We start from the raw sequence: 288,358 nt of genomic DNA on the forward strand, positions 1-288,358 counted from the left end.
CGCGATATATAGTTAGTGCAACTAACTATATATGGAATTTCAATGGTTTTGTGTGAGTAAAATAAGGTTTTAAAAATGCTAATTCCTAACTATATATGGTGTATAACCTATGGTTTTTTCAGTGAATTTTCAAAGTTTTGTAAATGCTAATTCCTAACTATATATGGTTTATAACCTATGGTTTTTTCAGTGAATATATATATATATATATATATATATATATATATATATATATATATATATTACCTACTGGCGGTTGCCAGTAGGTAGTTATAGTTAGGATCGTTTTCCATAGGAAATCCGCAACATTGTATTGGGAATAACTTTGGCGCCGAATGAGGGATCTGCCTGTAATTTTCCTTAACTTTGCCTCGCTGCGCTCTGCTCCTTCCCTGAAAGTTTCGGGGGGATATGTCAAGCGGGGGCGGAGATAAAAGGGGGGTCCCAAAACGTGTTTTCCCCATGTTAATTTCCATAGGGCGGTTGGACTCACTTTTAGCCCGAACGGCTGAATGGATTTCCACAAAACTTGGCAACATTGTAGGGACTGGTACCCCGATGTGCCTTTGCTATGTCTCAAGATATATGCTCCAGTGGTTTTTACGAAAATTAACTTTGAAAAAATATATATTGGGCTACATTGGGCTATATATATATGTTAGAGCCCAAATGTAGCCCAATGTAGCCCAATGTAGCCCAATGTAGCCCAAAGATGGCCACCAGAGACAAAAAAACAAATGTAGCCCAAATATCAGCCAGATGTAGCCCAACTATAGCCCAATGACAGAATGTCCCAGAGTGTTCTAAAGAACAACTAGAGCTCTAACAGTCTTACTTATGACAAAAGTATGGCACACCTGAAGTCATCTTGATTGGAATAAAGTGTTAACACTTAAAACATTTAATTTGCAAAGGAACAAAATGAGGGGGTTCATTTTGCCATAGAAATTATGATTAGTGCTGAAGAAAGAAAAATTAGGGCACATTTTGAGTGACTTCTCAAATCGTCTTATATTTCATTAAAAAAATTCTGATATGCAGTCTCCCAAGATGGCCACCAGAGACAAAAGAGCCCAAATGTAGCCCAAATATCAGCCAGATGTAGCCCAACTATAGCCCAATGACAGAATGTCCCAGAGTGTTCTAAAGAACAACTAGAACGCTAACAGTCTTACTTATGACAAAAGTATGGCACACCTGAAGTCATCTTGATTGGAATAAAGTGGTAACACTTAATACATTTAATTTGAAAAGGAACAAAATGAGGGGTTTCATTTTGCCATAGAAATTTTATATATATATATATATATATATATATATATATATATATATATATATATATATATATATATATATATAGGAATTAGCATTTAAAAACCTATTAAATTCACTGAAAAAACCATAGGTTTCACACCAGTTATAGTTAGGTGGAAATTTTACTCGCATAAAACCATTGAAATTCCCACGTTATAGTTAGTTGGACTCACTATAACTTGCGCGTGCAATGCACTGCTGATGACGTCACATATTACATCACTCATTACATGGTCAGTGACATCACTCATGACTCATGACATCCCAGGGCCGGCTCCTGCAGTGTCCCGGGGTGCCCACCCCCGGGATACTGCTGTTTGCAATGACAGGGTGGGAGCCACGCGGCTCCCGCCCTGTCATTGCAAACTGCTTTGCTTCATTGGAGCGAGAGCAGGGAAACCTGCTCTCGCTTCAATAAAGCAAAGCACAATTGCTTTTCTACAAGGGGAGCTGCATGTCAGCAGCTCCCCATGTGGAAAAGCAATGCCGGCTCCCGCAGGACGCGGGGAGCCGGCGGGACCGTGGGGGCATTGGGGCTCCCCCCAAGGTCCCCAACGGAGAGGGCCAGCCCCGGGCGATGCGGTCCCCGGAGTAGAAGTGGCCTGGGAGGGGGGCCACGGGCCCCCCTCCCCAAAAATAAATAAAATAATAAAAAAGGTCGGCCCCAGGGGATGGTGTCCCCGGGGCCAATAGAGGCCTCTGGAGGGGGGGCCACGCAGCCCCCTCTATAAAAAAATATATATTTACGTGGCCTTGCCCCAGGGGATGGGGTCCCCGGAGCTGGAATTGGCCGCGGGACGGGGGCCCACGCGCCCCCCCCTTCCTGTTCAAATTATTCTTTTTTTTAAATGGGAGTAAGGCCCTGGGGGACGGGGTCTCCAGGGCCCAAAACAAGTAAAAGGACGGGGGACCACACAGCCCCACTTCTAAAAAAAAAAAAAGAATACAAAACACTGCGACAGTACCAGAGACCCCGCCCCCTCCCAGCAACACTCTGCACACGTGCCCTGTGGCGCGTTTTACAATGGGGAATGAATTCCCCTTCAATCCTAAGGGCCCCTGGGGGCCAACTAGCCCACCAGGTACCTCCAGTAAGCGCCAGAGGCCTGCGTCACAGAGGTGGTCCAGGCCACGCCCCTTTTTACACTTCTCTGCAACGCAGCTCTATGGCGCTTACTGGAAGTACCTGGTGGGATAGTTGGACCCCAGGGACCCTGAGGATTCAAGGGGACTTAATCCCCCAACTTAAAATGCACCACGGGGCGTGTTTGCACAGTGGTGAAGGGAGGGGGCGGGGCCTGAGGTAACATGTGTGCAAACACGCCCTGTAGCACATTGTAAGTTGGGGAATTAATTCCCCTTCAATCCAGAGGGCTCCTGAGGGTCAACTAGCCCACCAGGTACCTCCAGTAAGCACCACAGGCCTGTGTTGCAGAGGTGGTCCAGGCCATGCCCCTTTTTACACCTCTCTGCAACGCAGCTCTGTGGCGCTTACTGGAGGTACCTGGTGGGCTAGTTGGAGCCCAAGGACCCTCAGGATTCAAGGGGACTTAATCTCCCAACTTACAACGCGCCAGGGGGCATGTTTGCAGAGTGCTAGAGAAAGGGGGCATGGCCTTTGTCTACCTCTCACCAATCCCACTGCGTGGGGCTTACTGGAGGTAAAATGTAGGCTAGTTGGCCCCTAAAGTACCCCCAGCAGGGAAGGGGACTTCACTTCCCCTCCAAGAGCCAGTCAGGGAGTGCTTTTGTGGAGTGATGGACAAAGTGGTCATGGCCTATGAGTACTTACCAATGCTGCTGTGTGGGACTGACTGGAGGTAATAGCTTGGGAAGTTGGCCCCAAAGGATGTCCACGGGGGCAACTACCCCTCTTGTTACCTCCAGTAAGTCCCACACAGTGGGATTGCTAAGACGTCTTCGGCGACCATGGCCCCCTTTCTCTACCACTCTGCCAACGTGCCTCGTGGCAGACTATGGGATGGGGGATGAAGTCCAATTTAGTCCTGAGGGAGTTTGGGGGCTAGGAATCCCTCCTGGTACCACCTGTAAATCCCACGCAGCGAAATTCCTGAGCGTTGGTAGGATGCCCAGCACCCTTTCTCCACCAATCAGCAAACGCAACTACTAATTAACTACTAATTAAAGTAGCATATTTCTGCACCTCTGACTTAGAGGTAGTTTCAATCCCCCTGCCCTGTTATGTACTAGAGCCTTACAGAGGAGGTCATGCTAATCACAGGGGTACCCCAACGAATAGTACTCCCTAGTGTATGTATGTGTTTTCACTGTATTCTAAGTGTCTTTTAGCATAGCACTGGCTCTAGGCCTGGTTAGTTAGAATCAGTTACCACCAGTACCTGTGTGAAAAAGTTGTGGGCACAGGATGATTTTGCAACAAGGCCTCTTTCTGCTCCTCTGTTGGTTCTTTCTGCCCATGTCTTGCTTCTTCCTGTACTTTTCATCGTCTTTGTGGATTTCTATGCTTCTTTCTGCATTTCCTTTGCTTCTTTCTGTGCTTTTATTCTTCTTTCTTCACATGTTCTACCTCTGTAGGCATAGTTAGAAACTAGCATTTAAAAAACCTTAGACATTCACTTAAAAAACCATAGGTTTCAGGCACGTTATATTACAAAATTAGCATTTAAAAAACCTTTGAAATTCACTGAAAAAACCATAGGTTTCAGGCACGTTATAGTTAGAAATTAGCATTTAAAAAACCTTAGAAAGTCACTGAAAAAACCATAGGTTTCAGGGGCGCTATAGTTAGTTGGACATTTCACTTGAACAACACCAATGAAATTCCCCCGTTATAGTTAGTTCAGCTAACTATAACTCGCGTGCCCGCAATGCACTGCTGATTACGTCACATATTACATCACTAATGAGATGGTCAGTGACATCACTCATGACATCACTGATGACATCTCAAATGACATCTGTGATGACATCACTGATGACATCATCCTTGTGATAGAGTGGCAGACCTCCTCTCAACCTAACATAACCTTTGATACACACACTCAAAAATACAAACTAACATTTTCAAAATAATGGACATACCAATACCAGTTACAACATACCCGTTCAGTAATTCCAAGATCTACACACACATCCACTCATTCACCAACAGTCATATACAGTCACTCATACATGTACTCACTCATCATATGTACTCATACACCTACACATACTGTTACACACCGCCACTCATCCATAGAGTTATTCACACACATAGTCACACATGCAAACAAAGTATCAAACATCCATTTACCTGCATATACAGTTATACACACACCACCACACTTACTTCTACAGAAACTTACACATACTTACTCTCTTAAACAATCACTTATAGAAACACATACTTATTTATACAGCAAAAAGTAGACAAGTTGTCCAGAAATCCCTTTGATGCAACTCCTACAACCTCGTTACAGTACCACCCCCCATCCCATTAGCAAGTCCTGAAAGGTATGCTGGGGATCCATTAAAAATCCAGGTTTTTCTAACACAAATCATGTTGCACTTTTCTTGTAAACCTGCCTCCTTCCCCAATAATCATTCAAGGGTAGCTTTTGCCATATCGTACTTAGTGGGGGACGCTGCTAATTGGGCGGTTCCTTTAGTTAGGAATAACGACGCAGTGCTGTCTGACTGGGCAGCTTTCATAGCCGAATTCGAGAGGGTATTCGATAGAAGGACTACTACATTCAGTGCTGATAAAGGGTCATTGGAACTCAAGCAGGGAAGATCTGACCTGGTGACATACCTGACTACTTTCAATCGGTTGGTGGCAGGAACCGCGTGGCCAGAAGAAAAAAGGATGTCATTATTTTATCAAGGGTTGAGGGAAGAATTGAAAGATGTGGTGGCCCAGATAGACCCACAACCCACCACATGCACTGAAATGATTAACCCGACATTGAGGTTAGACGGCAGAATGGCGGAGAGAGGTGGAGAGAAGAAGAAATGGGGTGGTTACTTCTGGACTGACAGAACACCTCGAAAAATATGGGGTACCTCTGAGACGGGAGCGGAACCCATGAAAATAGGGGCTATTTGCGCCCCATTAACACGAGAGGAGAGAGAGACCCGTAGAGTGCAAAGCTTATGTATGTACTGCGGGAAAAAAGGACAATACGTCAGAGACTGTCCCGCCAAACCTAAGGCCTTGGATAACTGGTTAAGGAATAAGAAGGTGGCGGTGTCTGCCTCGATTCCGGTAGTGAGTGGAGGAGGGGATGTTGAGGAAGAGAAGGTTTGGCGGCTCCCTTCGCTGGCTACTACAGCCTTACAGGACACTGAATCCCATATCGTGCTACCTATGAGTCTTGAATGTGATTCTCACTTTTATCAGGTCTTAGTTATGATTGACTCGGGAGCTAAAGGAAACTTTATAGATAGTCGGTTGATTACCAGACTGGCTTTGAGGAGAGTACCTAGGAAAACACCGGAAGAGGTGTTGGCTGTAGATGGCAAACCACTTAAATCTGGTCTTAACATTGAGCACATGGAGATTGTTGGGTTGACAGTGTTGGTGGCACAAGGCAGACATAAGGAGGAAATGAAGTTAAACATCATTGATGCTCTTCAGTACGAAGTGATTTTGGGGATGCCGTGGCTTAGTCACCATAACCCGACTATAAGTTGGAGAACAAAGTCAATACAGTTCCTTTTGGGGAAATGTAAGAGGCATTTCATTCAGAACGATCCTACCCAGGCTGCCGCACTGTTATATCCTTTTGTTATAGCTACAGCAGCAGAGAAAGAAGTCGAGTTGCCCATGGTGTACGATGCATATAGAGTTGTTTTTTGTGAAGCCAAGGCCGAGCAGTTGCCCCCTCACAGAGAGTATGATTGCCATTTAGATTTAGTAGAGGGGGCTACTATCCCTGCATGTCGGGTATATGCATGGTCTGTGCCTGAAACACAACATTTAAGAGCATACATAGAACACTACCTTACCATAGGTTTCATCAGACATTCACGTTCTCCTGCAGCCTCTCCACTTTTTTTCCATAGCCAAAGCTAATGGAGATTTGAGAGCCTGTGTGGATTACCGAATGCTGAACAGAAACACTGTCTGGAATATATACCCACTACCCCTCATCTCTGTGTTGCTTGATCAAGTGCGGGATGTTAAGATCTACACCAGATTGGACCTGAGAGGGGCTTACCATCTGGTGCGAATTTGTTCAGGGGATGAGTGGAAAACTGCCTTCAAGACTCGTTACGGATTATATGAATATACAGTAATTCCGTTCGGCCTGTGCAAAGCCCCGGCGGAATTTCAGTATATCCTTAACGATGTCTTGAAGGAGTTTGTGGATCTGTACGTAGTAGTGTATAGAGATGATATTCTCATCTATTTCAGCGATGTTGAGAGCCATGTGACACAGGTCATCAGTGTGTTGAGAAAACTGCCTGACCATAGCCTGTTCTGTAAACTGAGCAAGTGCAAGAATGGCCGGTCCCGAAAACCATGAGGCATGTTCAATCCTTCCTGGGATTTGTGAATTACTATCGTAGATTCATTCTTCGTTTTTCCCAGGTATCAGTCCCACTCTCCAGGTTGCTCAGAAAAGGGGTGCCCTTTGAATGGTTTAGTGAGGCTGATGGCGCTTTCACATACTTAAAGAGGGCTTTCACCACTGCTCCTGTACTCGCACATCCAAAATCTGAGCATCCTTTTGTGGTTGAAGCAGATGCCTCAGACAATGCTATTGGAGTCATTTTATTTCAAAGGAATCAGACTACCGGACAGCTCCATCTGGTAGCTTGTCTGTCCAATAAATTGAACCCCGCGAAATGGAATTACACTATTGCAGAGAAGCAACATCTGGCGATAAAATTTGTTCCAGGAATGGAGTTATTACCTGAGGGGGGCATGCTATCCAGTCACTGTTTATTTAGACCACAGGAATCTTCAGTATATGAAGTTGGCAAGGCATCTCTCATAATGCCAAATGAGATGGATGCTCTTTTTTGCCGAATATGACTTTGTAATAACCTTTTGTCCTGGGGCCGACAATCGCAAGGCGGACTCGTTGTCCAGGCAGGAAACGCTAGACTCATCAGATGATAACAAGGCCATGGAAGCCATCATTGAACCATCCAAGGTGATATGTGCCATCAGAGTGGAAGATTTCCTGGAAGAAGTAGGATTCCACAAGACAGGTCCTGTGTGGGAAGACTGGGCAAAGCAAGAAGCAATGTGTGCTGTGAAGCAGGGATTGCCTTTCTGTAATAACAAACTCTACCTGCCTACCAAAGAATTGCAGAAAAAGGTTTTCACTTGGTGTCATGTATTTCCTCTGGCAGGTCATCCTGGAATAAGTAAGAGCCTCCATTTGGTGCAAAGACATTTCTGGTGGCGTACCTTGAGTAATGATGTTCGGTCATGGGTGATCAGTGGTGAGGAATGTGCCAGAGCCAAACATGTTACCTCCCGAAAGAAAGTAAAGCTCATACCCATGCCCAGACCACAAAGGCCTTGGCAAAACATCAGCTTGAATTTTCTCACAGGGCTACCCCTTGATCAAGAATGTTCGGCTATTTTGGGAGTCATTGAAGGTCTCACTAAAATGGGTCACTTCGTTCCTTGCTCTAATCTTCCTACTGCTGGGCAAACTGCTCAGTTGTTGTTGAGTAACATCATCCGTCTGCATGGAGTGCCGGAAGTGATAGTGTCACACAGAGGGCATCAATTCATAGCTACATTCTGGAAGATATGGTGCTGTGCCCTGCACATCGATGCTACACTGTCTACTAGCTTCCATCCACAGACTGATGGGAAGACCGAAAGGTTAAATCAGTCCCTGAAAAAATATTTCCGCTGCTATGCGAAAGAGGCTCAGGACTCATGGGTAACATTGTTATGGATGGCTGAACTAGCTTACAACAATGCCTGGCATAGCTCCGAGGGTGTACCGCCGTTCCGGGCAAACTATGGGTACGATGCCAGAATTCTCCCCATCAGTATTCCAGAGGAAGTCGCTTCTCAGCCTGCAGTGCTGGAACAAGTAAAGAACTTACGCAGGTTACACAGAAAGGTGCGGGGACATCTGATAAAAGCCAAGCAAAGCTACAAGAAGTGGGAGGATCTTCACAGATTGTATAGACCTACATATCAAGTGGGCAACAGAGTGTGGCTGTCCACCAAGAACATTCGCTTTAAGTTCCGCAGTGTGTTTCATCCTAGGAACATTGGCCCTTACACTGTGTTGAAGCAAATTAATCTTCTGGCGTACAAACTGAAATTGCCTGGCACTCTTCGGATATACCCCGTTTTCCATTGCAATCTTTTGAAGCCTGCCCTTTCGGCGAGACGTTGTGCTCCTCCTCCAGTGATGTGCGATGGGAATCTGGAATATGAGGTGAAGAGCATTAAGGACTCCAGGGTGAGGAGGGGAGTTCTGTGGTACCTGGTCTCCTGGTAGGAGTATACAGCAGAGGACGACTCCTGGGAACCGTGGTGTAACATTCATGCACCTGTGGCTGTTCACACCTTCCATAGCAGATATCCCGCAACACCTGGACCTAGGAGGCGCTAGTAGGGAGGGCCTACTGTCAGGATTCATCGTAACAGCCCCTGCATTGCAAAAAACTACAATTCCCATGAGGCAGTTGGTGGGAGGAAGTACTTTAGACGCCATAGCGCCGACGTTGTTGTGCGTCATTCTATTTGGAAAGTTCCGTTCTCGCTCAGCTGAGTGAGAGCGTTCTCGCGGCTGAATCCGGAGCCATTCTGTACCTGTTCCAGAATCATGGTTCCTGCCGTTCTGTGAGTAATTGGGGTTTCTACAAGACCTGGCGGAAAAGGTTAAAGGTATTTTAGGTCGTTGAGCAGGATGTAGCGGTGGGCATATTTGCGCCGTGCATTACCATTTTAAGGCTTGTGTAGCTAACAAGCCTGCTCGTGGAGTTAACGAGCCTTGGTGACTGAACTGTACCATAGCGGAGCGCAGTGGTGAATCCTTTGCCACGCTTTACTGTGTATGGTGTGATTTAATGAAGTCCCATAGCGGAGCGCAGTGGTGACTCCATACCACGCGTTACCGTGTATGTTTCACTTATTGAATTATCAGAGCTGAATGCAGTGGTGACTTCAAGTACCACACATTACAGTGTCTGGAAAGACTGGCTATTCAATTACCTATTGTAGGGGCCTATTTCTGACTGATCATACCATGTGTGTGGAGTCAAACAGCACGCTATGATTTTGCTAAAGAACTTTGTTTAAGTTTCACTTTTCTGGATTCTATTCCTTTACATTTTTGGGGATAAGGGAGGAGCCTTCAGGTGGTTCTCTGAAGCCCAACCAAATTTGAATGCTTTTTTAGAATTGCTATTTCAGGAATCTTGGTATGTATGAGGGGTTACAGGATAAGGAAGGTATGGTTGTTTTGCAGGGTAGACTGAGCACTAACCCGTGTGAGTTCTGTATTATAGATGCCGATTATGGACTAGGCAGAGCCTGGGATAGCTTGATCATAAAGGGAGATAAAGTATGCCTGGAAGTGGTAGATATTAACCTAGTGAGATTTATTGAGAGTAGGCAATTGTATGCACTGTTTATATCGTTGTCTTTGTTGTTTCAGGTCCTATATATTCCCACTCTGCCCCTTCCCTTTCCCTACCCTCGCCTGATCCCTCGAACAGCCTGTATATATACCTTGGGTGTTGGTGATATCAGGAGGTGGACCATTACTCGCAGCTTCTGGATTCCACGAAGCAAAACCTGACAAAATGTCCAACTAACTATAATGTCCCTGAAACCTATGTTTTTTCAGTGAATTTATAAGGTTTTTTAAAGGCTAATTTCTAACTAGAACATGCCTGAAAACCATGTTTTTTATATATTACCTACTGGCGGTCGCCAGTAGGTAGTTATAGTTGGAACCTAGTTTCCATAGGAAAAACATTTTGTGATTTGGTAATAACTTTGGCGTCATTTGACGAATTTGTCTGAAATTCTCCCCAAAAAAAGTCTATCCAGGTCATCTCTATCCTGAAAGTTTGGGGGTGATTCGTCAAGCGGGGGCTGAGATAAAGGGGATCCCAAAAGTCATTTTCTCCATGTTAGTTTCCATTGGAAATTTTGCGACAAGCTACAGCTCGAACTGCTGAATGCAATTACCCCAAATTTGGCAGAAAGGTAGAACTTGGTTAAGAAAGTGACCTTGTATTAAATTATGTAAATTCGTTCAGTAGTTTTTGAGAAATTCAAAAAATAAGAGTGAAAAAATATTTTTCCCATAGCAAATTTTGTGCAAGGCTACAGCAGAAACTACTGAACGGAATTACCCCAAATTTGGCAGAAAGATAGTGCTTCGGTCAGAAAGCGACCTTATTAGAAATAGTGTAAATCTGTCCAGAAGTTGCTGAGAAATTAGAAAAATAAAACTTTTGATCCCTCGGTCGCGTGCTTGAGCTTCACTGTGATTGGCTGCTAGCACTCCAAACCAGGAAGTGTTGTCCCCCATCTTGTGGCTCGGTAGAAGCGAAGCGAGTCTTCCTAAAACAGAGAAACAAAGGTACAAAGGTATAAAGCAAGAGAAGGGGGCAGGGTAGAAAAACCCTGACCCACTAGGTCTGCTCAGGGGGTCCCAGAAGGACCCGCAGGGCCCAAAAAATATTTTTTTTTAAATTAAAAATCAGCAAGAATTCGGACTGGGGTTGTGGGTTCTTACGTTTTTTTTAATGAGTCCCTTAGGTGTGCTAGGTTCCGGGGGTATTTCTTAAAAAATAATAGCATGGGCTTGCAGGGGTTTTGGGGGTCCGCTGGGATCCACACAGATCCGGGCCTTCACTTATGTTGGAAGGGGGTTGCATGCCCCCCCTCTTGGAGTCTTCTATTTGCTTGAATCTTTGGCATTATTTGACAAAACTTTATGAAATTATCCAAAAAGTTTCTCTTTTCTTGATTAGCTCCTATATTTAAAGTTTTTGGGTGAATGGTGTGGGAGGGACTGTCCCTTTGCGAGTTAGAGCCGAGCTCTCCCTCTGCGAGCCAGCATGCTGGTGTGCGTTTGCGAGGCAATGACCCGTAGCTCACACTGTGCGAGCCAAGTCTACGGACCTTAGCTCTCCCTGTGCGAGCTGTGCTCATGGGCCGCAGGTGTCCCTCTGCGAGGCTGCTCGATATCCAGCAGGTCTCCCTGTGCTAGCCGGATCTCAGTTGTCACTCTGCAAACTGATTTTGGAAATATAAGACAGCTCTAAAAAGAGCCCTTGTGTTTATTAGTTGAAGCTACATATAAGTGCGGATGCACAGCTTCAAATTATTCAGAAAAACTCGATTTCCCTGATCTGTGAAGTGTACTTCATCACTTCTGTAGATATCAGCCATATCAAAACATATGTTGTTGTTGTAGATCGATCCCGTTCTATGGTCTCTGAGGTATGCAGACACAGCTTTGTTGACATTCTTCCTAGATTTTTCAATCTGAGGACAAAATTGGTTTGACCATTTCCACTTCTGTCTTTGGCATATATTGGAATATACAAAGACAGTTTGAGGCAAAAGCAACATCAATTGTTGAAAGGTGTCCTTCATTAGCATTTGCAAACCTACCCCAGTCAATGTGCCTAGGTCGTTTCCACCACAGTGCACAATCATGAGGTCAGGGTGTTGGAGATGCAAACAGGTTTTAACCAAAGGCAACAATTGGTGCCACTTCAGTCCTCTGTGTCCAAACCATTTTAAGGCCAACTTTTGGAAACCTAGGTCTAAGTCAATACGTCTCTGTTCTGCATACCTCTTGCACCAGAAAACATAGATATGTCCTACGATCCACACTAGCATTTTGAATGTATGGCTGGGAGGAATGGATAGACGTCTATAGCTCATTCAGTCGGTTCGTAGAATAAGAGATATGTTTAAAGATGGGGAACTACTTTTTGTGCCATACAAAACGATACCTGATTGGGTGATGAAAAGCAATGTTTTTTAAAAGAATGGTGCACATTCGTTTTGTGGAAAAGCATCTTTGTGATTGGTTAAGAAAAAGCAGATTAAACGTGGAGTAGATATTATAGGATAAAATTTGCTCAACTCAATCACACCTGGTACTTGCAGTTGGAAGGCACTGTTTGAACTTAAAAAAATGGTGAACTTTTAACCTGCACGTGCCGTTAAATGTTGGAGAAAATGTTGCAAAAAAATATTGTTAGGTATTAAAAAAATGATGAACGTTTAACCTGCACATGTTGTAGAATGTTCTAGAAAGTGTGTTGATAGAATACGTTGCACTTCTGAGTTCTGTGTGTCGTTGAATATTTAAAAAACTGTTTATATGGAAAATTAAAAAAAAAACAATAGAGAGAAGTTTTGAAACCTAAAATAATCAAGGTACTATCCTGATTTGTTCATTACGTGTATTTATGTGTGGAGTAACAAAATTACAAACACAACAGCCCCAGGAAGAGGAAGAAGCAGGGAGTGGGGGGACAGGGGAGATGGGCACAATGGCACACATGCACAATTAAGTACAGCACTATTATAGACAAACCATGGTCAAAATGAAACACACCAACAAGGAGCACAAGTCACACAACTGGCCAACATCACACCACTGAACGAGCATAGAAGTGAAAACCACACTGCCTGAAAGGGAGAAGGGTGAAGAAAAGCTCACATGAAGGGGCATCTCACACACAATGCAGCACACACACATAGGAAGCAGAGTACACCAACATCCAACACAATGTTGTCCAAACACAAACATTCGCACAATCGAACACAGGACACAAATGCACTAACCTGTGGCGGATAAGCGTCCAAAAGCATCCGTACGAAAGAGGCACATGAGAACGCATAGGTACAAACCCACAGTTCGGATGGGGTAGCAATTCACGTATGGCAGGCAGCCAGAGTGTGTGACACACACATTGGCATACAAATCCAGACACAATACATTTGGAGACAAGTGAAAATGTGGAAACTTTATAAAAAAAAGTGTGTGTCAATACGGCCAATAGTAGCGCCACGATATGCAGACAAATGCAGCAGCATGCTTGTATAAGGAACGTAGGAAAACATCCATGTTCACCTCGGGGTAGTCCATCACCAATACACGTCAGTGTCAAGCAGCGTTGGTTGTCCGCGCCTCGGACATAATTCGATGCCAATGCAGCCATGTCCACTGTTGTTTTGGGACATGTGACCAGATGTACAACGTGCAATGATGCAGCGGGACACGTGCAACGTGGCACATTGAGTCGTGGTTGCAGGTACCTTGTCACTCGTCCATGAATGAGAGTGCAGCTGCTTAAGCCACTATCTCTAATGAGTGATGGTTGGCCACAATATTTGACATGTCGTCGACGTAATCCATCAGGTGACCGGGACAGATGTGCTGACTCCAACCACTGTACCCAATGTGCACCAAAGCAGAATCGGGAAGTGGGTCAATTTGCTCACTACATACTATGACAAGCGCAATCTCCCAGACCCAGTTCCCAACATGCATACCAAACATCCATGCATGACATGAACGGGCATCACCATGACACTTCTGGTCGTGGGCCAACACGGGGCGCCGTCAGAATCCATGTCAGCTACTCACTCGTTGGACAGGCACACGTCCATGCACAACTCGGATAGCACGTGCGACATTGGAATACAGGTTGAACGCAGGTGATGTCCGCAATGCGGAAGCTCAGCCGGTAAGTGATCCGCAGCACTGCCAAAGGCAGTGCACCCGGGACATGCAGCAGACATGTAACACTGTGGCACTGCCCTTTGGTGGTGGTATGCCTCTTTACAACATCGACTGCTGCAGGCCACACCAGAACACAGAGGCACACTTACCGTACTTCCTGCACACGGACATGTCCGAGACACCCCGTTCCCTTTGCCGGATAGACACACCCCTGCGCTGACCTGTGTACGCCGGACCAGCACACGCTGCTTGTGCATGCAGGAGGATGCGTGCGTAGCTACATGTCCAGGGTCACTGCCAACGCTGAGGTGACATGGTAACGTCCGCTGAACACAGCACACTGTGATGTTGCAGGGTCCGTGCCTATCATGCTAACACAATGACCACACAGACACACTTGGTCAGATGCGGGTTCGGGGGCGTTAGAGGTCCCGGGGTTGTTGCGATGAGTGTTGTGGCCCTCATGGGTATCCCTATATCATGCTCATTGACTCTATGGCACCTGTGGGTGTTCCGGTGTGTCTCTTGGCTGTGTTCCCTTTCATGCTGCAGGTAGTCGTCCTGCTCAACACCAGCAGAAAGCAGCTGTAAAATCCCTGGTGCTAACGCGGCTTATCGCCGGACTTTGTTTCGCATCGCAGTTGTTGTGAAAGTTGTGATGTGATTGTTTTGTGTACAGAACAATAAATGAACTGAGCAGTGTATACCATCAAGATCCAGCACCTGACCCACTATTCCCAATCAATATAAATACAATGCCATTTCTTCCTTGATTTTGTGTGTACACTGTAAGTGCACCCACTACCACAGTGCAATTAAATACAGGATTTTAGTATTTAGAATAAATCGCAAAGGTGCACCTTGTGTCTTTTTGCATGGGAATGGCTACTCTGCATTTCATTATCAGCACTTTAATGCAACTAAAGTTGGGATAAATCTAACACACTATTCAGAAGTTGGTGCAAACGGCAAACAACAACAGTATTCCCGCAATAACTGCCCCAAAATTAACACCATGGTTGACACCATCAAATAACTGTAATAAGAATGAGAAAGAGTCACTCAGCACTTATGAAAACAACCAAAAACGTTATTAAATTTTTTTTTCAAACTTTCTTTTTTCATAAACATACATATATATATATATATATTTTTTATAAACGATAAACTAATAAATTAAATGTAACAAAAAGAATACAAAACAACAAGGTGGAACACTCCTGTGTGATCCATGGATGTCGACGACAGAGCCTGGAAAATAAAGCACAAAATAAGGACGTGTGTAATGCGCATATCAAAGGAGTGAGACACAGAGAAACAAAGAAGGAAAAACAATCCAGAGAAATAGAGGGGGAAGGAAAGAAAGGGAGTGAGAAAGAGATAAGGGAGAGAGAGAAAGAAGGAAATGAAAGAAGAGAGTGAGAGAGTGAAGAGAGGGATGTGAGAGAGAGAGAGAGAGACAGTGCATCCATGACCAAATAATTACCTGCTGTCACCGGAGTGTCTACCAGTGGGCACTCCTTGTGCCCGTTAAAACTCTGTGGTTCTCACAGATGTCGCTGAGTCCTGAGTCATGAATGGCGGAGACCACATCAGCTTCTCCGCGGCCCGGCAGATCTCGCACATGTCGCTGAGTCCCGAGTCATGAATGGCGGAGACCACATCAGCTTTTGGTGCTGCTAACCCTGTGCAACTCAAGTCTGTGCCACGTGGTGGTTGGCCCCTGACGGGCACATCAGCTTCGGGTGGCACTAACCTTGTGCAACACAAGTGTGCGCCATTTGGTGGTAGGCCCCTGAAGGCCATAGAACTTATGGTGCGACTAACCCTGTGCAACTCAAGTCTGTGCCAGGTGGTGGTAGGCCCCTGATGGGCACATCAGCTATGGGTGACACTAACCATGGGCAACTCAAGTGTGTGCCACGTGGTGGTAGGCCCCTGACGGCCACATGAGCTTTGGGTGGCACTAACCCTATGCATCTCAAGTCCGCACCACGTGGTGGTAGGCCCCTGACGGCCACATCAGCTTCAGGTGGCACTAACCCTGTGCAACTCAAGTCCATGCCACGTGGTAGTAGACACCTGACGTCCATACAGCTTAATGTACGACTAACCCTCTCCGCAACTCTTCATGAACTCTTTATGATTCAGACCCATGGAGCATCCGCCATCTAGTCAGCAACGGCAATAAAAGGATGTGGCGTTGCCGATCTATTATATTTGCGTGGTCACATGGCTTTTGACGTATGTGCTGGATGGGTGTGGTGTGTCTGCCCTCAGGGAGTGGCCATAACATGCTGACAACTAGACCACTGACCTGCACCCTAATAGCGAGTACGCCTGCGACAGGTAGCTATGTGGGGGGGGTGAAAACGTGGTTTCTCAATGGAGTTTCCATAGGAAACTTTAAACAAGGCTACAGGTCAAACTGCTGAACGCAATTACGCCAAATTTGGCAGGGAGAAAGTTCTTAGTTTAATATAGCGGAGCTCTGTCTGTGTGAGATACTCTTTCACACTTCCTCTGCCCAACATCACCACTTCACAGCTATGCCGTTAGAAGCCAGTCCATCGGCTCGCAGCTCTCTACCTTTGCGAGCTAGTACGCTAGTGTGCCTTTATCTCTGTGAGCTACTACGCTGCTGTTCCTTTGGGAGCAGACGGCTCGTAGTTCTCCCTCTGCGAGTCGAGCCCAGGGGCCACAGCTGTCCCTCTGCGAGCCCGGGTACAAACTGTTCATAACTCACACTACATAAGTATTGAAAAATCATTTTGTGATTCGGTCCGTCAGCTGGCATCTGTCCGAGGCATTTCTGAAAAGATACCAGAGCTCTTTCTGTGCGAGATATCCCTTTCACTCTGCCTCTCCCCACATCAGCAGGTAACGCACCCTCTTCCCACATTAACAACATACCCCCATCAGCCTTCTTAGGCCTGGAAGTGTCCCTGTGCGGTTGGACAAAGAAGAATCTTAGTCATGTATAGATTTACATATAAAACATTTTATTTAAAGACAACAACAACAAATAAAACTGAAGGGAGTCTGGTGCTGTGGTCGTTGCCACGAAGTTGGGGTCACTGCCATTCAGGACTCAGGACACAGTTACACATGTGGGATCGGCTTGTGTTAAAGAGGGTAAGTGGGACTACATGTCGCCGGCCATGCATATGGAAATATGCCTCACTGATCGGGAGTCTGGTGCTGTGGTCGCTGCCACTAGCTTGGGGGCACTGCCATTCAGGACTCAGGACACAGTTAGGTTAGTGGCACCAGAAGCATTAAGACTGTATGAGCCTGTGATGATGCTTGGTGAGGACGGGCCGCACTGGGAGCAATGTGTCTTGCCTACTGGACTGTGTCATGTGCAATCGGGACTCTATCTGAATTGTGAGGCCTGCTGACCATGGTGTAGGTCAGAGGTAGCGGTGAGCAAGGACCCACAGCCACGTGCATACGTTGGTGGCTCCACCGGCCTGCGTAGTGCAGTTTCAGTGGTACCATGTGTCCCCGGCCTTCCATATTATGGTGCTGTGGTCTCTGCCACGAAGTTGGGGTCACTGTCATTCAGGACTCAGGACACAGTTACACATGTGGGATCGCCTTGTGTTAAAGAGAGTTAGTGGGACTACGTGTCGCAGGCCTTGCATATAGAAATATGCTTCACTGATAGAAGGGAGTCTGGTGCTGTAGTCGCTGCAACAAAGTTGGGGTCACTGCCATTCAGTACTCAGGACACAGTTACACAAGTGGGATCGGCTTATATTAAAGAGGGTTAGTGGACTACGTGTTGCCAGCTTTGCATATGGAAATATGCCTCACTGATCAAAGGGAGTCTGGTGCTGTGGTCGCTGCCACGAAGTTGGGTTCACTGCCATTCAGGACTCAGGGCACAGGTACACATGTGGGATCGGCTTGTGTAGTTTCAGGTTCAGTGGCACCACGTGATATAAAACAAGTTCTTGAAGTAAGGATACTAAAAGGATATTGGGTAGATTTGAGGGACGTTATACTTAGTTGAGGTTTTCACCAGAAACTACTTTAAATTTTTTTAATTCGTTTTGAAACTTTACATCACTATTATCTTCCAACTCTTCTTAAAAACCTACACTTATCAAACTGTTATTTTCTGTACACTTCTCTTGATCACCAAAGAAACGTAACTCTATATTATCACAAAGTTGTTTATATTTATATTAAAACTCCATTTCGTGCTGCAGCAAGACCTAGACTAATCCAGATGATTCCTCTTGACTTTGAATATAAACTTGCAGATGTCTATCGACGCGAACATTCGTAGGATCTAATTTCTCGATGTGAAAGCATCTTTAAGCTGAAGCTGTACAATTTTTTGGGATCACTGAAATAATATCGACTACCAAAATATCGACTACCCAAAATATCGAGGAAAAAATATCTACAACCAAAATATCGAGTTTGTATGTACAAACAGGTAAGTACAAAAATATCGAGTACAAAATATCGTTTACAAAAATATAGTTGTAAAAAATATCGACTTCAATAAAAACAATGTTTAATTACATTAATATAAAAAATTAATTACTAAAATATAATTAACAATACTTAAATTAACTTTTAATAATTAAATAATTAATGAAAGTAAAAAAATAATATTTTTTAATCATATTTCTTAAAACATATATATATATATAGTAACAAAATTTAATTAAATAATAGCCAATATTACAGTACAAATACAAAAGAGTAAAAATTACTATTCCCGCTGCAAAGAGTGCAACAGTGGATATATGACGTTACAACGCAACTTTTACAACGCACTACCATTACAACGTAAGTATTGGTAAGTATATAATAATTTTTTTTAATTTAAATTATTTAAAATTATTTAAATATAATTTAATTTAATTTCATTTCATTAAATTAAATTAATGTAAATTTAATTTTACTTTATTTTTACACTGTACCCCTGTACCCCTGTACCCCAAAACTGACCCTGAACCCTAAAAAAACCCTTTACCCAAAAACCCAAAACTGACCCTGAACTCTAAAAATACCCCTTTACCCAAAAACTAAAAACTGACCCTGAACCCTAAAAATACCCCTTTACCCAAAAATTAAAAACTGACCCTGAACCCTAAAAATACCCCTTTACCCAAAAACCCAAAACTGACCCTGAACCCTAAAAATACCCCTTTACCCAAAAACTAAAAACTGACCCTGAACCCTAAAAATACCCCTTTACCCAAGAAACTAAAAACTGAACCTGAACCCTAAAAATACCCCTTTACCCAAAAACTAAAAACTGACCCTGAACCCTAAAAATACCCCTTTACCCAAAAACTAAAAACTGACCCTGAACCCTAAAAATACCCCTTTACCCAAAAACTAAAAACTGACCCTGAACCCTAAAAAGACCCCTTTACCCAAAAACTAAAAACTGACCCTGAACCCTAAAAATACCCTTTACCCAAAAACTAAAAACTGACCCTGAACCCTAAAAATACCCCTTTACCCAAAAACTAAAAACTGACCCTGAACCCTAAAAATACCCCTTTAATTTAACATAATTAGCAATTAATCAATTAAATTAAAATAATTACCAATTACATTTTAATTAATTAACAAATATTATTTAATTACCAATTAATTAAATATTACTACCAATTAATACATTTACATATTTAATAAATAATAATTAAATTACTTCCCACCCTATTCCCCTATAAACCCACAACCCGCTACAGGAAATACATTATTTTAATTTACATAATTAGCAATTAATAAATTAAATTAAATTAATTACCAATTAAATTTTAAATAATTAACATATATTATTTAATTACCAATTAATTAATTATTACTACCAATTAATAAATTTACATATTTAATTAATTATAATTAAATTACTTCCCACCCTATTCCCCTATAAACCCACAACCCGCTACAGAATAAAATTACACAATAATTTAAAAAAAATCATTAATTAAAAATAATTATAACATAAAATGACACTTTTCACACATATTATAACATAAAAACACTATAAATAATTACATATTATATAAAAAACGATAATTTTTACTTTCGATATTATTTACAGTCGATATTACTTCACTTACCTTAAAAACGATATTTTGGCTGTCGATATTCTGTCCTGTCGATATTTTCTCCAAACGATATTTAAAACTCGATATTCTGTCCAAACGATATTTTGGAGTCGATATTATGTCTGTGTACCAATTTTTTGATAAGTGTGCTCTCCTGTTAAATTTTTTCCCACATTTCTTTCATTTCTGTTTTTTCAGACTTGATAATATATGACGTGACATAGCGAGAAACAGCAATTCAGTTATCTGCAACATATTGTATGTCCATATTTGCATTCCACATCTTTTAAATCACCGCATTGTAATCATGAAACTGTTCACTCTTCCTTGCGATGACATATGGTGCACTGAGTTAGTAGTACCTTTGGCGCTCCGCGTATACGTACCCTGCGAAGATGCGTGGTCACGGGGGGCGCACTCGGAGCAATTTCTTTTGGCTATGGAATTCTGCTTCAATACAGCCACGTGGCGATGACTTATGGTGCAGTGAGTTAGTAGTACCTTTGGCACTGAGCGTGCATGTATCCTGTGATGATGCGTGGTCCGGAAGGGCCGCACACGGAGCTATGTTTTTTCTATTGAATTGTGCTTCAATACGGCCATGTGGCGATGACTTATGGTGCAGTGAGTTAGAAGTACCTTTGGCGGTCAGCGTGTACGTTCCCTGCGATGATGCGTGGTCCGGGTCGGGCGCACTCGGAGCAATGTCTTTTGTCTATTGAATTCTGCTTCTATTCTATTTTCGAGTGATAATATGCCTCACTGATCGAAGGGAGTCTGGTGCTGTGGTCGGTGCCAGTGACTTGGGGTCACTGCCATTCAGGACTCAGGACACAGTTGCAAGTGTGGGATCTACTGTGCCAATGATGCATCGTCCAGGTAGGCCGTAGTGGTAACAATGTCTGTTGCCTACTTAACTGCGTCATCTGCAATTGCGACTCGATCTGTATTGTGAGCCCTACTCACCGCAGTGGAGGCAGGAGGCAGCAGTGAGGAAGGGCCCACAGGCATGTGGCGTTGAATTGAGCAATGTCTGTTGCTTACTGGACTGTGTCATCTGCAACCGTGACTCGATCTGTATTGTGAGCCCTATTCACCGCAGTGTAGGCTGGAGGCAGCGATCAGGAAAAGCACACAGGAACATCGTGTTGACTTAAGCAATGTCAGTTGCCTACTGGACTGCGTCATCTGCAATTGCGAATCGATCTGTAGTGTGAGCCCTAGTCACCGCAGTGTAGGCAGGAAGCAGCTGTGAGGAAGGGCACACAGCCACGTGTTGTTGACTTGAGCAATTTCAGTTGCCTACTGGACTGCGTCATCTGCAATTGCGACTCGATGTGAATTGTGAGCCCTAATCACCGCAGTGTAGGCCGGAGGCAGCGGTGAGGAAGGGCACACAGCCACGTGTTGGTGACTTGAGCAATGCCTGTTGCCTGCTGGACTGCGTCATCTGCAATCTCGAATCGATGTGAATTGTGAGCCTTGCTATCCGCAGTGTATGTAAAAGGCAGTGGTTTGTACAGACATAAGTCCGCGGTGCTGTGCCGCTGGGGGCCTGTGTAGCGGAAGCCAGGGATTAGCTGAGGAGGCTGGCGTTTATGACAGGGGCCTCCTGGCAGGTTGAGGGGCGCCACCCTGGCAGACGCTTTGGCTTTCACACAAGTCAACCACGCCCAGAGATTCTGCCTATTTATTCACCTTCTTCCGCTGAAGTGGCGTACGTTGGACCAGCCCTCTCCGGTTATGCTTATGCTTATAGGGGAGACAACACAGCTACATGACTGAGATCTTCCCTAATGTTTGACGTAACATGGTTGGGTCCACTGTCCACAATACTACAAGCACCAGTAGTATCTGTGCACATGGAGAGGTGTGTGTTGTGCATACTGAGATGTGTCCAGCACATCACCACTACACTGTGCATTGTGTGCTATGTTATTCATGGGTGAATTGCTTCCTACACATATAGTTTGTTCACACCTGTCCCAATATTCAGCTATTGTTTGGCTGAGGGGCCATGTTGTTTTTGCAAGTTTTGTTCTCTTGTTCTGCACTGCCTCTGTGGTAGAGGGGGGGTCCTGGGGGTGGTTGTGGGTATTGTGGCCTTCTTGGGTATCGGAGCTGCTTGATCAGTAGGTCTATGACATGTGCTGGTCTTCAGATGTGGCTCTGGGTTGGGCTCACTTTCATACTATATGTAGTTGTTTAATATTAAAAAAAACAAGAAGACATTATATAGTTTACATAACAAATAAAAAAACATACAAAAACTAATTTTAGGATATTAAGTTACAAAATATAATATTTTTTTTCAAAATTACTGAGACAAACATAGTTTTTTTTACACTTTATAATTAGAAATTAAATAACCTTTGAAATTCACAAAAAAAAGGTCTCAGGAACATCAAAGTGAGAAATTAGTATTTAAAAAAAAATCTAATTTACTGAAAAAACAATTGGCACATTTCCCAACATTGAGCTATTATATGGCTGAGGGACCATGCCGTTTTTGGAGGGTTCGCTGTCCTGTTCTGCACTGCCTTGGTGGTAGTAGGGAGAGGAGTGGTATGGGGGAGAGGTCTTGAGGGTTGTGGCAGTGGGTGTTGTGTCCTTCTTAGGTGTAAGAAAAAACTAATGAATATTATAATTAGAAGTTAGCATTAAAAAAACATTGGAATTCACTGAAAAAAACAGGTTTCAGGCACGTTATAGATAGAAATTAGCATTGAAAAAACCTTTGAAATTCACTGAAAAAACCATAGGTTTCAGGCATGTAATAGTTAGAAATTAGCATTTAAAAAACCTTAGAAATTCACTGAAAAAACCATAGGTTTCAGGGACGTTATAGTTAGTTGGACATTTCACTCATACAAAACCATAGAAATTCCACCGTTCTAGTTAGTTGAGCTAACTATAACTCGCGCCCCCGCAATGCACTGCTGATGATGTCACATATTACATCATTCATGACATGGTCAGTGACATCACTGATGACATCTCAAATGACATCACTGATGGCATCATCCACATGAAAATGTGATGCACCTCATCACACCCTAATATAACACTTGATACACCCACTCTAAAGTACAGCCTATAATTTTCGAAACCATGAACACTCCAATACCAGTTAGTACTTATCCACTCACTAATTCCTAGCTCTACACACACATCCACTCATTCACCCATACAGTCACCCATACATATAGTCAGCGATCAATACAGCATTATCATATGCACTCACATATCTATACAGACACTCACACACCGCATCTCATTCATAGAGTTATTCACATACCTAGTCAGTCATGGAAATAATCAATCACACTTTCATTTACTCACCTGTACAGTTATACACATACCACCTCACTTATTTAAACATATACTAACACATACTTACACTCAAAAACAATAAATAATACAAGCAGACACTGATCCATACAGGCACTCTCACATATAGTCATTTATACACTCCAACACTCACATATACTGCCTTTCACATATGCAGTTACTCACACATGTACTACTGAGGCATCCATTCATTCACCAACACACCCATACACACACTCACCCAGCCATACAACCCTTCACAGATACAGTCTTGAACACATACACCCAGGGAATCATCCGCTCACACATATATGCACAGAGTCACACACCCCCACCCACCCACACAGACACTCAGGCACCCATACATATACTCAGAAAACCAATCAATAGCCCATATAGATCCTCATTTATCTACTCACCAACCCATGCAACCACTTACAAAGCAACTGACAACCTAAACGGTGTGAATCTCTGTATCAGTCGCTAACACATGCATTAAGTAAGACACAATTAATCACTCACTTATACAGTCAGTCACACACCTTTTAAATCATCCATCCTGACACTTATACACCCATTCATTCTTCAATACACCTTGGCATATATATAACTCCTGGACACTGCCATCTCTTCCACACAAATGGTCCGAGGGGACCGCAATGCTCACCTTTGGATCCCCGATGCTCCCGCTGTATTACTGCCACCGGTGCAGGTCTAAGGACTTCAAGTCCCGGCATCCCTCCTGTGGCGCCTACCAACCATGTCATCAGGAAGTGCCAGGAGGCGCTTGATAAGCGGAGAAGGGCTCCCACTCCACGGGTCCCGCTAACTCCTGAACACTGCCATCTCTTCGACACAAACGGTCCGAGGAGACCGCAACGCTCACCTTTGGATCCCTGCTGCTCCCACTGTATTACTGCCACCGGCATGGGTCTAAGGACTCCAAGTCCCGGCAACCCTCCTGTGGCGCCTACCAACCACGTCATCAGGAAGCGCCAGGAGGCGCTTGATAAGCGGAGAAGGGCTCCCGCATCGCAGGATGCCCGTGGGCCAAGGTGCGGGCCCTTCTGAGCCTGTCCGAGACTGACTGAGGCTGGGCTGGACCAACCCCGTAAAGACTTGTGTTACGTGAGTTATTAAGTTGAATGTTTGGTTACTTGGCAACATTTGTTGAATGTGGGAGAGCATTTGGGGGGGTGTAATAAGTAAAGATCTAGGATTTATACTCTCTGTAGTATTTCAATGACTGTCACCTCCACCTAATTGAACCAGTCACTCTATTTACCATGGGGGAAAGTATACCTCCATTTACAAGGCCAAATACTAGACAGAAAGCCTCTATGTGTTCCCCCATTGCGAAACCTACAGCCATTGATAAAATGTTACGCCAGGTAATTGGGGCTGTTTCTGGTGAGATTGAATGCACTGAGAGACGTCTCTCACTAACACCAACTATCCAAAGAATTACCCCAACCTTGGAAATAGGGGTCACTGATTCTTCTCAAACAGTAAATCTTTCACTTACCCCTGACCTAATGCCTGCCCTAGACAATGTAACTCGGGAAACCTTATGTAAAAATGATACGGGGGCAAATAGGAAAGGTGGCCAGAGGAAACAAAAAGAGCACAAGGTGGGAAGCAAGTAAACCACACACTGAGGGCAGCTCCAAAACAACAGCCAGAGGGTCATGTATCTGGTACTAATAGTATAGAGCCAATGGAGGCTCCCCTATGGGCCTCTAATCTGGCTATGGAGCTCAAATCTCACTTTGAAAGGCTTATAAAATCTGAGCTAGGAGTCGCAACCAGTCACTTAGAGAAGTTGACTTTATTAGTGGACACATGGGGGAACAAATTAGACACTGCCCTGATTACCTTCGGAACCAACAAATTGTTGGTCCAAGCCCCTCATCACCAACGCATACAAGTGGCCCCTCCTGCCATTACCGTATCATCTGTACTAAACCCGCCAACTGGGCCTATCTTGACTATTCATCACGTTGTAGACAAAGTAGTCTTTCAGCAGGGGGCAACACAAGCTGGGGACATCAATCATGGCTCGAGCAATAGGCTAATAACTATAGGCCCTTTAGTGGATCAAAATACACTTAGAAACCGTTAAGGAGATAATGGGAACATTTGCCAACTTAACCCAAGGGTATTAAACCCTTCCCTGCCTTGTATTGAACTACCTCCAGCTTCTATGCCTTATGTTGTTATTTTAGCTGGAATACCAGAGTTGGAATCAGGTAGTGGGGAGCTATATCCTGAGCTAAAAAATAAAATCATTTTTTGGCTAAATAAACATAGACCCCTTCCCCCCTTAATCCAAAGTGAAATACTATTTGCACGGAGGGTCAGTTGGCTGGGACAGAGGCGAAAAGACATTCCGGGGGACTCTGTTTTGATTAATTTTAGGGACACCAGGACGGTCCAGCACATTCTTAAATGGGGACCAATCAGGGAGAATAGTGGAATCCAGACGCCCCCCTTAGGCTGTTTCTACCCACCCAATTCCCTGTTAGAAAAGATGGGAAGTGTATACAAAAAGTGAGAGTCGAGAGGACAGACTGGAAATATGCCAAACATGGGTTGGGGTCGGAATATCTCTCGTCTTTTAACATTACAGCAAGCAATAGATACAGATCCCTAGACCTAGTTGATTGACTGGATCCCACAGTCAAACAAACAGAAGGTATACCCACTCAGCCATTAGAGCAACAAAACTGTGGAAGATTTGAGCCTGTGAGTTACCAACCTAGGAAAATATGCGATGCTATAGTGGTTCCTGGTAGTCCTGGTGTCTCTATTAGTACACCATGGGAGTCCCTTGATACTACACAGGGTGGGGGGGGGGGGGTACTGGCCAAGATCTACACCAGGAGAAGCGACCCTTGCATTCACCGATCGATACTGCAATACATCCGAAGAACATTAAGATGGCATTCTTTCTTTAACATTAAGATGGTATCCTGGAATATATCAGGTCTCCTTTCTAAAATGGATCTCCCTGATTGGGGAGAATATATTGATACACATGACCTATGCCTCTTCCAGGAATCATGGTCTATCATACCACTGCATAGAGTAGGTTATGTTGCATACTCAATCCCAGCTATCCAGGGGCCTAGGGGCAGATCCTCAGGGGGCCTTTGTATCTGGGTTGCTGTACACTTGGGCTGTACCATCAAGTTGATGGACACTGATTCCCTGGACATCTTGTGCATCCTCCTCTCTTTTTATGACACATTTAACATGACTATTATTAATATTTATTCACGTCCAGTGAGGGCGGGGAAAACCTCTCAGACCTTAGATTGTTTGGCCTCCTTTCTATCTACCTTACCTGAGTCTGTACACACAATAATTGGAGGGGATTTTAAATGTCATTTTGAACCACTTAATGGCACAAGTAGTACCATTGCCAATGAGGAGGACTCTGGGCCATTCTGGAATCTATATTTACCCAACTCGGGGGTGGACCCCCTTATCCTACAGATGAACTTTCTCACTCTTACACATTCGCTTAGGGCATGTAATGGTCGATTCCCTGCTGACAGCCCGGGAAATGTTACTTTTAATAAATTGGGACAGGCCTCTACCATTGATTACATCCTGGTAGATGTTGAGATTTGGTCTAGAATCAATGATTTTATGGTCCAGTCTCGATGTGAAAGTGACCATAATCCCTTGGTCTTAGAGCTAGCTGATCCCCACCGAGTACTGGACGGGTCTTGTCAACTCAATCTGCCCCAAATTAAACTGCAATAGAAGGAGGCAGAAGAGTACGCTGGGGAACCCTTGTTGCGTCTACTGAAAAATTAGCTTCCCTCTACACACAAACCATTCCCTTTTTAGAGACCGCCTTTGGAATGCTGGATATTAATCAGGGTGATAAATCCTTGTTGTTATTAAGTAAAAACCATCAGGACATGGTTGAAAAGTTAGCGGAATTTTTCTACAATAGTGAAAATAGCAATCACTCCGATCCCAAACCTAAACATCTCTGGTACAGTAAAGCATGTAGAGAAGCCAAACAGGCTTTGATACTTGGGATTAAGAAGAAGGATACCACATGTATTAAAGCAAGCAGGTAACACTATAAAAATACTCTAGCTGAAGCTAAAACTGCTTGGGAAATTGAAAAATTGGAAGCAATAAAGAAAGCTCTAGATACCAGAGACATGAGAGGCTTTTGGAGCCTAGTCAAGACTGGTAATTCTGAAGGCAGCTATGCTATTAAACCAAATCTGGGGGAAGAAGCTAGAAGATCCCATTTTAAAGTTTTATATTGAAGGCCTCTAGTAGACGTTGTAGTATATCGGGCAATTGATATAGATTTAGCACCCCCAAACGAGGGTCCACTACCCTGCACACTGGCAGAAGTCACTCTGGCGCTGGGCAAACTTCTACCTAATAAGGCACCAGGATTGGATAGAATACCTGATGAACTTTTTAGGAATGAACACGTAGTGTGGGCACCCTATTTGCAGATCTTATTTAATGCCATCGTTCAAGGCATGGATCTTCCTCCGACTTGGGCTGGTGCAGAAATAATTCCTATTTTTAAAAAGGGCTCACCCCATAATCTGGCAAATTATCGGCCAATAAGCCTTATCGACGTTACTCAGGAGATATTTGAACGTGTTCTTCTGGGTCGATTGCAATCATGGATGGACGAAATGAATGTTTTAACTCCTCTACAAGCAGGATTTAGGTCCAAAATCTCACCCATCGATCAGATTCTTAAATTGCAACTGATCCATTGGAAAACTGTAACTCTGGAGGGTGGAAGCCTATACCTAACCTTTGTGGATCTAAAATCCGCATTCGACATGGTGCAGCGCGATCAGCTTTGGGGTTTACTCTAAGATATGGGAGCCCCTGTTTATTTATGCCAGCTGCTGAAGCGCCTACATGAAGGCACCTATGCGAGGGTAAGATTTGGTAAGAAAGGTGAATTGACAGCTCCCTTCCCTGTGGAGAAAGGGGTGAGGCAGGGATCTATTTTAGCACCAACCCTCTTTTCCCTTTTCCTAAATGGTTTAATCGAAATGCTCCTGACAATAAAGGACTTGGATTCTCCCAGGTTAGCGAACCACAGAATACCAGCATTAATGTTTGCGGATGACACGCTGCTCCTATCTAAAACATCAATGGGTATGCAGCGTCTACTGGAAGAGTTCAGTGTTTTCTGCAAGAAGAGGAATTTGGAGATTAATATCCAGAAAACCAAATATATGGTCTTTCATGCCAACACTACTAACTGCCCGCACCCACAAATGGACGGAAGGCCCCTAGAGAGAGTGTCCACATTTGATTACTTGGGTATTACACTTAATGATAAGATGGACTTGGGGACACAAATAAAGAAAGCCAACCTAAAATTAACACAGTCAATAGGAGGCATCTTGAAAGTCCACAAAAGTTGTACCCAAAAAGTGGTCGCAGAAATTTATATAATACAAGCAAGAGGGGCTTCGTTATGCAGAGCTGAACTGTGGGGACAATGTCCATCTAACATTTTATCTCTTACAGAGAATACTTTTATTAGGCAGCTGATGGGTCTTCCAAAAAGCACTCCTCTAATTCCACTTAGGATGGATTTGGGTATTGGACCCATTGCTGATCTAATTGCTCCTCGTCCTCTTTTATTTTGGTGTCGCCTCTGGAGCCCGTCTGAGCTAGCTGTTTTCAGGTGGGAATTGAGGGATGTTATGTCCATATTGGGAGCAGGAAATCTACTGTGGTTGTCATACATTAGACGCACATGTTATTCACTAGGGAGGGAAAACATGTGGTTAACGCCAGAAGCGACCTGCCCCTCTATCCCCAAAAGTCCCTATCGCTGGCTTTTAAAGTACACAAACTCGCTCTATTGTCACGGAGTATGAATTCATGTAGCCTGACATCCAGGTTTCTGGATGCCAAGCAACAATACAAATTGGAATTGGCCCTGGACAGTATTCAACCATTCATGGCAAAGAAGTTGTTTTTACAATTTAGGCATGGGACGCTCACGCTCCACGCATTCACAAATAAATGGAAGAGAGCAACTTCCTTAGATTATCCTGGGTGTTCTTCTTTTGAAGAAACAGAACCCCATGTCATGTTATTCTGTCCTGCTTACAAAGGGTCTAGATCCAAGTGGGTCCTCCAACTTTGTAGAAATCTGGGCCTTAGGAACTTTAGAGAGGTTTTCAGGCTACTAAAATACGAGACTCAGCCACTATTTGTAGTCGCTAGCTCGAAATTCTTATTTGCGATGTGGTGTATATGCAGAGGTATTTTAAAGGACAAAGAGATGGGCAGAAACCTGACTGTGCTTTCCAATTAGTAATGTTATGGTATTATATCTGAACTTACCTACATCTAGAGAAATGCCTTGAAATATTTTTATGGTTGTCCCAATTTTAATGTTTTATCCTTTAATTATTTTTTTAAAAATATATTTGTATTGTTCTAATTTTTTTAATTGTATAATTGCAAGTATTTTTCTATTCAAGTGGTTCCTAGTTTTAGGGGGTCAAGCTATGGGGTGAAAACTTGTGACATTAACACTTTGGGGTCGATTCCGATACAGGGAAAACCACTCCGAATAGCCGTATGGAGCATTTTCCCGTACGAATCGTACCCTGCAACGTCCCCCGTGTGCACGATGAAGTACGATTCGTACCAGGAGCAGGACTCCGTACGAATCGTACAGAGTTCGTACGAATCAAATCCCTGTAAGAATCTCCCTCGGAACCCGCTGTACGCCACATCCGTACGGTTCGCGGCTGGTTTTTCCGACCCAGCAAGTACGAATCGTGTCGGGTACGCACCGTACAACACTTTTTTTACGAGAGCCGAAAACGTCCGGAGAAGCAGAGTTCGCCTCGAAACAGGTACGGTATGCCCCCCCCCCCCGATATGGTGCGTACACCCCATGATCGCAGGGGTACGGTGAGTACCCCTGTGATAATGGGGTATATGTACCATACCCCACAATTGCAGGGTGTTCGCACTGTACCCCATGTTCGCTGGGTGTGCGGTGCGTACACCCTGCGATCGCGGGGTACGGTGGGTACACCCCATTATCGCAGGGGTACGCACCGTACCCCTGCGATCATGGGGTGTACGCACCGTACGGTGTGTATGTGAATGTGTGCTTTTCCGTACGAACTGCCCTTACCTGACGTGGACCGTACGAATCGCGTCCTCCTCCCCCGGTCAGGATTGTACTCGTCGGTTCGTACGGCATGTTCGCGATTCGTACGGAGAGGGCTCCGGATACGAATCGTACGGATGATTTTTTTCCCGAATCAGAATCGACCCCTTGTTGTTTTTTTGTACAATTACCTCTTGTACTTTTTTGTTGTTCCAAGAATTAATTGCATTTATGCTATGATGTATTTTAACTGTGATTTTATGACTGTATAGCCGAAATAAAGTTCTTTTGACTGACTGACTGACATTTTATAGAAACACATAGTCACTGGATGATGTCATCAGTGATGTCATCAGTGATGTCATTTGAGATGTCATCAGTGATGTCATCAGTGATGTCACTGACCATGTCATGAGTATATATATATATATATATGTGTAAATATGACGCATCATTGGTGTCGCAAGGAGGGCGCAATGAAAAGTGACGCATTGCTGTTTTCACGCAGCGATGCGTCACTTTTCATAAATGAGGCCCTAGGTTTTTACTATAACTACCTACTGGCGACCGCCAGTAGGTAATATATATATATATATTACCTACTGGCGGTCGCCATAGTTAAAAACTAGGGCCTCATTTATGAAAAGTGACGCATCGCTGCGTGAAAACAGCGATGCGTCACTTTTCATTGCGCCCTCCTTGCGACACCAATGATGCGTCATATTTACAATATAACGCATCATGTCGCAAGGAGTTACAGATACGTCAGTATTTCTGACGTATCTGTAGGCGCAAAAGTGATGCATTGCTGGAGTGTGTCACAAAAGTGACGCAACTCCAGTAATGTGTCCTTTCACGTGGAAAGGGCCTGCGTAAATCTTACGCCTGCTGTAAGGCAGGCGTAAGATTTTGACGCATTTGAGTCCTAGAAGTGGCGCAGTGAAATCTTATAGATTTGACTGCGTCACTTCCATGACCCTTTCTTACATCAAAACGCCCTTCTTGCATACATTATACATGGCGCAGGTATAATGTGGCGCAGGGGTTTACAAAGTGACGCATCTACCTAGATGCGTCACTTTGTAAACATGGCGCAACAAGGTGCATTTTTTACGCCACTGGTGCGTCACAAAAAGTGACGCACCGGCGGCGTAAAAGTGACGCACGGCCTCATAAATGAGGCTCCTAGTTGCCATAGGAAATCCGCAACATTGTATTTGGAATAACTTTGGCGCCGATGGACGAATCTTCGCGAATTTCTCCAAGAAGAAGGCCTGCTCCGCTCCGCTTCTTCCCTGAAAGTTTGGGGGTGATTCGTGAAGCAGGGGCCGAGAAAAATTTCCCCATGCAATTTCCCATAGGACCTTTAGCCGGGGCTACAGCCCGAACGGCTGAACGGAATTACACCAAACTTGGCAAAAAGGTCGAGTTCTGTTCGCAGATGGGCCTTTTTGTTAAATGGTGTAAATCTGTTCAGTAGTATCTGAGAAAATCAAAAGTAAAATCATAGATATATTTTGAAGGTGTTACGGTAAGCTTACTGTTAGCTTACTGTACTCTGTACCTTCCCGAGCATGAGCTGAATGCTAATTGGCTGTCAACTGTCTGTCAACACTCTAAACCAGAAAGTGTTGGCAGCCATCTTGTGCCTCGGTAGACTGAGGCACAAGAAAGCAGAAAAACAAATGCCCTCCACAGGGCTTGGTCGCCCCACTCACTGCTGCCGCTCCTGCCTGCCTTTGCCGCCTCCTGCCTGCAGATTCCTTCGCTCGCTGCCCACTGCTCCTGGGAATTTCCTGCTGCTCCTGGGAATTTCCGGCTGCTCCTGGGAATTTCCCGCTGCCCGCTGCTTCTTGGAATTTCCCGCCGCTGCCTCCCTGCGGCCCGCCCCCCTGTGATTCCATTCGCCGCCCCGCTCCCGCCACCCAGCTGCTCCTCCCTCCCGGCTCCTTACTTATGACGCCCCCAGAGCGACCGCGCAGCGGACGCGCGCAGCGGGAGCGCCGATTGAGCACCGAAGGTGCGCCAAAGGTAAGCCCGTCTGCGCCTGTCCGCGCCTGGCCCGCGCCCAGCGCCAGGACCCCTGGCCCTCCCCGCCGAGGCAAGACGACCCGACTGACCTACGATGCCGAAACTCTCAACGCACTCAATGCCGGCCGGACCCACGCCTGCTGCCGAGCCACCCCGAGACGCACCCACGGACCCTTCACCTGCTGCACCTGCAAGTTCACCTGCCTCCGAACCTGCCCCGCACCCGCCAAGACAAACACCAGCAGCAACCACCTCAAGTGCATCCTGATCAACACCCGCTCCGTCCACAGACGCGCCGTGGAACTCTGGAACCTCCTCGACGCTACATCACCGGACGTCGCCTTCCTCACGGAAACCTGGATGAACGCCTCCTCTGCACCCGACATCGCCATCGCCATCCCGGACGGGTACAAGATCATCAGGAGGGACCGCATCAACCAGACCGGAGGTGGCATCGCCATCGTCCACAGGAACACCATCCGCATCACGACCGACGCCAACGACTCCTTCGCCGCAGCCGAACATCTCCACTTCCAGATTCACACCGACCCTAAGACGACCCTCAGAGGCACCCTCGTCTACAGACCCCCGGGACCACGCACACAATTCAGCGAAGACATCACAGACTTCATCAGCCCGCACGCCCTCCCCTCCACCGACTACATCCTCCTCGGGGACCTCAACTTCCACCTGGAGAACAACAAGGACCGCAACACCACCGCCCTGCTGGAAAACCTCGCCAACCTCGGACTCAAGCAACTGGTCAACACCCCCACCCACTACGCCGGCCACACGCTTGATCCCGTCTTCTCTTCCAGCAAGTACATCACCTTCAGCCACGCCACCGGACTCCACTGGACCGACCACAGCTGCGTCCACTTCAGCTTCAAACGATCAACGACCCACCACCACCCGCAACAGGTACCTCACAGGAATTGGAGCAAGATCACCGCAGACCAGCTCACCACCTCCCTCAGCAAGAGCCCACCCGCCAACACAACGGACCCCAACGAAGCAGCCCGCAACTTCACACAGTGGCTGACCGCCTGCGCCGACGACCTCGCGCCACTAAAGAACCCTCCCAGCAGACCCAGAAGCAAGAAGGCATCCTGGTTCACCGACGACCTCAAGGACTCGAAGAAGACCTGCCGCACCCTCGAGAAAGCCTGGCTCCTCGACCGGACCACCGACAACATGACCGCCCTCAAACACGCTACCCGCAAGCACCACCAGCTCATCCGCACCACCAAGAAGAAATCCCTGAAGGAACGACTGGACAACAACGCCCACGACAGCAAAGAGCTCTTCACTATCGTCAAGGAGTTCTCCAACCCCAGCACCGGCACCAACGACATCACTCCGTCACAAGACCTCTGCGACTCCCTCGCCTCGTTCTTCCACAGCAAGATTGCCGACATCCACAACAGCTTCGGCGCCCCACCCTCGCACCCAACCGTCGAACCAACGCCCCCCACCGCCACTCTTCGCACCTGGACCACGGTGACCACCGAAGACACAGCCCGCACGATGAACACCATCCACTCCGGATCACCGACTGACCCCTGCCCACACCACGTCTTCAACAAGGCCGACTCCACCATCGCACCCCAACTCCGGAACATCATCAACGCCTCCTTCAACACCGCCACCTTCCCGGAGAGCTGGAAGCACGCCGAGATCAGCGCCCTCCTGAAGAAACCTACAGCGGACCCCCCCGATCTCAAAAACTTCCGCCCCATCTCGCTCCTCCCTTTTCCTGCTAAAGTCATCGAGAAGATCGTCAACAGTCAGCTGACCGCCTTCCTCGAGACGAACGGATCCCTCGACCCCTCGCAGTCCGACTTCAGAGCCAACCACAGCACCGAGACCGCCCTCATCGCAGCCACCGACGACATCCGGACCCTGCTCGACAAGGGGGAAACAGTGGCCCTCATCCTCCTGGACCTCTCCGCTGCGTTCGACACGGTCTGCCACCACACCCTAGTCCAGCACCTCAGCAACATCGGTATCCAAGAGAAGGCACTGGAGTGGATCATCTCGTTCCTCGCCGGAAGAACACAAAGAGTCCGCCTCCCCCCGTTTCGCTCCGAGGCCACCGAAGTCATCTGCGGCGTCCCGCAAGGATCTTCACTCAGCCCCACCCTCTTCACATCTACATGAAACCTCTCGCAGCCATCGCACGCCAGCACAACCTCAACATCATCTCTTACGCCGACGACACCCAGCTGATCCTCTCCCTCACCAGAGACCCCGACACCCCGACACCGCCAGAACCTGCCTACACGAAGGGATGAAAGACGTCGCCGAGTGGATGAAGGACAGCCGCCTGAAACTGAACTCGGACAAGACGGAAGTCCTCATCCTGGGATCTTCGCCCTCCGCCTGGGACGACTCCTGGTGGCCCCCAGCCCTGGGCACCGCACCCAAGCCAACCGACCACGCACGCAACCTGGGCTTCATCCTGGACCCCTCCCTCTCGATGACCAGACAAGTCAACGCCGTCTCCTCATCGTGCTTCAACACCCTCCGTATGCTTCGCAAGATCTTCCGCTGGATCCCGACCGAGACCAGGAAGACTGTCACCCAGGCACTCGTCACCAGCCGACTGGACTACGGAAACGCCCTCTACGTCGGAACCACAGCCAAGCTACAGAAAAGACTCCAGCGCATCCAGAACGCCTCCGCCCGACTCATCCTGGATGTCCCCCGACGCAGCCACATCTCCAGCCACCTGAGGAACCTGCACTGGCTCCCCGTCGACAAGAGGATCACGTTCCGGCTCCTCACCCACGCACACAAGTCTCTCCACAACCTGGGCCCCAAGTACCTCAACGACCGCCTGACCTTCTACACGCCCACCCGCCAGCTACGGTCCACCAGCCTCGCCCTCGCAGCCGTACCACGCATCCGAAGAGCCACCGCCGGAGGAAGATCGTTCTCTTACCTGGCTGCCAAGAAGACTTGGAACTCCCTCCCCATCCACCTTCGGCTGACCCAGGACCATCTCGCCTTCAGGAAACAACTCAAGACCTGGCTGTTCGAGCAGTAGCATACCCCTCCCCCCAAGCGCCTTGAGACCCTCCCGGGTGAGTAGTGCGCTATACAAATGGCATGATTGATTGATTGATTGATTAGAACGCAAAAAGGTGGCAGGGTAGAAACACCCTGACCCCTTAGGCCTGCTCAGGGGGTCCCACAAGGAACCCCAAGGCCCCCCAATTATTATTTTTTTTAACCACTTGGATGCTAATGACAAGGGTAACTCGTCATGGAGTTTCCATTGATTTCAATGGAAATTACATTGAAGAGCCAGAGGTGGCCTTAGCAGCCAAGTGGTTAAATCGCGGGGTACGCGTACGGTACGCGTACCCCGTTGAAAAAAACAACCCGGATGTGCTTTTTTTAATATTAGCCCCCGGGGGCATGTTTTATAAAAAGTGTGGGGGGCCCCAATCCCCCCACACTGCCCGGGGACCACCACCCCCGGGGCAAATGTATTATGCTGGTGGGGGGCATAGAGCCCCCCATAAGCCCCGGGGACCGCCACCCCTGGGGCAAAGTTGTTAGTGATGGGGGCCCCGAGCCCCGGGGACTGCCACCTCTCGGGGCTTTTTTTCTAAGTAACCCCCCCGCAGCCCCGGGGACCACCAACCCCCGGGGCTTTAATATTTGTGATGGGGGGCCTCCAAGGCCCCCTGAACCCCGGGGACTGCCACCCCCGGGGCTTTGTCTGTAAGTATGCGGGTGGCTCATGGCCCCCCCGCAGCCCCGAGGACCGCCACCTCCTGGGGCTTTGTTTTAAATAAAAAAACCTGTGTGGGGGCTCAAGCCCACCCACACATCCCAGGGACCGCCACCTCCCCGGGGCACTAATATGCAAATAGGGGGGTCTGTGACGGACCCCCCAGCCCCGGGGACCACCACCCCCGGGGTGTTTCGTACATGTTGGGAGGGGGGCCGCGCGGCCCCCCTCCTGGAGCCCTTGATGGCCCTGGGGACCGCCACCCCCCAGGGCCGGCTCCTGCAGTGTCCCGGGGTGCCCACCCCCGGGACACTGCTGTTTACTGTGGTAGGGCGGGAGCTTCGCGGCTCCCACCCTATCACAGCAAACTGCTTTGATTTTTGAAAGAGAGAGCAGGAAATCAAAGCCGATTGTTTTTCTGTATGGGGAGCAGCATGTTAGCTGCTCCCCATACAGAAAAGCAATGCTGGCTCCCGCAGGATGCGGGGAGCCGTCAGGGACTGTGGGGGGCTTGGGGAGGGGTCCCCGGGGCCTTGGCGTGGGGGGCTTGGGGAGGGGGCCACGCTGCCCCCCCTCCCCCCAAAAATAATAATAAAAAAAAGGCCGGTCCCGGGGGAAGGAGGGCACAGCTATGCAGCCCCCCTCCACAAAAAATGAAAAAAAATTACGTTGGCCATGCCCCGGGGGATGGGGTCCCCGGGCCGTAATTTGCCATGGGAGGGGGGCCACGGCGCTCCCTTCCCGATTTAAAAAAAAATAAAAATTGGGGGCAGTCCCTGGGGATGGGGTACCCAGGGCCCCAAAAAAAAGAAAAAAGAAGGGGGGCTACACAGCCCCCCTTCTTAAAAGTTTTGTTTTAAAAAAAACGGGATTGGGAGGAGGCAACGCCCCCTCCCTGCACCTCTCTGCAAATGCGCCCCCTGGCGCGTTTGCAGAGGGGGAAGTAATTCCCCTCGCATACTGGGGGTCCCTGAGGGCCAACTAACCCACCAGGAGCCTCCAGCATGGGCCAGGGGGCTCCCTTGCAGAGACATGTAAAGAGGCCACGCCCCTTTTTACACCTCTCTGCAATGAAGCCCCCTGGCGCATACTGGAGGTTGCTGGTGGGCTAGTTGGCCCCCAAGGACCCCCAGTATGCGAGGGGAATTATTTCCCCCTCTGCAAATATGCCAGGGGGTGCGTTTGCAGAGTGGTGCCTTAATGTTTTTTGGGGGGATTCCTGGGATTTAAAAAAAATAATAATAATTGGGGGGACCTTGGTGGTCCTTGTGGGACCCCCTGAGCAGGCCTAGGGGGTCAGGAACCTCCAGTATGCACCAGGGGGCTGCCTTGCAAAGAGGTGTAAAAAGGGGGCGTGGCCTCTTTACACCTCTCTGCAACGCAAAAAAATGACTGACGGAGCTGCCTGGCAAACAATAAAAACTTTCACACCAAACGTGGGTCTCCAATTGTGGGTGCTTTTCATTTGGAGTATATAGCGGCCTTCCCAGGTCACGGAGACCCCTCCTGCAGAAGCGCAGGTCCGGCGAAGCTACTTATGCAACGCTAATGGAACAATGTGCTGATTTGCGAGGACAAGAACAGCTTTGCAGCAGCCTCCCGAGGACACAGCAATCCACTATGGGATTTTAAACAATTATTTAGGAAAGCAGGCAGAGGCACCTACGAGAGGTTTTGTTAGGCTAGAACTGCAAATACCAAGATGCAATAGCGGACACGTCCAGGGGGCGGGACTGTTCTTACCGTATATCAAGTCAAGCCGTATGCCGCCTTTCCATGAAGCCGTTCCTGTGAGCAAGGGCCAATGAGGACGCCCGAAACGCATAGGTGAAAGTGACGTCAGATCACAGCTGTGTCCATGAAGATTGACTGACGGAGCTGCCTGGCAAACAATAAAAACTTTCACACCGAACGTGGGTCTCCAATTGTTGGTTCTTTTCCTTTGGAATATATATATATATATATATATATATATATATATATATATATATATATATATATATATATATATATATATATATATATATTCACTGAAAAAACCATAGGTTATAGACCATATATAGTTAGGAATTAGCATTTAAAAAACCTTATTTTACTCACACAAAACCATTGAAATTCCATATATAGTTAGTTGCACTAACTATATATCGCGCACCCGCAATCCACTGCTGATGATGTCACATATTACATCATTCATGACATGGTCAGTGACATCACTGATGACATCACTGATGACATCTCAAATGACATCACTGATGACATCACTGATGACATCTCATTTGACATCAATGACCACATCACTGATGATATCATTCATGTGACAATACAATGCATCTCCTCATATTTTAATATAACCTCTGTTTCACCCAGTGTTAAATACAGAGTATAATTTTTGAAACCATTGACAGACCAATACTAGTTACTACATATGTACTCACTGATTCCTACGTCTACACACACATTCACTCATTCACGCATACAATCATTCATACATACAATCACTCATCTTTACAACACTATCATATGCACTCATACACCTATACAGACACTCACACTCTGCCACTCATCCATGGAGTTACTCACACACCTAGTCAGTCCTGTAAAGAATCAATCACACTTCCATTTTCTTGTCTATACAGTTAAACATAGAGCACCTTATATTTTCAAACATATACTAACACATACTTACCTTGTTATACAATCATTGATATAAGTACACATTGATCTGCACAGAGTCACACACCTCCCAGCCAGCCACACACACACTCAGTCTCCCATACAAATACTTGGACAATCAATCAATAACCCATATAGTTACTCATATAGCTACTGATCAACACATGCAGCAGTTTACAGAACAACAGACATAATGATGCACAAATTAAGACAGTTTAGTCACTAACCCATGCACTCAGTGAGACACATTTAATCACTCACTCATACAGTCAGTCATGCACCTACTAAATCCTTCGTCCAGACACTTATACATCCACTCATTCTTCAATATGTAAGACATATTTAAACTTTACAGAAACATAAAATCACTGGATGTTGTTATCAGTGATGTCATTTGAGATGTCATCAGTGATGTCATCAGTGATGTCACTGACCATGTCATGAATGATGTAATATGTGACATCATCAGCAGTGGATTGCGGGTGCGCGATATATAGTTAGTGCAACTAACTATATATGGAATTTCAATGGTTTTGTGTGAGTAAAATAAGGTTTTTTAAATGCTAATTCCTAACTATATATGGTCTATAACCTATGGTTTTTTCAGTGAATTTTCAAGGTTTTGTAAATGCTAATTCCTAACTATATATGATCTATAACCTATGGTTTTTTCAGTGAATTTCAATGGTTTTTTAATAGCAAATATCATAAGCTGTCGAATGTCAAGTACGTGGTAAGTGAAAACATTTTCGTGTTTATGCACACTGATCTGCTTTGAATGGTGCCCCCCCCCTCATTTCTATTAGGAGTACTCTCTCTTTGCACATAGTGAAGGGTAGTTAACGCAGGCCTTTGCCCCCATTGTAATACGTCGTGCCTGCTTCTCTCTCCATTTGATTGATTGTTATCCAAGTATTTACTGTTTTAGAATTGGTTCTCTTTGGTTCATTCTCTATTTACAAACAAACACAGAGTCGCAATACTCTGTTTAGTCTTTGCAGATAACGAAAAATCGTGTAAAAAAAAAAAGAAAAGGAATCGAGCAAAATCAGTAGGCCACTAACGGGATCTCTTTTTGACCTCGCTAAAATAGAAACATTAGGAACAACCCCTCATGACAAATACAAAACTAGTGAAATGAACTGAACTCCACACAATGATGGCTGCAAAACAGCTCGGCTCCGCCACCCACCCCGCCCAAAATAACGATAAAGAGCGGCTGCCATGATTGGTTGCGGAATGGCCACGACGGAGCTACGAAATGGTACTGCTCTCATGCTAACCCCAGCTTCAGTCTGAAACATCCAGAAACACTGTAGACTACCAATTCGATCAGTTCCGGTAGCGCCCCAATGTAACCCGGTAGAGAAGAACTAGCCCTCCCCTCTTTGACTGATGGTTCTTGTTGTCTGTCCCTTCTGTTGTCATTTAACAGAACTATTTAGCCTGCTGAAAGGGGTTGTGTTCCGACCGTTGGTTGCACCTAACGGCGGTCTTGTGGCCGGCTTGCCTGCACTGCACCCGGGTGCGGAACTACGTGAGGCCCCGGCTCCGCGGGGCCCACTGGACCACTCACTGCGGCCCATCGGGGACAGCCCACCTGCTGCTGGGAGCTGACTGAGGCGGATGCGGCGATTACCGCAGAGACGCGGCTGACGACCCCCACTCGGCGGGCCCTGGCGGTAGTGGACGGAGACGACGGCGAGCTGAGGGCGGAGTGAATCAGACACGGACTGAGGCGGCCCTGCGGTGGCGCAGACGAGTGAGGGCGACCTCCTAACAATTGTGGGAACATCACAAGAGGCACGGACGGAGAGACCCGGCTGGCCAGCTCTTGCACGGATGCTGTGAGTACTCTCCCCCCCCCCCCCGCACTGAGGGGACTGCTGGCGGAGAGCTGTGGAGACACTGTGGTGCCCCGGAACCCCCCCCCCCCCGCACCTGCAACCACACTGCCCCCGGGGGGGCGCTGCTGCAGCACTATTTGCCCTGACGCGGCCCGACTGGTGCTTGGTGCTACCCGCCGGGTGGGTCACTCTCCCATCGACACCGCCAACGCAGCACTCCGCCCTGCCTTGGCGCCACAAGCTGGACGCCCCCGGACCTTGCGGACCCACGAACCGACCAGAGGCGGCCAGGACCGGTGTGTCTCGGAGGATAGGACTATCCACGCCGGCTGCCCTGGCTCACGCACGCCTGCAATGACACTGTCACGGGGAGCACCCTAGCAACGCGGCCATCTGCCCTGGCGAGTCCCGCAAGGCACTACGTGACCCCAAGCGCTTGACTGGGGAACGCGCTGCGGTGCCACACTGAGGGAGCTGCGCGAGTGGGTGCGCCCGCATAGCTTTCGCGCCACACCGGCGACAGGGGGCATCAGGGACCTGGTGTAATTGAGCTGCTGGCCTGCCAGGCCTGACACACCTTGAACGCAGCCTGCGAACTTGTCCCCCCCCGCGGCCCTCACGCTTGACGGAGAAAGGTGCCCTTGCCACTGCCCACGCATGTGACCTGCCCCATGTCTGGCGGGGTGAAGACGCGCACCGGTACAGGGGGCATGTCGGTGAAGGGGAGAACGGGGAAAACGCCTTCCAAAATGGACGCCGACCACGTGGCGACGAAGCTGGACTCTGTACTGGCTGCCATGGAACGGATGGAGGAATCACTTCAGCAGACTCGCACCTCCTTGGAGACCAGGATAGACGGCGTGGCAATTGATCTAACCCATCTCAGAGCTGATCACAAGAAATTGCAAGATCGCACCACTGCACTGGAAGGTGCGGTGACGACCATGGAACCGAAGGTGTCGCAATCGGACAAACACATAAAGGACCTCCTTAACAGGGTGGAATTCCTGGAGGATCGCGCGGAGGATGCGGAAGGGAGGGCGAGGAGGAACAACATCCGCTTGGTGGGCATCCCGGAGAAATGGGAAGGGGTGGACCCCACACGGCGGGTGGAAGACTGGCTCCGTGACCTGCTGCCGGAGGGAGTACTGTCGCCCCATTTTGTGGTGGAGCGTGCCCACCGAGTGCCCACGAGACCCCTAACCACAGGCTCGAACCCCAGGCCAATAATCCTCCGAGTCCTTAACTACAGGGACCGAGACGCTATTTTGCGGGAAGCCAGGAAGCTAGGCGAGATCAGGATCGACAACACCACAGTGATGTTCTTCCCGGACTACACAGTACAAGTCCAGAGACAAAGACACTCCTTCCTGGAAGTGAAGAGGCGATTGCGACAGGCTGGACTTAAATACTCGCTACTCTTCCCCGCCAAGCTACGGGTAGTGGCGAAAGACAAGACACACTTCTTTATGGATTCTGATGAGGTCGAAGCCTGGCTGGATGAGAACATGCCGGATGCCCCTAGACGGGCGCAGGGGCATGCGACCACTGACCGCACGTGTGGGGCGCGGAGGCGTCGCCGACGAAGAGCGCCCACGCCTCCAGGAGCAAGAGAATCGCTGACACACTCTCCAACTGCGGATGAGATGATGCAGGAGCAAAGGGACGCCCTTCGTAAGGTAGTTGAAATCAGCAGCTCCCCGGCCCCATCCCCTGCTCCGGACACAACTCCTACGCCTCTCCCGAGTGATGATGAGGCGATTTATGGACTTCAAGACTCCCAACACACCGAAGGCCTTCCAGACGTCACACCGCAAACTGCGGACTTGTTTGGCTAAGGGGCCCTTGCAGGATCCAGCTCCCTCGCGCTGAGACTGCTGTGCTTACACGGAGGCTGGGCTGGCCTCCGCTGCGGAAAGAGACCTTAACAGCCCTACATTGCTGGATCCAGTTCGCCCTAGACCATTGAACCATACTCAAGTACTGTGCCCCTCGTGTATACATGTCCTGGCTGATTCCTGTTGAGTGCTGAATGCCGGATGGGCTACTACGCATGTGCTGATTGGGGACACTCGAACTGTTTGGGGAGGGGGCTGCCCCCCCCCCCCCACTGGAAATCCTGCTTTTCCTACCCGGTGCGAGGCGAGCCGCTGCAGCTAAGCGGATCTGGGCGACCGCCAGACGGCACTGGCCTCTTGACTCTGCCCGGGAGGGATGCAGCATCCACTATGGACGATTCTATCGATTGTATTGTTACAAGTTGAGCCACAGACCACCCCTTAGAACTGTATAGTTTACGAGCTCATACGAGCGTTTGGACGGCAACATGTTCTGTAGCCGACCTTTTGGCATTTTAGGTTATGCGGCCATGTTGCGGCCATGTGTTTCCATCCCTTTCCCTACCCAACCCCTACCTTGGAGATCACAACACACGACATGGACACCTTGGGGCGCTCTAGTATTGGGGACAGGACTCTGGGACAAGCCGGGGGCAGTTCTTGGGGGCTATGGGGTGGGGGGGACACGCGGCCAGTGGACCAATGGCTGACACACGATTCTGCACTTGGAACATCAGGGGGATGCACACGCCGGCCCGGCGCTACCAGATATACTCATACTTAAAGAGACACAAGATAGGCATAGCGCTGCTGCAGGAAACACACTTGAATGAGGCAGAAGTTCGGGCACTACACCGCAAATGGCGTGGGCAGCTCTACGCCACGTCCTATTCCTCATATGCCCGCGGTGCACTGATATGGATCCGCCCTGGGGTCCCCTGGACGACCACTGACACTACGATGGATCGGGAGGGTAGGTTCGTTGCACTACAGGGCAGGCTCGATGGGCACCAGATGGTGCTGGTATCACTGTACGCTCCAAACACTGACCAAGGTGACTTCTTGACACGACTCTCTGCGGTACTGTCACCCTGGCATGCGACCCCATGGCTACTGGGTGGGGACTACAATTGCACGCTAGATACTGCACTGGATCGATCCTCCCCGCCCCCCGTGGGCGCTCCGACACGCGGTGCCACGAAAGCGCTGCTGGAGTGGGCCGAGCAGTGGGACCTCCATGATGTTTGGAGGTCACACAATCCTGGGACGCGAATCTACTCCTACTATTCAGGCGCCCACGGCTTACATGTCCGCCTAGACCGATTTATGTCCACTGCTGACCTCCTACCCCTCGTGACTGATGCACTATACATGGGCCGCACACACTCGGACCACAATCCACACTTTCTAACCATGGCGTGGGACCAACCACACCCTCCTGTCCCCACCTGGAGAATGCAACCAGCGATGCTGCTAGATGCGGACTTTCGCGAATCCCTTCTCACGCGCACTGCGCAGTATTTTGAAGACAACGCGGGCACGGCGTCCTCTCCACAGGTGGAGTGGGATGCATTCAAGGTGGTGATTCGGGGCCACTGCTTGAGAACGCAGGGCTGCATGAGACAACAACTAGAGAACGAGCTCACCGAGTTGGAGGCTACTCTGCTCGTAAGGGAGGGGGAGGCTGCTGAGGGTGGTGCTGACTCACTGCAGGGGGCACGTGCAGATCATGCGAATCTCATGGAGCGACTCCGTGTCATTAACTACGCGGCGCACTCGGCGAGGACACACCACAAGAGCGATAGACCTGGCAGATTACTGGCCTGGCTGATATCCCAAGAGGCGCGTTCCACCCCGGTGGCAGCGATTCAGGTGGAGGGGAGAGGCCTCCTATACTCGCAGCGTCAGATCCACGATGCATTCACCACACACTACACCGCGCTGTATCGCTCGAAGCTGCCTCACCCGCGTCCCGACATAGCTGGCTACCTTGCCCCCCTGCCGCTGCCGCAACTGACTGCTGCACAGCAGGATGAACTGGGTGCCCAGCTCGACCCTGAGGAGGTCCGTGACGCGATCTTTAACTTGTCTAATGGCAAATCCCCGGGCCCAGACGGGCTCCCGGCCGAATTTTATAAAGCAGGCTCGGCTATACTCATCCCTGAGCTCTTGAGAATGTATGCTGCGGCCATGGAAGACGCAGCCTTACCCCTGACGTTACACGAAGCAACCCTGATCTCCATCCCCAAACCTGACAAGGACTGCACTCAAGTGGGCTCTTATCGCCCGCTGGCACTGCTCAATACGGACTACAAGATACTGGCCTCCACTCTAGCTCGGAGATTGGCCCCCTATGTGCCCCGACTGGTACACCAGGATCAGAATGGCTTTGTCCCAACGCGTCACACCTCGCACAACATCCGGCGCCTCTTCCGGGTGCAGGAGTACGCTTCCTTACGGTGGCCTAGAGCAGGGTGCTTGATATTGGACCTAGAAAAAGCTTTTGATTCGGTGGAATGGCTATACCTGGGAGCGGTGCTAGACAAGTTTCAATTGGGAGGCGGATACGAGGCTATGGTGGACCTGCTCTATGACAAGCCGACAGTTAGGGTGCGCACGGGCGCGCTGCTCTCAGACGCTGTCCGAGTCTACAGGGGCACCAGGCAGGGCTGCCCCCTATCGCCTCTGCTGTTCTCTCTAGCCATGGAGCCCCTGGCCGCGATACTTAGGGCTCAGGGAGCCGACTGGGGCATCCCGCTGGAAGACGGTCTTCATGCGGTGTCGCTGTACGCAGATGATTTACTGCTGTACGTCAGAGATATGACCAATATCCCGACCTCGCTGGCCGATGCCTTCCGGATTTTTGAGGAGATGTCGGGACTGCGAGTCAACTGGTCCAAATCGGGGGCTTACTCCTTCCACCCGGATATGCCTGAGTGTGATGTGCGGCTAGGTGGCGGCAGGTTACAGTGGTATCCCACCACGTTCCGCTATCTAGGGATAAGAATCTACCGGACTCCGCTGGATGTCCTGGAAGGGAATCTCCTAAGAGCAATTGCCTCGATCCGGGCGCAGATTGCGTTCTGGAACACCCTGCCCCTCAACGTCCCGAGTCGGATAGCACTTATCAAAATGATAGTGCTGCCTAGGCTGCTATACTATTTTGCTAATATTCCGACCTATGTTCCGAACAGGATTTTCCGAGACCTGGAAACCCTGCTGCGAAGCCTCATCTGGAACAAGGGTCGACCCAGGGTGGCGCTGGCTAAACTCTACATGCCAACGGAGATGGGAGGACTGGCGGTCCCCAACATGGAACTGTACTACCTTGCGGCACAGATGCAGTGGGTGTCGGGGTGGCTTAGCGGCAATCACCTTGAGGATACTACCTCGGATACTGCTGCCTGGACGCAGGTGCAGATCAATACCCTGTTCCACCCGGTATCCCGAACCCCCTGCCCCCCCCAGATATATTTGGCGGTGGCGCGCAAATGTTTTCTGCGCTGCTTGAAACTCACCAGGACCACAACACCATACGCCCCGGCCATACCCATCCTGGGCACTCCGAGCCCAACGGGAGCGCTGACTGCGACCCGCCTGGCTCACTGGACACGAGCTGGGGTGGACACCCTGGGGGACCTATATGCTGATGGAGCGCTACTTCCCTTTGAGGACCTGGTAGCTGCCACGGAGCTCCCAGCAGGGCAGTTCCTGACGCATGCGTCCTTAATGCGCACGCTCGCTACCTTCTGGGGAGATGTGGTGGAGGAACCATCGATGCACAGCTTTATGCAGTACCTCCATGTTATGGGAGCTGGCTCGCACGTCATCCATTGGTTGGCGCAGGCCCTGCAGGCGCACTCGCTGACATCGGTGCTACGGTTGCGCGATGGGTGGGCTGCTGATAGGGGGCGGGCCTGGACCGACAAGGAATGGGCAATGATACTCGCCGGGCCGACGTATATTCCGCGCAGCCCCCGCTTTAAGATCATACAGTTCTATATTCTTCACCGCGCCTACCTAACGCCTGACAAGATCAATAGATACTTTGCCACCACAGATGCTGCCTGCCCGCGCTGCTCTCAGACGGGTGCTGACCTCATACATATGCTGTGGAGTTGTCCAGAGGTGCACACGTATTGGAACGAGATAGTGACACTCCTTACGCGCAGCGCTAGCGAGCAATTGCCACACACGTGGGAGACATGCATTTTGGGTCTGTACAAACGCACGAAGCTTAACAGGGTACAGACCCGCTTCTGGGACATGGGGCTAATAACGGCCAAACGCTTGCTCACCAAACACTGGAAGGCAGCGGCCCCCCCCCATGCTCGACATTGGCGCGCTTCCTTCACTAACTGGGCCCGGGCGGAGGGTACGGTTCTTCTTCGAGAGGAAACAGCGGGGCTCCGCAAATTCCCCATCGCCCGGCTCTGGAACGACCTCCTGAAGGCCTTCCACCACACCTGCCAGGAGCGGGGAATACCATGAGACACACAACACCATTGCCATTGTGAGGCTAACTAATACTGGAGGTAGATGCGGCCCTGACCCCCCCCTCTTCTTCCGCCCCCCCCTCCCTGACTGCCCCTGAACACTACATGAAGCCTCGCTAGACCCCACCTTACAATAGCTGCCCCGCACCTGAAGCTTACGACGATCTCCCCCAATTCCCCCCCCCCCTGCCCCTCACATTCTCCCGACCCCCAGTTTACCCCGCCAGTATATAGCGTAGGGGACAGTTTGCTTGTTGGTCACGTTCCCTGACCGGACCCTTATCCCTTGGTTTACAAGAAGACGCAGAAGGTGGCACGTTACTGAACAGAAGCTATCCCCCTCGGGACCTTGTGACGTCTGCGAATTGCGGAGACACGTCACCGCTCACACACCACAAGGGGTACACGTAGACAATTGGCCACAAACGTGTTACACATGGATAAGACAATCTGCCCGCTAGACGCTGACATGTCCCTAGCGCCCTCTCAGTGATGCAACTGGGAGGTCACACAGGCACTCTGTTGCTCAGCGAATTGAAACCCACCCGGCATGACTGCGAACTAACCTTGCCGACTACACCTGCTCACTCCTATGCCTCAGTGAGCTATACTAATGCACGCGCCGTCACTACCAGTGCAGCGGAGCTGACCCAGCACTAGAAACGCATGCACGACCGACTCCCCACCCCACTTCTACACTACCCACGAAGACCCACACACGGCCTATGGGGATTGGGGAAGTTGCACACACGAGGCAAATACTGGGCGACCATTGCGACACAGTACCTGAGGATAAAATGTAAAACTGTGAGATCTACCAATAACGTTAATGGCTGCCAAATGACTACACAAATTGACATGTGGGACTCGCCGCCGAACCCCCGGGTTGTCGGCTGAATGGCTGTGTAACCCTGTTCAGAATCTATCTGTTGACTACCTGCTTCCACAGTCTATGCGAAGATACCAACTGTGAACTGTAAGATAACCACATGCTGCATAATAAAGATCTTCTTAAAAACCAAAAAAAAAAAAAAAAAAAAAAAATAAGACAGAGAGCGGGGGTGACCACTGCCTGGGGGAGATGCTTGCGAGGGTGGGGAGCCATGCTAAGGATCGACAGCGTGCACAGAGTGGGTCTGGTCAAGGCATCTAAAATGGCTGCCGTGCACGACAAAAGTGTGGCATTTGAAAAAAGACAAGAAGGCGCAGACAATGTTTTTCAACACTTCCTGATTTCCTTCGAATCGAACGTTAACAGACGTTGGGGCATATTACCAAAGTTAAGCGATATTTATCCCTAACGATGCTTAGCAACGATTTTTTTACCGCTAAGCATCGTCAGAAATTATCGCAGATAAACCTTGCTATTATCAAGGTTTATCGCAAATACGATAAAAAACGACCGCAATGCATTAATATCGCTGAAAACTCAGCGATATTCATGCATTACCGAGCTAATGCTCTTAGCCATGTTATCCACCTCCCATTGGATAACATGGCTAAGAACTGCTCAGGGCAGGTGCTAGCTTTTGGAGATATTCGCGCTTATCTCGAATATTTCCAAAAGTTGATAATAGGAGATAGCGATGTTAGCGACTGTTTCCAGTCGCTAACATCTTGGCATGCCCACTTTGCATGTCATTAGTGATAAATATCACTCACATGCAAAGTGGGGCCCAAGATGGTCGCTATCTCCTACTAGCCGTCGCTAACTGGTGTTAGCAACAGCTAGGTAATACAGATATAATTTTATCTCCGCGAAGCGGAGCGCTGTTACAGATATATATCTTTTTTTGAACGTTAATTTCTCAAAATCCACTGGAGCACATATATTGAGACCTAGCAAAGGCACATCGGGCTACCAGTCCCTAATATTTTACCAAGTTTCGTGCAAATCCATTCAGCCGTTCGATTATTATTATTATTTTTTTTGTTTTGCCCCGCGGGGCCCTTTTAAAACCTCCACATCAAACCTAGGGGGTCAGCGAGGATCTACTATGCCCCCTTATGGTCATTTGCCCCTTCGCTTTGGCCTCCTCTTGTCTCTCGATCCTACCGAGAGACAAGATGGCGGCCGCTACGGACTGTTTGGAATGTTCACAGACGCGGAGAACCAATCAGCTTCGCTTCACAAAGCTCCGTACCGCGAAAAGTCCGCGAACCGAAGCGCTGCCCGGTCCGCTGTTACAGATATATATCTTTTTTTAAACGTTAATTTCTCAAAATCCACTGGAGCACATATATTGAGACCTACAAAAGGCACATCGGGCTACCAGTCCCTACAATTTTGCCAAGTTTCGTGCAAATCCATTCAGCCGTTCGGGCTAAAAGTGAGGCCAACCGCCCTATGGAAAACTCAATGTTAAAAACACGTTTTGGGACCCCCCTTTTTTCTCGGCCCCCCCTTGACGAACCCCCCCCAAATTTTCAAGGGCTGCTCAGAAACAAAATGTGCCATTTTCCTGAAAATTCCAGCCAATTCCGTCCACAAACGCCAAAGTTATTAGACATAGAATTTTCAAAAATCCCATAGAGAAAAAATCCTAACTATATATACCTACTGGCGACCGCCAGTAGGTAATATATATATATATATATATTTATATATATATATATATATTTATATATATATATATATATATATATATATATATATATATATATATATATGTATATATATATATATCCAGCAAAGAAGTTGTCGCTAGTATCCACAAGACAACAAGCTGAGGCCCAGTTGCATTCAAGGTGAAGTTTTAATGGCAAAAAACACCCAACGCGTTTCGCAGCCGCAGCCGCTTGATCACGAGTGACTAACGAGAATTGCATTTCAAATCAATAAGTGTTTGCTTCTCTGTACATGTAGAAACGAGCTGGGTCATTGAAAGTATAATTTAATGAATGTCAGGCATTGACACTGATGACCAAATGTTGAGATCCATTATTTGGTACACATTAATTTGCATTTTGAACTACCATTCCCATCATGCATCATAACAGGCATAATGGGTAATTGGTATAAAAAGGGGAAAGTGTAGATGGACTGATGCTATACACCGTGACCAAGACCTGCTGGTTGAAACGCATAGGTGAAGGAGGCAATGGCTTGTGAATAACGCAATTGGAAAACAACCCCCTGTAGAGTGATGCGTTACATTTTGGCCGACTGAAAATAAAACAACTTTATGCACAGAAACGTGGTCCGTGCCTGCTTTTCATCACCAGAATTGGTAAAAAGGCTTTGAAGCAGTTTTTGAGGATATATATATGGTAAACAGTCAAAATATCGAGTCCAAAATATCGATTGGACATAATATCCAGTTTTAAATATAGATTGGACAAAATATGAAATGGACAGAATATAGACAGCAAAAATATTGTTTTTAAGGTAAGTAATGTAATATCGAATGTTAAAAATATAGAGTTAAAATATCGAAGTATATCATATAGGTTATTAAAATTATCGAATTTTTAATAATATCGAATTTTTTATAGTGTTTTTTATGTTATTATATGTGTGAAAAGTGTGTATTTATGTTATAATTAATTGTAAAATAATGAATTTTGTGTTTTTTAATTTTTGCGTAATTTAATTCTGTAGCGGGTTGTGGGTTTATAGGGGAATAGGGTGGGAAGTAATTTATTCATAATTAATTAAATATGTAAATGTATTTATTGGTATTAATTTTTAATTAATTCTTATTTAATTTATATTTGGTAATTAATTAAATTTTAATTGGCAATTAATTTTAATTAATTTGCTAATTATGTTAATTTTACTAATTTATTTTCTGTAGCGGGTTGTGGGTTTATAGGGGAATTGGGTGGGAAGTAATTTAATTATAAATAATTAAATATGTAAAATTAATTATTGGTATTTATTTAGAATTAATTGTTAGTTAAGTTTTAATGTGTAATTAATGAAATTTTAATTGACAATTAATTTAATTTAATTGAATAATTGCTAATTATGTTAATTTTACTAATTTATTTTCTGTAGCGGGTTGTGGGTTTATAGGGTAATAGGGTGGGAAATAATTTATTTATAATTAATTAAATAATTACATTTTTTTAATTGTATTTAATTAGAATTAATTTTTATTTTTATTTTTTTTAAAGAACCTTTATTGTAGCAGCATCGATAGACAGTCACGGGCCTACAACCAATCCGGCCGGCCGCAACGCACATCAGGATAAAGGAACAACATAATATACAAGTCTCAGCGGTCCGGGGGTCGAAGGCAGGTCAACAGTCAGGACATGTCATACATATAAAGTAACACATAAGCAAAAGGATCAATGACGGTTCATTTTACAATAACAAAAAAGTTAAGTGGTATCAATGTCGCACTATCATATACACCCCCATTACAGCTAGTCTAGAAGCAAGAAATTACGCCAACGATAAACATAAATTGCAAATGAGGGGAAGGGGGCATCACGGAAGGAGAGACGCGACAATCACTAAATAATCATGGCGAACAAGTCCCATCCTACATGGCGAAACACACTAAGGGTGACACGAAAGAAAGCGACATCAAAAAGGGAAAAGGGCAAAGGGCCATAGAAACAAAAGTAAAACAACACAACAGACCCATCCCCCAACCCCCCACCCTGCACCCCTGCGGATGGCTACGGCCTACCCCCCCCAGCAGCGTGCCTGTCGCCCTAAATAAGAGACCCGAAATACAGAGAAGAAAAGAGAAAGGAAAAGGAAAATATACAGGAGGAGGGCCCTCGATCTAACGTTCCGGCTCCTCCCACCTTCGCATGCTAAAAATACGAACAGCAGCGAACGAAAAGTACAAGTGGCAGCAATCATGTAAAAACGCAATCAATTATAGCTCTGCAAGCGCCCCTTAAATCACCATAAACCATCCATGAGTCCCTCCACGTCTCAATCAAAGTCACCCTTGGCCTCTTCTGTCGATAGCACAAACGTCGAACCAGTCGTCAGATAGGATATCAAATAGCACCAGAGGTTCGATCACACCGGGAGGATTTGGCAACGCCGTCGTGCCATAGGTCACAAGCCACCGGAGTCTCGTCAATGATGCACGGCGGGAGACGGAACGGGACGATATCAACAGTGCCAGCAGTTTTAAATCAGAATACAGTCCCGCCATCCCTGAACAAAAAGTCACATGAAGCAGAAAGCGCCGATACCACGCCAAAGCCGCCCACTCAATGGACCGGTGCATGCAGTTGAAAGATATGCCCCAAGGAAACAACCACAGGCATAACCGATGCAACCACAGCCAACTCATGATCCACAACTGTCTTCGACTCCACGAGAGCAGATTCACTCGGGGTCAATGTATCAAAGGTAGACACAGCGGCGCCACCAGGAGAACAGTTCGTGCCATCACAAAATGGCGGAACAAAGACGGCATCCACTTTTTCCCCCAAGTCTCGGGCCTCACAGATCAGGGTAGCGTGCAAAGTTGTTAATGCAGCCAGGACATCTGTGGGGGTGGGTGGTCTCTCACAGTGCCAAACCCCGGGAGTCTCTCGTGCACTGGGTTCCCCGCCCGGGTGAAGGGCACACAGGGGGGCATCATCCGCCATCTTAGCCGTTTCGGTTTCCCGTTCCTCCATATCGCCGTGTGTTCGGGTCCTGCACCCGGACACTGCAGGGTTCTCAGCAGGATCTCAGGTCGGGGCAGGCGGCAGAAAGGAGAGGCACCAAAAGGCTAGACCAGCCTCCGTGTCTTCTCGGGAGCCACCCAGAGGCTCCCGGGGCGGGCTATGAATATGACCGGGGATCTCACCGAGGGGGAGCTGGGCCTCACAAATTTCTTTCCGGCACAGCCATATCACGCCTTCCGCCGGGTGGCCCACTATGGGAAGTGGGTGGATCTCTTCTCGTTCGGTTCACGGATCTCGGAATCTCTACGACCGGCGTCTCAGCGGAACCCGAGGCCAGTGACGAATCACTTCCGGTCGGACACTCTCCTCACTTGGGATCCCGGTCTCGACACCCCGGAGGCCACCAAACCACAAGGGACATTTCTCCATTTCCACTGCAGGGAGGGGTTGCAGAAGCAGACGGTAAGTGAGTGTATCCCTTCACTTATTCAAAATCACAGACGCTGCTCAGGATATGCATCAGGATATGCGTGCAAGGCGGGAGGGCGCACGGAGCGAAGCGTTTACACAACCATCCCGATCGCCATCTTGGCTCCTCCCCTAGAATTAATTGTTAATTAATTTGTAATTGTTAAATAATTATTTGTTAATTTGTAATTAATTTTTATTAATAGGTAACTTATTGTGATAATTAATGTTAATTAGTAATTTTAATAGGTTAATTATTATATTATATTAAATTGGTGATAACGTTTAAATAATTTTTTATAGATATTAATTTATATTTTTTTAAATAATATATGAAGTATTTACTTTCCCTACTGTTGCACTCTCGGGAGTGGGAATAGTAATTTTAACCCCTACCCTATCCAATGCTTTCCTTACTGTTGCACTCTTTGGAGTGGGAATAGTAATTTTTACCCCTACGCTATCCAACACTTTCCCTACTGTTGCACTCTTTGGAGTGGGAATAGTAATTTTTATCCCTACGCTATCCAACGCTTTCCCTACTGTTGCACTCACTGGAGTGGGAATAGTAATTTTTACCCCTACGCTATCCAACGCTTTCCCTACAGTTGCACTCACTGGAGTGGGAATAGTAATTTTTACCCCTACGCTAGCCAACGCTTTCCCTACTGTTGCACCCACTGGAGTGGGAATAGTAATTTTTTACCTCTACGCTATCCAACGCTTTCCCTACTATTGCACTCATTGGAGTTGGAATAGTAATTTTTGCACCTACGCTATCCAACGCTTTCCCTACTGTTGCTCCCACTGGAGTGGGAATAGTAAATTTTACACCTACGCTATCCAACGCTTTCCCTACTGTTGTACTCTTGGGAGTGGGAATAGTAATTTTTATCCCTACGCTATCCAACGCTTTCCCTACTGTTGCACTCTCTGGAGTGGGGGAATAGTAATTTTTACACTTATGCTATTGTACGGTAATAATATTGGATATTATTTAATTATATTATGTTACTATATATATATGTTTTAACAAATATGATGTAAACATTTGTTTTAATAACTTTTATTAATTATTTAATTATTATAAGTTAATTTAAGTATTTGTAAGTATATTTTAGTAATTAATTTTTAATATTAATTTAATTTAACATTGTTTTTAATAAATTCGATATTTTTATAAACTATATTTTAGTAAACAATATTTTTAACTCGATATTTTCGTACTTACCTGTTTGTTGATACAAACTCGATATTCTGTCTGTAGATATTTTGGCAACGATATTCTTGATAGTCGATATTATGTCCCTCGATATTATGTCAGTGATCCATATATATATATATATATATATATATATCTCACAGGATTCGCCTCAGCTACATCTACTCAGCTGCTCCAATTCCTCTGTGGAAAGACGAAGAGCGGCCCCAAGGTTCTTGGTGCAATTCAGTAAGTGTTTATTAAATGCCCAGCATATCCGCCATAACGCGTTTTGACCCCCACTCGGACCTTGATCACATGACGTGTTGCTTTGAAACTGATCAACATTTAAAGTGACAGTGCAGGAAGTAACGTGATCAGCTAAGGTGAACAATGCATGGAAACTGAAGAGTTACTCTGTTCCACTTAGCAAGAGGTTCCCAACAGGCAAATATGCATTACAATAAATATCACGATAAATACATAAATGTATTAATATAATTATAAAAAATGCAATACATACTAAAAATCATGATATTAAAATTCATAGCATTAAAACAGAAATGGCATTTTAAAATCTATTAATACATACCAAAATTGGATTTGTAAAAGCTAAAAAATGCCAAAATTATTTTACCAAATTGCATCAGAAAATCAAATGCCATCAAAATGATTGCACTGTTATATTAAAAACATTGTACAAGTTCAACTTTGTGAACAGAAATATTAGTACATTCTCAGCGTGTCATGATGTTTCACTCCTTGCTGCTGTACTTAATTGAAATCGGGCCCAGACCCGCCTGTGGCGATTCCTCAGCTACTCGGAGGAGGGTGTCCAATGCGCCTTCATCATCTCCTTGAAGGTGTCTCTGTCTGCTTGGGCAGACGACATTTGCCGCTCCACGGCCCATTCAAGCTTCCGCCGATTCTCTACCATATGCTGTATGAGAGCCTCCATTTCCGCTATGCAATGGAGTTCATCTTGCCCGCATTCTCCACCATATGTCGCGGGGTAAGAAGGAGGACGTATCGGTATGCTGTCTGAAAGTGGTTTATTAAGGTAAGTCTCGGTCCAATAACACCACAAACAAAAATTAGGGGAATTAAACAAAAGAAAGTTTCTTTCTTGAGGGCGGGCGTAGGGACCTTTCTCCTCTTGACCTCCACTTCCTGGGAGAGTTCCAATGGCGCCAAGGGATGCAACCGCCTGAGTACTCCTCGGCGTGTCCATTGTCCGGTGGTTTCAGGAGGGAAGAAAAAACAAAAGAATAGGGGCCTTTAGAGGTCAGGCTCAGGTTGTGTAATTTGGGAAGGGTAGTGATGGATCACCCAGCGATCCTAGGGGGTGTGCGGAGGATGGGGAAACCGACACCGGGAGTAAGAAAGGGCGAGCTACTCCGAGGAATCCCAGCCTTCTCCACCCACATACTGCCGGTCCGCCCTCTTCCCGGAGCCCAGGAGTCTTGAACGCACCTGTTGAAGCCACGTTCCTCCGTGAACATGGTGGGGCGGCAAACGAGGTTGGCATCCTGGCTCTGGATCTGGCGGCCTCCTCCTGGCGTCTCCGGTCTCCAGCATCCCACAGCACGGCTCAGGTCCTGCAGCTTCGGTTCCGGGTTCCACAGCAGCTGACGCTTCCTGCTTCTCAACGACCTCGTACTCATTGGCTGACAGCTCTTTGAGTCTTGTCGGCACTTGAGGCCCCGCCTCCAGGGTTAGACTGAAGTCTGGTTCCTCCTCCTAGTTTAAGGGCCAGTAACATGGAGGCCACTCGAGCTCAGTCCCAGGGATATCAGCATCAGAGGACTCGGGGGACAAGAAAGGGGGGTTCAAGGGGGAAGACATTTGGCTTGGAAGAAGTCCGTCATGGCCCTTCGACTTCTAACACCCTTATATAGGCATAGAAATCCAGTCCTTATTTAGGCATAGTCCATGCTACCTAATTACAGGCATGGCTACTTACATCCGTTCATCTACGTCACAACGATATCTTGGAAAACCAGACTCTTAAGCTTTAGGGACTTCCCCTTGACTGGATATTGATCGCTCCAAGAACTCATTTATTATGCATGAACATCTATTCCTTAGGGGTTCATTCATGACGTTCATATGCCCGACTTGTACGTCAATACTGGCATTCCTAAACACCATCAAGGTATGAATATACCTTCACTTGCTATGGCAAAGCACGGTGTGGTTCAGTGCAATTCGTCTACCTACTTGCACGACGCAGCTCACCACAGCAAGAACCGAAGAAAGCCAACTCCCCAGCTGATGCACTGACTAGACGCTGTCAGCCTCCTGCTGAGAATCCAGCTCCAGTGTTTCTGACTCCCCTTGCAGGGTGTTGGGAAATCGAGTCCCGGGAAAGAGATACGAACCTCTCTCATTCTAAGGTATGGAGCTGATTAGAACCTAGAGAAACTTTTGGCAATTCTTGTCAAAACTAAACCTATGCTAAACCAGCACCAACTTCTTCCCTCATACTAGACCTAGGTTAGGTACATTGGGGTAGGTGTATTTTAGAAACACCAGTTGAGTATTTTAGCCTGTGTTATTTATGTATGTATTTTTATATATGTCATAGCAACAGACAATGCTATAACAGTATTATTTTATATCACTGTTTACGCTGTAGGCATTATACTTGGCACTTTGTCTAACGATTGTAGCAGTTCATATCTCTTGCATGAGAAATAAGACTGTTCAATAAAACCCTTTTTATTGAAACACCTGTCTCTCTATTTTTATGCAACTCTGTAGAAACGAAGAATGCACGATTGACTGAGTGAAATAGTTATCTATTGTCTCCACGACTCTGAAGATATTGTTCTGACTCTAAGGGAAGCAAAGTTGTTATGTTTATGCGGTTGTCAGAGACAAATCCCTTCTTGTTCATTCGAGAAAGTTTCTAGTGACCTCTGAGTTAGCTGGCACACACAATTAAGTTTAATGTACTCGATACAGACATACAGACCTCAGTCCTATGTCAAATCAATAGTGTATATTATTCTAATGCGCAGAGCCTATTAGGGATATAGGAACTACACTACATGTTGACCACCAATTAGTGCAAAAATAGTGCAAAATATGAATTTAAATAATTAACATTATGTTAATATGCAAGGGGAGGTTCTGTTTCTAAAATACAAATATTATTATATTGAAAGTTAAATAAGATGGAACTGATTTTAACTAATAAGTGTATACCTACTATCTCTGGAAATACTTCATAGACATTTATAGAAATCTTCAGTGGCATTCAACCCTGATGGTGTCTTGCTGTCGAGCTCTAATGTATATCTTGTTTCCAAGAGGCGTAATTTGGCTTCTCGGTTTACTCCTCTTTTAAGGGGCAGGACCTCACTATAACTTACGCCCCAGCAATGCACTTCTTATGACCTCACATATTACATCACTCATGACATGATCAGAGACATCACTGATAACATTTCATTTGACATTACTTATGACTGCACTGAAGCCATCATCCAGTGAGTGTAAATCTTTGGTAAACGTCTCTGAGACTTAAGGATATATACTATGCTACTGCATAAGTTAAATTACTATTATTTTTTACTTCTTATGAATGATACTGTTTTTAACATATGTCTTCTAAGTGGGTGTGTGACCGTCTGTATTAGTATGGGGGTGGGGGTGGGGGTACGGGTGTGAGTGACTGTATGGCTATGTGAGTGAGTAAGTGTCCATATGGGTGAATAAGTGGGTGTGTGTGAGTAGCTGCATGTGTGATTGAGTGACTGTGTTATTGGCTGTATTGGTGAGTGAATGGGTATATGTGTGGATGTATGGGTGGGTGAGTGGCTCTGTAAGTGGCTGTATGAGTGAGTTAGTGTACATGTAAGTGGGTGTATGTGTGACTGAGTGGCTGTGTCATTGGCTGTTTGGGTGGATGAGTGTGTTTGCGAGTGGGTGACTGAGAGGCAATGTGAATGGCTCTATGGATGAGTGACTGGATATATAAGTGGGTGTATGGGTAAGTATGTGGCTGATTGGGTAAGTAAATGGGTATGCATTTACAAAATATTATGTCCTTCTAATGTTTACTTTTTTACTTAATTTGTACGATTCATTTTTTAGTACTAAGTGTTTTACAAATTATTGTCTAGTTTGTTTGGTAAAGGTTTCATAGACTTAAGGATATATACTAAGCTACTGCATCAGTTACATTTCTATTCTTTTGTCCTACTAATTAATGATAGTGTTTCTAACATATGTGTTCTGAGTGGCTGTGTGATCGTCTGTATCAGTATGAGGGTGGTGGTGGGGGATGAGTGACTGTATGGGTATGTGAGTGGGTGTGTAAGCGGCTGTATGGGTGGATAAGTGGGTGTGTGAGTAGGTATATGGATGATTGAGTGACTGTGTGTGTGGCTGTATTGGTGAGTGAATGGAATGGACTATTGCTTCTGCAGTGAAGTCTTTAGGAGAAGGACTGAGAAGCAGCAGTGCTGTGCTCTGGGACAATGGCTGAAGCTACATCGTCCGTCGTCCAGTATGAGGAACCACAACTTCTTGATGAAGAAGATACACCACCTCACAGATAAGAAAGGGTGAACAACGTTTACAACGAAATTTTTACAACGCACTACCATTACAACGCAGGCATTACCACGCATACCATTACAACGCATTGCGCTGGGGGGCTCTCTAGGATAGGGAATAAGTTTAATTTTCTATCCAACACCTTCCCTAGTGTCCACGGGGACTGGAGTTGGAATAGAAAATTATACTTACCACTATCCAGCACCTCTAAGCGCTATGCGTTGTAAAGGTTTGCGATGTAAAAACCGCGTTGTAAAGGTATGCGGGGTAAAAGTATGCGTTATAACGTCATACATCCATCAGAAAGTGATGTGTGGAAGCACTTTACTATATCTTATGGGGAAAAGAAGGTATGAGCAACATATGTCAAGTGCACAATTTGTGGCAAGCAGTTATCTAGAGGCACTGCAAAGAAATATTAGCATGTGACAAGTTATATGTTGAAGCACCTAAAAACAATGCATTAGAAGGTGTACAACCAGATGATGCGAGAGAAAGCAGGTGAGTGGGAAGACCTGCCGGCTCAGGAGCTGGGGATCCGGGTTAGCGTCATTGCACCAGCTCAACATCCTGTGATTCTGGCCAAATCGCGTAATCTCCCCTTGCCCATCGACAGTGCCTGGATACCCTCACGGGTGATAAGCCCTGCTATATAAATCTACAAATTACAATTACAACAGGACACGACGAACTCTACAGCAGCCTTAGGAGAATCCTCTTCAGCCGCCCTCCTTAAAATACCGGCTGCCTGTTAGGAATTAACTGACATGGTTACTCACTGTGTGAAAGGTCACATGCTTGTCGCTGTGAAAAATGTCTTCTGTGGGTGCATTCTTGGATACAGTGAAGAAGCATTGCTATTAGTTGGGTTTTTTTGCATTCAAAGACTCCAAAATGTTTGTTGAAGAGTGAAACCAGTTGCTTCTTTGCATTTCCCCATGTTTATGTTTTACTGCGTTGTTTCCTTTTGTTAAAAAAAATGAAGATTTTTTTTTAGACTGTTAAAACCCTTCTAGGAAAAACTGTTCTTGTTAAAACCACCATCTACTCCAACAAAGAGCTATCGCAGTGCTTTTAATGTGTCACTGGCTGTAACGCTGTGAGAGTGGGTGTATCAGTATGTGCATGAGTGTAAGTCTAGGTGTGTTAGTGTATGCATTAGTGAGTGCCTGGGTGTGTTAGTTTATGCATCAGTATGTGCCTCGTGTGTTAGCATATGCATCAGTGTGTGCCAGAGTGTGTTATTTGATGCATTACTATTTGCTGGGTGTGGCAGTGTCTGCATTGCAGTATGCCTGGGTGTTGCAATGTCTGTATTGCTATGTAATTAGGTGTGTCAGTGAATGCATCAGTATATGCATGGGTGTGTTATTGGAGGCATTCATGTTTGGCTGGCTGTGTCAGTGTCTGCATTGCAGTATAGCTGAGTGATTCAGTGTATTGCTATGTCCCTGCACGTTTTAGTTTATACATCAGTGTTAACCCTAGGTGTAGTTCGTGAAGTAGCGCTACACGTAGCTACGCGAAGTGCACTTCACACTACGTGTAACTACGTGAACTGCGCAGTGCACTGTGCAAAATGCTGTTCGCACTGATTCCACAGTGCCGGATGCTTGTCCGCCCTGTGCAATCAGTGCAAACCGCATCTTGTACAGTGCAAGCGGTTGTTTTCTGCGCCTCGAGTAGATTTCCACTAGAGATGTAGCTTTCTCAACGCGGACTGGTAGTTGCTCATCGCAAGCGGTCGCGAGCATACGCGACCACTCGCAATGAGAAACCTGCCCTACCCCGTTGAGAATCTCGTCTGGAGGTTTATTTTCCACGCTCGCGATTGGCAACTTGATGTTGCTGATCGCGAACAAGGAAAAAGTCTCGCCGGGATATCATTTTGCTAGCTCGCGGTCACCGACTTGGCGTTGAGGACCACGAGCAAGCAAAAAATTACTGCTACGCTACGCGTGTTTGCACTGTGCTACGTGCAATTCGCGTAGTGCGAAGTAGCGCAAACTTCGCAAACTACGCGAGCGTAGTGTAGTTCTTCGCCCAGGGTTAATCAGTGTATGCCTGTGTGTGTTATTAAATGCGTTAGTATTTGGATGGGTGTGTTGGTGTCTGCTTTGCTGTATGCATCAGTGTGTCAGTGTCTTTATACTGCTGTGTGGAAGGCATGCTCAGTGAAAGAGTTAGTTTACGTTGGAGACTAATCTGGTTCCAGGCTGTCAGGGCTTTTTTATAGGTAGGGGCCATTGAGGGTACTGCGGTACATGTCGAAGTCAAGGTATTTGGCATTGACAGAGTTTAAGCGAGTAAGGTCCTCTGACTGAATTTTTTCTGATCAACTCACAATCCCCATGTGCAGTTTGCCACCAACGATCCAATAAGGTGTATGAAATCTGTTTTTGTTGGATTTAGTTAATATAAAAGCATCACTTTGGGTTCCATGCGGAGATGGAAAATTATGCAGAGGTCTTCAAACTGTGGGGCGTGCCACCTGGGGCCCCGTGGCTGTGTCTTTGTAACTGTTTGTAAATGAAGATGGCCTGGAAACCGACTTTGTTTATGTAGCGTTTCTAGGCTGTAAACATCAAAATCAAGCAGTTGAAATGCATAAAAATGTATGGCAACTGTGATACTTAACACCCTGCCAAAGACATGGCTAATTGGCCAAAAGGGATAAAATGTTCTGTAAATATTTGTATTCACCTTTTGCCATCTGCATATAAAATAATGCACATACCATAAATGAAGATTACATGCAAATTAAACTAATCATTGGGAGCACTTTCTTTTATTGTGGTTAATGAAATCCCTGTAGATGCCTAATTGGATGACCAGAAAGTCACACAATTAAATCTTGGTTAGCGCAGTGCGTAATAGTGGCTTGTGTATTCATAATGCAATGATGTCCTCCCCTGTAACACAAAGAAGTGTAAATATACAAGTCATTTTTTACAAATGGTACTACACACAGTATCAGCATGGCTACTGGAATTATGCGGCACAGTAGCACTAAATTATGCGGCATGCCTGACTAAGTTATTCATCAAAAAAAGGCAAAATATAATGCTTAACTAGGCTCTTTTTGGAATGGTATTACTTCTTTATGTTGTCCGTTTTACACATGCTAACACTGTCTTCGCAAAGGGTTCTCCTCATTAGTACCAGTTTAGCACCCAAATACAGAAATTAGCAACACAAAGGTGGCCAGTTAAACTTTGCGATGGACCTTCCACTGCACAGCAACATGCATTGTTGCTTTTTAGTAACTTATTATCCATTTGAGCTACAAACACATTTTTTGTCAAAACTGCAGGCTATACAGCAGATGGTGGATTATGCAGAAAATTCATAATTATGTGGAACATTCTGCAGTCGCAAAATTGCACATTTCCAGTGGTCCTGCGTATAAAGTATGCTGCTCAAAATTATTTTGTTTTTAAGATAAAACAGGTGCTCTCAAAGAATATATGTTAGTAATAGATAATACACTGGACCTTGTGCAAATATTTTTATAAGCCCATTAAGGGGACGCTACCCAAAACTTAATACTGCTAGCTCACCTCTCAGAAGAAAACATCTTTGTCATCATGAAGCTTCTAGTGACTCCATAAATGAAAGTCTGTACTCGGTTCCAAGCAGCCCTTATGTTTGGTGTCGGAAAGTTCCCCTTTTTGCATGGTTACCCCTCACTTTTTGCCTGACATCTGATGCAACCTGACTTTAGATGCCCTCGATCCCTGCCAATCAGGTTCCCAAGACCTGCGTTCTTTCCCAAAACTGTACATTTGTACCCACAATTGGCACATACCTGGCCAACCCACTTCCTAAGGCCTAGGTTAGTCACCCCTCTAGCAGGGTGCACTTTCCCCCAGGTGAGTGTATAGTGGAATGAGGCCTGTGCCCCAACAGTGTCTAAGTCCCTTCTTAGACACTGTAAGTGTAGTAAAGCCATGAAGAGTATATGGTCTGGGAGTTGGTCATTACGAACTCCACAGCTCCATAATAGCTTTACTAAAAAATTGGAAGTTTGGTAGTAAACGTCTCAGCAGATTAAACTCCCACTGCTGCCAGGGTAGGATTTAATGTAAACGGCATTCAGCGGGCATCTAGAGATGCCCCCTGAAATTTGACCAGCCCTGGTGTGGTTCCTAAATAGCTACCCACCATTTGCCACCCCAGACAGGTTTCTGGACCTGTGGGTAGAGAGCTTCAGCTCTCTGGGTCCAGAACCAAAGCCACTTCTGTACAGAGGTGTCATGCCTCCTCCCACAGGATGGGCTGGGTCCACAAAGGGGAAGCTTCAAAAGCCTGCCAACTTTGGAAGCTGTCCCTGCCTTTTGCTGCCCCCACCAACTGGCTCCCACCAGTTCTGACTCCCACTTTTGGTGGGAGAATCAGCTGGAAAACCAAGCTAGGAAGAGAGGTGTGCCCACCTCGGTTAACCCCACCCCTCAGGTGTGAGAGGCAAGGTGAAGCACACATCTTAATTCCCTCCATCTTGAAGATGGGAGACTCAGCCAATTAGGGAGAGGCTCATGCCCCATCCCGCTGGACAGTGGCATAATAAAGGGTGGACCCACCCCAAGGAAGGAACCCATTGAGTCTGACCTACACACCCCTTTAACGTCCCTAAATTTAGTATTTAGGGGCAAACCTAAAAACTGCCTCCTCAGATTCGCGGAAGAAAGAAAAAGGACCGAAAAGATGTGCTGACCCAGGAAGAAGAGGATTCTTTCTCCTTTAGTTCCAGCCCTACGAGCCTGTCCCAACTCTGCCTATCAAAGCCCAAAAGCCCTGCTCTGTACGCATGTTATAGACTGTCTCCCATGAGCATCGGATTTGCTCAACAAAGACTTCAGGACCAGTATTCGGATTCAGTTGACTCCGTGATTCTTCACCACTCTGCACCTGACGCCCAGAGCCTGAGTTTGAGTGGCCCAACACCAAGAGGAGGTCTCCCCAGCAATCCTGACCTGGCATCTGATGATCCCCGACCTCCTTCAAACTTCAAGGCTGCAGCCTCAACCTGAAGGGTACCCTCAACTGGAGCTGGTAAGAAAACCGGATACTAGAAGCTACTCCTGTACCTGATGCCCCACTGCCTTGGGTGGCCCAAACGATAGTGCCCAGGCATACCACAAGATCCCAAATTACCCCTCCAGCCGGTGGTAGCCTGCTCGAGCCTGCAGCAACTTCACTGAACCGAAGGTCTCCATTGAAAAGCACAGGGTCCCCGCAGTCTTTTGGCACCCTGCATCCGGCTGCCACAGTGCCTCAGGTGGTGCAGCTCCTGTGCTGGTCGTAGGCCCCTGCAGTGCTGACCTTAACGCCAGGATCTTTGCTCCCACACCCGAGTGGCCTGCTTGTCAGCAGTCCCTAACCGAACACCCCGTTAGCCCCATTGGCTAACATTGGACCCCTGCACTCTGCACCCAAGCACCCCAGTGCCGCTGGTGGTGCAACTAGAGTGCCCATCTAAACATTTAGGGGACCTTGCTCCTGACCCCCAAAACTCCCACTCGTAAATTGTGAACTCACGTTTGTATGGGGAAAAGATAACTAAACTGCAAAGCATAAAAAGTCTTACTATGTATTGTGAGGTCCTTAGGTGAGGTATCTAGGCATATCACCCCCGTAATCAAAGTAATCCAAAAGTAACTTGAAAGTATTTTGAAAGTAATTACTGTGTAATTCAAACTGTATTTTAAAGTGATACCAACCTGTAACAACTACAAATCCATCAGCAATTGCATTTCTGTATAAAGGTTTACAATTGAAAGTATATTTTACCTACCTGTAACATTACAAATAGACAGACACAGCTTCCTCAGGGAGATAACCTGAGGAAGGTGGTTTTTTTTTTTTGAATGGCCATCACTGGCATCACTGCGACAGGTGCAGTGACACTGGCGCAATGCTATGAGCCTCCACTGCACCTAAATTATGTCTATGTTACTAGCAAAAAGATGGGTGGGAACTGAATTTCGCTGTTAGCATTATGGCCCAAGTGACCCTTGCTGTGCAGGGAACAGGTCCAAGGCAACAGGGGGCGAGATGTCATTTTCCCTCCCCTTTTTTTACTCAAAGAGACAGACAACCTGCTTTGGGACTCAAGCCTAGGATTGATGACCAGTGGAATGGGTAGAGGAGTAGGTATTATTTGTGCAGAAGATGCAGTTCCACAGGGGTCCAGGGGTGTGTGGTGCCTTCTAGAAACCAATTAGTATGGTTTTATATCCTTCCTTGCTTACATTTGGACACAGTGCACCACTGCTGTGCCAGTTTTGCTTTGGGCCTTGGACCATCGACCCAAGAGTGGAAAATTGAAGCAGGGGAGACATCTTAGCTTAGGCCTCAGAGAGATGGCAGAGCAGAGAATGGTGTAACATGGAGGCCAACATCTTCAACAAGTTGCAAAGGAAACGGCTTTCTTCGTCAGGCAATGCCTCTCATTACTGAAGCAGGTGCAATGGCACCAGGGCCAAGAGTTTGTACGGCCCACAATGTAAAATTATGACTGCCTTCATTTATACAAGAGGATTGAAGGCTCATTTTCATTGTTAGCATTAGGGCTGAGGGAACCCTTGCTGCAAAGTGGTGGGCAACACATGGAAGATCATTTCATTCTGAAAGACAGAGAATCTCTTTCAAGATTGGAGTGATGGCCAGGCATGGTGGGAAGGGGAGAAAGAGGCAGAGGACTCAGTCTGCTACTCTGTGCCGTGGCTATCATTAGTGCAACAGGTGCAGTTGCATAGGATACCAGGAGTGTGAGTGGCTCACTACACCCAAATTCCAGTTAGTAGTGTTTCTGCTTGATATATTTGCTCTTTTATAAGTCGCACATTTACTGTAAACTGTGAGCTACAGAAAAAAAGTATCCCTGAAATGATAAGCCTACTCTCTACATTCAGCCCTCACCCTTTTACTCTGCCAAGTACTGCCATAAAGTTTTGGAGGGGGGCCCTACTTAAAAAGATTTTGCTTAGGGGCGGCTCACAGCAAAAATATTTGAAGACCTCTATAGGGCCAGGATAGACTCTGAGGGACTTTGTGTCGGACTAGTGGAGGAATGTTGAGGGGCCCATTTGCATATATTGTCTGTGAGGGAGGTTAGCTGGTGATGCACTCACTCGTCCACTCACTCAATGATACAAAAACTCTATGAATGCTCATGCAGTCATTCGCTGTCTATCTTAGGGTTGTTCACTCGCTCACTCATTCACTTATTTCTAGTAATGTGTGTGCTCACTCATTCACCTCTTCTCTCAGCTGCTAGTTTCACATATTCACTCATTCACTTGCTTATATCGCTCACTCACTGACGTATACTAAGAACACTGATAGGACTGAAGGGCTGCACGTGCTCACAAGGGGGCTCTATCCTGCCAGGGTTTCCTTCTTGTGAAGGTCTCTCACGTCCACAAGGTGTCCGTGCCGGGTGGTCCTTAATGTTGTAGACTGTCATGGTGTCTGCGGCGATGGCAGGGGGTGTGTGTACTGGAGCAGATAAGTAGAGACGGCTTGTTCGTTTCACCCTGGTTGATCGCAAAGTAGTGTCGGGACACTGATGGGCTTACATGGGGATTCCTCACACTGCACACAGCACAAACCGTGTGAGGAGGAGCAGATTACACACTCGGAGCCGGGAAGTAATTGAAAATGTGAATGCTGAGGTGCGCACGTGCCTGGTGTGTGGGGGGCTTCTTAACACCAATGATTTACTTACCTCTATTGAAATTATTCTGGGCTCGCTAAATAAACATTTGATTCCAGTAGCCGAGTTGAATTAACTCAAGTGAAATACTGAGATGTTTCGGGTGCGAGTTCCGTAGTTCTTTTCCCGTGTTTTGCTCGCTGCTTTGAGTCACAGCTTGCGAAATTTCGCACTACAGATAGGAAATATTACATTAGCAGATAACCGTTTTATTTCAATCTGTAATATATGCAACGGCCTCGACTAATTTGGTCTGGAATTTCAGATATGTTAAGTTAAAGTATTTAGTTTCGGATATGTTAAGTTAAAGTGTTTAGTCGAACCCGAATACCTACATTTTGGCCCAAATCTACCGAATACCGTCGGAAGGCGATTTTCTTAGAATACACTGTGGAACAGGTTTTGAATTCCAAGCGGCCCCTACGCATATCTTACAGAGGCTGCGTGTTTTCCTAACACGCCCCTTGCAAGACGGCGTTGTTCTGAAGCAAACACAGAGATAACGAGTTTCCATTGTTTTCCAGCACCTGATTGATTGTGGATCGGTCTCATCATCACACTGATGGGTTTATGGGATGTCACGTGACTAGCACGCAGGGTGCACGTGCTCTGTCCTCTTTACATCGCATTGTATCCGAGGAGCACGTACACGCGGGCGAAATTGCGAAATCCCTTGAAATGTGGATAACCTGCTGAGAGCAAAGCTGGCAAGAGATGGTCACTCAACAAAAATATTTTAATAGCAGCCTTATCAGGTGGAGTCTCTTGACTGACACTGCTTTTTTGCTTGCCCTGATGTAGTGCGGAAGTGTGCACCTGATACTCTCTGGGCCATTGGCTGATATTATGTGAACATTGATTGGACCTCTTCCATGGGCCATCTGGTGCCATGAGCTCCTTGGTGGTGTAGTCCATCTAGCTTTGTGTCATGCCCTGGGGTCACCTAGGTGTTCTCCTCTCCTGCCTCTGAGCCCATGCCATGGGGCCTCCTGGTTCTGTGTCCCCTTCCCTGATTCATCCCATGGGTTCTACTGCTGCTTGCCTCACCCTCGAACTGAGCCCATGCCCGTGGGTCCACTGTTGGTGTTCATTGGTAATTTGGTGCTGGAAGGCATTGCCATGCAAGCTGGCCTCTGTTGAAGGGAGCAGAGAGCAGGCTGCTTGCATTTTATTTATTTATTTATTTTAAGGTTTTTAGAGCGCGAACCAGACCCATGAGGGTATCAGAGCGCTTTACATGTTTGAGGGTGGCATACAAAGCGTTAGGAAGGGAGGGGAACAGCTGGGTAAGATGGGGGATACATTATACATTATGCAAGAAAAGCACGCAGTTTAAGGTAAGATGGGGGATACATTATACATTGTGCAAAAAAGCATGTAGTTTAAAGTCCAGGCTACAAGCAGGATAAAAAGATAGTAATAGGAAGAAACTTATGACAGAAGGCCTGCAGTCTCAACTCTTGGGTGGGATATCCAGGCGTGCAGTATTAGGTGTCCTTTGCAGAGCAGTGGATGATGTCAAGGTGGAGGGTGGAAACAACTTGCTCTAGTGATTGTGGTGTAGTCATCAGACTAGGTATTTGCCCATTAAGAAGGTTTTGGTTTCCTTTTTAAAGTGTGCCAAGGACGGAAGTCTTCTAATGGCGAGTGGGAGGGAGTTCCAGATTCTTGGTGCGACCCCAGAGAAGGCCCGATTGTAGGTTTTTTTCTTGCAGAAGCGGACTGGTTGCAGCAATAGGTCTTTGGTAGATCGGAGTTTCTGACTCCTCCTGATATCACAAGTTTATGGGCGAGAAAAGCAGGGCAATTGGAGTACAGAGCTTTGTGAGTAATGGAGGCCAGTTTGAATTGGATTCTGGCCTCTAGGGGAAGCCAGCTCAGAGTTTTGAGGTGGGGAGAAGTGTGGTCAAATTTCTTTGAACCAGTTAGGAGTCTGGCGGCAGTGTTGAGGCAGGCTTTCAGTGGGGCCAGGGAGTTCTTGGGTAGCCCTGCGAGAGTGGAGCATCCATATTCTAGTCTGGAAATGACTAGAGCCTGGATTACCGTTTTGAGTTCGGAAACCTCAAGGAAGGGTTTTAGGTTTCTTAGGTAGCTCAGGTGGAACCTGGCCATCTTGGCCATTGAGTTTATATGGCCACGCATGTTCAGGCTGCTGTCAAGGGTTATTCCAAGGGATTCCATAGAGTCCACAATGGTGGGAGGGCAATTCAGCGCGGTGATGCTCTTCATCCATTCCTGGATGTCCGGGTTGGTTTTGCGTGGGGAGATTAGGAGAAATTCCATTTTATTTGCGTTGAGTTTAAGCTGGTTGGCGGTGAGCTAATGGACTGTCAGCTTTAGTGCCTCATTCAGGGAGCGAATGTCCTCAGGGGAGGAGATTTTGATATAGATCTGTGTATCGTCTGCATACATAAGGTAGGAGATATTGGCGGAACGTAACACCTCAGTGAATGGTTCAAGGTAAAGATTGAAGAGGGTAGGGGTGAGGGTTTAATCCTTGGGAAACTCCAACCGTGACCGGAAAGGGGGCGGAAAGATTGCCGTTGATGAGGACTCTCTGAGAGCGGTTTTTGAGGAAGGATCTAAACCATTCAAGAACGGTGCCATCTAACCCCATCCTGAGTTTGAGTCGTTCTAGGAGGATTTCATGGTTAACCATTTCAAAGGCAGAAGATAGGTCTAGGAGGACTAGGAGACAGGTTTTGCCTTGGTCGAGGGCTTGGAGGGCGTCATCCACGATGTGGAGGAGGGTGATTGCCGTGCTGTGTCCAGGTCTGAAACCAGATTGGAAGTCATCTAGCAGGTGGAAGTTATTAAGGTGTAGGCTCAACTTCGCATTATAGTGGGTGCAGTACACGTATACAGCCACTCTATTGTACTCACAAGTTGCAGAGTGTTCTTCTCGTGTTTGCCCAGCCAATGCTTGAGTCTCTCGGCAGGTTTCTGGTAATCAGCAGAGAGTAACAAGTTTGCTGGAGCGGGTTGTGACGCTGCTCATTGTCTCTTAGGTAAAGTACCACTCAAGGGCGCAGGTGCATCCTTGTATGCTCATCAGCCGATAAACCCAAGAAGGAGCTCACAGTCAAGGTGGAGGGGAGCACACTGCTTGACAGAGCAACACCACTTCTCCCAGGTGCGTTATGGTTGATGCAGTACATGGATACAGTCACTTAAATTTACTGCCATGTGGTAGGATGTTTGCCACTGTTGGCTCAGCCAGTGCTTCCATTTCTGGACAGCAGCTCTGGATTCTGATCCTGGTTTTCTGTTGGTTGCTGGGTCCTGGGCCTTTGGCAGTAAGTGTTCTGGTGCTGAGGGAAGCCTTGGCTTTTTGCCTATGCCATTGAATTGTCTGGTGCTGTGGGCTAATTTTGCTCCTTACTATGCCATCTTTTTTCCTGGGCAAGCCATTCCCCTTGTTCCTTACCATGGCATAGGATCCCAGAGTTCTTTGGGTTCCTTGGCTTCCTGGTGTTGTGTGCTAACCTCACTCCAAGTTACTACTGTGGGTTACCGTGGTGTAATGGGTCTACTTTCATCTCTTTATGTCGTATTGTCTTTAGCTGGGAGTACCCCCACTCAATGCCATGCTTTTGATTGTCACATTGCAGTAGTTGCCTGTGTGTTGTGGCCCGCTGACCCATTTTCATGTATAGGGTGTCCGCATAGCATTGTACGTGTCAATCAATCATCAATCAATCATGCCATTTGTATAGTGCACTACTCACCCGGGAGGGTCTCAAGGCGCTTGGGGGGAGGGGTATGCTACTGCTCGAACAGCCAGGTCTTGAGTTGTTTCCTGAAGGCGAGATGGTCCTGGGTCAGCCGAAGGTGGATGGGGAGGGAGTTCCAAGTCTTGGCAGCCAGGTAAGAGAAGGATCTTCCTCCGGCGGTGGCTCTTCGGATGCGTGGTACGGCTGCGAGGGCGAGGCTGGTGGACCGTAGCTGGCGGGTGGGCGTGTAGAAGGTCAGGCGGTCGTTGAGGTACTTGGGGCCCAGGTCGTGGAGAGACTTGTGTGCGTGGGTGAGGAGCCGGAACGTGATCCTCTTGTCAACGGGGAGCCAGTGCAGGTTCTTCAGGTGGCTGGAGATGTGGCTGCGTCGGGGGACATCCAGGATGAGTCGGGCAAAGGCGTTCTGGATGCGCTGGAGTCTTTTCTGTAGCTTGGCTGTGGTTCCGGCGTAGAGGGCGTTTCCGTAGTCCAGTCGGCTGGTGACCAGTGCCTGGGTGACAGTCTTCCTGGTCTCGGTCGGGATCCAGCGGAAGATCGTGCGGTGCCCAGGGCTGGGGGCCACCAGGAGTCGTCCCAGGCGGAGGGCGAAGATCCCAGGATGAGGACTTCCGTCTTGTCCGAGTTCAGTTTCAGGCGGCTGTCCTTCATCCACTCGGCAACGTCTTTCATCCCTTCGTGTAGGCAGGTTCTGGCGGTGTCGGGGTCTCTGGTGAGGGAGAGGATCAGCTGGGTGTCGTCGGCGTAAGAGATGATGTTGAGGTTGTGCTGGCGTGCGATGGCTGCGAGAGGTTTCATGTAGATGTTGAAGAGGGTGGGGCTGAGTGAAGATCCTTGCGGGACGCCGCAGATGACTTCGGTGGCCTCGGAGCGAAACGGGGGGAGGCGGACTCTTTGTGTTCTTCCGGCGAGGAACGAGATGATCCACTCCAGTGCCTTCTCTTGGATACCGATGTTGCTGAGGCGCTGGACTAGGGTGCGGTGGCAGACCGTGTCGAACGCAGCGGAGAGGTCCAGGAGGATGAGGGCCACTGTTTCCCCCTTGTCGAGCAGGGTCCGGATGTCGTCGGTGGCTGCGATGAGGGCGGTCTCGGTGCTGTGGTTGGCTCTGAAGCCGGACTGCGAGGGGTCGAGGGATCCGTTCGTCTCGAGGAAGGCGGTCAGCTGTCTGTTGACGATCTTCTCGATGACTTTAGCAGGAAAAGGGAGGAGCGAGATGGGGCGGAAGTTTTTGAGATCGGTGGGGTCCGCTGTAGGTTTCTTCAGGAGGGCGCTGATCTCGGTGTGCTTCCAGCTCTCCGGGAAGGTGGCGGTGTTGAAGGAGGCGTTGATGATGTTCCGGAGTTGGGGTGCGATGGTGGAGTCGGCCTTGTTGAAGACGTGGTGTGGGCAGGGGTCGGTCGGTGATCCGGAGTGGATGGTGTTCATCATGCGGGCTGTGCCTTCGGTGGTCACCGTGGTCCAGGTGCGAAGGGTGGCGGTGGGGGGTGTTGGTTCGACGGTTGGGTGCGTGGGTGGGGCACCGAAGCTGTTGTGGATGTCGGCAATCTTGCGGTGGAAGAACGAGGCGAGGGAGTCGCAGAGGTCTTGTGACGGAGTGATGTCGTTGGTGCCGGTGCTAGGGTTGGAGAACTCCTTGACGATAGTGAAGAGCTCTTTGCTGTCGTGGGCGTTGTTGTCCAGTCGTTCCTTCAGGGATTTCTTCTTGGTGGTGCGGATGAGCTGGTGGTGCTTGCGGGTAGCGTGTTTGAGGGCGGTCATGTTGTCGGTGGTCCGGTCGAGGAGCCAGGCTTTCTCGAGGGTGCGGCAGGTCTTCTTGGAGTCATGTCATGTCACTGAGCAGGGTCCAGGGATATCCTGGTGTTATTGCCTCTTTGGTGTTGTGATTCACCCTACCCATTGCTTATCCCATAGAGGGGCCTGGTGTTGTGTGTCCTGTTGTTCTGTTGTATGTTTTCTTACTCCCCTGGTGCTATGACTCCTCTGGACCAATGACATTACCTGGGGTGCTCTGTTCTTGTAGTCCCCACGCTCTCTTCCATGCCTGTTGTTCCTCGTTGGCCTGAGCTCTGTTTCCGATTACTGATACCCATTGTTCTGTCGTGGCTTTATGGAGTCATGATGCCATGCTACTGTGGGCTCTTGAGGGTGGGAATGACATAAAAATGTAGTGTCCCATGTCTAGGTTTACCCTCTTGGTGGCATCGCACAGGGCCTTGATGCTGATAGTGATGTTGTCCATTGGTGGAAGCTGATGAAAGTTCTGCTGTGCACTGTTCCTCCCTTGGTCTGGTGCCCCCTGGGTTCTGGTGCCCTCGACTAGTGGCAACAATGCAATGCCCCAGTGCCTTGGGCACTCTGGGTGCTGGCGCCCTCCTCTAGTGGAAGAATGCAATGCTCCAGTGTGATGGGGACCCCCTGGGGGCTGGCGCCCACCTCTAGTGGAAGAATGCCATACCCCAGTGCTGTGGGGACCCCTCATGGGCTGGCGCCCTCCTCTAGTGGAAGCATGCAATGTCCCAGTGCTGTGGGGACCTCCTGGGTGCTGGCGCCCTCCTCTAGTGGAAGAATGCAATGCCCCAGTGCTATGGGGCCCCCCTGGGTGCTGGCGCCCATCTCTAGTGGCAGCAATGTTCCAGTGCTGTGAGGACCCCCTGGGTGCTGGTGCCCTCCTCTAGTGGCAGTAATGCAATGCCCTTGTGCTGTGGGTACCCCCTGGGTGCTGGCGCCCTCCTCTGGTGGATGAATGCAATGCCCCAGTGCTGTGGGGACCCTCTGGGTGCTGGCACCCTCATCTAGTGGCAGCAATGCCCCAGTGCTGTGGGACCCCCTGGGTGCTGGCACCCTCCTCTAGTGGAAGAATGCAATGCCCCAATGCTGTGGGGACCCTCTGGGTGGTGGCGCCCTAATCTAGTGGCAGTAATGCAATGCCCCAGTGCTGTGGGGACTCCCTGGGTGCTGGCGCCCTCCTCTAGTGGCAGCAATGCCCCAGTGCTGTGGGGACCCCTGGGTGTCTGCGCTTTCCTCTAGTGGCACCAATTCTCTAGTGCTGTGGGGACTCCCTGGGTGCCGGCACCCTCCTCTAGTGGCAGCAATGCCCCAGTGCTGTGGGGAACCCCTGGGTGCCTGCGCTTTCCTCTAGTGGCAGCAATGCTCCAGTGCTGTGGGGACCCCCTGGGTGCTGGCACCCTCCTCTATTGGAAGAATGCAATGCCCCAGTGCTGTGGTGGCCCCCTGGGTGCTGGTGCCCTCCTCTAGTGGAAGAATGCAATGCCCCAGTGCTGTGGGCCCCCCCTGGGTGCTGGCGCCCTCCTCTAGAGATTCAAAAAGGGGGGTGGTGATGCACAGAGTATCTGAATTAAGCAGAACACTCCTACCCAGTCAAAAGATCAGGGCTTGATACATCACCGTTTTTTAGCTCACTGCACCATCCCAGTTCAGAACCTGGTTACATGCAAATTAGTCTGTCCCTGGCCCAGTGCATCATGGGAACAGGGCAGACCAAACTACCAAGCCAATTCTTTACTGGAAAGGAAACAAGCTTCCGGGGACCGGTTTCTGGCATTACAGCCGTCTTCGGCCCGGCTTGCTTGAATCCTGATGCTGCAGTGAGCAAGGGACTCACATCTGAGCATACCCTTCCACACTTCTGGTGGCCAAAACGATTCAAAAAGGGGGGTGGTGATGGACAGAGTATCTGAATTAAGCAGAACACTCCTACCCAGTCAAAAGATCAGGGCTTGATCCATCACCGTTTTTTAGCTCACTGCACCATCCCAGTTCAGAACCTGGCTACATGCAAATTAGTCTGTCCCTGGCCCAGTGCATCATGGGAAGAGGGCAGACCAAACTACCAAGCCAATTCTTTACTGGAAAGGAAACAAGCTTCCGGGGACCGGTTTCTGGCATTACAGCCGTCTTCGGCCCGGCTTGCTTGAATCCTGATGGTGCAGTGAGCAAGGGACTCACATCTGAGCATACCCTTCCACACTTCTGGTGGCCAAAACGATTCAAAAAGGGGGGTGGTGATGGACAGAGTATCTGAATTAAGCAGAACACTCCTACCCAGTCAAAAGATCAGGGCTTGATCCATCACCATTTTTTAGCTCACTGCACCATCCCAGTTCAGAACCTGGCTACATGCAAATTAGTCTGTCCCTGGCCCAGTGCATCATGGGAACAGGGCAGACCAAACTACCAAGCCAATTCTTTACTGGAAAGGAAACAAGCTTCCGGGGACCGGTTTCTGGCATTACAGCCGTCTTCGGCCCGGCTTGCTTGAATCCTGATGGTGCAGTGAGCAAGGGACTCACATCTGAGCATACCCTTCCACACTTCTGGTGGCCAAAACGATTCAAAAAGGGGGGTGGTGATGGACAGAGTATCTGAATTAAGCAGAACACTCCTACCCAGTCAAAAGATCAGGGCTTGATCCATCACCGTTTTTTAGCTCACTGCACCATCCCAGTTCAGAACCTGGCTACATGCAAATTAGTCTGTCCCTGGCCCAGTGCATCATGGGAACAGGGCAGACCAAACTACCAAGCCAATTCTTTACTGGAAAGGAAACAAGCTTCCGGGGACCGGTTTCTGGCATTACAGCCGTCTTCGGCCCGGCTTGCTTGAATCCTGATGGTGCAGTGAGTAAGGGACTCACATCTGAGCATACCCTTCCACACTTCTGGTGGCCAAAACGATTCAAAAAGGGGGGTGGTGATGGACAGAGTATCTGAATTAAGCAGAACACTCCTACCCAGTCAAAAGATCAGGGCTTGATCCATCACCGTTTTTTAGCTCACTGCACCATCCCAGTTCAGAACCTGGCTACATGCAAATTAGTCTGTCCCTGGCCCAGTGCATCATGGGAACAGGGCAGACCAAACTACCAAGCCAATTCTTTACTGGAAAGGAAACAAGCTTCCTGGGACCGGTTTCTGGCATTACAGCCGTCTTCGGCCCGGCTTGCTTGAATCCTGATGGTGCAGTGAGCAAGGGACTCACATCTGAGCATACCCTTCCACACTTCTGGTGGCCAAAACGATTCAAAAAGGGGGGTGGTGATGGACAGAGTATCTGAATTAAGCAGAACACTCCTACCCAGTCAAAAGATCAGGACTTGATCCATCACCGTTTTTTAGCTCACTGCACCATCCCAGTTCAGAACCTGCCTACATGCAAATTAGTCTGTCCCTGGCCCAGTGCATCATGGGAACAGGGCAGACCAAACTACCAAGCCAATTCTTTACTGGAAAGGAAACAAGCTTCCGGGGACCGGTTTCTGGCATTACAGCCGTCTTCGGCCCGGCTTGCTTGAATCCTGATGGTGCAGTGAGCAAGGGACTCACATCTGAGCATACCCTTCCACACTTCTGGTGGCCAAAACGATTCAAAAGGGGGGTGGTGATGGACAGAGTATCTGAATTAAGCAGAATACTCCTACCCAGTCAAAAGATCAGGGCTTGATCCATCACCGTTTTTTAGCTCACTGCACCATCCCAGTTCAGAACCTGGCTACATGCAAATTAGTCTGTCCCTGGCCCAGTGCATCATGGGAACAGGGCAGACCAAACTACCAAGCCAATTCTTTACTGGAAAGGAAACAAGCTTCTGGGGACCGGTTTCTGGCATTACAGCCGTCTTCGGCCCGGCTTGCTTGAATCCTGATGGTGCAGTGAGCAAGGGACTCACATCTGAGCATACCCTTCCACACTTCTGGTGGCCAAAACGATTCAAAAAGGGGGGTGGTGATGGACAGAGTATCTGAATTAAGCAGAACACTCCTACCCAGTCAAAAGATCAGGGCTTGATCCATCACCGTTTTTTAGCTCACTGCACCATCCCAGTTCAGAACCTGGCTACATGCAAATTAGTCTGTCCCTGGCCCAGTGCATCATGGGAACAGGGCAGACCAAACTACCAAGCCAATTCTTTACTGGAAAGGAAACAAGCTTCCGGGGACCGGTTTCTGGCATTACAGCCGTCTTCGGCCCGGCTTGCTTGAATCCTGATGGTGCAGTGAGCAAGGGACTCACATCTGAGCATACCCTTCCACACTTCTGGTGGCCAAAACGATTCAAAAAGGGGGGTGGTGATGGACAGAGTATCTGAATTAAGCAGAACACTCCTACCCAGTCAAAAGATCAGGGCTTGATCCATCACCGTTTTTTAGCTCACTGCACCATCCCAGTTCAGAACCTGGCTACATGCAAATTAGTCTGTCCCTGGCCCAGTGCATCATGGGAACAGGGCAGACCAAACTACCAAGCCAATTCTTTACTGGAAAGGAAACAAGCTTCCGGGGACCGGTTTCTGGCATTACAGCCGTCTTCGGCCCGGCTTGCTTGAATCCTGATGGTGCAGTGAGCAAGGGACTCACATCTGAGCATACCCTTCCACACTTCTGGTGGCCAAAACGATTCAAAAAGGGGGGTGGTGATGGACAGAGTATCTGAATTAAGCAGAACACTCCTACACAGTCAAAAGATCAGGGCTTGATCCATCACCGTTTTTTAGCTCACTGCACCATCCCAGTTCAGAACCTGGCTACATGCAAATTCGTCTGTCCCTGGCCCAGTGCATCATGGGAACAGGGCAGACCAAACTACCAAGCCAATTCTTTACTGGAAAGGAAACAAGCTTCCGGGGACCAGTTTCTGGCATTACAGCCGTCTTCGGCCCGGCTTGCTTGAATCCTGATGGCGCAGTGAGCAAGGGACTCACATCTGAGCATACCCTTCCACACTTGTGGTGGCCAAAACGATTCAAAAAGGGGGGTGGTGATGGACAGAGTATCTGAATTAAGCAGAACACTCCTACCCAGTCAAAAGATCAGGGCTTGATCCATCACCGTTTTTTAGCTCACTGCACCATCCCAGTTCAGAACCTGGCTACATGCAAATTAGTCTGTCCCTGGCCCAGTGCATCATGGGAACAGGGCAGACCAAACTACCAAGCCAATTCTTTACTGGAAAGGAAACAAGCTTCCGGGGACCGGTTTCTGGCATTACAGCCGTCTTCGGCCCGGCTTGCTTGAATCCTGATGGTGCAGTGAGCAAGGGACTCACATCTGAGCATACCCTTCCACACTTGTGGTGGCCAAAACGATTCAAAAAGGGGGGTGGTGATGGACAGAGTATCTGAATTAAGCAGAACACTCCTACCCAGTCAAAAGATCAGGGCTTGATCCATCACCGTTTTTTAGCTCACTGCACCATCCCAGTTCAGAACCTGGCTACATGCAAATTAGTCTGTCCCTGGCCCAGTGCATCATGGGAACAGGGCAGACCAAACTACCAAGCCAATTCTTTACTGGGCTAAAAAACGGTGATGGATCAAGCCCTGATCTGTTGACTGGGTAGGAGTGTTCTGATTAACTCAGATACTCTGTCCATCACCACCCCCTTTTTGTAATTATTTTGGCCACCATGAGTGTGGAAGGGTATGCTCAGACATGAGTCCCTTGCTCATTGCACCATCAGGATTCAAGCAAGCCGGGCCGAAGACGGCTGTAATGCCAGAAACCGGTCCCCGGAAGCTTGTTTCCTTTCCAGTGAAGAATTGGCTTGGTAGTTTGGTCTGCCCTGTTCCCATGATGCACTGGGCCAGGGACAGGCTAATTTGCATATAGCCAGAGTCTGAACTGGGATGGTGCAGTGAGCTAAAAAACGGTGATGGGTCAAGCCCTGATCTGTTGACTGGGTAGGAGTGTTCTGATTAACTCAGATACTCTGTCCATCACCATCCCCTTTTTGTAATTATTTTGGCCACCATGAGTGTGGAAGGGTATGCTCAGACATGAGTCCCTTGCTCATTGCACCATCAGGATTCAAGCAAGCCGGGCCGAAGACGGCTGTAATGCCAGAAACCGGTCCCCGGAAGCTTGTTTCCTTTCCAGTGAAGAATTGGCTTGGTAGTTTGGTCTGCCCTGTTCCCATGATGCACTGGGCCAGGGACAGACTAATTTGCATATAGCCAGAGTCTGAACTGGGATGGTGCAGTGAGCTAAAAAACGGTGATGGATCAAGCCCTGATCTGTTGACTGGGTAGGAGTGTTCTGATTAACTCAGATACTCTGTCCATCACCACCCCCTTTTTGTAATTATTTTGGCCACCATGAGTGTGGAAGGGTATGCTCAGACATGAGTCCCTTGCTCATTGCACCATCAGGATTCAAGCAAGCCGGGCCGAAGACGGCTGTAATGCCAGAAACCGGTCCCCGGAAGCTTGTTTCCTTTCCAGTGAAGAATTGGCTTGGTAGTTTGGTCTGCCCTGTTCCCATGATGCACTGGGCCAGGGACAGACTAATTTGCATATAGCCAGAGTCTGAACTGGGATGGTGCAGTGAGCTAAAAAACGGTGATGGATCAAGCCCTGATCTGTTGACTGGGTAGGAGTGTTCTGATTAACTCAGATACTCTGTCCATCACCACCCCCTTTTTGTAATTATTTTGGCCACCATGAGTGTGGAAGGGTATGCTCAGACATGAGTCCCTTGCTCATTGCACCATCAGGATTCAAGCAAGCCGGGCCGAAGACGGCTGTAATGCCAGAAACCGGTCCCCGGAAGCTTGTTTCCTTTCCAGTGAAGAATTGGCTTGGTAGTTTGGTCTGCCCTGTTCCCATGATGCACTGGGCCAGGGACAGACTAATTTGCATATAGCCAGAGTCTGAACTGGGATGGTGCAGTGAGCTAAAAAACGGTGATGGATCAAGCCCTGATCTGTTGACTGGGTAGGAGTGTTCTGATTAACTCAGATACTCTGTCCATCACCACCCCCTTTTTGTAATTATTTTGGCCACCATGAGTGTGGAAGGGTATGCTCAGACATGAGTCCCTTGCTCATTGCACCATCAGGATTCAAGCAAGCCGGGCCGAAGACGGCTGTAATGCCAGAAACCGGTCCCCGGAAGCTTGTTTCCTTTCCAGTGAAGAATTGGCTTGGTAGTTTGGTCTGCCCTGTTCCCATGATGCACTGGGCCAGGGACAGACTAATTTGCATGTAGCCAGGTTCTGAACTGGGATGGTGCAGTGAGCTAAAAAACGGTGATGGATCAAGCCCTGATCTTTTGACTGGGTAGGAGTGTTCTGCTTAATTCAGATACTCTGTCCATCACCACCCCCCTTTTTGAATCGTTTTGGCCACCAGAAGTGTGGAAGGGTATGCTCAGATGTGAGTCCCTTACTCACTGCACCATCAGGATTCAAGCAAGCCGGGCCGAAGACGGCTGTAATGCCAGAAACCGGTCCCCGGAAGCTTATTTCCTTTCCAGTAAAGAATTGGCTTGGTAGTTTGATCTGCCCTGTTCCCATGATGCACTGGGCCAGGGACAGACTAATTTGCATGTAGCCAGGTTCTGAACTGGGATGGTGCAGTGAGCTAAAAAACGGTGATGGATCAAGCCCTGATCTTTTGACTGGGTAGGAGCGTTCTGCTTAATTCAGATACTCTGTCCATCACCACCCCCCTTTTTGAATCGTTTTGGCCACCAGAAGTGTGGAAGGGTATGCTCAGATGTGAGTCCCTTGCTCACTGCACCATCAGGATTCAAGCAAGCCGGGCCGAAGACGGCTGTAATGCCAGAAACCGGTCCCCGGAAGCTTGTTTCCTTTCCAGTAAAGAATTGGCTTGGTAGTTTGGTCTGCCCTGTTCCCATGATGCACTGGGCCAGGGACAGACTAATTTGCATATAGCCAGAGTCTGAACTGGGATGGTGCAGTGAGCTAAAAAACGGTGATGGGTCAAGCCCTGATCTGTTGACTGGGTAGGAGTGTTCTGATTAACTCAGATACTCTGTCCATCACCATCCCCTTTTTGTAATTATTTTGGCCACCATGAGTGTGGAAGGGTATGCTCAGACATGAGTCCCTTGCTCATTGCACCATCAGGATTCAAGCAAGCCGGGCCGAAGACGGCTGTAATGCCAGAAACCGGTCCCCGGAAGCTTGTTTCCTTTCCAGTGAAGAATTGGCTTGGTAGTTTGGTCTGCCCTGTTCCCATGATGCACTGGGCCAGGGACAGACTAATTTGCATATAGCCAGAGTCTGAACTGGGATGGTGCAGTGAGCTAAAAAACGGTGATGGATCAAGCCCTGATCTGTTGACTGGGTAGGAGTGTTCTGATTAACTCAGATACTCTGTCCATCACCACCCCCTTTTTGTAATTATTTTGGCCACCATGAGTGTGGAAGGGTATGCTCAGACATGAGTCCCTTGCTCATTGCACCATCAGGATTCAAGCAAGCCGGGCCGAAGACGGCTGTAATGCCAGAAACCGGTCCCCGGAAGCTTGTTTCCTTTCCAGTGAAGAATTGGCTTGGTAGTTTGGTCTGCCCTGTTCCCATGATGCACTGGGCCAGGGACAGACTAATTTGCATATAGCCAGAGTCTGAACTGGGATGGTGCAGTGAGCTAAAAAACGGTGATGGATCAAGCCCTGATCTGTTGACTGGGTAGGAGTGTTCTGATTAACTCAGATACTCTGTCCATCACCACCCCCTTTTTGTAATTATTTTGGCCACCATGAGTGTGGAAGGGTATGCTCAGACATGAGTCCCTTGCTCATTGCACCATCAGGATTCAAGCAAGCCGGGCCGAAGACGGCTGTAATGCCAGAAACCGGTCCCCGGAAGCTTGTTTCCTTTCCAGTGAAGAATTGGCTTGGTAGTTTGGTCTGCCCTGTTCCCATGATGCACTGGGCCAGGGACAGACTAATTTGCATGTAGCCAGGTTCTGAACTGGGATGGTGCAGTGAGCTAAAAAACGGTGATGGATCAAGCCCTGATCTTTTGACTGGGTAGGAGTGTTCTGCTTAATTCAGATACTCTGTCCATCACCACCCCCCTTTTTGAATCGTTTTGGCCACCAGAAGTGTGGAAGGGTATGCTCAGATGTGAGTCCCTTACTCACTGCACCATCAGGATTCAAGCAAGCCGGGCCGAAGACGGCTGTAATGCCAGAAACCGGTCCCCGGAAGCTTGTTTCCTTTCCAGTAAAGAATTGGCTTGGTAGTTTGGTCTGCCCTGTTCCCATGATGCACTGGGCCAGGGACAGACTAATTTGCATGTAGCCAGGTTCTGAACTGGGATGGTGCAGTGAGCTAAAAAACGGTGATGGATCAAGCCCTGATCTTTTGACTGGGTAGGAGTGTTCTGCTTAATTCAGATACTCTGTCCATCACCACCCCCCTTTTTGAATCGTTTTGGCCACCAGAAGTGTGGAAGGGTATGCTCAGATGTGAGTCCCTTGCTCACTGCACCATCAGGATTCAAGCAAGCCGGGCCGAAGACGGCTGTAATGCCAGAAACCGGTCCCCGGAAGCTTGTTTCCTTTCCAGTAAAGAATTGGCTTGGTAGTTTGGTCTGCCCTGTTCCCATGATGCACTGGGCCAGGGACAGACTAATTTGCATATAGCCAGAGTCTGAACTGGGATGGTGCAGTGAGCTAAAAAACGGTGATGGGTCAAGCCCTGATCTGTTGACTGGGTAGGAGTGTTCTGATTAACTCAGATACTCTGTCCATCACCATCCCCTTTTTGTAATTATTTTGGCCACCATGAGTGTGGAAGGGTATGCTCAGACATGAGTCCCTTGCTCATTGCACCATCAGGATTCAAGCAAGCCGGGCCGAAGACGGCTGTAATGCCAGAAACCGGTCCCCGGAAGCTTGTTTCCTTTCCAGTGAAGAATTGGCTTGGTAGTTTGGTCTGCCCTGTTCCCATGATGCACTGGGCCAGGGACAGACTAATTTGCATATAGCCAGAGTCTGAACTGGGATGGTGCAGTGAGCTAAAAAACGGTGATGGATCAAGCCCTGATCTGTTGACTGGGTAGGAGTGTTCTGATTAACTCAGATACTCTGTCCATCACCACCCCCTTTTTGTAATTATTTTGGCCACCATGAGTGTGGAAGGGTATGCTCAGACATGAGTCCCTTGCTCATTGCACCATCAGGATTCAAGCAAGCCGGGCCGAAGACGGCTGTAATGCCAGAAACCGGTCCCCGGAAGCTTGTTTCCTTTCCAGTGAAGAATTGGCTTGGTAGTTTGGTCTGCCCTGTTCCCATGATGCACTGGGCCAGGGACAGACTAATTTGCATATAGCCAGAGTCTGAACTGGGATGGTGCAGTGAGCTAAAAAACGGTGATGGATCAAGCCCTGATCTGTTGACTGGGTAGGAGTGTTCTGATTAACTCAGATACTCTGTCCATCACCACCCCCTTTTTGTAATTATTTTGGCCACCATGAGTGTGGAAGGGTATGCTCAGACATGAGTCCCTTGCTCATTGCACCATCAGGATTCAAGCAAGCCGGGCCGAAGACGGCTGTAATGCCAGAAACCGGTCCCCGGAAGCTTGTTTCCTTTCCAGTGAAGAATTGGCTTGGTAGTTTGGTCTGCCCTGTTCCCATGATGCACTGGGCCAGGGACAGACTAATTTGCATATAGCCAGAGTCTGAACTGGGATGGTGCAGTGAGCTAAAAAACGGTGATGGATCAAGCCCTGATCTGTTGACTGGGTAGGAGTGTTCTGATTAACTCAGATACTCTGTCCATCACCACCCCCTTTTTGTAATTATTTTGGCCACCATGAGTGTGGAAGGGTATGCTCAGACATGAGTCCCTTGCTCATTGCACCATCAGGATTCAAGCAAGCCGGGCCGAAGACGGCTGTAATGCCAGAAACCGGTCCCCGGAAGCTTGTTTCCTTTCCAGTGAAGAATTGGCTTGGTAGTTTGGTCTGCCCTGTTCCCATGATGCACTGGGCCAGGGACAGACTAATTTGCATATAGCCAGAGTCTGAACTGGGATGGTGCAGTGAGCTAAAAAACGGTGATGGATCAAGCCCTGATCTGTTGACTGGGTAGGAGTGTTCTGATTAACTCAGATACTCTGTCCATCACCACCCCCTTTTTGTAATTATTTTGGCCACCATGAGTGTGGAAGGGTATGCTCAGACATGAGTCCCTTGCTCATTGCACCATCAGGATTCAAGCAAGCCGGGCCGAAGACGGCTGTAATGCCAGAAACCGGTCCCCGGAAGCTTGTTTCCTTTCCAGTGAAGAATTGGCTTGGTAGTTTGGTCTGCCCTGTTCCCATGATGCACTGGGCCAGGGACAGACTAATTTTCATATAGCCAGAGTCTGAACTGGGATGGTGCAGTGAGCTAAAAAACGGTGATGGATCAAGCCCTGATCTGTTGACTGGGTAGGAGTGTTCTGATTAACTCAGATACTCTGTCCATCACCACCCCCTTTTTGTAATTATTTTGGCCACCATGAGTGTGGAAGGGTATGCTCAGACATGAGTCCCTTGCTCATTGCACCATCAGGATTCAAGCAAGCCGGGCCGAAGACGGCTGTAATGCCAGAAACCGGTCCACGGAAGCTTGTTTCCTTTCCAGTGAAGAATTGGCTTGGTAGTTTGGTCTGCCCTGTTCCCATGATGCTCTGGGCCAGGGACAGACTAATTTGCATATAGCCAGAGTCTGAACTGGGATGGTGCAGTGAGCTAAAAAACGGTGATGGATCAAGCCCTGATCTGTTGACTGGGTAGGAGTGTTCTGATTAACTCAGATACTCTGCCCATCACCACCCCCTTTTTGTAATTATTTTGGCCACCATGAGTGTGGAAGGGTATGCTCAGACATGAGTCCCTTGCTCATTGCACCATCAGGATTCAAGCAAGCCGGGCTGAAGACGGCTGTAATGCCAGAAACCGGTCCCCGGAAGCTTGTTTCCTTTCCAGTGAAGAATTGGCTTGGTAGTTTGGTCTGCCCTGTTCCCATGATGCACTGGGCCAGGGACAGACTAATTTGCATATAGCCAGAGTCTGAACTGGGATGGTGCAGTGAGCTAAAAAACGGTGATGGATCAAGCCCTGATCTGTTGACTGGGTAGGAGTGTTCTGATTAACTCAGATACTCTGTCCATCACCACCCCCTTTTTGTAATTATTTTGGCCCTCCTCTAGTAGCAGCAATGCTCCAGTGCTGTGGGGACCCACTGGGTGCTGGTGCCCTCCTCTCGTGGCAGTAATGCAATGCTCCTGTGCTGTGGGTACCCCCTGGGCGCTGGCGCCCTCCTCTGGTGGATGAATGCAATGCCCCAGTGCTGTGGGGACCCTCTGGGTGCTGCCACCCTCATCTAGTGGCAGCAATGTCCCAGTGCTGTGGGTCCCCCTGGGTGCCGGCATCCTCCTCTAGTGGAAGAATGCAATGCCCCAATGCTGTGGGAACACTCTGGGTGCTGGCGCCCTAATCTAGTGGCAGTAATGCAGCAATGCCCCAGTGCTGTGGTGGCCCCCTGGGTGCTGGTGCCCTCCTCTAGTGGAAGAATACAATGCCCCAGTGCTGTGGGACCCCCTGGGTGCTGGCGCCCTCCTCTAGTGGAAGAATACAATGCCCCAGTGCTGTGGGGCCCCCCTGGGTGCCGGCGCCCTCCTCTAGTGGCAGCAATGCTCCAGTGCTGTGGAGACCCCCTGGGTGCTGGTGCCCTCCTCTAGTGGCAGTAATGCAATGCCCCTGTGCTGTGGGTACCCCCTGGGCGCTGGCGCCCTCCTCTGGTTGATGAATGCAATGCCCCAGTGCTGTGGGGACCCTCTGGGTGCTGCCACCCTCATCTAGTGGCAGCAATGTCCCAGTGCTGTGGGACCCCCTGGGTGCTGGCATCCTCCTCTAGTGGAAGAATGCAATGCCCCAATGCTGTGGGGACCCTCTGGGTGCTGGCGCCCTAATCTAGTGGCAGTAATGCAATGCCCCAGTGCTGTGGGGACCCCTAGGTGCTGGCGCCCTCCTCTAGTGGCAATAATGCCCCAGTGCTGTGGGGACCCTCTGGGTGCTGGCACCCTCATCTAGTGGCAGCAATGCCCCAGTGCTGTGGGACCCCCTGGGTGCTGGCACCCTCCTCTAGTGGAAGAATGCAATGCCCCAATGCTGTGGGGACCCTCTGGGTGCTGGCGCCCTAATCTAGTGGCAGTAATGCAATGCCCCAGTGCTGTGGGGACCCTCTGGGTGCTGGCACCCTCATCTAGTGGCAGCAATGCCCCAGTGCTGTGGGACCCCCTGGGTGCTGGCACCCTCCTCTAGTGGAAGAATGCAATGCCCAATGCTGTGGGGACCCTCTGGGTGCTGGCGCCCTAATCTAGTGGCAGTAATGCAATGCCCCAGTGCTGTGGGGCCCCCCTGGGTGCCGGCACCCTCCTCTAGTGGCAGCAATGCTCCAGTGCTGTGGAGACCCCCTGGGTGCTGGTGCCCTCCTCTAGTGGCAGTAATGCAATGCCCCTGTGCTGTGGGTACGCCCTGGGCGCCGGCACCCTCCTCTGGTTGATGAATGCAATGCCCCAGTGCTGTGGGGACCCTCTGGGTGCTGCCACCCTCATCTAGTGGCAGCAATGTACCAGTGCTGTGGGACCCCCTGGGTGCCGGCATCCTCCTCTAGTGGAAGAATGCAATGCCCCAATGCTGTGGGGACCCTCTGGGTGCTGGCGCCCTAATCTAGTGGCAGTAATGCAATGCCCCAGTGCTGTGGGGACCCCTGGGTGCTGGCACCCTCCTCTAGTGGCAGCAATGCCCCAGTGCTGTGGGGACCCTCTGGGTGCTGGCACCCTTATCTAGTGGCAGCAATGCCCCAGTGCTGTGGGACCCCCTGGGTGCTGGCACCCTCCTCTAGTGGAAGAATGAAATGCCCCAATGCTGTGGGGACCCTCTGGGTGCTGGCGCCCTAATCTAGTGGCAGTAATGCAATACCCCAGTGCTGTGGGGACCCTCTGGGTGCCGGCACCTTCATCTAGTGGCAGCAATGCCCCAGTGCTGTGGGGCCCCCCTGGGTGCCGGCGCCCTCCCCTAGTGGCAGCAATGCTCCAATGCTGTGGGGACCCTCTGGGTGCTGGCGCCCTAATCTAGTGGCAGTAATGCAATGCCCCAGTGATGTGGGACCCCCTGGGTGCTGGCACCTTCCTCTAGTGGAAGAATGCAATGCCCAATGCTGTGGGGACCCTCTGGGTGCTGGCGCCCTAATCTAGTGGCAGTAATGCAATGCCCCAGTGCTGTGGGGCCCCCCTGGGTGCCGGCACCCTCCTCTAGTGGCAGCAATGCTCCAGTGCTGTGGAGACCCCCTGGGTGCTGGTGCCCTCCTCTAGTGGCAGTAATGCAATGCCCCTGTGCTGTGGGGACCCCTGGGTGCTGGCGCCCTCCTCTAGTGGCAGCAATGCCCCAGTGCTGTGGGGACCCTCTGGGTGCTGGCACCCTCATCTAGTGGCAGCAATGCCCCAGTGCTGTGGGACCCCCTGGGTGCTGGCACCCTCCTCTAGTGGAAGAATGAAATGCCCCAATGCTGTGGGGACCCTCTGGGTGCTGGCGCCCTAATCTAGTGGCAGTAATGCAATGCCCCAGTGCTGTGGGGACCCCTGGGTGCTGGCGCCCTCCTCTAGTGGCAGCAATGCCCCAGTGCTGTGGGACCCCCTGGGTGCTGGCACCCTCCTCTAGTGGAAGAATGCAATGCCCCAGTGCTGTGGGGCCCCCCTGGGTGCCGGCGCCCTCCTCTAGTGGCAGCAATGCTACAATGCTGTGGGGACCCTCTGGGTGCTGGCGCCCTAATCTAGTGGCAGTAATGCAATGCCCCAGTGATGTGGGACCCCCTGGGTGCTGGCACCTTCCTCTAGTGGAAGAATGCAATGCCCCAATGCTGTGGGGATCCTCTGGGTGCTGGCGCCCTAATCTAGTGGCAGTAATGCAATGCCCCAATGCTGTGGGGACCCTCTGGGTGCTGGTGCCCTAATCTAGTGGCAGTAATGCAATGCCCCAATGCTGTGGGGACCCTCTGGGTGCTGGCACCCTCATCTAGTGGCAGCAATGCCCCAGTGATGTGGGACCCCCTGGGTGCTGGCACCTTCCTCTAGTGGAAGAATGCAATGCCCCAATGCTGTGGGGATCCTCTGGGTGCTGGCGCCCTAATCTAGTGGCAGTAATGCAATGCCCCAATGCTGTGGGGACCCTCTGGGTGCTGGCGCCCTAATCTAGTGGCAGTAATGCAATGCCCCAGTGCTGTGGGACCCCCTGGGTGCTGGCACCCTCCTCTAGTGGAAGAATGCAATGCCCCAATGCTGTAGGGACCCTCTGGGTGCTGGCGCCCTAATCTAGTGGCAGTAATGCAATGCCCCAATGCTGTGGGGACCCTCTGGGTGCTGGTGCCCTCCTCTAGTGGCAGCAATGCCCCAGTGCTGTGGGGACCGCTGGGTGTCTGCGCTTTCCTCTAGTGGCACCAATTCTCCAGTGCTGTGGGGACTCCCTGGGTGCTGGTGCCCTCCTCTAGTGGCAGCAATGCCCCAGTGCTGTGGGGAACCCCTGGGTGCCTGCACTTTCCTCTAGTGGCAGCAATGCTCCAGTGCTGTGGGGACTCCCTGGGTGCCGGCGCCCTCCTCTAGTGGCAGCAATGTCCCAGTGCTGTGGGGAACCCCTGGGTGCCTGCGCTTTCCTCTAGTGGCAGCAATGCTCCAGTGCTGTGGGGACTCCCTGGGTGCTGGCGCCCTCCTCTAGTGGCAGCAATGCCCCAGTGCTGTGGGGAGCCCCTGGGTGCCTGCGATTTCCTCTAGTGGCAGCAATGCTCCAGTGCTGTGGGGAACCCCTGGGTGCCTGCGCTTTCCTCTAGTGGCAGCAATGCCCCAGTGCTGTGGGGAACCCCTGGGTGCCTGCGCTTTCCTCTAGTGGCAGCAATGCTCCAGTGCTGTGGGGAACCCTGGGTGCCTGCGCTTTCCTCTAGTGACAGCAATGCCCCAGTGCTTTGGGGAACACCTGGGTGCCTGCGATTTCCTCTAGTGGCAGCAATGCCCCAGTGTTTTGGGGAACACCTGGGTGCCTGCACTTTCCTCTAGTGGCAGCAATGCTCCAGTGCTGTGGGGACTCCCTGGGTGCCGGCGCCCTCCTCCAGTGGCAGCAATGCCCCAGTGCTGTGGGGAACCCCTGGGTGCCTGCGCTTTCCTCTAGTGGCAGCAATGCTTCAGTGCTGTGGGGACTCCCTGGGTGCTGGCGCCCTCCTCTAGTGGCAGCAATGCCCCAGTGCTGTGGGGAACCCCTGGGTGCCTGCGCTTTCCTCTAGTGGCAGCAATGCTCCAGTGCTGTGGGGAACCCCTGGGTGTCTGCGCTTTCCTCTAGTGGCAGCAATGCCCCAGTGCTGTGGGGAACCCCTGGGCGCCTGCGCTTTCCTCTAGTGGCAGCAATGCTCCAGTGCTGTGGGGAACCCCTGGGTGCCTGCGCTTTCCTCTAGTGGCAGCAATGCCCCAGTGCTTTGGGGAACACCTGGGTGCCTGCGCTTTCCTCTAGTGGCAGCAATGCTCCAGTGCTGTGGGGACTCCCTGGGTGCCGGCGCCCTCCTCTAGTGGCAGCAATGCCCCAGTGCTGTGGGGAACCCCTGGGTGCCTGCGCTTTCCTCTAGTGGCAGCAATGCTTCAGTGCTGTGGGGACTCCCTGGGTGCTGGCGCCCTCCTCTAGTGGCAGCAATGCCCCAGTGCTGTGGGGAACCCCTGGGTGCCTGCGCTTTCCTCTAGTGGCAGCAATGCTCCAGTGCTGTGGGGAACCCCTGGGTGTCTGCGCTTTCCTCTAGTGGCAGCAATGCCCCAGTGCTGTGGGGAACCCCTGGGTGCCTGCGCTTTCCTCTAGTGGCAGCAATGGTCCATTGCTGTGTGGACCCCCTGGGTGCTGGCGCCCTCCTCTAGTGGAAGAATACAATGCCCCAGTGCTGTGGGGACCCCCTGGGTGCCCATGGATTTTGAGATTAGATTACTGCGATTTCAGGGTGCCTTGGTTCCATGGGGGCAGCAATAGAGATCTAGTACCCCCATAGTTGGGTACAGAGCGCCCCCTTTGTGGTGTGCCTGGCTAGTAAGTGACACTGATTTAGGTCCCAGGCCCGTATACAGTTTGGCGCCTCATTGGTAGAAGTGCTGCTTGGTCTACTTCAAGGCGCTATGTGCCATGGTACCATGGTTCCGATAGTTACTTAAATGTTGCAGGGCCGGGTACAGGAGAAGCGATAGTTCTCTAGTACAAGATGCCCTATTGCTTTGATGCCCTCTCTGCCAGGGGCGGTGCTCTCGTAATTCTCTCCCACCGCTGGGCTGTGCCAAAGCACGGGTGTTGGTGCCCTCGGGCACAGAGAGTATTGTGGTGACACGGTGACTTTGTGTCCCGCAGTAGTGACACTGCGCCCATGTGTGCTGCTGATCCTTGGCGCTTTTGCACCCACCGTCCCTTGGATCGAGTTCCCATGGGGCTGTGATTACTTTTTCCCTGGGTCCCCGGTGTGAGTTGCTTTCTTGCTGTTGTGCCCATGCTCCTGGGGTGCTTTAGAACCCTGCTGCTCTGTGCCCAGGGTTCCGGGTGTCGTCCTGCCCAGATGTTGCCAGTCCACCCAGGAAGCCGTGTTCATCATGCAGCTCCTGCAGCTGGCACGGTGCTGTGGCTCTCTAGCCATGGGTACCTCGTGCGGTGGCACCATGGCGTCTCGTGCTGCTGTGGGGCTCTGCTGCCCGCGGAGTCCGTGGTGCTGTGGAGGCCTGGTGCTCTTGGCATCCTAGCTGTCTAGGTTGCCTAGTCCTGTCTTTGCGTGTTCCACTGTGCCCTAGTGTCACCTGCCATGTCGCCCAGGAGTTGCTGAGGCATGGTGGTGCTGTGAAACTGGGTGCTGTGTGTCTCTTGCTGTGGTGCCCTCGCTTGCTCTGTAGAGGTAAGGTCATTCACCGCTGGTAATCTCCCCTCGGGGCCCGGGAGGCGGCGGCCCCGGCCCCAGCCCCGCTCCCCTCACAGTCCCTGGTTCTCAGGTGCAGTGTGAGTGGCATGCAGCGCTCTGGTGCGGCAGAGTGGCGGGCTCGCCCCGTTCTGCTCTAGTGCCCCCTGGCATCGCCCCGATGGCGGTGTGGTACCCATGCCCCCGTGCTTCGGGTATGCTGTGATCAATGACGTGTCCATGCCAGCTCGCTCCTCTTACACTGGTGGTTTCTCGGACCCTGTACGCCCCCGTTCCCTGGGGTCATGCCCGGTGGTGCCCTATTGCTCCTGAGCCCCACGCCAACTCGAGAGTGTTGTGCCCACTGGTAAGGGCATGCTCTCTGCCAGACGCACTACTCTGGTCATACGTGCACCACCTACCCGAGCATCAAAAGCCCAGCGGGGCGGCCGTGCCCATCAAGGTGTCACTCCCGCTTTCAACACCTAATCCCTCACCTCCTGCGCGTCACCGCCCCTCCCACCGCCCGGTATATAGTGCCGCGCCTTCGGGGAGGGCTGCTAGTGCACAGGTGACAGGCGCTGCACCGCGACTCGGAGCGTCCTCACTCACCTGCCAGTGAGCCCCTCGCCTGCGCTCAGCTCCGCGCTGGTAACCTGCGACCCCCTCAAGGCTCTTCAGCTGCGCCTGCACCCCCTTCACCCGCTCACCTCCTGCTCCGGACGTCTCCTCACCTGCTTCGCCCTTGCGGCCAGCTTCACCCCTCTCCCCCTGCTGTGAACCCGTGCCCTTTCCCTGGCCCGCTCACCCGCTGCCAGGGCTGCACCGAGTTCCACCCTGGCAGGGTTGGAGAGCTGAACAGCCCCCGTGGACCGCGCAGCCTCTCCCCTCATCCTCGGCCCACCTCTGTGCGTTCTGCCTTTTCACCAACAACTCTAGTCTTATTCTATCACTATTCTAACCTCCTCTCCAACTGTATCTTTTCAATTTCCTTCACTTCTTATTTAATTTAAATATTCTGCCTATCTTTTTCCTTTATTAGCATCTCTTTCATTTGTTCTCGTGTTTTTCTGCTCTCTGTACTGCGCAGCCTCTTTTTCTCGGTGTTTGCAGTCCTTATTCCTAACATGTCTTGCATTTACTAACTTCCAGTTGTTCCGTCTATTCTTCCCCTAATTACTGCCCCGCTGCTCCCTTTTTCATTTTAACCCTTTACTCCTCCCTGACTCCCCAGGCCCCTTCCCCTCTGACCTTCTTGCACCCCAGAGCCACTAAAGGATGGGCGCCCCAGGGGACATAGGTTCCTTCGTTGTCTGGGACTACTTGGTCTTCGCCCTCATGCTGCTCATCTCGGCCGTCATCGGCATCTACTACGCCTTTGCTGGCGGTGGACAGAAGACCTCCAAGGAATTCCTCATGGGCGGGCGCAGCATGACGGCCGTGCCGGTGGCCCTGTCCCTCACGGCCAGCTTCATGTCGGCAGTGACCGTGCTGGGGACCCCGTCCGAGGTGTACCGCTTCGGCTCCATGTTCGGTGTGTTCGCCATCACCTACGCCTTGGTGGTGGTCATCAGCTCCGAGGTGTTCCTGCCCGTCTTCTACAGGCTGGGCATTACCAGCACCTACGAGGTGAGTGGTCCTGTCTGGGGGAACCGAGGGGGCGGTATGGTGGGAGAAAAAGTGCCTTTTCTGAAGTGTAAAATCTGATGCAAAAGAAATAACTTTCGAATCGTTGCTATTTTGGGGCCGAAGGGAATTTGGAGGTGGAAAGGGCCGTTTACAATGACTGAAGGCACAGGTGGTGCCCCATCTCTGCTGTAGAAGGGATGTATGGCAGGATGAATGGCTTATTATAATGCAGTGTATGACCCTTGGAATAAGAATGCAAGCCCAGAGAGAAGAGAACAACTAGTATCTCTAGGTTTGAAAGGATTATCTTATTAAGAAGAATGATGGGCATTTTGGGTCTGGAATGAATGGCATTCTCCAGGGGGGTCACAGCCTCAGAGAAACACCGTGTTCTTTTAGAAATACACGAATACCACCATTTGCAGAGAATAATGCATATTTTAAACAAGAAAACACGTGAGAGGGGAAGCTTGGTCAAAGAGAAGAAATTCCAGACACTACACTACCTCTGACATATGTGATCTTATGTGGTTCTAGAAAAAGCCCATTCTAGAGTAAAGAATTTTTTTTTTAGAAGGAAACAGGTATTTTTGTTGGGGGGAGGGGGTTGATGAAAGACTGCATTTTTTAAAATCAAGCTTGGGGTCATACGTAGATGAAGGATTTTACCTCTACAGGGAAGAAAGAACATTTTATAGTGAAGGATGGTTAGTTTTGGGGGGAAAAATATAAATTTAGGGTGAAAAGGTACTTTTTGCATGACAAGCACATTATATAGCAAGCCACAACTTTCCACCTAAATTCTTCAGAACAAGAATATATTTTGTGACTATATGATGCGCATGCTGGGGAAGAAAACAATCCGTTTTGGAGGCGAGGTAATCTTGTGGCAGAAGGAAGACTCTTAAATGGGAACAAAATGCTTTCTGGCGAAGAAAGAATGACATATACACATTAAGAATGATAGACCCTTCTTTGTGGGAGGACGGAAAGCTATTTTCTACAGCTATGTTACATACGTTAGATGGGAGCGTCTGATCCCACTGGCTGGTATCTTCCCTTTAAGGATGCTGAACAATCACCCACTGAGGTGGTATGAGTCATCATGTCAGCTCCTCATCCTATTATGTTTCCTGAGTCAGGTGGGCTGCACAATGAGATGTTCATTTTTTGGGGACCAGGTGGAAGACTGCTCACAAAGTAGAAGTTTCTATCAATACTTAAATATGCTATCCTTAGTATTCTGAATGTTGAGAGGAATGGAGGCCTCCTAAACTGACATCAAATTAACTAGTAGTAGACAATATTGCTTTACTCAAACCCCAGTAAGGTAAAGTTAAAAGCCGATGAGACACTGTGGGTAGTAGTTAGCCCTTGAGTCCATACCTCACCATGTTTCAGCCAATACGAAATCCCCAGAAGGTGTCTCCGGATTTCTATAGGACCAGGTCCCTATTGCAATAACCTCTGTCTTATCTGATTAGGTGTTCCGATGGTGTGGTGTATGCAAGATGGACAGGAGTAAATATAAGCAAATTAGTATGAATTCCGCAAGTTGCTAGTTTCTGACTGTTAAGTCATAACTGAACCAGGCATAATACCTATGATCATGGTACACATGCATTCTCCAATGTATCAATAGAAAGAATTGCAGCCATTTTAAGAACATCAGAACTGTATTATTGTGCTGTGTCAGGGCTCTTGGGAAACATACTGTTTTGACAGTAAGCAAGAGGCATCTACTGCTGAAAGAGTTTTAGGAGCATACAGATATGTAGGAAAAATGATGGACATATACATATGAAAGAGGCCATTTCGAGAGAAAAACACATTTAAACGGAGGTAAATTGACTTTTGAGAGAAAAGGTATACATTGTGTGACAGAATGAATCTCATTTGAGGGAGAAGTAATGGCACGCTCGAGTTGGAAGACAAATGCTTGAGTAAGATGGAATGTTCAAGGGAGCACGAGTCTCATTTCAGTGAAAGAGGCGTTTTAATAGGTAGGACACCCGTTTTAAAGAGCGGGAACAGTATATGTGAGTCTTCCAGAGGTCGATAGATGAATATACACCACAAGCAGTATGGGCTTTGGTGGACTGACAGCAAGGACGAGGAGGGATATTTTGGTGAAAGAAGCAGAAGAACAGAATTTGGGATTGAAATGAGGATCAGGACAGTAGGTGTACAATGTTACATGAAAGGTGACAGTCTTTATAGCAGGTGAAATACATTTCTTGGGAGATGGAGGAAACCCCGGTATTTGTGCAGTAGTACAGCCAGTGCGTCATGGGCCCTAGTGCAAGGAAGGAGCCCCCCTCCTGGCCTCTGTTTCAACGGTGACACATAGCTACAGCCAGGGTTTAATGGGCTCCTCAGGCCTCGGCCCTGGTTCACTGCACCTGCTACACCCATGGAAACTACGCCTGTGTACTTGTGGAGAAGGAAAACGTCAAGGACAAATAGTTATTGAGTGCTGATCTCATGCAAAATTCCATTTGATAATCACAAATATAGCTGCTTGAAAGAGTTGCTAACGTGCATTTTCCAACGTCACCTGGCCTGCTGTGGGGTAAATCCCACTTGATTCGAGTCTCTTTTTGAACTGGTTGTTGAGGGCATATGGAGGCATGTTTAAGTCACCACGTCCCATTCACCTGGAGAATTCCTCTAGTTATTTTTTTCAAACTAGTTTTTATAGTGCAAAGTTCAAAACCGCTATACTCCAAGTGGGTCTAAAAAAACACTTTAAACCGGACAACTACAGTTTCTACCGAAGGGTTAGGGGCGGGGGGGGGGGAGGAGGAGGGGGGAGTTGAACCGAGGTGGAGAGTTGAATAATAGGGAAAGCGAGGGGCAGATATACTTCGAGGAATGGGGTGATGAGAGAGAGCCAGAGGATTAGAATAATCCTATTTAAATACTGTTTGTCATTACGTTTGGGATTGCATCCTTTTGGGTGCACTTGAGTATATAATTATAGCATTATAAGCATCAACCGGATGACAGAGTTGGTTTTGTAACCCTTATGTCATTTTAAGTGAGGAAAGCTAAGAGATGGATTCTACAGCCGGGTAGGGATGCAGGACTTTGCCCTCTTTAAGGCTGTATCACTAATAGATTATTGCAAACCTATGCCATTATTAGGTGGGTAAATGCGCTGTTGGATTATGATTTCCACAAACGTATATCAGTTGTTTGTGAAGAATATTGCATGCTAATTTATTCTACAGCACGTTATATTTAACACATCATATAGGCGAGTTTGTGAATGTTTCTTTTTATTTATTTATTACGTTAGGCTTGGCACAGAGTGTGAACTGCACGATTGCAAGACATTCATTATACATTGGCTTGCTACTGAGGGTCATATATGTAGCGAGTGCTCCCATTTCCTGTGTTCCTGTGAGGGACAGGATGGACTTTGTTAACTGACAGGGCAGTTAGGGTGAGTGGGCCTGAATGCTCTCCATGTCTGTACTGTACTTACTTACAACTTGCTTCAGCATGGTTTTAAGTTATTCCAGAATGGACTGTGGGTTTCACTTGACAACATGTGTATGTGCAATTGTGCAAGTACTGCAGTTTGCCACTGAGTTTCTTACCAGTGGGCATAATGCAAAAAAATAGACAGAAAAAATAAACTTATTATAGTGCAAATTTCTGCCTAGCAGTTATTGATAGATATAAGTATCTTTACGTGCTAAATCATAAATGATGGTTGAAACTGAATACAGTTATAATTCCATTCATTTAAAAACTTGTGAGGTATGTGTGATGATATTTCTGTTTTCCGTGGTATGGCAATATGTGTGTGGTGTGTCTATATGTGGATGTCTGTGTATGTGTTTATACGTATACTGACGTGTGATATGTTAGGTTTATGTGTTTTGGGCAGGGCCTCTGGAATTACGCAATTCTGTGGCCGCTGCGCTTACGGTATAATTTTGAATTTGAGGCCTAGGCCTCATAATCCATCATCTATTGCATAATCTCCCAAAAATGCTTCTGGCCAATATAGATCCAAAGTTACTAAAAAACGAACAACATGTATTCCAGCACAGGGAAAGGCTCTTTCATTTCCTTATTGCTGTATTTGATTGTTAAAGTGGTAGTAATAAGGTGAACATTTTCTCCATACAGTGTTATTAACACCGATACAAATGACAAAATAATGAACCATCAGAAAATATGCTGCATATGTCATATAATTTGCCTTTTATTGCTGCATATTTAGTCAACCCAGTCACATTATTTGGTTTTTCCCTGCCACATAATTTCAGTGGGTCATGGGTATGCTGTGTGCTATGTTTTGGTATGCATCCATGATAATTAAGTGCATTCTATGTGAAGTGTGTGAAGTTGTGGTGTATATATAGTGATTGTGGTCTGTGTGAATATATGAGACATAGAATTTATATTTTAATGTATGTGTGTCCATGTGTGCTTGTGTTTTGTGCATGTAAGATTATGTGTCTGTTACTCTTTGAGAAGTTGGAGGGATGATGTTTGAGGAGAGAAATGCAACGTATTAGTCAAAATTAAAAAATAACGAGCATCTATCAGCATCAAACACAAATATATTTTTCTTCCATGGAATACATTTTTTTCAGACAATTTTTCACTTGTTAGACTAACGCAGCTCTCCACAGAGACGAAAGTTTTATGTGCTACAATACTCTCAATTAAATTACAGTACAAAAAACCCTGGAAACCTATATAATCTAAAACAAATATTTACAGACTCTGCATTAAAAAGTAAAGGAATGTTTTATGGAATCCTTGAGTAACCATTTATTTACTTGGATCACATTAGATATTTCCTGTGTATGAGAAAGTGGTTTATTGGTTGGGGTGCATGGTAATCCACCACAAGTAATAATGACACTATTCATGACACACAACTGTACTTGAAGATCTCCTCTCAAGAGGACATAAAAACGCTAAATGCTGCACTTGCACAAACCCAACAATGGTTAGCTCAGAACCATCTGCTATTGAATACTATCAAAACGGAATTCCTTTTGATTGCCCCCCCCCAATCAATCAATCAACTCCTACCCTGGATTGACTTAAACAACTCACAGCTCTGAACTGCACCCCTCATATCGTAGACTCTGCCAAACCTCTTGGCATCACCTTGGATAAACACTTAAACATGCATGCACACATCAGTGCAACTAATAGGGGAGCCAACTTTCAACTTACCACCCTTAAGAAAATCAAGCCTTTCGTCCCCCGAAGACATTAAGCTGGCGGTTCAATCCTTGGTAATCTCTAGGTTGGAATATGGTCTAGTGATCCATGCTGGATTTCCCAAAGCTCGTTTGGCCCCACTCTGAGCTACCCTGAATGCATCGGCTAGACTCATCACGGGCTTTAGAAAACATGACCATATTTTCCTGGTCTTTAAGCAACTAAATTGACTATCTATTGAAGCCAGAATCCGATTCAAGATAGCTTGGCTGACCCATAACGCCATACATTATAACACTCCGATCTACCTGGCAAATAAGCTTGAACTCTCGGGCTCTGCCCGGAACCTCAGAAGTACGTCCACCCTACTCTTGAAACCACCAAGATTCAAAGAGAAAAAATCCTACAATCGTACTTTCTCCAGAGTGGCTCCAAGAATTTAGAACTCTCTGCCTCCTGAGATCAGATCCAATCCCTCCACAATATCTTTCAAGAAACTCTTCAAACGGCTACTCTTGAACGATCTTTAACATCATCAACTGATTCTCACGCTCTTGTCTGTTAATATTTAAATTCTTACTGTTATACATGACTGCGCTTTATTGTAAGCTGATATGTTAATCTGTTTTTGTGCTCTAGGATACCTAGGACACCACCTACTCTTTACAGGCTTTGTTTTCCCTCGCTGCTTGTAACCTCACTTACTGTCCCCATTGAGTTTGTTACCCTCGTTTTTGCCTTGTCTGTACAGCGCTCTGATACCCGTTTGGGTCGTGTTCGCGCTTTATAAAACTTTTAAAATAAATAAAAAATAAATTCATGTTAGATTCAGTAATGGTTTCAGTAATTTAAACCTAAGCTCAGATCCTGGTAGCTATGGCACAGTCTGCAGGTTGAAAGTTGTAGATGAAGAGGGTTCCATGTTGACAAATGCTGGTTGACATCAGGCCAACTCGAATGGAATTGATGCTACTCAGAAGAATGTAGCTGGAGCTGCGGCGAAGTCAGGCCACTGGCGATGTACCCTCGATGGATCAGCGGGCAGAATGGTCCCGGTCCCTTAATGATTCTCCAAGCAGAAAGTTAGCAAAAGGTTTCTAAGTCCCATGTTTTTAGGTTTAGGCAAGAGGAGTATGCTCTGACATTAACCAAGGGTTCCAGGACGTTAGGAATAGCCCTTGTCAGCCAAGACTCACTCCAACAGAAACCACCAGCAGGGTCCAGGGCAGGTAAAATCTTTAATTGGATTCCAATCGAATCAAGGAAGCTGCATGTGCAGGAACTAATCATAAGTCGGCTCGACTACGGAAATGCTCAGTTGGCCTCCATTAATGAGGAGGTCTATTCCAGACTCCAAGTCTTGCAGAATGCTGCTGCTAGGCTGGTACTAAACCTCCCATCGAGGTCTCCATCTGCATCCTGTCTGAAACTCTCCACTGACTCAGCTGGTATCAGCCTAATAGGATGCTTAGGCTGAGTACCACATTTCTCCTTACCCCTTGTAGGTTCAGCACCGCCAGGAATGGTGGTAGATCTTTCTCCCACCTGTCTCCTGCTTTTTGGAATGAACTTCCATTACAGATCCGCATTATCACAGACCACAAGCTGTTCTACAGGGAATTAAAAAGTTGGCTATTTGATCACCTATAACGGCCCTCTCAGTTCAATTGGCCTTCAGCTTTTACAGGAGTTTTACGCTAATGCCATGAGACCCTTGGGTGATATGTGCGCTAAATAAATTTCTTTGACTTGACTTGACTTGACTTCAGGCCCAGTTGAATTTGATCAGCTGTCCTCTCCCAGCAATTGTAGGCTTCTTGCAGCTTTTGTGTCCCTGTAGCTACAAGAGGTCATCCAACTGACCATTGGAATCCACTTCTTTGGGATTAAGTGGGAGCAGGTTTAGCCCACAGGCCTCTCCTCACAGATCTCAACTGCAGGTACAGGCCTTTTTCACCCTTCCGCAAGTCCATTAGTATTCTGCAGATGGTGACCTGGGGTGCCACATTTATGCCTTGCCCTGCTGTGAGTGGGGTGACCCATGGCCACTCACTAACCAATAGGGAAAAAGTTCAGAGGGGTAATTCTACCTACTTTGGCAGCAGTCCCTTTATGCCTTACTATAAACAATCCCAGAGTGCCCCTCTCTCCCTAAATCCAACATGACAGAACCTTTCTTCCCCTGTGCAGAGCTCCTGTGCCCACCGTAGAGTTGTGCCAGGGAAATGAACAACCCCTCCTCTGTGGACAATCAGAATGGGTTCTGTGGTAGCTCCTTTTCAACTGGGATTAGAGCCAGGCTGGCTAGGAAGACAAAAAGAGAGGCAGATCCAAGTGAACTACCTCTGCCACTGACAGAGAAGGCATTCTTTGAAGATATGCAAGGGGCTGGGCACAGTCCCATGCAAGCCTGTCACGGAAAAGTCAACCTTTCCTCACACCCAAGGCCTTTGTCTAAGCTCCGGAAGCCGATTCACCTATTCAGCTCCTGTGTGACGGTTGGAAACTCACCAAATGGGCTTCTAGATGGTTTAGGAAGGTTAAAGATGACTTTTTGAAAGAGGGTTCAGTAAAATATTTGTTACAAAGCAAATTTGACCAATGAATTGGGTTTGTAGTAAATATTTTAAAAAGTCCAAGAGTGAAATTTATTGATGTATCCCAATGAATTCCAATGGAACAGGTAACCCTGCTATAGCTTTTATGTAATTTTCACTGTAAGGACATGTTTAACATTAAACATCTACATGTCGTACACTTAAATACCATGCATTCCTCGTTATGGGCATTTTAAGGCCTACTTGGGGGTGACATTAATATTTTGGAGGAGGGATTATGCTTCTCAAAAGAGGTTATTTCGACAGGTTGAATTTGCAGTTGAAACCTGGACAGTCAGGTTACTGGTGGCAGGCATGAAGTCATATTTTGCATTGCCACTGTAGTGGTGGCACAATATGTTCTGCATTCCTCTAGTGATATTTAACTTCTAGGTCCTGGGTATACTCTGTACCATATACTAGGGCAGACGTCTTCAAACCTTTTTGCTGTGAGCAACCCTCCCCCCCCCAGCAAAATCTTTTTGACTCAGCCCCCCACCAAAACTTTACGGCAGTACTTGGGCGAGTGAAAGGGTGAGGGCTGAATGTAGTGTGTGGGCTTATAACTTATGGGGTCATTTTTCTGTAGCTCACAATCCACAGTAAATATGAGACTTATAGAAGTGCAAATATATCAAGCAAAAACACTACTACCTAGAATTTGGGTGTATTGAGCCCCTCACACTCCTGGTACCCAATGCAACTGCATCTATTACACTAATGATACCTACGACCCAGAGTAGCAGACTGAGTCCTTTGCCTCTTTCACCCCTTCCCTACCACGCCTCGCCATTACTCCAATCGTGAAAGAGATGCTCTGTCTCTTTCAGAATGAAATTATCTTCCACAAGTTGCCCACCACTTTGCAGCAAGGGCTTCCTCAGCCCAAATGATAACATGGAAAAGGAGATTCCAATGCTGTTTTATATATAAAGGCAGTCATAATTTTACGTAGTGGGCCTCTCAAATTCTTCAGTTATGAGAGCCACTGCCTGATAAAGAGGGCTGCACCTTTTCGAAGACATTGACCTCCATCTTGCCATATTTTCCGCTCTGCCATCTCTCTGAGGCCTAAGCTAATATGTCTCCCCTGATTCAATTTTCCCGTCTCTTGGGCTGTTGGTCCAAGGCCCAAAGCAACACTGGCACAGCAGTGGTGCACTGTGTCCAAACGTAAGCAAGGAATGATATTAAAGCCATACCAATGGGGTTTAGAAGGTGCCTCACACCACTGGGCCCCTGTGGCACTGCATCTGCTGCACAAATGATACCCACTCCTCTACCCATCTAACTGGACATCACCCCTAGGCCTGGGTCCTAAAGCAGGCTGTCTTCCTCCTTGAGTAAAACAAATGGGGAGGGAAAATCACATCCCGCCCCCTGTTGTTTTGGACCTCCTCGCTGCACAGAAAGGGTCACTTGGGCCATAATGCTAACAGCAAAATAGTGTTCCTCCCATCCTTTTGTTAATAACAGACATCATTTGGTTGCAGTGGTACCTCATTGCATTGCCCCAGTGTCACTGCACCTGCCACACTGATGCCAGTGATGGCCTTTAAAAAGAAATCTGCACCTTCCTCAGTGCACCTTCCTCAGGGGACCTACCTGAGGAAGCTGTGCCTGTCCATTTGTAAAGGAAAACATTACCCCCGACCCCCATGCAGCACTGTCTCCCTGGGCCATCTCATTTATACGATCCATGGACAGAGAACTAAACAAGACTCAGGCTTTCCCACCAGGCTACTTGCTATCTGAAAGAAATGTAAATGTGTGCAATTGGTTAATCACCTCATGTAAAGGCTGCTTGGAACTGAGTACAGGTTTTCGTTAATGGAGTCTCTAGAAGCTTCATGGTAAGAACGATGTATTCTTTTTTAGAGGTGATCTAGGGGTGTTAAGTTTTGGAAAGCGTCCTCTTATTGGGCTTCTAAAAATGTTTGCACTAGGTATAGTGTATTACTAAAGATAATCTCTGAAATCACTTGTTTTATCATAAAATTTAATAATTTTGAGCAGCCTACCTTATACCCAGCCACTGGAAATATTACATTTTGCAGCTGCAGAATTTTCCACACAATTATAGATTTTTCGCTTAATTCACCATTTGGTGCGTAATTAGTAGATTTTATAATAAAATGTGTTTCTAGATCAAATGGATACAAAGTTACTAAAAATGCCACAATACATTTTACAGCGCAGTGGAAGGCCCATTGCAAAGTTTAATTGGTTACATTTCTGTTGCTTATTGCTGTATTTGGGTGCTAAACTGATACTAATGAGGAAAACCCTTTGCTCAGACAGTGGTAGCATGTGTAAAAATGTAAAAATAACAAAGTAATTCCCTAAAAAAATAAAAACACACATTAAGCTTCACGTTTTACCTTTTTTGACGAATAATGTAGTCATCCATTCCATATAGTTCCAGTGGCCATGCTGATACTGTGTGCAGTACAATTTTTAAATAATTACTTGCATATTAAGTGCCTTATGGTGCAGGCTAGGACTTTATTGCATTATAAATCACAAGCCACTATTACGCACTGCGCCAACCAGGATTTAATTGTGTGACTCTTTGGTCATACAATTAGGCATCTGCAGTGATCACATTAACCAATCTAGGCATCACAACATAAAAGAAAGGGCTCCCAATGATTAGTTCAATTTGCATTTATTTTTCATTTAAGGTATGTGCATTTTTAAACAGAAGCATCAAAATGGGCATGGTCACTCAAAAAGAGACATTTTCTTACACTGTGCCACAGACTTTAGGCTGTGACTAATTAATGGAACATTTGCCAATTCTTAAAGAGATAAAGAAGACTGTTTACATGGAAGATCCCTTACAAAAAACATGTAAAATCTAAATGTAGCTTGCCTGCTGCAGACCACAGAAAATAATAAATTGTGAAGTTTACAATCCATACAATAAAAATGTTAAAAAGAAATCAAAGCACATTGTTGAAATACTATCAGAAAAAGAAAGACTGGAATGAAGAAGTCTAACTTTACAACCTGTGAAATATGGGTAGACCAATTGACCTAATAAAAAATAACTTTTGTTGTATCTTTAGGCAAAGTGGAATGTGTTTTGCTACTAGCAAAGGGTACTAATAGCGTTAGCATTTAACAAGTCACACACACGGCTGATTATTATTGCACAAACCTCAATTAATTGATATCTCTAAAGTGCTCATTCGAATAAATGAAATATATTGCCCTCTCTAAAGTAACAACTTGCAACTTTAGCAACGGGTTTAGTTCAACCAAAAATAAATATGATCGTGTATGAAGCAATTTTTGGTGTCCCATTTTCTGCCATTATCTAAGGTTTATTAGATGGCGGTGTGTTTTGCAATTTCTGTGTACTGTTTGGAGCTCCAAGTGCATTTCATTCTGAAAACTTCAAGAGAGCTATTATTCAATTAATTTTGTATGTTCTTGTGCGCAGTTCATAATTATACACCTATCACCAGAAATGACAGTGGTACACAAAACATATATAATCTAAGCTAAGTTAGTAAACAACAAATTTACATTTCTGGTCTTCTCAGTAGTTCTGAAATATTTATGTGATCTATCCAACTTAGTGTGTCAATGAAAGTTAAAATAACTCCCAAATGTGTTCTCTATTTATCACTGTACTGTTATACAATAACACTCTTGCCGTGCCCATACCTTGCCTATTTTTTTAAGACCACGCCTACTCCATCTTAAGCCATTTTGTTCCATTGCTCCGCTTTGTTGGGTTGTATTTCAAAATATACATTTTTAAAAAACATCAAACTACAAAAAAAGATTCTAGAATATTGCCTACCACGATATTATCAAACTCTTTATAGGTGTACTATTCCTAACTCCACCTCTATGTACCATGACGAATCGGAATTTAGCATTTATTAAATATAACTATGTAGCCCAGTGTTTCCCTATGGAAGCAGCCAGCCTTGCTAAAGGGAAAATAGCTTTTTGTGATATTTCTTGCAATGGACATGTCTACTTTTAAATGCCATGTACCCCGTCTTTATTTGCAATAAGGCTACTTAGGGGAAGTTTATTGAAATCTAAATCTAAATGAAGGGTTAGTCTTGTCAAAAGGGGATATTTTGACAGATTGAAGTTGCAGTTTAAAGCTGCTACAGGCATGTTAACTCTGTTCAGTTACCAGGCTACACACAACGTTAGTCTCTCATGTACAGCCCACTCACGTGCTCCCTGACGTGTAAGCTCATTGCCCCTTACCTAGCTGCTTTATCTTAAAAGTTGGACACCGGTGGTAAACATGTGCATTTCAATTACTGTTACATTACAGTGAGTCAGACTTTGGCAGTGAGACTCATCCATAGTGAAGGTCAAAAAAATGGGTGATCTAAAGCAGAACGATTCTGGCGGACCAATGGTCCGAACCATTTGCAGCAGGATGAATGACTTCAATATTCATACATTGCCCAAATAAACGTCCTGATTGAAAACCCGTATGATCCAGACAATAAATATCTTGTATCTCATGTGCTCCTTAAACTTGAAATGGAGCCAGAATGTCCTCTGTCAGTAGGAGACAAATATTAGGAGATGCAAGAAAACGACAGCATCGTAAAGTTTGTGAACACCACTAAGCATTTGTTGTAGTCAACCTAAAGTGTACTAGCATGAAAATGGAAAGTAAAGGGATGAACATCAAGATTCATGCAAATCATATCTTATTGGGAGGTTGAATGCACAATGAATGGGACAATATTTCCTATACAACTGTATCACATTAAGGGCAAAAGCAAAAAAGAGGATTGCACAGAAAGGTTTTGAGATTTGCAAACAGGGATGATTTCCCCCCCGTTGTAATAGCTTGCGGTTTTTATGATTAGCATTCCTCACAGAGATGTGTTCTGCTCTGCAAACACAACCTCGAGAAATAAAAATGGATAAACTATCAGTTTTTTTCCAATTAGCCTTAGTCGTTTTGATATTCAATCCCAGTAGAATCTACAGCAGTGCCATGTGACTGTCAGTGTATTAAACCCCACATTGGCATGTACCCATGGGCACACTGAAAGTGGGTCAAGTACCAAGATGTCCCTGGAATTTGAAGGACTTCCTTTGCCACGTTTGACCAAAAAAGGAAAAGGAACTTAAAATTGACATCAGATGGAACAGGTCTCCCATATTTTCCTGGTAATGCCAGCACATATCCACCGGGATGAGTCTCATATTATTTATTCTAGATCTTCATTATAAGTCTGGGCACAATGATTTGCAATCACCCATTCAATGCAAATTGCAAAATGTCATCATGTCTCTGTTTTTAAATGATGTTCATATCCCCGCCTCCCCCCCCCCCCCTCCCGGAAAACATCCCTATGCGTGGTTTTCACATTTTTATACTTGAAGTTAATTGTAAATTATACTCGGTAAATTTGCAAAAAGGTGCAAATAAAGAAAAATATGGATGATGGGTGCTAATTCCAGGTTTACAAACTTGTAAGTGCGGGTACTATATGATGATGTTCGATTATAAGATACCTCAATTTATAATACATTTTAAAACAATAATAGGTAAAACATTATCTTGTGACCTAAACAACTTCATTGCAATATTTATCATCAAATAAAAACACATTGAATTATGTTTTTTTTTATAACAACTTTTTATTGACTTTTTAACCGAGGTGAGTGAATAGCACTCAGTACAAATATATCTCATAACATCAAGCAGGACAGCACTGTGTACTGATATTTAGACCACAATCATCACATTGCTAGGCTAAAAATATTTGCACAATGAATGCTCTTGTACCCCCCACCCCCACGTTCCCCTATCCAGCCCCTCTCTTTCTTATCAGTGTCCCATAATGTTTGTAGACCATGGGGTGCCTGAGCAAGGTTCCAGATGTATACCCCTAGCTTCGGCCCACCCCTAACATATCTTGTAATGTTTCTGGGGACAGCCTCTCGCCTTGTATATGGGCCGTTCCATACCCATACAAAAGTCCATGCCTATGACCCATACCACATCCACACGTCATCTACCTCTTTCCAGGCCCTTGCAATGTCCCTGTTGGCTACTATTGCTCCACTTTGTTGGGTTGTATTTCAGCTAAAGGAGTGCCTCCTGGTTTCGTGTGCCACCCAACTCGTCTGTTACATGAAGTAATATCACTCTGGGATCTCTCTAAATGCTCAGGCTCAGCACTCTCTCTAATTTCCCCACAACCCCCTCCGAGAAAGGAGAAAGGACAGTACCAGAACGTACAGGATAAATTCCCCGGGGAGCTCCCGCACATTAAGCACCCACCATTTGATATCAAGCCCATGCGGGAGAGTCTGGCCCTGGTGTAATATACCCGGTGAAGCAGTTTCAATTGTATAAGTCTAAACTGTGAGGATAGCCTCTCTGGGAGCCTCTTGGACCTCTCTCCAATCATCATCATCAAGTGCTCCTATCCCTCATTCTCACACACTGCTTACAACCAACATAGGGTCTGGGACATTTCTCAGCAACATATTATATATCTGTTGTAGCTTATGTTATTTTATGTTTGTGAGGAGAAGCTTAGCCTCAAGTGATGAGAACTCTGGCACCTCAGTTGTGCCCTGAAGTGTCGGCAGCAACGCATGTCTGAGTTGCAGATACCTAAAACACTGACAGTGTGTAGATCATACTTCTTATGTAGCTCCTGAAAGGATTTCAGCACGCCATTGTGTAAAACGTACATCAAAGTCGAGATTCCCATATTTTCCCAATGCACGAAGCCTCGCAAGGCCACAACTTGTTGAAGATATGCTCCTCTCCACAACAGTGTTCCTATTGTAAGCCTGCCAGACCAGCCAGTGGCCTTGTTGGCTGCTGCCCATATCCCAAGTACCACCCCAGTAGCTGGTGGAAGAGATTCGGCACATCAACCTCGTATAGCAGGTGTGGGAGACCCAGCATACCTATAGCTCTCCCCTCAAGGGCATAGGCCGGTTCCAGGAAACCCCCAAACCACCAGTCATTGATACTAAATAGATGGGATGCCCAGTAAAACAAGCGAACATCAAATGTGGCTACTCCCCCTTTAAACACCGGCCTACAACACTTTTCTAAGGAGATGCCTGATGTTCCACCCCTCCCACACCTGACCCCCCACCCAGAGCAGGGTCTGCAACACTGCCATCAACTGTGTATAAAGAGATTCGGTCACTCAATGCATCACCCCATTCAAACCCTCTATAAAATGCATCTATTCCTACCCAAGCTGCGAAAGGTTCTATTACTACTGCAAATAATAAGGGGAAGAAGGGGCCCCCCTGACGAGTACCCCTCATTACTGTGAACCAGTCTGAGACCACCCCCTCACATGCACTCTGGCTCGGAGACTAGAGACTGGAGAACAAAATACAAATATCCTTGACAAACATAGGACAGCAGCCTCCTCAGGCAAGGAGAGCAAACATATAAGACCAATCAACCAATTTGAATGCCTTTTAAAAATTAACTGACTTTAAGGCTCCATGTTCCTCCATCCATTCACTTAAGACAATCGCGTTATGCGCCCGTCTCAGGTTAGACTCAGGTTATGGTTGTGTGACCCTCCGTGACATAAACCCTGACTGACTAGGATGAACAAGATATTCGATAACGTTCCGCAGACGGTTAGCCAGCACTTAAGCCCATACTTTCACCTCAACATTTAGGAGCAAGATGGGTCAAAAGTCTTCACATCGTGTACCGTCCGTATTGGGCTTCGGCAGCACCACAATGTCAGCCATCATGAGGTCAGGAGGCAGTTTGGCCCTCTATAGCACCTCCTGAAACATTCCCAGCATTACCTGACCTGCCTGAGGCCACACTAAGCGCCAGTATTTGGGCGGCAACCCATTGGGCCCCGGCGCCTTGCCTGACTGAAGCTGTGCCATGGCATCCCTCAGCTCCTCACTAGTGATCTCAGTTTCTAAGGCATCCCTATCGTCTAAAGGCGGGATGGGCATCGGCAAATCCTGCACAAACTGGTATAAATCATCTTGCTGCTCATCAGGTCTTCTTGATATACAGTCCTGTAATAGTCTGCAAGGCCATAGCTATTGTTTCGCTACCCACCTGCATTGTATTTCTTAATAATCTGTAAAACATATTATCCACTTTCCATCTGATTTCACATCTGCCACCAGGTAGGCCTATGTGCAAAGTTTTATAGAAAAACAAACCCTGTGCAAACTGATCAAGCTTCTCTTCAATAACAACGAATCATACTCCTTTGAAACGAGGCAAAGCCGCGCATGATTCATCGCATATGTCCAAGTTGTTTTATTGAAAGTGGGCGAAAATATGAGTCCGCCCCCACACATGATCCAGAAAGGCGAGTGGATTAAGTGAGGATTTCACTGCTCACAGCCCCGACCTTTGTCATAATTAGCAGCAGTTGTGCCATGCAGTTTTCTCATTGCCAGTACCTAGCAAAGGTGCCTTGCATCTTCGTGTAAGCAAGTCAAATGAGCCGCTACTTAGGGGGTGCAATACAGCCACAGTTATGGTGAACAGGGCCGCCCACACAGCTGGGGCAGGTACCACTGCACCTGATGTGCTATTGAGAGCTGCACCCCAACTCGCACCCATGTCTAGTACTGTTTGGGCTGACGCAACAATGAACTGTCATCCCCCAGTCAGTGTTTAGTCACAGTGTCTGACGTTATCATAAAGGTGGCTTGTTATGGGGCACTCCGTAAAGCAGCCATCCTACGTCTCACTTTCCAGGTCAACTTCCATCGCCCCTCCTATTCTTTAGTAATGGTACTTTCTGGGCACAGCCCCATTCCCAAGCTCCCTAGGAATTCTTGAGATCTTGTTGAGCATTATTGCCTTGTTACCTGGCATCACAACGCAGGGTTATATGAGGGAGATTGACACCACACTGCACACAGCAGCCATTGGTTTTTATCAGTGTTTTTGAATCCTGCCAGAAGGTCTCTTCATACACAAGTGGCTTGCAGAAAGAAAAGTTTAAAGCTTGGTTAGCTGTTTCCCCAATATGTATCACTAACGCATGCTCAAATATATAAAAACGATGCTATCGATTGAATCACAGAGCTTGATATGGGATGACAAAGTTTAATGACGCCACCAGATAATGTAGCGCATTATACAGTCCATGGCTATGCACTGTGTAATGCCCTACAATATCAACGTCCATGGCAATCCCGTGAAATGTGATATTTGCGAAAGTTGATTCAGAAGTCGTAGTGAGAATCACAATCTCCGACGATTGCATATTTGCTTTCCAGGTTCTGATGACAGTTTTTATAGATATTATATTCTGCTGATAATTTGGTGCATATCAGAATTAGCCGTGTTAAATAAGGAGTTATATGGTTTACGATAGACTGGGCAGCCATCCGTGCAGCTATGGCTCAGACGGATGCAGTTATAAGTGCGTGATACGTGTAAGCATATAAAGTGCACTCTTTGCTGTAGGGATGAGTAAAAAATGAGTACCTATAAGCATAGTTTTAGGCGTCTGGGATGTCAGGAGCAGCATCCTCAACCAAGCTCTCTTCTGGCAGGCAGAATGACGTCACTGTGGACAGGCTGGGAGCTTGCAGTCACCAGGCCTAGTGTCGTCTCGTGGGAAAGCACCGTTGGCTCGAGGCGCGCGCTTGCAGCTACAGTGCGCGTGTTTGATTTGGCTGGCGCCCCTGCAGTGGAATGTACTGAGTAAAGCCGGCATGGCGCTGCGTCCGATGAGATCAGAGTGACCTGTGTTCTTGCTGCTCCAGAATGACGGACCACAGGTGTTGTGTTGTTACAAAGAGTCAGCTGCAGCAGTTTTACCAATATGGCCGTGCTCTTAAATCAATCCGTATGCCTTGACTCTTTTCTGAACATTATTTGTTTCATTTCCTTGAGAATGAAGTAGCATTGATATCATGCCCTGTTTGCTTGACCCAAGCTAGATAACTCACTGGCTCACTCCCGCCCCCCTCAGTTTTCCACTCTCATGTGTTATGAGTTGATGCCAACATGGTTTCATGATTCACTGAAAAGATGAGTGAGTAACAATTTCGCCCATTTCGTCATTCAGTTCATGTGAGCACCAATCCAGTGACTCAGCACTATATCCACTCACTGCTGTGTTTGCATGTCCTCTCATCTGCATTAACTTACACAAAAAGGCCCAAAAACGTGTTTACTCATTCATTAATTCATATGTATATTCAATGTTATTAACTGACTTGCCTATTCACTCTATTCCCACCTCACTAACTTCCTCTTTCCTTCACTCGGGTGACCACTGACTTGCTCACACATTCACTCTCTTACTCACTGACTCACACAAGCAGACACATGCATTTCGCTCATCCTCTTATCCACACAATTACACACGCAATCCTTCACTTACAAACTTCAGTCTCTGCCCTTATGCACTGCACTGACTGGCTCACACATGCATCATTAAGAGCAGGGCGGAACTGACCATCACATTTAAAACTCATTATTCAGACAAGGCAATCTTATACAGTGGCCTTAACCGCAGATAAAAAGCATTAAAATCGGAGATAAAATGAACATTATGACTTAGTGTCATGAGAAAACACTAGGACATACTGTAAAGTAGTCAGTAATACGTTTTTGAGGAGCAGGGACCAGATTGGGAGAGGCAATAGGGGGAGAAAGTAGATTTTCCAAGACTCTCACATATTTTCTGGACCTTGCGAGCGTTTGAGTGTCTGTTCGTGTAAAGCAAAGTGCAGATGCCTCCAAACATGTATTAATGCCCCTATTTTGATATATTGGCTTTAGGAGAACTCTTTTAGGGGCATCTAAGACAGGACAGCAGCACAAAAGATTAAGCCATGATTCAGACCTGTAGTTGCACCATCTGCAAGCCCCCTTCTCTCCACTTGGGGCCCATCGGTTAAAAGCAATGGATCGCCGGCCTAGGAGATGCATAAGCATAATGTTTCTACGGGTCAATGCGCTTAAGCTGTCAATAAGATATGGTTGCGGTAACCCTGGGAGGTAGGATTCATTCAAAGGAAGCAAGATAGTAGACAATTTTAATGCCCGAAAGTCCATCTGATAGGAGGTTTGTCTTGCCTGCTTGTTTATGGTGCTTTTCCAGACTGCGTAGAGAATAGAGTCTGCTGTTAATGTTGATTCATCAATTTGTAGGGATCTTATGGCCTTTACAATTTGATGATTACATGGGTTCCCAGAACTGGTGAAGGTTTCTTTGAAGTGAGCTTTAAGAGTATTATCTGCAGCTTTTAGTACCCTTATATAGTACTTCAGGGTATCTGCCTTGCAGGAGAAAGATTATCTTGTGAGGCCCAACTCCAGTCGTAGTCTTTCCCTGTGTGTATGTTTCAGGAGGCGAAAGATTCTTTTGTAGATAGTAATCTGGGCATGGTCAAGACTGGCCGTACAAGTGTCGGGAAAGGCTTGGTGCTCATAACTTAGAGCGGGAAGAAGGGTGGCCTTTTTTCACCTTCAGCATAGGTTCAGCTGAGGGACTGCTCAGGGACTGATTGAGTCGAGTCAGGCTGTATGTTATTGCTCCGGCTCTCTTTTTCAGGGCAGCTAAGTGGACTGATGGTCTAGAAGACCTACTAAACCATACCCCCAAGTAGTTGTACTTTGATGTCGATTTAATCTTTGCGGACCCGATGCTCCATGTTAGAATTTCTTTTTTTTTGCAGCTGCCAAACATCAGGACCTCAATCTTGTTCTGGTTGATTTTGAGAGCATTGGCTTTATTATATACATCAAGCTTGCTCAGGGCTCGTTGGAGGCCTGTGCGCTGCAGCCATGGTTATGTGCGCCAGGAAACCAGACCGTGCGTGTGGGTGCAGCGCCAAATATCACTCCAAACTCATGTATCAACAACTGAAAAGTTTATAGAAGGGGGGTATTACCCAGACATAGTCACTGGGACCTGGGTTCAATAAGTACTAAGAGGAAGGGATCCCAGTGTATACAGGGAGCAATTAAATACAATTCAAATGAGTTAATCAAAAACAATTATTTTGATCCGCAAAGTTTTTATTCACAGTGGGATCCGGTGTATTGAATATACGTAGCATAACATACAATCAACTGTATTGAAGGTCATACAGTGCCCCAGGAAGGGAAAGGGGGAAGTGATAGTGAATAGGTAAGGGAAGTGATGGGATTACGTGACAGTAAAATCAATCCTTCAAAGACCTGTTCATGCTATAATTAGTATAGCAACAGCTGCCATAAAACATGGCGACATTGTTTGAAAAGAGGCATACAACACAAGGTACAGTGTATATACAAAATATTGGCGTGTGGTTGCCGCAATTGAAAAAACCGTCGACGTTTCGACCCTCTGAAGTTGCAGGACAGTTTAACCTTGCTGTGGGGTCTTCATCAGGACGAGGGGGTGGGGCAGGGGACCACAGGGTCAAAAGTCCGCCGTGTGGTCTTAATTAGGAAATGGAAGACAATGGAGCTGCATCGATGGTCGCGTCCTGTATAGTATCAGGATTCGGTAAGTTCAGGCATCGTAGGGAATGGATCCGTAGTTTGTCTATCGGTAGGAATTAATCTGGAAGCTCCGTACGATTGATCGGCTGCCCTCGTACGGAGCTTCCAGATTAATTCCTACCGATAGACAAACTATACAGGACGCGACCATCGATGCAGCTCCATTGTCTTCCATTTCCTAATTAAGACCACACGGCGGACTTTTGACCCTGTGGTCCCCTGCCCCACCCCCTCGTCCTGATGAAGACCCCACAGCAAGGTTAAACTGTCCTGCAACTTCAGAGGGTCGAAACGTCGACTGTTTTTTCAATTGCGGCAACCACACGCCAATATTTTGTATATACACTGTACCTTGTGTTGTATGCCTCTTTTCAAACAATGTCGCCATGTTTTATGGCAGCTGTTGCTATACTAATTATAGCATGAACAGGTCTTTGAAGGATTGATTTTACTGTCACGTAATCCCATCACTTCCCTTACCTATTCACTATCACTTCCCCCTTTCCCTTCCTGGGGCACTGTATGACCTTCAATACAGTTGATTGTATGTTATGCTACGTATATTCAATACACCGGATCCCACTGTGAATAAAAACTTTGCGGATCAAAATAATTGTTTTTGATTAACTCAACAAGTGAAAAGACTGCATTTTCACACATAAATCGCCACGTTAAGGGTCTTATGGTAGGTTTGCAATCTAGACACACACCATTACATGAATTGGTTACACAGGCAAGTACACTTCAGGTTTAGAAAAGCACAAGACTCCAATGATTGTACTATTAGAAGACTTTACTGCTGTAGGTGTAATGTTACTTGTTGTATTGTATATCTGGATGCACAGACAGAAAAAAGCAACAAAATACCGTCCAGGCGGCACACTAGGCTAAGCAGAGAGATTTCTAACTTACGTGATACCTAAAAGAAATGCAGCAAGTCCAAAAGAACGACGTGTGCTTTACAGGTTGTTCAATGGGCCTTTGGTCAGCCAACCTGAACTAGACACAGCCAGGCCGCCTTTAACACTGGTGGTGCCCTGTGCGACAATGTTTGTTGGCGCCCCCCAATGGCCACCTCTACCACAGATTTCCTCACTGGCACCCTTTAACAGCGGCCCTCAAGTCTCCAGAACCACTGGCTCTCTGATTCATGTAGTATTATAGCACCACTCATACCATTGCAAGGTGTCAGAGCACTTTACATAATACCCTCATTGCACAGAGACAATCATAGGTGTGTAAATCAGTGTATTGGAAGTGTTACATCAGACAAGACTACAAAGTGTAGTGTAGGAGTCATTGATACTAGTAGGCAATATAGTTTAAGAATGCTTATTCTGGAAAAGTACGAATTCAGAATTCAAAATGTGACACCATTGTTAGAGGTTCTCTTAAAAACAAGAATTGTTTTTTTACCCAAATGAACCCTTTTGGCAAGATTAGGATAATAAAAGACTGGGCAATAAAACATATTACTCAAACATAATACTTGCAGTTAACACGCAGCTGTTTGATGACAGTTAATCAGGTGTGTGGAATTCTCCAAATAATCTAGTTGTCCAAGGGACAAAATGCCACTGAGATCTACATGTCCTGTAAAATCCACTTGTCCCACCTACTCCCATCCCACATCAAACATAAGGGCTCCAGCTGACAGAGAAACATTAACCCAATTTCCGTTTCTAGTACAAGTCCTTCGGAGGGTTTTGGAGTATTCAGAAAATTATGGCGCTCATCAAGTAGCGGTTAGGTGTAGAGAGAAGGAAAATTCAAGAGCAGTGCTGCTAGAACAAGGGAAACCCAAAACCCTTGTACAGTTCGATGTCTCGGCATTGATCCACGCTGGCTGCAGCTCATGCCACGTGGACAGTCATACATTGACGGCAATACCCGCCCGTCTTTGGTAGCTTTATTTAGGATTTCTACACTCATTTTTCCTGTAATTCTGGCATTGACGTACTCACCCGACTAGGACCGGGTTGGAAGTATCACCGGTCCCCCGATATCGCCCAATTAAGCACCTTTTCAGCCCTGAGGAGTCACGGGTTATCACCCATTTGTGACGAAACACGTGTCGGCTGGTTTCATGTTCTCTGGATCTCCTCTGCAAGGAGAACCACGTTCATCTATAAAGCAAAAAGAAAAAAACAAGTTTTGTGAACGATCTTATTTCTTGCAACTCCTTTAAGAACTCCTTGCATGTGCTCTAGTCCTTGTTTGTACCAATTTCCATTTTTATCCACATTTAAAAATAAATACAGATAAGAAAATAAATGGTTTGCTGTCTGTATTTATCAGTAAAAATCAATAAAAATGGAAAACAGGGAGCCTTAATTATGAAGAAATAGTTAGCTTTGGTGAAATAAAATATTTGCCAAAGATCACACAATTTAAGCATGGAAGCCATTTTTTTTTATTTATCAAGCAAGGTTCTCTTTCACAAAGAGTATGTAAATAGTTCGGGACCGTCAAGAATTCTGCAACATCACATATAGCAGATAACTACTGTAAATAAACTCTGCACTCACGAAGGATGTTGCACAATGTCACAACTAATGCACAACTAATTGCAACGAGTACTTACTTAACTCACTGCTTAAAACAAATAATGATCACTAATAAGGAACATCTGTCGCCAACAAGCCACACCTATCCAGAATACTGGACTATCCCAGAGCATGCAGACATATCACAAATAACGGATAGACAAACAATATCCACCTGCTTCAAGTAAGACTGTAGATACAAAGAACAAAAGAATCCAGGACTATGATTAAATAATATAATGTCAGCGTGCATTTGCAGACCTATTTGAGGCAGAACTGTAGTGCTTTGCAGTGCTATTCATAGAGGCCTGGCTCCCCTGTTTCACACAAGTCAGAGTGGTCTAGTTGAGTGTTCATTGGCAGAGGCTCTGCATATGTGTATAAACTAGCGCATACTAAATTAACACAACACCGGATTTGATGTACTGCTGCCAAGTGAAATCAGCATTGTCTCTTTTTTTTAATGGTAGTACCCTTCATATCTTCCTTACCACCTCCAGATTTCAGTTGTTTCTAAATATCCTAGCCCGAGTTATTTTAACACCTGACTACACTTTTTTTGCAGTTTAATAGTGCGAACTCCACCTGAACGTATTAGAGCGCTGTACATGAGCGTCAGTTACATTACGCAACTTGGACACGTTTATTTATTTCTAACTGTAGCACTTATTTGCAGCTGCACGAGAAATCATATTAAATGATATGTTAACTTATGCAGAGCCTGCAAAGGGGACATTATTCTGGCAGGCGCCAAAACAATAGCGATCATTGTAGTTTTCAGAATAAAAACCAAGGTTTCTGCTAGAGGTAAATCTGGTGCCTCCCTGTGACCCCGTCACCCGCCTTAGGCATTCTCTGCTATGCTCGGAGCGCGGCGCGGCTGAAGTTGCAAAGTAAAACAATATGTGGCTCACTGTGACAGTGTTCCTTGTACTCTGTTAGGCAGCGCCCTTCCCTACCACATAAGCACACGCCCGCAGTTAACTTTATGCCAATGTCGATCACAGGATTTCACTACATGCGCTTTCCTTTCCTTGCACCTCCGCCTTCACTTTCTATGTCTGAGGTTTTTAAACAGCTACTGTATGCGCTCTTCCTTCTCCCTTCAGTGCAGCGCTGCCTCACTTTATTGCGCCGGTACATACAAAGCTGATTGCAGCCAAAACACAACCACCCCTAAGATGCCTCCTTGGTGGTGGAATTGGCGAGCCTTTTGTGACATCATCAGCAAAAATACGGACTTCTAGCGTGACTTCTAATCCCGGTCACAAAGAGCTTCATGGCTTTGGCATCAGCACAGTGAGGTGGCAAATTTCACTTTAGCTTTTCAAAAACACATGTATTTTTAACCCCGCATTCAGATCAGTTGGGACACAGCATTTACAGCGCGGGCTTTTAACCGTGCTAACATTACGACGCAGCCATCACAACGCAAGTCATTACAACGACTTGCGCTGGATGACGCTATATACTAAGGAATAGTATGGTTTACTATTCCAACACCTTCCCTACTGTTACGTAGGCTGGAGTTGGGATAGTAAATCATACTATTCCTAAATCCATCGCCTCCAACGCAAGTCGTTGTAACGACTTGCGTTGTGATGGCTGCGTCGTAAAGGTAGCGAGGTGTAAAGCCCGCTTTGTAATGACATATATCCAGATCAGTCTGAAGTCCTGGCACTGATGTAGTGCAAGATATGTGCCGTGCCCATGCCGCCCGCAAAGAACTTTAAAGGGAACAGTTCTCCTGAGGCGCCGCTGCAGCTTAAAAGAAAATGCGCACATTGGGCTAAATGAAGCCCTACAAATAGGCACTGGACAATTGAGCATTTTCTCACACAAATGGGAAAGATATCGCCCTTTTGTGAGGGAAATTGCCCAATCTGTGTCACATGTCTGGTGTGAAAGGGAATTTTAATCCATTCTGCACACCAATGGAAACGTGCGCAGTTAGCAATTAGCAGCGATAAAAGCCTGCGCTTTCTATAGCCACACTGACCCCACATTAGACATGGTCCATCAGCAGGCAGACAAGTTCTATTTCAATATTTCAGAGCAATCTGCACGCAAGCTCAGCAGAATAACACTCTAGCAGTGCTATGGCGGGCACCATAGTGCTTATTTTACCTGAATCTATAATTGCCTCGCTCGCGGTGGTCCCGAAGTTCAAAGGCTTGCGTTTCACTCCCCAGCCAATCACTGGCTAGAGCCCAGTGAAGTCATGGGCTGCTAGCCAATCAGAGGCCTCCAAAATCTTCAAAGGCTCTCGGCAAGCTTTTATGACTGGCTGTGAGCCCCAGAGTGCCCACAACCTGTTTTATTTCCGTGATTTAATGTCTACTTGTCAGTCGGACAAAATAGATATTAAATCTTCTTGCCCGATGATAAAAACAACATGGTTCGGGTGATAGGATTCCCCCACCCGTTATTAGCTCAATGCTCTATATTAGGATTTTGACTTACAAACCACAAGTAACAAAATGAGCTCTCTTACAGAAGCAGTAACCCACTGACCTATTTACATTTATTCACTTTGTTATCTGCATGGTACATGTTCTTAGCAGTAGGCATTTTAACCCACTGTGCGACCTTTGGATGAGTCAAAACTTCTACTAGACAAACCTCTATCTCTTTCCAGCAAGACGATTAAACACCAGAGTTATCTAGACATTTTAAATAATACCTGAAAATTGCTGGAGGCCAGGAACATGCACAACATCCAACTCTTCAGACGAGGACAACACCCTCATTATATGTATAGTCAGCTGCATGCAGCAAAGTCTGGCAGCGGCCTTCGTCTATCTCCATGCACAGCTCACAATCTGGCAGCCAACTACTGCTGTGTGTAACTTTTAGGAGGCTTGGCTGCAGCAAGCCCAAAAACATTTGTTAATTGCAGCACCGTCATGCGCTGCAATTGACAAACATTCTCACAATGGCTCACAATCAGCCCCCAACCGCGCTCCCTTACGAGAAGTCATTTAGCAAGTCCAAAAGCATGACGTTACGTGCTTTTGGACTTGCTAAATGTCTTCTCTTAAGAGAGCTGTGATCTTACAAGAGTGTTTAATGAAGATGGAAAACTCCCCAGAAGGTTGGCCAAAAGAATTAGGCTGAGATACTGATTGGAACAATTCATAGTAGCCATGAAGAACTGATTAGAATACCGACCAGGCCTCTTGTAAGCAGATGATGTCACTTTTGCTAAAATAGCCCACTGCAGATTTGGATGAAAGTATTGACTTAAGCCCAGCCACATTCCAGGGGGAAATGGTAAGTTTAGAGTCTGACCGCTTTAATGGACCATTTGGAGGGGTTGGAAGAATACTGCTAGGATACTTGCTGCTCTCGGTGAGAGAGCCTATGGAGGCTATACATGTTAAGGGGGGCAGAAAAGTTTCATTTGCATCTCACCGAACGTTGAATATTATTGTATACGATTTTGATGGAGTTGTCCGCTTTTGATGTGTCTGGCAGTCAGTCGTGGGTTGCACCCGTGACCCTTTCAGGACGCTTGTATGAGACCTCACTGGGTCTTCCTGGAGGAGAACATAGGGGTATTTTTGTTGAGGGGGAAACCCGAGTTCTGTGCCCCAGTCTTCAAAAAACCTGGCTTCCCCAAGAATAGAGTTCCTTAAGGTTTCTCATGTCCATGTAGTAACAGTTGCTTCCGAAGCCCCTTTGCCCGGCATTAAGGCGAACTTTACTGCTGTTAGGTCAGAGGAAGTTATCCCTGTGCGGGCCGGGACGTGCTTGAATAGACGTAGAAGATCATTGCTGTTGAGAATATCATTTGGGCCCTTATGATCATAATGCGGAATAAAAACAAGTTCTGCATAGTTATCAGGACCTTGATAATTCTGCCCCCCAAAGTCGTCAAAGGGGAACAGAGGGGCCTTAAAGTGAAGAGGTATAACATCAGGTGGAAAATGATTCTCCTCTAATTATCTTTGCCCGTCCGAGGCCTGTAGAAGTTGAGACTGAATGGGCAGTGGCATTTGTGGTGGATGGAACCAGAGGGTTTTGGTCAAGTCGCCTATTGGATGTCGTAAAGAAGAGTCCGATAGGTCACTGGCTGTTATGACATATGGAACAGCATTTTTGTTACTTGCGTTTCCCGTACAGTTGTTGAGAGCCCTCTGTGTATTTGAGACATCCCTTAAAGACTGTTCAGTGGTGCCCTGAGTGACCGAAATTCGAGCTTGTGAGGGTGCCCCCAAGATTTGAGTGGGCAAAATGGTGGGATTAGTAATAGTAGAATACAGTTCTGAGGCGCTGTGGATCGTGGCTTTCACCTTGGGAACTTCCTGAGTAATTGTCAAAAGGTTATCGATGGGAACGTTGTTGTCATGAAGAGCCACTCTGGAGTCGGGGGTTCCGTTTTTATTTTTGAGGCCTGATTGAAAATAGGAAAGTGAGTTACCCCCCTCTCTTTTGGGTCTAGCTTAGGGAAAACCCCTGATATCCGTTTTGCGAGACGTTGTTTTTTGGTTTGTTTTTTTAGTTTCTTTTTATCCCTTCTAGAGGTTTGTGGTTTTATTGGGAGATTTTAATGCATGCAGTGAGATTTAGCACTTTGGAGACACATGGGAGGAAGCCAGCAGATGGGGATATGTGGTGCTATAGTTGTAAAGTGGTTCTTCGTGCAGTAGAGGGATACATCCAAACAGCAGATAGCATGAGGTGAGGGATGAATACTCCACTGCGCTGTCCAACACATGACTGTCAAAGTCTTAAGCCAATGGGTGAAAGGGCGGACCCAAGCTGACTCTTTGTATATCGATGCCAATTAGTCTGTCTGACAGTGCTGTCAAAACACAGACCTAAGAACAGCAATTATAATGTGACTTCATTTTAATTCATTGTGGCTCTACACTTTCACCTACCTATTTCACAAGGCCTTCAAGTGACTGGTGAAATGACATTGACCTGCCTCGTACTGAGCGGCAAAGACCTGTCCATTAGAGCGATTGAATGGAGTGGCCTTTGCCAAACTCCAACCAATGGAATAGCACAACCTGCTCAGGAGGGAATGTCTGGTGCCCTTTCGGGCATTCTAACTTTTCGAGTGCCCTCACTGGCATGTGATTCCGCCATTCTGGTTGTCCAAAATGTCCCAGGTCTGACCAGTACGAGGTGGATGAGAACAGAACACCTAATATCAGAATGCACCACATTCCACCAAGGGCAGGGGTGCAGTCCGTACCACTTACTATCACCTTTTGGCATAATGTTGCACCCCACTCTAAGGTTATGATGTGAGCTAGGATTGTTTATTTGAGACAATTGGCAGTTCCAATAACAGAGATTGTGTACTAGCATTTGTTCTTTGTACTGTGGGAGTGTAGAACCCTGGAGCTGAATAACTTGGTCTTGTTTTTTAATTCAACTATGTGTTTCTGAGGAGATGGGTGCTGGGCTTGACTCTAGCTTCATTTTTTGCCTTTCAGACTGAATCACATAGTACTCTTGCTATCCAATCGAGCTCTCTGAAGTAAATAGTCAATCAATCAGGGTTCTTGTAAAGCGTGACTACTCACCCGTTAGGGTCCCAAGATGCTAAAATAGTAAAGTAAAATGAAGCCTAAAAATAAATACATGTTTACCCTGTTCATTACATATCATTAATGCAATAATCCCTGTTTGCTTTACCATTAACAGTACTTGGAGCTGCGATTCAACAAGTATGTGCGCCTCCTGGGGACCATCCTGTTCATCATACAAACAGTGAGTATTTCTAGGACTCTCCCGTACTGCATGCCAAATTTTCTTTTAAACAATGTAAATAATGCAGAATTGATTTGATAATAAGGAGAGGACAAAGCCTCAAAGAAGCCATTTATTCTAGAATGACAGCCACCTCTGATCTGACAACCTCTGCACTTGGAGTGCACACCTCACTCAGGTAATTGAGAGGTCTCCATGGATCTGTTCACAAGGAAAGCCCAAGCACAGTGTAATATGTAAAGCTAGTTTGTGATGAGTGCAGTTCTGCTATGACCGGTTATCTCCCCATAGTAACGAGCAGCCATGTGCACTGCTGCTCTCCAAGCATGGCCAATGTTTATCTCACACTTACTCCTTGCTGAGTGTTTTCCATACCCCTTGTCCATGGAAGATTAAACTAGTTCAAAGGGTGCAGCACTATTCCACTTATCTGACAGTACCTCGCAAGTGCAATGGTGCATCTGCCAGTGGATCTTCCTTCACAACCCCTACCATGGATGGCAGGAGACATATCTGAGGTCACCTACTGCTCCTTAAGATGATCGGTTCAGCACCGTGTGGAATATCAAGTAGGAATCTCTGGCATGGCCCTAATCCCCAGTCCGTGGGCAGATCAGTGTTACGCCACACCCTTGAAGCACCCATACATCCACTGCTGCACCATGGGCTCCTCTGCTGTAGGTGTCCCCTGTGCCCCTTTTGCCAGTATCACCTATCTCAACGCCACAATGCAAGGTGTAGTTTATCTCCACAACTTTTATTTGGTCATCACATTTCCATATCCTCTTCCATTCCCCTCACATACTTTTGCACCATTAGGGTCACTTGCCACAGCACTGTGCTGCAGCTCACGTTATGCACAAACTACTGCACATGACTCCCCTAGCATCAGCGATCAGGTACTTTGAAGCACACACTCAGGCATCTCTCGCCTGAGAGGTCCTCATCCCATGTAATCAACCACCATAGATGGTTTACAGATCATTGATATATTGAGGTTCTCAATCAACCATCTGCAATCCATATGCAGCACTCTTGGTGATGAGGACAAATTGCCCAAATTATACCTTTTACTAGCGTTGAATTATCAAGCAGCCAATCTGGACATTGCTCAACAGTCCCCCGAGCAAGTGGGTTATAAGGTCTACACTGGTGGAATAGCATCTGGGCAGTCACATACATGCCCAAAGCCCAAATTCTTACAGATGGGCAATAAGAAAATAGGGTTTACTCTTCCTGATCCGACCTTATTCGCTCAAATCACTGGCCATTGTAGTTTGTATGATGAGTTTAATGTTGTATCACGCGCAGACTTTAATATAATTTATTAAGTACAGTATCAATCAATATGCCTTTTTGTGTGTTATCTGATTCATGTATATTCCTGTATTTCTGTTTATTCCAGATTTTGTACACTGGAATTGTAATCTACGCCCCTGCTCTGGCCCTCAACCAAGGTAAAAGTGACAACTACCTGGGTTTGGCTTGTTATATGTCAGTGTTAAATTATTGTTCCTTAGAAAGCTTAGCACTATGAGAAGTTTACAGTATAAAAAAAACCTTTCAAACCACTACCTCACAAACCTGACTATCATTTCGTAGGGTCCATGTTTAAAGTTAGTTTTCTAGTGAAACTTCAACTGCTTTAGTGAATATTATATATAAGAGATACCCATTTGATTACATAAAGCTAAAATGATGTTCAGTCCATTCCTAATCACTCACAGGGTTGGCAGATAAAACCGAGGCACGAGGAGATAAAATAATTTGCCAAATAACAAATCATTTTGGTGAGGTGTGTGAACTAAGATTTAAACCTGGGCGGCAGATTCCATAGCTTTTTCTTTGTGCACAATGCTGGGTGGCATTGCTGTGTGCGGTATTTACCTACTGTGTAATTACTACACCATTAAAATGTATGGACATGTCAGTGAGGGGTGACATGACAGTGCCAAGTGTTTCCATTTTCCGGGGTGCACAAACTTGGAATGTTGCCAACTCAGTTAGCGCCAGTAATTACCTGGTGCGAATTATGTGGGAACTATCGCATGGGGTGTGGTAGTATTGTAACAGTTGGCATCCTAATTGTGGCAGGGGACGAGTTTAACACCTGAATTAGGATTTGCACACCTCCATGGGTAAAGCGGTGCCCGAAGCAGCATGACTGTACCCTGAACAATTCTTAAACGGAAAATGTCACAAGAAAACCGGGATCGTTGTCTCTTCATACCCATATTATTCCTAATTATGAGTAATGCGCACTTTATGAAAATGTTTTGTAAGCTAGGAAGCAATACTGACAAAAGCGGTGATTTGCTACACAAATACCGGACATGGTCCTAGTACAATCGGATGTGAGCTGTTCTTTCCAATTGGAGTCCTTAAGAATCCACCCTTCGCGGAGGTGTAAATATCACTTATGACCGGGGCAAAGCGACCATGAGCAAAGTAGCAAACACGAGAAACCGACTGAGAGCGTCAGATATCCCTTGCTAACGCGGGATTACTGGTTACTAATTATCTTACCAAATCCCATTTCCTGTCGACTGAATCGTTGGTACCTGTCTTGAGTAAAAGGTAATCTCGCAGTAAAATCAATTTAAGAACTTACACCACTCTAAATGACCACTGACCAAAATTAAGTTTTAAAGATTTAATATAAAGTCAAAGATAACTGAAGATACAAACTTCTCAAAATGAGATTCAAGAGGTAGATCGGTATCACTATGAACATGAACTTTTTGAATAGTCTGAGTCTGAAGAACAAAATAATAAGTACAAGTTCGAAAACCATCAGGGTTGCTAAAATGGATACAAGTTGCAACCTCAAAGTCATTACAGAAAAGAAAATTAAGGTTAGTCTGTCCCTACACTACACTAAATGACATCCCTACTTAACAAGATCTTTACCCTCTAGGTGTCAGCCGTGGTGATTTCCTAAAAAGATCACGCACTTCTCTTTGTCTCTTCTCTGATAATGGGTCTCTCCTGATCAGCCTATCTGCCTACCCATCCGCTTCCTTAGGCTCCCCAAAATCATCTGCTCTGCTCTCCTCCCGGGTCTCTTTCCCTAATACCAAATCACATTTCCAATAGAAACGCCCCTTGGGACGCCCCTCACGTGGTACATCTTTCCGCGGCAAACTCCATGATGGTACTCTTGAAGACCCTCGTTAAAGTTGGCCTTGGTTCCCAGGCGGCTTCTTCAGTGCGCCGATACCCCCTGAAATTCCTGGAAACTCCTACAGGCCTGCGCAAGGCGCCACTGAACAAAGTCCCTTTCATTCGAGCTGATTAGGACCCTCGCACCTGCATACAGCTCGTCCTGCAGTGGGCCTCAAATTCCAGACTTCACCATATCTTAGGCCATAAAACACTCTCAGAGCTCCATACTGGACACCTCACGACCTCTCCTCTAACGAGCACATGACGATTTAAACTACATGACATTATCTGTTCTGGCCTACTTGATTTACATGCAGCAGGTTCCAGCACTCTTAAAACGTTAACTTGATTTAAACAGCAAACATTCTTAACTAGCATACGTTTCTAAAATAACACATCTATAAAGCATATACTTTTAACCCTAAGTTCAATAGTACATTTAGAAGAACCATGTCAACCTTGTCTCACATTATTTTAGCAGCACGTTTAGATTTGCTTGTGAATTGCCATGAGGCCTACACAAAATACTGGGTTTTAGAGTTACATTCAACTCTTACATTATTCCTTTAACATGAGAACGTGAGGTTTTCATATTCATCCCGAACATTTCTACATTAGTCTCACACAGTTATGATTATTGTTACTCTACTTAAACATTCTATGCATTTCACCACTGAATATAAGACACTCGGTGTATTTCACCTCTAAATATAAACACTCTGGTGCAAAGTACATGTTAACTAACTACGTGCTTGTAAATATGGCGTACTTATACATTTTTTTCAAACTTGTGCTCTCTCAGTCCCCCCTTTGATGACCTTCAGGGGTCATCATCACCAAGACACTAAAAATGTAGAACCTTTAAAGTGAAGTCAGGACAGTACCACTTCTTTTCATACTCTCTAATGCTTTCAGACTTTTATATTGAGTGTCCTGCATCGCTGTCAACTCTTCTTCCTGTTTCTTCATAGCTCTCTGTAACCTATTTGCTCTATACCATTGATACAAACGCACCAATCCCCACAAAGTGATTACACAAATCACTACTATGATGATGGGTTTCAATATGTACCAAACGATACCCTTTCCTAAGTTGGCAAACCAACTTCCAACTTTACCCATTCCATGACCTACTTTTTCCCACACATTTACCTTTGCCAGGTCCTCAATTTCGTAGTGTATGGCAGTGATGTTTTGTATATACTTCTCTAGAGGCTTTGAATTGTCTGGAATGTAAGTACAGCATTCCTGTACCTTCAAGGCCCTACAGACTCCTCCCTCTTTTGCTAACAGAACATCTAAAGCAAGTCGGTTCTGAAGAACCATTGCCCTAATCGATTGCATCTCCCCCTCTATCAGCATCAAGGATCTTGCAGTACTGGCAGACAGTCTATCTACGACTGTAGCTAACCTCCTGATCTTAATGTCATTCATTATCAATCCTAAGAAAGGGAATGCAGCACCTATTACATCTCCAACTACTTCTGCTGCACCCAGCCCTCGCTTCCATCTAGTTGATATTTCTTTCTTAGGCGTGTCTAAATTCTCAACATGATATATTTTAGGGAAGACAACAGCCAAATAGCATGATCCGTACCAATTATCTGGTAACTTCACATAGGCATATCTTCCACATACAAAATATACATTTGGTATTGCTTGCATCCCTTTCATGAAGTTCTTAGAGTAGTACTCCAATTGAAAGGCATGTTCACAATTTACTTGTCCTACATAAACGTTTTCATAATAGGAGTAACTCCTGTGTATGCACAGTTTCCCCCGTTTCTCCTTATCCAAAGCAATTGGACCAATACTACCTTTTCGTTGTTGTGCCCTTTCCTCCTTGGTCCAATCTGTTTCTCCTTGTCCTGATGCCTTCAATACCTTCTGCTTCCTGTATCTAGTATCTACCTGTGCTATAAACTTTTTCTCAACTTCTGATATCTGACAAGTCAGATTGTTTATTCGAGCATGTGAAGTATCTAACGTTCTCCATGGAATAAACCATTTGTGTAACCTGTCTTCGCTTTTGTAGTAGTCCCATTTGTTCAAATGCTTGAAATTCGGAACCTCTGGCAATGTCGAGTCGAAATTCGAGAAGTAATACTCAAATCCGTCTCGTCCATAAAACATACTTAACAATAAACTGCACGTTATCCCATATGTCAACGGGAGATGATGGTATTTGATACCCTCCTCCACCGAAATTGGTAATTGCATACAGACATAACAATCCTTTACCTCCATGGCATCAACATATTCATAAAGCAACTTAGCATAAGCATTTGACTTGTAATTCCCCTGTGACTCATCCATGTGTAACCTTTTTACTTCTGCATCTAACAACGCTTTGTCTTTCTCATTGATGTTTCCCTTCTCCTTAATAATGGTAGTTCTCGGTGTTGACACTCCCTTATCCTCCTTAACTGTGGTTCCATCCCCTTCGTGTCCCGCTAGGAATGAAACAGTTACCACTAAAATTATAAGAGAAACCACTACTCCTAAAAATGTAACAGCTATACATTTTGCCCTGCGGTTCGGGTTGCCAGCCTCCATGTTCTCAAACAGTGTAGTTTTCGACTATCTTCCAGCATTCACTTCCTCTTCTTTTCAAACAAAGTCTTTCTCTCTTGCAATGTCTTTCTTGGAACACTTGGAAGCTTGACAATTTATTTCCGCAAAACAATTCAAAGTCCAGTAGAAAATAGACAACCCTAGCCCTTCTCCATCCACTAAAATGAAACCCCTATCACTTTTCTTCTTCCACTCGGCGCTAGGTTATCTTGCAACAAGTTTACAATTTCTTTGCAACAGTCTTATTTTCGTCTGAAGTTATGTATGGTTCAAGGAGTGACACTACATCCTCATAGATGTCCATACGAAGAAACATTCCCTCAAGTTCTGGGCAATTCTTGCAACAACACGGGAATTCAACTGTCTCTAGGATTATTCTCCTTATTTCACTCTGGACCAGGGGACGAACAAAATGAAGAGTTAATGTCTTTTCAATCTCCACTCCTGGTACTATCAGTTCTACATCCACAGTTACAAAGGGGTCCGTTCTAATCAAGATCACTTTCTTCACCTTTCCAGTTCTGCGCCCCTTTGAAGACATTCACAATATGGTATTAGTCCACAACAATAAGCGCTCCTAGCATTTCTACTACTCGCTCAAGCATTTCCAAACGAAGAAGAGTTCCCTCCAATATTGGATATCGTGAACAGCAAACTGGAAACTCAACTGTCTCTAAAAGCAATTTTCTTATTCCACTCAGGAGAGCAGGATGAACGATGTTGAGTGTCAGCAACCTTTCGGTCTCCGCTCCTGGCAGTAGAAACTTTATTTGCACTGTGATGATCGGGTCAGTTCTGATCAGTTCCACTTCCCTGATCCTCCCTGTTCTGTGTCTCCCAGACATCTGCAACGAGGTAGGTCCAGTCGGGAGTAGAGTATCTTCTACTAGGCACTCGCACCCTACTTGATCTTCTAAGACCCTCCTCGGCTTGATCCTGGATATCTTCTTCTGGATCTGAGTCTTCGGATATAGGAGTAAGCGTTTCTTCCTGGGCCGACCTCAAACTTAGCCTTCTTCTCCTTGTTGGCCAAGTGGCAGCTCCAAGCCTTATTCTCCTATTCCTTGTCCTCCCACTTGGTTCTTGGTCGCTCCGATACGGATCTGAGTCTGAGTCGTATTCACTTCTGCTCTCTCCTTCGGTTGCGTCTTCTGTCTCACTGCCGTCCTGCCTTCGCTCTTCTTCTGAATCCGATGCGTTCCCAACTTCTTCCGACACCTCCTCAGCTGCCCCAATACCTTCTTGCGACTCTTCTTCCACTTCCGGGCTTTCGTCTGGGATGGGAGCTGTTCCTTCTAGAGGTGCTGGAACTCTTCTAGTATGGGATGCATGAATCCAATTTGGCAGCCCCCCGCACTTCACCGCGGTGTTCGTTATCAGGATTACCTGAAAGGGCCCACGCCAGCGAACATCTAGGCAGTTCTTCCGGACGTGTTTTTTAACCAGGACCCAGTCCCCTGGGTTCAGGTCATGACACAGGTTCCTCGCTGCTGGAACTTCAGCCGCATGCACCTGAAGGGACACAGAATGGATGGCGTCAGACAGTCCTTTACAATAATCCAAGATCAGATCATCTGTAATATTCAATAGAGCAGTAGTTGGAACTGTAGGAAGTCTCATGGCCCTCCCCATCAGGATCTCGTGGGGAGAGAGACCTGTCCTCCTATCTGGCGTGCTGCGCATGCTCATGAGCACCAATGGAAGAGCATCTGGCCAACTCAAGGATGTGGATGCCACTACTTTAGCCAATCTATTCTTCAAAGTGCCATTCACTTGTTCCACAATTCCTGAAGCTTCTGGTCGATAACTACAATGCAGCTTTTGATCGATATTCAGTGTGGAGCACAACATCTTCACTATTTCGCTGTTAAAATGTTTTCCTCTGTCCGATTCCAAAGAGGCAGGCACCCCGAAGCGCGGTATCAACTCCCTGAGCAACAATTTAGCCACTGTGAGTGTATCGCACCTACGTGTAGGGTACGCTTCAACCCATCTGGAAAATACGCATACAATCACCAACACATACCGAAGGCGATTGACTCTTGGCATCTCGATGAAGTCTAGTTGCATTCTATTGAAAGGCCCCCCCGACCTCCCAATGTGACTCAGTGTGACTGGTGTTCGTTTGCCTACGTTCAGTTGTTGGCAGGTAACACATCGCTTACATACTGATTCTGCTGCTATTCTGAATTTCGGGCAATACCAAGTCTGCCTAAAAACTCTCATCATAGCATCCCTTCCTAGATGTACTGGACCATGTATTTCTCTCGCCATGGGATTAGCTAATTCTTCAGGTAACACAGCTCTCCCATCTGCTGAAACCCAAAAATCCATTTCACTTCGCACACAGCCTGCTATTTCCCATGCCTTTTTCTCTGTTTCAGGTGCGTTCTCCTGCATTATCCTTAAATCCTCCCAAGTGTCTACAGTTTCTAACATCATACTTAATTCAGTCTTTTCTTCTGCACCTTCTATTTCCACCTTTGAGAAAGAATAACTTTGTTCCGCACAATAGCGTGCGACTTCATCAGCATATCTATTACCTTGTGACACAAAATCTGTATTCTTAGTATGAGCTACACACTTCACTACTGCAATGTCAACAGGACCTTGTAATGCTTCTATCAGCAATCGCACAAATTCTCCATTTCGAATGGGCGAACCAGAGGAGGTCATGTAACCCCTCTGAGACCACAACTGCCCGAAATCATGAACCACACCGAAACCATATTGGCTGTCCGTGTAGATGGTGACTCTCTTTCCATTTCCTGCTATGCAGGCACGAGTTAGGGCAATAATCTCTGCTACCTGTGCGGAATGTACTCCTTCCAGGCAAGCGGCTTCTACAACTCCAGTAATGGTACAAACAGCATAAGCTGCTCTCAACCGACCAGTATCGTCTCTTAAACATGAGCCATCAACAAAGTAAATTTCATCGGGGTCAGACAATGGCTCATCCACTATATCTGGTCTGGGTTTCGTGCATAGTTCAGTCACATCAAGGCAATCGTGGTCTTCACATCCTTCGCCTTCTATTACCGAAGGTAATGGCATCAAAGTAGCAGGATTCAAGACAGAGCATCTCCTGAGAGTCACGTTTTCTGCGGCAAGTATAACTTGCTCATAACGCGTGAGCCTGCTATTGGTCAGATGCTGCGTCTTCGTCCTGGTCATTAACAATTCAACTGAATGTGGTACATACACCACCACTGGATGTCCCATTACAATACTTTCGCTCCTTTCAATGCTGACACCCGTTGCAGCAACGGATTTGAGACATCCGGGCAACGCTGCGGCTACTGGATCTAATGTAGCCGAAAAATATGCAACTGGTCTACGGGCATTACCGTGGGTCTGTGCCAAAACTGACAAAGCACATCCCTCTCTCTCACAGCAATAGAGTGAAAATGACTTTTCGTAATCTGGCATTCCCAGAGCCGGAGCACGACATAAATCGTCTCTCAGCTGTAAAAACGCCACCAGACATTCTTCATCCCATGGTACCGGATCACTCACCTCCTTGTGCGTCAGTTTCTGTAAGGGCTTTGCTTTCAGTGAAAAGTTAACTATCCACTGTCGGCAGTAACCCACCATTCCTAGGAACATTCTAACCTCTCTCTGAGTTGTAGGCGCATTCATTTTCATTATCGCCTCAATCCTTTCTGGGGACACCTTACGTTTCCCTTTTTCTAACCTGTGCCCTAGATACTGTACCTCTGTCAGACAATACTGCAACTTGCTCGGAGATACCTTATGTCCATTTTCAGCTAAATGATTCAGTAAGGCAATTGAATCTACTTTACAAGCTTCCTCTGTTTCTGACGCAACAAGTAGGTCATCTATGTACTGTACCAGAACCGAGTTCTGTGGCAGTACTAGATTCTCAAGATTCTTTTTCAACAACTGATTAAAGATGGATGGACTGTCTGTGAATCCTTGTGGGATTCGACACCATGTTAAAACGCGATCTTCCATTTTAAACGCGAAAAGGTACCTGCTCTCTTCATCCAATGGGATTGAAAAGAAAGCCTGACAAAGATCTATCACTGTGAACCATTCTGCTTGACATGGTATTTGAAACAATATTACTGATGGATTCGGTACCACGGGACAACATGAAACGACTATGTTGTTAATTTTTCGTAAATCCTGAACTATCCTAAACTTCCCGCTAGGTTTCTGCAAACCCATAATCGGGGAGTTACAAGGACTGCCCACGATTTCCTTCAGTATTCCCTGCTGTATCATTGACTCGATCACAGGCTTTATTCCCGCAATCGTTTCCTGGGACAATTTGTATTGAGGCGTTCTTGGAAACTCAACATTTGGTTTTACCAGAATTTTTACCGGTTCTACCCCTTTAATCAATCCTATATCTTCTCCTGTGAAATCCCACACCTCTGACGCCACTGCATCTCTTAAGTCTTGTGGAAGATCTTCTACAGTCAGAGTAGGATATAGTTCTACACAGAATTTTGAATTGGCCACCTTAAAGGTAGCATCATCGTCGGTAGTCTGTACCTCCACTCCTTGTGGGGTGCAGTATATGGTGCAGTTCAATTTGCACAACAAATCCCTTCCTAACAGACATACCGGACTCGAGTCACAAACCACAAACTGATGTTCGTTCATGTGGTTTCCAATTTTTACAGACACTGGTTCTGTCAAGGGACTAGTCATTCTTTTATTTGCGACTCCTACCACTTGAATTGTTTCCCCTGACATTGGCAAGTCTGGAACTACCGCTGATCTCAGAGTCGAACGAGTAGCCCCAGTATCCACTAAGAACGTAGTGGGACACCCTGCCACTTCTGCCTCAACAAATGGCCCTCTCTGATCCACTTCTAGAACTGCCCCGAGGGTACAGTCTTCTTCACTGCTCACCCGTTGTCCTGTCAATGGATCAATGTAATAACATTTTTCTTCCTCGATAAACAGAGGCATTTGTTTAAAGACCTTTCCTCCAGCTGCTATCTTCGGTGGCTGTGGGAATTGGGCCCGTGGAGCCGAAGTCCCCCCTTTGGCCACCTTACTGCTTGGGACTGTCACTTTTTGCACTGGGTCTTCTTGGACCTGCTCTTCTACTTCTAGCTCTCCGTTTTCAGGGTTAAAGGGACACTCGCGTCGCCAATGCCCCACCTGATGACACAGATGACACTTTGTCGTTTTCTTTAAAGTGGCAAAGTCTATCCTAGGTCTCTGCCCTTCTTCATTATCTTTGTTCTGACCATTTGGTTTTCGTCCCATCCCCTGCTTCTGCTGGCCACCCTTCCCAGCGGACTGCATTTGCACCACCATCAATTTCTCCTTTAGATTCTTGGCTTTAGAATCTATCTCGTCACTGCAGTACCTCGCATATCGTAAAATCTCATCTAGTGGTTTGTTCTGCCAACAGATTAAATGTTGCTGTATCATCAAACAAATATCAGGTCTCAACCCCAAGACAAACTTTGACACGAACTGCCCTATGTCTTTGGGATCCATTACATCTAGTCCACTGTATTGCTTGAATGTTTTCAACAATCTTTCATAAAACTCGTGAACTGTTTCCTTGGGTTCCTGCCTTGTTCGGTCTATTTTTACCCAATCTATATCCTGTGGTGGTACCTTATCTTTCAGCCATGCTATTACCCTTTCATACTTTCGCATGACAATCTCAGATGGTCCATTTGTTCGAACATCCCTCAATGGTTCAGCATTTGGCCATTCGACACTAGTCTTACAAGGGGTCCACAGATCAGATGGGACCACGATGTCAAACAACGTGTTCAAATCTATCCACAGTACTTTCGAGATTTTAACGAACCTCTCTACCTGCTTATACCATTCGACTGGATTGTCCCGCAACTTCGGAAATGAGTTGGTAAATGCGGCTAAGTCTCCTCTACTCCAGGGCACATGTACATAATTTCCATTTGATATTTCTCGCAAAGGGAATGCCTCCATCTGCATTACCCTTCCCTCAGGGGTCATCACATTTGTACTTCGCCTAACGGTGCCCTTTTTCGACCACCTTTCTTCCCATTTATCCAGTTCTCTCCACACTCTTATCCCTGTTACCAGCTCTCTTATGTGTGTTTTTAATCCAGTAGTTCTCTTCTCATCTAGATCTTGGTCTGCGTACTGTAATCTGTGGTTGCTCTGCAATGCCCTTGTCCTAGACAAATCCACGGCATACTTGTCTGCCAAATCAGTCAGTTTTTCATGAAACGCTCTAGCTTTCCTAGTAATATCCTTTGCCATGAACAATAACTCATCCTGTTCATACAATTCTATCCTTTCCAAAGGCAATGTTCCATCTATTATCTCATCAACATCTGATTTTAAACTGGTAACATCAAGCCTTTTTGCCTTTATTTCAGCTTTCAAGACACTCAATTTAGCTCCTCCATCCGCATCTCTCCCATCCCAGCTCCGAGATCTACGTTTAGGTATTGGTGAATTATAGGGAGTCCTCCCCTGTTCCCATCTCTCTAAGTCCCATGCCTTTCCATCTTCTCGGGGTGGGTGGTGAAACACTCCTTCATGCCTCCTGGCCCCTCTCTCCCCCTCCGGGCTAGTTTCACAGGATGCAGGGTAAAATGTTCCATTACTCCCTCTTTCTTCCCTAATTCCCTGTGATTCCTGATTATTCGAGGCGTGGCGGGACCTATCGCTGTTCTCCTTTCTCCAATGTTGAACGTCTTCCCCAAGTGTATGATGAAGACACCTAAACCTATTCTGGAAAGCCCGTACCGCCTCATCTCCTCCGTTCCCCCAGAGACGGGACATTTCCTCACATTCTACAATCCTAGTATTTTGTTCCGGCTGTTCTCTCTGATTTGTAGGACGTGCATCCCCTCTATTCTCTTGACTTTGGCCTTCCCGGCCCTGACTGCTTTCGCTGGCCCCACAATGAGATACAGTCCCGTTACCCCTGCTTTCCCACTCTGGTTCCGTTCTTGTCCTGTTACTCGGAGATACTATGGACCCGTCCCATTCCCTCAAATCAGCTCTTAACTCTGAAAAAGATCTTGGCCGCGGTCCCCTTAGATCCATTGGTCCTCTCGGACCTCCCTGTTCTGAATTGGGACCGACAGTTGTGTCTAATGGGGTGTTCCACGTTACCGAACCTGGTAATTGTTTCCATGCATTCGTCACATTATTCCTCCTTTCCATCTCAATCCTTTCCCTATCCAATTGCCTTTGTTGTTCCCCTCTATCTCTCTCAGAATTATAGATCGAAACTATGGGTCCTATGGTAACAGGCACTTGAAGAGCGTCTGGCAATCCCACAGACTCAACCCTTTCTGTGGTTGGCGTTTTCTGCACCACAAACCTTCCCACTACACTCTGTACAGTGTTGTTTGGAGGTGTTTCTCCGCCTTTGCTAGGTGTCCATTCCGATATAGGGAGTGGTGTATATCCCTCTATCTCATTCCCATCTTCCCTTGCGAGCCCTCTGTCTTCTATCAATCCCACTCTCGGAGGTGGTCTATCCATTAACAATCTGTTTATCAGATTGTCCTCCGACTCGCTTTCCTCGTCTTCTTCCATGAGGTTTCCTCCTCCTGACACCTCCCTCATCGGATACATTTTCTCCACCTCAATAGTCTGTACCCTCCAACGCTTTTCCTCCTCATCCCATTTGGAATCTCGCACTGCCCTTACCGATCGCGTCAGCCTTTGTTGACGCCTGTTCGAATTTCGGTCGTGTGCAGCCTTAATCCATGCATTAAGAGCCTCAAACTGTGTTGGTCTAGGTGAGGGTTTCAATGAGGACATGGTTGCTTTTAGCCGATGTAACACCTCTAACTTAAACGTTCCATACTTCGGGAACTGCATTTCCTCATTTCCTTCCGTAAGCTTATTCCAAGCCCCAATCCACAATATCGTATGCAGCCCTACATTCGTTGCCATATAATGAGCTGGCGTACCCTCTGGGGGAGCCTCTTCCCCGTAATAATGTTCACTTCGTTTACGTTTAAAAATCCCTTTCAAACACTTAAAACACTTCATGATTTCTCTTTTCTCCGCGTTTGTTTACTTCCTGATGATATTCCACCAATCTCAGCGCCGTTCTCACTAACTGGCCTATCCGTACGCGGCTTTCCTCCGACGTCACTCTAGCCGCCCAACCAGAGCGCGGCTCTAGCTAACGTCACACCAACCGCTCAATCAGAGCGCGGCTCTAGCCGACGTCACCCGTCCCCCTTCGCAGCAGTTCCCCTCCTTTCTCAGCTCGTCTCCTCGGTCATGCACGCATCCCATTCATACTCTGAAAAATGATTACTTCCGTCCAAGCGATCACCTTTCTTTGACTGTACGCCCACAGTCTTTCTGTAGTTGTCACCCTAACTTGGCGAAATGTCTTTCCGATTACTTCCAGACAATCGCCTTCTCCGATAGGTTACTCACACACAGTAACTTTCGACCAGCGTCCGTTACTCATACACACACTCTTACACTCCCCCTATCTTGGATCCACGGCGGTCAATGGTACCTCGTGACCTCCGTACTATGGTCGACAACTACCCTGGATGTTCGATACACCCAAAACCACTTAAGCTCTGGCCTGAACTTAAGATTTCACCAGTTAACCCGTTTACCAGGTTACCAGTTTACCAGGTTGCGCGCGCTCACAACCTTCTCTCATTCACACTACAGGTATTCAACTCCGCAAGACATTACAATACAAATACAACACAAAACACCGCAATCTGTTCACGCATGACCCTTTTTATACTCACTCTCCGATACTGCTGCTTTTCTCGCACCGTCTGCACCTTTCGGCACACGATTCTTCCGCTGCTCGTCTCTCGGCGTCTCGGGCCTTGGGGTAAACTAACCTCTCTAGATTACCTTCCTCAAGAAGATAACCATCCTCACTCTGCTACCAACTGCTAACGCGGGATTACTGGTTACTAATTATCTTACCAAATCCCATTTCCTGTCGACTGAATCGTTGGTACCTGTCTTGAGTAAAAGGTAATCTCGCAGTAAAATCAATTTAAGAACTTACACCACTCTAAATGACCACTGACCAAAATTAAGTTTTAAAGATTTAATATAAAGTCAAAGATAACTGAAGATACAAACTTCCCAAAATGAGATTCAAGAGGTAGATCGGTATCACTATGAACATGAACTTTTTGAATAGTCTGAGTCTGAAGAACAAAATAATAAGTACAAGTTCGAAAACCATCAGGGTTGCTAAAATGGATACAAGTTGCAACCTCAAAGTCATTACAGAAAAGAAAATTAAGGTTAGTCTGTCCCTACACTACACTAAATGACATCCCTACTTAACAAGATCTTTACCCTCTAGGTGTCAGCCGTGGTGATTTCCTAAAAAGATCACGCACTTCTCTTTGTCTCTTCTCTGATAATGGGTCTCTCCTGATCAGCCTATCTGCCTACCCATCCGCTTCCTTAGGCTCCCCAAAATCATCTGCTCTGCTCTCCTCCCGGGTCTCTTTCCCTAATACCAAATCACATTTCCAATAGAAACGCCCCTTGGGACGCCCCTCACGTGGTACATCTTTCCGCGGCAAACTCCATGATGGTACTCTTGAAGACCCTCGTTAAAGTTGGCCTTGGTTCCCAGGCGGCTTCTTCAGTGCGCCGATACCCCCTGAAATTCCTGGAAACTCCTACAGGCCTGCGCAAGGCGCCACTGAACAAAGTCCCTTTCATTCGAGCTGATTAGGACCCTCGCACCTGCATACAGCTCGTCCTGCAGTGGGCCTCAAATTCCAGACTTCACCATATCTTAGGCCATAAAACACTCTCAGAGCTCCATACTGGACACCTCACGACCTCTCCTCTAACGAGCACATGACGATTTAAACTACATGACATTATCTGTTCTGGCCTACTTGATTTACATGCAGCAGGTTCCAGCACTCTTAAAACGTTAACTTGATTTAAACAGCAAACATTCTTAACTAGCATACGTTTCTAAAATAACACATCTATAAAGCATATACTTTTAACCCTAAGTTCAATAGTACATTTAGAAGAACCATGTCAACCTTGTCTCACATTATTTTAGCAGCACGTTTAGATTTGCTTGTGAATTGCCATGAGGCCTACACAAAATACTGGGTTTTAGAGTTACATTCAACTCTTACATTATTCCTTTAACATGAGAACGTGAGGTTTTCATATTCATCCCGAACATTTCTACATTAGTCTCACACAGTTATGATTATTGTTACTCTACTTAAACATTCTATGCATTTCACCACTGAATATAAGACACTCGGTGTATTTCACCTCTAAATAGAAACACTCTGGTGCAAAGTACATGTTAACTAACTACGTGCTTGTAAATATGGCGTACTTATACATTTTTTTCAAACTTGTGCTCTCTCACCCTCACCGTCCACGAAAACCAACAAACGACAACAGAAGCCCGCTCTAGGAGGCGTCTGGAATTTACACAGTGGAACTGTCTGTAAAACACGGGCTCCAGACGTGATCCCTTGACTGTGCTGGTGTGTAGGCAGCTCTAAGAGAAGCACATCAAAGATCAGCGCATGGTGGGAGCCTGCTCGGCCCCCCTGCAGCCCTTGCACAGTCAGCACTTGGATGCTTAGCAGGTTACACAACTGTGATGATTTATTTGTAAAACTCAGGATTCCAAAGGCGGCTTGCATCCTGTTGTTATTGGCAAAGGCTCGTGCTTGCTTTTGGAAGGGATTTGAGGAAGGAAGCATTCTTATGTCGGCATTCTCCAGTAAAATGACGTTCCAATTGCACAATATCACACTTTGCAGGTTTTTCTAACCAAAACTATGTATGCAACCGTTCCAGGCCCGTGTTTTGTGTAGAGAAGTCTCGCTGCACAGGTTTGTGTTGCTTTTTAACGCCTTTCAGTTGAAGGGGTCTAAAACGTGTTAAATCTGATGTATTGGCTCTTTGGTTACTCAGACAACGGCAGAAAGCTGGGTGAGACCGGGAGCCTAATGTCAGTGTAAGTCAGGGAAGCAAGTAGACCCTAACTTTGTGAGGGGGGGGGGGGCTAACTCTCAGCCAGGGCTGGCCCTAGCACTGGTAGCACACGGTGCAACATTTTTTTGGGCACCCCCTCCTCCAGTACCCCTCACCAACAATGTACCTCATCCTTCTATAGTACCTCTCTGACAAACATTTCATTTTTTTATAGCGCTACTCATAGTACACTCACACTCATTTCTGTGATCTGCATGGTAGACGTTCTCTGTAGCAGGCACATTATTCCTCTGCACTGTGTGGGTGGCAAGAGTGCCCATGTGAGTGCACAGTGAGCGATGCAACAGTGTGAGAGTAGGGTTAGAGAAGTGACTGCAGGGTGAGTGAGGTGACCATATGGTGCGGATGTAAGTGCAGAGTGGGATGAATGAATGCATGGTTAGTGATGGGCTTGTTTGACTGACACTGCAGATTGAGTAGTGAGGGGTACAGGTGGGTGGTGTCACATGTGTGCGGATGAGTAGTGAGTTCATGTGACTACAGGGTGAGGTACAGGGTGAACAGGGCAAGTGCATTGTGAGTGCAGAGTGATCGCTCTGAGTGCAAGGTGTGCGGGTGAATGATGTGAGTGCATGATGATCTCTGTGAGTGCATGATGATCATTGTGAGTACATTGTGATCGCTGTGAGTGCAGGGTGAGTATGAAAGTGAAGGGCGAGAATGAGGAGTGAGTTGTCTGAATGCAGGGTGCATTCCCAGACACTTGAAGTAACTCAGCATGCTATTGGCGGCGGCGTAGGGTTTCAGATATAAGTTGCTATTATGCTGGGCTTTAAGTGGGATGAAAAAACTGGGGAGGGTATGAAGCTGGGATTTTGTTGCAGTAACCCCTCCCCCACACACTTTTTGCTAGATTTCTAATGCACTTTGACTTGATGTGAACTGGGTACCTGCCAAACAGGTTCCCAGGGCCTGTGTTCTTTACCAAAACTGTACCTTTGTACCCCCAATTTGCCCTTCTCTAGCCACAGGTTAAAGGTCCCAAGGGTACCAAGGTCACTATGACCAGGGAAGGCCTCTAAGGGCTGCAGCACATATTGTGTCAGCCTTGGAGTTCCTGTACCTTAACACACACACACTACTATTGCAGGCTGCATGTATTGGTGCAGAGAAAAGTGAAGTCAACATGGCACACATTCCTGGAGGAACTGCTGGCATCCTCCATGGTGCCTCTGCCTGCAGGAACAGAGGAAGCCGCCACTACTTATGCCAACTGGATCGACCAGGCCTGCACTATACTGGCTCCACCTAAAAGCTGGCTTCCCACTCGAACGGCTCCATCAGCCCCCTGGTTTACAGAAGAACTCAGGGAGGTAAAGTGCGAGTGCAAAAATCTAGAACCAGTCTGGCGCACAAATTACAACGAAGCCGAGAAGAAGACATACAGAGCTAGTCAGGCAAAATATAAAGAGAGAATAAGACAATTTAAGGAAGCCTACTTTACAGATTGCACCCTTGGGGCTAAAAACTCGTCCACGGAACTCTTTCACACAGTAGCAAGCCTGGCCACACCTAAATCAGCAGTTACGCCTCCAAGCCAGGAACTCTGTGAGAATTTGGCTCAGTTCTTCTCAAGCAAGGTGGGAAAGATTTTTGCATCTCTGGAAGCCCCGGTGGCACAGAGCCTGCAGGCATCCAGATCTAGGAGCCAGACGGCAGCCACCCAGGGCACTAAACTGCTGGACTTCGTCCCAGTTGAAGGGGACGAGATCAAGAGACACTTGCTGAGCTTAAAATCTGGCTCACCCTATGATCCCTGCCCAGTAACAGTCACAAAGCTGGCAGTAACCCCCATAGCCATTGCCCTAGCAGGATTATTCAATCAGGTATTTGAGATGGGGGACTTCCAATCGAGCTGGAAGCGGGCGTCCATCAAGCTGCTATTAAAAAAGCCTAACTTGGACATCTCAGACCCCCACAATTATCGGCCAATTTCAAGACTTCCTATGCCTGGCCAAGATCATAGGAAGGATTATGAACATCCAGCTTAGTGCACACCTAGGAACCACTCAGGGGCTAGACATCTCACAGCATGGGTTTAGACCAGGCCACAGTACGGAGTCCGCCCTGAACAAGTCAACAGAAGAGGTCAGGAAGGAGATGGATTCCGGAGGTCGTGCGGCCCTGGTTATGCTGGATTTGTTGGCGACCTTTGATACGGTCCACCATACCATCTTGGTGGACCGGCTGGACGAATGTGGGGTCCAGGGGAAGGCCTTAGACATTTTGAGATCTTTCCTGACCAATAGGGTCCAGGTAGTCGCGCTAGGGGACTTTGAGTCGAACCCCTTTCAACCACCTTGTGGGGTTCCTCAGGGTTCCTCACTTAGCCCTACCTTGTTTAATGTCTACGTCTCCTCCCTGGCCCCAGTCATCCGCTCCCATGGGTTTGAACTTACATCTTACGCAGATGACACACAGATTGTGGTGTCACTGCTACCAGGGAGGGAGACTGACGTGCCCAGCAAGTTCCAGGAGTGCATCAAGGCCGTGAGCAAATGGATGGCCGGAAATTGTCTAAAACTCAATTCGGCTAAAACCGAAGTGATACTTCACTCAATTCTGGGGTCAATTTCTGGGGCCCGAGCTGGTGGCCAGAAGAGATGGGGACTCTTCCTATTCCCGTCAATAAGGTCAAGAACCTGGGGGCCATTATAGATGATAGACTCTCCTATAGACCTCAGGTAAATGCCTTGGCCTCATCCATCCACTGGACATTGAAAATCCTCCGGAAGGTTCTTCCGTTTCTCCCAAGGGAATGTAAAAAAACAGTTGTGATGGCCTTGGTGCTCTCACGATTGGATTACTGCAACAGTTTGCTCCTTGAAGCCCAGCAAGGAGTACTTGACAAGTTACAGATACTGCAGAATGCAGCAGCGCGCCTACTTACAGGCTTGCCTAAGTTTGCGTCCATCTCTCACGAACTGGTGAAACTACATTGGTTGCCAGTAAGGAAGCGGATCCAATTTAAAAGCATGTGCATTGTCTTTAAGGCGACCCATGGTATAGGTCCAGCATTCCTGGGGCAATACTTTCACTTGTACAAACCAGGTAGACTTTTGAGGTCAGCTACTCTGGGATTGATCAAGACCCCACGTATCAGGAAAGGGTGTTGGGGAGGCAGGGGTTTTAGCCGAGGGGCGGCGGTGGCCTGGAATGCCCTTCCAGTGGCACTCCGACTGTCCCCTGAGCTGATGACCTTTCGGAGAAAGCTAAAAACATGGCTTTTTGAAAATTAATCCGGGGATTTAGCTTCAGGAGCTATCAAGACAGCGCCAGGACTCCGTACAGTGACAGTGCGCTTTACAAGTGTTATAAATAAATAAATAAATTAATTCCTGTGTGCCATGCCTGCAACCCACTGCCTATGGTATAGGTAAGACACCCCTCTAGCTGGGTGCACAATACCACTGGTGAGGGTACAGTTGCTAGAGCACTGTACCCCTACAGCATCTAGGTTCACAGCACCAAAATGGCATTGCTGAATTCTGGGAAGTTTGGTTGAAAACTTCTCAGCATAATAAACCCACACTAATGTCAGCGTAGGATTTATTATACATCTCAGAGATGACCCCAGAAAAATGACTAGCCTCTGGTGGGTTCCCTGACTGGTACACACCAGCCTGCCACCACGAGACAAGTTTTTGGACCTCTGGGGTGGGAGCCTCACTGCAAACACAAGGAGATGATGGACGGAGTGCTGAAACTTTTCAGACACTCACCCCCAGTCACAGAGCTGGGTTGAATCCATCATCGTTCTTTAGCTCACTTCGCCACTCCAGTTCAGACACAGCTATATGCAAATCAGTCTTGACCCTGTGCCTCATGGGAACAGTCCAGCCCGAACTGCCAAGCCATATCTTTCCTGGACTGGAAACAAGCATCCTGGGACTGGTTTCGGGCTAACAGCCCTCATCAGCCAGGCTAGCTTTAATCCAGTGGCAAAGTGAGCAAGAGACCCACGTCTGGGCATATCCTGCCAACTTAGGGCGAACAAAGCAAACACAGGGAGATGATGGATGGAGTGCTGAAACTTTTCAGACACTCACTCCCAGTCACAGATCTGGGATGAATCCATCATCGTTCTTTAGCTCACTTCGCCACCCCAGTTCAGACACAGCTATATGCAAATCAGTCTTGACCCCATGTCTCATGGGAACAGTCCAGCCCGAACTGCCAAGCCATGTCTTCCCTGGACCGGAAACAAGCATGCTTGGGCCAGTTTCGGGCTAACAGCCCTCATCAGCCAGGCTAGCTTGAGTCCAGAGGCAAAGTGAGCAAGGGACCCACGTCTGGGCATACCCTGCCAACTTAGGGTGAACAAAGCAAACACAAGGAGATGATGGACGGAGTGCTGAAACTTTTCAGACACCCACCCCCAGTCACAGATCTGGGTTGAATCCATCATCGTTCTTTAGCTTACTTCACCACCCCAGTTCAGACACAGTTATATGGAAATCAGTCTTGACCCTGGGCCTCATGGGAACAGTCCAGCCCAAATGGTCAAGCCATGTCTTCCCTGGACCTGAAACAAGCATCCTGGGACCGGTTTCGGGTCCCAGGATTTAGGGGCAGTCCTGAACCAAGAAGACAGAGTCCCGCAATCTAGGAAGAAGAAAGACGAAAGAAGATGCCCAGCAGAGGAGACTGCAGAGAAGAACTGACTTGGCCCCAGCCCTACTGCCCCTTCTGTAGATTCTGCACCAAAAGTTGCCTTGTCCTGCAGCCAGTGATCTCCAGAACCCTTGGGAGGACTGATTCCCTTCAACAAAGACTGGATCTCCTGTGAACAGCAGCTTTGTTCAAAAGAAACTCCCAAAACAGACTCTGAACCTGTTGAGGACAAAGAAACCCAACGCCTGGATGACCACTGCACCTGATGCCTACGGCCCGAATATGGGTGGCTCACCGGTCCCAGCAAGGTCCTCCAGCGCTCCAGAGTCTGAGCCCACTGTGGGTTGACCCCTCCAGGACTCCCCGATGTTGCCTGCAGCCTCTGCATAAAGAACTCCCCAACCACGAGTGACCCAGTAAGGTGAAACCTGACCTCAAAAGACACCCCTGTATCCAGCCGCCCTGCGCCCTGGAGAAGACAAACTGAGGTGCATCTACGTCCCCAAGTCATCCAACTTAACTGCCCAACTGTTGGCTCCTCCCAGAAGTCTTCCTGGACCGAGCCTGCAGCCAAAAACCAAAACCGGCAATCTCCTTTGAAAACAACAGGGCACCCAATGCCAAAACAGTACCCTGCAGCCCCTGTGCTACTGTGGGTGCTGGACCCCCCCCTTTTCCATGAGCCTAACACCAGGAGCTTTGCTCCCACAACCTTATGGCCTGCTTGTGAGCAGCCACCAACCAGAGGCCCTCTAACCCCCGTTGGATAACATTGTGCATCAGCACTCTCTACCTGGCCGCCCTAGTGCCACTGAGGGTGTTCTGAGAGTGCATTCTCGACCCTGGGGGAACCCTGGTTCTAACCCCAGGATAACATCTCCCACAAACCAGTACTTACCTGCAAACCAATAACTTTATTTCCTTCCATAGGATTGCATTGTCTGCTTACCCTTACCTCATCAGGGGTAGCAAGCCCTATATAAATGCAAACCTTTTCCCCTCTTCGATCCCTCTGCTACCCTTCTCTATCCAAATAACTGAATAACATATCCACCAGTCAAATTACTTTCATATTTCACCATGCTAATTTTCAACACTAATCCTTATTGGTTCCGCGGTAGTGTGCTTCTAGCCAAAAAAGCGGTTCAACACCCCATCAGGGGTACCAATCGCTACATAAATACAAGCCTTTCTCCCTCTTCTATCCCTCCTCTACCCTTCTAAATCCAAATAACTGTTTAACATATCCACCACTCAAACTACTTTCATATTTCACTATACTAATTCAACACTAATCCTTTATTGGTTCCGGAGTAGCGTGCTACTCACTGGGAAAGCACTTCGAAGCCTCATCAGGAGTAGTAAGCGCTATATAAATACAATTACAATACAATACAATACAAATAGAGAGTAAGGTTCTATCAACTTTTATCTCTGCCTACCTTTGGGGTGCCACTGAACTCGGTGCACACCATACCTCATTTTGGTATAGTATATACAGAACCAGCTTTCTACAGGGTGTCTCTCAAATGGGCTATATTTTTAAGGGTGTGGCTTAAAACATTTATGCTAAAAATCTTTGATCAGCATAATGTGCTACCTGACTGGTATTTCCTGCTTCTCTTATTGCCTCCACATAAGCAAAATAACACCCACAACAAGCCAGGACTATTGGCTTTGTCAAAGGTTGTTAGTTGCATAAGATAAATATACTACATGCATACATACAACAGTGGCTTTGTTATATATAATATTGAAAATGCTTTCGTTCTTGTGCAAGAGGGAGGTTGTGGTGTAATGGTTAGAGCTGCCAACCTTGGAGCTGAGGAAGCAGGTTTGAGTCTCAGCGTCGGCTCAACATCCTGTGTATCTGGGCAAATCACGTATTTGTCCATGCCTAACAAAAAATGAATAACGATGTCCTTGTTGGTGCTCATGTAAAGCACTTCAAGTCTAGCAATACAGAACTGCACAAAAATTAAAGTTACATCAAAACAGTGAACTGCTGCAGAGTTAAGATTTTTTTTCTCCAGTCTGAGTGTGAGGGTAAAAATGGAGAGCCCACTAGGGACCCGTGTCGGTGCCTGCTTTTACGAACTGCTGGTGCTGAGCACCGGCAGAACCCGGCCCACTTAAAGCCCTGCTATTATGGCAATAATCAGGGATCAAGGGTGGAGGAAATAAATAATGTGCTGATCCTGCAACAAACTTCCTCTCTTATGATTCGGGTTGCCAGCTTATTATTTTGATGTCCCAGACGATGCAAAAATAAACAGTCACCTAAAGCTGTATTTTCAGCACTTACTTCGAACAGCAAATATAAATAGAAAGCATTTTTAATTGTGTTGTACGGCTGCCTGAATGATCCATGACTAATCATTAAAGGGAACAAAGACAGAGAAGTCACATTCCAAATGAATACATACTTTATCATTTATAACCCTATTTAGGGTTCAAGACGAGGTTTTTGCAGGCTCTTTAAACAACACACGGCTAGCATTTTTCTTTTTGCAACCCTACTTTATATTCCTTTTCTTGAAATGCATTCTCACACTACGGCAGTAAATGTAAAATACAATGTAAGGAATAGGGAGAGTGGGGGCCAAGGGGGGACTGGAGCCAGAAAAAACAGAAAGCCTTGGCAACTACTTTACAAAGGTATGCAAATATGCGAATGGTCCTTAAAGACCTGTGAAAGAGATAAGACTCTAGACTGCCCTGGGAGCCCACAGCTGCAACAGCCTTGGCTGAAACCCAAGATGGGGGGAGGGGGGAACTGAAGCCCACTCAGCCCAATAGGCGTTGCGTGCCTGGTATAAGTCCATCACACCGGCCGCTCTACTTAGTGCTGATGGTCTGATGTACATTTTTTTCTGGTCTTGACTGCCAAGGAAAGTGTGGTAGTCCCAAACAGAAAAAAAGATAAATGAACTCCACATCTTGGTAGAAAACTCCCATGGTACCAGTGCCATTCGTATTTCGTTTTACAAAAACAAACTCACACTTTAAGAGTTGGTTTTTTTTTTTCACAACAAAATTTTATTATTTATTTGAAGGGATGCAGAGCAACAAATGTGGTTCCCCACAATCAGGAGAGTGCCACCAAGCATTGTAACACATTGTATATTCGTCGTTGCGATGCTAAGTAAAATAAGAATAAAGCAAAGCAGGCTACCCTTCCCTTCACCCCATCCCTCCCAACATCCCCAAAGGCCCAACTACCCCACTACCCACCCCTTATCCCTCCCTAACCCTACGCACGTGTAGAAAGAATACACAGTCGTCAGCTGTCGTGAGGCATGACACAGTAACGAGGCCCTCTCAGAACCTCCGTCTATAATTCCTCCTCATTCGCTTCAGGGGGATCAAGTGGCAACCCCCTATATTCCGCCCACCTCTTCCAGATCTTAAAATGCTTACGGGGGCAGCCTCTCGCTTCAAAAACAGGCCGCTCCAGTCCCATATAATAATCCAGGGCAGCCTTCCATGCACACAGGGGGGGGGCTCGGACTCCTTTCCATGCTCTGGCTAGGTCTCTCTTGGCCACCACCAGACCCAGTAGCAACAGGTGGCGCTTGTATATGTTCCCACCGACTCCTTCGAGTACGTGGAGTAAGCCCAGACGGTGAGTGCGTGGGAGGTCCCAACCCAAAACCTCAGACAAACAATTCCATACGCCCCTCCAGAATCCAATCAGTCGAGGGCATGACCACACAGTATGTATCAGCGTACCCACAGCCGCACCACACCGCAGACATTCCGAGGAGCTAATCAGTCCCGCCCTCCAGAGTCGTTCTCGGGTATAATAAGACCTATGGAGATATTTAAATTGTATCAGGCGAAGCCGCATCGCTATTGCAGTTCCGCGCGGGGACTCTAGGGCTTCCCTCCAGTCATCCTCATCTAGAGGACCGACGTCAACCTCCCAGGCCGCTTTCAGAGGGAGCAGGGTGGAAGAGCAGTGGGTCACCATCGACTGATAGATGCGAGAGATCTTCTTAGTACCAAGGTCTCCCATGAACACCTTCGCTTCAATGGGGCTAAATTCCGGGAGTGAGTCCAGATCCGCAATGTTTGGTGTAAGCGCGTGTCAGAATTGTAAGTAGCGAAAGAACTGGGTTTGGGGCATATTGAACTCAGTACTGAGTTCCTGAAAGGACTTAAGCGTAGTACCGGACATGACATGTCCCAACATTGCTATACCAATGGCTTCCCAGCCATCAAACACGGTGAGCGTCATCAGTCCGGGAAGTTGACCATTGTGCCATAGCGGTGTCTCAGCTGTTAGTCTACCCCACCAACCCATACGACGTAATGCCTGTCGCCACACCGCAAAGACCACTTTCGTAACGCACGGCAACTGCCGCCGCAGCCGGGCCGAGTAGAGAATCGTGTGTAATGTATGATCACCCATCAAGGAGCGCTCCAGGGCATATGTCGGGTCCCCTCTGTCGCCATACCACCACTCATTGAGTACGAGCAGCTGCGAGGCCTGATAATAAGATAACAGATCCGGGGTGGCCAAGCCCCCACAATACGTGGAAAGGAAACATGTCTTTAGCGCCACTCGAGCCGCGCCTCCTACCCACAGAAAGCGACTCAAGGCAGAATTAACCTGCCGAAACCACTGGGGAGGAATAGGATGAGGGTAATTCTGTAGCTGGTACAAGAGGCGTGGAAGAGCTACCATCTTAAATATCGCTGACCTACCAAATATGGTGAGGGGCATTCGGGACCAAGTCTTGATATCCTCCTGAACTTTATCCCATACGGGTACAATATTGCGCTCCCACGTAACATGGGTGGATTCAGAAAGGAACACCCCTAAATATTTCAAACCGTCAGTTGCATGTTGCAATTCCCTCGCCCAGGGGTCTATCTCCGCCGTACCTCCCAGTACCCAAAGGGTGGACTTGCCTAAATTCAAGTAGAGACCCGAGACCTCTCCAAATATGCGCATGATTTCTAACACTCGGGGCCCTGAGCGACGCAAATCCGTGAGGAAGAAGAGGACGTCGTCCGCATATAAGGCAATCCTGTCGAAAAGGGTCTCAGACCAGACAAAGCCCCGAAGCTGGGCATCTATGCGCACCCAGGAAGCTAGAGGCTCCATGGCCAGAGCAAACAGGTACGGGGATAAGGGGCACCCCTGACGGGTCCCCCGTCCAATGGAGAACACCTCCGAAGTGGCCCCAGCTACCCTGACAGACGCCGTGATATCAGTATAGAGCAATGAAATATAGGACAGATACACTGGGCCGAGGTTGAGGCGGGATAGGAGTGCAAAAAGGTACGCCCAGCTAACAGAGTCAAACGCCTTATGAATGTCCGCTAAGAGCAAAGCTGCTCTGTCCCCCAGTGTCCCCATCGCATCAATCGCCGCCTGTGCACGCCGAATATTGTGTCGTGTCGCACGGTGTGGCATGAAACCTGCCTGGTCCGGATGAACCAGCTCTACCATATATGGGAGCAAGCGGTTCGCAAGTGCTTTTGCTAGTATTTTGGCTTCTACATTAAGCAATGAGATGGGGCGATACGAGTCGTGCCTGTTGGGGGGTTTGCCAGGTTTTTGGAAGACCAGGATCTCGGCGTGCCGCCAGTCCGGAGGCAATCTGCCCCGCTCACGTGCCACCTCCAGAGTACTTCGATAATGGGACCCCAGGAGAAGCTGGAATTTCTTAAAAAACTCACAGGGGTAGCCATTTGGACCCGGCGCCTTCCCCGCATTAAGTTGGCCCAGCGCCTCTCCAAGTTCCTCGGCCGTAAGGGGAGCATCAAGTTCCTTCTTGGCCTCGTCAGACACCGCCCGGGGCGGCAAGTCGTCAATAAATTTAGCTACAGCGTCTGCGTGGAGACTATCCTGCGGGGCATATTGTGTCTGGAAATAAGCAGCAAAACTCGCTGCAAGCGCAGCTGGGTCCGTAATCGTCACTCCATCGTCAGCAGTGAGGCCCGGCAACGTAATCGGTTGGAGACGGCGCTGACATAGCCTATGGAGCATGGTACTGGACTTATCTCCCCATTGGTATATTCTGCTCCGCGTGGCCAGCCACGCCAGTTTAGCCTCGTCCATCAAGATAGAGGCGTACGACTGTTGTGCCTGGAGGAGCAACCGTATCGCCACCTCATCTCCCCCTCCCCTACCACGGCGTTCTAGGTCTTCTACGAGTCTGGCAGCTGTAGTGGTCGCTTCCCGTCTCCTACGGCGGGCCTCGGCACACCACGCAATATCCACCCCCCGTATAGTAGGTTTCATGGCCTCCCAAACCACCTCAATATCCATATCTCCCACTAGGTTTTCCCGCCAGTAGTGTGCGACGGCTTCTCGTAAATGTTGAACATAAGCGGGCTGTTGTAGATGCCACGACGACATCCTCCACCTGAAGGGCTGTCGCTTCGTAAGCAGTTCTATCGTGACTGACACTGGGGAGTGGTCCGAGAGCCCCCTCGGATGTATCGTAGCCTCGCGCACCCTGCTCAGACACATTCCAGGCACAAACATATAGTCCAGTCTCGAGAACGAGCCGTACACTGCAGAAACATACGTGTATTCGCGTACTGTTGGATGCATATGTCGCCACACATCCACCCATCCTAGTCCATCCGCCGTGGCCTGTAACCGGGTAGGGGAATTAGGGGAAGGGCCAGCAAGCACCCCCTGCCGCCTCTGACGGTCCACACAAACATTCATCACCTCATTCCAGTCTCCCCCAATCACCGCCAAGGACTCCGGGATATCCTCCCACACCTTAAACAACTTCTCGGACAGGGCCCACTGCAGTGGGGGGGGAGCATATACACTTCCAAAAACCATCGGCTCAGTGCCCACTTTCCCCTTAATAAAGACATAGCGGCCTTGAGGATCCACCCACTGCTTCTCATGGATGTAGGCCACTCTTCGGTGCACCAGTATCGCAACACCTCTAGATCCCCTGGCAAACCCAGCATGAAAGACTTGGTGGTATCCAAACCTCTGTAAGCTAAGTACTTTAGTGCCCAACATGTGAGTTTCCTGGAGCAAGAGTACATCTGCAGCCTCCCTTTTTCCCCAACGCAAAACAGCCCCCCTTTTAACGGCATCCAGCATCCCCCTGACATTCCAAGTGATTATCCGTAAGGACTCGCCGGGGAGCCCATGAGTCAAATCAGCCATAGTCAATCGAGGTCCAATAGGCTTGCCTCCTGTGCCACTTCCACCCACCTCGTACTGCCTTCAGGTCAGTAACAATCAACACGTGCATTATCCCCCCCCACCCCTCCCAGACCCTCCCAACATCAACAAAAACTACCCCAATAGGTCCACATTCGTCTATCATTGCTTCACCCACATGTCCCGTCCCCAACCCCTGCTGCCAACACCCCCCAACCCCATACTCCATAGAACATTGAAGTACCTGTCGCGGCATGGGCTGCCCCGGGTCCAAAACAGAGGACCCAAGACCAACCATACCAATGGATCCCAACACCCCTGAAGAACAGCAACACCCACCCCTCCCTCAGCCAACAACCACTGCGCGTGGCAGTCGAGGGCCCTAACAAGTCCCCTCCAAACCCTTTCACCACCACCCAAATTACGACAAACCCTCCCAAGAGCCAGCATCAGAAACAGTGCCCACACTACTAGGGACGAAGCCCAACCGTGGGCCTCACAGTCACTCGAGGCAGCCGCATCAGTGCAATCTCACCCATGGACTCAAGAATTATCGTCTGACTGGTCAGATGCAACAGTCCCCTTATCCTGGGTCGCACCGGCAGAGGCGGATCTCTTCCTCGACCTGGACCTCCGCTGACGGCCATGTCGGGCCGGCTGACCCTGCCGACCCTGCGTCGAACCACCAGGAGAACCAGGAAACAGACCCGGTTGAGCATGCGGCCTGATCGGCATCGACTCGTCGGTCCAATGGAAGACCTCCTCCGGGGATTCGAAGAAGTGGGTCCGGGACTGATAAACAACCCGCAGGCGGGCCGGGTACAGCAAGGAATATTGAATCTTTAACCCTCGCAACTTGGCTTTAGCGTCCAGGAAGGAGCGACGCTGCTGCTGCACCAACTTGGTATAGTCAGGAAAGATCATGATCTTCCGATTTTCGTACATGATGGTGCCTCTGGCTCTCGCCTCTCGGAGAATCACATCCCGATCATGATAGTTCAGCAATCTGGCGATAACTGCCCGGGGTCGTTCCCCCTCCGGCGGCCGCTGAGTCAAGGCGCGATGTGCGCGTTCTATCACAAAGCAAGTGGAAAGGGCACCCGTGGGGAGCCAGCCCTCCAGCCATTGGGTCAGAAACAGCTCCATATTGTCTTTCTCGCATCGCTCCGGAAAGCCAACGAAGCGTAGGTTGTTCCTACGTGCGCGACCTTCAGCATCTTCCACTCTGGTCGCGAGGTTCTTTTGGACCTGTTCCATCGCCGCCATTTTCCGTTTCAGGGTCCCCACGTCGTCTTCAACCACCGAAATCCTCGACTCAGTTTCTGTTATCCGCTCCACAGCATTCGGCAGATCTTGTCGCAGCAGGGTCACGTCCGCACCCACCGCACCAATCTTTGCGTCCAGCATATCTCTGGACTGGGTGATCGCCGCCATAAGTGCCGCATTATCCGGCCCAGCTCCTACGCCACCGCCGGGTGCCCCAGAGCCCCCACTGGGCCCTGTAAACTTGTCTATGGGCCCTTGTTTGGCCGGGCCACCACCCCCCCTGGTCATAGCTGCGTGGAACCGGGAAGCACAGTATCAAGAGGGTCCACAGAGGGGGCGGGGGTGGGCTCTCACACCAAGACGTGGATCTGTCCGTGGTCTCGCAGCCCCCTGAGAGAAAGCAGAACTCCACCAGGTCTGGGCAGCGCCGATGGGTCAGCGTAAGTCGATCGCCAGGCAGCTTCCCCGACTACCCCCCGGCCGGGCAAACCGTAGGTCGCTCAGTGGTCTGCCTCCGAAACCAAAGGGCCTATTAGTCCTCTGGCGTCTCGCCGGTACCACCACTGCCCTCTGCAAGGACGACCCAGGGGGGAAATCAAAGGAGCCCGCCGGCCGCCGCAATCAAGTTCCGTGCCTTTGGTCGTGAAATGGCCAGGGGGGGTCCGCTCCAGAGAGCAGCGCCGCAGCTCACCTCCCCGCCGGCCTCAATCGCCCCAGTACACCCCAAAGGTCAGCATCAATTCTGTGGGCACCCGACCCCGGGATAGCGGGAAAGTCCAGGACCCGGCTTACCGACCAGGATGCAAGTCTCTGCTCCTCCCAGGGCCTCCAAGCCTGCTTGTACGAGTACAGCAAGGTCAGCAGGCACCCAGCCACAGCTCCACGGAGCCACCGCCGCCCCGGGTCAGTCCGCCGGTCAAGCGATCTGCCGGCTCAGGCAAGCCCGGCCGCCACTCCACAGCCGGTATCTCCGGAGGCCTCCGAAAATCGAGGTCCCTGTCTCTCGGCCCCGAAGTAGGCCGCGTCCCCCTCCAGCCTTCTCAGGATGTCAGAGCGGGCCCCCCTCGCTGTCGGAGGGTCCCCTCGGCTGTGCTGTGTTCCGCCAGGAAGGGGAGCTCCGTCGGCCCCGGGGAAGCGGAGGATGATGGGTCGGCGCGAAGATCCCCCAGCCGGGGAGCGCTAAACTCGAGGCCCCGGCTTCCCCTGCGGGGACTAGGCCGCAGACCGATGTCTTCGAGCACGGCTCCGCCAGCAATCCGGGAGCACTAGAGGATACAGCGGGCGACTCCACCAGCCGTCCGCTCTCCTTGCCGGTGGTGTGGGTGATGGAATCGGGTCCGGAAGCAAGGATAAGTATGCGGATAAAGAACGGGCCGGTGGGAGCTTTAGCAAGCTGCGTCCACCATCTTCGCCCGCGTAGCCACGCCCTCTTAAGAGTTGGTTTTGGTAAAACAAAAAAGGCTTGCTGAGTGGCCGCATGAAACATGGCTGCCGTTCAGCAAACTTACAGTGACTTCAAAAGAGACATCTCCACAAGATGGCAGAGATGTCTGAATATGGCTGGCAGTAGTCTGTCAAACTCAAACTGAGGCACTTAGTCCCTGAAAAATAAAAGGTCCTCAATGCACATACTTATAAATATTGTGCCTATAGATAACAGCGTATCCTTATTGCCTCCTCTCATGGTCTCCTAAGTGATAGAGATAGTGATAGAGCCCCTCACCCAAATTTGCCTCATTGTTACCTTGTTGGTCTGATGTGCCAACCTCAATTTTACTCTTTCTTTCCCGAAGACTCGGCAATGCCTTTTATACATTTCCCTTTTTTACCTGAGCAGTGGCTGTTCCATATGTTTCATGTGACATGTCATAGATATTTAGTATGGCCAATCGAAATCATTAAAATACAAACACTAAACATTGCCTCTGCTATAAGACATCACTAGGAGTGGGTGAGCAACTAAATGCTTGCTTGCTCTGGCTGAACTTGACGTCCTCTTGGACCTTGGAGCCCAAAACAAGCCGAGCTTTCATGTGGCGAATCTGCCTGCTACTCAGGCTGTCACCTAATAAAAAACATTAACCTTTGATGTGAAACAGGAGAGGGAAAGCAGCACCTGTCTAGAACCTGAATGGCACAAAGTAAGTCAGAAAACCTGAAATGTTTTCCATCTTCCCGCTTGAAAAAATCTTGTGATCTTAGACAAATATTTTATTTCACCATGCTTCCTTTTTAGGTCTCGCCTGTCGATGCGCATGCGCATCGAGCAAGCGAGAGTATTGGGACTTATCCACTCTTTATCCACACTGCAAGGAATCGTGGCGATTCCTTGCAGTGCCCGTGACTTTTAAGCTCAATGCGCATGCGCATTGAGCTTAAAAGCGCGTGCACGTCCGTCTTTGTTTACCCGCTCCGCCCCCTCCCCTTCCCGCCGTCTCGCATTTCCCCTGCCGCATCAAAGGCTTTCACGGCCGGCCGGCCATGCTTTCAGTTTCACGACCGGCCGGCCGTGTCAATTACATTCCAAAGCCCGCTCTCCCTGCTCCGCCCCCTGCTCCGGCCGAGACGCATTTCTCCTCCCCCCTCCCCTCTCTTCCCTCCGTCTTGTTCTTTCCTGTTGCCTTCTCAAACACGTTTTCGTCTTTCCTCGTAGTGATAATATTCAGTCACTCTGCACAAATACGATTTATACAGTATTTCCATCTTGAAGACGTCGCGTTTCATCCTTACACTGATAATAGTAAACAGTGAGTCGAAAGATCAAAGAGAAGCATGTTCCAAGTGTAAAGTAGTCTGAAATGGGACAGTTTCATCAATTGGTCGAGCAATCCCTTGGAGCGAATGCGCATCAAAAAGTGCTCCCCCGATTTTGTAGACCTTCCGTGATCATGACTGTCAATCATTTATATCTAATGCTCGTTGTAAATTCTTTTGTTTTCGTACAATTTCATGTGTTTTTTAACATTATTATTTTGGGAGTATCAAGTAATTCACACATTTGGGTGAAAAATACGCCGGACAGGACTTCATGGAGCTGGAGTGTAGACTAACAGTTCCACAATTCCCCGTGTTAAACGTCGTTTATTTCTTCCTGCTTCCTTTTTACGCCCGAAATGTGACATCATTTTGAAGATGTTCACGTGTGTTTTTTGAATAATTTTTCCCATATCCACAGACATTAAGACGGCTTGTTTATCGTCTAGTCCACGGTACGGTCCCCTGTAACATGTCAACTCTGTTCTGCCAGCTGCCAGTCACGTGGTGTGAGTTATATTTCGCCAGTGCAGCTTCAGACAATACTAGTTGTGCATTTGTGTAGGCACCACGCTGTTTTCTGGGGGCCCCCGTTCCGTCTTCCAAAACCATCACGCTTTGCAAATTAACCCCTCCCCCACCACCTCCCTAATCGCCAACCCCAGCTCTCACAGTGCCTCTATTGCCATCTGACTATCTGCAAGCAACAGAGCATGACAATGGCAGCAGAAAAGATAGCAAATGGCCGCTAGTCTGACTCTTTGTTGGGAGACTAACATGCGTTCCTTGGAAGCTGCGCACTTGAGTGTTTCTGTCAGCGCAGTTAGACTGGTGTCACCCAGCAGCTTTCGGGCATGCCACGGCTCTCATAAAGAGTAGTGCATCAATGAGGCCGATCCTAGAGAGCAGCATGTGAGGCTACTGCGGCTCTCTCCCTGCCAAGGTCCTCAAGCAATTCCCGTGCGCTGTGCTCCACTCTTAAACTGTAGCCCCATGCGCGGTGCTGCACTCCAAGCTGCTGCCTTGTGTGCGGCGCTGCAGTATAAGCTGCCCTGTGTCCTGTGTTCCAATCTAAGCTGCTGCCCAGTATGCGCAGCAGCACTCTAATCTACTGCCACGTGCGCAGTGCTCCATTGTAAACTGCTCTGCAGTGCTGCACTCCAAGCTGCTTCCCCGTGCTGCAATATCCACTCCTTTGTGTCTCCTTTCCGGCCTCTTCCTACTTAACTTTTCATCCTTTCTCCTTTAATCCCATTTCCACCTTCTCACAACCGATTCGAGCACTGTTATCTTAACATTTGTGTTTCTCTCTGTCTTATGATGTCTGCCCTGCCACCATTTACTTCGGACCCTCACACACCCTCACCCTCACACACCCTCACACCTCCTCACCCTCACACCTCCTCACCCTCACACCTCCTCACCCTCACTCACTCACCCTCAACCCCTCACTCACCCTCACTCACCCTCACTCTCACTCACTCTCACTCACCCTCACTCACCCTCACTCACCCTCACTCACCCTCACTCACCCTCCCTCACTCACTCACCCTCACTCACCCTCACTCACTCACCCTCACTCACCCTCAACACCTCACTCACCCTCACTCATCCTCACTCACCCTCAACCCCTCACCCTCACCCACCCTCAACCCCTCACCCTAACTCACACTCACCCTCACTCACCCTCACCCTCACTCACCCTCACTCTCACTCACCCTCAACCCCTCACTCACCCTCAACCCCTCACTCACCCTCACTCACCCTCACCCACCCTCACCCTCACTCACCCTCAACCCCTCACCCTCACACAGTGCAATAGGTCTCGGAGCATTTGAGTTAGAGCTTTTAGAATTGTTTATGGCTTTTTTTATTTGTAATTCTTTAGCATTGGCTACAGGAAACAAAAATGCTAAAGATTTACAAAAAAAACCCATAAACAATTCTAAAAGCACTAACTCTAATGCTGCGAGACCTATTGCATTTCCAATGCTTGTTTCCTTATTGCATTTGAGAGCACTTTGAAATATGTGAGATTAGGGTGTGTGCTACACAAGCACCTCTCTTGTTTCTCATTTAAAAGGTAAAAAATGTTGCTTTATATATGAATCTAGGCAACTTATAGGGTGTGTAAGAAAACGGGTTATTGGTTAAGGGAAGTGGAAGCCCCACCCCCAACCACAATCCTTGTGAGGGTGAACCACAAAATTCACTAAATTACTGTGCTCAACCCTCCCCTTTCGAGGACTTAAAAATACCCAGTGAGGCTGCACTCAAAGTGTGTATGATGGCAGACAGTCAATACACGGCAGCGTCTGTGAAGGTGTAAGCAGAGGGATTTTACGGCTGGGCTAACAATAAACGGAACTGTGCCTGTCCTGTCCTCCCTTGGCAGCTGGTTAAAGGGGACGGCTTCCTCTCACTGTGTGAACCACCAGAGTACACTCATATCATCTCTCCACGTCTGCCCTGGTGCCTTCCTCTTATTGTGAACTCACACCTGCAGCTCGGTTCCATAAGTCGACTCCGAGTATATAACACGTATTATTGTCAACCTTCGCTGTTCACATCTGTGTTTTAGTTCCATTTTAACATCCTCTCTTCTCTTATAAACATACATTTACTAATTAATACTTTACACAAAATCTCAATATCATTTTTGAAGACTAGTGATCTACAGGGGTCACAGCATGAAGTGTCTGCACTACCGTTTCTTTTCAGTGCCTTGAGTGATACTCAGCTAGCTCTGGGGCTTGCACACAAGAATTCATTCAGGACCACAGCTTACATGCTTGGTTGACATTTAGAAACGGTTAAAATCTGTCCTCAGTCAGTAGTGCTGAGCTGATGGGCCAATTCACAAAGCTTTATCAGTATGGGCAATAGCACTACAGGAGCACTCTTGTATGCACTCTTACATGCTTTTGCAAATGTGCCAGAAATTACCGCCTCCCTATTAGTAAAAGTGCAAAGAGAGTACTGTCCGTTCTATTTCTATTTACTTATTTTAAAAGTTTTATATAGCGTATACATGACCCATGCAGGTATCAGAGCGCTTTACACATGTTCAGAGAACAAAGAAAAATGGAAACAATTAATGCTCCTTAGATGTTGGAGAGATAAGCCCAAAATATAGACGCAAATTGATATAGTGGTACAAACACAATAATCATAACAAGAACTATCATCAAAAGCAATGCTATTGAGCAGTAGTATTATTACCTTTATATAATATAATGTAAGTTTCTACAAGTGTACCCTAAATGTCCATCACTATTTTGTACTATGATCCTCCTCACCTACGCATGCTGTATTTCGAGGTGGCATGTCAAGAAAGTATAGTAAAAAAAACAAAAGCAATAAAAGGCATTGTTAACCCTACAATGCAACTGGACAATGAAGTCATAAAGCTGTGATTGCATCAATCCCGGCCTCCTCCTGTTCAACGCACTGAACACCGCCTCTATTATGTTAAAAAATGGTGTGGTCTTAGGCAAAACTAACAATAGATATTAGGTCAAAGAGACAATTTCCGTTTGCCCTGTAGGGTTTACATTAAATAAGTATGTTTGTTGTGGTCATGTCACTGCACACTTTTTTTCCTGCTCACATTTCTGACATACGATAGAAATCAAAATATTTGTTGTGAATGAAGAAGTGAGTTCTTGCAGAAACAAATACGACTGGGGATTGGCCTTAGTGAGACATTTGCCTCAGCCGCCACAGATAAGCCTTCCAGAGGGATGGTCCCTAAAGAGAGATGGCTCCTCCATCATGATTTCCTCAGTGCATGCGTGGTGTTGGTAACTCTTTCAATGTGTTATCCTAGAGCTGTCATTGTTCTTCACACTGTCGGTCGGACAAGTTATAGGCGCCACTCTTGTGATCTTCATTGCTAATGTGCAAAACAATCTTCCAGGGTCTTACACTGGTGCAGTCAATAAATACATCCTGTCAACTCAACCACCGTCCAAGTAACCGCGTGCACTGGCGTAGCGAAACTTGAGGGAGCCCCCTGCAAAGTACTCGGAGGGGCCCTCTCTGAACTCAGTTGGGAGTTCACCAGCCCCCCTTGGAGCTTAGGGCCTCCCCCCCACATCGCGGGGACTGCGAGGGCCACTGCACTTATATCCTTTGCATCATGCTATGAAGCTGCCACTAACGGGTTTTACCCATTTAAGGCCAGCTCAGATAAGCACCAGATATAATACCTCTCTGTTGGTAAGTAGGTGGAGTTGATTGCACTGGTGTGTGCTATCTTCCCACTGTGTAGTGTGCGGTATGGACTCTCCAACTTTAGCCATTATTGTCGACGGGGGTATCATGACTGCCTAGTGGGTACCGTGGTTTATAAGTATCTGTGCTTCTTTTAAGTATCTAAGGTAGCTGTTAAGATTTGCTAGCCTACTGCAGAGATCTAGAAATGTGTAGGAACCTGATGAAATTCCGACAGATCTGTCTCAGCCTTTTATCCTTACCTGGCTGATAAACTGAGTGTCATTGATCTGAATGTCCTCTGTAACGGTACAGATCTGCAACACTGTGCCACCACACGTATCTACGAAGTAATTTATTTCTCTAGCTACAATGCTTACCCTTGTCTTTCTCCTATTTTTTCCAGTGACGGGATTTGACTTGTGGGGTGCCGTGGTCGCAACTGGAGTAGTGTGCACTTTCTACTGTACCTTGGTATGTTTGTGGCTCCCATTTAAAATTGTACTCGTGCCTTCACAGGCCCTGAAACAGGATGCTGGAGTTTGGCAATTGCAACACGAGTGTCTTATGTATTTTGCTTTTATTCACGAGACTGCAAGTTATTTTCATAAACAGGCAGGGTCACATTGAAACCCTTGGTGTAACACAAAGCTCTTCCACAGGATTGCAAACACGAGAGTAAGTGGAAAACAGTAGACGTGGTTAAAAAAAACTAGAATAATCCTATAGGAGGTGGCAGTTTAGGTTTAATGCAGCAAAGTCTAAATGCATCTACTTGGGGTCTAGAAATCTTTTAAAGCAGTAAAGGATGCGAGATGGGTAGAGTTGAACTCTAGGGCAAAACGGAGAGATTTGCTGAGAGGCGTGCCCGGCTGAGAGGCGGGCAGCGCCGGGGCAGTTATTGCATACCATTCTTCCAGTTACCCCACTGGGCAATATTCTGATGAGCTCCATTTGACACATGACTCTCTCTGCTGGTCGTGCAAGCCCTGGGCTGTCAACAGACCGCTGAGCCTCGGCAGGGAGCCCACACAATCCACCAAACAAGAACACATTTGCTGCTGTCATATGGGAGATGCTCAAAGTAGCTGCATACCGGGGAGAAAAGAACAATGTTCTGAAACATAGGGAGAAGTTTAATAAACAGGAACATGGAGCCACCATGTATTTGTCATGAGAAGAGATGCGGTGTAGCCTTTTAACTATCATCCATGGAGTCAGGAGACCTAGTTTATAAACCCACAGATCAGGTCACACCTGAAAACATTGACTAAAAACACAAACTGTAAAAACGAAATTTGAAAATATCTACTGGCCAAATATCTACCATATCGAAATATCTACCTACAAAAATGTTGATCCCTTTTAAGTTGCTAGATCCAGAAAAACTCATTTTCCCTATTGTAAAACTGGGCGGATGTAATGTACTATACGGAGTCCTGTGCTGGCAGATTTAGAGGCAAGCCCTTGGAAATTGGCTTATGTGGATGGAAACGTTGTTGTAGTGTCTTTTTCATGTATGCAAGATATTTTGGCAGTTTTCAGTCTATATACTTAAATGCTTGTGGAGTTTCATTAGAGCTGTAGACTACTTGGGAAACCACTTCACCTCCACTGTCACAGAATGCATCGAACATTTGATTAAATTCAAGCAGACATTGTTGAAAGTGTGAATGTACATAAGTTGTGAGGCCGCATCTTCAGTATGGTGTCCTTTCTGGAGACCTCGTTCTTCATTAGCCATGTGCGACCCTAAGGGCCATGCCAGCGGGACTGTGTCCAGTCTTAAAGCTCCAATTATAAATGTTATGTCCAGCACAAAAGGTCACAGCAGGACTATGCCAACTATTTCTGGATGCCATGTGGAGTGTGGTGTCTACTTCCGGAGATTCCTCCCAAAATAGTGTACTCGGCCAAGGCCACATCTTGGTTGTTGGGCCCAGCTTTAGAGGCCTGTTTGCATTATTGTATCATGCAGGTTTGAAGTCCAGGACTGGGTCCAGTTCTAGAGGCCTCATTCGAATACTATCTCCAGCAATGGAAGCCAGTCCAGTCCTCTTTTCTGCCCTGCAGTTTGACAGTCCTCGTTTTAGAAGGAAAGCTGTAAGTGCCATAATACAAAAAACTGGATGAACTCTCTTGGCTAGTACAGGTCTAAACCTGTTGCTGAAATGACCTGTCGTCCAGCGCTTTTGTATACCAGATGTCACGAGCTCTGCAGTAGTTGAACAAGAAACGTGTAGTAACAATCAAAATGAGAATATTTAGATTTTTTCTTGGCCAATAAACTCTGTTAAAGTTGAGACTGTAACGCTCTTTCTCCCCTTCTCGACAATGGTGCCTTGAGTCTTCACAGATTAGAAGACTGCGGCTTACCTCCCACATATACAGAGAGAGAATATTTCTGAATGTGGACCAGTAGGAACAGGAAGGAGCTATATCCTCCATTTTAAACACGTGGAATACACTATGGAGGTGTTGAAAGATATAAGCCCAATTAATATCATGTGACTGAAGCGAAAGTGGGCACGCTCCCACCCAGATGTTTTCTACTGAAACTATTTAGGAAACATTTCGGAAAGATTACTAAGGTTTTTATGAACTATACATACGAAAAAAGCAAAACCACAGAACGGAAATATTTACTAGTGTTAGTAAGAAGACCTTCAGTTGAAAATAGAAGACAGATTCAATAATTCACGTGGGTTGAGTTGCACATAACCCCACCCAGAGCAGTGACAGTGGCAGACGAAGGTCAAAGAAGTCAAACTTGTCCTCGTGCATTCAAAGCAATGCAGCTCTCCTGGCATCGGATGAGGAATTACTAAATTAGGTAGAGCAATAAAGCAGCAATTAAAGGAGTGAGTCATGGGGCAGGTGATAGACAGGCTCTCCACATCATGGACCGATGGGAATCCACAACTACAGTAGGCCACAGATGCAGAGTTTTGCCAGAAAATACACCTGTATCCCTCAGTTTGGGGAAGACATGTTTCAGGCTCAGAGTGGAATAAAATATAGGGGTTATTAAACATATTTGCACTACCTCTGTTTGTCGGGAAGCCAATTATTTCCAGAGGTGCATAGCAATGACATTTTGGTTGCTGCCCACAAACGGCTTAGTGCAGTATCTGGGAGTCTCTACTGGCTCAGATTTAGACCCCGTCGGCATATTTGCTGATTAGTGTCAGGTGTCTCAGCAGAAGCCAGCCTTCTTTTTGCCTTCCTCAGGTGATAAACAGATGTGATATCACCTGAAGGATGTAACACGATCATGTGTCAACACTTACCAGATAGCCAGCCTGAGAATGATGCGCTCCTGTGCTCATGGCAGAGATCACATCTTGAGGGAGATCCTCTAGAGGGCTTTAGGTGACATCTCTGTTTACTTCCAAGGAGAAAGAGGATCCTAATCTGGGAAAGGGACTCGCTTGACCAAACTCAGCGGGATAAGGTGCCCTGACGTCCCTCTCCCCTCCCGCTTTATCGCACGTTGTTGAGTGCCTAGGTGGAACAGAGGCCCACCGTTCTTCAACCAAAATAATCTCAATCCCACGAGGATCAACAGTCCAATAAAACAAAACAAACAACAAACATTTGCAGATTCCTCCGTCCATAGATAAGTGCGTAATTGAAGACCCTTTGTAAATATTCTGAGAGTATGGGATCTCTGAGAAGTCGAGTGACAGATCCTATCACTTCCCTCTGGAGGGTCGGCTTCCGCCATATTCTTTCCCCAGACAGAGATGATGAGTGGTGGGGCCAGGCTGTGATGCCAGGGTATGCACTGCAGTTAAGGTGGCCAGTGTCAGGGGTCCGTCAGGAAGCACAGAGCCTCCTGAATAGAAATCTTGTGCATCTTGTTGTCTGATTAAACACATGTAGGCTCAGCCCCCTACCCGATAGTCCAACGAAGTTTCACCTGCTTTACTCAGATCAAGCTTCCCAGATACTGATGCGTCTTTTGTCTATTTCCATACCTACTGCTAGCATTGTACGTTTCAAAATAGCAGCTATCTCGAGACCCCAGTGCCACCGAAATCAGGCTGAGCAGGGTCAGTCACTAGGACAGGCCACCTGTGAAAAGGACTGGTGAAGCCCTGGGATGAAAGAATGTCCTTAGTGTTCGGTAGAGATGGCGTCCGCGCCTAGTCCAGATGAATGAGTTGATGGTGTGGTTAGAGCAATGCCTCAGTCACTGTAGATCGTGAATATCTGCCCACAACTGAGGTGAAACCAGTACAGCAAACATGCTAGAGTTGGGGCCAGATTCACAGAAGCTCCTTGGCAGCACGCTCTGCATACACTAGGAGCAGCCTTGGGTTTTGACAAAGCAGCCTTCTCCAATGCCTGTTAGCGGTGACTTAGAAGATGCAGGACTGGCTAAGAAGAACTTCTCTTTGCCTACACTGCATGCCCCTTTAAAACAAGGAAGAATTACATATTAGGAGCCTCTGGTTTTGTCATAAATGTAACGTTCTACTCACCAAATCGTTAAGGTTGTGCGACATTCAAGTCTGTCAACTACATCACAACACCGCCGACAAAAACCATACCGAGCCAATTGTGTCTGTGATTGTTGAATTTATTTAAGAGACTTTTTTCTATGTCTATGAAAGTCATGTTTTGAAAGCAATAAATGTAATTAGCACTCAGAGAACAATATTCTTTGAAGGCCAGCCGAACAGAATGTTCCCTCTCTAGGCTATAGCTACTGCTGCCAGGCTGAAAGGGGACCATTCTGTGGCCTCCACCTCCCTGTTCATCCAGTGAGCCTGCGACTCACCCTTAGTCCGAGGTACTGGCCTGGAGATCATCTGAAAGCTGGAGTAGGTTTCTTCATGGGAACCGGCTCTTTCTAACTGCCCCTCTTCTCCCCTTCTTTGTCACAGTGGAAATGCAAGCCCTAACAAAATCAGAAATATAGAAAAAAAGACAAACTGATGTGTTTGTTTATTTTTTTCTACTGTTTTGTGGCATTGGTACTTACGAAGAGGGGACTGGCAATACCTGGCCATGTTGTCTTTACCTGCCAGGCAATAACAGCTGCTCATTTCCGTCCTCTGATTGCTTGGGCTCAGGAGCATAATTGTGGGGAGGGTAATTATTGCTCGCACTTTATTAAAAAGTGTCAGCAGTGCTCCAATGCATCAGAACCAAACAGCGTGCATTTGCACCGGGAAGAGCGGTCATATGAACTGTGCACTTGCAGACGGGTAAACTGGGGTTCCGAGGCCACAGATGTACCCCACTATTCTGAATACCACACAGAAGTGTCGTTGATCTGGATTGAATTACCTATGACTTACACTTCTTACTCCAGCTCGCATTAGTGAGGACTTCCATACGGTTGCTGCTTGTCATTGTTAGACCCAAAACGTTAGAAATGATGGCTGATGCTTTCAGTGAGAGGGTCCGTGTGCTCCAGGGATAGGTAGGATGTTGTGGGTCTGGATACATGTTTTTTGTGGCCGGACAACAGGGTGCCACCCTCAGGTCAGATTAATGATCTTGGACAGATTTACAGAAAAAGCTAAAAAAAAAAAAACTGGGCAGAATTATAGCTAAATTGTTACAACACAAAACACGGCTGGACACGCGTGAAAAGAGATTATGCAATTTGTCACATATTGGTGACATTTACTTGAAATACATTTTGTAGGATTTTAGCGCCTTTGCAGTTTGATGTGGACTGACTGTTTTAATTTTTCCAGCAAAAAAATATTTCATTTTTAACCACAGCTAAAACCTTTTCCCCACACCTCCAAGATGGTAACCAGATCAACTAACATTTACTTTATTTAGTTTAGCTTCAAGGGCACTCCTCAGACGACCTCCTTATTACATGCACAAGAGTGGCTCACTTTGGATAGAGCAGCAATGCGAGCGCTAACTGAAGGCCTGGGATTGCATCGATCAGTTATTGCCTCCATTTGTAAATAGCCCAGACAGCAGGAAGTCACAGGCCAGACCTGCCAGCTACGGCCGCTGTGTAGCAGTGACAGGGAGCATTATTCGTTGTTCAGTGTATAATCTAAATGCCCACCAACCCCAGCTATTGACGTATTTCCCGTGCCCATACAAGAAATCTAGGTTTCAGCCTCATGAAAGATCCAGGATTCAATGGCCCTTCAACAAAGACAAGCATTTGCAAAGCCGTTATGTCTTACTATAATCTGCCAACGCATGCACATACAGGCATTCACAAAAATGCTGTTAACGTTTGTTGCATGCACCAGTGCTTTTTAGGAGATTACAGTATAGCCTATTTTCTACCCCAGTGCTGGGAATAAAGTAGCAAAAGACTGTTTTCTGTTCAGAATGCATATAGTCGATAAGGAATTGATTGTTATAACCAGCATGATGATTGAGTGTAATTTTCATATGTAAAATAGCATGATGAGATCACGTTTTAAGGTTAATGCTGTCATTCATGCAAAAATCCTCCATTTTGAAAATGGGCATAGCCACAGATTCTGCCATAGAGTGGGTTTTCACCCAGAATCAATTTTTCCACTAGGTTTACTTCAATGGGTCGCCTCAACCTTTGTGCATTCAGAGCTTACTTTTTCAGAATAGTATGGAAAATGTTTAGCAGGCAACACCATTCCAGGCACTCCCAATGACATTTCAGCCACACCCAATGACATTCCAGCCACACCATCGGACATTCCAGTCAGACCCAAGGACATTCCAGCCACTCCCAATGACATCCCAGCCACTCCCAATGACATTCCAGGCACTCTCAATGACATTCCAGCCACTCCCAATGACATCCCAGCCACTCCCAATGACATTCCAGGCACTCTCAACGACATCCCAGACACTCTCAATGACATTCCAGGCACTCTCAATGACATTCCAGGCACTCTCAATGACATCCCAGCCACTCCCAATGACATCCCAGCCACTCCCAATGACATTCCAGGCACTCCCAATGATATTAGTCTATTTCCTCTGGTAAAGGCAGCGCCCCAGATTCATTCGTTGTACAGACACCTAGTTCACGGCCACGAGCCTAAAGTGCATTGCAGTCAAACCCGACCTGCCCAAAATGAACCAGCCCCCACTGATGATACTATACATATTGCGTTTTCCTCTCTGTTTTTGCTGAGCATGAAGAAATGATGTCATCAGATACAATTCTGCTCATGGCAGCTCGGCTGTTAATTAATTCAGTGACGCTCCCTTTCTGTGTGAGACCCAGCCTAGGCTATGGCTAAGCTCCAGGCTTTCTTTTGCACGACGTGTCCTTGGAACTGTGAGTCATGGTGGCTCGCGCAGCAAGGCGGGAGCTCAGAACATTGCCAAGGGGGTTAGAATGGATCCTTCCTCAAGTAAGGCCTTAACGGGTACATGCTGCAGTGAGTCAGCAGGACTAGAGAGCAAGGACTGAAACTCCAGCATCAGGGTTTTGACTTCAGTCAGTGTTAGTCACATAGCAGTGACACAATTAATTCTGAGCAGGTGCCTTGAAAGGTGCACTATAGCTATGTCTTTTTTTTAAATTAGAGGTGTTTATTATTTTGTTTGGGCAAATCTAAATGCTCCCTTTTTGAGTATTGAAGGCTGCGGACGTCACCTCCTGTTATGTGGCGATCCACCCAGTGAACCTTGCCCACTGTGGTCCAAAGTATACAAAAAAGTGATGGGTGGAATGCTAGAATTAGTCTCAAGACCTGGCAATTACTCTGGCCACATCTCAGTCCTTCATTAGCTGTATGCAAGTCAATCTTGACCCTGATCCAATAGGAACAGTCCAGCCCAAACAGATCTGGAAAACAAGCAAACCAAAACTGCTTTCTCCTTGGTTGAGGCTTTTCAGTTGGGTGTAGGTTGGCTCCTGTGGCTCCATGACCACGGAGCCCAAGCCTGGGCACACCTGTTGCAGCGAAGCGCTTTCAAATGTTTTTGTTTTTAACCTCATAGGAGCTGGTAAAAATGAAGCAGAGTCTGGAAAATCACACAGACATATAATCTTATTGTGTTTTATCACTATAATTGTATGTTATAGAAGTTCAATGTTTGATCCTCAAGTGATTGTTATTTCCTATAGGGTGGGCTGAAAGCTGTTGTCTGGACAGACGTTTTTCAAGTTGGAATCATGGTTGCCGGCTTTTCCTCTGTCATCATTCGTGCTGTTGTTGTTCAAGGTGGAATTGAACCCATTTTAAATGACTCCTTCCATGGCGGAAGATTGAACTTCTGGGAGTAAGTTTTCCAGATTTTTTTTCCTGCATCTTCATGCAACATAATTGCTTCAAAATTGATTATATGATTATTTTCTTTGAAATACGTTTGTAAAGTCACACAATGTAAGCACAAGTGAAAGTTTCAGCATTTACATCCTATAGAGTGAAACTTCTGAACAGTGCTGAATTCCTGAGCTTTTGTTCTCAATCATCCTAGGAATGATTTGCATGAATGCATCAGTCACTCCTGCACTGTCTCCTCCATGAATTATCACAAAGTTTAAAAAACTTTGCGAAGCACCGAGGACTTGACTATTCAGTATGGAATAACACAAGTCCTGGAACGTGCTCCTCACGACCCTAGCGGTGTTTCACTCATTCATATCTACTGCCCTGATGCTTAGGCAATTGGTCCACATTTCTCATTCTTACTAGAACATTAACATCAATGTATATATATATATATATATACGCTCCACAAAATGTGTCGTGTTTCCGAAACAAAATTCACTCGAGCCCCGATGTGGTTCTTGAAGCGTGGTTATTTTATTTCATAACATGCAGCAAGTCAACGCCCGACGCGTTTCGGTGCCGAAACACCTTGATCACGGGTCAGAGATACGTTTGTGGAATATCAATACAAATAGTGCAGTTCATATTGTCTTGAGCCCACTAGGGCAGTACATTTATGCAATATCCTATGTAGTATGTTATCATTAATGAACTCTATTGTCTAGAGCCCACTAGGGCGGTATTATGTTGTGCAGTATTTTTGTGCAAAATCTATAGTATATTGATATAACCATTGGAAGGTTTAAGAGAAGCGTTATCTCTATATGCAGTTTTTTCTGCAAAAACGTATAATTCAATATGTTAATCATATGATGGCTAAATTCACGCCACTGATTTACGAAGAGAATATGGCTCTAGAACTGTGTTGTAGGCTTTGTCATGATTGTCTTATATTAATCATGCATACATTGTTGTTTGTACAAATACTTGATGAAGAAACTTTATTGACACAACAATGCGTCATCATGTTGGTCAAAACACCATTCCAAGATGTCTGCTAAAACCACCTGATCGTAGAGACGGAGTAATCCTATTTCTATGTATATGAACTGTACTATATATATTGGTATTCCACAAACGTATCTCTGACCCGTGATCAAGGTGTTTCGGCACCGAAACGCGTCGGGCATTGACTTGCTGCATGTTATGAAATAAAATAACCACTCTTCAAGAACCACATTTGGGCTCGAGTGAATTTTGTTTCGGAAACACAACAAATTCTGTGGAGAATATCGAGAGGGTCGCGACCTCAACTCGAGCCCGCCGCCATTAAGTGGCCAGGAGATCCGCGACTTTTATGTTGGCGAATATATATTTTTTGGATTCTTACCCTTCCTATTATGCCTGCCTGGCTGCCTGCCTATCTATCTAAAGAAGACATATGCATTTTTATTTTACATGTTTATTGGGGCGGCTTGCTTGGGAAAACATTTTTCCAATGTGCAGCTAGCAATGGACAGTGATTGGAATGAGAAAGTTTATGTTTTATTACATTTTTATGAATGCATTTTTGATACAACAATGGCCACTTGTGAGGCCCAGCGTATTTATGTGAATCTATTGCTGCAGTATTTCCCATACGATTATGGATTTTAATACATAATTTGAACATTTCGCACAAATATTTCTAGCTGAAATGGATGAAAATAATATTGCTAGAGAATAATCCACATAATTAAAAAAAATGTCCCCATAATTTTGATGACATTTGTGTATAACTTGGTTCCTCCTGAGGCATAATCCTAGCTCCCCAGACAATAGTAAAGCTCTGCAGACACAGCTCCATGTGCTAGTGTGTTACTAAAATACTTTACATGTGTGCATTTGTGAGGAAACAGGAAAAGAGCTAGTACAATGTAATCAAAAAGAAAGTCATGGCTTCAATGTATATTTCACATGTCAGGGGGATAGCTAAATGTTATCAATATAAACTAATTTCAAATAAAGCAAGAACATGTTAGTAAGGCAAATGTCTGAACAGCTTCCAGGCGCCCATATCAGGAATATTTCTCCAAAGGCATTTTTGACAATCATATTATCAAGTGTTGATTCTATTATCACATCTACAATTTCTATTTTTTCTGCACAGTTTCAACCCCAATCCATTACAGAGGCACACTTTCTGGACAATCGTGGTTGGTGGGACCTTTACGTGGACTGGCATCTATGGGGTCAATCAGTCTCAAGTTCAGAGATACATTGCCTGTAAAAACATATTTCATGCAAAAATGTAAGTGTTTTTTGGGAGTGTTGTATTGATTGCTTTGTTAACGTTGTTGCCATATTATTTGTCCAGGACTGTGCTGCACATTATGTTGTATAATTGTACTGTACATTATGTTATATCAATGAGAACTATAAGCTCACACACTCGCCACAATTGATTGCACTCGAAGCTTGGTGGGCCGAGGCCAAACTGCACTGGACAATGGTCACCAAGAGGGAGTGGGGTCAGTGTGACGCGTGGTGACAGTCTAACTCAGCTCAAGAGCCAATAACAACTGAAGCACTCACCTTCATTGGCTCCTTGTGCAGGAGTGCGCTGTTGCAACACTTTCTTCTCTTGCACAATGTCTCAGTGGAAGGAGAGAGCTGCGGGGTGTGTCAACATATATTGTGACATTTGAACTTACTTTATGTTCCAGCTATGCATCAGTAATAAGACAAATGATTCATTGAATTTCTTGACAGCAACGTCTTTCGCAAGCTCTGTTGCTGCACATAGGCACTGGACATATTCGTTTGTTATAGCGATCTGGACATATTCGTTTGTTATAGCGATCTCCGGCCCGCATGGTGAGGTTTGTACCTTGTCATGGACTCTGGTCACATGACCAGTTCAAGAGTATGTAGATCTAACCTCGCTCTCCATGGGGTAGATTACCTCAGTCTCTGGTGGTTATGTGATTCAGTCAATTCCCCACAGTGGCGTAAGGGTGTGAGAAGGTAGCAATGCTTTTCGCAGTTTCTGTTGTACATGCTCACTCCCTGAATTCTCCTCTTGGTATTGGCTTTTCCATGCTGTCTACTTTCTTACCATAGTCTCTTTGGGCCTGCAAGCATGGAACATAGACAAGCCTAACCTTCAGCAAACATTTATGCATCTTTTTACTTAATTCAACCTATCTTATAATGTATCATTTTCTTCTCATGATTTAGGGGTGTGCAAATCTGTAAAGTTTTTTTGTCATTAACTTCCCACAGTTCTTTGCAGTTTTTTTACATACTATCTTCTAGTTCATTAAGTTTTGTGCATATAGGTTTTCCAGTCTGTTTTCAAATAAGGGCTTTCAAACTCTTTTTAAGTTGCCTCGAAACATGTCACCAAAATTCCGTTAGATTTCAGACGAAAACTTAACTCATAAGAAAAGCATCCACGTTGAACGAAAGCCTGGATTCACAAAGAAATATTGCCAATTATCTTGAAAAAACAACTCCGTGGCTTAAATTCAGGATAATGTGGAAATGCCAAGAACTATAGCGTTTCCACATCCAATCTCTACACGAGACTTCACTTGCATAATTAAAAAAAAAGCACATTACGTTCCTGATTATCTTTTTTTATTTCTAAAAACTTTTTTTATGTCTTCATGGGAGACCATTATGAGTTTCACAAAGCGGTCTGGGCACCTATGAGTGGCCTAATATTTCTAGATCCAAAATTACAGGGTCTTGAAGCTCCAGGCCAGGTTTTATAGGTGTATATCAAACCCATTAAGAAGAGTGGGCGTGGCTGCAGTCAGGGGCACACCCAAGCCCTCATCTGCCCTTGCTAGCACCAGGGAGCAGCAAAAAGTGCTCTCCCAAGCCCCCCATAGCTTGGCATGGCTACCCATAACACCCACCTCCAATCCCTGTCACTCATTACTTGCTGAAGGTTACCACCTACTCTGAGCATGTGGTAAGGGGCAGCATTAGCCTGCTCAGAATTGGGCAGAGAATGCTTAAAAAGACCCAGTATTTCTGGGGCTAGCAAGGCATTCCCGTGGGTAGATTGTAATCCCTGTAACTCATTGGGAGATTCCAGCCAGCTGTGTTAATTCAGGCCCCAGTATCGCCACATAAAGTTATCATGGCAGTTGTAATGGGACCACAGAGTTGCCCACATATTTATATTTATACTTGCATTCCAGTATGTAGACTACATTATGTAGTGTTACAGTTTATAAATTAAAAGATGGGCCATTTTATGGAGTCTGCGTCCAAGGCAAAGGATATTTTCTCCATAGTGAATGAGCTCTCTTTGCCAGACCGTGTCACTCCCCAACCTCAACCTACACAGTCTTTGTGCGACTCACTCAATGCTTTCTTCATTGATAAAATCATCACTATCAAGAACAATATCCCCCCGCCGTCATCCTCTTCTCCTCCCCCTTTACCTCCCAGAAATCCCTGCTGCCTGGATGTCTTTCCCCCGATTTCCCTCTCTGAGTTTTATTCGTTACTGCATAAAGTGAGCTCTGGCTCCCCCAATGATTGCTGCCCTCCCCAAGTCCTTAAGGAAATCTTCTTGGCCTGCCCCGACCCTCCACTGGCATTACTGAACAACTCGCTGGCGTCGGGGGTAGTCCCGGACTCCTTTAAACAGGCAGTTGTAATACCCATCCTAAAAAAGACCAATGCCGACCCAACGGTCTTGAGCAATTATAGGCCCATCTCCCTTCTCCCCTATCTGGGGAAAATTTTGGAGACATAAGTCACTCGCTGCCTGAGTGCTTTTATTGAGAGCTCGTCTTTTCTGGAGGCCCAGCAAGCCGGTTTCCGCCCACTTCATTCCACCGAGGCGGTCATTGTGGCTGTGATGGATACCCTGAGAAAGGGCGCCGACAATGATATCTCCCAAGCACTTGTCTTGCTGGACTTATCGGCGGTCTTTGACACGGTCGATCATGTAATATTGATCGACCGTGTCAAAAATGCCGGCATTCAGGGCGTAGCACTCGACTGGGTTAGATCCTTTCTGGATAGGCGCTCTCAGGCAGTGCACCTGTCTACCTTCTCCGCCTCCTATTCCCCCCTATCTTGCAGAGTCCCACAGGGCTCCGCTCTATCCCCTTTGTTATTTAATTTGTACATGCAGCTCCTAATTGCTTCTCTTCGCAAATCCACAGCCACTATCTTTAATTACGCGGACGACTTGCAGTTAATTTTTCCTATTGACACCTCCCTTTCCTCCTGCACCAGCTTCCAATCTACCATGCTTGAGATATCGGAATGGATGTACCACAGCCAGCTCAAATTAAATCCTACCAAGACCGAGCTTGTGCTGGTGGGCGGAGCAGCCAACCCATGGAATGACAGCTTTTGGCCTCCCTCATTAGGGCCTCCTCCTTGCCCCGTCAACTCTGTGAAGTGTCTTGGCGTAGTCATCTCCAGTGACCTATCTAAGCGGCCTCAGATTAGTGCTGTCACGTCATCCTGCTTTTTCCATCTGCGCAGGATACGTAAAATCAGCAGATTTCTCACTAGAGATGCACTTATCCTTGTCATCCTGGCCCTCGTTATGTCGAGAATTGACTACGCCAACACTCTGTATGTGGGAATTCCTGCATACCACCTCCTCAGGTTGCAGCTGGTGCAAAATCAGGCAGCACGCTTGGTTTACCATCAGCCTAAGCATCAGCATGTTTCGCCGCTGCTGCGGAGCCTGCATTGGCTCCCGGTGGCTAAGCGCTGCAATTTCAAACTGGGCTGCAGGATATTCAAAGCTCTGTCTGAACTGGCTCCTGTTTTCATTTCTTCTAGTCTGAAGCGATATGTTCCCTCGAGAGATCTCCGCTCCTCCTCTCACAACCTTTTAGTCATCCCTAAAATCAAACGCAAAAAAACATGGTGGTTTATGTTTTTCTTTTTTGGCCCCCAGAATCTGGAATTCCCTTCTGTCTGCTTTCCGACATTGCCCCACCTACGACTGCTTTCGTAGGATGCTGAAAACGTTTCTCTTCCAATCAGCCTTCGAGTAATACCCGTTCCTGCCCTTCGCATTTGTTATGAGCGCCATGAAACCGTTCGGTGACCGAGCGCGGTATAAATAATTTTAACATAACATAACATAACATTTTGTATTCTCATCGTAATCATAACTGAATATTTTCTGATTGACTGCAAGTTCATGTGCCATGTAGAACACACTTTGCAGACATATTCTCATTGTTAGTTTACAACATTACTAGTCACTAGATTAGCTTGTCCCTGCATTTAGGCAATTTGCAATATGTAAATGAAGGATATGTTCACATTTCTAGGTTATGATCCTCAGCAATTTTTAAATGTGTTAAGGTTGTACAATGATCGACTTATACAACGAGATTATTGATTAGGATATTGGTATATCTCATTTCTAATTGGGTTTAAGATTATGAGTCATTATTTGCTTCTTATTTATAAGATTCCTCCAATTGCCCGTCCTTAGCTGATATTATCTAATAAAAATACTGCTGAAGTATGTTTGTTATACAGGTACTTTTTTGTATTTCTTGCACTGACCTCTGCTCTGCCCAATAAAAAAAAAAAAAAAAAAGATTCCTCCAATTTCCCGTCCTTAGCTGATATTATCTAATGAAAATACACTGAAAAAAAGTCCCTTCCTCTTTTACCTTGCCCCTTGATGTCTGAATTTCTCTAAACTTTGCCTTGGTTTTCTTCACTGCCCTGACTTTTACCTCATCCACAACCCTGTGCCTCCTTCTACCCCTCGTCTATTTTTGCTCCCCCTTCTAACGCCCCGTTTCAGTCCAGCAGCACTCCGTGCCGCATTTCCTTCTCGTTCCTCAATTATTTCCCACCCATGACCATGTATCAAGTTTCTGCCCCAGCTATTTTGGCTCCTCCCACTCCTTGGGCTGTCATCCTGCCAGCTCCTTGATTTACTTGACACATCCAGCGACTTGTGACGTGTTTTCCCCACATAGTTTTTCGCCTTCTCCGTGTTAACTACAGTCCCTTGAATTCTAACAGAGGCTGATAGGGGTGTGCTGGTTGTGCCATGTAGATTCAGAGTGTCGTTTGGAAAAAATAGGAAATATGCCCTCATCCATCATTCCGAGCAAAGTAGACATATTGGGCACACAACCTTTCAGAAGTGCCTCGAGCTAATCGTCTCATGTCATCTGCTGTGGCCAGTGAGTGCGTCATGAGGAGATGTCCTCCATTGTGACTGGTGAACGCAGCAGCAGGTCTAGAAGCACACTGCCCACTTGCTGGGAGGACTGAATGTCTCCCCCTCTCACTCTTCCTCGAGGACCAGAGCCTGATGAAGAGCGAGCAGAGTGCAGACGGCAGCTGAAAGTAGGAGGAATGTCTGCAACTCAGAACACGTGATTGTGCAAAATGCCTCCTTATTGATGCACTTTGTTTATTTGCAATTTTATATTGCGTGGACATGACCCGAAGGCATCAGAGCACTTTACAACAAGCAGGATTCATTGGTTACAGTTATATAGTTAAACTCAGACGTTTACGTCGGTAGATGAGTACAGGAGTTACCTCAAGAGACATTTACTGCAGTTGGGCAGAGGACAGACACAGTTAAGGCATCGATTTAGATGGCTGAGTCACATAACAAAGCTAGTTAAGATCATAATGGAAAGAGTACTTATGTTAATGTTAATGTTATGGGAATTTGTATAGCGCACGGCTGCCTCAGCCAAGGGGCGTCCCGGCGCTGTGAACAGACAGTTTGCAGAAGGAGAGAGGCGCAGAAATGGAACAGTTAATGGAGAGAAGAGTTTTAAAATGGAGAAGTTATTGAAAAAGGTGGGTTTTGACAGCCTTTCTGAAGGCTAAGAGATCCTGTAGCCCACGGATAGCTTCAGGCAGGCTATTCCATAATTTGGCCGCCAGAAAGCTAAAGGAGCGGCCGCCCACTCTAGCCAGTCTGGTGCGGGGAATGATCGCAAGATGCTGCCCCTCTTATGTCTGGCCAAAGGTGATTAACCAGGATGCCTGTCAAATAGGAGGAGTTTGAGGTTCTTTTTGAAGGCGACGAGGTAGGAGGTTAGGCGGAGTAAGGTGGCAGAGACTTCCAGATTCTAGGGGCACTACCAGAGAAAGACTGGTTAATGAATTGTTCTCGATTGAAGGTGGGGGTTCCAGCAGCACGAATTGGGCATTCCTGTAAGCCCTGTTTGTCACAGAGAGTCTCAGTTTCTTGTTTTGGTAGTTTGGTGAAGAGGAGTGCAGCACCCTGTGGGTAAATCAAGCAGTTTTGAATGGGCCTGCGCTTCAATGGAAAGCCACTGAAGGGTGAGCGGGCGGGGGTAAGGTGGTCACATTTCTTGAGACCTAAAATGAAGCGTGCTGCAGCAGGTAGAGTAGCTCTCAATGGTCCTAGGTGAACTTTGGGAATGCCTGAGAGAAGGGCAATTCCATTGTCTAATTTGAAGAGAACAATAGACTGCACCACTCTTTTGAGGTCCTGTTCTAGAATCAATTGTCTGATGCCCCACAATTGCCTATATTGGTGTTGTGGGCTGGTGGACATGCCTACAATGTGTCTGTGAAGGTTGAGATGATTATCAAGGGTGATGCCAAGTGATCTGGCACTCTGAACAATTTAGACCTTCACTGCTGGTTCTGGCATCTGTTCATTGTCGCAGACAGATGACGATGAAGAGGAGGATGATGATGGTGCTACTCCCTAATAGGAAGAGAAATATGATCCATTGGAATAAACAGAGTCTAGTCCACCACATTCTTGATCTGTTAAAAGATTGGAAGTATAAGAGTGATTTGTCGAAGTCATTTCTCATTTGGAGCACTTGGGCCCACCACGTCCTGAGAAGGAGGATGAGAGGAAACAGAAAGCAAAAACAGGTCCTGTCTGACTCAGAGCTCTTGTGCGCAACAGCATGCTTCCCTTACATTCTTCACTGGGTCTTATCAAATTTAGCCTTGTACACTTGCATCTGTTCTGGAGCAGAAGAGGGATGAAATGGGCTGGACTTTCGAAACCTGCCCGGCTTCATCTCCGTCCTAAAATAGGTCATGCACATGCACCAGGCAAGTCACCGGACTATCAGCCTGATTCATCGACGGGACGTTTTGCGTGGCCCTAATAGCGAATTATAGCGACTCGCTATAAAGGACATGCAAAACGGTATTCATTAAAAAATTAGAGGAAAAAAAACGATTCGCACGCGACCGCAAATACCGGTTGCGACTTTCGATATTCGCATATAAATCGCTATTTCCGGCAACATCCGTGTCGAAATAGCGATTACTCTAATAGCGAGATCGTCAATAGCGGGAGCTAAAATAGCGCGAGATCGGGAAAACGGGAAGTCGCATGTGGAGCACAGCGATGACATCACAACCAGGAAGCAGCCAGGGCCCACCCCCATACACCACAGTGAGGCAGACCTCGAGTCAGCAACTGGAAGAGCTCCAGCAAATCTGTGAGGAAAGTATTGAGCAAGTACAGTGCAGCAATGTCAGAGGAGCCAGTTCCTGGGCCCAGCAACACCACAGGGCGGAAGAGAAAGCTGAAATTCTCCGAGCAGGAGCTGGAGAATTTAATTGAAGGGGTGGTGGCCAACCACTCCAAACTGTTTGGGAAGGACTCCAGGAGGGTTGCAGAACAGGAAAAACGCAGGATCTGGCAGGGAATAGCGTCAACGGTGAACTCCGTGGGTGTGGCCGACAGGTCACTGGACGAACTGAAAAAACGCTGGTACGACCTCCGGGGTCGTGCCAAGGAGAGGGTGGCAGAGCGCCTTGGAGAATCATCGGGCACAGGAGGGGGAGAACCTACAGTCCCTCCAAACACCCCCATGGAGGACCAGGTAGAGAACACCCTGGAGACAGAGGCGGTCATCGGAGTGACTCGTATGGACTCATCCCGCACCACCCAAGACACCCGAGGTAAGTGGCATGCGACTGCGACCCTGTCCCCTATGAATGTCCATGACCAATTAGCCTCCCATATTGTTCCATAGTCATGCCATCGTTGGACATCAGGTAATGCCCTGAAGCATTGTGGGACATGTAGTGTGGCCACAATGTAGTTTTACCACAATGCAGCCAGACAGGTTCCAAAGTACGCAAAGCCATAGCCAGTCAGGGAATGTCACCCAGCATGCATGTAGCAACTGCACGTGTGACAGATACATGCAACTAATGAGCGTCCACATCCCCTCACAGGTGGTGCAGACAGCAGCGACAGCGAGAGGCTGCAAATTGATGAGGAGGCACCGGATGAGGAGGAGGTGCCGCCACATACACAGCCACCAGCCCCTACTCCCGCGGCCAGATCCACCACCAGTGTGCCACCAGCCCCTGCCCCAGCAAATACTACCGCAGCCAGATCCACCACCAGTGTGCCTCCTGCGTCTGGCGCAGCAAATACTACCGCGGCCAGATCCACCACCAGTGTGCCACCAGCCTCTGCCCCAGCAAATACTAACGCGGCCAGATCCACCACCAGGGTGCCTCCAGCCCCTGCCCCAGCAAATACTCCCGCGGCCAGATCCACCACCAGGGTGCCTCCAGCCCCTGCCGCACCAACAACGCCTGCCGTGACACCACCAGCAGCTGGTGCTTCTACATCAGGGCCTGCGACAGCGCCAACACAGCGGCCACCCACTGTGTCAGGCCAGCAGAGCAGGCATGGCACGCCTCGCCTGCAGACCAATGCACCTAGCAGCAGGAGGGGGAATGGACCGGCGCTGCTGAGAGTGAGCGTGGAAAGACGCATGCTCCGTATCCATCAGCTGCAAGCACGGCAGCAAGGTGCCATACAGCTACAGCTGTACAACATTGGGCGCAATGTTGCCGGAGTGGGGGACCGGATGGCCAGCATGACTGCAGCCATGGCAGGTGTGGGTGAGGGAATGGCCAGCATGACTGCAGCCATGGAAGGTGTGGGTGAGGGAATGGCCAGCATGACTGCAGCCATGGCAGGTGTGGGGGAGGGTATGGCCCGCATGACTGCAGCCATGGAGGCCAGCACTGCTGCAAATACATTGCAGCGCAACGCAGCACGCCGCCGCCATCGGCAGCTATTGACCAGGCTGAGCGCCTACACCAGGTCTAATTATATAATGAGCAATGCCACAGCACAGTTGTCGCGGCGGTCCCTTGCGCAGCAGCTGCAGCTCATCCAGTGCTGCGAGGATGTGGCCAGGGTCCTTGAGCACCTAACCAGTGCCGCGACAGCACTACACCGTCCTGATCTACCTGCCACTGTTGGTGGTGATGATGCCAGTGAGGGGACATCTAGTTTGAGCAGCCACTCTGCCTCACACATAGGGGCACTCAGGCGCAGCACCAGGGCCACACCAGCAGCACGTGCCATGGAAGACGAGGAGCCACAGAGGCGTTTGGGTGGTACGCGCAGGAGGCGCACATGACTTTCTATGACTCTTACAGGCACAGGCTGAGTATAAGCCTGCCCTGTCCTTTCGCACAGCAGTATGCAGAAATACTGTTAGCTAAGTCAACATTAATAGTTTTACCATTATTGTGAATGAAACAAATATATTTATTTTAACAGCACACATTGGCGTAGTGTCATTTTGGGATTTTTGCATGCATTTGTGATTTGTGGGGTGAGGGTGGAGGGTGCATCAGAAACTGTTCAGTGTGATGTGGTTGCGACGTCTGTGGCCTTCAGCAGGATTCTCCCCGTGTGCAAGGCGCGCATGAGCAGGTGGCCGGTCGTCCCCTTCTGATTCACTGCCAGATATGTCGACTGGTGTCCGGCGCTTGGTTGCAATGTTATGCAGTATTGCGCAGACAGCCACAATGCGGCAGCACATTGCAGGACTGTAATACATGGCCCCACCTGTCTTGTGCAGTATGCGGAACCTGCTTTTGAGCAACCCAAATGTCCTTTCTATGCAGTTCCTTGTCCGAATGTGCGCAACATTGTAGCGGCGTTGCTGGGGTGTAGCAGGGTTCAGGTATGGGGTGAGGAGGTAATCACGGAGGGCGTAGCCACTGTCACCTGAATGAGAGGAGCAGAGGGTGAGTGCCTGTGCTGCGCTGCTACTTCATAGCAATGTGACATTGTCGACAAAGTGTACTTACCAAATAGGTGTCCTTCCCCAAAGTCTCCCCTGGCCAGTCGTGTGTGTAGGCCGCTGTGCCGGAATATATAGGAGTCATGGGTACTCCCTGGGTACTGGGCCACAATGTCAGTGATGAAAGTCTTGGCATTGCAGACCATCTGTATGTTGAGGGAGTGATAGGACTTCCGATTGCGGAACATATACTCCGTGGCAGCTGGTGGGCAGATGGCGACGTGGGTACAGTCTATGCATCCGAGTACATGGGGAAAATGTGCTACATTGTAGAATTGTAGCTTGGTTAACTGCAATTCCTGTTGGCTGGTGGGAAATTTTATGTATCGGTGTAGCTGGGTCAGCATTGCGTCAACAAAAGTCTTGAGGCAGCGTGACATGGTGGGCTGGGATATCCCCCCAGCAGCCGCTACTATCCCCTGGAAGCTCCCAGAGGCCAGGAGGTGCAGGCTACACAATACCTGCACATGTGTAGGCACCGCATTGGTACGCCTTGTTGGGTGCTGCATCAGGGGGTCAAGGTCGTGTATGAGCTGCATTATCATTTCCCCATTTAGCCTGTATTTAGCATAAATCTGCTCTCTTGTTTGCCCCAGCAAGGTCACCCGCTGGCGGAATATCCTCTCCTGGATCTGGCCTCTCCTCCATGCTGCTCGCTGTAGCCTTCGGCGCCTCACGACCATGTACATTCCTGGCATTGTGGAACTCCTAATGCAGCTGCTGTATGTCCTAATGTGTGATTGGTCAGCCCTGAACCTGTTTCTGATTGGCCAACTGTTATTTGACTTTTTTTTTCATGGCTTTTATGGTTACCACCTGCTTTGAGTTGTCCTTAATTTGCGCCGCGCAAAATGCGATTTTTGGGTTTTTCTCTATTTGCGGCAATTCATGAATACCGATTGCGATTGTTTAGCGAAACCGCTATTTATTTCGCTAAATCCGTGGATAGTCGCTTCTTCCGAATAGCTAGTGCTCTCCTACCGGGATTGTGCGATTATTATTGCGTATTCGCTATTTTGTGTTTGCGATTCAATGATGAATGCCGATTAACGACATTGCGCCCGCAATTGCTTTTTCGCAGCTATTGCGGGCGCTATTTAGCTTGATGAATCAGGCTGTATGCCTCCTGGGAAACCTAACGCCAGCACTCACTTCCACTGCACTGGCTTACAGGGTAAGATCTACACTGCTGGCCACGAGGAACCAGAAAAATGCCCTGACTTTACCATAGCTCCATGCACTACTGAAAACTTTCCAGAAAATTCTGTCAGCCACACGTCAAGGGCCAGCCAGACACTGCCTGCTCAGGCTGAAATACAAGCCCAGCCGGTGCCGGGGAAGACCCGAGCAACACAGGCATCCGGCAGACCCCACATCAGTGCTAGCTACAGGTGAGAGTATCGAAAAGAGAAAGTGAGAGCCAGTGAACCCTTTCACGGGATACACTACTGTAACCAGCAGAAAGAAACAGGCACAGTGAGGGACAGACGTGGACATAGAGAACTTTGAAAAACATGTACAAAGGAACTTTGCGTAAAACAGTCCCTTATAAGTACAGCGGGCTACCTGTGTCAGGGTTGCAGGCGCTTCTCCTGGAAATGAAGACTGTGACAAGGAAGAGCGGTGAGAGCCATCAAATATTTGCCAGAATTTAAGACAACATGGCCTCTTTTTCACACTTTCCTCATGCAACTAAAGCTGATTTTCATTTTTAGAGACGAGACAGTTTTAATTCTAAGGCATTTGTAGAAGAACGGAAATATAAAATCACTTTCAGCAGTGCAGGAAAGTTGGAGATGTGATGATTTCTGAGTCACTTGTGGCCAGCTATTCAGTAAACCAAGAATCAATTCTGTACCCGACAGAACCAATATTTTCCTCATTCCTGTACACCCAGGTTTTGAGGGGTACTGGGTCCCCCCATTATACTAGATGCATCTATTCAACGCAGCTGCATCTGAGTCAAAGTTAGTAAAACACAAGTAGTTTCACTGAGCCTTATAATACAAACGCAGGGCTTCAGTGTTCTCTGCACAGCAGGAACGGGGAACATACGATCCATATGTTTTGCCAAAGAATGATTACGTATATAACTCGATTAACCAAAATATATGGTAACCACGAAATGTCTTCAAGCAATTGGCAAGAAGGGCATAGGCAGGTTCCATTCACAGGAAGAGAGGCAGTATGGGTGGGGCAGAAACAAAGGAGCTGTGAAGTCAGTGTAAGCAACAAGCTGTCCCTATTTTAAATACTTACATAATTATAAGGTTTTAAATTATTTTCAACTCTTTTGAACCGCAGGTCCCTGTATGTGAATCTGGTCGGACTCTGGGCCATTCTCACCTGTGCAGTGTTTTCTGGCCTCGCCATGTATTCGATATACCATGACTGCGACCCTTGGACCGCCAAGTTTGTGTCGGCTCCGGACCAGGTGAGCTGTGTGTTGAATGTGGTACTTTACCTGATCATAATTGATGTTGGTGGCACAAAAGACTCCCTATTTTCTTTTTAGGTCTGGCCTAGACAAAGCTACAGATGGATTTTTCAGCTTCATGTGCACACACACACACACACACACACACTTCACCTTCATGCATCTACACACTTGCGCACACTCACTCACACACGTGCCCACTACATCTAGGACATGGGAACAACATGAATACTCTCCTCAGCGTTCACTATCAAACAAGGATTTATCAAGGATCGACGTGCAATGCAGGATGCCCTGCTTCATATTTGTCTATGTTGAAGCCATAAAAGAGGTGGAGTCTGATGTGCGGAAATAGGATGTATTATTTGTACGTTAAATACTCGCTTCAGAAACCTTCAGAGTATTGTTTAGGGCACTTATGAGGATAGAATATTCCCCAGTGCAGCTGATTTCCCACAACGTGCACCAGCACTGAATCCACAATTGCTCTTAAAAGGTAACATGTCAATAGACTTTGTTAACACACATGTCCACATCAAGAGGTGGATGACAGATTCCACCTAGGGTCTTGCTATTCGGTGCCTGCTTGGTGAGATGTTTGGTCATGAACACTGCCAGTTTTTTTTACTTGATAACTGGCTTACTACTTGACTAAGAATACGCTGGTAGCCAATAAAGTTCATGATGGTTTAGCAATTTCTTGGTTCCAGTACTATTAATTATGTCTTACGACTATTCAAGTGGAGCGTGTAGTTGAGAAGCAGTTCCCCTGAGGCACACACGTTTCTCAGAATCAGCGAATGGTTGGCCTAATTCTTATATCTTGTGAACTAGTGGATAGCCCGTTGGAGCAGAAACGTCTTCACATTTCCTTTGCTAATTGTGTATCTTCTCAGTAGATGCACACGTGTGCACCTTCTTTCTATCTTCTTGGGAGATACATGGGCATATACTTATGTCCACCAGGCTGTATCCAGTTGTCGATGGGCCAAGTGGTGAATTCTGCTTCCTGCATCCCTTAGGTTCCTCGCAGACTGCCGCTGCTGTATGTGAGGTCGAATAGAAATCGAAGGCAAGAGACTGCCATGCTCACAATGGGAGATTCCAAAATATGAGTTAGTGCACTGAATTAACCCAGGAGGGCGTAGCCAAGTAGCAAATAGTACAGAATAAAAGGATATATTTCAGGTCCACATGTTCAGTCACAGGTCTGCACAATATGACTCAGCTGCCTTTCGGCTAGGTTTGCACTATAAAAATACCATATTCGAACTTACACCCATGCCTACCAAAGCCATTTTCCATCATCGTTTAACCTTTTTCTTTCACTGGGAGCAAATCTGCCTCTGTTAGAAATGTTTTTTGGGCTGGCTAGGGTATTCACCTAAGCCAGGCGGAATTCCCACTCTACGCACACAAGATAACTCCTGCTACCCCCTTGGTAGCTTGGCAGAGGAGCCAGGCTTATCCCAGAAGCATTGTGTAAAGAGTTTGCACAACACACACACCAGTGACACACTAGGCACACCAGAAAAAGTGACTCCACACAAGGTTATATAAAAACATCCTTTGTATTATACAAAGAACACATTAGACTACAATCACATAAATCACCGTGCCACTAGGCACATTGGCATGAAAATGCACATAAAACACATAGATCATAAATCACCTTGCCAACAATGCAATTTTCATGACATCACAGGTAGTGCAATGAAGTAAATATCTATAAATGCAGAGCGTCAGAGTAGGGGTAAAGTCAGAAATGTGCTGTGCTCCTTAAACACGTCAACCATTACGATCACTACTTTACTCTCTGCCTGTACAGAACATGCAGTCTCTGAACACACTAATTATTAGGGTGTAACTGCCAGGCATAAAACTTGCACATAAATTACTTTGTACATATGTCACTCCTGACATAAGCCATATGCAGGGCTTGAAGAAGCAATCGTAAGGTGTAGAGATCAAACATATGGATCTCTCAATCAAGGCTCGGCTCAAAATGTGGGCAGCAGGAACACCTGCGTGCCTACTATAAGCAGGGTGGTAACTTCCCAAAGCCGTGTTGCCCTTAATGCTTGCCCCGCAATGGCCACAACCATATGAGATAGTCCCCCCAGGTATGTGCAGACATGGAAGGGGGGGGAGTATTCATGACCTTACTCCATGGGGCCTCCTCACTGCGTCCCCAACCAGTGTCAGGCTATGGCAGCTGCCCACTGGCACTTGGGACAGCTGCTTTCCTCGCAACTGCAATTTCCTCCCTGCTCACTCCGGGTTGTTCGCCCACATGTGGTGTGTGCAGGCGATGGGGGTAGCTTGAGGCCCATATATCTACTGTGGAACTCCACCCTGCAGCACCATCCCCACACAGAGGGGAGGGGGACATACTCACACTGGAGACCTCTCATGGTCTGAAGCGACTTCGCCTCCTGATGGTGAAGATTTCTGGTCCGCAGCCGGTGCAAGAGCTCTCTCTTCGTCCCTCCTTTCTACGCTGTGTCCTGCACTTGGGTTGCTCCGGCAACCCTCGGGCGGGGATAGTCTTCTCTGCGGCTCCCTCATTGCTATGGCAACCTGCTGGGGCCGCAGTCAGGCTCATTCGGGCAATGCAGCTTTTTCCTCTGGCGCGACTTCACTTGTCTGTGCTTGCCGCATTGTTAGAGTAAGCCCACGCCTGGGGCTCGGACACCAGGGCTCAAAGCGCGTACCATGCAATTTTACTGTATGGGCACAGCGCTTCTTCCGGCATTTCTGGGAGCGCAGACACACTCACCAGCTGCCAGGTGGGAGAGAGAGAGCACTTCGGCAATAGTAAGCTCTCTCCTCCTGTTATCCACACACAAGAGCCTTTTCAACAGCGCTCTCCACACGTTGGACTGTAAAATCACATGCTCAATACACGTTTTACTCTAAAAATAAAAGAAAGGGTGAAGGACATAGAGCTCACAACGCGCTGCTTTTGCAAATGGATGAAGAAACAGTCCATTCCTTTCCCTGCCCCAAGCAGGAACAACTACTGCAAGCCGTCCTACCCCATACTATTTAGGGGCAGTGCTCCTCACACAGCTGCTCCAGCTGTCCTCCCAGCTAGGTTCTTTTCAGGCATAGCACATATCTTTCTTGAAGTCTTTTTTCTCCCTGGGACTTTCAGTAGGAGGCAAGCACACAAAAACCCTTGGAGATTGTTCACAAGCAGGATGCCAAAGGACAAAAGAGTCAGTCCTTTTCCTCCACCACAGACAGAAGCAGCAACTTCTGCCCAACCCACTCCTCACACAGAAAAGGCAGCACTCCTCACAGAGTCCTTCTGTTCTTCTTCTTGGCAGGGCCCTCTTGTTCCTTGAATAAATATAAAGTCCTTGGGTCAGGGTCCCAATATTTATACCACATTTCCCTTTGAAGTTAGAACAAACAACGTTCTACTGGCATACATAATCCACTTCTGCCTGGCTCAGACCAGGTCCATTCCATGGGGTGGAGACAGCATTGTGAAAGACAGACACAGACAACCCCTCCCACTGCTCTAAATGCAGCCAGGTCTATTCAGCCTGGCTATGAGTCACCCAAGAACATGCCTCAACCCCCCCCCCCAGTGCCTCTCTAGTGTGAATGCACAAACCAGCCCCTGTCAGTCTAAAGGCCAGACAGCGAATACACAACAGGCAGAGGCACATAGATAGTTAGACAGCAAAATACCCATTTTTTAAAAGTGGTATTTTCAAACACACAATATCAAAATCATCTTTACTAAAGATGTATCTTTAAATCCTGAGTTCAGGAAGCCTAAACTCCATTTCTCTATCTTGTCCTAATGGAAAGTTATGACTGTAAGATATTAGTCCCATGTCAGTCTATTGGACAGATAGCCTTGTAATAGTGAAAACCCAAATACAGTCTTTCACTGTCAGGACATGTAAAACACACCAGTACATGTCCTACCTTTCACATACACTACACCCTGCCTCTGGGGGTCTTGGGCCTACCTGGGGAGTGCCTTACATGTAAGAAAAGGGAAGGTTTGGGCCTGTTAAGTGGTTGCCCTTGCCAGGTCGACATGACAGTAAAAACTGCATGCAGACACTACAGTGACAGGTCTCAGACACCTTTGAAAGGCTGCCGTTGTGGGTGGCACAATCAGTGCTGCAGGCCCACTAAAAGCAATTGATTTACAGGACCTGTGAACACACAGTGCACTGTACGAGGGACTTAGTAGTAAATCATGTAAGCCAATCATGGAAATATCAATCGAAAAACACAATTTACATGGAGAGCATATGCATTTTAGCACTAAATAGCAGTGGTAAATTGCTCAGAGTCCTAAAACCAACAAAAATAGGTTAAAAACAGGAGTTCAGAAAGCAAAAGTCGGGGGTGAACCCGCTGAAAAATCCAAGTCTAACATCCACACTCTGAAATCCTCTAAGCCTCAAAACAAGATGCTGCATGGAAAGCCCTTTTAAGGGTTACACCATAAGTATGCTTTGTCGATGCCCACTATCAATAAGGGAAAGTGTTTTGGGTTTGAGGCAGCAAGTTTGTTTTTACTATACAGTTGTGTGCTGGTGAGTGATGTGTGAGTTATGGGTAAAGCACAAGGGTGGCACAGAGATGTCTTCTGGTTGCCCATGTGTTTTGAAGCAGGGAAGAGGGTTGGACGTGGATCCGTAGTTGTGCTATTGGGGTTGCTTTTCTGTGCTTGCCTACAAACGTCCAGTATGTAGACAACCCTGCCCACACTAACAGTAGATAACTCCTGACAAATGTTACAACCTTTCTAATACGTGTATTATTTGTAAAGAAAAAGAAAATGGAAATATGTTTCTCTATTGCAGCTCATGCCCTACCTTGCGCTGGACATCTTGCGGGATTATCCTGGACTTCCGGGACTGTTTGTTGCGTGTGCCTACAGTGGAACCTTAAGGTAAGGACATTGTTTTTGGAAATCTGGTCTGTTACTCTTGCAGCCGTGCTCTTTTCTCTAGCCTCACATATATAAACAACCATGCAATCAGTGTTCGTGCTCGGATTTGGCCAAACTCTCTTGGCTTGCCTTGCCTACTGGCCTTTTGAAGAAATGCTGGAAAATCTCCTGATATCTGTATAGTTGTTTCTGCTTCTATTCCAAACATAGGAGTAAGCGTACAAGAGTAGATTTCCATCTTCATCTTCAGCCCTACTGGACTGTTGGGAAATGCAATCTGATATGTGGTTCTGTTTGTGCCAGTAGAGCTTAGGCCTTTAGGCCTAGCAGTAGTTATACCTCCCAATGGCTGTTTCATCTCACAACCAACTGACCTCGGGTATCTGATGTTAACAATTTACCCTCATACACTGTGACAGCATGGAAGCCATAGAGATGCAACCCACTACTTCGAATCCACTGGCTCAACCTACAACTGGACTGGTAAAACTACATCAGATTAGACACTACTGAGAATATCAGTAAAACTGGCTAAAGTATGTATAAGAGTAATTGCGAAGATTAGGTTGTGTGCTAAATGTAAATTCAAGGGTAATTGTCGGTTGTGATTACGGTTAGGCCGGGCAATGGGTAAGGTTTTGTTTTAGATATTGATTATGCCGAGTGTAAGAATAATCTTAGGGTTAGGCTCAGGCTTAGACTTAGGTTTAGGGGTTTCGGTCCATGTCGAGTGTTAGGCGCAGGCCTAGAATAGCTTATGGGGCTGTCACACACTGAACTGTGTCACCGCAAGGAGATGGGCTGCTTTTACTTAATGTTCCCTTTATTTTGCTGCTGAAGGCTTTCAAGTGATTTAAATTGCAAGGGGTGACTGTAGTATTGCAATCTACCAAAAATCGTTTTCACAGAGTTAGCACAGAAGGCCAAACCCGTTTGCATAACTCCCCATTGGCAAACTGTGAGGTCTTCACAGAAAACAAAATCTCACATTAAACTCAACAAAAGCACTGGTGCTGATGCACCAGTCTAAACTTCAGGATAGAAATTTGCTGCCACACAAGTCATACATGTGTCACAGCAGAATGGACGGAAAACATTTAGGGTATTTGCAACATCAGCACTTCGATAAAGTATGTTCATTATAGCAGTGGTCCATTTCAGCAAAATTTGGGAATTGGGATTAAAACGTGGGAATAGAAATAATCTTCCCACTTGTATAAAATCTACTAACCAGCAAAGCAATATGGAGATGGGAAAATCGACGAAAAATCCTCAGTCGGAAAAGCAGTTTCAGGATTTGGAATATTGCATTACATGTCTGGACAATTTACAAAGCAACATATTTTATGTGCTATATCCATGGGAAATGTCGTGCAGTGGGTTGTGCACGCTAATATGATGAACACCACTGCCAATGCACGGATGAGGCATCAATCTGAAAACAAGCCACTGCAGTTTCCAGCGTTTGCTCAATTCGAAATATGGCCACTTAATTTATAATTAAAGTACAGAAATCCAAAACACAGCACCCAATATTATTCTTTTTTAGGCTCAACACTGCGCAAGTTCACGTCCTGGTACTTTCCCACAGTACATACATGGAGGCATATTTTGTATTTCAAGAGCAGGTCATAACCACGACTTCAAACATTGAGCCTGTTCCTCTTTTCAGATTACCTTTGACGATTATGTTCATGCATTATTTTCCCTTTATTATGTCAGTTAATCAGAAGCAAATATAGGCTGTGTCTTGCACAACTTCCTTTAAAAGTAACTTTTAGTGCCTGCATACTAGCTCTGCTGTGGTTCCAGTGTAGTTGTAGGTTGAAATGATGGTAATCGGTCTAGTTACTTACGTCATATGTTAACTGTGCACTTGTGCAAAACGTCTGCTAATGCTCTTTTTCATATTACAAATGTAGACTAACTTAACATACGAGGACATTTTGCAAATTCAGTCCACACTCTTTGCTAATGTGTGATCGCGTGTGATGATTGGAAACCGAATATTGCTTAGTGGTAGCCTCTCTGAGACTTCATTGCTCAGACACATTTTCCCTGACACCACACTGCTTCATCATGCCTTTACTGTGCCACACCATAAACGAGATCTGACACTATCCCAACCAGTGGTGTAGCTAGCACTTTTGCCGCCCGGGGCGATCCCAGAGTTTGCCCCCGAGGTACAGCTGGTGGGGCTAAGCGTGGGTGGGGGATGGTGACAGGTGATGACGAGTTGGGGGAGTATCGACAGATGACGAGGAGCAGAGGGAGGCCACATACGATGACGAGGAAAAAAAACTTACCTTGCGCCCCCCAAAATGTGCTACCCGGGGCGGACCGCCCCCCACTCCCTCCTAGCTCGGCCACTGATCCGAACACAGAAAATAAATAATATATTGTCTAAAGTACCATGTGCACTCATAAGGAGCATATTGCAAGGCACCAAGGAGTTCCATGACCATTTGGAACAAGGCTGAAGCTGTGTTCTTTCAAGAGGTCATGGAGCCTCAAAGGGAACGTGTAATGTCCTCAACGCACACCAGAAGGCATTCTATTATTTGTAATACATGGTTCCACAAACAGCTTTAATACTTAGTGCCTTGCTGTTACTTTTGAAAGAAATAGTATGGTTGCAGATATGAATAATAAAGTCGTAATCTGTAGTGCAAATTAAAAGACACCTAAAAAGCAGTTAGTAATTTGTTGCAAAAACAATATAATAATCAGTTTAATGTAAGTCAGATTTAAGAAATGTTGTAGCTCAGAATGTGTAGAAAAATGCAGACAAATCCTATTTTTCTTGTAATTATGTGCAAAAAATTAAACCTATTGCCATAAATGTTGTTTTTCTGCTAAACACTGTTTACAACAAATCAGAGGCGCAGCTACTTTTCCTTTTCATTGTTCAAACTGCAGCTGTAATTTTACCCTGTGATCCGCCTTTCATTCTGGCTGTTGGCTCATGGAGCAGGCCCTATGATGTAACAACAGTACTGTAATAAACTCATTACGTTGAGCAGCTATGTCATTAGGTTACCACAGGTGACTAGATATGACACAACTCAAGTGTAATAAGGAAATTAGAGAAAGGCTTTTTTACATGGATTATAGGCTTCCATGTATTATAACAGAAATTCTAAACATGTCCGTATGAGGAAACCTAAGATGGTTCTCATTTTGCGCACCACAGTACCGTCTCCTCCAGTATCAATGCTTTGGCCGCAGTGACCGTTGAGGATCTCATCAAACCATATTTCAAATCTCTCAGTGAACAGCAGCTGTCTTGGACTTCCAAAGGGACAAGTAAGTCTTTGACTCATATGTTACGCTTTTAGCAAAGATTTCTCATCCATCCAAACATCTTCTTATTGTCTAGGTCTAGGTTTATTGTTGTCTGTTGTTGTCTAGGTCTGGCATACGGTGCTGTGTGCATCGCCATGGCGGCTTTGGCATCACTCATGGGTGGATTACTACAGGTGAGTGTAAAATTGTACATTTATATTTTTTGCCGGACGTGGTGGGCAAGATAAACTCCTTTCAATATGAATGATTTTCAGCTGATGGAAGACTTCTCGGCCTCTACATTTATGCTTCATAGCGAGTCTCAATCAACCATATTACGATCAAAGCACATCTATTCTATATAATATGTTCAATTTGGCCAAATATTCACTTGGGGTAGACTTTTTACTTTGCAGAATATGCATAACTTTAATTTATTCCAAACAAAACAAACCCCAAATGGTGACATGCCTTGTTTTTGAGAATTCTACTGCTTTACAAAATAAACAAAGTTACTTTAACCCCTTGCATGCTGGTGACGAACCCCAGCCGTCACGCTCCGGTGGTGCTCGTGTGCGGATGACGGCTGGGGTTCGTCACGGCCCCGCCCTGTTCGTTTGTTTACCGCACAGCGGCGGAAACGGGCCAGCATCGAAGGGGTTAAACAAATTGTGTGAGCCAACCTGTTAGATCTAGTCTATTTTGTATTGTACCTATTCAACACTAGAGCTACTTGACATTGACAGCTGATGTCAGAGCACCAGTTCTTCAAAACAGAAGTGGGGGGACTAACCAAGTTAGGCAGTAGGGAAGTGACATCAGGGTGTGTGATATCACAGTGCATGAAACCATGGCTCACCACAGGAAGTGGCATCACTACTCATGATCTCACAGGAAGGGACATCACAAGAAGTGACATCAGATCTTAAGACCCCACACATATGTTTAGCAGGTATATCATGAGTGCATTTGAGTGAATTACAATATTTAACAAATAAGATTTTGCATCTGGGTTGTGCTCAAAACAGTGACGCAACTATGACGCAAAACCTCGGTCTCAACTTATACATTTAGTGCCATATGAATAACCCGGTTTGTGTTGCTCTGGCACCGTGACACAAACAAGTCCGATTTTTTAAGCCTCGCAAAGCCACTTTGCATGGCTTTGAGTAGCTCCAAAAATCTGGAGTAAAGCAGTGCAGTGCAAATCGCTGGGTTGCATTACTGTGCCCTGGGAAGGTGTTCCATGGGCGTTGCGTGGGTGTTGCCTCGTTAGTTCCTCTTTCCAAGTGTGCTGCATTTGGCAGCACACACAGATAGAGCAATATGCCTCTCAGGATTTGGTTTTGTGCAAGAAGGTGCCCCTTCCAGCACAAAAACTATCCTCCATGCAACGCAGACCTTCTTGCGCCATTTTGCTAGAAGGCCAGCGTTGGTGCTAAGCAGCTCATTGAGCATAAGAGTAGGGGTAAAGTCAGAAATGTGCCGTACTCCTTAAATGATTTTTTATATACAGTGGTCCCTCACAAAAAGATTAGGAGACAGGGTAAATATAGAAATACAATGAGATCTATAATAAGTTCTCTGTTAGGACAAGGAACCTTTAATATATTAAATTTCCCAAAAGACAAAAATCAAGTGGACACTGTTAGAACTGGGGTCTCTAGTTGGCCGGAGTATGTACACTAGTCCAAGTAGGGATCACAGCTTCCGACAGAGTAGCCTGGCGCATAGCGGGAAGGCTTAACTTCAGAGGCAATGTGTAAAGTATTTGTGCAACACACCCCCAACAGTACACAGTAAAACACACACAAAATGACACTGCACCAATGTATTTTAAAAATAGAAATATCTTTATCTGTACTCTGAGTAAGATCGCCAGTAATAAAACACGTTCCACAGGAATCCTGAGTTCTTAACTATCAGGTTCATTAATAAGGAGAACAGTCATTAATTCCGGTAGTCTTTTAAGGGAACACTATACTGATATCTGCCTGGGTTGGGAGGTGGAAGTGGTGATTCACACCTTCTTCCCTTGGATGGGCTGTGATGGCCTGCCCACTGTAGCCTTGACAGCCCTGTCTCTCGTCAATGTGACAGCCTGGTGAAGGAAGGCAGAGAACATACCAGAACGCGGGACCTGAGCGTGCTGTGTAGCGCTAAGAACAGGAAGGCCCGCCGCTACCCTGGACTTGAAGGCAAGGTGAAGCTTTGTGCAAGAGGGGCGCTGTGTGGCCGTGACCAGCGTACCGCCGAAGGAAGCTCTGTCTAGGCACATACACCGCCGGGATATTTAAATTTGCCTCCCGTAATCACCGCCGCGGCCCGGGAGCTTTGGGAGCCCTGGGCGCATCATCCCAAGCATCAGGAGAAGCCACACTGGGATTGGTGCGACGTCAGCCCCAGGCCACGCTGGGATTGGTTCTATCCGCCCAGGAGTCCCGCAGCGTCATCGGCCTGCCGCTCCCTCATTGGTCTTGCCACGAGGGCTTCCCCAGCTTTGGTCGGGCCAGGAAGAGTTGCACCGACGGCTGGAGAGTGCCCCGGAGGAAAGGAGAGCTCCCCCGATGGTGTCCGGCTCACCCTCCACCCGCAGGTAACGGACAGCGTGTAGCATTAAGCTGCCGTGTGGGGAAAGTTGGCGGGAGCGAGTGGTAGCCGGCGGGGACAGCCCCCTTTATTAATGAGTGCCAGTGACTGCCTTAAAGAGAATAGCAGGACTGCCGGGGACTGTGATCATCAGTAGCGGGCCGGAGCGAGACTTTGTTTGGGGCTCATTGAGGATCACTGAACTGTTATTGCCAGCATTGTAAAAGCAGGACTTGCCAGGGACTGCCCTCATTCACGGGCGAGTGCCGGGGTATGCCTTAATTAACTTGCAGGCCTGCCGGGGGCTGTGCAGACATCACCCGGTCAGTTAGGGCACCGCCTGCCTCCATCCAGGGACTGTTCCTCCCACCATTGCGTGCTTCCATTCGTCGGGCACGATCGCTTCAGAAAGGGAGGCGTTCAAGACTTTCAAAATAATAAGGAGTAAGGAGGAATCCAAAGAACTCAGGATTTGAGGGGGCATCGGGTCGAGCGGAGACCCAGATTTTATGTCCTGTAAGTACTTTTTTAAAAGCGGAAGGGAAATGGGATCCCAGGCAAGAAGTTTGGGAGGCATGGGGGTACTACAGGAGGACGTAACAACTGGAGGGGTATCTACAGGTAGGACAACATGAGTGGACACAACAGGAGAGGAGTCGAAAGTATCATAGATCTTCTCGATCTTTTCGACGAAGAAGTTGGCCAGAACTTCACACTGGAGGGTATCAAGAATGGGAGCCTTGGGTGCAGCGGAAGCCCCTGACAGCTCCTTCACGATTTTGAACAGAACCTGAGGTCTGTTCAGTGCCCTAAGAAGCGTTGTATTCGCAAAGGAAGCTCTCGCACTATCACAAGACATATGGTAGATTTTAAGAGCGGCCTTATATTCTGCTTTCTGACCCGCATCATAATTGGACCTGGGCCGTTCATAAATGTTGCAGTTCCAGAAAGGTAGTTCCCATAAGTGGTGTAGTCCCCAAAAGGCTGTTGGGCCAGTTCTTGGAGGAGAAGCACGTTGGTGCCTTTATGAGCTCTGCAGAGGGGGCTTCCTTAAAGAAAAACATTGTTGTTCTTTCGAGCTCTGCAGAGGCTGTCTTTAAAAGGGGTGGTGGAGACCCTCTGGAGATGTTATTTCCAGTTCTCCCTAGCAGACAGTAGGGCAGCTCAGCAGGTTGTGGAGAAACAGTTCCTTGGAGCAGTCAGCCTCCTTCCCAATGGCAATCCTCCTGTGCAGCAGTCCTCACTCCAGCAGGGTTTCATCGTGGTCCAGCAGTGTAACAAAGAAGTGAGGCCAGGACCCTCCCTTATATATCTTACAGTCTAGGGGCTAGAAAGTGGTAGAAGTCTCTGGAAGGGTCTGGGGGCAGGGGCTTCTGGAAGAGTCCAGTGCGTTCTGGTATGTTCTCTGCCTTCCTTGACCAGGCTGTCACATTGACGAGAGACAGGGCTGTCAAGGCTACAGTGGGCAGGCCATCACAGCCCATCCAAGGGAAGAAGGTGTGAATCACCACTTCCACCTCCCAACCCAGGCAGATATCAGTATGCAGAGTGCAGGGGGGAGTCTCCAGTGCCCAATCTAAGTGTAGGCAGGAAAAGGTCCACTTTCTAAAAGTGGGATCCCTAGCGTAGTAGGGCCCAAACCCCATATATTATTGGAAAGGGTTCCCCACCCTGAGTCCAACAAGACCATACATGACAGACTTATTAGGTCCCTGTCAGAAATTATACCATGAGGGGGTTTCCCAGTGCTAGCCTATGGAGAGTTAAGCCTTACTGCAGTAGCAGGGGCTTGTGGCAGATATGCTAGCGTCACAAGGTTTTAGGGGAGAGCACCTGCACCTCAGCACTGTTTAGCAGTGGTGAGGTGCCCAGAGTCCTAGGTCCAACAAAAAGGAACAGTGAAAATGGGAGGCACAAGGGCAAAAAGGTAGGGGAAGCCCACCCTAAGGCTGATAGGTCCAACAAACACAAACACTAAAATTGAAAAAGAAGACAAAAAAAGAGACCCAGGCATTTTTAAACGCTTGAAAAGGAATACACAATTGCCGAGCAAATATGAAGACAAACACCATAGCACAATTTGTCAGGTAATTCATATGACAGGGTCAAGGTGTCTAAAAGTCGATGACGTTTCGTATTTAAGCAGTTTAGGCGGTCCGGCTTATTTTCCTGGCATATGGTGAGGAATTTTGACCCCTGTTGAGGAAACAAACATACTGTAGAGACTGTCCAGCCTTCGCTCGGATTGCCAATCTTGGCATTATTTACAAAACTTCTGTAGATAAACTGAAATTTACCTTAGGGACCGGATCACCCTAGTGGACCTCCTATTGGCATGCGCCACGGTGCCTGCCTCTATAGTTCCCTGTGTGACCATACACAGTGATCAACAGGCATTAGTCTCAGGCATACATGTCTTTGTCCTGATGAGAATCCCGGTACTCCGTTTGTAAGGGATCAAAACTTAATCGACTTTTAGACACTTTGACACTGTCATATGAATTATCTAACAAATTGTGCTATGGTGTTTGTTACTTTTTTAACTCTTTCAAAAGAAATCGGCAACAAGGAGAAATGCAGCCGCCAGTCTGTTCTGCTGAATTGGTTGCAAAGTCTGCATTTTACAATATCTCATGGGGTAAAGTCACCTGCTGCAAAGGTCTTTGTGTACCCTGTAAATCCCAGGGAATAATAATAATGGTAAGATTACTCTGGAAGTTGATGGATTTACTGGAGAGATCTGTGTTTAATCGAGTTCCAGTTTTTAATCAAAGTAGCATCGATTGTTAATATATCTCCTGCAAAGCACATCATGTAACACATAGGTGACAGATTTGTATTTTATGTAAATGGGTATGTGGGTTACTGCTTTTAACACAGAGATCCTTTTGTTACTTCCAGTTTATTAATTGTAATCCTTCTAATATAGCACATTGAGCTATGAAGAACACGAGACTCCAATACCCTGTAAGCTTCATTGTCTAATGTAACACGTCCTGTAGATTGATTTACACATCTATGATTTATTTTCAATGTATAATGTGTATGTGTAATGTAAAAAACTCTAACACCCTGCATTGGGATGAGTAGTGTTACAATGCTAAAAAAGAAAAAAGAAAATCGCAGTATTTAAATTGATATTTGTGTAAATACTGGGACAGACCGTTACATCTGGCATTCTTATAGTGCATGCATATTTCATAGGTACTGAGACTGAAAAAAGTCAAAAGCAAGCTTCTGAGTACTTGTGAAGTAATAACAAAATGTGTGCCTTTGTTTCCCCTCCATTGCATTTGCATATAGGGGTGAGACCCCAGATAGCTCCCACCTATGATACTGAAACAAAAGGAGTGCTATTGGCCCCTTAACTGTGGCCTTTGTTTGGTCCCAGCTGAAAACTGATAAGCCCCTCCCTGCCTGCACGTTGCTGTTCGGAAGGAAAGCTGACAATGTGCAGGCGCTACTGAATGTATCCTGCTGTCTGAAAATTACATTGGGACCCGTTCTGCATATTTCAGTGAGGCCCAACTTCTTGTCAGGTAGATGGTGTCCACCCTGTGAAAATAGTGGATAGATGCTGTCAACCTGCGTTTACCCTCGACCTGTGCCTTGGCTGAAGTTTGACATTATCCGGTTCATTTACCATAGAAGGATGAAAGGCAGTGTAGAAATAGTGGGATTCAAACTGCTGACCACTAAGCCAAACACTAGACCCTATAGTAGATGCATTACTCCACTGAACCACAGTGCCAGTGTAATTCACCAGAGGGTGCTGGGGCATTTCTTAGGTGACAAGCATGCTACTGCACTGAACTAAGATGCCTCCATAACTTCACCAGAGGGCTCTGGGACGTTCCATATGGTGACATGAATGCATTACTCCTGGAAACCACGATGTAACTGTAACTTCCCATGAGAGTACTGGGGCATTTCTTACAGTGACATGGAGGCTTTACTCCATTTAACTATGATGCTGGTGTGACTTTACCAAATGGTACTGGAACATTTCATACGGTGACAAAGATGCTTTACTCCATTTAAGTAGCAATCAGGGGCGGCCGGCATGGCTCGTAGGTTGGGGGGGCAAGTGCTAGGTGGGGAGGGGTCCCGCAAACGGCTTAAAACAAGCATTTGTAATGCAATTGCTCCCGCATTTACGCGAGTTTGAGCTATTGGCATTGTAAAGGACAATGCTTTTTATTTATGATTTGGTTTTGTAAGCATAAATAAAAAGCATTGTCATTTACAATGCCAAGAGCTTAAATTCGCGTAAATGCGAGACGTATTGCATTGCAAATGATTTTCTCATTCTACTTTTGGGATGGTTGAGGGACCTAACAATCCTGTCTAGGGTCAGTGTACAAGGCAGAGAATGACATTATTAGAAGGTTTCAGAAATGTCTCAGCCTTTAGCCAATTTATATGAAAACAGTGCTGAACATGTATTATATAATGGTCCTATTTTTTGTAAAAGTTCCGAACCAGTTCAGAGGACGTCAGGTTGGCTCTCTTCGCTCATGTGTGCAAGACTTCACTCACTTGTGCAAGTCTTCACTCGAAATCCGCCTTGGGTGCTGCAGCTCTGGTGTGTATGCCATAGCCTAGCACCTATGTTGGCAGGCAAGTCTGGGACACAGTCAAGTCACAATCTAGGCCAGAGGGGAAGACATACCTGATGTATGTACTTTAACTCGGAGAAGGAAGTGTTGTACAGCGGAAGGGGCGGGGAGAGTCTAGAATCTGTGTAAGAGACACAGTCAGAAAAGACAAACGAAGGTGTAGGAACAACTCTGTTCCTGAACGTAATTTCTGTGCAGAGAAGGAGTGGCGATTGCTCTCGCGCTATGGAGAATCCCTCGACGCTGCTGTAGGAGTTGGGAGGAGGCGCGCGTGGGAAGGGTGGAAGGGAAAGGGCTGCAGGAATGCGAGAGAGAGTTTTGATCCACATCTCTTCTGCTGTCACGATATGACAGTTTGTCGATGTTAGGAGGGTTGATGAAATTACGGCGACAAGGGTGTTATGATGACACTGTGATGCCAAGAGGGCGCAGGAATTGCAAAGACGACTAGGGGGAAATGGAGTCATGATAACGGAATCAATAGGGCTCTGCTGTCTTGACGAAAGGTACGATCGAGCCGGGACTGGTGATCATATTGTATCGCGACAATGTGCTTTAATGTGCGGCGCACGCGCTGTAAGGAATGCAGCTCCCATGTCACAGGAACAAAGATGGCGTCGGCCTGTCCAAATGGGCCATCCTAAAAGTGGCAAGGAGGTAACCAAGAAGCCAGATTTCCAATCATGCGCCATCATTTACCATAAACAATGACACAAGCCCATGGGAAACAGGGGCGAGGCTACAAGTCCCTTATAAATCCATATTGATTGCAAAAAGCCATCGCATGGCGAGAGCAACACATGCATGCTGCTAACGCCAGGCGAGACCTAAAAAAGGCTGGAGACCTGAGCATCTGTATCATTTATCCGCTCAACCAACAGATGATGTTTTGATTAAGCGAGTCAGCAGAAAGCTCTGGTGCATCACAGGACTAGCGCTGCATTTTCGTGCAGCTCCGCGTGCATAATTTTAAAATTACCTCTTTTGGTCTAATTAGTTGATTTTATTTCTATTTTCCCCTGTTTTTAACTGGCCTCGCATACTTGCACCTCTATCCCGCTTACCTGCACTGTAATCGGGAAAACACCGCATTTCGCGGGTCCCTCGCCCTGTCTCGTGTGGCGGCCATCTTTGGTGGGGCACACGCCCGGCGGCGCTTGATGCTCCCAGCGGTCTAGTCGCTAGGAGGCTAGACCAGCATAAAGCAAGGCAATCTCAGGTGAGCGTTCTCACAAGCTCTGGTGCATCACAGGACTAACGCTGCATTTTCGTGCAGCTCCGCGTGCATAATTTTAAAATTACCTCTTTTTGTCTAATTAGTTGATTTTATTTCTATTTTCCCCTGTTTTTAACTGGCCTCGCATACTTGCACCTCTGTCCCGCTTAACTGCACTGTAATCGGGAAAACACCGCATTTCGCGGGTCCCTCGCCCTGTCTCGTGTGGCGGCCATCTTTGGTGGGGCACACGCCTGGCGGCGCTTGATGCTCCCAGCGGTCTAGTCGCTAGGAGGCTAGACCAGCATAAAGCAAGGCAATCCCAGGTGAGCGTTCTCACAAGCTCTGGTGCATCACAGGACTAGCGCTGCATTTTCGTGCAGCTCCGCGTGCATAATTTTAAAATTACCTCTTTTTGTCTAATTAGTTGATTTTATTTCTATTTTCCCCTGTTTTTAACTGGCCTCGCATACTTGCACCTCTGTCCCGCTTACCTGCACTGTAATCGGGAAAACACCGCATTTCGCGGGTCCCTCGCCCTGTCTCGTGTGGCGGCCATCTTTGGTGGGGCACACACCCGGCGGCGCTTGATGCTCCCAGCGGTCTAGTTGCTAGGAGGCTAGACCAGCATAAAGCAAGGCAATCTCAGGTGAGCGTTCTCACAAGCTCTGGTGCATCACAGGACTAGCGCTGCATTTTCGTGCAGCTCCGCGTGCATAATTTTAAAATTATCTCTTTTTGTCTAATTAGTTGATTTTATTTCTATTTTCCCCTGTTTTTAACTGGCCTCGCATACTTGCACCTCTGTCCCGCTTACCTGCACTGTAATCGGGAAAACACCGCATTTCGCGGGTCCCTCGCCCTGTCTCGTGTGGCGGCCATCTTTGGTGGGGCAAACGCCCGGCGGCGCTTCATGCTCCCAGCGGTCTAGTCGCTAGGAGGCTAGACCAGCATAAAGCAAGGCATGCTGACGCGCAGCGGTAAGGCGCAGCGGGATCGCCGAAATTTCGCGGGAGTTTCGCCTGAGTTCTGACCGTCTGCGCCCGTCCGCGCTGAGGACGGGCTGCAGGACGGGCAGTACACTGACGCCTTGTATCTTATCTCGGGCCGGTTACCCCACGATCCTTCTGCCATTCGTTTAACGTATTCTGCATCTACTCTACGATCTTTGCGACCCCATATATCCGCCCCTTGTACGTTATGTACTCTGCCTACCCATTACTTCACTTGTGCTGGCTGTGGCTTTTCCACCGGTAAGATGTTGCTTTCAAAGACACAAACTGCTAAGGCGCATCACCGGGGTAAAAGGAAGCCCACTAAGAAACTTTTAGCCTCCCTTCCTCTTCAATTTTGGAGCATAAATTGCAGATCGCTCCCCAAAAATAAATTCAATTTATTTGACTTTATAAATGATGAGTCGCCTGATGCATTGTTTCTGACTGAGACCTGGCTTCACGAAAGCTCTGGACCTGACATTGCCATAGCCGTTCCCAACAATTATGCTATGGTACACCAGGACAGGGTTTCCGGGAAGGGTGGGGGATTGCTATTATTTTTAAAACCATCTACCAATGTAAATTGGAGTCGTTCCCCATTCCTGGAAGTGAGGCCGCACTCTTCAAATTGAAGATTGGCCCTCAACTAACGCTGTCCGGTCTTTTAATATATCGCACTCCGGGCAATTCTGGCCCTTGGATATCATCGTTGGCTGACATTATATCTCCCGTGTTACTTAAAACGGCTAATTTCACCATTCTTGGTGATCTAAATATCCATCTTGAAGATGTGGAAGGTACTCTTAGTCAGTCGTTATTGTCTGACCTTGAAGTTTTTAATCTTTTACTTCGTAACTCTGGGGCTACCCACTCGGCCGGTCATCTGTTAGATCCAATCATCTCTAATTTGCCTCATGATTGCTCCCAAAGGGCCCGCCCATTAGAATGGTCTGACCATTTTGCGGTACACTTTATGTTACCTTCCTCCTCACCCAAATCTAAGCCCTGTGTTTCTAAGAGCAAGCCTTCCTATCGATGGGACAAGCTCAATATGGTGACTCTCAATCATCATCTTACTGAATCTATTCAGATTCTGGAAAGCTCTGGTTTAGAATCTAATGCTGCAGTTTCCCAGTGGTTAATGGATGCTGTAATTGCATTCTCTCCTCCTTTATCTAATAACCATAGATCCCTTCATCCTCCTGCACCTTGGTTCTCTGAAGATTTAAAATTACAACGAGCCAAGTGCAAGGCGTTGGAAAGGAAATGGAGACTTTCCTATTCTACCTCTAGTAAGGTGATTTATAAAGTTGCATTAAAAAGCTACCATGTTAACTGTAAATTGGCCAAGGCCACTTTTACCGCATCCACGATTACCCAGTCACAGAACTGTCCACGGACTCTTTTTGCTGTGGTGAAGAAGCTAACGGGAGCAGACACAGTACCTTCTGCTCCGGCATTGGATAAATCACAGTGTGATGCCATCGCAGATTTTTTTATTTTTAAGGTGGAGCGTATTCATGAAATTCTGAATACTTCACCCCCACTTGCTGACTCCCAACCGGTGGCAACTTTTAGCAGTCCTCTTCCTCCCCCTTCAATGTACATTCACGATTGGCCTTTGTTTGATGACACCACCTTCCTCTCATGTCTGAACAGTATCAGGTCAGGCTTTCCTAGGGACCCTGTTCCTATGAACATTTTAAAACTGTTGGACCTTGAACCACGGAGAGTCCTAATGAGACTCCTGAACTCATCTCTTACAGAGTCTCTGGTGGCGCAAGAGTGGAAGCATGCCATGGTAGTTCCCCTGCTGAAAAAGACCGGTGCGGACACCTCTAACTTAGCCAATTTCAGGCCCATATCCCTGCTGCCTGCATGCTCCAAAATCTTGGAACGACATGTGAACACTCAGCTTAATTCATTTGTCGAGAACGTGGGATATCTTCATCCGTCCCAATCCAGGTTTCGCGCTCATTACTCCACTGAGTCCGCTCTCCTCGGGGTGACGGAGAGGCTTCGGCACGGTATCGATCGCGGGGAGACCTTTGCACTCATCCTTTTGGATTTGAGTGCAGCGTTCGATACTGTGTCTCATTCCATCCTTCTTGATTCTCTCCGCTCCCTTGGTGTCGCTGGATCTGCGCTGGCCTGGATTACCTCCTTTTTAGGTGAGCGCACATTTCAGGTGTTCTCGACAGAAGCTGAATCTGCTGTTTATTCATCGGCATACGGCGTCCCTCAGGGGTCGATTCTCAGCCCTCTGCTGTTTAATATCTATATCAGACCCCTTGCTACTATCGTGGAGGACGCCGGTCTGACAATCTATTCGTACGCCGATGACACGCAGATTGTGTTCTCTCTTTCCAGCAGTGAGGACCATGAGATTTCGGCCTTGAAATTTGGCCTGTCACGCGTTGCTGCTTGGATGCACGACCATCTGCTCAAGCTCAACGGTGACAAGACCGAGGTTGTCATCCTGGGCAAGAATAAAGACCTGTGGGGCCCTCGACATTGGCCCAGTGATATGGGCCCTCTGCCGAAGCCAGCCCCCGTTGCCCGCAACCTAGGTTTTCTCATAGATGATAGGCTCTCTATGACACAACAGGTAACTAAGGTCGCTGCAATCTGTTTTTCCATGCTAATATGGTTGCAGAAGATCCTGTGGATGCTACCCTGCTCTACTCGGAGAACTGTCGTCCAGGCTCTTGTGATTTCTCGTATTGATTATGGGAATGTGCTCTATCTTGGGGCTGATAAGGCCACTATAAATAAGCTTCAAGTGGTGCAAAACTCGGCAGCCCGTTTATTGTGTAAAGTACCTCGGAGATCTTCCGCAGTTCAGGCTCTGCGTGATCTTCACTGGCTTAGAGTCCCGAACCGTGTAAAATTTAAAACCTTATGCCTCCTTGTTAAAATCAGGCAGGGTTCTGCCCCCAAATACCTGCAGAACCTGGTTCAAGACTATAAGCCTGGTCGGACTTTAAGATCTTCCACTAGTGGCGATTTCCTTGTTCCCAGAATTAGACTGGCCAAAATGGGCGGCCGCTCTTTTTCTTATCTTGGCCCAAAGATGTGGAATGCCCTCCCGTCGGCTCTGAAAGTTGAGACCGATCTCCTTTCATTCCGTAAAAAACTGAAGACCCTTTTGTTTAATTAAATTCCCTGCACAGCCAGCTCTGTTTCGGGCCTTCTGCTTGTCTCTTTCTTTTATCTATCTCTGGCGCCGGGAAACCCATTGAGGGTAGCTGTGCGCAATACAAGTTTAAATAAATAAATAAATAAATATCATTTATCCGCTCAACCAACAGATGATGTTTTGATTAAGCGAGTCAGCAGAAAGCCAATTTTCTGATGGTGCAATTCTAAAATAATATGCAACATAGCCACGGGGTTCTTCCTAGAAGATGCTCTTTCTCTGAATGGGCATGTGCTGACAGGAAGTAGGTGCGGCTGAGAATTAAAACTAAAACAGAAGCGAGGGAATCTACATACACACGTGGGGCCTAACTCAAGAGTTTGGCGCAGCTGAAAAACTTGTTGTTTGTTGAGCAAGGGCTAACACAAGAGGAGATTACACCAGACACATATAGATAGCTTAGTGGTGGCAGTTCCGCTGTTGGGCTCTCCGCTAGATTTGCAGCTCCTACAGAAATCGTCATATTTCCCATTACACCAAGCACTAAATCAGACTCTAAGGACAGGTGCTCTGCCAGCCCCACAATCCAATCAGACCATTTTACTGTTCACCGTCTGCACGACTCTTAGGCGTTCTCCACAGTTTTCAGTACGAGGCCTTCTCAAATTCATTGTATGGCTGGGTGTCCGTATACCAACGAAAGCACATACACCAAATAGCACGTCACTTGGCAAACGCACAAGATCTAAAAGCCCTATTTAGGCAGAACATCACACACACACACCACAGCAGATGTGCTTTTTATGTGGGTGTCAACGTGCTCTAAATTGCGCCGCACATGAAGACATTCCATATACTGACTTACAATAGCACACATCATGATAGATCTCTCAACATGCCTCCAACACAGCCACAACGTACAATTAATTGGACATTTGTGCATTCAGCCCCTACATAATGGTCAGCTACTTCTCACACACTTTAGTTGTCCAACAGGGACCCAGGAAATGTGTAAGCAATCTGGTGCAGTCCTCTGGTCTCGCCCAAAGAAAACTCATTAAAAAGGACACAGTCGTTATCCTGACCTCACATCTTGACAAGACTCAATCAGGCACCAGCCAGCAACTGAAATGCTTGCAAAGTTACACCCCAGACTGACAAAAGGCGCTGCAGTGCCCTACTAATGCACGCTATACAAAAGCTATTCAGCAAGAGCAATAACAATTTAACACAAGATGAGGTTTCATGCTTTCACTATTCTCCACATAGACAAGCATTGTCAAAGCCAGTAGGTCTCACCTATGCGAGATCTAGTTAATGGCTATGCCAATTTGTTTTATCCAGGTTGTAGAGAAGCGCCGGAGTGCCTTCAGCGTCTGGAACTCTGTCTCCTGGATTTCGAACCACTACTTGATTGACTGTTTTCAAGGCCGAAATGAAAGCTCTTCTCTTAAAACCTATTTCTAATTAGCTAATCCTACCTTGATTCTGCCTGAGCTAGTCTATTCCTATACTGCTCCTACCAGGCAATCTGAACATCTTGAAAGAGCTTGTTCCTGGCTCTGACCACCTCCTCCTTCACCAGTCTGCCACCTGTTCTCTGCAACATACTGATCCAACTTTCCCATCTGTCGGACCACTGCTGTGTGTTCACTTTTACCTCGCAAGATCTTTTTTCTTGCCACTCACTAAATTTGGTTAAATCCCTTATGTCCTTATCTCTTATGAGATTAGAGTGGGATTATTGCTGACTAATGGATGCACCGCGCTATGCTTATTTTGCCTTTCACCCACCTCTGTTCATTATGTATTTAACTTATCACTAGGGTGAGAAGATGTCCAGGTTTGTTGGGACATTCATGTTTTTTTGTCACCTGTCCCAACAGCGTTCATGAAATTTGGCACACACTGGTTATCAGAGAGAGTCGACCTAACACAGAAGGGGGCACGTTTTCACGTGCATGATTAGCTGCCAGCACACAGAAAACAATTTAATTAACTTAGGATACTATGCGTAAATATTGCGTTTAATTACCCCTCAGTGCCTCGTTGTCTGTTTTCTATGTTGGTGAGTGCTGTAAATGAATTCATTCTGTCCCCTTTGGTTGATGCTAAATAGTCTTTCTAGGAATTTTTAAAAGGAAGCCTGGAAAAATTATTTTGTGTAGGTCGTGTGCTGGTGTGTACAGGCTGTGCACAGATTCTGTACACAGTGAACCTGTACCTGTTGCCCACATACTGAATTCACACTGGGGTCCTGGGGGGGGGCGGCCGACCAAAGGGAGGCCTGCCCCGCCCGGGGGAATTTGGGGGCTGGGGAAAGGGGGGGGGTGGAGCTGGCGCCGCCCGGGGACGGGTTTGGGTGTTCTGGTAGCTTTTGGGCTGGGGGGTGGGGCTTTGTTGGGCTTCTTTTGGGCTGGGTTTTGGTATCCGGCCGGGCACGCGGCAGAGACACCATTTTAAGTGTGGTGTCTCGGCCGCCGGGCGGGGGGTGCGGATGGACATTTTTTCAAATCATCCATTGTCACAAACGGCACGAGTAGATAGCCTGCAGAAGAATGGACTTACTGAATGTGTGTAGATACAATGGGACATTTCAGGCTTGGGTGAAACGAGAATTTCCCGGCAGGCTGGACACTTCGCTGGTGCAGGGACGGGCCGCGGCAGGAGGTATGCTGGACACATCGCTGGATGTAGGAGGAGCTCGGGAGAGCAGCATGCGGCTCCACGCGGCCGAGCGGATGCGCCGGCTCTGCCTGGTGCGGGCGGTCGGGCTCTCACGTGGGACTAGGTGAGTCCCAGCTGCCCCTACCCGAAGGGTCCCTACGGCCGCCGGGGTTTTGTTTTGGGGCAGGGGAGTAAAGACTGATGTACTTCTTGGGGGGTGGTAATTTTTAGGAGTGTACGCTGGGGGTATGGACTTCTTGGTGGTGTAGGGGGATGGGGGGCGGTAAGAGACGGGAGGAATGGGCGTTACGGTACCTGTGACATTATCAGTTACGATGTGTATGCAAGATTCAGAGGGGCCTACCTGCTGCTCCCAATTGGGGAGAGGTATTTCATATACACAGCGGCTAATCCCGGAGCGGGAGCATGGATCGGCAGGGGTGCGGGGGAGGTTTGCCACCCTTGAAAGTGGGGGGGGGGAGGGTTTCTGGCATGTGCGTTTACTACAACGCATGGTTAGCAAATAGGTTTCAGGGCGTGCAGTGCCGCTGGGCTGTCAGCCCGCTCTGTGGGTGCAGGGTGTGCCAGCCACTTGCCAGAGGCGGAAGAGCGGCGCTCCGCTGCCACGGGCACACGTTTTGCGCTCTTACGCACGGTCACGGCCTAGCGTGGCACGCGCCACTGTCCTGAAGATGCCTGCCGGGGGCGCGTTGAAAGACTCCCCACAATCTCCGGCTATGCATCGCCTGTGAGGTGTAGTTGAGGCGTAATGATACATGCCTCCGAGGAACCTTTTCTTCACGTAAATAGTCTTTTTGTTAAAGACTTTTTTCAACCTGCTCGACCGCATTTCAGGTCAACGGGTGCGTATACAATCTGAGTTACCTTGGAAGAAGAAAGGCGGCAGTACAGCACAACCGAACAGTTCAGGATATTGAAAACTCAGTTTTATTCCATTTATCTGTGCACCTTCTGTGGACTAAACGACAAGCGCTTTCCTTTCTGAGCACAGCCCAAACACGTGAAAGACAGATAAAAACAACAGTTGTGGAATTGCAAAAAAGGTGCCGGATTTTTGCTTCCTTCCAGCATGTGGCTCTTCAGATCGCTAACACTGAGCAGGACTATCTTTGAATGCAGTGAACTCCCGGCTTTTTTCGGCATCACAGCATTCACACTTACCACTGCTTCAGGTCGGTGTATAATCCATGGCGACACGCAGAAGGATTAGGGTGGAGATGTAGAAATCAATAAATAAATAAATAAATAAATAAATAAAAAAAAATAAAAATAAAAAAAATTCTGAGGACGCGTTTACTATAGAATTGAATCCGTCGATTGTGGTCCATATGGAAGCTATACCCCATTAACATTGTGCTAGTGTTTTTAGCGCTGTTATGGCCACTGAAATTAGGGGGCATGACTGTGCAAAATTAGGAGACAGGATTGACCAAATTATCCGACCGGAAACGCAAAATGAATGCGGGTCTCACCGCCACAACCGCGGCTACACATTCAACACACCTGGTCGGACACAGTGACGTTTCTTTAATACCGCGATGTTTCTGTGAATCTCCCCTTTGTAGCTGCCCGAGCCGACACCGCGCTCTGCTCGCCGGGCCCCGAATGAAGTTACTCATTTCCAGACACCTGCTTTCAGAGTGTGCCTTTTATTTACCCCGAGGCTGCGCCACAGACACCGCCTTTGAAGAAAGTGGCCGGGCCGCAAGTGTGCCAAAGTGTAGGCAGTATAAATAAACCCGAACAACCTGCTGCGGATTGTCAACAGGGCGGGCTGGCCACACCCTGTCTGTGTTTCAGCCCTGACAGCGGGTTGTGTATTCTGCCGCGTCCCTGTGAGTTCTGCGGTTCGCCGCGGTCACGCACATTTAAATCACACACGCAAGCCCCTTGCATGGTTTTTGTGCCCGCCACAAGCATATTTATGATATTTAGGCCAGAGGCTTAGTACAAAATGCGCCCCCCCCCCTCCAATCGCAGAATGTGGTGCACCCCCTGCTCTGGATACTGTATTGCTTCCTGCCCATTCCATTTAGATTCGTCTCCATCGGGGGCACGATAGTACTACGAGAAGTTTGGTTGGAGGTGACGACAGGTCGCCTCAGTGGCAATAAGCAGTTCTTATCCCCAGCGCCCACCTTTGCTTCCTGTGCAGAAATGTATAGTTGCCTCAGGCTAAAGAACACACAGTTGGCAACGTGCCACAGCTTTAAGTGGGCCGGGTCCTGCCGGTGCCCAGCACTGACAATTCTTAAAAGCAGGTAACGAGACGGGTCCCTGTCGGGCTCAACATTTTCGTCCTAGCTCTCTGAATGGAAAGAAATCTTACCTCTGCAGCAGTACACTGTTTTTGACGTAACTTTTATTTGTTTGCAGTTATATATTGTAAAACTCGAAGTGCTTTCCCTGAGCATCAACAAAGACATATTCATTTATTTTTTGGTAGGAACTGGCGATTAATTGATTTGCTCAGAAACACTGTACCTTGAGCTGATGCTGAGACTCAAACCTGCTTCCTGAGCTCCAAAGTTAGTAGCTCTCTAGCCATTACGCCACAACCACTCGCACAAGAACCAAAGCATTTTCAATAGTATATACAACGACGCCATGGTGTTATGTATGCATGTAGTATATTTATCTTATCCAACTAACAACCTTTGACAAAGCCAATAGTCATGGCTTGTTGTAGGTGTAATGTTACTTGTATAATATAAGTGGAGGCAATAACAGAAGCAGCAAAATACCAGTTAAGCTGAGCACATATTGGTATTTATAAGGGGGAGCCAAGTGCAGGGGTAGATTGTCTAGAGTGTCTGGGAGGGCTTTGGCGTCTTGGAGGACTACACATTGCTTGGGGCGGCCTGGGTGAAGGTCTGGGGGGGGCTGGAGTTGTATGTGGGGACACGGGGGGCATTGATAGGGGAGTCGTTCGGGCCTCATTCGGGCTCCGGTGTAGCTTTGTCGGTAACCTGGGGTTCTGAAGGGGGTGGAGTCTACCCGTCTCGCAGGGTCGGGGGTTTTTTGCAGAGCGCACTGGATCCTTTTCTTGCCGTTATGGTGAACATGGGGCGTTTTTAGGTGCTGACTACTTTTTGGGGTGTCGGCCTAGGTGCAGGTTTGGGGGGCTCGAGCGGACGGTACGGGCGTTATAGGCGTGAACAGGGAAAGCGTCTCGGTTAGGCCGCGGGCATTTCAAGGGCATTTGGGGGTCGTGCGTGGGTGAGAGGTACGTTCTTTGCAGTGGGCTTTTTCCTGGCGGACAGGCTCTGGGGGGTGACGCACTGTGTGGAGGACTTCTTCCTGGGCGCCAGAGAGGACGCACGGTCCCATGTCGGTGTGGTCATTCTCCGTAGTGAGCTCGACTCCATGGTCAGGGAGCACGCCCGCCGGAGGACAGGGGGGTCGCAACGCGCGGTGGGGTCTGACGCGGAATGGTGACGCAGCCATGTCGGGGGCAGCGGGGTATGGTAGGTGACGGGGGTGTTGGGGCCACTGCGGCAGGGGTTTTTTCCTGGCAGACGGGCTCCGGTGTGGGACGCACCATTCGGAGGGCTTCTCTCTGGTGGGACGGCCGGTTTCGGCGGACTGCCTGCAGGCGCTGGGTGGCTTCCCAGGCCTTGTGTTGACAGGGGGGGGCCCTGGGCCCGAGAGAGAGGGCACGGCCTCGGTTCAGTGCGGTCATACTTCGTAGGGAGCTCGATTCCGCGGCCTGGAAGCACGCCCCGGGGGTGACGTTGACTGAGGGCATGGCCCTATACATTTAGTGACGGAGGGCATGGCCCTATGCATTGGTGACGGAGGGCATGGCCCTATGCATTGGTGACGGAGGGCATGGCCCGATGCATTGGTGACGAGGGCATGGCCCTATGCATTGGTGACGAGGGCATGGCCCTATGCATTGGTGACGAGGGCATGGCCCTATGCATTGGTGACGAGGGCATGGCCCTATGCATTGGTGATGGAGGGCATGGCCCTATACATTGGTGATGGAGGGCATGTCCCTATGCATTGGTGACGGAGGGCATGGCCCTATTGCATCGGTGACGGAGGGCATGGCCCTCTGCATTGGTGACGAAGGGCATGGCCCTATGCATTGGTGACGGAGGGCATGGCCCTATGCATTGGTGACGGAGGGCATGGCCCTATGCATTGGTGACGGAGGGCATGGCCCTATACATTGGTGACAGAGGGCATGGCCCTATACGTTGGTGACGGAGAGCATGCCCCTATACGTTGGTGACGGAGGGCATGGCCCTATACATTGGTGACGGAGGGCATGGCCCTATACATGGTGACGGAGGGCATGGCCCTATACATGGTGACGGAGGGCATGGCCCTATACGTGGTGACGGAGGGCATGGCCCTATACGTGGTGACGGAGGGCATGGCCCTATACATTGGGATGGAGGGCATGGCCCTATGGTTAGGGGGGAGGACCTGCCGGCGGTACGAAGGCATTGACCTGACAGCACTGTGTTTGAGGGGGGTCAGCGGCACGCCATATGGTTAGGGGTGTGGTCCTGCCGGCTGGGTCATGCGGCACGTCCCGGGTTTAAGGGATGGGGAGTCCTAGGGGGGGTCGAGGACCGTTAGCACGTCCCTCGAGTGGCGGTTCTTCCTAATATATGGGGGAAGAGTAGGAGAACTGTTTGGATTATCGGGGGGTAGGTCAAGCACAATAAAGTATTTAGCCAGGTGGAGAGGCAAATTGACGTTATGCTAATTGTTACTGTTTGTGGATTGTGGGAATCAGTTAGGGGAGGGGGTGGGGGTGAGTCAGGAAATTACATATTTATGAGGTTTAGATTGTGCGGCGCAGGCCAAGGATGTTATTGTGTAGGATGCACCTGCTTCCAATAAAGCGGCCTTTTTCACACCTACATTGAGTCTCGGGTCGGTGCTTTTCTTCCCCCCCTCCCTTTCCCCAATGGGCCCCAAGGGGGTCCTGGGGGGGGCGGCCGACCAAAGGGAGGCCTGCCCCGCCCGGGGGAATTTGGGGGCCGGGGAAAGGGGGGGGGTGGAGCTGGCGCCGCCCGGGGACGGGTTTGGGTGTTCTGGTAGCTTTTGGGCTGGGGGGTGGGGTTTTGTTGGGCTTCTTTTGGGCTGGGTTTTGGTATCCGGCCGGGCACGCGGCAGAGACACCATTTTAAGTGTGGTGTCTCGGCCGCCGGGCGGGGGCTGGCGGATGGACATTTTTTCCCCTCCCTCCCTCCCTGGGTCATGTTACAGTGAGGGGGCCCCCAAGGGCAGGTATTTCTCTTTTTCGGGGGAGTTTCTTTTTCGGGGGAGTTTGGGGGTGTCGGGGGATTTTGGGCGATGTTTTGTTGGAAGCCGGTGCAAGGGGGTTTTATGATTGGGTGGGGGGTTTCGCATGTCGCTGGAGCAGGTGTGGGGTGCATTCTGCATGTAGGAGCGGTTCTTCCTAATATATGGGGGAAGAGTAGGAGAACTGTTTGGATTATCGGGGGGTAGGTCAAGCACAATAAAGTATTTAGCCAGGTGGAGAGGCAAATTGACGTTATGCTAATTGTTACTGTTTGTGGATTGTGGGAATCAGTTAGGGGAGGGGGTGGGGGTGAGTCAGGAAATTACATATTTATGAGGTTTAGATTGTGCGGCGCAGGCCAAGGATGTTATTGTGTAGGATGCACCTGCTTCCAATAAAGCGGCCTTTTTCACACCTACATTGAGTCTCGGGTCGGTGCTTTTCTTCCCCCCCCTCCCTTTCCCCAATGGGCCCCAAAGGTTGAATGTGCCGAGCTTGTAGAGGGGTGTGCACCACAGGTACACAGCGTATGTAGAAGTTACGTGTAGGTTGTGTGCAAGTGGCAACACGTTGCATGCAAATCTTGGGTGCATAATGCGTTCAAGGTATGTGAAGGTTGTGTCAAGAACTTGTCTACAAATGGATCCCGGAGGTGCTTGGAATTTGTGTGCAAAGGTTTGAAACATGGCGTGCAAATTGTGTACGCAGTTCGTGTACAGGCAGGGGCGTCATCAACCCCTCACTTTAGCAGCTTGAGCAGTGGGGTGGGTCCCACTGGGAAGTTCAGTTTAATATTAAACCTTTAACATTTTGTTCAAAGCTCTTTTTCGCTTTGATCCAAGACTGCTATCTCCAAGCAGAAGCTCTTGAATGACACTGCACGAGGACGGTATGATGGAACTGTGGCGTGGAGCAACCAAGAAAAAGAGCAGCTGAACGATGGAAGGAGAGAAGTACGGCTGGGTGATGGCTGGCGTGCATGAATGGAAAGATGTAGAGCAGAATGGATGGATGATAGAAGGATGAATATGTGAAGAGACTAATAGGTGGAAGGTTTAAATAAAGAATGAAGAAAAGATGGGAGGAGAGATGGAAGAGAAGAAACGTGAATGGATTAGAAAGGAAGAAAAAAGACAGAAAGATGGATGATAAGAAGGAAGAATGGATGGACAAAAGGACGGTGTAAATGAAAGATAAGTGGATGGATAAAAAGAAGGACTGACAGAACGGTGGGGAAAAATAAGGAAATAAAGGTGGGGAAGAACCAGAAATATGGATCAAAAGAAGTAAAGGAGGAAAACAGACGAAAAGAAGGATGGATGACAGGAAGGGCATTTCTGAATACTTTCTGGGAGAACTCTTCCATGAGTGCCTGGCAGACTCGCTCACCTCACTTACTGTCAATTGGTATATGGTTCGAAGAGGAGGGTGTTCTATTTTTAAGGCTACAGCCTTGTACACGGGTTGTACGTTGTATGCACGTTCTGAGAATGTGTGCAGAGGTAGTGTACTAGTGTGCAGGCGTGCAAGGATTGTCTGCAGAACACAACCAGTCTTGTGTACAGGCTGTATGCAACGCACGAGAAGGGCGTGCACAGAATCTATATGAGATTCTGTGTACAGGTTATGCGCATATGTTGTTAACAGATTGCGCCTTGGCAGTTCAAGTATAGGGTGTGTTTAGAAGATTTTTCGTGTGTAGTACAGCTTGTGAGCTGGGTGCATACAACTCTTTGTGGCTGAGCAGTGTAAGCATTTTGGATAGTTTATTTACCAGTTATTTTAGGCGTTTTGAAGAGATTGTTGGTATACTTCATGTACATGCTGTGTACAGGTGGTTTGCCGTCAGAGGCAAGTTGTGCGGAGAAACTAAGAATTGATGTGCAGAGATTATGTAGAGGAGGGCATTACTTGGGTGTAGGCTGTACACTGGGTGTGTAAATGTGCACAGAGCTTGTGTTGAGGTTGTGAGCTCTGAGTGAAAAACATGTGCAGACTGTCTTCATGGCTGGTGTGTGAGGTGCTTGTGCACTGGTTGTGAGTGGAGCTGGTGCACTGGCTGTGCCCAGGCAGGCAGCTTGTATTTAGGCTACGGCCGGTTTGTGTGAAATGTAGCAATGGGCAGCCACTGAAGACTTGATCCGGAGGCCTGGCTCCGGCCAAGCTCGAGGTCCTCTTGGATTCCCGAGCCCAAAACTTGCCGAGCTTCAATGTGGTTTCTTCCTGACACCTACACTCTACCATGATGCTCCAAGAATCAAAAAGAAAGCATAAACCATTGCTATTAAAAAGAAGTGAAAGAGCTAGCCATCTAGTGGGCGAATTGCGTAATGTGAAACCAGAAAACCTTGGACCAATTCTGGCTTCCCCGCTTTCCCAAACTGTGTGATCCTAGGAAAATATTTTAGTTCACAAAGCCTCCTTTTTCTTCGTTGTCAGATATGAGAGCAACTTTCAATACAGAAATTGAGGGTGTGAGCTGTACAAAAATAATCTGGTGTACTGAGGTCAAACGTCTCTGTATGTGAACTATCTTTTTCAATTTTAAAGAGACTATCATATTTTCTCACGATGTTTGTTGCACGATTTAGATTGCTCGTTTCGTGCAGAGGCTGTTAAGAGCCTCATCAGACCCTTTGCTCGTTTCTGGCTCGGCTTCCCCTGGCAATCTGTTGGCTCGCCCACCTCTAGTGAAAGTTGTGTTCAGTTATAAAAGTGGTGCGCAGAACCTGTCAGTCGGCTGCGTGCAGTGCATATTTAGGTGTATACAGTTTGGGTACAGGTTGTCTGCAGAGTTTGTGTGTATGTTGCCTGCAGAGTTAGATTGGGGGCTGCTGTGTGCAGTTTTGTGAACAAGCTGCTTGCTCGTTATGTGCACCGGTTATTTGGAACATGCATCAGTGATTTTGTGCAGAACACGTAAACAGCTTGTTTGCAAACTGCGTTGATATCTGGTACCTGTGTGCAAACGAGCGCTTCAAGTTGTAAAGACCTCCCAGTGCCGTTTCCGTTGTGTCCTGGCGCCGCCTTCGTTGGCAGCAGGGGAGAGGGGAGAGAGGAGGGGGCCGGTGCGATTCCCTCGCGGGAACGAGGGTTTGGCGCCCGATAATTGATAACATTTGGCGCCAGCTGCTCGCGCGAATGAATAGCCAGACGTGCATGTGTTGCCATTGGAAGCAATGCAACGGGTGCACGTTTTTGACTGGAAAGCTCTACCAATGGCTGAAGGTCTCTATCCTCTGCAACACATGCGCGCTGCGGAGGTGAGACCTAAAAAAGTAATAATAAAGCATACCTTGCTACCGCCAGGTTCCGCATCTTCTCTCCTGCTTACTTGTGTCCCACTCCAGGTCGGAACAGGAAACAGGCAGACAGGCTTGCACTCCTAAGCCAATCACAACACTCCAATGGAGCATTGTGCTTGGTATGAGGGCCATGACACAGCGCTCACCCAGGGGCTGGAGAGGTTAGCATGTTCTCCATGCAGGCTGTAATGCAGCCTGCATGGAGAACAGGGGAATGTGCATGCCTGTTTTGGGCAGCCCAAGGGGGCGACCAAACAGTAATTGCGCACAGGAGTGTCTACCAATCCTCCCCTGCAGCTCCCCTCTGCCTCCTCACGCACTGCCGCAGCAGGAGGAAAAAATAAAATGATAATAAAATTCAGTTATTATCATTTTATGTTTTCCTTTCCTAGCTATTCCTGGCAGTGGGGCGACACTCCTCCACCTTATCGGAGGAGCAGCCACTGGTAACGTGCTACAGTAACTTCACTAGATGGTCCTGGGACATTCCTTACGGTGACCCCTTCATGTTCCAAGAAGCCAAGGTTCTGAAATAGTAGATGGTCAATAGGAGGTTGCTGTCGTTGCACTTCAGGGTTCACTTCAATACGGAGCAGTCTAGAGTTTGAGAATACGCAGAGCAGGCATGAGTGACGTTTTCTGCTCAGACAGGAACTAGGTTGAATTCCATGTTATTTTTTTATTTTTAGAATTAGCATGAAAAGTCTGGTATGCAAATACTGTTCATTTGCATCTTTTTTTTTTTTTGTGTGTCCTCATTTTCGCCCTTGGTATATCGCATCAGGCTCTGGGAGAGAGGAATATACTGTCGCAGATATACTGGTAGTGCTTTCACCGATAATTCAATGTTGACACTCAGTATAATCACGTCTCTCCATAAAGCACCACAATATAACCGTAGCAGGGAGATGTTGCTGCAATTCGATATCCACTGCCGTTGGGGGAAACCATTGGGTATATTGAAAAGAAAAAATAGGGATAGACCAAGCAGCTTAATCATAGGACAGTGGGAAAAAAAAAACCACAGTCAAAAGCCAACTAATTCAAATTTAGGAGAAGCCAGAATTTACGTTTTTCGGGATTGCCAGATCTTGCAAGGTCAACTTTGGATGTTTGCAGGACTGAGATACGCCAGTCTAACAACGTAGGAGGTGCAGAGTCTTTCCATTTCCTGCAGATTTCTCTTCTGGCCAATAACATGCAATAAAAAAGAAGGTTCTTAGCAGGGCCTCGAACTCCCGAGAATATTCCAAAAATTGCAGTCATTGCATTGATTGAGATTTCTACCTCCAAAGATGTAGTCAATAGTTTACTAATTGAATCCCAGTAGGAAAGCAAGAGTGGGCATTCAAAAAACATATGTATATCAGAAGCTGCCAGAAGCCCACATTTAGGGCAGGCTACAGGGGAGTTTATTGAAAATTTCGACAGCCGCTGTGGTGAATAGTATGCCCTGTGTAGGGTAAAAAGATGGTTCCTACGCAGCCAGGCTGGTTTCACTATGTCCCACAAGATTTTAAAAGAGGCGTGCCAGATGTTATCAATGTCCTGATCAATAAAGGAAGCGCTCCACAATGTCTCCGGTAGAGTGAAATCACCGCCAACCTCTTCCAATAATAAGTGATACCAGACTGAAATCTCCTTACTCACAGGAGGTTTGTCCAGCATCAGGGCCACTAAGCTGCTATCTCCTCCCAGTTGGTATCTCCCCCTAGCTGAACGCTGTGAATGAGCCCAACTCGCAATCTGTAAATACTTGAATCTAGAGAGACCCGGCCCTACTCTAGCTAGTAAAGCTTCCCAAGGGAGGAGAGAACCATTTATGAACAGATCCCCCCAAACCTCCAAACCGGCCTCCCTCAATGGTGTTGCCAAGCTGTCGAGAAGCCATCCTGGACAACCCGGGGAATCCCACATTGGAGACCTGCCTGCAAAATAGCCCAGTTTTATGGAGCCTCTTAGCTTAACCCACGTTTTTGTCACTCCCAATAATACCTTCAGCTTCACCTTTTTAAAAAACTTAGGATCCCCGAATTTAAACAAAAAACCCTGTTGGCCAACTCCCTCTCCTCTAAGTAGTGCAGATTCTCATCTTCTCTTCAGATCTCCGTACCGCTCTTCCCTCTATAATTGCTCTGGCCTATGACTATGGTGAGGTATCTGGATACCAAATCAATGCATCTAAAACTGAGATGATGCAGTGGAATGACCCCGAGCCAGTGGCAGGGGCTCAGTTGAGTCTTTCTATGCGTTATCTTGGCCTCACTATTGTTAAAAACATAGACAAAATTGCAACGCTGAATTTTTCATTGGTAGCAAGAGAATGTAGAAAACTTATGAGGTCTTGGTCTACACTCCCGCTTTCTATTCTGGGTAGGGTTAACCTTGTTAAAATGTCTATTTTGCCCAAAATTTCCTTTTTGTTTAATACTGTTCCGCTTTATTTTGAGCCTTCTATCATAGCAAAATTGCAAAGCGATATTAACTCTTTTATTTGGAATGATCGCATAGCTCGGATATCATGGAAAAAAATCAGGCGTAGGAGAGAAAAGGGGGGTCTTGCAGCTCCGGATTTACAACTATATGCGTGGGCTTTTCAATTCTCCCATGCCAGGATGCTGCTTAAGATGCCCACGAATGTGGGAATAGGTACTATGTTCTCATTTGCATCCTTGTCAAGATCATATCCTGATGGACTTTGCTGACGTAGCGCCCAGTGCCTGTTTTATTCGCCTGCAGTGCGTAAAGTGAGTTAATCGGATATCTCTGAATTATTACTTTATTTTCAGATAGCGTAGCGAAGAAGCAGAACGAGGGAAGCCTTGCTCTCTGTATCCAAGCGGTCCTATCGGATTTAAAGCATTAACTCAGAGAAATGTGGGGTTAAGTGAATTACCTCCGTGCACTGAAGGCATAGAATGGCCGTGCGCCTGCGGACTGCGGCAGGTCAGATCAACACCATACGGCTACTGGGGGGAATTCTAGGCACTGAGCACGTGCTTTAGTATTATATGGGATGATCCAGCCGCGGGCAATAACTTCAGAATTGCTGGATTTCAGTAGATTCCACCTCAAAATACTTCTGCTGAAGATTTGGGTGTATTTTACCAATGTATCCTACATGCTTGCAATAAACCACTGCTATAGTACATTTCTGAAGACCCTTCCTTGGGTGGGGTGTCTTGTTTTATACACAGCTGTGCGCATAATGTTCTCTACACTGAATACAGAGCAATAGAACTGATCAAGTCTTCCCTCTCCTTCTTCAGGCGGCGCTCTCCATCTTCGGCATGGTCGGAGGCCCCTTGCTGGGGCTGTTCTCCCTCGGCATTTTGTTCCCTTGCGCAACACCAGTAGTAAGTACACGCAGGCTGTCAGTTCAGCATCAGAATTTGTTTATAAAAATGAAGATCTATATGTAGAGTGAATAATGTTCTTTTAACAGAATGAAACATTGACTTTGGTAAGTTTTCTTTTGCATCACTTTATTGTAAGGACAAATAACTTATACCATAGTTTTTATGCATGTGTGAATTGATGTATGGCCAATGTAAAACCATCACCATAAACACTCATCATGTTCCGGTGTGCGTCAGCCATGATCTAAATCGGGCAGTGGAGAAGTGTGGCTCAGGGGTTAGAGGCAGCAGACCCGGAAGCTGAGATCGGTCCTGGACCAGGGTTCAATTCCCCGCCTCGGCGGGGTCTTGGGCTAAAAATTCCACGGACTCGATAATTCTCGCCCCGGTGCCTCCTCGACTCACGGGTTCACACTCTGCGACTCTGGGCAATAGCTTGCTTAATCTCCACAACGGCCCCTCACGGCGGGATGCCTGACTTTCACCTTGTGGATACCCTGCTATCTCACAGGGGAATACCAGGAAGGGTTCCCTAAGCAAGCGCCGGGAAACCCACTGCGGGTAGCTGTGCGCTATATAAGCTCAACTACATTTACATTTGCTATATCCATTCTAAAGTGAAATAATATAATGAAGATTCTATAGGTAAAGTAATGAATGTCTCAAGTTCTAGGCCATTGATTGATAACAAGCATTGCCAAAGTCATTATGGCTCTCCCATGAAACCTATTGCTTTGCAAATGTTTTTTTCTCTCTAGATCTTCACCATGCTCACATCTGTACGTGTATTTGGAGGCATTATGTAACAGTTTTTCTTAAACAGAACAAAAATAGCTTCTGCAGGAGGCCACTTTGCATGTTTTTTTCTTTTGCTCCAAGAAAAAACATTTAAAGATAGCGGCAGGGCATGGACACGCAAATGTGGGGGCTATAGTCGGATAATTTTTCTCAAACGGAAAGAAAAATAATTTAGAAATGGCTATCATGCTGATGCACTAATACGTGGTGGCTATTTTTTACTGTGTTTTAATTGACCTTTCTAATGAGATGGATGGCCATCTCGGAACAGTAAATAAAAATAAATAAAGAATGATCCTGAGAGGTGATGGAAAAGCAAGTAGCACAGTATCTGCGTGAAGCTGCTGGGCCTTCTGAAGTAATAGAAACCCCCCCAAAAAAGCTTGGCATTGGGGGCAAAAGGTTGTGGGGGGAAATGATGGTGCAGAGCACGGGAACCCAAAAGCGAGTAACCTTGCAGCAGTGTAAAGCTACCAGGCCATGGAAAAAGGAAACCAAAGTAATTATAAAAAGCGGGTGTAGATAGGAAAGGGGCGCAAAAGATCGGAAAGAGAGTGTCCTAGTAGCAGTACTCATCTACCATGCCCATGCACAAGTAATATTAAAGCAACTGAAAATCAATAATGAAGCGGGTGGGAAGGAGTGGGCTAGCAAAGCGGAGGGCTTGAGAACAGAGGGGAGAGAACAAAGTGATCCACTCCCCTAGAGTGATGAGGCAAACATTCAATAGCAGTATGAGAAGGGAACCGAGATGGAAGCTGCCCAGTCACGACCAAGGTCTGATCCACTGCCCACACTATATATTGTATTATAGACAACGGGTCTTTGACAAGAGACACCTAAGGTGTCTGGAGGTTGAGACCTAAAGAGGGGACAGCCAGGTTTAGAGTATTCTGGGCAAATCCTAGACAGTGTAAATTACTCATGACAAACGCCTTTCTTTCTTCTAAGGACACGAGACACCCTTTCAAAGGGAAAGCAATCAAATATGGCCTAAAGATGTGCGGTGCCACCTGAATCAGACCACTGCAGATAATGTTAACGCGTCCCTCAATAGATTGTAAATATGTTTTAGTCTCCTTGAGGTAATTTTGTTGTGTATTGTACCGCAGTGCTTAATGTGCCAGTTCAACAGGTGTGTTTGGGTAGTGGACTCCCACCTGCGGGCCACCACCCAATGCCCCTAACTCCTGTCCACACTGTGGTTGTTTTAACTGAGCAGTGTTTTCATCATCTTTGCCTGTGCACAGGTTAGCTTTTTCACAGTCTCTTTTGTTCGCATCATTTCGTATTGTTTACTGACATTTTGAAACATTGTTTCATAATCTTTTATTCGCCTACATCCTCCTGATGACACAAAAGGTGCTCCGATAGATTATCAGATACTACATTTCTTTCTTTTTCTTTATCATTACTAAAAAACATTCTCTTTTTTTTCAGGGCTCCATCATAGGTCTCCTTGCAGGGTTCACTGTTTCCTTGTGGGTCGGTATCGGATCTCAGATTTATCCTCCTCTTCCAGAAAGAAGTTTGCCATTAGATCTTACAACTGCTGGGTGCAACTTTACCATCAACAACAACTGGACCTTAACAACGGGAATGCCTGCCATAACATCCCTTACAACAACCACAGACTTGGACAGGTGAGCGATGTGTCTTCTGCTCGCCAGGAAGCAGACAGATGAAATAAGAGAACAGATGACAAGGTGAAAATTAGAGAGGCAAGGGCTAAAGGGAAAGGAGTGAGTCAAGTGGGGAAATGGAGACGAAGACCTAATTGGTAATGTATATAGGTTGTGGGGAAGGAGTCAAAGATGCTTTGGAATATTGAAATGGTCTATGCATACCTCGCATTACAAAAACGTTTTAAAAGAGATGACCTCGTGCTTGGTAATAAAGCAATTACCCCACCAAAGGTATTTGGCCATTAAATGACTCCACCCTTTTGTGACGTACACCTGTCCACACCCCACCACTTTTCTCATGTAATTTACTTAAACAATGCCATCTCCTTTGCTCCAAGTGAGTCTCACTGTGTATGTATATATGTATACATTGCAATTAGTGGAACGCTAGAAGAGTGATCTACACAGTCAATGGCAAAGACATAGTCAATGTGTGATTGAAGGGTTAGCTAGCTTCTAAAAGTGACTATGGGCTGCTGCAACATGATGTAGTGTTCTTTAAACAGGCGTTTCACATGGATACGTGGATGTTGTTCAAGATCCTGAGTACACAGAGGGAGAAGGCCTGTTGCCTTGTTTTTTTGCTCTTCTTCATCTATGTTCTGATGAGATCCTGGCTGAAGATGTACTGAGTGCCACTGGAGGCGGTGAGCTTCTCAGCCAGATAGCAAAGGTGCCGGCTAAACTGATGTAGAGCTAAGAGATATTTTTTAGGTCTGAAAAACAGTTTTGTAAGCGGTTTTTGGTTGCAAGGTCTGATTGCTGGAGCTGCATATCAACAAAAAAGAGCTAAAATGGATCTTTCCACAGTGCAAGATTAATCTCAATATAACTAAATTTTACACCAGGCGATTCAGCCAGTTGGTGTTGTTATCTTCATTGTGAGCAAAGAATGAGGGTTCATGGTCTACTCTAGTCCGGGTGTCTAGTGCACCATCACTGTCCACAAGCGTTGACCAGCTGTTTGCCCATGATCTGCAAAGTTAAGCTACAATATAGAGTTTTAGCTTTATACTTTCGGGTTAAGTAGAAGAGTATTTCCAATGTAGGAACGTTTCTAAAACGAGGAGTTTAAGAGAGTTCGGTGAGTATGACTTGAACCCCTACTATATAGGGGAACATAGGGTTATATTATGGTATACAGGGTTACTTTGTACACATGTTGTCTCTTTCCATAAAGAAACATAATAGCCCCCAGAATTTATGAGTTTTATCTAGGGAGGCCTGATATTCCATTTCATATTGATCAAATAGTATCAGTGTAGCTACATGAAGTACTGCTCAGAGAAATGAATGGGTTATATATATGATAACAATTTTGGGAGGAAGGATTTTCAGTGGTTTGATTGAATTGTGTTTGGTGTATTACAGCACGAATAATGAAACGTTCAAACATTATAGTTACATCTTTAGGCCGCAGTGTGCTTGACAAGGGCAGCACAGGAATTTGGAAAATATGGGTTGAACATAGCAGAGACTGAAGCTGCAGAAGAAACAATTTACCACTTAACACTGGTCACCAGTTACCACTGGTTCATTTTGAAGCTGAGATTACTTGTAAAAATGTTCCCCTTTTTTGTATAGATTTTATGAAAGAGATTCCCACATGAATCAATACATCGAGAGCAAAGGGAGCATTCCTGGGACACTCCATGCTTCTGCGCAAATATATTAATTGCTCCACATGTTCACTTATCTCCTCAAACTCTTGAAATAGGAAATTAGATCTCTTAAATCAAAAACGTGGCTATCATGTTTATTAATTCTTTGATTCACAACAAAAAGTAATGTATATTTAAACATGTAGAAACAATTATTTTAGCACTCAGTCCTGTTTTGATATGGGCATTTATGGTGTCGTTGATAAAAAAAAGAAATACATAGGACTCCTCACACTGAAGATGAGAATATAAAAATGCACTTCCAAAAGGGATTGATTTTGGGCGACGACAAAGTGTAGTTCGTCGTGAATTTATTGTTTCGAGACACAGATTCATTTAATGTTACAGGTCACATTAAGGGGCTCATTAGGATGGCGGACGGACCTGCGTCCTTCCGCCACCCTAGAGGAGGAGGGACCGTCCGCAGGGGCAGCGGCGGTCCCTCCAGTGCAGTTAGGATGTGACCGTCAGCCTGGCGGTCACATCCTCAATATTTAACATTGCGGCGGGTGCTGCTTGAAGCAGCACCCGCCGCAAGGTTGAATATGCATGCTTAGCATTTGCATGCACAAAGCGGCAGGCACCGCACGGTGCCTGCCGCTTCGTGCACGCAAATGCAGGGGGGTACCATAGGTACCCCCCATGTGTACCCCCCATGTGCACCGCCAGCCATGTTAGAGCTTTACCGCCGCCGCCGGAAGGTGACCGCGGCGGAAAAGCTGCGGACCGATTTTGAAACCCACCGCCATCCTAATTTGGCGGTGGGTCTTTTGTGCCTCCCCAGCGGTTTTCCCGCATCCCCCGGGCCGGCGGTGCCTTCCGCCGGCCCGGAGGATGCGGGAAAACCGCGATCCTAATCGGCCCCTAAATACCTTTGGCTGCCCTCTTCATTCACACTCCTAGTGTCATAATAATACTTTTAATAAAGTTGAGTTTCTATTTGTATTTGGAAGCCAGAAAGTTGAGACGTAAGCTGACTCTGACATCATTTTTTGAATGATTTGAAATCCTCTTGGTTTAGCTGTCTGCATCTATGTGTAAAGAAGTTGTAAGTGCTGGCAGTCGTAAGTGCTGACGTGCATCCTCTTTCTTTTCCAGACCTGCTCTGGCCGATAGCTGGTACTCACTGTCCTACCTGTACTTCAGCACCCTGGGGACCGTAGTGGCTGTAATTGTTGGCGTCATCGCCAGCCTTCTCACAGGTATGTTATGTCCGCCGGGCTGTACATTTAATACAACTACAGCGACATTTGATTTACATCTACTGTGTTGTCAGCCAGCATATTTGGCCGGCACAAAACTTTCTGCTGCATGACCACACAGAGGGCACTTTTTGCCACATTGTGTTTTTGCATCTTTGGAGACAAATTCCAAATAGTTTGTCTCAGAGAGTGTTACACTCGATGACACCAACTGCTCACAGTCACAGCATCAAGACAATATCGTTTACAAAGAAACTCACAACCTGAGACTCTGAAAGAACTGGTTAAAATAGCTAACTCCCTGCAATTGACTGGGTTCCTTTTTGCCCAAAAGCCTTCGCATTTGGCATAATACAGCTTTGCACGTGTGCCTTATGCTACATAGAAATTGTTAAAATTCATGTGGTTTGACATACAGAAAACAAGGGGGCAGATGTATCAAGATTTCATTTTGCGATTTCTAAATAGCCATTTTTAAGGAATCGCTAATAAGAAATCGCAAAATGGAATGTATGTAAAAAATCGCAATTTTTTTGCGATTTCTTAGTCTTCCTTATTTGCGAATTCGCATTTTGCGAATTCGCAATTAAGGAATAATTTCCCATTCATTCCTATGGGCCGGGAGGCCCATAGGAATGATTGTGAAATAATTCTCAATTTGCGATTCGCAATTTGCTAATCACAAATTGAGAATAATTTCAAGGGTGCAGGGGTGTCTCAAGGACACCCTGCTGCACCCCTGAAATGTACATGTGTGTGCATATGGCGCACATACATGCCCTTTGGGCATGTGTGTGCGTTACATGCCACCTTCAAAAATGCCAAATTGTGCATTATTTCAAGAATTCGCAAATTACCATCAACTACAAGTTGGTGGTAATTTGCGATTTCTTAACCAAAATTCGCATTTCAAAAATGCTACATGCATAGCATTTAAGGAATCGCAAAATTGCGATTCCTTAAATGCTATGGCAAAATAAGGAATCGCAAATTTTTGCTATTCCTTAATTTGTGATTTTTTGATGCATGCCAAAACATGCAAATAGACCGTTTGCGATTCGCAGAGGCTGAAATTCTGCGAATTTTGGCCTTTGCAATTCGCAAAAGGCTTGATACATCTAGGCCAAGGTCTTGTAAAAGAACAATTCAGATAGTGCTTTTTGCATATAGGATCAGTTGTGCTATCTCCAGGGGCATGGGTAATCTGTGCTCATCGAGTGTTGTTGTCTGAGACCCCTGTGATTTAAGTCCTTCTTCTTTTTTGTCATCCTTGGTTGTCATTTCCTGTTTGATTCCCCCGTCGGATGGTATATTTAGGTTGCGCATCTGAATCTACTTTAATCTTCCTCTTTTGTAGCAACATTACTTTCCATTCTATTCTCAGGTATGATATGACTCCTGCCATGATGTTGTTTCACTGATAAATGCAAAAAGAGCAATTGATGGACAGAATGCAGAACAATGTCATACAATCACCCCAGTACGGAGATCTGGGCCTAATTCCATCGTTTTCTTTGTCCCACCATGCCATTCTAGTTGGAACCCAGCCGTATGCAAATTTGTTTTGACCCTGTGCCCAGTGGTACCAGTCCAGCCGGAACTGCCAGGCCAGGTTTTCCCTGGACTGGAAACATGCATCCTAGGACCATTTTCGAGGTTTCACCCATCATCAACCAGGATCGGTTGACTCCAGTGGCATGGAGAGCACAGGACCCACGTCTGGGCATACCCGTCCCACTCGGGGTGACAAATGCTAAAAGAACAATTGATGGACAGAATGCAGAACAATGTCATACATTCACCTCAGTACAGAGATCTGGGCCTAAATCCATCTTTTTTTTGTTCACCATGCCATTCCAGTTTGAAACAAGCCATATGCAAATCAGTCTTGACCCTGTGCCCAATGGGTACAGTCCAGCTTGAACTGACTGGCCAGGTCCTCCGTGGACTGGAAACGAGCATCCTATGACCGGTTTCGGGGTTTCACCCCTCATTAGCAAGGCTAGTTTGAACCCAGTGGTGTAGTGAGCACGGGACCCACGTCTGGGTATACGCTTCCCACTTAGGGCGACATATGCAAAAGAAATAATTGATGGATGGAATGCTGAACAATGCAAACAGAGAATTGTATTCTCAACGCTTTTCTGCTGACTGATTCATAGTGTCCATTGAAATTCATCATGGTAATATCTTACATCAAAAGACACATATCATTTTTTATCTCATACATGCACTGTATAAAGAAAGCTTATTTTTTAGTGCAGTTTGAATTTTTTAAATTTTAGCGGTACTAGAGTAAGAATTCCTGACCTTAAGATGCCCACCCTGTATAAAGCACTTTGCAGGACTTTAAAATAATTACTACACTCAGGACACTAAACCAACCGGGAGAGGAAGTTCCTCATCCCAAAAATAATTGGTATGTGGTTTCTTCCAGACGAGTGCAGTGTTTTAAGAGGTTTGCAAAGTGAAGAGCTCTGTTGGTAACTGTAGGGGCTATTTTGTGCCTAGGTATAGAATGGCATCTCAGTCAGACCCTTGAGGGTATTTGATTTGTACAACTAGGGCTTTAAGTGGGATGGGTCTTGCTGCTGCTCAGCCCCGGCAGTTCTAAAAAGCATTTTCTGAGAGGGATCCCTATTGGGCTCTCCATTTTGCCATCAGCCTCAGGGTGAAAAAAACATAAATCTTAACTCTGCAGCAGTGCCATCCTTCCAGTGCCATCCTTCATTGCCGGTGATGTAACTTCAAAGACACACAGTCACAGTCTCATCATTTCAGAACGGTAGCATTTTCAATATTCTATACGAGAAGCAATAGTTGTGCTTATTTATCTTATGCAACTAACAACCAGTGGCAAAGCCAATAGTCCTGGCTTGTTGTAGGTGTAATTTTAAGAACAGATTTTTAGCTTTCCTTTTTTAAACCATACCCTAATCCCATTGGCCACACCCCTTTGAGAGGCCACCGATTTGTTTCACTCCATTTAAAGTCCTGTGCACCACATACATAAGTATCTGCATTAGCCAGGCTAGTTATAGGATGCTGTTTTACCTTCGTTGAGCCTGTCTGGCTAGTATTTTAAAAGGCCATTATGTGAAAGTTCAGGTGATCTTCTTTAACCAATATTGCTAAACTTGGCTGTGTATATGTGGGGTTACGCAGGAGAGAAGTCTTCTGAGTTGCCTGAGTTCCAAAACGTTTCTCTTGGCTATAAAGCTTGTTTGGTGGGCCTCCTCAGTTCATGGTATGAGTCGAGCCTATAGTTTATGCTGATGATTTGAGGTTCATAGAATGAATTTGCTACATATCTTTATAACTAGGAATTTATATAACCATATCATTATGATGCTTATTTTGCAGGGGGGCTGAAGCAAACAGTTAACCCAGACTTTCTCCTAACCAAACGGGACTTCAGCTACATCTATGACTTCATTTCGTACTGTAGAGGCAGCAAAGTAAGTACAACCACCCCACTGACTTTATTCACATCCTCATTTGAGAAGGCAGATGATACGCTGATCTATAAAAATTAAACCCTAGTGAAATTAAGGCATCACCATAGTGAGTGTTGTCAGGCAAATCTCTGTGAACAGCCCTGTGTTGTGAGATAAGGTTCCAAATCTGCAAGAAAACAGGAGTAGTCTTTGATGTAAAAAACCTTGCCTAAAAATAGTGATGTAAGAAAACAGCTGTCGCCTGCCAAAATACTGTAAATTTACATCATTAAAGTGAAGCTCAAAACAGCCACCATTCTTATATTATTTCCCCAATAATATGCCTTTGAAAAGTGCTGTTCCAATAACATATTCAAAGACTGGTAGGATGAAATATTAAAATCTATATCACTTTGGGATTATAGCAGGGTGGTTTTCGGTTCACTGTTAGAAGACAAATGTTGCTCTTGCTTCAAGTTCCATACAAAGTAGAGTAGGTGCAAAGTAGGGTACCAAAGGGTTCAGTACTCATTGGAGTGCTCTTCAAAGAATAGGAAGGTGAACCAGGAGAGGCTCTTGGTGATAAGGTTTGAGTTACACACATTTATGCTGTGGTGGGGAACAGCTACCAGCATTGCAGCCGGAGCTGTTCACATCGGCCCACTGGTGTGAGAAACCTACTACATCATCTACTTCAGTCATAGCTAACAATGTGCTATGCCTATGGGTGTCTATCTCCATTAAAGAGGAGGTTTCATTTTCCTTGCTTGCGTTAGAGACCTTGGGAACTTTGCTACATCATTTAGAGTGAGTGGAAGAATTTGTAATGATCTAACAATGTTCTGAAATGTTTTGGAATGTGCTAGCTACCATTCATAGCAGCAGAGCACAAGGTCATACATTCAAGGGACACAAAACCAGGGACCAGAGCATAATGTAAGTGGGGCTATAAAGGCCATAAACCAGGAGGGTCTGGGACATTGAGGATTATCATATTTGGAGTCTTGACTATTGGTGCACATTACAACAAGGATGCAGAAGGGGTACGAGAGATTCTGGCATGTGTGCAGAAGCAATGAATGAATGAATGAATACACACTTGTATAGCGCATGGCTACCGAAGGGCATCCCAGCGCTTCATATGACACCTTATCATTCACCACTGCTCATGGAAAAAGAAAAGTGTTCAACTGCTTCCTGAACCGGAGATAGTTATGTTCAAGACGAATATGGTCTGGAAGCTGGTTACAAAATTTAGCCTCATTGTAAGGGAACCGTCGACCCCCCATCCGCGTCCGTTTGATCCTAGGGACTACCAGAAGTTGTTTGTCATTAGATCTAAGTGTCCGAGTAGTGCGATATAATAGCACCATGGGCTGAATCAGAGGGGGGCCATTACCAGTAATGGACTTATGGACAATGCACATAGCCTTAAACCGAATTCTTTCCTGAACAGGAAGCCAATGCAACCGGGGAAGAGCTAATTTAGCAGAGTTACGTTTTGGAACATTCATTAAAAGATGGGCTGCACAGTTCTGGACAGTCTGTAAGATCTTAGTCGTTCCTTGTGGCACGCCAAAGTATACTGCATTTGCATAGTCTAGCCATGATAAAATAAGGGCTTGGACCAGCATACGCCTAGCTTCAAACAGCAGAAGAGGCAGAATCTTCCTTATCGATCAAAGTAGACCATAACAGTTAGCTGCAACATTACGTGCTTGAACTGTGATATTAAGGTTCGCGTCGAACCATACCCCAAACTCTTGATTTGTTTCTTTGGTGCAGGAGGAGGGCCAAGACAGCTAGGCCACATGGGATCTAAATTCATGGGGGCAGCATGGCCTAGTATCATAATTTCTGTCTTGGCACCATTCAGTTGAGGAAAAAGACAGATCCATCCACTCAGACACCTTCACCAGACAAGAAGTAAGGTTCAGGTCAATTTTATCATGTTGGCTAAGGGACAAAACCAGCTGGGTGTCATCAGCGTAGGTGACCATCTGGATCCCCCAGAGGAGCACCACATCCGCAAGGGACCTCATATAGATGTTAAACATGGTGAGACTCAACGAAGATCCCTGGGGGACTCCATAATGCAAAGGAATCAGCTTCGAGAGAGCATCCTCTTCAAAGACCGTAAATGATCTATCTGAGAGGAAGGACTGCAACCATTTAAGGGCGGTCCCTGCTACACCCACCTCCCTGAGTCTTTGGATCATAATTTGATGGTTTACCGTGTCAAAGGCTGCGCTGAGATCTAACAAGATGATCGCAGCGCAGCCTCCATTGTCCACGATTTTTCTAGTTTCTTCAACCACAGCAAGAAGGGCGGTTTCCGTACCCTGATTGCGTCTAAAGCCGTTTGGGTAGGGTGGAGGCATCTATTTTCCTCCACAAAATCTGCTAACATGGAATTAGCGTATTTTTCTGCAAGTTTACTAATACCTGGCAGTAGAGAAATGGGGCGATAATTGGCCCATTCCTCAGGATCTAAGTTGGGCTTTTTCAAAAGAGCTTTGACTCTTTCTTGTTTCCAGAGAAGCGGGACCTGCCCCGTGACAAGGAAAGAATTTATTACATCCAAAATAACTGGGGAGACAATCTCTGAGACCAAATTCAGAATGGAAGGAGGGGCGGGGTCTGCCAGAGATCCCGATTTAAGTTCCCTCAGAAGTTTCTATAGGACTGGTAGAGTCAGCGGAGCAAATTCCTCCAGCCTAACTTGTTGAGTGGGTGGAGGTAAATTTATGTCCAGATCACTTTGTTGGAACATTGAATAGATGTTATAGACCTTCGTGGCGAAGAAATTTGCTATTTCATCACAATGTTTTTGGACATTCACCGATTCACTAAGAGGACTAGGGGAAGTGATCAGGGATTTCATGATTTTAAAAACTAGAAGCAGAAGCAAATTTTTCATGATAATAGCGGATTGAGCAGCTTTTATTTAATTTTTATAAAGCTTAAGTGCTACCCTATAATTGCTCTAATAAATAGATTGTATTAACACCATCAGAACCTCTTATTAGGTGTTGTGTTTGGTCCTGTAGAACATATCTCCATCAGACTAAATTCCCCCAAGAGATTGGATATCAAAATATTTTATGGCTTAATCTTTTTTTTAGGGTTTTAGAGGCTCAATATGATGGCGATTGGACTTTAGTCCGACTGCCATCCTGTCGGGAATGGGGACACCAGACTAGCTGTTGGTGGTCCCGCCATCGGTATTATGTGCGACCACCTTCAAGTTGGTCACAATGTGTATAGTTTGTATTGTGGCGTGTGCGGCGGGCTGCAGCACATGCTGCAGTACAAAATAAACACATCTCACATATCCCTGCACTATGCATGCGGTGCCTGCGACATGGTTCAGGGATATGCCAGGGCCTATAGCAGAGGCCCAGGGAGAAGGGGACCCTGCCAGGGGCCTCCAAGTCACTTTCAGCCTGCCTTTTTATGGCGGGTTAACCGCCATGCAACTGCTGGCGGAAAGGGACATCCTACAGCAATGCCTGAGCAGGCACTGCCACAATTGTAGGGATTGCAGTTCCTTCGACGGTCCAGCGGGCTCCTTTAGCTCGCCGGATCCCTGGCGGTCGGTCTCTCAAACCGCACATCATTGTAATGTGGCAGGCAGACCTCTACGATCCGATGCCGGTGGGATCACCACTGACTGCTTGACGTGGCGGTCCCACCGCTTTTGCAATGAGGCTTTGAATTACGCGCACATTAGGATAAGAAAGGGGAGTGTTGACAAAACCTCAAAATTCCTCCGAAACATGTTCTTTTGACCTCAAGTTGGTGTTTAAATAGTTTTTATGTAAAAAAAATTATATAAATTACTAGATTAATTTTGTCATTCGTTATCAAAAATCTATACTCAAAAACAATCAGGTGTGGTGGATGACGTAGGAAGACATTGGAATTAACAAAAGATGAGAATTCATCCATTTCGCAGAGCAAAATACGAGTAGAAAGCTTCTCAGTATCATTGACATATTCAATGTGGCTTTAGAATTACACTTTTTCAATTATTTAGCACTAACAATATATATAATAGGTTTTAATATTTTTCAGCGTGTTGAAGGTCATAGGGGGAATTTGCAATATTTGTTTTTATTCGGTGCATATTGGAGACTATTATCCATAATTTAAAAAAAATATATTATATGATCCTAAAACTATATGTTAAGTTAATAGTAGCTGTGCTAGTCGAAAGATGAAATAATGTGCCTCTGAATTTAGAAATGTTTGTGTTCGAACAGCCTAAATCCAAGATGGCTTGAATACAACATTAGACACCGAGCTTTCAAAAATCACATCATCTAGAAAAGTAAAAAAATACGAATTTTTAGAAAACAAGATAATGCTAATGCTATTGAAGTCTGAAGTACTAAGATCTCACAAAGAACTCAGTGTCCACACAGTTTTCTGAAAGAAAAAGTATAAAATTATATTTTTGCACAAATTCCTCTTACTACTTTATCTCAACAGCTATAAGGTTTGTACTTAAGTATGAAGAAACTGTTATGCCCTTGAAGGAGATGTTTCTGACTTTTTTATATGTCTCATTTCATGTAAATCCCATGAAACTCAAGGTGAAACCCAGGGTGGTATTGAATGACTTTTAGCAAACCTCAGCTGTAGACTTTAATTAATGTCTTCTCCTCTTAACTCTTTTCAGGAGGAGAAAGTAAAGGTTTTGAATTGGACCCCTTACCCTGTCACAGAAAATGGGACTGACAACCCGGCCTTCAGCAGCTATGAGATGGAAATTACGGAAGAGACTCCGACGGCTAATGGTGTCAACAAATGAACGATCAGATCTACCTGCAGCAGCTACGGAGGGCGCTATTGGACGTTTCACTTCAAGAAACCAGAATTAGATGGATTCCTGTTAACCGGTATGTGGTTGTACTTGTCCTCATGGTGCCTCTAAGTGGGGATTAGTATACTTGCTACCTTACAAATCTGGAGTCCAAAGGAGAAGGTGCCAGTATTAAGATATTGAAATCCATTTTCCTTGCCTCTGAATATGACTTCATTGTTATCATTGGCATGCATTTAAATGGCAATGTTGGTGTAGCAGACCGAATGAGGATTGGACATGTTATTGAAGCAGTCTCCCTTTCAACGATAATACATAAAATATATTCAATGTATATGGTTTCACACCGCGTTAAAGGAGCTCTGAAGACCCATAAAGACACTGATGATTGTGCTATAATCCTACACAGTGGACACCTGCATTATAATGCTTAGCACTGGAGACGTGCCAAAGCTCATACTCTTCTTTTCAAATGTGGCAAGAACGTCGGAATGGATGTAGACCTGCCAACTAACACAGTGGGTGCCACAGTGTGACGCACGATAGCGGCTCCCATCACACGGTCACCTGGTGAGGAGCCGACTTCATATGGTGGCAGGGAGCATAAACTAAAAAACACTATAAACAGTGGATTTCCAGCTCGTTTTCCAAGGCTTTGAGCTGCTGACACCCATTAAGGAGTGTGAAAAACACATAGACATGCTTTTTTTTTTGGAGCAGGAGGAGGTAGTTTGGGGCAGGGTGGTGGCCAAAAGGCCTCCAAGGTACTGCTCGACACAAGGCCCCCCCTCCAAGATCCATGGTGAGATTTGTGTTCACATTGGCAAGTATGGGGATGGGACATAGGGCTGATCTGTTGCCCGGTGGAGGAAATACCCAATTGCCGACACCAGCCCCTGGACTACAGCTTCTCTATCGGCCAACAGTAGCCACATAGGTGGCAATATAAGTAGGATGTGTAATCTATTGTAATTACGTACTTAAGTACACCTTACCTGAAACTGTGTGCGGACTATCACTTCTTAGAGAGAGAGTGGAGTATGTGTCCGTCTTGGGCAACAGTGCCAAGGGCAATGTGAATGCAAGGCTAGAATAAAAATACATATCAATAGTAAAAAACAAATCCCCAATGCAGACTGCAGCGACACAGAAACAGCATTGATTAAACTTAAATCACATCGAAGTGTAAGAGCAGCACAACTAAGACTCCACAATTCCGGAAATTTTGCATTATAGATCTGTTTTACTCACCTCTCATTTCCCAGCCAAGAATTTTCTTGCTGCAAGTAGCACTCCATATTTCCAAAATTCGTATTACTTACAGTTTTAGAACTTATCCCACGTGTATACGGATTAAATAAATTGTGTTTCTGTGTTAGAAAATACTAATTACATTTCTGTTTTAAATATTACAGTGCCTTTTCTAAATTCTAAAAAAAAAAATTGACAACTTGATTTATCTCTGTAACAGTAATTTCTACAGTTGCAAAATGTTTTAAACATTTTTTGAAATATGTTGTATTTTTCATTAAAATCATATTTGTTACACATTGTACTTTTGTATGTTATAAGAAAAATAAACGTCGGGTTTCATTTTTGCACGGTCATGTACACTGCATTTTATGAAGATTTCACATCCGCATGAATTAGCTGAGGAATTTCGGCATGCAGGGCAATGGGAAACATTAATTTAGCTGATTATTCACCGCCAAAACATGCATTCGAATACCTTGCTGCTCCCTGCTGGTGGTCCAGTAACTACTTATTTTTTCGTTGATATTCACGGATGAATTACTTTGCCACAATAAAATGGACAACATCATGGATTTACAATAATTTAAACAGTATAGAAAAACAAATATTTTCTGAAATAATTCACTTTGAGGGCACAAATATGATTTGTTTTCACTGCACCTAAATATAAGACACTAATACTGACATTGAGGCCAATTTTTGGTTATATACAGTGGCGGCTCCCCCGCTATGGGGGAGGATCGTCACCCCACTGCTTTCTCGCCGTGCGAGAAGCAAAAAGATAAAATGGTACTAACTTTTAGTTATTACCATTTTATGTTTCCTTTGCGGGCGGGTTGGTGGGTGTGGCTGCTCTGCTAACTGAGCAGGGCAGGGGAAGAGGAGTTTGCCCACTCCTAAAGTGTGCAATGGCAATTTGGTCGGCCTCTCGGACCCAAACCAGTCATGCGCACTTTCAGTGTTCTACTATGCCCACCCCTCCAGTCCCTGGCTGAGAGCCATATGATGGTGCTCAGACCAATCACAACGCTACATTGCAGCATTGTATTTGGCTTAGGGGAGGGAGCCTGGCTACCTTCTTCCTTTTCGTGTCAGAGGCAGGAGCATAGACGATGCGGGACCCGGCCTCAAGGTAAGTTTACCTTTTAAATTCCCCCACTGCAGAACCCCCTCACGAACCCCGCAAGCCATGCCAGTAGCCCCTGGTTAAATATCTTTATGCTATAGTCCTGTTGATTAAATGCACTTGCGCAGCCCAGATAGTATTCACAAACCTTTGCTCTGGAGTAAATAGGAACATAGAAAAAACAAACTGTGTCCCTCACAAGTAACAAGACTCCATAAGTAGTCCAATCGATTAAAAGCGAATAATGACAAGTTCTATAATAGAACCCTTACCATTTGGCAATACTAGCAACAAGGGAGGTGAACTATGCTAGTGTTAACAGTGTGAAAATCATTTATGCAATAGGTTATTTGCAACAAGTCAAAAACTTTTATCAAGGGTTTGTTTGGAGTATAGTATACAATTTGTTTAATTTAATTTCATACAATTGTATAGACAATTAACATATTGTTGGTACATTAAAATAATAAATTGCATAGGTGTTGATCTTACAAAGTTACACACAAATCTCTTTTTATTATTCAAATGAGACTAAGTACAACACTGCCCACCTACATCCGTTGGCCGGTGGTGGCTTAAATATGAAGACAAAGGAGGCTCGTCGGCACAGACATTATAGAGTCAATTAAAGAAGTGAACAAGAGAGAAAAATGTAGGAGGGGACAGAGAAAAGGGGGAGGGAAGGAGCTGTTACTTGCGAGCGGTAATGTCTAGGGGATGCAGTTTGGTAGTGGTGTGATCGGTGGGCGCAGTTATTGGTATATGAGAGTTCCCGTAACTTGGTAGAGAGGTACATAAGTCAGGGTTGCCACATCTTGTCAAAAAGGGGATGGAGATGCCTTGCCACTGCCGTTAGCTTTTTTATCCCTATTATATCCTACAATTTGAGGTACGTAAGTCAGGGTTGCCACATCTTGTGGAAAAGGGGAAGGTGCTGCAATGCCACTGCCTTAGCTTCTTCATCCCTATTATATTCCACAATTTATGAAGCCAATCTTGGTGTCTTGGAATAACTTCCTTCCTCATTTACTATGGAGGAGATGTTTGGCTGCTCCGGGTGCGAGAGAGATGGCCCTAACCCGGGGGGACCGTAAGGGGTAAGTGAGGGGTTGTATGTCAATACAACGCGGTTGTTACACCGCACTACCATTACAACGTGGATAAAGAATATTCCAAGATTTCAAAGTTACATATTATTGGGCCTCCCAAACCCCCTCACTTGGGGAACATCCATTCCGATGCAGTTGTTACACCGTGCTACCATTACAACGCGGGCAATACAACGCAAGTCGTTACCTCGACTTGCGCTGTAGGGTGCTGGACTTAGGAATAGCAAGATTTACTATTCCAACACCAGCCTACGTACAGTAGCGAAGTTGTTGGAATAGTAAATCTACTATTCCTTAGCCTAGAGCGCCCTCCAGTGCAAGTCGTGGTAAAGACTTGCGTTGTATTGCCCGCGTTGTAATGGTAGCGCGGTGTAACAACTGCATCGGAATGGATGTTCCCCAAGTGAGGGGGTTTGGGAGGCCCAATAATATGTAACTTTGAAATCTTGGAATATTCTTTATTCATATGATATTTATTGCACCTTGGACCTCTTCCAAAAAGAGTTGTAGCTTGTGGCACTGCCATAAAAGATGAGGGAAAGGTACCAATATTGTGAAAATTTCTGTAGCATTTCTTTAGAAGTGGTGTTTCAAGTTGTTGTCCGGGTGCGATGCAGTATGTCATCCTCTTCTTTGTCAGTGATGGGTCTCTCGCATTTCCTTTCCCATCTAGCGCACCCTGATGACTTCAGCGGGCACTGCAGTGCATCTAAAAAGGTGTAGAGGTCAGAGCGTATTTTCTTATCTCTGTGTCGCTGAGTTGCCATTTTTCAAAGGGTGTTAGCTAACCCTAGGCAAAGCACTACGCTACGCTCACGTAGTTTGTGAAGTTTGCTCAACTTTGCACGTAGCGAACTGCACGTAGCGCATGCGTAGCGTAGCACAGCGGTCATTTTTTGCTTTCTCCTGGTCCTCAACGTCAAGTTGGCGACCGCGAGCAAGCAAAATGACATCCTCGCAAGACTTTTTCCTTGTTCGCAATCAGCAACATCAAGTTGCCGATCGCGAGCATGGAAAATAACCCTCCCGGCGAGATTCTCAACGCAGGGAGGTCAGGTTTCTCATTGCGAGTGATCGCGCATGCTCGCGACTGCTCGCGATGAGAAACTACCATTCCTCGTTGAGAAAGCTGCAGCTCGGGTAAAAATCTACTCGAGCGGCAGAAAAGTACAGCTCGTCCTGTGCAAGATGCCGTTTTCAATGAATGCACAGTGCCAGATGCTTGTCCGCACTGTGCAATCATTGAAAACAACATCTTGCACAGTGCGAACATGCTACTACGCAGCTCGCGTAGTGCGAAGTGCACTTTGCGTAGCTTCGCGTAGCGCTACTTTGTGAACTACGCCCACCCCTAGTGTTAGCACACTGCTGGCTTGTGGCCAGATCCAGTGCTGTGTCAGTGAGCCACTGCCAAATATTGCCAGCGTGCGGCCTCTGGGAGGCCACAAGAGGCTTGGAGCATGTGGAAGTCCATGAGGCCATCTAGATTGAATAAATCCCCTATACTTTTGCAATTAGCTTCCTGACAGATCATATATGCCACACCTTTGGCCAGTGGGGAAAAATTCAGGTTGCCTATCAGTTGAGTTTGAGGGAATAGTGGTGTTGAAAGCCCATGTTGCAGCTGAACACGGTGCCAGACACCAATAGTTACTCGGAGCACCAGTGAAACGTAGACACTGGCTGGCCTGCTGGGTTTTGGAAGCCAGAGTATTTTAAAAATGTACATACCTGCAATTGCCTGGTCCACAAACACCAATGTTTCTCTATTAAGGTTCGAGACCACTCCACCATGTAGCGTAATTGTGCTTCTTGATAGTAGCAGTGTAGGTTTGGAATCCCCAATCAGCCTTTATGTAGTGGCAAATAAGCACGGGTCTTAGCCATCCCAACACGTTTGTCAGCCCAGATAAAATCCCAGGTAAGGATCTTCAATTTATCCAAAAGTGTCAGGGGGCTGGAGCGGGAGGGGTTGTATCACATTGAGGAGCCGAGGTAATAGCATCATTTTAATGGCTGCTATTCACCCGAGCCAGGACAAGTTATGGGCCCTCCAAGTGGTGAGAGTTAAAGGTGTGTTGGGCAGAAGGGGCAATAGCTCTGAGCTACTGTAGCAAGGAGTGTAGAGTGGATCTAAAGGCCTAAATATGGGATCCCATTCTCCGCCCATTGAAAGGGCATAAGTGGTGCCAATCGAGCCTTCTTCAGCTTTGGAATGCCTATACCAAGGACTAATGACTTTTGCAGGGTGGCCTTGAATACTGAAGTGGCACTGAGTGCAGCCAGCTCGTTTACCAACCCCATTAAGGATTATCTGGGGCCTGTAAGGGTCAAGAGGACATCGTCCGTGTAGAGTATGATCTTGTGCTCTCTCCCAGCCATCCATATGCCTGCAATGTTGGAGTCGTTCCGAAAACGCACCTTTAAAGGCTCTATATAGAGTGCATGGAGCAAGTGAGACAGGGTGCAACCCTGCCGGGCCCCGCGTGTAATGAGGAATGGGGCAGAATTCCCTCCATTACCTGCACACTAACTCAAGGAGCGTGATAGAATGACTAAATCCATTTAGACAACCGGGCCCCAATGCCTATTCTCTGCAAGACGCTCTGCAGAAAGCGCCAGCGTTCCCGATCAAAGGCCTTTTTGGCTTCGATGGAGAGCTGCACAGCTGGAGTCTGGGTACGCTGTGCCTTGTCCAATAAATGGCACAACTGCTTTGTGTTATCGCTACACCCTCGCTCCAGAATAAACCAAGACTGATCTGGATCTACCAGGCCCTGTACATAAGGCGCTAGCATGTGGACAAGTATGCTGGTAAACATTTTAGCATCAACATTCAGGAGAGAGATCAGGCGGTAGGAGGCACAGCATTTTGGGTCTTCACCAATTTTGGGAAATACTGTGATTGTTGCTAAACATAGAGAGTCAGGTAATGTGCCCATATCACTGAAAGTGTTGAACAAGTTGGCCAAGAGGGGGGCGAGTCTCGGAACAAAAGCCTTATAGAATTCCACACAATAGCCATCTGGGCCTGATGCCTTCTTAGGCTTCAACTTCTGGATGGCCATTAGAACCTCTCGGGGTTTGATATCCATGTCCAGGGCTGAAAACGTGGTCACATCGGCTTCAGAGTGCGGCACTTGAGACAAAGACACCTGTGTGCCTGAGTCCAGTAGTAGGGGGCTCTGATGTGTAGAAGGATGCATAGAAAGCTCGAAAAGCATCCGCTACATCCGCATCTTGTTGAGGAGGGACACCGTCTGTCCCTCATATTTCCAGGACTCTCCGCTCGATGCCCTGGGCTCTAAGGCAGTGTGCAAGCATCTGCCCTGCCTTATTGCCACCAACATAGTATTTTTGGCAGATGCGAAGCAGCCCGTATTATGCTCCACCTAAGTCAATCTTCCAGAATTGTTTCTGGACAACTGTTAGCTGACGACAGGCTGCAGCTGAGCCCGAAACGTATGTGCTGAGCTTAAAGGTCCCTAACCTGCATTTCTAACTGGTGGTGTGTAGCCTGTCTCTCTCTGTTATGAGCTGTAGATATTGCGATGAAATTGCCCCTAGGCTTCACCTTCAGTGTCTCCATAGGATGGGCGGAGTAGTCGTAGGTGAGTCATTAATATCCAGGATAGTAGTTAAACCTGCTAAGGTATCTCAGCGTATTTGGTCATAAGTGAGGAGTTTCATGTCAAGGCACGAGGTTGATGTAACCGGTGCCTGCCCCCAAAATTCAAGATGCAGCCTGATGGGTGAGTGGTCAGACATGTGGCCACCTCGATGGGGAAGGACCTTAGAAGGAAGTGCAGAAAATGATCCAAAAAGAGAAACAACCACACAAATGTGTCCCCTACCTGGGGTCAAACAACAACTAATTACTAGGGTCCATGTCGTTAGTTAGTTCTCTGTTGAGGCATCATCCATACAGAGGAGCTCCGCCGGGCGCCGGGAAAACCACAACCAGAACTCTATTGAACTTACTAGAGGTACCTGGTGGGCTAGTCGGCCTGTGGCAAATAAATAATTAATTACCGGTACTATTTTTGAATACATTAATAATAACAGATAGCTCAATAAATAAGAGGCAAGATCCGTGGAATCTGAGTCTAACAGGCTTTAATCAGGCATAAGGGAAGGGACAGGATCGGAACAGCCTGAAATAGAATGGCAAGGAAGGCACGGACTGGCAGCTGCAACGTTTCATCAACAGTACATGGTATATATAGTAAAACATCACAATTACATTACATACAGTAGGCGTAACAAGTGACAGGCTTAAGATAAGAACACATGGGCGTGAAAAGAAGGCGTACACAGGGCGTGCACGAAGACATGTGATGGGAACGTCACAGAAGTGTCATGAAGTGGGTGGATACATGGAGGGGGCTACCAGAGCAGCTGGAACCTTTAACCTAGTGGTGCGCGCAAACGGACAATGACGTGTTACCGGGGAGAACTGGGGGCTCTGACTTCTGCGCTAGAAGAGGAGACGAAAGTCTGCGATGTCAGGACGACATGTGCCTATAGCATATCTGGTATCTGGTGTTTGGAGTACATGTTGATAGAATCTAAAAGTTATCAGAGCAAAGGCTACTTGACACTAAGACTGGTGCATGCATATATTCTACATGTATTGCGTGTGCTATGAATCTTCTATGAATATTAATACAGTAATTCTCTTGCATGGAGACAGAAAGACTAGACTATAACTGGAGATGTTTATGCGGTTCGTTAACTTAGGAATGTGAAGACGGAGAGCTGAACTGATAACTAGAGGCATAACATATTCTTGGCAGACGGGCAGGCAGAGCCAGGCCGGGCACCGCGCTGCGCGGCAGGAAGTAAGTGAAGGGTCAGGGATGCAGGTGGGGGCTGCATCGCTCCTCGGAGTGGTTTCAGGAGACTGGAGCTTGAATCTGGTGTCCGGGTCCTTTGAGGCCTAGTAACGGGGACAATTCGATAAAATAACGTGCACAATGTAAAACGTGGGCAACATAGGCCTAATACTCGTTGCTTTCACAGGGACTGGAAACTGGCATATTAACGTTGGACACAACTATAATTGCGTCTTTAATCGATCATAGGGGGATATATGCATATCGATCATGCACATATAACATAGGATGGGGAACACGTAGGCACATATAACAAGGCAAAATTCAATTTTCCTCATTCCCTCCTTGTGCCCTACGTTTCCATCAGGAAACATCAATATTCATGATACCATCTATCTGTTCATATAGCATCATTTGCTCGTCTCGAATTGTCTTGGAACGGGACTTAGGACTAGGAATACAAGAGGTAGCACACAAGCCGCAAATCGCAGGGCCACATTGTAAACAGAGACAGCAACTGAATATAATCATTACTGCTATACCTAGGAATGACAATACTTTCCATCCCCAGGCAGATATTATACTCCAGAGCCAACCGGACCATGTCCAGGTGCCTGGATTCTGGTGTGACTGATGGGCAATTTTATGAAGTCTGGTTATAGCTGAATAAACAGACGGTGCGTTATTAGGAATGAAAATGCAGCAACTAGATCCGATGACTCTACAAGCTCCTCCCCTATCGGCCAGTATGACGTCAAGGACGAGACGATTTTGGAGCACGACAAATCTCATAGCAGATTGCTCTTCAGTTAAGTTACCTAGAGCGGAAGTAGTCTCATTCACTACTGCTTCAAGGGTTCTGGTTAGCCTACGTATTAGCTTACTATTCTGGACAGGACCTATGAAGAAAAAGAAACCTTTATTGAAGTCTTGATATTGTTCTAATGCAGTTTCAGTTTGATCGAGAATTGGGGACTCGGTCTCCCTTCTATGTCTAACGTGTACTAGATGTGTGTTTCTGTGATAATCGGATGGGGCTAGAAAAACTGGTGGCAGTAGGAAGGCAATGTAACATGTTCCATCCCAATCTAGGGGCAGACGAACATATGCGGTCTGACCACACACAAAATATGAATGACGTGAAGCTTTGAAAATAGATTTCCCACTGTCACTATACTCGACCACAGTGGTACAATCACTATGACCTACATGTGCGGAACCATTCTTTCTGACACATAATTCACCTTTCAGTGGTAGAACTGAAATAGCAGGCAAATCTGGAGTAGTCTCGGACTGAACATTCAAGACCATGAAATTCGAGGAATAATTACCTAGATCATATACTTCATTTTCTAGATCTAACCCTGTTCTATGGGAAAGTCCTTCCTTGTCTGGGAAACATGTTCTATTCAGAAGGGACATATCATTTGAGGATGACGTTAACGTGGACCATGCTCCACACGAACCATTGTGTGAAAACGGATAGGGAAAGAGTGGCAGAACTCCCTTCGGTGTCTGGAAAGGGGGGAGTCGGCCACACACCCAACAATCTGTGGCATTGCTAGTCTGGTGTGAGTAATGTAACATACGGATAAACGTATTATTGCGCATGGCAAGACGATAGGATAACTCGTGAGGAGGCAGGTCACTAAAAGTGTGCTCTACTGTAACATTAGAAGAAAAATGTACATGTGAATTAATAGGAAAACAGAAATGTAAGGCATAACTTATGCAGGTAACCATAAGACTCAGAAATGTCATAAATAATAGAGTAATAATGCATCTACTTCGAAGATTCTTACAATAACGTATTCTCTTAGAGTTTTGACTAACTCTCTCACTGTGTGGGTCTATCTCATACATGTCAGGAACCTGTCTAACCGTTTCACCCGAGAGGGACTTAGACAATTAAACTGGCTGACTTACTAGACCTTAGTTTTTCTTTATACTCCTGCTGCGGAGTTTTCTCTAACAGGGGAAGTTTAGATTCAGTATCTGGGCAGTCCTTGAGAACGGGGCAGTCCTTGAAAACAGTCTTTGGAGAGAGTCCATGAAATCGCTTCACATGACTGGAGTGCAACCACCCCTTGCGACCTTCGATCTTGACGGCGGTCCTTGTTGTTAGTAGGACGAGTCTTGGCTCCTTCCAGCGGGGCTCCAGCGGACTTGAATGATCAAAATTACGAATCAAAACGAGGTCGCCAGGTATGACCTCATGCGGTTTCACTTGAGTGTTGTCTGGAAAAGCAGCGGCAACCTGTGAACGACAAGAGAGTAGTGCAGACATCAAAGAAGCCAGGTAATCTGTCAGCATATTACTGTCAACATCTGTAATTGTACGTGGTCTAGGTGTACCCCACATGTTTGGGGGACGACCGAAAATTACCTCGAAAGGGGACAGACCTGAACGGGAGTGGGCGACCATTCTCATATAGAAAAGGGCGACTGGCAGTGCTACTATCCAATCTACGCCTTTCTCTGCGCATACTTTGGCAATGCGGATTCTCAGAGTCTGATTATGTCTCTCTACGAGACCGGCTGCTTCGGGATGTCGTACACAATGGAACTTCCACTGGTACCCTAACAGAAGGGATACTTGTTTCATAAGTTCGGATGAGAATGGCTGGCCGTTATCTGAATACACGACCCTAGGTAAACCATAGCGGGGGAAAAACTCACGAACCAACTGCCTGGCAGTGGTCGCGGCAGTGTAATCTGGAACTGGATATGCTTCTGTCCATCTGGACAAAGCACATACGACTACGAGGACATACTTGAAACCTCGACATCGATCCATCTGAATATAATCCATCTGGAGGACTTCAAAAGGGTGGTCAGGAGGATGGAATCCACCTTGTTCCACCGGGACACCTTTACCTGGATTGAACTGACAACATATCATACAGGTACGCACTTTCTGCTTGGCTGCTGCTCGTAAATGCTTGTTAAACCAGAGATTCTGAATACTGTCTATCATGGCCTTTTCTCCTAAGTGTGCTGGACTATGTGCAGTGTTAATAATGACTTGAACCATAGAGTCGGGGAGAAACCATGTGGCTTTTCCCTTCGTCAACCATCCTTGATCTGTCTGGACCCCTCCTTGTTCAGACCATTTCTTGATTTCATCGGGAGTAGCATGTGACTGTATATCTAGTACGTCTTGTGTAGGGTCCTTAACTGTCATACAAGTCGTCTGATCTGGAATGTCTGTCTGTGTCGTGTTAACTGGAATGTCTGGAGTCTGAGCTGTGAGCTTGGCTGTTCGATCTGCTAGATCGTTACCCTGGGAAATGATGTCAGTGACTTTCGTATGTGCCTTGCACTTCATGATAGCGATAGCTGTCGGTAAATGTATTGCATCTAACAGAGCTTGAATGAGGGGGCCATGCTGAATCTTGGTTCCATGAGAAGTCATGAAACCTCTCTCTTGCCAGAGTACTCCAAAGTCGTGTACGACTCCGAATGCATAACGTGAATCTGTGTATATGTTTACTTTCAGGTTCTTAGCTCGTATGCAGGCTTGGGTCAGAGCGACGAGCTCTGCTGCTTGAGCAGACAGGGTGTCAATACGATGTGTTTCTATAACTTCAGTTTCAGTAGTCACTGCATACGCGGCTACTAGTTCTCCTGTACTTGTTCTCATACATGAACCATCCACATAAAGTGTCAGGTCGGGATCAGATAATGCAATGTCTGTCAAGTCTTGTCTTGGCTTTGTCATGGTGTTAACAACTTCCACACAGTCATGCGTGGCAGGATTTGAAGTAACTGAGGGTAACAGTGTAGCTGGATTTAAAATGTTGCAGCGTCTGATTTCTATGTGTGGCTGAAACAATGTCAGTTCATAACCTGTTAAACGTGCAATTGTCAAATGCTGAGTCTGTGTTCGGTTTAAAAGAACTTCCACGGAGTGTGGAACTTGTACTGTCAGGGAGTGTCCTAACACTATGGAATCACTCTGTCTGATAGCTAGAGCTGTGGCTGCAACAGACTTGAGGCACGCAGGCAGAGCCTGGGCCACCGGGTCTAATGTGCTAGAAAAATAAGCACAGGGCTTGTATTGTCCTGCTTGATCTTGTGTGAGAACAGATAATGCAGTACCATCACGTTCAGTGACAAAAAGTGTAAAAGGCTTACTGTAGTTTGGTGTTGCTAGAACAGGTGCTTGGCATAAGGCTTTCTTTAACTCATTGAAAACAAGTGTATGTTCTTGGGTCCAAGGGAGGACAGTCGATGCGGCTGCCTCCTGTGTCGTTAACTGTATCAGTGGTTTGGCTAGAAATGCGTACTGAGGAATCCATTGTCTGCAATTAGAAGTGAGGCCAATAAAAGCTCGTACCTCCTTCTGAGTCTTGGGCTGTGGAAGATGTGCTATTAACTGGATACGGTCTGGTGTCAACTGCCTACCCCTCTTGGACAGTAAGTGTCCAAGGTAGACCACTTGCTGGACACAGAATTGTAGTTTCGAAGGGGACACCTTGTGCCCCATCTCGGCCAGGAAATACAAAACTGTAAGTGATGCACGTTCGCAGTCACGTTCAGAACGGGCTGTGATCAATAGATCATCGACATACTGGAGCAGGGCAGTGTCAGTTGGCATGTGAATATTGTCTAGTTGCCTTTTAAGTGCTTGACTGTAAATACTAGGACTTTCTGTGAAACCTTGAGGAGCTCGTGTGAATTTATAGCTCCTTCCATTTAAACAGAATCCGAAAAGGAACTGGCTGTCTGGATGAATGGGGACACTAAAGAATGCGTTTTTGAGATCAATAACAGTAAAGAACGTAGCTTCGGAATCAATGGCAGTTAATAGGGAAGAAATATCTGGGACCACTGGGTACTGGGGTATGATACATTTATTAAGTTCTCGAAGGTCAATCACTAATCGATAAACTGGAGGTGCATTTGGATCAGTACGTTTCAGAATCGGAATGATAGGAGAATTACATACATTGGAGTCAGTTTCTACAACTACTCCTTGAGCAATGAGCTCGTCAATGATTTTCGATAAGGCTGCTACAGCCTCAGGTGGCAATTTGTACTGTCGGATTCGTGGTAATACAACACCTTTCTTCAGAGTGACACGATGGGGTGTGATGTGCATACAGCCTACATCAGTTGGACCTTGCGCCCATAAATGCTGAGGTACATTCGATAATCTTGGATCAAAATCACGTAATACATAATGACCTTTAAAATCGCGCAAAAACAATCGTACCCCTTCAGGGGAGCAGCATATGACTGCTCCTAATTCCTTCAGGGTCTTAATGCCTAGTAAGTTTTCTGGACATGATTTCGTTAGTAACAAGTCTGTAGTTCGGGACAATGGACCAACTTCTAGGGAAACTGGTTTCGATATTTCATTAACAATAGGCTTTCCTGAAAATCCAAGGGAAACATTTCTAGAGCCTGAGAGTGGAGCCCCTGGAACCTCGTCATGACTGATGGTAGTCCTACTTGCCCCTGTATCAATCAGAAACTTTCTGTCTTTCCCTAATACTTGACTATGTACATAGGGACCCTCTTGATCTACAGGAATCTCGATGAGAGGCAAGCCAACCTCCCTCTCTAGGCTGTTTCATGAATACTGCTGATAATCTGGATATTCTGACTGTGCATACTGGTACATCTGCTGTGTAACATGTTGTGTGGCAGCTATAGGCTGCGGTCCTGTAACTGTCTGTGGTGCATTCTGCGGTGGCTGAGAATTCTGCGAAACTTGTTCTTGTCTAGGCGGACGTGGTCTCTCTTTCGTTTTACCAGTAGCTATGTTGTGTTTCAGAACTGCACATTCGTTTATATAATGACCTTGCTGTTTACATTAATTGCACGTCCCCTTAACGGGAGCTGCAGGATGACTAGTTTGATTCGGACCCCTCTTCTGACTGTCTTGCGGAACAGATTGTGCAACTAGTACTTTCATTTTCGTGTCTTTCATACGTCTCCTTTCATGTTCCTGCTCCTCCCTAATTCTGTTCTGGTGGTACTGTAGCATCTGGAGCATTTGTGACGGAGTATTAGCTTGCCAGGTACTTTCGACTTTCAGTACTCGATTTTTAACTTGTGGACTTGAATTCTCAACTAGCTTGGTAACAAAAAGATGTGGATACGATTCACTACTTGTTTTCAGACCACTATTAATAATGAAACATTTCTCAAATCTAGAATAAAAATCACTAGTATCTTCGTCTTGTTTCTGTTTACAGGCTGAGATGGCATCCCAGTCTTCCTTTTTCGTGGCTAGTAATCTTGGCAAGACTTGTATTAACAATTCGGGCAATGCTTTAGCTTTATCCCCAAGACCGGTACCTGGGACTCGTGTGTTATCTTCAGTTTCTAATGCGGTCCAATCTATCTTTTTCTCTCCCACCTCCCATTCTTTTTCTTTGAGTTTTTCATATATGCCCGCAGGCAACAGGACCTTTAACATTTTAATGATATCAGGATACGTGTATTCTCCCATACGGAGCATGTCCTTTAATTCACGGTGGAACCCTGCGGGATCTTTATCGTGACAGGGTATTAACTTTTTCATTTCCAGAAGTTCTATTTTCGTGATAGGGGTGTAAACAAATACTCGTTCTAGACCACCCCCCTCTCCCTTAACTGGATGTACTTCTCGCAACGGATTCTGTCTGTCTATATAGAAAGGTTTTCTTTCTGGGGGTGGAACAGGAACAAAATGTGGATTCAGGAACGTTCTGTATTTGTGGCGCTGTTCTAATATGACACTAATTAAATCGGTACCTAGACCTTTCCATCTGTTTAGGAGTAACTCGTTCAGTACATCATGTAAAGGACCTGGATCAGAACGCTGATCCTCATACAGTGTAATGAGGTGCTGGATCATATACGTACCCACCAGACGCTGCTCGGCTGGGGGCAGTTTCAGAAACGTTTGGGCCACTATTTCATCTGGAAACGTGGCAGAATCACTAGTCCATCGAACTGCTGATCGGGCTAGTTCTTGTTCATGCATTGTACTAAGCTCGCTATAACCTATTCGTGATTTCAGAATTTGATCGGTGGCCTGGAATACTTGTTCAAGAGAACACTGTTCTGGTACTGGAGGAGGAAAAACTTTCTTGTAATCTAGGCGTGAATGTCTGTCGGAAAATCTAGTTCTACCTACATACGCTATTCTGGAGGGATTCTCGCTGTCTACCTCTTCACTAGAAGAGTCATTCTCTTTCTCGGTTCCTCTTTTTGCTTCCTCCTTCTGGTGTATACTTATAATTTCCTTACGAATTTTCTTGTACATACTTTCTACACTACCTTGTGTCTTGTGTTTTCCCTCGGCTATATTGTCACTCCACCTGGTCAGGCCTTTCATCTCGTCTTTGTCTTTATCAGGATAATCTTGCTCTCTTATTAAACAGTTAATCAAGAACTGTAAAATCATATGTTGAATCTCGGCTTTTCTGTGTGCCATAGCTTCGTGAATACTTCCTGGATTCTCTCCTGTACGGACAAAACGATATATTCTGTCTAGATGTTCCTTCATGTCGGGCAGGGTGACCAAAAAGTTGGCAACCCGTCTTAAACGTACTGAATATAATACCATGTGATCTTCGCCTGGAACTGGATCGTATATACAGTCAGTAAGAAGTCGCTTGAGGTCTGTGTATGTAGCCACTTTTGGCGTACGCTGTAACGCTGCTTCTCGCGGCGTCAGTCGTCTTACTTGAGGCGGGGTGATAGGAGCACCTCCCCCCGCACCTCCTGAACTAGAATCGTCAGTTAATACTGTACGTGCTGGTAGAGTGACTGGCAAAACGGGTACATTTAATGTGGGCTGGTCCGGGGGTACTGGCACATTAACTTGGTCTCCGGGACCAGTGGCTGGGGGAACAGGAATTACATTATTTACAGGATGCTGAGGGTGAGCGGGCGGAATACGATTTGCATATGCCGGGACTGTGTCGTCCAAGTAGGACGAAAGAAAAATTTCAGCTGCGGTCGGTTTATGACGTAGCTTAATCGGGACCAATGGTGGCGGTAAATTACAGGGTGCTTCCGGGGTTGCTTTCGGCAAGCCCTCGGCAAGAAGAGGATACATACCTTTAATAAGGGCATTTCTCTGTCTGTCTGACTGTTCTGCTCTAACTCGTTCACCTTCTTCGATTAATTCCCTTTCTTGGGCTTTTTCTGAGGATTCCCTACTTAATTCTGTTTTTCTGAATTCTTTTTCGGTTCTTCTATGAGATTCTTTGCGCCATAACTCGATGGCATCTTTCTGGGATTGTCTGGGTTTCTTTTTCCATAATGCTTCTTCTACTCGCATGATGCACTCGGCATCCCATGTACCTGATACAGGCCATCTATATTTCTCTTCAAGATGTTTGGTGTAATCCACCCATAAGTCTAGATATAATATGGCATCTAAGCCATGCTTGTGATACATAGAAATGTCCAGGACTATCCCTAGGAGGGACAGGAACTGATTCTTCGAGTAACCCTTTTCTGGTCTTTATCTGACGTAACTTCGAAAACAGAGGCATGATCGGGTTGTACTTGCGAACACAATACAATAATCACAGTAATGAAATGGCAAACAAATCACTCATACCACGACATAGAAATACATTAAATAACAGTTCGAACAGAATACTACCTGATACACTGAAAACATAACACTTGACTTTCTCGAGAACGGACTTACTAGAATTACTGGATGTATTGCTAAAACAGTACAGAACATACCGGTCTCGTAAAGAGACACGTCATACCGTATCCACCTAGGTGGACACGTCGGACTGGATCTGTGTACCCAAACCCATCGGACCAGGAACAAACTAATGAACCTGTCTAGATACTTCCCCCGCAACGGTACTCACCGGGAAGCAGAAACTGAAGGCCTCGGACTGGACTGGACTGCTACGACGTCTGGTTACTACACATGCGCTTCGAACTTCGGTGCTTCGGTTACAGGTGGGCCTCCGGATACCTCGGACCTTGCTCTCTCGGCTTGGGCTCTGGTCGGGACGAACCGCATTCCTCACCGCCTCGTCTGGATGCCGGACCGCAGTCTCCGTCTCCTCCGTGGGCCTGAGGGAGACTTGATGAAGCAGAAATATCTGCACGTGCACGGTAGAGTTCCGTCACGGCTGTAGAAGGGTCAGGGGGCCTGCGTTACATCGCCGGCACGTGGGGAAGGGGCTCGTACCTGTTCGGGCGCCATTATGTGGTAAATAAATAATTAATTACCGGTACTATTTTTGAATACATTAATAATAACAGATAGCTCAATAAATAAGAGGCAAGATCCGTGGAATCTGAGTCTAACAGGCTTTAATCAGGCATAAGGGAAGGGACAGGATCGGAACAGCCTGAAATAGAATGGCAAGGAAGGCACGGACTGGCAGCTGCAACGTTTCATCAACAGTACATGGTATATATAGTAAAACATCACAATTACATTACATACAGTAGGCGTAACAAGTGACAGGCGTAAGATAAGAACACATGGGCGTGAAAAGAAGGCGTACACAGGGCGTGCACGAAGACATGTGATGGGAACGTCACAGAAGTGTCATGAAGTGGGTGGATACATGGAGGGGGCTACCAGAGCAGCTGGAACCTTTAACCTAGTGGTGCGCGCAAACGGACAATGACGTGTTACCGGGGAGAACTGGGGGCTCTGACTTCTGCGCTAGAAGAGGAGACGAAAGTCTGCGATGTCAGGACGACATGTGCCTATAGCATATCTGGTATCTGGTGTTTGGAGTACATGTTGATAGAATCTAAAAGTTATCAGAGCAAAGTCTACTTGACACTAAGACTGGTGCATGCATATATTCTTCATGTATTGCGTGTGCTATGAATCTTCTATGAATATTAATACAGTAATTCTCTTGCATGGAGACAGAAAGACTAGACTATAACTGGAGATGTTTATGCGGTTCGTTAACTTAGGAATGTGAAGACGGAGAGCTGAACTGATAACTAGAGGCATAACATATTCTTGGCAGACGGGCAGGCAGAGCCAGGCCGGGCACCGCGCTGCGCGGCAGGAAGTAAGTGAAGGGTCAGGGATGCAGGTGGGGGCTGCATCGCTCCTCGGAGTGGTTTCAGGAGACTGGAGCTTGAATCTGGTGTCCGGGTCCTTTGAGGCCTAGTAACGGGGACAATTCGATAAAATAACGTGCACAATGTAAAACGTGGGCAACATAGGCCTAATACTCGTTGCTTTCACAGGGACTGGAAACTGGCATATTAACGTTGGACACAACTATAATTGCATCTTTAAATCGATCATAGGGGGATATATGCATATCGATCATGCACATATAACATAGGATGGGGAACACGTAGGCACATATAACAAGGCAAAATTCAATTTTCCTCAGGCCCCCAGGGACCCTCAGGATTCAAGGGGACTTAATCCACCACCTTAAAATGTGCCACAGAGGGAGTTTGCACACTTGTCACATCAGGCCACGCCCCCTGCCTTCACCACTGTGCACACGTGCCCCGCGAGGCCCCCCTCCTGGGCCACTTCTAGGCCCGGGGACGCCATCTCCCGGGGCCTGGCCACTACGTTGGGGACCCCGGGGGGGGGGGGCGCCCCAATGCCCCCAGGGTCCCGCCGGCTCCCCGCCTCCTGCGGGAGCCAGCATTGCTTTTCCACAAGGGAAGCTGCTAACATGCAGCTCCCCTTGTGGAAAAGCAATCTGCTTTGGATTTTGGAAGCGAGAGCAGGAAACCTGTCACAATTATCATCAAATAACTTTATTCGGTTATTTGTTTCAAACCATCAAAATATACAAAAATAAAACATTCATCAGTTTACAATCTAGAAATATAAAATACAAATGCATTTCCAGATCTTGGTTAAAATATGCAATAAAAGCCGTTGATAAAATCCCACATTAAAATACATAAAAAACAACTTTAGTACAGCCTTCCTGCTGGTAACCACGCCGCTTACAAGGACATTGGAGAAAAAAAAGAGAATTAAAAAGAAAAAAAAAAAGGGAATTATAATTCAATACACAGTACATTAATTTCATTGTTCAGCATAACACAATCGAGGGCAGTTAATATTGCAATGCAAACTAAGGTAGAAGCTTCTGCCGAGTTATGCAGAAGGCAAATAAAAAGCGGCTAACGTGAAAAACTATTTGCCCCGATACGTCTGTTTTTAAGATTCTATATGCAATCTGATATTGCATTTGCTCCTAAGTTTAGGCAAATTGGTCTTATCCACCTCCTGCGTATCTGTTGATATTTAGGTCAAAAGAAAAGCACATGTTCTATTAGCTGATTTGATAACATAATGCTCCTCCACCACCGCACAATATCTGGCTTTTAATCTCAGTAGATCACCTCTGGGCATTCCCATAGATCCAACATGTTCATCGATTTACACCAATCTGCAATATGCTTAAACCACAGTAGGTTAGGGGTTTCAGGGCAGCAATATCACCTATTCTCTTCAACCCTAAATCACAAAACAGGGGAATTAATGGGGTGGTAATAGGTACCGAAATGAGTGACCTGGCAAAGATGTTTTCACAGATCGTTAGTTTATTTACAGTGGTATGGACCTATATCTCCACTCCATACAGTGCTCCACTTTGGGCTTTAGCACGATAAACTTCCAGTGCTGGGATTAGGGATTGAGCGTATGACTGTTTGTGGAATCTTAATATTGATTTGGATCTGTGACATAGGACAATATAACTCTTGCTTAACTGGTGTTCCCAACTGAGTCACTCACTCAGTCTTATGCCAAGGTAATCAAAGTATTTTACCCGCACAAGAGGTTCACATGCAATCTTGAGGGAAACATCCTTTACAACAAAACTTTTACAACGCAGTGCTTTTACAATGCAGGTTTTACAACGAAAACCATTACAACGCATTGCGCTGGGGGGCGCTCTAGGATAGGGAATAGATTTAATTTACTATCCAATACCTTCCCTAGTGTCCACGGGAACTGGAGTTGGAATAGTAAATTAAACTATTCACTATCCAGCACCCCAAAGCGCTATGCGTTGTAAAGGTTTGCGTTGTAATACTTGCGTTGTAACAGCATGTGTGGTAAAAGCATGCGTTGTAATGTCATACATCCAATCTTGATCTCACGTAGACCTCCCTGCACTTTCCAAAACACCATATATTTTGTTTTAGCAGTGTTGAGTTCCAAGCTCCTGTCCCTGCAAAAATCTACAACTGTATCCATTAAAATTTGCAGACCCATAGGTGTTGTGGATATTAATAAAGAGTCATCTGCAAAAAGCAGGATTGGGACATTCACACCATTCAGGGAGGGGGAATCATTCCTGCAGCCCATCAATCTGCTCGTCACATCGTTAAAGAACAGAGAAAATAACGTGGGGGCAAGGACACACCCCTAGCGTACCCCTCGCTGTATCGGTATCTTCTCGGTTAATTCACCATTTTTCCCCCACCTGACCTGGGCGTAATTATCCTTGTGGAGTTTGGTTATCAATGTTGGAGCACCTAGATCAAGCATTGTTTTCCATAAAAAGTCACGCGGTACCAGATCAAAAGCTGCTCTCAGATCTACGAATGCTACATAGAGTTTCTGTTTTACTAGTAGCACATATTTCCATATTAATAAGGTAAATGTGAAAGGCTGGTCGCACGTTCTTATTTTTGGACAAAAACCCGCCTGGTAAGGGGACAATAACCTTGGAGTCTATCTAGAACTTGTCTGGCAAAAATCTTTTGCAAATTGTCAATCATACTAATGGGTCTGTAATTGGAAGGGATAGCGGCATCACCCTTTTTATAGATAGTGAATATCTCAGCTCCTCTCCAGATTTCTGGAATTTACCCACCAGCTGCTAAGCAATTAGACAAAAAGATTTATGACCTGGCCCATTTCATGGGTTCTGATTTGTAGAGATCACCCGGTATCAGATCAGGGCCTGGGGATTTACCTGCCTTTAGTCTGTTCCTCGCTGACATGGTATCTACTAGGCTAAAAACCAATGCTGTATGAATCGCAATCGCTACAGGGACAGTATTAGCAAAATTATGATCAACCCTGGGGATCTTTAAGCTGCCCGTGCCCTCAGGCCTAGTGTATAATTTGGAAAAATGGTCCACCCAAGCCTCCGGCTGGGTGTGGTGCAGTCACTAAATTTTACATGCATTGCACGAAGTTAAATGCCTGACAAGATGGCAGGCAGGAATATCGTCATTAGTCAAGTCAAGTCAAATCAGCTTTATTCGTTGTGAAATGTACAACCATAAAAGCATATTGCAAACAAAGAAAATATAATATATATACAAGAAAAGCAATCAATATATACACATTTTGCAAAGTACCAAAAGTTCACTAGAGGGAGCACACATAATTTATCAGTAAGAATGTTAAAATGTCCTCCTAAAACACAGTTAAAATATATACACTTATTTAAAACATACACAGCTATATATACCATTTAATATAACATTTCTCGGGTATTAAAATGTACTTATTCTAGACGGCAGTGTCTTAAATTAATTCAATGCTAAGCAGACCTAGTTATTCTTGCGAGGTTTCTCATATAATAATTCATCTAGATATGATAGTCCTCTTCTTTTTCTGACTGCTTTTACAATAAAGCGAATAACAGAATACACAGTTTTCATATTGTCCAGGCTACATAAAAATATAAAAGCCTGTTTGTAATCAAAGAGCCTACTAGTTAGGAAAACTAGTTTTAAGACAGTTTTCCTAATATCACTGTAGAAGGTACAAAATAATAAAAAGTGCAACATGGGCTGTGGGGTGTTTCCATTGCACAGGCAGTTTGGTAAATTAATGGACCACCTTTCCTTATCGGAGAATGCACCAAGTCTGAGCCTTGCTAGGTAGTATCTGTGTTGGGTGTTCCTTACTAGGGTTCGATATGTTTGTATATCCTCCACCAAGGGAATTTCACAGTAAGTATTAACACTTCGGTTCTGACTTGTGTCATCATGTCTATCTTGTTCACTGGCTAGAGTATATCTCAGCTTCAGATATTTCTTACTTATATCCAGAATAGACTCTGGACCCGTTTTGTTAAAGTTTACCTTACAATATTTAAATAGATTAGCGATGTGCTCTAGCCAGGGAATTTTTTTACAGTGATCAAGGGCCAAACTGTCCTTTATCAGATCAGTTGTAAATTTGGTATCCTCTTTGGCCCATAACCCTCGCAGGAATGTAAGTCCGGCGATATTTATAAATCACTAATATATGGTCCCGTCAGTTCATTATGTATTATATAATTGGCTGTGGAATTAGGGATGGCCAATACTCTTTTTAAAAATTTATTCCATTGTGTTTGTAGGGACGTAATATTTGCTCTACTCTATATCGCCGACCCGTGGCATACACCCGTCACACACTTAGTTCTATATAGGGTGAGAATTTCCCTTATGGGTTTATTTCCCATTTTTGCCGCAAATCTGAAAATTCCTTAAATTTTTCTTAGAAATTTCAGATTGCATGAGTAGATATGTGGTTTGCTAAATAAGAGAACGTTAGAACTCTCCCTATAACTACTCATCCAGCATGGTGTTTTTCATGCTTCTACTTAGATTTCCCACATGTCATTACAAATGTTTTAGTAAGGTTTAACTTTTAGGGCCAGATGTAGGAAGCCTAATACCAGTCGGTAACTGATGAAATTACCGAATTTCGGCCGTTACCGACCGGTATTAGGCTTTTCAGATGTAGGAGGCCACATTTCAGGATTTGGTAAATTACCAAATCGGTAATTTAAGAAATTGGTAAATTACCGAATTCTTAAAATACCGATTCTGTAAATTACCGAATCTGTAATGTAGGGAGCACTCAAGTGAGTGCTTCTTACATTTAAGGATTCGTTATTTACCACCAACTATTAGTTGGTGGTAAATAACGAAGAAAAAGCAATGTTTCGCTTTTTATTCAGTGCCATGTGGCATGTATGTGTGCCACATGTGCACCCATGCACTATTCAGGGGTGCAACAGGGTGTCAATGTGACACCCTGCCACCCTTGAAAGGGTTCCCCCTATTTCCGATTCGGTATATACCGATTCGGTATTTACCGAATCGATATTTACCGAATCGGTATTTACCGAATCGGTAATTCCCATTCATTCCTAAGAGCCTCCAGGCCCATAGGAATGAATGGGAATTACTGAATCGGTATTTACAGATTCGGTAAATACCGAATCAGTAAATACCGATTCCTAATTACCGAATGTTACCGATTCGGTAATTTTTACCGAAAAATTATCTACGTCCCATTTACCTATTCCTAAAAACCCAATCGGTTAAATTCGGTATTTAAGGATAGGTAAATTGAGATTACCTACATCTGGCCCTAAGTCCTTATTTGACATGAATTCAGTGAACGTCTCAATTATATATTGTAAGTCATTCGCTGTCCTCGATAAAAGGACAGCGTCATCAGCATAGAGTAAAACTGGAGTATTGTGTGTTCCAACTTTTGGGGTATCTGCATTTTCATTTTTTTAGTAGATATCTATATTATTGATATATAAAGAAAAGAGCAGTGTTGCCAGTACACAGCCCTGGCGTATTTCCCTTGTAACTCTAAAATCCTCAGTACATTCACCCTTGGTTCCATAACGTACTCTAGAGGTTAAAAATGTGTAAATTTGGGACAAATATATATTGATATCAGTGGGCACTCCTTGCTCATTCAGGGTTTGCAACAATTTGGTATGATTGACGAGGTCAAACGCACTTAAATCTACAAAGCAAAGCAAAGATGAAGAGCACCCTCCTTAGCAATAGTATATTTTCCTATATGGAATTCCAAGTTTACACTGTTCTACAGTTCCAATTCCCCTTCTGAAGCCATACTGGGCTTCAGAAAGAATATTATTCTTGTTGGCCCATTCTTCCAACCTCCCCAAAAGAATTTGTCCCATTCATTTCGAGGTTGAGTCCAAAAGGGATATGGGTCTGTAACAATTTGCCTTCCCTCTATCTCCTTTTTAAAAAAGTGGTACGATAATGCTTTCTGCCCAAGATGAAGGCAGAAACCCCCTTATCGCTGCGTTAAAAACCTTTAATAGGATCGGCGTCCAATAAACCATATTACATTTAAAAATATCAGTGGGTATCCCATCTGAGCCAGTAGCTTTTCCGCTAGCACTTTTATGGAGGACAGTTTTAATTTCTTCGAAAGTAATTGGTAACATTTTTACAGGGTTGACTGAGCTAAAATTACTTTTCTTTATTTGACAAATTTTTACTGCTTCTGATTAAAAGTACTCTCAAAGTGGGTGATCCAGTCTTCAGGGGGAACAGCTATGGCTATTCTCCCTGTTGCATTATCTTTAAAGAACGGGTGATCGATTGCTTTCCAGGATAGGGCCGCATTTCTTGTTTCTGCGGCCTCTACTAGGCTTGCCCAGGCATCCTCACGTATTTCACTTTTTCGTTGATTTAAAGTTCTCCTATAATCCTTCCTAAGTGTACTAATTTTAACATTATCCCTCGGTTTTAGTTTAAGGGCTGTTTTCAAATCTTTATTTAATTTGGAGCATTCTCTGTTAAACCATCTTGGGTTGGTATCACAAGCCTTATGCTTCTTCTTAAGTGTTAAATCACCCACTATCTCCATGGTAATATTACTAAAAGCGTTTATAGTTGCTACATCAGTTGAAGAGTTATTCATGCAGATATTATTCTCCTTTTGTATTTTCCCTTTTAGAATGTTTAAAAAGCTTGTTGAATCTACACTTGACAACTTAATGGATACTCCATTTTGTCCTTGAGGTTTTAGTTATGGGTTTAAGGCTTTTCCCCTCAATTTTTGTGAAAGGTTAAGCCTCAGTGTCAGTATTGGTGGATGTTGGTCGCTATGCAATGTTTCTGTAATTGAGCATTTTTCCACCAAACCCTTACATTTTATAGATATAATAAAATGATCAATACTTGATGCTGATCTACCTCCAACATACGTATGTTTCACTACTTCTCCCTCTAGAATTTCGGGTTCTATTATCTCTAGATTGTATTTGGAAATGCTCTTATTTATTTCTTCCCCATAAGCGTCATTTGGGAAGTGGTGAATTCGGTCTCCAAAGCAATCGCTGAACCCACATTGTTCACCTATCAAAATGGCACAAGTTTCACAGTTAAAATCACCCGCCCAAATAAGCGTATACCCCCCTCCAAATTCCTTTATAAAAAGCTCTAGATCATCCTCTAGGGCCTTAATTATCATTGGTCTAGTAACATCAAAAATATTGTCATAAAAATTAATTAGCGCCATTGTCTGTTTCCCTTCCGAATAAAGTTGTATCAATTGATAATATTGGGACTTGGTATTAGCTTCCTTTACTATTAGAGGCGCAGTTACAGCTATTAATGTTGCTAAGCTTCCTTTTGCTCTCCCTCTTCTAGAGGGGCTAGCATTAGTACAAACTACTTTAAAACCATTAATAAGAAAAGGTTCAGTGTTCCATGTTTCCTGGATCATAAATACTTCACATCCCTCTATCGTTTCAAGCCAGTTATCATTAGTTATCTTATTTTTAACTCCTGCTACATACCAGGACATGGTATTAGTAGCCTTGTGATTTACTAGGGTTCGATATGTTTGTATACCCTCCACCAAGTGAATTTCACAGTAAGTAGTAACACTTCGGTTCTGACTTGTGTCATCATGTCTATCTTGTTCACTGGCTAGAGTATATCTCAGCTTCAGATCTTTCTTACTTATATCCAGAATAGACTCTGGACCCGTTTTGTTAAAGTTTATCTTACAATATTTAAATAGATTAGCGATGTGCTCTAGCCAGGGAATTTATTTACTGTGATCAAGGGCCAAACTGTCCTTTATCGGATCAGTTGTAAATTTGGTCTCCTCTTTGGCCCATAACCCTCGCAAGAATGTAAGTCCTGCGATATTTATAAATCACTAATATATGGTTCCGACAGTTCATTATGTATTATATAATTGGCTGTGGAATTAGGGATGGCCAATACTCTTTTTAAAAATGTATTCTATTGTGTTTGTAGGGACATAATATTTGCTCTACTCTATATCACCGACCCGTGGCATACACCCGTCACACACTTAGTTCTATATAGGGTGAGAAGTTCCCTTATGGTTTTATTTCCCATTTTTGCCGCAAATCTGAAAATTCCTTCAATTTTTCTTAGAAATTTCAGATTGCATGAGTCGATATGTGGTTTCCTAAATAAGAGAAGGTTAGAACTCTCCCTATAACTACTCCTCCAGCCTGGTGTTTTTCTTGCTTCAACTTAGATTTCCCACATGTCATTACAAATGTTTTAGTAAGGTTTAACTTTTAGGGCCAGATGTAGGAAGCCTAATACCGGTCAGTAACGGACGAAATTACCGAATTTCGGCAGTTACCGACCGGTATTAGGCTTTTCAGATGTAGGAGGCCACATTTCAGGATTCGGTAAATTACCGAATCGGTAATTTAAGAAATTGGTAAATTACCGAATTCTTAAAATACAGATTCTGTAAATTACCGAATCTGTAATGTAGGGAGCACTCAAGTGAGTGCTTCTTACATTTAAGGATTCGTTATTTACCACCAACTATAAGTTGGTGGTAAATAACGAATTCCTTTTAAAAAGCAATGTTTTGCTTTTTATTCAGCGCCATGTGGCAGACATACATGCCCTTAGGGCATGTATGTCTGCCACATGTGCACCCATGCACTATTCAGGGGTGCAACAGGGTGTCAATGTGACACCCTGCCACCCTTGAAAGGGTTCCCCCTATTACTGATTCGGTATTTACCGATTCGGTATTTACCAAATCGGTATTTACCGAATTGGTAATTCCCATTCATTCCTAAGGGCCTCCAGGACCATAGGAATGAATGGAAATTACTGAATCGGTATTTACCGATTCGATAAATACCAAATCGGTAAATACCGATTCTTAATTACCGAATCTTACCGATTCGGTAATTTTTACCGAAAAATTATCTACATCCCATTTACCTATTCTTAAGAACCGAATCGGTAAAATTCGGTATTTAAGGATAGGTAAATTGAGATTACCTACATCTGGCCCTAAGTCCTTATTTGACATGAATTCAGTGAACGTCTCAATTAAATATTGTAGGTCATTCGCTGTCCTCGATAAAAGGACAGCGTCATCAGCATAGAGTAAAACTGGAGTATTGTGTGTTCCAACTTTTGGAGTATCTGCATTTTCATTTTGTTAGTAGGTATCTATATTATTGATATATAAAGAAAAGAACAGTGGCGCCAGTACACAGCCCTGGCGTATTTCCTTTGTAACTCTAAAATCCTCAGTACATTCACCATTGGTTCCATAACGTACTCTAGAGGTTAAAAATGTGTAAATTTGGGACAAATATATAATGATATCAGTGGGCGCTCCTTGCTCATTCAGGGTTTGCAACAATTTGGTATGATAGACGAGGTCAAACACACTTAAATCTACGAAGCAAAGCAAAGATGAAGAACACATCCTTAGCAAGAGTATATTTTCCTATATGGAATTCCAAGTTTACACTGTTCTACATTTCCAATTCCCCTTCTGAAGCCATACTGGGCTTCAGAAAGAATATTATTCTTATTGGCCCATTCTTCCAACCTCCCCAAAAGAATTTGTCCTATTCATTTCGAGGTTGAGTCCAGAAGGGATATGGGTCTGTAACAATTTGCCTTCCCTCTATCTCCTTTTTAAAAAATTGCTACGATAATGCTTTCTGCCCAAGGTGCAGGCAGAAACCCCCTTATTGCTGCGTTAAAAACCTTTAATAAGATCGGCGTCCAATAAACCATATTAGATTTAAAAATATCAGTGGATATCCCATCTGAGCCAGTGGCATTTCCGTTAGAACTTTTATGGAGGGCAGTTTTAATTTCTTCGAAAGTAATTGGTAACATTTCTACGAGGTTGACTGAGCTAAAATTACTATTCTTTATTTTACAAATTTTTACTGCTTCTGATTAAAAATACTCTCAAAGTGGGTGATCCAGTCTTCTGGGGGAACAGCTATGGCTATTCTCCCTGTTGCATTATCTTTAAACAACGGATGATCGATTGCTTTCCAGGATAGGGCCGCATTTCTCGTTTCTGCTGCCTCTACTAGGCTTGCCCAGGCATCCTCATGTATTTCACTTTTTCATTGGTTTAAAGTTCTCCTATAATCCTAAGTGTACTAATTTTAACATTATCCCTAGGTTTTTGTTTAAGGGCTGTTTTCAAATCTTTATTTAATTTGGAGCATTCTCTATTAAACCATCTTGGGTTGTTATCACAAGCCTTATGCTTCTTATTAAGTGTTAAATCACCCACTATCTCCATGGTAATATTACTAAAAGCGTTTATAGTTGCTACATCTGTTGAAGAGTTATTCATGCAGATATTATTCTCCTTTTGTATTTTCCCTTTTAGATTGTTTAAAAAGCTTGTTGAATCTACATTTGACCACTTAATGGATACTCCATTTTGTCCTTGAGGTTTTAGTTATGGGTTTAAGGCTTTTCCCCTCAATTTTTGTGAAAGGTTAAGCCTCAGCGTCAGTATTGGTGGTTGATGGTCGCTATGCAATGTTTCTGTAATTGAGCATTTTTCCACCAAACCCTTACATTTTATAGATATAACAAAATGATCAATACTTGATGCTGATCTACCTCCAACATACGTATGTTTCACTACTTCTCCCTCTAGAATTTCGGGTTCTATTATCTCTAGATTGTATTTGGAAATGCTCTTATTTATTTCCGCCCCATAAGCGTAATTTGGGAAGTGGTGAATTCGGTCTCCAAAGCAATCGCTGAACCCACATTGTTCACCTATCAAAATGGCACACGTTTCACAGTTAAAATCACCCGCCCAAATAGGTGTATACCCCCCTCCCAATTCCTTTATAAAAAGCTCTAGATCTTCCTCTAGGGCCTTAATTACCATTGGTCTAGTACCATCAAAAATATTGTCATAAAAATTAATTAGCACCATTGTCTGTTTCCCTTCCGAATAAAGTTGTATCAATTGATAATATTGTGACTTGGTATTAGCTTCCTTTACTATTAGAGGCACAGTTACAGCTATTAATGTTGCTAAGCTTCCTTTTGCTCTCCCTCTTCTATAGGGGCTAGCATTCGTACAAACTACTTTAAAACCATTAATATGAAAAGGTTCAGTGTTCCATGTTTCCTGGATCATAAATACTTCACATCCCTCTATCGTTTCGAGCCAGTTATCATTAGTTATCTTATTTTTAACTCCTGCTACATACCAGGACATGGTATTAGTAGCCTTGTGATTTTGTACAATTAGATGGTCTATGGCAATCACCTCCATATCCCTTGAAGGGGTATCGTCCCTGATAATAGGGGAAACATTTTGTATATTAATGGGTATTTGTGGACATAAGACACCATCTGGCTTGTTTACCATCGGAGTGTGTAGTGGGGTTCTATCAACATACATTTTTGTGTCCTCCCTGTGTCAATCAATCTCACTACAGGATTGTATTAATTCATACCTATTATATGTAGGAACATTTGTCATGGATCTGTACACCTTAGGGTTAAACCTGTTTACTTTGTTGTTCTTATTAGTTATCCTATAAAAATGACCCAGTGGGACAGCAGTTACATCTTCAACCATATGGGGATTCATCACTGCAACTTTATATGCAAGTATCTCCAGAAAATCTCTAACCAGTTCCCTGCTACAAAAGTTTATCACTATGCAATCTCCTACACATTGTTTCATGGATCTTCCCACCCATCTCACCCTTCTCAGCATTATTATGTTTCTTTGTAAGACATTACTATCCATATTCGTATTTGCTGTAAACCACTATATCACATCGTTTTTGAATGTGTCATAAGACTCATGCTTCCTATCCTTCAACCTAGTCACATTGTTGAGTATGATAACATATGGTGTTGCCTGCGGTAGAAGATGTAAAGAGGCTTACTGTCGGAACTCATCCTTGTTGGTGTCTGAATTCACAGATCTGCTTGAATCAACCATTTACTTGGTTTCTCTAGGGCATGTGGGAGGGAATGACTGTACATTTAGCGGCCTTTAGTTTTGTGCAGATTGTACATTTTCCCCTGTAATAGGCTTGGTCGAACTTTGTTTTGGCTGAACAACAAATAGGGCTTCTTTTTACCCTGATGTTGATTTATCACTCGTAGACGGTAAGCTTGGATTTCTTGGGGAGATAAATCCCGATACCAGGTCCATTAGGGAGGTTACATCTTTTTGAACCAATTTAATCTCTGACATTACTCAGTGTTTAATATTGTATAGAAAGTTTTTTAAATAATGTCTCGAAATTATGGATGTCTTGGTCATTTCCTTTTAGATTTTCCCCCTCCTGTGGTCGTTTATCTGGCCTACCTCCTTTGTTTACCTTCTAGTTCAGTATGTGTTTCCCACTCTTACTGTCATCAGAGCAAGGCTTTAATTTCAGCAGTTGTTTAGCTTTTTTTGCTGGTGGTGTAACTAAATCTGAGTTATCAGATAGGGATGTGATTTCCAGCGATGTTGTTAGTATGCACATATTATCTGATTTCCAGGGTTTGGCATTTTTGTTCACAGATTGCCTACCTGGCACAACCTCTAGTTATATGGACTTCTCTTTACCAATGGACACTTGATTCGCTGACTAGCAACAGTCTTCTAAGGTCTCATGTACCGATACCATCAAGGCGGCATCAAGTGCTGGTTTTGTTGACGCCAATTGTTCCTCCACAAGAACAATCTCACTGTCAATTCTTCCCACAGTAGATTTAAAATACTTCGTAATTAGCATTTTATCTGCATGCGGTTTTCCCGTGGAGTACGGTTGCTTCCATTTGCTCATTTTCACTCGAGTAGCGAAACTTAAACAATAGGATTGTATTAGAGCAAATGATGGATCACCTTACCAGACTTCTCCGTTGAATTTTTTGTACACAGCCAAAGGGCCCTGCCCTGCCTCTTCCTGTCGCTGACGGGCCCAGACGGGCCTGCCATTGGCCCAGGCACGCCCAAACACATCCCGGACCCACGTTCTTATCGCGCATCCGGGCGAGGGCCAACAGCGTCACGTCAGGTGCCAATGCAGGGCTGCTGGGTAATATAGTCTCTGAGAGCGTTCCCCTCATGGCGGGAGAGTATGTGACCAGTGGCCGTTACCTTCACGGCAGCCAGCTGAAGACTGGTGGCCGATCCCCTCACGGCAATGGTGTCTGCGTCCCGCACTTTGGGAGGCCAGCAAACTTCTTATCGCGCCTCCGGGCGTGGGCCAACAGCGTTACGTCAGGCGGCAATGCAGGGCTGCTGGGTAAGGTAGTCTCTGAGAGCCGTTCCCATCACAGCGGGAGAGTGGTGTGACCAGTGGCCGTTCCCCTCACGTCAGGCAGCTGAAGACTGGTGGCTGGTCCCCTCACGGCGATGGTGTCTGCTATCTGCTGGCAGCTGTCACATTGATGAACACAAAAAAAATAGAAAATTGTCTCAAGTAATATTTTCTGCTTCCTCAAATAGTTCCTGAAAGTTATGCGGCTGCATTTGGAATAATATGTTTACTTCCTATTGATGCGACAATTATTAATAGCAATACAGCAGAATGTCTGTATGAAGGTGTACAACACAAGATAGCAGCCCTGTCGCCAAGGACAGCCTGGGTTGTTCTGAAGATAATGCATGATAATTAAACATTATATTTAATATTTTAAATAATTTGTACAAATGTAATGATCAATACCTTTTTAAATTTAGGGTAATCTACTTATTTAATTCAACTTGACGTTTAATACCTTTAAGGGCCCCAACAACATCATAGACGCCTGTTTCAGTTGTCTAGTTACGACAGTGTTCTTAGTTTTTTTGTCTTGAGCTCTGCACTCAGTATAGCACTTCGGTCAATGCAAAACTACCACTTTTTAACCCTTTCGTAAAATACTTGGGGGATTTTCAAACTTCCCAAAAACGTTCACCAGGACTTGAGGTAGAATAGTAAATAAACCTCCTGTATGACTTTGGCGAAAAACACACTTTCCCCAGCTATTGTAGGGCTGGAGTTAGAATAGTAGACACCCTCTGTTGTGGTGGTGCACTTATGTATTCTCATCGGAAGCTCTGTAAAATAGTGGTGCTTTGCTGCATGCCGCACATTTCCATACTGAGAAACATACTACTCATCATTGAAAATGATTATCAGACACTGCCAGCGGGTGGTTTTGATGTTGGACAACAGCATAATGACAGTGACGAAGAAGATCACTGTAAAGCAAGACAATATATATTTGACTAACGATAAATTCATCCATGAACAATAATTAATTCTTTTTTAGACAGATATATTATTTGAGTAAATGACAAAATCAAATGTAATTGTGTATCATGTTAGACATTACAGTCATACTTAAAGATGTAAATCATGGTCATATGTATGTTGATGTTTCATACAGTAATGCTTTTTAACTTATTTTTTATGAAAAATTTGTTATTTGTAAAATATGCATGTTTTATATTAGTTTGAAAGCATTACAGTTTGCAGAAAAAAGAAATGTGATATTTATAATGATGATGTTAGTTCTACAGAGGCTCATTCATTGTGTCATTTGCTGACTTACTATTAAGTCATGTCTGAATCTATTGAGCTTTAACAAAACACTGGAAATGAAACAGAATCTAATAGTAAATGCATGCACAATATTTGAATGAAAGTGCTTAAGGATGCAATATTCTACTTCTTAGACTTGCTATGATGTGTATTAACCATGTTTGTGATTTTATGGAATTATGGAAACACAGAATGTAATATTTTGAGAATCAGCAACCCAACACCACCTTAAAAATAAATTACTAATTGCACGTGTACAGACCCTACTTTCATGAAATAAGCATTAGCAGCATAAAATAAGTATGTAGAACTTAAATAGTTATTCAGACAAGCAACATCTTTATGATCTTATCAGTTGGTTAGATGTAGAATTCCTAACTTTATACTGAAATCCAAATTATTCTATATTGACAATACATGCGTTGCAATTGTGTTGTAGCATAATCTATATTTCTATACAATGTATTATTTCTGATTGATGTTTCCATAACTCGGTGGCCTATGTGACTCATGCCAACCAAAAAAGTTTGTTCTTATATCTTTGGATGCAAGGGTGCTGTAATTCATTTTTTTAAATGTACAACAATAAATTTATAAGGCAAAATATTTTTGGGAAGTTCATTTTTAATATTAAAATTAAGTGTGTTCATTGTTGAAAATGTTGACTTTATTGATAGCATGCTTTTTCAAATGTTCATTTGAAATGATTTAGCATTATAAGAAATATTTATTGAAAATATTTAATTATTACATTAACTGCAAGCAATTTGGAATGCAATATTTAGAAAAACGTCCTTATTACACAACCCACTTTTCTCCCAAATGCAATTCATGTGTGTGTAACGTAAGGAATGTATGAATTAATATTTAATTGGTCTCATTTCTTAGATTTCTTACATTTAATATGTGTAAGAAAAGTGGTTATTAGTTGGAGAGGATGTGAGTCCTTTCCAAACAATAGGTCCCTGTATTCTGTCAGAATAATTCCAGGTATCTATGGCACAGAGCAGATAGGCTTAATTTAGGATAAGCATGTTAAGTATTTAGCAATATCAAAGCAATATAAAAGTTAAAACACCATAGAATACAAGTCCCACAAGCTATTTTTGAAAATCAAGAAAAAATAAGAAATAAGAAAAATGATACAAACATGAATAAAATCTAATACCGGGAATCAGAGATATGAATCTATAACATTTTTGTCATCTGCACAAAGATGTCATCAGTGGCTCCTTCCTCTTGGGCAAACACAATAAGGCACCCCTCTCGGTGCATTATTAAGCCCCTCTGAGCCCATCTCCCGGGCCCGTCTGTTTTTTTTAAAAAGATGTAGGAGCACGCAGCCCCCCTCCCTGAGCCCGTCCCTCTGGCCAAATACAATAAAAAAGGTGAGGGGGGCAGTCAGCCCCTTTCCCGAGCCTTATTAGGCCCCAAGAACCCCATCTCCGGAGGCCATGTGGACCCCCTCGATGAGCCTTATTAGGGCCATCAAGCACAACGTTGAGGGCAGTGAGCGGGAGCTACAGGGCTCCTGCAGCCCCAGGCAAGCTCCCCGCATCTTGCGGGTGCCAGCACTGCTCCCACCTGGAGGGAGCAACTATTCAAGTTGCAATAAGGGTTCTGTTTCCCTGCCTGTATCAGTGACAGAACACAAGTCTGCTCCCAGCTAGCGGGAGCGTTTTTAAAACTTTGGATTTCTGTTTTCCACCTAAACTTGGTAACTACCCAGAGTTCTCTGCTTCTTTTTTGGATAATTTACGCAGCACTCTAAGCCTGAAAGGGTGTTGTTTTGACTAATACTGGATGCCCATTTGAGTCTGGATAAAGATAAACTTCTCTGAAGAGCTATAATGATAGCTAAACACATGTCGGGTTTCTTTTATTTATTCCAAGTTGGCCTGGAAGGTATTTTACCAATTCAAAACTCTAATACTGTGCCTGGAGTGGTAATAGGCTTTTGCCATTTTACAGCTCAGTGTGGATGACACTGTGCTAATCCTGTACCTAAAGACTTTTCTGTAGAAATGGTAAAGGTCTTTGTCCCTTTACAGCTTGGTGTGGATGCCACTGTGCTGATCCTATGCTCAAAAGCTGTGCCAGAAAAGTAGACCGTTGAGGTGAGCAGATTCAGGGTCAGTAGTATTGTAAAGTCCCCTACAAAGGAGCTGCTCTTCACCTAAACTTTAAACTTGTGAACTACCTAGAGTTATATATATTCACTGAAAAATCCACAGGTTTCCGGGACGTTATAGTTAGTTGGACATTTCACTCGTACAAAACCAGCCGTTATAGTTAGTGGAGCTTACTATACCTTGCACCCCTGCGCAAGTTATAGTTACATATTACATCACTCACGACATGCCAGAGGTGGTGGTCCCCGGGGCTGCGGGGGGACCCCTTGCCCCCGCATTTAATAATTATCACCCCGGGGATGTGGCGGTCCCCGGGGCTGCATGGTGGGGGCAGGAGCCCCATGCAAGTTCTTATTTAAAAATGAAGCCCCAGGGAGGTGGCGGTCTCCGGGGCTGCAGGGGGGCTGTGTGCCTCCCCGCACATTATTAATAAATCCCCGGGGAGGTGGTGGTCCCCGGGGCTGCAGGGGCACGCGCGGCTTCACATATGTTATGCACAATGCCCCTGGGACCTGGCCCACCCGGGGGCTCATTAAAACGAAGCACGGGAGCCCGCACTTTGGTTTTTTTCCAGCGGGATTCGAGAATCCTGACAACATTTAAAAAAAAAAAAAGGCTTTTTTTGGTCCTTGGGTCCCTGTGGAACCCAAGCAGTTGGCCTATGGGGTCAGGGAGTTTCTACCCTGACCCTTTTTCTTTTTTGTCACCTTTTTGCTTGTGATTCGGTTATTCCAAGTCACAAGATGGCTGCCAACACTTTTTGGTTTAGAGTGCTGGCAGCCACTCAGAATCAAGCTTGTGCTCGGGAGGGTTCGCAGATCCACCATGGTAACCAGATATCAATATGTTTTATTTTTTAATTTCTCAGGAACTACTGAATGGATTTACACCATTTAGAAAAAGGTGGCTTTCAGAACCAAGAGCCACCTTTTTGCCAAATGTGGTTTAATTCCATGCAGCAGTTTGGGCTGTAGCTTTGTCTAAAGTTTCCTATGGAAATTAACATGGAGAAAACCTGTTTTGGGACCCCCCTTTTTTCTCGGCCCCCGCTTGACGAATCACCCCGAAACTCTCAAGACAGGAGCTGACCAGAATTCCCGATTAGTTTTAAAAATGTCACATAGATTTGTCAAACTGCGCCAAAGATATTGGCAAAAGAAAAAATGCTTTTTGAGTAGAAACAAGGTCCTAACTATAACTAAACACAGAGTCAACAAGGGGTATCATAAAGGGATTTTTCTTGATTGCCTGGCCACAACATAGACAACATATTGTGGCAGTCATGACAGTACTCAAGGGCATGATCCCCATTGAAATGTATTGTATTGAATTGGCAGGTTTTGAGGGTCACAAAAAGGAGCACATATGACTGGTGATAACAGATTTTAGTCACAATATAAATCAAAATGAAAAATGATGATCCTCTGCTTGGATTTCATAAGCCCTGGTTTGAAAGAAAACTGTTTTCTCTCATGATTTTGTCAAAGAGGTTATGGAAAGTGCTCCAGAAGACACAATTCGAGCAGATTTTCTTTAAATTCATGTTATCTTTCTCAGCCATGTGAGAACAAAGTCTACCATTCTTAGTAAAACATGTACTTTCAACAGAAGCAGCAGCCTGTCAGTTGATTTCCCAGTATTCAACTGCAGCCTCCCAAAATATTGAACACATAAAATGCTACATTCTGTATTTATGACAGAAATGTAGCACACCTGAAGCCATCTTGATGGATTAAAAGCTGTGAAACTCAAAGCATTTGTTATAGAAATGAACAAAATCAGCAGCTCGAATTTATGGTTACTGCTATAGAAAGCTTAAATGAGGGAACATTTTCTGTGAAATCTCAAATGTATTTCTCATCCATCTCAGTAAAACATTCTGATATGAAGACTAAAACCTGTACTTTCAAGACCAGCAGCAGTTTGTCAGCTAACTCCCCAGTGCGCTATACACCTTCCCACACTGCTATTATAAACATCTAGAGTGCTAGTATTTGTATGCATGACAAAACTATGGCACACCTGAATCCATCTTGCTAAAATCAAAGCTGTAAAACCTAAGCGGTGTCCTTTAGAAATTAACAAAATGAGGGTATTCTTTCAGTCATAGAACTTATGGTTAGTGGTCTGGAAAGCTAAAATAAGGTCAAGCAGATGAAAGGGACAGTGTCAGAACAATGGACCGCGAATGGCAGGAGGGAAGTGTCAGAGGCGTTCACACTGATAACAGAGGGCAGGTGGCAGGGGGCGGGACTGCAAGTTGCTAGGACAAGTGGCAGGAGAAAGGGCAGCACAACAGACTACAGAGGGTAGGAGAAAGGGACTAGGGCACGCACATTGGCAACACGGTACAAGGGGAGGCTTGCAGGGGACAACAAGCTGACTGGGCAGGGCAGGCGTCAGAGGCAATGGCAACACAATGGACAGCGGAGGAAGCATGTGAGGGCACGCACACTGACAACAGAGAGCAGAGGGAAGGAACCAGGACCTGTGCAGCAAACTGACAAGAAAGGACAAGTGGCATGGGCAGTGGCAGAACAATGAACTGAAGAAGGAAGGAGGGAAAAGGCAAGGGCATGGCCAAGGGAGGATAGCTGGGTAGGGGGCATGGACTGCAAGGTGACAAAAAAGGACAGGCAGCATGGATGGTGGCAGCACAGCAGATTGTGTAGGAGAGTGCAAGGGACAATGGCTTGCAAATGGACAGCGGAGAGTGGCAGGCAGGGGCAACAAGCTGACCAGGCTGGGCTGAGACCAGGGGCAGTGGTAGCTCAATGGACAATTGAGAGGAGGAGGCAGGCGTGGTGGTGCATGCACACAGACAATAGAGTTCAGTGGGAGAGACCAGGGGCAGCAAGCTATCCAGCTAGACTCATGGCATGGGCAGTGGCAGTACAATGGACGGCAGAGGTCAAGAGGGAGGGGGCAGGGGCATGCACACAGAAAATGGAGGGCAAGGGGGCAGGAGCAGCAAGTTGAGAAGCAGGACAGGCGATAGGGGCAGTGGCATCACAATAGACTGTTCAGAGCAGAAGGAATGGAAACGGAGTGTGTGGGAGAGAGGCAGGGCCAAGGCAGAAAAATTAAACGAAATGGGGAGATGTGTTGTACATTGATTCTTCATGTAATATGGTTGTCTTTTGTCTTAGTCCTTTCTTTGTGTTTTCTTGTTCTCTGTCTACCACAATGCCTATGTATGTTCTGACTTCTACCTGGAGGATTCCACTAGTGTCAGTTGGTGGTCTGGTCAGCTGGCGAGGTTGTGTGCTTGGCTGTGTCCTACAATAAATCTACATGTAATCAACTGGAAGTATCTTGTCATCTGTGGCCATCCTATTTACAACATTTTGGCGACGTTTTCTGCTGACCAGACCAGAGAAGAAACCATCTAACACAGCCTGAGCTACACCTCGCGGAAAGAACCCACTGCTCTTCACCTATCTGCTGCCGGTAATATCATCAAAAGAAGTTTGAAACCAGATGTATGAGGAGTATTTCAAAGAAATTTAAAGCAAGAAAAGAACTGTGAGTATATTACTCATCGCTGACAGTATGGCGCAATTTTAACTGTGGCAAGATGTATGGTGTAGGAAAGTAATAGCAGTGAAGTAACCAGAAACCTTTATCAGTATCGTGGAAAAGGAAGAAAACCATCTGAAAATATTTGTAGCGCCTTGTTATTTTGAGAAATCTTTCTAAGTTACTGCAAAACTCAAACTAAACTGTTGCCCAACCAGCTGCAGCCAATACCAAAGATTTAAGGGAATTGCCTATGATGGGGTAACGCATCACAATAATGAGTATAAACCAGTAATGTTTAGAAAGAAATCCAAAGAATTTATCCTCTGCTCTGCTTCCTGTAATGCTTCTAATGAAGAGTTTGACACGAGAAACAGCATGGATTTTAACTAAGTACTTTTAACGTTCAAGACACAGCTGCTAGAAAAACGAGTGAATCAGGTGGACACATGATCATTAATCTGTAAATGAAATGAATCATTTAGAGTCACGAACGGCAGAAACAAGTTCAAGTTCATCTACTGTGAATCTTTAGTGCTTGTTAATACCGTTATTTTCCCTTCGTGTTGATCCGATCTTCACCATGGCAGTTTTACTACTGATGACGCATTAGAATCTCTGTGGGACTCAGCGGAGTAGCAGTCTGTTCTAAAGTGTTGTTCTGTGTCCAGCGTCATTTCAGCGTGTGGAGGAAGCCTGGGTGCATCATCCCGAAAGCCGTGCTGCGTGAAACGTCACTGCGCAGCGTCAAGTATCCATTTTGTAATTCCATTCTCCGTGGTTTTTTTGTTTTGTTTCCATGACAACATGGTTTCCTGAACTCAACGCAACTCTCTCTAAGGGCGGTGTCTAGAGCTGCATTAACTCACCACGAGTTTTAAGACTCTTAAAAAATCAAGTGGACGTGAGAGAAGTGAAAGGAGTTCTGCGTGTGTTTTGTTTCAGAATGATGCCTGCCGGAAATCATAAACATATGGAGAAATGAGGTATTGTCAGTTTCACGCTGTATGTAGGAATATCGATTTCAATGTGTATTCCATTCAGGAGTCAAAGAGCTGTTTTCCAGTGAACTCTTTAACAACAGTGCCATCCAGTGGTTATTTCCTGTATTTATTAATATTTTGGCAGAATATAAGAAACGTGTCAGTGAGCAAGCATAAGAAAATGTACTGTGTTTCGTGAAGCCACTATTATTTTGATCATTTTGCCTATGCTGTTTACTACCAACTGGAAATTAAAATTAGTTAAACTTCAATGTGCGGATTATTACTAGGGTACATAACTGAGGCAAAGAAGCCAAGTGTGACACAAAAAAAAAAAAAAAAGTACAGTGCGTCCAGGAACAAGAAAGAGAAGCACAAATCAGTTAAGGAGCAGAGGCTGTTCAGAGGATCTAGAACAGAAATAAAGTCCCACACAATTAGAAGATGGTCGAAGAGCCTGAAAAAAAAAAAACAGAGCATGGACAATGGTCTTGCAAGTAGAGTCAAGTTTGCAAGATGAACAAAATGTTCACAACCGGGACAAAGGTCCCAGGTGAGAGTCTCGACGGAAGGTCCACATCGGGGACAGAGGTCCCAAGTGAGACTCTGGATAGTAAGTTCACAACGGGGACAAAGGTCCTGGTCCCATGTGAGTCTGTGGACGGTAAGTCCATAATGGGGACAGTGGTCCCAGGTGAGAGTCTTGGCGATAAGTTACGGGGACAACGGTCCCACGTGAGACTCTGGACGGTACGTCCACAACAGGGACAGAGGTTCCAGGTGAGACTCGGGACGGTGAGTTCACAATGGGGACAGAGGATCCACGTGTGACTCTGGACGGTAAGTCCACAACGGGGACAAAAGTTCCAAGTGAGTGTCTGGACAGAAAGTCCACAACGGGAACAGTGGTCCTAAGTCAGAGTTTGGACATGAAGTAAGCCTGTTCTTGGAAAAAAAAGGTTCCAAGATCTACAGCAGGGATGGACGAATCCATCTTTTGGAGTGAAAGCTTCAAGAAGGAAAATGAATTTCTTTACATTGCTTATGATACTGGGAGAGGACGAAGAATATCAAAGGACAAAGATTCTAGCATCTAAACAGGAGAGGGCAAACGATGTCAAGGAGAAGTGAAGGAGTCCAGAATAGTGGCGTGGAGTCTAGAGACTCCGAAACAGGAACAGTGAGTTCTGAACTGGGTCGGTGAACAAGGTAGAGTCAAAACCTATCTGGTGTCTCGGGACCGGAAAGAGACATGGATTCAAGTGTCTAGCTGGGAGAGGACAATGTTTACCGTCAAGTGGCCGGGACTGAGATTGTACTGATGGTGACTCCAAAACTTGGTAAAATCTGAATTGGGACTGTGAGTCCGGAAGTATGTCAATGAAGCAGGGTGAGGATTCTGTGTCGGAACGATGTTGACAGAGATGTTTCAAGTTGATTAAAGAAGAAAGTTAAAGTCCCTGTTTCAAGAGGTAAATTTGAGACTGAAGGGTTTCAAGATCTTCCAGGTCTAAGGATTTGTGACAGCGAGTTGTTACAGAGAGGTTCTAAGAGGAACCAGGACTACGAGCTATTGTGTCTTGTTGTTAGGCAGCTCATTAGCTTGTATTTTGGGGGTCAATGTGGAAAGTGTGTGGCTGTTCTTTCCCATGGCGGTGTCTTTTACCCAATGGTGTACCCTTCTTCGGGGAGGGGGTGGGGCCAGTCGGTACCCATGGTATACTCTATGTAGGGTGTGTTGGGGTATAAATTCCAAGGTGTGAACCTTGTGCAACGTTTGTTCTAGCTTGTATTTTGGGGGTCAATGTGGAAAGTGTGTGGCTGTTCTTTCACATGGCGGTGTCTTTTACCCAATGGTGTACCCTTCTTCGGGGAGGGGGTGGGGCCAGTCGGTACCCATGGTATACTCTATGTAGGGCATTTTAGAGTATAAATTCCAAGCTGTGAACCTTTTGCAACGTTTCTTGTCACCCTGTTTTGTTGTGTTGTTGGTGGTTAGGTCACCGAAATTGTTAGTAAATGTTGCATGATTGTGAGAGATCAACACCAGGTGTGTGATGACGGTTTCATGGGTCTCTTCTCCTTTTGTATTCTTTATTATGAGGTTGCACTAACACTTAGTGTCTCATTCTAGTCTGCAGGGCCATTTCCTCCGATGTACTCTATCTAGGAGGGCTTATGTGTTTTTCCTGGTGTGTTTAACCTTTTGAGCGTTTTGGGGGTCAGTGTGGAAAGTGTTTTGAGGTACCCATGGTATACCCTATGTAGGGCATGTTGGTGTATAAGTTCCATGTGCAACCTGTGAGAGTTGTTGTTGTTGTACTTTCCTATGGTGGTGTTTTTACCCATTGGTGTACCCTTCTTTGGGGAGGGTGTGGGGCCTGTTGGTACCCATGGTATACTCTTTGTAGGGCATGCTGTAGGTTTGGTTGCAGGGTTTGAACTCTGTGTTGTACCCTTCTTTGGAGAAATAGTGTTGGTAGTTAGTCAATCTCCAGGTTAACCATCCTGTGCTGTCGTGTGGTGTAGCCTACTTTGGAGGGTGTGGAGTTGGTGAATAATCAATACCTATATTAGTTCTCAGGTTGACTGGTTACGTTTTTCTGAAATAGGTTGTAGTGTTAGTGCTGCTCTTATTGGTCATTGGCCATGTAAGTTCCCTGGTTGTCTATCCTGAGGTATACCCTGTTTAAGGAAAGTTGTGTTATTTACCAGGCTTAGTTTCTTATGTTGTTCCTTATTTTGAGGGGTCTTGTTTACACTGTCTGTGTGTCCGTAAAAAGGGAACTGTTGGTTTCTTTAACTTTCTTGGGGTATATTGTGTTTCTCCCAATAGCAGTGAAGTAACCAGAAACCTTTAACAGTATCGTGGAAAAGGAAGAAAACCATCTGAAAATATTTGTAGCGCCTTGTTATTTTGAGAAATCTTTCTAAGTTACTGCAAAACTCAAACTAAACTGTTGCCCAACCAGCTGCAGCCAATACCTAAGATTTAAGGGAATTGCCTATGATGGGGTAACGCATCACAATAATGAGTATAAACCAGTAATGTTTAGAAAGAAATCCAAAGAATTTATCCTCTGCTCTGCTTCCTGTAATGCTTCTAATGAAGAGTTTGACACGAGAAACAGCATGGATTTTAACTAAGTACTTTTAACGTTCAAGACACAGCTGCTAGAAAAACGAGTGAATCAGGTGGACACATGATCATTAATCTGTAAATGAAATGAATCATTTAGAGTCACGAACGGCAGAAACAAGTTCAAGTTCATCTACTGTGAATCTTTAGTGCTTGTTAATACCGTTATTTTCCCTTCGTGTTGATCCGATCTTCACCATGGCAGTTTTACTACTGATGACGCATTAGAATCTCTGTGGGACTCAGCGGAGTAGCAGTCTGTTCTAAAGTGTTGTTCTGTGTCCAGCGTCATTTCAGCGCGTGGAGGAAGCCTGGGTGCATCATCCCGAAAGCCGTGCTGCGTGAAACGTCACTGCGCAGCGTCAAGTATCCATTTTGTAATTCCATTCTCCGTGGTTTTTTTTGTTTTGTTTCCATGACAACATGGTTTCCTGAACTCAACGCAACTCTCTCTAAGGGCGGTGTCTAGAGCTGCATTAACTCACCACGAGTTTTAAGACTCTTAAAAAATCAAGTGGACGTGAGAGAAGTGAAAGGAGTTCTGCGTGTGTTTTGTTTCAGAATGATGCCTGCCGGAAATCATAAACATATGGAGAAATGAGGTATTGTCAGTTTCACGCTGTATGTAGGAATATCGATTTCAATGTGTATTCCATTCAGGAGTCAAAGAGCTGTTTTCCAGTGAACTCTTTAACAACAGTGCCATCTAGTGGTTATTTCCTGTATTTATTAATATTTTGGCAGAATATAAGAAACGTGTCAGTGAGCAAGCATAAGAAAATGTACTGTGTTTCGTGAAGCCACTATTATTTTGATCATTTTGCCTATGCTGTTTGCTACCAACTGGAAATTAAAATTAGTTAAACTTCAATGTGCGGATTATTACTAGGGTACATAACTGAGGCAAAGAAGCCAAGTGTGACACAAAAAAAAAAAAAAAAAAAGTACAGTGCGTCCAGGAACAAGAAAGAGAAGCACAAATCAGTTAAGGAGCAGAGGCTGTTCAGAGGATCTAGAACAGAAATAAAGTCCCACACAATTAGAAGATGGTCGAAGAGCCTGAAAAAAAAAACAGAGCATGGACAATGGTCTTGCAAGTAGAGTCAAGTTTGCAAGATGAACAAAATGTTCACAACCGGGACAAAGGTCCCAGGTGAGAGTCTCGACGGAAGGTCCACATCGGGGACAGAGGTCCCAAGTGAGACTCTGGATAGTAAGTTCACAACGGGGACAAAGGTCCTGGTCCCATGTGAGTCTGTGGACGGTAAGTCCATAATGGGGACAGTGGTCCCAGGTGAGAGTCTTGGCGATAAGTTACGGGGACAACGGTCCCACGTGAGACTCTGGACGGTACGTCCACAACAGGGACAGAGGTTCCAGGTGAGACTCGGGACGGTGAGTTCACAATGGGGACAGAGGATCCACGTGTGACTCTGGACGGTAAGTCCACAACGGGGACAAAAGTCCCAAGTGAGTGTCTGGACAGAAAGTCCACAACGGGAACAGTAATATGGTTGTCTTTTGTCTTAGTCCTTTCTTTGTGTTTTCTTGTTCTCTGTCTACCACAATGCCTATGTATGTTCTGACTTCTACCTGGAGGATTCCACTAGTGTCAGTTGGTGGTCTGGTCAGCTGGCGAGGTTGTGTGCTTGGCTGTGTCCTACAATAAATCTACATGTAATCAACTGGAAGTATCTTGTCATCTGTGGCCATCCTATTTACAACATTTTGGCGACGTTTTCTGCTGACCAGACCAGAGAAGAAACCATCTAACACAGCCTGAGCTACACCTCGCGGAAAGAACCCACTGCTCTTCACCTATCTGCTGCCGGTAATATCATCAAAAGAAGTTTGAAACCAGATGTATGAGGAGTATTTCAAAGAAATTTAAAGCAAGAAAAGAACTGTGAGTATATTACTCATCGCTGACAGTATGGCGCAATTTTAACTGTGGCAAGATGTATGGTGTAGGAAAGTAATAGCAGTGAAGTAACCAGAAACCTTTAACAGTATCGTGGAAAAGGAAGAAAACCATCTGAAAATATTTGTAGCGCCTTGTTATTTTGAGAAATCTTTCTAAGTTACTGCAAAACTCAAACTAAACTGTTGCCCAACCAGCTGCAGCCAATACCAAAGATTTAAGGGAATTGCCTATGATGGGGTAACGCATCACAATAATGAGTATAAACCAGTAATGTTTAGAAAGAAATCCAAAGAATTTATCCTCTGCTCTGCTTCCTGTAATGCTTCTAATGAAGAGTTTGACACGAGAAACAGCATGGATTTTAACTAAGTACTTTTAACGTTCAAGACACAGCTGCTAGAAAAACGAGTGAATCAGGTGGACACATGATCATTAATCTGTAAATGAAATGAATCATTTAGAGTCACGAACGGCAGAAACAAGTTCAAGTTCATCTACTGTGAATCTTTAGTGCTTGTTAATACCGTTATTTTCCCTTCGTGTTGATCCGATCTTCACCATGGCAGTTTTACTACTGATGACGCATTAGAATCTCTGTGGGACTCAGCGGAGTAGCAGTCTGTTCTAAAGTGTTGTTCTGTGTCCAGCGTCATTTCAGCGTGTGGAGGAAGCCTGGGTGCATCATCCCGAAAGCCGTGCTGCGTGAAACGTCACTGCGCAGCGTCAAGTATCCATTTTGTAATTCCATTCTCCGTGGTTTTTTTTGTTTTGTTTCCATGACAACATGGTTTCCTGAACTCAACGCAACTCTCTCTAAGGGCGGTGTCTAGAGCTGCATTAACTCACCACGAGTTTTAAGACTCTTAAAAAATCAAGTGGACGTGAGAGAAGTGAAAGGAGTTCTGCGTGTGTTTTGTTTCAGAATGATGCCTGCCGGAAATCATAAACATATGGAGAAATGAGGTATTGTCAGTTTCACGCTGTATGTAGGAATATCGATTTCAATGTGTATTCCATTCAGGAGTCAAAGAGCTGTTTTCCAGTGAACTCTTTAACAACAGTGCCATCCAGTGGTTATTTCCTGTATTTATTAATATTTTGGCAGAATATAAGAAACGTGTCAGTGAGCAAGCATAAGAAAATGTACTGTGTTTCGTGAAGCCACTATTATTTTGATCATTTTGCCTATGCTGTTTACTACCAACTGGAAATTAAAATTAGTTAAACTTCAATGTGCGGATTATTACTAGGGTACATAACTGAGGCAAAGAAGCCAAGTGTGACACAAAAAAAAAAAAAAAAAGTACAGTGCGTCCAGGAACAAGAAAGAGAAGCACAAATCAGTTAAGGAGCAGAGGCTGTTCAGAGGATCTAGAACAGAAATAAAGTCCCACACAATTAGAAGATGGTCGAAGAGCCTGAAAAAAAAAAACAGAGCATGGACAATGGTCTTGCAAGTAGAGTCAAGTTTGCAAGATGAACAAAATGTTCACAACCGGGACAAAGGTCCCAGGTGAGAGTCTCGACGGAAGGTCCACATCGGGGACAGAGGTCCCAAGTGAGACTCTGGATAGTAAGTTCACAACGGGGACAAAGGTCCTGGTCCCATGTGAGTCTGTGGACGGTAAGTCCATAATGGGGACAGTGGTCCCAGGTGAGAGTCTTGGCGATAAGTTACGGGGACAACGGTCCCACGTGAGACTCTGGACGGTACGTCCACAACAGGGACAGAGGTTCCAGGTGAGACTCGGGACGGTGAGTTCACAATGGGGACAGAGGATCCACGTGTGACTCTGGACGGTAAGTCCACAACGGGGACAAAAGTTCCAAGTGAGTGTCTGGACAGAAAGTCCACAACGGGAACAGTGGTCCTAAGTCAGAGTTTGGACATGAAGTAAGCCTGTTCTTGGAAAAAAAAGGTTCCAAGATCTACAGCAGGGATGGACGAATCCATCTTTTGGAGTGAAAGCTTCAAGAAGGAAAATGAATTTCTTTACATTGCTTATGATACTGGGAGAGGACGAAGAATATCAAAGGACAAAGATTCTAGCATCTAAACAGGAGAGGGCAAACGATGTCAAGGAGAAGTGAAGGAGTCCAGAATAGTGGCGTGGAGTCTAGAGACTCCGAAACAGGAACAGTGAGTTCTGAACTGGGTCGGTGAACAAGGTAGAGTCAAAACCTATCTGGTGTCTCGGGACCGGAAAGAGACATGGATTCAAGTGTCTAGCTGGGAGAGGACAATGTTTACCGTCAAGTGGCCGGGACTGAGATTGTACTGATGGTGACTCCAAAACTTGGTAAAATCTGAATTGGGACTGTGAGTCCGGAAGTATGTCAATGAAGCAGGGTGAGGATTCTGTGTCGGAACGATGTTGACAGAGATGTTTCAAGTTGATTAAAGAAGAAAGTTAAAGTCCCTGTTTCAAGAGGTAAATTTGAGACTGAAGGGTTTCAAGATCTTCCAGGTCTAAGGATTTGTGACAGCGAGTTGTTACAGAGAGGTTCTAAGAGGAACCAGGACTACGAGCTATTGTGTCTTGTTGTTAGGCAGCTCATTAGCTTGTATTTTGGGGGTCAATGTGGAAAGTGTGTGGCTGTTCTTTCCCATGGCGGTGTCTTTTACCCAATGGTGTACCCTTCTTCGGGGAGGGGGTGGGGCCAGTCGGTACCCATGGTATACTCTATGTAGGGTGTGTTGGGGTATAAATTCCAAGGTGTGAACCTTGTGCAACGTTTGTTCTAGCTTGTATTTTGGGGGTCAATGTGGAAAGTGTGTGGCTGTTCTTTCACATGGCGGTGTCTTTTACCCAATGGTGTACCCTTCTTCGGGGAGGGGGTGGGGCCAGTCGGTACCCATGGTATACTCTATGTAGGGCATTTTAGAGTATAAATTCCAAGCTGTGAACCTTTTGCAACGTTTCTTGTCACCCTGTTTTGTTGTGTTGTTGGTGGTTAGGTCACCGAAATTGTTAGTAAATGTTGCATGATTGTGAGAGATCAACACCAGGTGTGTGATGACGGTTTCATGGGTCTCTTCTCCTTTTGTATTCTTTATTATGAGGTTGCACTAACATTTAGTGTCTCATTCTAGTCTGCAGGGCCATTTCCTCCGATGTACTCTATCTAGGAGGGCTTATGTGTTTTTCCTGGTGTGTTTAACCTTTTGAGCGTTTTGGGGGTCAGTGTGGAAAGTGTTTTGAGGTACCCATGGTATACCCTATGTAGGGCATGTTGGTGTATAAGTTCCATGTGCAACCTGTGAGAGTTGTTGTTGTTGTACTTTCCTATGGTGGTGTTTTTACCCATTGGTGTACCCTTCTTTGGGGAGGGTGTGGGGCCTGTTGGTACCCATGGTATACTCTTTGTAGGGCATGCTGTAGGTTTGGTTGCAGGGTTTGAACTCTGTGTTGTACCCTTCTTTGGAGAAATAGTGTTGGTAGTTAGTCAATCTCCAGGTTAACCATCCTGTGCTGTCGTGTGGTGTAGCCTACTTTGGAGGGTGTGGAGTTGGTGAATAATCAATACCTATATTAGTTCTCAGGTTGACTGGTTACGTTTTTCTGAAATAGGTTGTAGTGTTAGTGCTGCTCTTATTGGTCATTGGCCATGTAAGTTCCCTGGTTGTCTATCCTGAGGTATACCCTGTTTAAGGAAAGTTGTGTTATTTACCAGGCTTAGTTTCTTATGTTGTTCCTTATTTTGAGGGGTCTTGTTTACACTGTCTGTGTGTCCGTAAAAAGGGAACTGTTGGTTTCTTTAACTTTCTTGGGGTATATTGTGTTTCTCCCAATCTCTAAGGGAGGGGAATGGAGTGTAATGATATTTCGGATTTATCTTGTTATTGTACAACATGGGGTAGGTGTTGTTTGAGTGTTTTGTTTCACCTCACTCTTCTCTTTTCTTCCTGTGTCTCTGAATACTCGTTTGTCTTTGTGGTTGTCGTTGCAGTCTTTTGTATTGTAATCTTTGTTTTCCTTTATTTCTTTTCTTTTCTATAAAGGAGGGAGATGTGTTGTACATTGATTCTTCATGTAATATGGTTGTCTTTTGTCTTAGTCCTTTCTTTGTGTTTTCTTGTTCTCTGTCTACCACAATGCCTATGTATGTTCTGACTTCTACCTGGAGGATTCCACTAGTGTCAGTTGGTGGTCTGGTCAGCTGGCGAGGTTGTGTGCTTGGCTGTGTCCTACAATAAATCTACATGTAATCAACTGGAAGTATCTTGTCATCTGTGGCCATCCTATTTACAACATGCATGCACACAGACAATAGAGTTCAGTGGGAGAGACCAGGGGCAGCAAGCTATCCAGCTAGACTCATGGCATGGGCAGTGGCAGTACAATGGACGGCAGAGGTCAAGAGGGAGGGGGCAGGGGCATGCACACAGAAAATGGAGGGCAAGGGGGCAGGAGCAGCAAGTTGAGAAGCAGGACAGGCGATAGGGGCAGTGGCATCACAATAGACTGTTCAGAGCAGAAGGAATGGAAACGGAGTGTGTGGGAGAGAGGCAGGGCCAAGGCAGAAAAATTAAACGAAATGGCATGGGCAGAGCCAGCATAATTAACCATGAATGGTAGGAGTCAAGAGCATGCACCCAGAAAGCAGAGGGCAGGGAACAAGCGCAACAAGCTGGCCAGGCTGGACAGGTGGCAGACACAGTGGCATCACAAGGGGCTGCATCAGGCAGGAAGGATGTGGTGCTGGTATGCATACAGACAACAGAGGGCAGGGGGAGGAGTATGGGAAGTAAGGCAGGTGGCAGACAGCACAACAGACGACAGAAGGCAGGATGGAGGGACAGGGGTACATATAGTGACAATGAAGGGCAGGGGCAGGCAGTATTTTAAGCAGGATAGGTGGACAAGGCAATGGCAGCACAATGGACCATGAAGGACAGGTGGGAAGAGGCACACACATGGAGAGCAGAGGACAGTGGGAAGGGGGCAGGTACAGGGCCAGCAAACTGACCATGGCCTACATGCTGGCGAGGGCAAATAGCTGGCCATGAACGGCAGGGGGGAGGGAGTAAGCGCATGCAGACAGAGAATGTGGAGCAGGTGGGAGGGGTAGAGGCATTGGCAGCCAGCTGACCCCAGGGAGCAGTCCAACATACGCTGTGGCAGCAAACTGACTAGGGAGGCCAGGAGGGAGGCAGCAGGGACAGGAAGCTGACCAGTCAGGGCAGGCCAGCACGAGTAGCACAACGGACCATGGCAGGGGACAGGTGCACTCACACGGAGAACATAGGGCATTGTGAGGGGGTAGGGACAGGAAGATGATCATGGAAGGATGGCCAGCATGGGAAAGACAGCTTCTAGTTGCTTGTGTGTGATACTGTGTGATGCCCAGGCTCTTTTCCAATCCCTCGGCTGAGAACAAATGTTAGCACTATAGTTGTTCATTAGAAGTGTGTGGTGAAGCTGCAGCTAATCACTAGGGAGTGGACCGACAGACTGCTACTGATGTTGCAAGTACATGATTCACTCTGCATGTGTTACTGACATCGATGAGGAAGATATTTGAAAACACATGGAAATTAGCTTTCCAGAGCACTATCCATAATTGCTATCACAAAAGAAACCCCTCATTTGTTCATTTACTGCAGTATCATCTGGAGGAAATACTTTCAGTTTTACAGATTTGATTACTTCAAGATTGCATCCTGGTATGCCGCACTATTGTCATAAATGTAGAAGGTTAGCACTATAGTTGTTCATTTGAACAGTGTGGTGAAGCTGCAATGGAACACTGTATAATCAACTGACAGGCTGCTACTGGTGCTAAAAGTACATGTTTTACTTAGAATACCAGAGTTTGTTCTCACATGATAGTTTAGCTTGTGTTGCACCTTCGATAACCCCTTTTAGAAAATCATGAAAGAAAAACGTTTTCTCTCAAACATGGGTCATCAAATCCCAGAGTATCAGCATTTTTCATAACGAAAAATCACTCTTAGAACACACCACAATACCTTAAATTAGTAACGTGTCACCAAAATGATTTATATTGTGACTACAATTTGTTATCACCCTTCATTTATATTTTGTGGCTATCAAAAACGAAATAAACTGCAATGCATTTCAACGGAAACAACGTCCTTAAGACCTGTAATGCCTACCACAAGATATTGCTCATGTTATGGCGATCCAATAAAAATTGACCAGTCCCTTTTAAATTGGCTAATCACTGCATGTCTGAACTCCAATAGTTGAGATATTAAACCTTTTACTGGTAGTTAGCTCCTTAATGCCCCTTTGCACCTTTTTTAATTTGCTCACAAACTACTAAATGGATTTACACCAACTAATGAAAAGCACGCTCTCTGTGTCAATTTCTAACTTTTTGCTAAATTTAGCGTAATTCTGTTCAGCCGTTTTTTTTCTGTACCGTGGAGCAAATGTCTAGATGGGAATTAAAATGGGGAGTCAATGTTTTGGGGAATCAATGTTTTTGGACCTTCCTTGGATATTTGGGTTCATAGTAGTCAAAAGGTTTGAGATGCTAAGAGGGGGAGGGGTGGGAAGGATTTTTTTTAAATAGCAATATGTAAATAATGTATACATACATATCATTGAGTCAGCACCCTCAGAGGCCTTAGTACTTGTCGGTCTAATTATACCATTACAATTCAGTGCTACATGTATTAGAATGCAAAGGTAAGAACCGCGACCGCATGATCTGCTCCTGCATGGACTTGGAAAACCGGATGCTCCATACCATGCAAACTGTACCCATGGAAGGACCTGCAGACAGCATTCACTCACAGCTTGGATTTCTCTGCCACCAAATGTCCTAGTTCTGGCGAAAGTGGATTTGTAAACAATGGGATTTGTTATGGTAAATACTGTGTCGTGCACATTGTCAATCGCTTACACAACGCTCCCAAATCGATTGGTATCTGTGCAACCGTGAAAAAATAAACAGAATGCGTTCGAGGATTTCTGTAAAACAGTACAGGGATCCTGGTTGTTTGCACGAGCTCTGTGGACTGCACCATAAACCGAATAAGAGCACTTTAATATACACTGTGCTCCAACCATAAAACCTTTCCTCTGCAGGGTAGATGTGTTTTAAGCAGTGACATTATTGCTCGTAACTGATTAGTGGAACAATAAAAGCAGGGGGGCTTTCACCTAGTTGGAGAATTATCAGAGATAGTGGTGAGACTAGATAACCTTACCGCTGTAAAACACCTGCAAGTAGATAGTTGCCTTCTGCGTGGGATCCTAGGAGGAGATGTGCTGCAACTAGCAAGAGATGTATTCATGTGTGTCTGTATATATATATATATATCTATACATATTTAATCAAGGTTCCTATATGTGTTCGAACTATATAGTCTGGATGTTAAGTTAAAAATAGTAAATCTATACCTATTTATATATGTATGCTTACGTTCACAACATTGTGGAAGTCAGCATTCTGGCTACGATATTTTTGTACAAATATATTTAAAACTTAATATTTTGGTAGAATAGCTATTATGTTCTGTTATGCAGATTTGTAGCACAGAATTTCACCCAGGAGGGTATCCTGGCGCTGAGCAGGTGTGCTTCTATTCACTCCTAGGGCCTAGTAGGACTACTCGAAAAGCCCAGTCTTCTGCTTCTTGTGAAATTCAAGAAGTGAGGAGGAGACGCTTATATATAGCAGTAGGTCGTTCCATGCTTTAGGAGCGATATAAGAGAAGACTCAACTGCCATATCTGGTTTTCCATATGTGTAGAATTTGTGCAAACAGGAGTCCGGACGAGTGGTGGTGTGAAAGCAGATGCGATGGTGGAAGTATCCTGAGCCAGTGTTATGTAGTTCCTTGAAAGCGAGGGCAAGGAGTTTGATTTGTGCTAGTTTGTGAATGGAGAGCCTGTTGAGTTTCTTCAGATATGAGTGTGGCATAGGAGATCGGGAGGGATTCTGGCCTCCAAGTTCTGAATGGTCTGCAGGCTTCCGGTGTTTTTTTTTTATTGATCCTGGCATAGAGGGTGTTTCCATAATCCAGCCTGCTTGTAACAAAGTTTCCAGATGCTGATTGGCAACCATGTAAACATCTTCCCTACCATCTTCATGGTATGGAAGTATGAGGCTGTGAAGGCATTGACTTGGGGGGTCATGTCAAGTTTGCTGTTGAGATAACCCCAAAGTTCTTGGCGTGGGTGGTGGGTGTCAGACCTAGCTCTGTTGGCCACCAGGTGGAGTCCCATAGTGATGCACTCTTCAAAAGATCGCAGATTTGTCAGTGTTCAGCTTTAGACAATCCGTCTTCATCCATTGGGTGATTTTATTCATACATGTATTGAACTTGATACGTGTACTGGGCATTTTGTACGTGATGGTGAGAAGGAGTTGCGTGTCATCGGCGTAGGCGAGGACGTTGATAGCATGAGAGCAGATGATGCTGATTGTATGGGTTGAAAAAGGTTGCACTCAGATAGGATCCTTGTGGAACTCCACAGAAGAGGTTGCAGGCGTCTGAGGTGGAGGGTGCCAGGCTGACTGACTGGGTCCTTTCAGTCAGGAAGAAGCAGATCTATCGGAATGATTGTCCTTGTATTCCGCTGCTGTGTAGGCATTGGATGAGGATGGGGTGGGAGACTGTGTCAAATGCTTTGAAGGTAACCAGGTGGATGACAACTGCTGTGTCTTCTCTGTCCTGAGTTATGTGGATGCCATCCATGGCAACAATGAGGGCAGTTTGTGTGTTGTACTTGGGTCTGAAACCAGACTGAGTTGGGTCAAATGGTTGATGGTCATTGAAGTATTTAGTGAGGTGTCTGTTGATGATTTTCTCTAGGATCTTGGACACAAATGGTAGAAGGGAAATTGGTCTGTAGTTGGTGAGCATTGAAGTGTTGCAGAAGGTTTCTTCAACAATGGGAGGACAATTGTGTGTTTCAAAGCATCTTGAAAGGTCACCGAAGAGGTGGAGACATTCTGAATAGATGAGCATGGCGTTGATGGGTTGCAACTCTCTGAGTAGGCATAGTGGGGGCAGGGGTCTGATGAGGCCATTGATTGGATGGACTACATGATGGCTACAGTTTCTTCTGCGTCGATGATGGGCTAAATAGTTAGCACTGGTTCTTTAGATAAGATTGGGAGGCATTTTGCGAGGCCTGTCAGGTTCTGATGCTGGCTGACATTGTTGTAAATGGTGATGATTTTGTTGCTGAAGAATTGAGAGAGGTTGTTGCAGAGGTTCTGCAAGGGGGTAATAGAGTTGGTGGAGGCAGATGGTGAGGTGGAATCTATCATAATGGCAAAGATTTCTTTGCTTCTGGTGGTGCTGGCATCAATGCAGTCTGCCAGAGCGCACATTTGGCGGTCCGGATCAGTTGGTGATAGTGTCTTAGAGCAGATTTGAACATGCTTCTATGTGCATTGTCCTGGGTCATTCTCCATTTGTGTTCCTGTTGTTTGCAGTGGTAATTCATCAGTCCAAGTTCCTCTGTGTACCAACTGGTCTTGGTCAGGATCTTGTTGTATTGCTGTGTTTGAGAGGGGCAAGGGAGTTGGCATGGGAGGTGATCCAACTGTTGAAATTCTTGATGGCTTTGGGAAGGCTGTTGCTGTGTTTTGATGGCTTTGGGAAGGCTGTTGCTGTGTTCGGATCAGTTGGTGTTGAGAGCGGCGCTCTAGTCCTTGTCAGTTATGATTTTCCAGTTTTGGCAGGCTGGTCTGGTGGTGGTGTGAGTGTTTTCAACCGGGATGTGGATGCTGAACTTGACAAGAGCATGGTCTGTCTGGTGGACTGGTGTTGGCTCATCGACTTAGATGTTGCTGAAGTTGGTAAAAATAGGGCCCAGGAGGTGTCTGGTGAAGTAGTTAAGTCCCTTTACCCATTGGGTAAGGTCTAGGCTTCCTAGGTCATCAATGAGTGGTCTTGAGTTGGGGTCAGTGTGGTCTTCCAGGTAGAAGGCCAGGTCTTCAAGGAGGATGAAATGTCAGGGGTCTAGTAGGGTGAGTTTCGGACTAGACTGGAATATAGGGGGTGTGAGTTCTCTGTAGGAACAAGTGATTTCTAGTGCCAAGGTAAAACATATACAAGTAAGCACCTGAAGACTGGAAAGGAAGGGAGCACAGAGGCTGAGCACTGGAGTAGGCAGGGCCATGCATTGACCAGGAAGCTGAAAGTCTGTAAAGGGAACTGTAAGATAGCACAAGCTTTAAAACAAAGGGGAACAAGGAAGACAACAGACAAACTATCATAAATGTTAGCGTGCATGCTTCTTGGATAGTAATCTCTCTGTGAGGTGAAAAGATCTTATACAAAAGCAAGGAGCAGATTAATCTCACAGAGTTTGGGGAGACACTCACCAGCTCAAATGGTGAAAGAGCACTGGGTGGTTCTCTGTGCCAAAGATACATGCCTTGGAGTCTAAATTGCAACCTTGGAAGCTAAGACAACCAAAATTACGATATATCCACAAGACAGGACAACAGGGAACAGAACAAGGAACACCAAAACAGAAACTGGGTTCAGTGAAAAACAGGATTGGAATCATGGTCAGGAGCAGAACTGGAACACAGATAAAGTTCAGAACTAGAATACTATGACTTAAGGTGAGGAGAACACAGACACAGTAACTGGGCTCAAAAAAGCAGAACTGGGATAAAGGTCAGATCAGGACTAGAAATCCCAGAATATAAGGCAGGGACATTACGTATAACAGGATAGATCAGGAACAGTACAGACAAAACTATGAATAACAACAATGACAGAAATAAGGAGGCAGGAACACAAGAGATAGAAAATAAATCAAAAGGTTAACCAGGTATCACAACAGCAAGAATGTGAGAGAGGACGAGGAGACTCAACAACCAAGTCAGATGCAAGCTGCTGCACTCCGTGCTCACAGAGCTGCAATAGCTGGAGGCTCAGGGGAGCATCACGGGTGCAGGGAGTGAGCCAGGTGCAAAGAATAAACCAAGTGAATAGAATCAGGGAAACACCAATGAAGGGAAGTCTGAACTGGGACTTGGAAAAAGGAAGACCAGGGCACACCAGGTAGGTCATAGTAACAGTCCGGAATGGAGATCCAGGAACAAAGCTAGTGAACAGGGAACCGCCACCAGGATATGACCTAGGAAGGGTCTAAAGACAGAGGGAGTTAACTACAAGGCTTGATGCATTAAGGAAGAGCAACAGAAACCTGGACTAACAGATGATGTGAAACAAAGTATGGTATGTGTTGATGTGTATTTTGTACTATACAGTAATAACAGCCCTCGTGAGTGACATCTAGTGGCAGGATGGCAGAATCCCGACATATAATTGCTAGCATCGAGGGTGAGTGGTGCGTCTAAGTCCGTGATGGTGTCAGTGAAGTTGGTGTGCGGTCCTGGTGGTCTGTAGAAGAGGGTGCTGGTTAGGGTGAAGTAGGCTGTGGCATGGAGGTTGAATATATATAAAAAGACAAATTGCACCCTGGCTAAAGATTACATTGTGTTTATGAAGATGTGTTATGATATTGGTATGAGGTATATTTTCATGGATGAACAGAAGAGGAGAGGTGGATTTTGTTTATGCTGTTCAGCACTGACAACAAATAAAGTGTGATAGTGCATACGTGTGCATGAGCCACCTTGCAAGGACCTTGGTGATATCAGCCTACAGTGGCTTCAGCATGATTATGTATGCTCGCATATATTACCACACATGCATGCAGGAGAAGACAATTTAGTAATTTTGTGTTATTTAATTTACTGTTGCAATACAGTAGACGCCAAACTTGGAGAATAAAGTTAAAAAAAATTAAGAAAAAAAGGGAAAACATGGAAAGGTTTAGAAAGCAATGCGGAATGGGGGTGCCATTACTCGACTAGATTCAAGAGGTAGCATAAAACATGGCAGATAAGAAATTTAAAAAAAGGACACGAATGCAAAAAGAAAAATCAAAATCAGAGATTCAGAGACTCTGGAAGACAGAACAGTGGTAACACAGTCTTCTGGGTCTTCGAGGTCAGTGTGTAAAAAAAAGAACAAATACAGAACTGCATCCAGGACAATTTTAGCACAGCCGTGGTCGGTAGTGGGTGTACCTGCAAGACGGTGACGTGGGGAGGGGCAGGGTGGGGTGTAGTAATCTATGGATTACGGAGCTTTACAGGTAAGTAAACATATAAATAAATAAAACTAATTTTGTTGCACGCACTGCATCGCATTTGGGGATGCAGTGCATGCAACAAAATGTGTTTTATTTATTTATATGTTTACTTACCTCTAAAGCTCCGTAATCCATAGATTACTACCACACCACCCTGCCCCTCCCCCTCCCCACGTCACCGCCCTGCAGGTACACCCACTACCGACCGCGGCTGTTTGAGCAGCAGTGTAGTAGTAAGAAGTTGCTTCTTTGATCGTAATTGCCTCCTCTGTACCTTTGATTAGATTTCAATGCCTTTCCTTCATGTTTCCTGCTTACCTGCATTTCCTACAAAGAAGACACCTGTATCAGTTTGCCACCTTTTTATGTCGAATCTCAGCTTTCTATTCCTGCACTTAATCCGAAGTCATTTTATAAGGTGGTAAATTAGCACTCCCGCAGCTCTTCAACTGTTCAAGACATGAGTCAGCCCAAAACTGTTGCAGAGACTGTGTCTTAGGTTAGCACTTCAAGTGCGTGGTTTGGCTCAGATTTTCAAATGCTTTGCATCGGGTTTGCATTACTTTTCTAAAGCAAACACGAAGTGTTCAGGTAGGATTAACTATCCAACACAAATCATAATTTGAATTGGATAGTAAACCAAAATAATGAAAAGTTGCGCAATGCACAAACGGGCAATCTGTAATACATTTCTATATGAAGGAGGAGGATGTGTAGTAAACATATACTCCTTCCAACATGGCCACCTGCGGTCATTAGACCTTCCTCTATGTTCCTACCTGCTTAGCCTCCCAGAATGTCTTTGTACATTCCATGTTGTACTTGAATGTTCCACACTTGTCAGTTGATGGTCTGGTCAGCTGGCAAGGTATGTTGCTCTGCTGTAACTTAATAAACTTATCTTATAACTACCAAGAAGTATCTTGCTGCCTACCTGAAGTTATTTACAACACAATCCATGAGTGATGCATGAACATTCCAATGTAACCACTCATGGATTTTGATGCAAACCTCTATCTGCAAAGAACTGTAGACAGGGATTTGTGCCAAAATCTTACAACTCCTCGAGGCAGGCCCAACAAGGAGAGATGTTTTAATTTCTCCTCATTTTTCTTACTTGCATGTGTGCTACATGGTACATCACATAGCATAGTTTTTTTTCTTTAGGGGATCCCTCTGATGAATCTCTAGGCCAACCTTTCAATTTTCTTTAAGTCAATTGACCTTTGTTGTAGCCTGAGAAGAGAAGGGGTTACTGACAAGTTTAGATCCATACACTGTTGGACCACAAGAGTGTTTGCGTTGGCGCATGGCTGCCTAAAGTGTGGCCGCACAATGAGAGAGCAGAATAGCACCACATCTTAGTAGATATGGCGCTGTTCTGGTCTGCCCCTTTCACGTAATGTAGCGTATCACCTTTACTTGCTGCCCTGCATCGCGTAACTTCTTGATAACTCTGGACCCTAATGTGCTATTGCCCTATCATATCTCACTTATGCAAGTTCATTTTCATTCCTACTTTCTCCCTTTGTCACAGGTTTCCTATCTCTCTTCCTTGTTCTTTCTCACTTTTCTGCCATATCTTCTCCTGCTCTGAGTTTGATGAAGAAACAAACGTTGCAGTCCCCAAAAATGAGTTCTCCAACCACCTGCTCAAATTAAGCACTGATTTTCATTTGAAGAAACCGGCAGATTCCTGTGACATCTGGAATGTATTGTCTGGTAGTAATTTTTCAAATGGACTTTGGAGGAGGGCGGGGGGAGGGGTCAAAAACACCTTTACACCATTCTGACCAGTGTGCTTCTTGGCACATGACATGCCAGAGTGCCTCTTGTTAAGCTTATGGAGATCATTTGTCAGCCTGTGTTCACACATTAACTTGTCGTAAAGATAAGTCTCTGGTCGATTTGTGCTTAACCTTTTTGAGAAAAACTGTAAAATAAACACCCTGTCCAGCCGCTTTTGGAAGCAAGAGGGTGAAGTCCAAACAGGTACAGGCTTTCACTGGCAGGGTACACATCTGACCTAAGGTGCGAATGTGATGGTGCTATGTGAATGTAGCTAACTGCACAAAGAAACAGTATGTATGTATGCTGCTAAAAATATGAGCAAAACACTTTCTGCCAGGTCTGCTGCACGAAGGTGCTGCATTGACTATTTGCAAAATCATACAAGTTATAACTATAAATTCATTCTCAATGTACATGTGTTTAAAGATCAGTTTAGATATTTTCACTCTTTCCCATCAGTTCTTTAACGTGATTTATGACCAAAGTCTTTTTTTCAAGACAATGTTTTTTGATTGTAATCATTTTATTCCAAGCAATTAAAGTTTTGACAATAATGGGACAAAAAGTGTGCATGCAAGCAAGAAACAAATAATTAAAGATCATTATTGGAAAATCCAATAGGTCTGGCTTACATTTTGAGTCCTGAGAAAAACATTAACATCATGCTGCAGCGTAACAACGGAAACAAAATCAATGCTTACTGTACATAACGAATCTCTGAGATAATGAAGTTAATGTATGATGATTCAGAGTAGTAAAATAATCCCTCATATCTTGGAATACAAGTAGTCCAAAGGAGATGTTATATTATACCAAACAGCCAATAGAAAATGGAGAGACAAGAATACTTCTCTGAGAGGAGCCAAAGCCCACTCTGTATATTATGTAGAATCGGTAACAATACATCAGCAGACAGTGGCACAGTCAGGCCACACCTAAAAAAGACATTTAGGTGGTTAAATATGGTCCCCACCTTCTCAGTTATATGTGGCCAACAGCAGGCTTGTATGCTTGTGTTTAGCCAGGCCAGTGGTAATCACTGTAGAAAGACTAGCCGCTCACACAGATTCTCCAAGTATCTAGTGTCTATACTA

General features: G+C 46.1%; 1 protein-coding gene across 1 annotated transcript; it reads left to right on the forward strand.

The window, feature by feature from the left end:
- The first annotated feature begins 90,744 nt into the window (after positions 1 to 90,744).
- On the forward strand, positions 90,745 to 230,335 carry LOC144818194 (sodium-coupled monocarboxylate transporter 1-like). The gene is made up of 15 exons (XM_078675335.1): positions 90,745 to 91,792; positions 120,271 to 120,336; positions 121,742 to 121,793; positions 157,476 to 157,543; positions 165,126 to 165,280; positions 167,423 to 167,563; positions 179,658 to 179,787; positions 184,629 to 184,717; positions 187,911 to 188,023; positions 188,129 to 188,196; positions 215,089 to 215,175; positions 217,417 to 217,619; positions 220,421 to 220,524; positions 223,888 to 223,982; positions 228,646 to 230,335. Exons 1-15 carry the CDS (start codon positions 91,442 to 91,444, stop codon positions 228,775 to 228,777), a joined length of 1,854 nt encoding a protein of 617 aa, XP_078531461.1. The 5' UTR covers positions 90,745 to 91,441; the 3' UTR covers positions 228,778 to 230,335.
- Positions 230,336 to 288,358: the final 58,023 nt, after the last annotated feature.

The sequence above is a fragment of the Lissotriton helveticus genome, chromosome 1_1 (assembly GCF_964261635.1).
Source record: "Lissotriton helveticus chromosome 1_1, aLisHel1.1, whole genome shotgun sequence".
Taxonomy (NCBI): Eukaryota; Metazoa; Chordata; class Amphibia; order Caudata; family Salamandridae; genus Lissotriton; species Lissotriton helveticus.

Excerpts from the sequence above, each read along its gene's own strand:
- LOC144818194 (XM_078675335.1), top strand. The coding sequence starts at position 91,442 with ATGGGCGCCCCAGGGGACATAGGTTCCTTCGTTGTCTGGGACTACTTG. Across the intron at positions 91,793-120,270 it reads GCATTACCAGCACCTACGAG|TACTTGGAGCTGCGATTCAA; the intron begins GTGAGTGGTCCT and ends TACCATTAACAG. Across the intron at positions 165,281-167,422 it reads GGAAGATTGAACTTCTGGGA|TTTCAACCCCAATCCATTAC; the intron begins GTAAGTTTTCCA and ends TTTTCTGCACAG.